This window comes from Lemur catta, chromosome 1, assembly GCF_020740605.2.
Source record: "Lemur catta isolate mLemCat1 chromosome 1, mLemCat1.pri, whole genome shotgun sequence".
Lineage (NCBI taxonomy): Eukaryota > Metazoa > Chordata > Mammalia > Primates > Lemuridae > Lemur > Lemur catta.
This window is the reverse complement of record NC_059128.1, coordinates 148,445,042-148,708,962: the sequence shown is the minus strand read 5'-3', so window position 1 is coordinate 148,708,962 and position 263,921 is coordinate 148,445,042. Positions and strand designations below refer to the sequence as shown.

Here is a 263,921-nt window from a genome sequence, read left to right as displayed (position 1 = left end):
AGGGATCCTTATACCAAAAAATAAAAACTGAAAAGAACAAGGTCTCTGGCTTACAAATGTGGACAACTGTGCCGTGCAACAATTCCTCAGCCTTCTCACATTTCTTTAAGCTCTCTGACACAGAAAGTCCTAAAACCCGTGTCCTGGGGTTAAATTGTGCAACCAACTGATGGGTATGGTTATGAAACAATAAAAACATAAAATTGTGAAATAATGAAATAATCAACTAACAGTGTCCCCACAGGTCCCAATAAAAGTTGATAGCTGTGTATCAAGGACTAGACCAGGACATACAGCAGTCATGGGTTTCTAGGTGTCTTTGTCCCTGTGTTTGCCCTTTCAGGAGTTTGAGATATCTGAAAACATAAAATGCCCCAAGTGAGGCCTGCCTTGGAGGGGAAAAAAATTATTTCAAACATTCTTCTCTCCTATCTTCTTTCTATCATCTACCATGGACATCTGTTTCCCAGGGTCTCCCAGCTGCATCTTTGCAGAGTTTTTTCTTTTTCCCTTTCATGTCTTTTCTATCACCAAGGCCTATTGTTTTTTCTTTACCTGGCCCCACCAGATGTAACCCACCATCTCTGTTTTTTAGCCACATCTGCAGCCGTGGCTCACTTCTCTGAATGATCACAGTATTTTTCCATAGCCAGATCAAAGGTTAAAACTAGACGTGGCCAGAAGAGCTATTTGATTAGACCCTCACCATGTTGGCCCATTGGTGTCTTAGATTTTACTTCATTACTGTAGTTATCAACATTTAATCAAGGGAAGTGACATAATCTGATTTCCAGTTTCTTCTCAAAGATCAGAAGGTCTGGCCACATCAGGCCCAAGGTCCCATGAGGTAACAATAGACCAGATATATGTATTGGGACATTCTTTAGGCAGAATAGTTCCCTCCAGTCAATGACAGTCTCCATCTGGTTCACTTCAATTTTGACAAATCCTGCAGCAGGCCCCAAGATAGATTTGAATTTGCAACTTCTGGGTCAGAAAGTCTCAGTGGTAATTTGATCCCAACCTCTATGATTGCTGTATCAGACATCTTACTTGATTCTCTAGTCACCTGTCTCCTGAACCCTAGGCTGCCTCTCCACCACAGCTGCCATTGCAGCTCATCTGCCACCCCAAGCCAACTATCTGGAATCTCTGGCTCCTCCAGATAATTCTGGACTCACCGGAATGAAGCACTGTGCTTCCCAAGTGCCTGCCAAAGAGGCTAGACGGTGCATCCCAGAAGGGAAGGCAAGTTAACTCCCCGCTGGAGAAGCACAGTGCAATGCAAAAAAAGAGGAGGGAAGGAGTGTAAATAAATTTCCTCTCACTTCCTCCCTTTGATTAACTATTTGAAGCTGAAGTTTCTCTGTATCGTCTGACCAGAGACATCTAGTGGGTGCACCTGCCAAGAAATCATCTCTGTGTATTCAAGGCTGTCATGAAGCAGCGGCCTGGATAATAACACATCGATTCGCATCACCTCTCACCCTTCCCTGCCTCATTTCCCTTTCTTCTCACTCTCACTGTCATGGAGCTCCCAAAGAAAGGATTAGCATTTCATCCTTTCCACAGGCTCTGTCTTCTAGGGAGCCCACCGTGAGATAATTATTTGTTCAACATGATGACATTTCCTGTATGCATTTCTTGAGCTTTCTCCAACCCAGAGTTTTGGGGATGCCCTCTCTGATTTTGTTTTTAGGACTATAGGTTCCCAACTCATCCCCAGTTCAAACCCCAGATTTAATACCTCTCTTTTAATGAAGCAATCACTGATTGCGCTAGCTGAAGGAGTTTTTTCCTTCTCGAAATTCCTGTTTTTTACTTCTAGAAATCCCTGCAGTGCTCTACCTACATCTAACTTTTGACATTTCTCTGTCTGTCTTATCTGTAGGCTCTTTATGTTCTGTGCTTTAATTCAAGTCCTCATATTTCTTGTGGGGATCACTTCAGGGATCTCCCATGCTGCTTTGTGGCCTCTGGCCCCAACCTCCTCTCCCCTAGTCAAGCCTTTGCACATGCTGTGCCCTCTGCCAGCAATCTTTCTAGGTCTCACTATATTACCAAGGTTGGTCTTGAACTCCTGGCCTCAAGTAATCTTCCACCTCAGCCTCCCCAGTAACTGGGATTACAGGCACACACCACCAAGTCCGGCTCGTACCCTTAAAAGGAGTTCAAGCAAGGCCTCCCTCTTGTAAGAAGCCATCCTGGGCTCACCCTCAGGGTGGTAACCTAGCCCTCCTTGGGGCCCACACCTTACTCTTTCCACATTCAATTCCAGCTCCAACAATGGGGTAATTAAAGGTTTACTTATCTATCTTCTCCTAATTTTGAGTTTCTTGAGGCAAGAGGTGATATCGTTTCTCTAATACAGTGCCTGGCACACATTAGGAGTTCATTATAGGTTTTTGTAACAAATGAAAAAATAAATGTCTTATCTGCTCTACTCAACTGAAGGTGCTACATTCACACGGATGTGTGTCTGATTCATCTTTGCATTCCAGCACCAAGTACAGGACCTGGTATAAGGTAGATGCTGGACAGTGTATTGAAAGAATAAATAAATTCATGATATGGAAGAGCATTTGTTGCTAAAGTCACCTGAGGGAATACTGCCTCCTTTGGTGAGGAAACACCCTCAGATACTGCTCTAATGAGGCTGGACAGCCCCACAAGTAGGATCAGCCACCCTAGACGTTGTCTGGTCTCACCTCCTTTTATAAATTCTGTTGAATTATAATGGGAAGCAACTGTTCCCTCCACCTACACCTGTCCAAGGACAACCTTGTTCCTCAAAGACAATTATGATTGACTTTTGCTGTCCCTTCTCTCAGCCTCTCATACTCTTTATGTCTCTTTCTACAGAGCCATCTTCTGTGGGGGCTGGAGCATTGGCCTGTGATATGAGGAGGTAACCTGGATTGGAAGCAGCTCCCAACTCCACTGTCAGAGCAGAGTAGCCTGGAAGTGGCACAGCACAGAGAGACCTGGAGGGGCTTGGCCCAAGGGAATGAGGGATGATTTCTCAATGACGACCAAGCAGGACCAGATGACATTTCAGCAGAGGCCAGAGTGCATATATGTCAGTCTCTCCCTATCAGTCTCACCATGTTGACTCAAACTGACTTCAAGGAGAAAAAAATGAGGTTATCCTTCTTGAACTTTTGGTCAATGCACCCATTAGGTAGTACTATGTAACAAACCACCCCAAAACTTAGTGGTCAGCAATAATCATTTATTTAGGTCATGATTCTGTAGGTCAGCTGAGTAATTCTTCTGGTTTTGGCTCCACTGGACTTGCCATGCATCTGAAGAGGGCTGGGGAATCTCCTGGTGCTGAGTGATCTAGGATGGTCTCACTCATGCAACTGACAGGTGGCAGGAATGATGGAAAGACAACTGAGTCACATGTCTCTCATTCTTCAACAGACTAGCCTAGGCTTAATCACATGAAGAGAGGGCTCCAAGTGCCATAAGAGAGGACAAGTCACTGTGCACCATGGGACCTCTTCTACTGTCTCATTGGCCAAGGCAAATAAAATCGTCAAATCCATACTGAAACTGTGGAGAACTGGCTTCCCTTCTTGAGGGAGAAGCTGCAGTCAAATTGCAAAGAGCCATGGGTGCGCAGAAGGCAGGAATTTGAATGATTTTTGCAATTAACCATAACCAAATTTTCAGCTCATTCTATCTCTTAGGTGAGATTGTTTTTTGTAGAAAGGCAACCATTTTTAGTGCGTATCTTAAAGTGCCTTTCTAGTTTGTTCTGGCATTCCTGATAATGGTTAACAAATTATGAGTTATTATGAGTTATTTAAATAGTTGTCTTATGTCCCTTTCCAAGTTTATGCTGCTGCACTTACTCATCTCTATTAACCCTATTGGATCACAAATAATGGTCTGGACACAGAGGAGATTGATTAATAAACAGGCTTTTGAATGATGATTTTGAGAGAAATATTGTGATGAGAGAAGAGAGTCTAGACAGTCTGGCCAGATATATAATTAATTCTGCAAGAATTTCTGGAGCACATAGTATGTGCCACACCCTCTGTGGGGTGCTGGGAACACAGCAGTGAGTAAAACAGGCACACAACCCACTTTATGAAGCTTACAGTCTCATGAGGAGAGAGAAATCAATCAAATAATCACAATAATAAATATAAAATTGCAACTCTGATGGGTGCTATAAATGAGAGGTACATGGGGTTGTGTGAGGTTTTTTAAAAAAATATTGTATCTCTTTTTTGAGCAGCTTTGTTGAGGTTTGATTGATACAATGAACTGTACATATTTAAAGTATACAATTTTATAAATTTTGACCTAAAATTGTCACAAGTTCTCTGAGATTCTGATTTGGTCTAGCTGGGGGGACAGAGAAGAAATGAAAGTGTCCCCAAGGAATTGACATCTGAACTAGAATCTAAAATGACAGCCCTGGGCAAAGGCCCTTGGGCAGGAGCTGGCAAGGCAAGTGCAAGACAGAGGAAGAAACTGGACAGAGCTTAGCATCTTGTTCAGTTGAGCAGTTGTGTGAAATGATTCTAAATTGTGTCTCTTTGCTAGTAGAGTTGAACTTTTTTCTGTCTGTGTGTCTGTGTTTGAATTGGGATACTGGCCTTTTTTATGTTCTCCGCACATTAACGATCTCAAGTTCCAAGCAAGATGGTCATTGTGGCTTCACAGGGCAGGGGGTCCCAGGGGACCAGGTAAGCATTCCACACCTCCTCCCAGCTCAACTCTCTCCACGGGTTCCCTCCCTGCCTTCAGGTCTCTGCTCAAATGCCACCTCCTTGATCAATCTCCCCTACCCCAACACATCCACTTGTTTTATTCTCTTCATATCACTACCGCAATTTTTTCCCAAAAATTGTTTTAAAAATAACAATATAAAAACACAAAGTATAAAAATATAAAATACTATTTACAAAATGGATGTATAGCATAAAGAATAATGATGCAGCTCTCTCCCTGCCGTCGCCCAGTTGTGCAGAGACTGAGGCTTGTGTGCGTTCAAGATTCGGCTTCAACCATAACCCACCGCCATGGCGGAGGAAGGCACTGCTGCTGGCGGTGTAATGGACATTAATACTGCTTTACTAGAGGTGCTGAAGCCCACCCTCACCCACGATGGCCTTGCACGTGGAATTCGCCAAGCTGCCAAAGCCTTAGACAAGTGCCAAGCCCATCTTTGTGTGCTGCATCCAACCGTGATGAGCCCATGTATGTCAACTTTGTGCTGAACACCAAACCAACCTAATTAAGGTTGATGACGACAAGAAACTAGGGGAATGGGTAGGTCTTTGTAAAATTGACTGAGAAGGAAAACTCCATAAGGTGGTTGGTTGCAGTTGTGTAGTAGTTAAGGACTATGGCAAAGAATCTCAGGCTAAGGATGTCATTGAAGAGTATTTCAAATGTACGAAGTGAACAAATAAAATCTTTGGCTCATGAAAAAAAAATAATGATGCAATGAACATTCTCACACTCACTTCCCATCCCCTCACCTGTGTCTCACCCTCTCCCAATTCCATGTTCTTCCTCCCATCTCACTGGAAACCATACCCAAAGTTTCCATTTATCATTTCCTTTTCATTGCAGTTTTACACTGTGTGTATGAGGTAAGACTATATTATTTGTACTCCAAAATAAAATATTGTGCATTTTTGCTTTTTGTGTGTGTGTGTTTGTATGAGGTAAGACTATATTATTTGTACTCCAAAATAAAATATTGTGCATTTCTTTTTTTTTTTTTTTGTGACAGAGTCTCACTCTGTTGCCCAGGCTAGAGTGCCATGGCATCAGCCTAGCTCACAGCAACCTCAAACTCCTGAGCTCAAGCAATCCTCCTGCCTTGGGCTCCCAGAGTGCTAGGATTACAGGCTTGATCCTAGCCTCACCTGGCTACTTTTGCATATTTTAAAACTTTGGACAAATGATTCTGTATGAGTTTTTCCCCTTTGAGTGAACTGTGTTATGTGTACCTCTAATTCTTTCATTTTCCCCTGTTGTAAAATATTCTTCTATGTGCATATACTCTCATCATCCACTGTTCTGTTTATGGTCAGGTTATTTCTATTTTCTGCTGTTAAGAACAGAGCTGATGTATCTTACCATAAACATTTGTTAATTACAAATAAAAAAATGAAATGGAGAAAATAGACAATAATTTGACAAAGTCCTCAAAATTAACACAGATAAGGAGTTAATTGTATTTCCTGGATGAGATATCTGAGAAGGATGCAACATTGTTTCTGTGGTATTCTAGCCAAAAGAGCTTAATCTGAATCTGATCATGAGGAAACACCAGGGAAACCCTAAATACCCCAAATGAGGAATCTGGCCTGCATTTTTTCTTCTTCTTCTTCTTCTTCTTCTTTTTTTTTTTTTTGAGACAGAGTCTCTCACTCTGTTGCCTGGGCTAGAGTGTCGTGGCGTCAGCCTAGCTCACAGCAACCTCAAACTCTTGGACTCAAGCAATTCTCCTGCCTCCGCCTCCCAAGTACCTGGAACTACAGGTGTGTGCCACTAGGCCCGGCCAATTTTTTCTCTTTTAGTAAAGACAGGGGGTCTTGCTCTTGCTCAGGCTGGTCTCAAACTCCTGAGCTCAAGCAGTCCTCCCACCTCAGCCTCCCAGATCTCCTGCCTCAGCCTCCCAGAGTGCTAGGATTACAGGCATGAGCCACAGCGCCCGGCCCATTTTGATGTTGTTTTGTTTTTCAGGCAGCATCCGTCTGTTGCCCAGGATGCAGTGCAAGTGGCTTGATCATAGCTCATTGCTACCTTGAACTCCTGGGCTCAAATGATCTTCCTGCTTCAGCCTCCCAAGTAGGGACTAAAAGCATAAGCCACTGCGTCCAGCCAAACCTGTATTCGTTTTTAAAAATAGACTTTATTTATTTATTTAGTTAGTTAGTTAGAGACAGAGTCTCACTCTGTTGCCTGGGCTAGAGTGCCATGGTGTCAGCCTAGCTCACAGCAAGCTCAAACTGCTGGGCTCAAGCAATCCTTCTGCCTCAGCCTCCCGAGTAGCTGGGACTACAGGTGTGTGCCACCATGCCCAGCTAACTTTTTCCATGTATTTTTAGTTGTCCAGCTAATTTGTTTATATTTTTTTAGTAGAGATGGGATCTTGCTCTTGCTCAGGCTGGTCTCGAACTCCTGAGCTCAAACAATCCGCCCGCCTCGGCCTCCCAGAGTGCTAGGATTACAGGCGTGAGCCACTGCGCCCGGCTGACTTTATTCTTTATAGGAATTTTAGGTTCACAAAAAAACTGAGCAGAAAGAACAAGAGTTCCAATATCCCCCCCCCACCCCACACATGCACAACTTCCCCTACTATCAACATCTTGCACCACAGTGTTCCATTTGTTACAATCGATGAATTGAACATTGACACCTCATTATCATTCAAAGTCCTCAGTTTACATTAGGGCTCACTCTTAGTGTTGTACATATTGTAGGCTTTGACAAATGTATGACATGCATCCACCATTATAGTATCATACAGAACAGTTTCGCAGCTCCAAAAATCCTCTGTACTCCACTTACTCATCCCTCCATTTTCGTAATCCCTGGCAATCACTGATCCTTTTACTGTCTCTATAGTTTTGTCTTTTACAGAATGTTATATAATTGGAATCATACAGCATGTAGGCTTTCAGATTGTTTTTTTCCACTTAGCAATATGCATTTAAGTTTCTCCCATATCTTTTTATGGCTTGCTAGCTCATTTCTTTTTAATACTGAATAAGATTCCATTGTCTGGGTATACCACCATTTATATATCCATTTTTTTATCCATTATGTCCTACTGAAGGACATCTTTAGTTGCTTCCAAGTTATGGCAATTGTGACTAAAGCTGCCATAAATATCCATTTTATGTAGATGTGTGCATAAGTTTTAACTAATTTGGGTAAATATCACAGAGCATGATTTCTGGATTATATGAGAAGAGTATGTTTAGTTTTGTAAGAAACTGCCAAACTGTCTTCCAAAGTAACTGAACCATCTTGCATTCCCACTAGCAATGACTGAGAGTTCCTGTTGCTCCATAGCCTTGCTGGTTATCGGTGTCCTTGATGTTTTGGACTTTGGCCATTCTAATAGATGTATAGTGGATCCTTGTGTTTTGGCCTATATTCTTACAAAATGCCAATGCCATGACAAGAAAAGCTGAGGAAATGGTCTAGATTAGAAGATATGAAATAGAGGTGAGCTGGGTGCGGTGGCTCACGCCTGTAATCCTAGCACTCTGGGAGGCCGAGGTGGGTGGATTGTTTGAGCTCAGGAGTTCAAAACCAGCCTGAGCAAGAGCAAGACCTCGTCTCTACTAAAACATAGAAAAAAATTAGCTGGACAACTAAAAATATATAGAAAAAATTAGCCGGACATGGTGCCTCATGCCTGTAGTCCCAGCTACTCGGGAGGCTGAGGCAGAGGGATTGCTTGAGCCCAGGAGTTGGAGGTTGCTGTGAGCTAGGCTGACACCGCGGCACTCTAGCCAGGGTGACAGAGCAGGACTCTGCCTCAAAAAAAAAAAAAAAAAAAAAGAAAGAAAGAAAGAAAAAGAAAAATAGAGGTGACAACTAGATGCAACAGTGATGCTGGTCTGCATCCTGTCCAGGGGTAAAAAGTGCTGTAGAAGAAATTATTGACTCCGTTGACAAAACTGGAATAGGGAACACAGATTAAAGTCTTATATTCATGTTAAATTTTCTGAATTTGGTCATTGTCCATAGTTTCATTCTTGGGACACACATACTGAAAGAGTAAGGGCAAGTGGTCTGATGTATGCAACTTATCTCAAATGATTTAGGAAAAAACCGTAAAGATAGATATAGATAAAGAGAGAAAAGAAATGTGGCATAACCTTAGCAATTTGTGAAACTTGATGAAGGGAACATGGGAGTTTTTTGTACTATCTTTGAAACTTTCCTGTAAATTATTTCAAAATAAAATGTTTAAAGAATTTTTTTAAAGTGCTGCTTTTAACATTCCATTCATATCTTTTGATGCTCACGCACAAGTTTCTCAAGCATATTTGAAGAATGGAGTTGTAGATTCATAAGGTGTGTGCATCTTCAATTTGACTAGCTACATAGTTTACAAAATGTCACTAACATCCTTATTAATTTTATTATCCAATATCTTTCTCTCTCACTAAAATCTAAGGTCGATGGCAGTGATATTCAAAGTGAAGTCAGTGGACCCGCAGCATTAGCCTCACTAGGGCGCTGGTTAGAGATGCAAATCCTCAGACTTCCACCCCAGACTTGCTGAATCAGAAACTCGAGGAGGGAGCAGAATCTGCGTTTTCCCAAATTCTCCAGCTGATTGTAAAGTAACGCTAATCTAGGATCCCTTACGGCCGCATCTGGCCTGCAGACCGCAGTCTGCAAGCGAATGAACAGCAGAGCCCCCAACACGCGTTAGAGTGCGCAGGACCGAGCGCACAACGCGCCTTTCCAAAGCACCCTTTGCGCGCGGGCAGCTGGCGCCCCGATCGCCGGGCAAGGTGGGGAGGGGCGGCCGGACGGGGCGGGCCGGAGGCTGCCGTCCCCGCCTCCCAAGCAATCGGCTCGCCGCGTCGCGCCGTCCTTCTTTCTCCTTCCTTTCCTTCTCGCTCCCCTTTTCCTTCCTTCCTTCCTTCCGCCGGGCGCGATGGAGCCGGGGCGCCGGGCGGCCGCGGCGCTGCTGGCGCTGCTGTGCGCTGGCTGTGCGCTGCGCCCGGGACGCGCCCAGTACGAGCGCTACAGCTTCCGCAGCTTCCCGCGGGACGAGCTGATGCCGCTCGAGTCGGCCTACCGGCACGCGCTGGACCAGTACAGCGGCGAGCACTGGGTCGAGAGCGTGGGCTACCTGGAGATCAGCCTGCGGCTGCACCGCCTGCTGCGCGACAGCGAGGCCTTCTGCCACCGCAACTGCAGCACGGCGCCCCAGCCGGAGCCCGCCGCCCGCTTCGCGGGCCATCCCGAGCTGCGCCTGTTCGGGGGCCTGTTGCGCCGCGCGCACTGCCTCAAGCGCTGCAAGCAGGGCCTGCCAGCCTTCCGCCAGTCCCAGCCCAGCCGCGAGGTGCTGGCGGACTTCCAGCGCCGCGAGCCCTACAAGTTCCTGCAGTTCGCCTACTTCAAGGCAAGTCCGCCCCGCCCCGCGCCCCGCCCCCGCCCGGGCCCCGCCCCCGCCCTGGATTCAGGCCCCGCCCCTCGTCCTGGGCCTGGTTCCACAGCCCTGTCCTGACCCGGCTTTCTTCCACCCAGCCCTGGCAAAGGTCGCCTTCAACTCCTTCTTCTTCACCTTAAGTAGAGATGAAAATGCCTTTCTTGAAGGGTTGTTCTAAGGCAGCGAATACATGCACAGAATGCAGTACAGTGCCTGGCACCCAATAAAGTGCCTGATAAACGCTGCTTGTTAATTGAGGGCAGACTCCTCTTTTCTGTACGTACTATTAAAATCGCCTTCTCTCAGGTGAGTAGTAACTGGCGATAATGTAGCAGAAGAGGACACTAGGAGCCGACTAGCCCCCCTCGAAGAGGAGAAACTGAGGCCAGGGAAGGACAGGGACTCCTTTCGAGGACACATCCCTGCTTAGAGGAGAACTTGTGCACCGTGAATCATCAGGGTTGGCTTTCTCTGCCATCTCTCTCTTTCATCTGGAATTTAACACAGTTCATTGCCTCCTTTTTATGGCTGCTTAAATGCTCTCTGTGATTGCTGGCTAAAAATAGCCACAAATTGCAGTTCTCCATCCTGTAAGCCCTTTACTCTGGGGACCCACAAGTTTTAAGAATGGGTTGAACCCTGCTACTGGACGAAGAGGCTGACTGTAGCTTGGTTAGCTTGGCGGGCACAGGGTTTGATTAAGATAGCCCTCTTAAAGCCCAGTTTCAACTGTCTGTGGCTGAAAAATATTTTAAAAGGAATATATTGTTTTTATTTTAATGACTACAAAAATAGATTCATGGTATATCCCAGACTTTTAAGGTAGACTTTTGCTTTGTTTTGTTTTTTAACTTTATTTTGCATTTTTGGACTGCAAGATCTGTTTTTCATATTTCCACTGAGACAGAGCCACATCTATATTGCATTCATATTTATTTTATTGAGCAATAAAATAACACAAAACCCCAAAAAGGAGAAAAGCTGGGTGATTCCTATGCTTAGTTACAGTTTTATTTAAAGTATCAGTTTTGTGAATGTTTGTCCTGGCAATAAAAAAAGAAACAATTTTAAAATAGAACCAGGAGATGACAGTAATAAAATTCCAGAATGTTGAAAATGATGGCTGGCTCACACCAGCACTGTTTTTTAAGCTAAAACTGACTTGTCTAACTCTTTTTTGTATAGCTTTTGGCAAATACAATCTGAACAAAATCTGAGTCACATAATGAAGGGAGAAACATTTTATTTTTAAATATGGAGAATGCTAGAAACTCTGATTTCTTTAATATACAGATGAATTTGAACAAGTGACGCAGGGAAAAGGGGAAGAGCATTTTACTCAATGTGACCCGAAGGCATGGGTTTTCCCCTTCATCATGGCAGCCCCAAGAGGTTGGATGGTCATAGCTTCTCTTCAAAAGCCTTTATAGATCTCATAACAACCACTTACTTGAAAGTCCATAAAATACTATCTTTCTTGGTATTTTGAGATCTCCTACAGGGAAGGAAAAAGTTAAGAAACAAGTGAATGTTCACTTGTTTCAACTGAAGATATCACTGAAAAAGTGACTTTTGGTGGATATGTTATATGATTTCTCTTTTTCTCAATGATGTTTACATTTTCAAACTCTGTTTATGGGTAGAGAGAAAATGATCGGTGACAGGTATTTCTGTTCTACCTGGCACCTGAAGGCTGGCGATCTATGCCGGAGGTAGATAGTGCTGTAGCAGGCCTTGGGTGAATGTTACTGTGCCGTTCTGATGCTCAGGTCTCCATTTCAGTGACGAAGGACAAATGCCGGAGTTCAACATGGGAATAGGAATGGTGGGTTCCGACTGTCAGAGTGAGGTGAGGAGGCTTGAGTGTGTGATCTTGTAGAAAAGGGCCATGCTACTGGTGCGTCGGCCTCAAGCTCACCGTGGGTTTCATGTCACCAGCCTACTTTAGGTCCATGTCATTAGCTGTAGGTTCTCTCTATGGCTGCCATCCTCCGTGAAATACTCGTCTTTCCCATAAGCGAAGCAAAAAGTGGGCCCTAGCACTTCATCAAATCCTCAGTGACTGTTGAGCTCTGAGCTGGACAGAGCGGACTGGCTCACAGGCACTTATCCCAGCCCTTGCCTGATGTGGACTATGATCTCCCCCAAGCCACAGAAAAGCCAATTTAGGGTGGCTCCTTTGGCAGGTAGCTGGGGACTCTCATGCGGGTGGCTGTCCCCCCAGAACCCCTGGTAGGGTGGGTGCTCTCACCCGCCTTCTCCACAACCTGCCTGGAGTCTGTCAGAGGTTTAGCTGCCAAGATGTGTCTCCATGTTCCAGCTGCAGTGTCTAAGGTGAAGTAAATAAAATCACTTTTTCCTCTTCAGGAAGAAGTTCCAGTTTGTAAAACTCAGATGCCAAGTTAAAGGCCTTAAAAATCCCTCTGTGCCCCTCTTTCTAAGTTGCTCTTCTGAGAAATAGAGACTCTGATTTCACTGGCAAATGTTTTAAAAGGCTGCATTCATACCGCTTTCCTTCCTTCTAGCTGCAGACTAGCCTTTTTCTGGCCAAGGGTGTGAAGCTTTCTGTAGAGCTCTTTCAAAGCAGTCCCACTACAGGCCACCAACTGGCACTGCCAAAACATCAGCATTGACATCTGGGAGTCTGCTCGGATCGCCACTCACCACTTCTCCAGTGTAGCTGCTGCCATTGTCTCAAAATGACTTGGCTCCACTTCTGAGACAATTTGGTGCAGCTATGTGCTGCTCTAGGATTCTCAGAAATCTGGGTGTATTAAACATTCCTTCGTTTTCTCCCTCCAAATTGAATTCCCTAATTCCTGCCTCCAAGTGTGCCCCTGGACTGGCTGAAGGCGTGTCTGTGCACAGGTGCAGGTGCCTGCCCTTCCCCTTCCCCTACCAGGTGGCACCATGATTCCATCCATGTGAGGGGCCCTCTGGTTGCTGGTCATGAGTCCCCACAGGGAAGCAGCCACATCTCTGCCTGCCTGCCCTCTTGAGGTCCCCCCACAACATTCCCGTTCTCCCTGAGGACTTCTGCCCTCCTGGGCACTGCCAGCCAGGGTGCTAGCCCTGAAGCTCCAGGGCCCACAGACCTTGCTGCTCCTTCAGACCCCGAGGGAAACTTTTAAATAGCCTGGGAGATTTCCTCCCTCTCCTTCTCCTTTGGGGCCAGTCAGCTTCCTCCTACAGCTCCCTCCCCGGTTTCTTCCTTTCCTCAAATCTGTCAAGTTCTTTCACGAGCACAGGCTTTTGTCAAATGAGTAATTGCTTTGTTCTGACCAGGCACCTACCTCCCCTGAGACAGTGAAACTCAGAATCAGCTGGCTACCGCCTCCGTGGGGAGAAGAGAAAGGAGAAAAGGGAGGAAAATATGAATTAATTTTATGAAAATAGTGTGTGGTCATGATGTCATGATGTTCAAATCACAGATACTTCCATGTCCTGCCTTGGCCCGAGGACTGTGCCCGGTAGCAGGAATGTAGACACGAATGGCACACAGCTGGGGCCTCCAAAAACCACAGTCTGATGGAGGAGATAGACACATTAGCTGAGATTATAGGGTGGCGTAAAAAGCAGGAAAACATAACCCAGGGGTAACATGAAAGAGAGGCTCTTAATTGAGGTTACCAGGAAACAGGGAGAACTTACTAGAATGTATTGTCCATGAAGCAGGGGTTATTTTTCCCTGTTTTGCTTGTTGTTACAAACCCAATTTCCAGAAATAGTGCCTGCACGTAGGCAGCTCTTTACAAATATTTGCTGAGTAGATGAGTAAGTGAGCACGAGGTGGGGCCATAGAGAATGTATGCAGAAGATTCTGTGAGAGATTTGGGAAAACATTAATAGATTCATCAAGGTTCCAGCAGAAAAGATGTGCAGCCATATTGGGTAATTTTATTTATTTATTTATTTTTGAGACAGGGTCTCCCTCTGTCACCTGGGCTAGAGTGCATCGGTGTCATCGTAGCTCACTGCAACCTCAAACTCCTGAGCTCAAGAGACCTTCCTGCCTCAGTCTCCCAAGTAGCTGGGACTACAGGCCTGCACCACCATGCCAGGCTAATTTTTGTATTTTTTGTAGAGCTGTGGTCTAGCTCTTGCTCAGGCTGGTCTCCAACTCCTGGCCTCAAGCAATCCTCCCGCCTTGGTTTCCCAAAGTGCTAGGATTATAGGCATGAGCCACAGCACTCAGTCTCATATTGGGTGATTTGAGGAAAGTGTAATAAGGTGGTTATTTACAGAGGTTTGCTCAGTGTGCTAGTGGAGTACCCCAGGGCTAGTGACAGTGGGGTATGACCACCCCTAGGCCAAAAGGGGCAGGGGAGAGAACGGTTACTGGAAGCTGGAAGGAGGGAGACTATATGGATAGGGCCATCTTGAGAGGAGCTGTGACCTTCAGTTAAGGGACATAGCAGCCCGAAGGTGCCTGCAGGGACAGAGCCAGGAAATGAAACATCCCAACCTTACTCTCTTCCCTTCCTTCATTCTCCTACCATTCTCATCGGTGAGCCCCTTTGGAAGCTGGAGGGTGAGGCAATTTATTGTTATTGTCCCCCCAGGCACAGACAGGTGGAGGCAGCGCCAAATGGCTGAGAAAAGGCACATAGACACCATACAGTCACCTGTGGGGAATGACACTTGTCCAGAGTGGCTTGTTGGGCCCTGGAAATCAGTGGATCCTTATCTGGAAACATGTAGGAATGACAACGTTGCTCAAGGACTGAACAGACATTCTTGTTTTTACCATCATCACTGCTCAGCATCCACTGAGTAGCGTTCATCTATCTTCTTTGTCCTTAGGCAAATAATCTCCCAAAAGCCATCGCAGCTGCTCATACGTTTCTGCTGAAGCATCCGGATGACGAAATGATGAAGAGAAACATGGCTTATTACAAGAGCTTGCCTGGTGCTGAGGACTACATTAAAGACTTGGAAACCAAGTCGTATGAGGTATATTCAGATTTTTACACAGCGATCAGTCAAAATGTGAATCATAAATGAAGTGTCTCCGTAAATAATTTTTTTTTTTTTTTTTTTTTTTGAGACAGAGTCTCACTTTGTTGCCCGGGCTAGAGTGAGTGCCGTGGCGTCAGCCTAGCTCACAGCAACCTCAAACTCCTGGGCTTAAGCAATCCTCCTGCCTCAGCCTCCCGAGTAGCTGGGACTACAGGCATGTACCACCATGCCCGGCTAATTTTTTCTATATATATTTTAGTTGGCCAGATAATTTCTTTCTATTTTTAATAGAGACGGGATCTCGCTCTTGCTCAGGCTGGTCTCGAACTCCTGAGCTCCAGCGATCCACCCGCCTCGGCCTCCCAGAGTGCTAAGAATACAGGCGTGAGCCACTGCTCCTGGCCTGGTAAATAACTATTGACATCAAAGGATCGAAGGATTTTTGGTGGTATTTGATGAATATTAGGACAGTAGAAATGACTGACTTTTTAGCACAAAGTTGATCTATTTAAGAATGAGATTTTATATTCCATGATGATTTTAAAAGCCATCTTTCCTGTAGATGCTACATATTAGAAATATGGTCATTTGATCATTCAGTTTTATGATGGCAGAGTAAAGACATATCTTGGAAATCATCCAGAAATGACCAGGAACACAAGAAACAGAAACATAAATCCCTATTTTTGATGAAACTCTACACAGACAACATATGTATTAAGGTGGACTGCAAAGAGGTTAGCGAGGCTGACATGACAGAGTAGAAGATACTTATCTCTGCATCTGCAAGAGGCGTTCTGATGACACTTAACCACAGTAGCAGTAAAAAGAAGAATCTGTTCCTTTTGAGTACTTACTATTGTCAGGCAGGGTCTGTTGAGCTCAGGCACTGGGGTCCTGGGTACCAAGGAAGAGTAGGGCAGGGTTGAAAACAGAGGATGTATTGAAAGTATCCATGAGGAGCTGTAGATCCCAAGGCCTGATCGCAGGGTTTTGTGTAGTGTCATCAGACTGCAAGCTTACTTTTTCACTGGTGGGAAAGTATAGTGTGCAGAAGTCTTTTTTCTGAGGGCCCTTCAGTTTACCAGGGAAGAATCCTCCAGCCTTCTGCAGGGCTGGCGGGGTGTCCATGCTCGTCTGCTGGTGTCTGAGAGTCAGTCTGGGGGGAGGGACGGGGACTCCTGGCTGGGTCAGAAGACTTCACCGGCTTTCTGGTTTTCAGCTGGGTGCTTCCACCCTGGCCTCCTCTATGCCTGGTTCCTGCTTCCTCAGTCTTTAAGGGTAAAGTCTCTGGAGTAAACCACCAGTCTCGGGTGAAGAGTGGCTTTGGGGGATGTGATCTCTTGGGTGGGCAAGTGGGTGCTGGGAGGGAACCCAGGGCTCCAACAGCTCTGTTCAAACTTGGAGCCCTGCGCTCAGTCCTGCGCCTTGTCCTAGACTTCCGTGGTCCCTAGCGCCTGCAAGTGCCAACAGGGCGTGTGGTGTGCTTTCTCTCTGGACCCTCCTCTGTGATAATTTGGCTTTCTGTCTTTCCAAAAGTTCTTGAAATCTCTTGGCTGCTATGTGTTCCTTTCCTGTTCTCCTGTAAAGAGAACTATGCATTTTTACTATCTTCATTATCGTTTTCACAGGGTTTGGGGAACAGAGCTGAGTGCTTGTGCTCAGTTCCCTGGGCTTACCTGGAAGTCAGCGAGACCTTGGAGCCCTGCTGGGTGTGGCCAGGCTGTCCTGTGCACTGAGGGAGCCCCTCTCTCTGCTCTGCTTCCTTCTTGCTGCTGCTGCTGCCCTGCTGTTTCTGCAAAGCCAGCCGCCTGGAGGCGCTGCTCATTTACCCAGTCTCCAGGAAAGGCTCCTTCCATTCTCTGCCTGTCTTATTTCCAGGGGATGCTGCCTGCCCAGGAGGTTTAAGGAAATTCACCTTCTCCACCTAAGGCCTTAAGCTTGGTGAAAATTCCAGGTCTAAGGGGTGGCCCTCAGATACCCCCATTCAGGAGTAGCTGAAAAGGAACTCCAAATGGAGAGTCCCATGCTGGTTTCAAGGCCTGGCCTGACCTGTCCACGTTAGCAGGGTTTGCTGTGTATCCAGGATCTCTACTTATTTCCTGGAGACCAGGCTGCTTTCTTAGTCCTAGTTATTTCTCTTTCATCTGGTCCAATCAACAAACAGCAGAAAGCCCTTGAAGTTTCCACTATCTGGCACATGGTCACCCTTGCTGGTATCTAGTACTGCTGCATGGGACTCCCGTGTTGGAGGGAGGAGGGTGACAAACACCTGCTCTCAAACTTATATCTGTTCCTTAATTCAATTTTAAAAATTAGCTTTATTGAGCTATAATTTATTTATAATATATTTACCAATTTTAAGTGTACAATTTAATGAGTTTGACAAATACATGTCATTCTGTGACTGTTACCATAGTCATGACAGAATATTTTCATCACCCCTGAAAAGTCCCCTTCTGCCCTTTTGCAGTCACGTCTTTGCCCCAACCCCTGACTCCTGGCAGCTGCTGATCTGATTTCTGTTACTCTACTTTTCCCCTTTTCCTTGATTCAAGTTTGATTTTAGTATCAAGTGCCTGCTACTTTTTGAATTAAATTAAATAAGTGTACCCATTGTGAACAGGGTAGAAACATGGAGGATACAAAGTAGGTCACTGATTGGCTTCATATTTAGTTAAGGGTCAGTGTGGCTTCTTCAGAACTCAGATCTTAGCGATGGTCTTGACTCCTTTTGAGAGGACATGGCGGTCCCCCTTCATGCCCGGGAACAGGCTTCACCGGCTTCCCCTTGCTTTTCAGAGCCTGTTCATCCGCGCAGTGCGGGCATACAACGGCGAGAACTGGAGAACGTCCATCACAGACATGGAGCTGGCCCTTCCCGACTTCTTCAAAGCCTTTTACGAGTGTCTTGCGGCCTGCGAGGGTTCCAGGGAGATCAAGGACTTCAAGGATTTCTACCTTTCCGTGGCAGGTGGGTGGTGGGTAAGTGGGATAGCTACCCCGGTGGAATCTGTCTTCCTTAGATGTCTGCTGTCTGTCTACATGCCTTCTAGATGCCGTGAGTGGCCTCTGAGGAACTTTTGAGCTTACATATTAATGGGTCACTGGAGGTAGTCAACACCTACATAGGTAAGCCTTTGGCTTGGCAGGGGCTTCCGGCAAAATAGCTGGTAGAATGTTCCAGCACAGGCCACCAAGCAGGTCTACCATGTCTGCCCCACTTGATGACAGATTCTCCACAGGCTTTTGGGAAAAACAGAAATGGGCCCAGGAGCAACTCAGTGGCTCACACGCCTGAGAAAACTTAGATTATGGGAATTTTCGAACATACACAGAAGTAGAGTGAAGAGTATCATGAACCTTTAATTAGTCATCATTAAGGTAACTTTTTGAAACTTTCTTTTCTGATTATAAAACAATGTATGCTCATTGTAGGAAGTTTAGAAAACACTGGGAAAAAGAATGAAGGAAGAGGGAAAACCGGAAACACCCAGATTTTGCTAGAGTGCATTCCCTGGTGCCTTTAGGGCGCAGCGTTGCTCCAGAAAATGGGAAATGGCCATGGGAGGGTTTCCCAAAGTGCTTGGAGAGCACTAATCCTAGAACTGTGCCTCTCCGAAAGGGTTAAATAAGCCTGGGCTGTAGATTGGCTAAAAGCCTTGTGCCTACGGTACTTGTTAAATAAGTCTGGGAAGGGGCCGAGCAGTTTGTCTCTCCCTTGCAGAGTTCCTGTGCACTTTAATGGTTAAAGGCTCTTAGAAATCCTGCAGTATGGACGCTCTTTTAAAGTTACCGAATCCAGAGTTTTTGGGTTTTTTCCAATCAATTTTTGTTCATTAATCTCTTTTTCTATGGAGTACTTTTTTTTCTTAAAAAAACTTTTTATTATGAAAAATTTCAAGCATATACCAAAAAAAAAAAAAAAAGGAAAAAATAGAGAGAAGAGTATAACAAACCCCCGTGTACCCATGACCAACTTCACAACTGGCAACTCATGGCTACTTGGGCTTTATCTAATTCCCATCTATTTCTCCTCTCTCCTGTTATTTTGAAGCAAATCCCAGATGCTATATCATTTCATTTGTAATATTTCAGTATATACATCTAAAAGATAAAGACTCTTGTTTTTTTTTCACGTAACACCAAACTATTAAACCTAAGATAATTTTAACAATACTTCCTTGATCTCATCATCATTACCTAGATAGTATCCCAATCATCTCAGAAATGCCATAAATGTGTACGTGCGCCTTTAATTTACCATTTATTTGAATCAGGATCCAAATAAGGTTCATACATTGCAATTGGTTATCTTTTTTTTTTTGCTCTGTTGCTCAGGCTAGAGTGCAGTGGCATTATCCATTATTGTAGCTCACTGCAACCTCAAACTCCTGGGCTCAAGCAATCCTCCTGCCTCAGTCTCCCAAGTAGCTGGTACTATAGGCATACAACACCACATCTGGCCAATTTTTTTTCTATTTTTTTTGTAGAGACAGGGTCTCACTCTTGCCCAAACTGGTCTTGAACTCTTGGCCTCAAGTGATCTTCCTGTCATGGCCACTCAAAGTGCTGGGATTATGGGCATCGAACCTGGCCAGATTGGCCAATATTTAACATCGATTGTGCCACATTTACTTATTCGCTCTCTCCATATGTATTATGTGTATTATTATTGTGATTGCATAACCATTTGAAAGTAGGTTGTAAACATCATGACCCCGTACCACATAATATTTCAGTTTATTTCCTAAGAACAGTAATATTGCCTATATATCCACAGTAATTAGAGTCAGGAAACTTAATATACTAGATATAATACTGTCATTCAATCTACAGTCCATATGCCCATTTTGTCATTTGTCCCAATAATGTTGTTTCTAGCACCAGTGTTTTTCCTGGTACAGGATCCAGTCTAGAATTGTGTTTCCTATTTAGTTGCCTTATATCTTTAGTATTCCTTAATCTAGAACAGTCCTATGGCCTTTCTTTGTCTTATTATGCTAATGATATTTTTTAAGATTATAGGCCATTTGCTTTATAAATAGTCCTCAGTTTGGGTTTCTATGATGTGTCCTCATAATTACATTTAAGTTATGCATTTTTGGCTGGAACACTACACAAATATCCTTCTCAGGGTATCACATCCAGACAGGCACGATGTTTGTTTGCCACTGTATTGGTGATGTTAACTTTTAAGCAGTTGGTTAAGGTATTTTCCAGTTTCTAGCTTCTCTACAGTATAGCTTTTGTTCTTTTAAGATTATTTATTAACAGCAAGACCATGTCAACTTGCTATTCATCAAACTCTGCTCTCCCCTCCTACCCTCTGCTGATACTAGCATCTATTGAGAATTCTTGCTTGCATCATTTTTGCAATAAAGTTTGTGTATATATATATATTTCCCCATATTTTTACGTCTGTTTCTTTTGTGCAGAATACTTTATACACTATTCTGTTCTTTGCTTTTTCCACTTAACGACATATGCAAATTAGTACCTAGGGATTGTGTCATTCTTTTTTATTTTTTGGCAAGTACTCTGGCGGGGGAGTATGTGTGATATACTGTAGTTTATTCAGCTACCTGATAGACATTTGGGTTCTTTCAATCTGTTGCTATTCCATATAATACTGCAATGGATAACTTTGGGCTTTTTTTGTTGTTGTTAAGTGTGTTTTAAAAGTCAACCAAAGTGGGATTAATAGTTGAAGGAGTAAATGTTTCTGTGAATTATGTAGTATTTCAAGGTATCATTTTGTATTCCTTCCAGCAACATATGAGAGTACCTGTTCCTCCACAGTCTCGCCAGCATAGTGTGTGGAACCATCCTGGAGTCTTTTGCTTTTAGCTGCATAAAGGGAGAAAAGGGAGGGAACCAAGGATGACATGGGAAGTTTTAGGGACCAGGCCTGGAAGTAGCATTCATTAGTTGTTACTACCAACATTTCATTGGCCACAACTAGTCATATGGCCCCAACCTAACTACAAGGGAGGCTGGGAAATGTAGTCTTTGACATCTGTACATGTTGTTATATTAAGGTTCACTTTATTCTCTTTCAAAGGCCATACAGATTCTATCGTTTGTGTGTACCACAATTTATTAATCATCATCCTGTCTATTAGCATTTAGGTACTTTCAAGTTTTTTGCTGTTACAGACGGTGCTTATGCATGCCTATGTCTAAAGAAAATTTCCTAGAAGTAGACTGCTATGTTGGAGGATATGTGTGTCTTAACCTTTGATAAATTTTGCCAAATTACTTTCTAATAAGCTGGTTCATGTTTTACTTCCACCAACAGAATATGAGACTGTAAGTTTCACCATTCTCTCCCTAACACTAAGTGTTACGAAATTTCTAAAATTTTTCCAATTTAACAGTTTAAATTATTTTAGAGTTAATTGTATTTCTTAATTACAAAAGAGGTATAGCATCTCTTTATAATGTTTATTAGACATTTTAATAATTTCTTTTCTCTTAACTTCCTTTGGTCATTTTTATAGTCATTGGTTTGTCTTTTTCTTGTTAATTTTAAGGAACTTTGTATATTAAAGATTTTAGCTCCTATCATAAGTGTTGCAAACATTTTTCTTTTGCCTTTATCATTTGGGTGGGAGGCAGAAGTAGCATATTAAGAAAGTAATGGATGCACTGCTATGAAAATTTGTGTTTTTTCAGATCATTATATAGAAGTTTTGCAATGCAAAATCCAGTGTGAAGAGAACCTCACTCCAGTTATAGGAGGCTATCCGGTTGAGAAGTTTGTGGCTACCATGTATCACTATTTGCAGTTTGCATATTATAAGTGTAAGTAATCTACGAGATCTTGGGTGAGGTGCTTAGTCCTGCTAAGACTCAGCTTCCCCATCTGTAAAATAGAGGTAATTGTTATCTATGGTTGTTAAGGGAGGACATCAAGGTCACGCTGACAGCCCTGGTGTCTTGCTTTGCACAGAAAGGCAGCATGGCCCAGTGATTCAGGGCACAGACCCTGGAGCCAGACTGCGTGAGTTTGAATTCCAGCTCTGTCACTTACTGTCTGTAAAGTAGAGATAGTAGTACTCTCCTCAGAGGAGAGTCCTGAGCATTACATGAGTTAATGGACATGAAATGCTCAGGGCATTCCTACACTGGCCCTAACCAGCTATATAGGTGTTTGTTTTCTTTATCATTATTTCCCCTCCTCCCCATCAGAGGAGTTTGTCCAGACTATTAGAGTTTCATTCTAGTTAGTTCCCCTTTGATCTGAAATTGGAGGTTATCAGAATGTTCTAATTGAACAAAGAGAAGTGACAATGGAAGAGAAGGTAGTTCAGAGTTAGACCTCAGAGCCTGTCTGTTCAGGCTTCTCCTCCCCTCCCTGTCACCGTCTTGGCCAAGTGCCGCTTGTTGGAGCAGCATGTTGCTTGGTGGTTCAGTTACAAGTGTGGGGGAACATTTGGGACAGTTGTAGCAGGACCTGTCTGCCTTTCTGAAGAAGTGCCATAGTCCAGCAGGTTTCTGGCTAGGATAGATGCCCCCGGGTCACCCCTTCAAACTTAGGAGCAGCTGGTCTCCAGGATGCCCTGGGCAGAGTGAGAGGTGATCTGAGCCTCTGTAGCCCTCTTTCCCACTGAGGCTACTGTGATCGTCGTCCGGGTTCCTCTTCCAGCAAAAGCCACTTACCCTTTTATCTCACCTCCCATCCTCTTCAGGACACACTGAAAGCCTTGTATGCTGAAGTTTAAAAACGAAAAACAAAAAAATACATATGTATTATATAACTGTCATACTCCGTAGGTCTGCTAGCCCTCTGAGCGTGGCTTGGTTCTGCATGCACAAAGCTAGAACACTAGGTGTTTAGAAGGTTCTGGACACATCTGGGCTATGGCAGCTCACTGGCCCCCTGAATCCTCACATGCTCTGAAAATTGCCCTGCATATCAGAAATGGTGGTGAAGACTTACAGACACCGGTAGACCAAAGTTTCTAGCTTTGCTTGCTGCTCCCCAGGAAATCTTTGCTTTCTGGGGTTATGAGTAAAATTCACTTTCTGAAATTGGCTTCTTGATAATCTGCCCTGTTTTGAACTCTTTCTAGACTGCCCAACACACTAAATTTCTTGAGGGCCGGTGTATTTGCATTTGAATAGTAAATGCCCCTGAGTGCTGGTTTTAAAGCGGTCATTACAGGCATAAGCCACTAGGTGGCACAGTTGATTCATACCCAAGCTTTGACTACTCTGGCCAACCACAGCTTCAGCAATGGTAGTGTTCCTTAGTAAACTGGGGTGGAATGTGCCAGAATAAATACCCAGGGGCTTGTATCTCATCACCTCTTCCCCCTTACCCTCAACTCCTGCAAAATCCCTATGCTGAAGGTGCTGTCATAGGTGGGGCAACGCTAAGGAGGGAGGCTGGGGGTGGGAGCCCCATCCCCAGGGGATGGCAAGACCAGGTGGCTTTTCAAATCTCCTCCACCCAGAGGGTCCACCAGGTCTGGTTTAGCCATTGGAGGGCCACAGTCTGGAAATTGGGGTCTCATCCAGATGGGACAGGCACCATAGGCCCCTGAGGGGGCGGCTCATTTGCTGAGCACATCCTCCCCGCCTCCCTCAGCCCCAGGATGGTCCAGGCCTTGGGACCCAGATGTCTCTGGCTGGCTGTAGGGACCTAAGACCAGCTCAGGTCACCAGAGCCTGAGGTGCAATACAGACATTTCTGCAAAGGCATCTGCCTAACAAGGGATTTCCAAACCTGCCTCCAGGCTGGAGACCCAGTCTGTGACCTGCCCACCCAGGGATGATTCTGGCCGGCCACAGGCTCTCTGAAGAGGGGCTTGGGGAGAAGGGACTTGTTCTTGACCTTTTTCTTTAGGAAGCTGAGCTCAGAGGAACAGTGGCAGGTGAGAGGAATTGTAGTGCGTGGCTTGCTCATCCCCCGCCCACCTCCTCTTTTCTCCCTGACCCCAGTGAGTGACCTGAAGAACGCGGCCCCCTGTGCAGTGAGCTACCTGCTCTTTGACCCGAACGACAAGGTCATGCAGCAGAACCTGGTGTATTACCAGTACCATCGGGACAAATGGGGCCTGTCGGACGAGCATTTCCAGCCCAGACCCGTAAGTGCGGGCCCTGAGCCCTCCTTTCCTTCACACGCTCGCCTTCAGGAGACTGCTTTGCACCTTGAGAGAAAGGGTTATTTCAGAAATGAAGGAAACTCATTTTTTTCCTGTAGTGTTTTGTCTTTTAACATTTTGCTGCTTTATTCTGACTTCTGAATCTGTAAAAACTCTCCAAATTTCAAACATTACAGAAACCTTTTACTTTGAAAGCAAAATTCTCTCATAATCCCGCACCTCCTCTTTGATCATGCTATACTTTACTCAAGTAGACAGCATGTATTTGTTTATTTTTACAAAAACAGGACCCGACTTTACATACTGTTTTGCAATTTTTTGCAACTTGGTTGGTCTAACAATCCATCATGAACATTTTTTCATGTCACACCCATATACCTGTTTTATTATTATTATTATTTTATTTATTTATTTATTTTGAGACAGAGTCTTGCTTTGTGACCCCAGGTAGAGTGCAACGGCATCATTGTGGCTCACTGCAACATCAAACTCCTGGGCTCAAGCGATCTTCCTGCCTCAGCCTCCCAAGTAGCTGGGACTATAGGCATGTGCCACCATGCCCCACTAATTTTTCTATTTTCAGTAGAGACGGGGTCTCACTCTTGCTCAGGCTGGTCTCGAACTCCTGAGCTCAAACAATCTGCCGCCTCGGCCTCCCAGAGTGCTAGGATTAGAGGTGTGAGCCACCACGCCCAGACTATTATTATTCTTTAACAGCTTCTGGACAAACTCACAGCTTTGCATGCCTTGTCAGGGAGCTCCTGTAATTACATACCACTCTCAAAAGATCTCTTCCAATTGATCTTTGCTCTTAACCTGTATTTTCATTGGGATTTCTGTATGCTATCCTGGGTTGTCATAAATATATCTTCCACTCGAGGCTGGCCATACTTTCTTAAAAAATTGAGGTAAAATTCATGTGCTATAGAATTCACATTTTTAAAGTGTACAATTCATTGGTTGTAAGTGTATTCACAGAGTTGTGCAACCATTACCACTATCTAATTTTAAACATTTTCATCACCCTAGAAAGAAATCCCATATCCTGTTTCCCCTTCCTCCCCAGTTCTAACATTAAAAGGTCAGTCCTATAAACTGTTCTGTGTTTGTGTCTGAACAGGAAGCAGTTCAGTTCTTTAACGTGACTACACTCCAGAAGGAGCTGTATGACTTTGCTAAGGAAAATATCATGGATGATGATGAGGTAAGTTTTCATGCTTAGCACACGTCTGGCTAAGAGAAAATATTACTCACATCTTTGCTAAAATCGCTGGAAGGCCAAGTTGTCCCTGAAATAAGAAACAGAAGGGGACCTTGAGAAAGACAGTTGCTGTGGGTGTTCTAATGAAAGGCAGAACACTGACATGGAAAAGAACAGCTTTTTAGGAAACCCAGGCAGAAGTGCCACACTTCTGATGGTGCAATGTGTGTGGAGCGACACCTGGAATCCATCCACAGTAGTCATCCAACCTTTGTCTTTTAACTTTACAAAAACAGTGAAGTTTTAATTGCTCGGCACTCTGAAGATACCTGGAAAATTCTCGCCCTAATTTTTGTATCAGACTATTACTGTCTCTGTCTCTCTCTCGTTTTTTTTTTTTTTTTGGTAAATTACATCTTTGCTGTAAGCATTTTATCATTCTCTGGACTTGCTTGAAATTCTGATTAAATCTAACTCAGCTGACTCCTTTTTTGACCAACACTCAACTGGTTAGGGAGTTGTCATTTGTGGTGGGGCAGCCTAGTTGCAGAAAAGTCGCCATTAGGAGGGATATTTAGAGAGATGTATTTGGAACAAACTGGAAAATGCTTTCTGAGAAAGCTGGGGACTTGCCAGCCATTGGAGCTGGGAGAGAGCTGTGAGCTGCCAGGCCAGACCCAGAGGCCCTGGGTCTCCAGCTGTGCCCTTCCCACTGCTCCAGGTTTAGGTGAAGCACCTCTGACTAAGACATTGTCATGGACTTTGTTTTCTGTGCACCAATGTGTATAGGATGGGCTCATCACCGGCATTAAAGAACTGAGCCTCAGTTCTTTATCTATAAAATGAGAATAATTATATTGCCCTCCCAGGGTTGTGAGAATGAAATACCATGTCGCACATGGAAGCGCTTTACCAACTAGGAAGTGATGCATGTCCCTTGTGTCTTGGGTGGGGTGTCCTTGAGGCAGAGCCTGAGATGGGATCCCAAGATGCCGCAGAGGCCGTTCCCCAAGGGAAGGAACACTGGCCAGATACCAACAAGGTTGGCTGCTCTGGTTTGGAAAGTGTAGAAAATATACTTAGAAAAGCGGGGAGGGGTTGAGTTCCCAGTTATCTAGAGGCGAGCTACTGCTGGCATTTTGGTATATAGCCTTCCGTTTTTTTCCATTATTAAAGGAAAAAATTTTATAAAGTTTTAAATTCATATTTTTCAATATATGCTTATTATAAACTCAACTATAATTATATATCATGACTTTTCCACTTAACATTATAATATGAGCAGTTTCCCTTGTTTTATTTTTCTAGAATAGCTTTATTTAGATATTATTCATGTAGCATAAAATTCTCCCTTTTAAAGTGTATAATTCAGTGGTTTTTTTTACTAAAAATCCACAGTTGTACATTCATCACTATAATCTAAGTTTAGAACATTTTCATCACCCCAAGAAAACCCCATAGCTAAGTTACTGCCCATCCCCCCCACCGTGGCACTGCCCCCAGTCCCGCCTCCATCTCCAGCCCCCGGAAACCACTCATCTACATTTATTCTCTATGAATTTGACTGTTCCAGACATTCCACATCAATGGAATCATATGGTATGTGGTCTTTTGTGACTGGCATCTTTCACTGAGCATATGTTTTCAAGACTCAACCATGTTGTAACATATCATGTTACATGTAAAATTTCCTTTTTACTGCCAAGTAATATTCTATTGTGTGGATATACCACATTCTGTTTATCCATTCTTCAGTTGATGGATGTTTGGGTTATTTCCACTTTTTTACTATTTTGAATAATGATTCTGTGAACATTTGTGTACAAATTTTTGTTCAGATATAACTTTTCAAATTTCTTATATCTAGGAGTATATCCATAGGTATATACCTAGGAATGGAATTGCTGTGTCATATAGTAACTATATGTTTAACCTGTTGAGGAACTGCCAGACTGTTTTCCCAAGTGGTTGCACCATTTTACACTCTCATCAGCAATGTATGAGAGTCCCAACTTTGCTACATCTTCATCAACACTTAATATTGTCTGTCTTTTTTATTAATAGCCATGCTAGTGGATATGAAGCGTATCTCATGTGGTTTAGACTTGCATTTCCCTAGTGACTAATGATGTTGAGCATCCTTGCATGTGCCTGTTGGCCACTTGTACATTTTCTTGGAAAAAATGTCTGTTCAAACCTTTTGTCCACTTTAACATTATTACTTATCTTTTTATTGAGTCCTAAGAGTTCTTTAGATATTCTGGTTATAAGTCCCTTATCTGATATATGAATTGCAGACATTTTTTCCAAAATCTGTGGGTTGTTGTTTCATTATCTTGATGGTATCTTGAAGCACAAAGTTTTCAGTTTTGATGAAATCCAATTTATCTATTTTTTCTTTTGTTGTTTTTGTTTTGGGTGTCATATCTAAGAAACTATTGCCTAATCCAAAGTCACAGAGATTTACTCCTGATTGTTACTCCCAAGATTTTTATCATTTTAACTCCTACATTTAAATTTAGCATCCAATTTGAGTTAATTTTATATATGATATGAGGTAGAGGTCCAACTTCATTCTTTTGCATGTAGATATCCAGTTGTCCTAGCACTATTTGTTGAAAAGATCTTCTTCCCCATTCAATTGTGTTGGTACCCTTCAAGGAAATCAATTGACAATAAATGTGAGGATTTGTTTCGGGACTCTTGGTCTATTCCATTGATCTAGATTTCTATCCTTAGGTCAGTACCACACTGTCGTGATTACTATAGATTTATACTACATTTTGAAATTGGAAATGTGAGTTCACCAACATTGTTCTTCTTTTCCAAGATTGTTTTGGTTATTCTGGGTCCATTGCATTTCCATATGAATTATAGGTTTAGCTCTTCCATTTCTGCAAAATGCAGCTGGGAATTTTTTTTTTTTTTTTTTTTTTGAGACAGGGTCTCACTCTGTTGCCCAGGCTAGGGTGCCATGGCATCAGCCTAGCTCACAGCAACCTCAAACTCCTGGGCTCAAGCGATCCTTCTGCCTCAGCCTCCCGAGTAGCTAGGACTACAGGCATGTGCCCCCATGCCCAGCTAATTTTTTCTATATATTTTTAGTTGTCCAGATAATTTCTTTCTACTTTTTTGGTAGAGATGGGGTCTTGCTCTTGCTCAGGCTGGTCTCTAACTCCTGAGCTCAAACTATCCACCCGCTTGGCCTCCCAGAGTGCTAGGATTACAGGCCGTGAGCCACCGAGCCCGGCCTCAGCTGGGATTTTTAATAGGAATTGTACTGAACCTGTAGATTTCTGGGTAGTATTGACATCTTAACATTAAGTCTTCTGATCATGAACATGGGATATCTTTCCACTTATTTAGGTTTTTTTTCATTTCTTTCACAGTATTGTCTTATTTTGTTATTCCTTGGTATTTTATTTTTTATGATGCTAGTATAAATGGAATTATTTTCTTATTTTCACTTTTAGATCTATTGTAAGAGAATAGAATACAATTGATTTTTGTATATTGGTTCTGCAAATTTGCTGAACTTATCTATTAGTTTGTGTGTATGTGTGTGTGCGTGTGTGTATGTGTATCCCTTAGAAGTTTCTATATACAAGATCATGCTATCTATGAATAAAGGTAGCCTTACTTCTTTTTCAGTCTGGATGTCTTTTATTTATTTTTCTTGCCTAATTGTCCTGGTTAAAACCTCCACTACAATGTTGAATAGAAGTGGAGAGTGTGGATATTCTTGTCTGTTCCCAATCTTAGCAGGAAAAAGCATTTAATCTTTCAGCAGTAAATATGATATTAGCTGTAGGGTTTTTGTAGGTGTCCTTTGTCAGGTTGAGGGGTTCCTTTTATTCCTAATTTGTTGAATATTTTTATCATGAAGTGGTGTTGAATTTTGTCAAGTGCTTTTTTTTTTATCTTTTTCTTTTTCTTTTCTTTTCTTTTCTTTTCTTTTCTTTTCTTTTCTTTTCTTTTCTTTTCTTTTCTTTTCTTTTCTTTTCTTTTCTTTTCTTTTCTTTTCTTTTCTTTTCTTTTCTTTTCTTTTCTTTTCTTTTCTTTTCTTTTCTTTTCTTTTCTTTTCTTTTCTTTTCTTTTCTTTTCTTTTCTTTTCTTTTCTTTTCTTTTCTTTTCTTTTCTTTTCTTTTCTTTTCTTTTCTTTTCTTTTCTTTTCTTTTCTTTTCTTTTCTTTTCTTTTCTTTTCTTTCTTTTTTTTGAGACAGAGTCTCACTCTGTTGCCCGGGCTAGAATGGAGTGCTGTGGTGTTAGCCTAGCTCATATCAATCTCAAACGCTTGGGCTCAAGCGATCCTCCTACCTCAGCCTCCCAAGTAGCTGGGATTATAGGTGTGAGCCACCATGCTAGGCTAATTTTTTTTGTTTGTTTCTATTTTTAGTTGCCTGGCTAATTTTTTCTATTTTTAGTGGAGTTTTGCTTTTGCTCAGGCTGGTCTTGTACTCCTGAGCTCAAGCAATTCTCCCACCTCAGCCTCCCAGAGTGCTAGGATTACAGGCATGAGCCACCATGCCTGGCCTGTCAAGTGCTTTTTCTGCATCTGTTGAGGTGGTCATGTGATTCTTCTTTCTCTTGTTAGTTAATGTTCATTATAAACATGACTTTTTAGTGACTAACATTGCATGATGTAGAATTTTTAGAAATAAAGCCTTTTTTTGTAGACATTTAGTTTGCTTCCGACTGTTTGCTTTTATAAATAGCACAGCAGTGACTAAATCTTTTACCTCTTCTCTGATCATTTCCTTAGGATAAATTCCAGTAGCGAAATTCCTGGGTCTAAAACTACGAAATTTTGAAGGAAGAGATTTTTCCATGAGATTTAGTAAAGCTCTCTTACGTCACAGATAAGGAAACACACTCAGGCAGAGTTCCTTGTCATAGGCACACACAGGGTTAGTAGTCATCCAATAAACAGATCAACCTTATTCCAGGCTTTAAAATTCCTAGGATTCTTGGACTTGGCATTTTTAAGATAAAAGGACTTTGTTAAGGGTTCTGGAATAATTTGCTTATTAATTGAAGCTTTAGATTTGTGAAAGAATTAATCCATCTCTAAAGAATGAGCTATTTTCTTACTATATATCAAATTATGGCAAGTAATAATTTCAAATGAAAATATAACCAGTACAATAAAATTCTTAGGTTAATCCTTAAATTTGTAAAGGACCACTAATACTACCACTTTGAAACAAAGCATCAATACAATTTAGCTACTCATATTTGTGCCATTCTTTTTCTTCTTCTTTTTTTTTTTTCATGACAGAGTCTTGCTCTGTTGCCCTGGCTAGAGTGCGGTGGCATCTTTATAGCTCACAGCAACCTCAAACTCATGGGCTCAAACCATCCTCCTGCCTCAGCCTCCCAAGTAGGTGGGACTACAGGTGTGCATCACCACACCCGGCTAACCTTTTTTTTCTACTTTTTGTGGAGACCAGGGTCTCTCTCTTGCTCAGGCTGGTCTCGAACTTCTGAGTTCAAGCAATCCTCCTGCTTCAGCCTCCCAGAGTGTTGGGATTACAGGCATGAGCCACCGTGGCTGGCTGGCATTCTTCCTTATTATCTTTCTGGGGTTGAAATATGTATAAATACTCCTGAAAGTGTGCACACTGGGAGAAAATTTTGCAGAGACCTATTACTATTTTAGAAACTTTATAAAGCAGACTGAAATTGATGCTTCAGGTTTCAGGTTCTGATGGTTGTTTGCTTCAGGAAAGTCCAACAGAAATAGAATATAACGTGTTGAAATAATTTACTGAGGAAGTGCTCTCAGGTAGGGAAGGAGTGAGGGGCAGAGGAAGGAACTCAGCAAATGCGTGGTCTCAGCCGGGGTCCAGCCTGGCCTTCTCCCACCGGGAGCTCTGGAACAGGAATCACACCACAGGGTTGTTCCTGCCTTTTGTAATCTCCCTTATCAGTTTGTCACTGGTTCTTGGCTTCCAGGAAGGGTTGGTGCGTGACCTCCCTGGTGAAGCTGCTCCTTGTGGCCAAGGGCAATTGCCCAGAGAAGGGGCAGCTGATAGCCATTAGCAACTGGCCCTGACGGGAGCTGGGGACGGGTGCGCTGGGAAGGAGATCTGAGTGAGGCACCCACAGCATCCACCATAACAGCCGTCCAGGGGATGGATTCCTTTCATCTGTGTCACCCTGGGCACTTGCTGTTAGTGAGAAAGGAAACAATATCATCATTCCCCAAGTCACAGCAGCCACACAGCAGGAGACAGCAACTCCCTAAACAGATGTCATGGCTGTACACGTAATCATTCTGCCATGCCAGGTTTTCCTTTAGGGGTCCGGAAAACAACTGAAGTAATACTTTTTTCAAGCTGTAGTGTTTTACTTCCATAATTTGAGTTTCTAATCTCAAACATGCCATTGTAGAAGTATTTGATGGAAATGCTAAGACTCCCTTTTGTGTCTCATGTACTTGATAGATTTTCCAATTACTGCCAAGTGCTACGAGATTTTTTGTAAATCTCTCTGTGTTAAAATATCCAAAAGGAGCAAACAGGCTCTTGGCCTGAGATGGTGAGCTCTGTGAAGGTCAAGCTTTCTTTCACAGGGGTGATGAGCATTGGTTGGGGCTGGCCTGTGCTGACCCTTGGAGAAGGAGCCTTGGCCTTCTTGGTGAGTCATTTGTCCTCTGCAGGAAAGAAAATGGGTGCCATCAGCTGGTGGCCCAGGAGGGTTGTGGGAGAGAAGCCAATGTGGAGGAGGAAATTGGGAATCGTACTGGGCTGCTTCGAGTTGTGGCATAAGGCTGACAGCACAGGGGAGCAAGGAGGCTTCTGGTACTGACAGTCCCACTGTCCCCAAAAGTCTTTCCTGTCAGTGGAGTGACTGCTTCAGTCACACCAGCAATATGACATGCATGCACTCAATCATGCATGCTTCAACACGTTTATTGAACACCTGTGTGCCAGGCTCTGGGGAAGAAATTTCAGCCCTGGCCCCGGTCCTTGAAAGGTTTGTGGTCTTGTGGCTGAGGCAGAAAGGGAAAGATAGAAAATGTTCCTGAGGGAGAACTGCCAGGGGGAGGGGAAGATGGGGTGCAGCGAGGGACGCGCAGAGGAGGGGGTGCCCAGCAGGGCCTTTCACAGACAGGGTGGCTGGACTGTTCGCTTCACACGGGCCATCGGTGGGGGTCGCAGGGCACTGGATACTAAGGTCACATGGAGCGGAAGCCGAGGTCCCCTCCACAGGGAGAAGTCAGGTCCTGTGCCCCAGGCCATGGAGAAAACCTGCTTCAGCCCAAACAGACAGTGGCAATGGCCTCTTAGAAGCTGTTTCTGCTCAGCAGCACTTGTAAAAGTCAGGTGGCCTACCTGACAGAGGTGTCCTGTTGTTTCTTACAGGGAGAGGTTGTGGAATACGTGGATGACCTCTTGGAAGTGGCGGAGACCAGCTAGTCCACAGCAACCAAAGACACTTCCTCTTGATGTTCAGGAAACATGGATTCTCTGTCCTCCTTTCCCCAACAGCCCAGGTTGTTGATACCTCAAAGCCTTCCCTTTACCGCATAAACCGAAAGGGAAGCCCCCGTCTCTTTCACTACATGTAACGAGGGGTGAGCGTGCCTTCCCCATGTTCACACCTGTCTTCCCATGTTCACACCTGTCTTCCTTATCTTCACACCTGTCTTCCCCATGTTCACACCTGTCTTCCCATGTTCACACCTGTCTTCCTTATCTTCACACCTGTCTTCCCCATGTTCACACTTGTCTTCCCCATGTTCACACCTGTCTTCCCCCTGTTCACGCCTGCCTTCCTCATGTTCATACCTGCCTTCCTTATGTTCATACTTGCCTTTCTCACCATTTCGGTTTCAAGGACAGTCTTCCATAGTTTGTTTTTTTCTCAGAAAATCAGTATTATTTTTTAAATAAGAAAAACATTTCTAAAAGGTAATAATTGTGAAAACCTACTCTGGCCTCTCTGCTCTTCCAGATTTTAGTCTCCTTTCTCCCCACCTAGGAAAGATGGTGGAAGACAAAGGCTGTACTTCTCCAAGCTTCATTATGGTCTTCATTTGGTCTGAACTGTACTAATTCTAGCACCCATTGAAAAACAAGTTGGGTAAATGGTGTAGAGTATGGAAATGTGGCTTTTGCCCAACAATTTTGCATCTCCAAAATCTTACAATGGTTGGCCAATCCTGTTTGAGGACAATTGTTAAGTTGTAAGTCTCGGTGTTGGAAATGGAAGAAGGACAGAGGCTGTCTAGTTTCATGCATTCTTTTAGTACATATTTATTGAGTAACTACTATGTGCTAGGCATTGACCTGAGTACAAAAGATATTTCACAGAATAACAGGAAAAATCATCCCTGCTCTCACAGAGCTTACATTCTACAGACAACCAATTTAACAGGAATAAATGTATACAAGGTATCAGTTGGTGATGATTGCTATACAGAAAAATAAAGCAAGGAAGGGGGTAAGGAATCCTGGGAACTGCAGTTCCACATAGGTGTTCAGGGAAGGCCTCACTGGGAAGGTGGCATTAGAACAGAGATCTAAGGGCAGCAGCAGGTCTCGGGAGCGGGATGTGTGGTACCCTGAAGCGAGAACCGCTTGGTGTGGTCAGGGAACAGCGTGGCCAGGCCGAGGAGTGGGCGAGGGGAGAGTGGCAGGAGGGAAGGCTGCAGAGGTGTGAGTGTGGGGGTGGGGAAGAGGACAGATGGCAGAGCACCTAGACTTGGCTTCTGCTGGGTGAGGTGGGAACTTCAGGAGGGTTTGAGAAGAGGAGCGCCTTGACCGATTTATGTTTCGCAAGGGCCATTCTAGCAGCCGTATTTTGCAAAACCTGAGAATGGGCAAGGGTGGGAGGAAGCAGGCAGATTCGTTAGGAGGCCACTGCAAGATTCCAGGCTTGGACCTGGGTCACTGCAGCAGCAGTGGTGAGAAGTAGTCAAATTCTAGATTTATTTTGAAAGCGGAGCCAATAGGATTTGCTGACAGGTTGGATGTGGAGTGTAAGAGAAAGAGATGAGTTAATGATGACATCAAGGCTTTTGGCCAGAAGAACGGGAAGGATGGAATTACCATTTACCGAAATGGGGAAGCCGGGATGGGTGGGTGAGTAAGGAAGGTGGTGCAAAGCAGACTGTCTGCGGTCGGACGGGAGGTTTTCAGGCTGCAAAGAAAAGTGGAGAGTTTGCCCTGGTCCCGGCCCCAGCACAACCTGAGGCAGGGATCTGCATGCCTTCGGTGTATTGTGAGGGTGCTCCCAGGACTGACTGTGAAAGCCTCTGCCAGTCAGTTATTGGCTGTGGGAAGTCCCCTGGAGGTGGGGACCTTTGAAGGCCGGTGGATGAGTTGAAGGCAGTTCGCAGCCAGCCTGCAGAGCAGTGGGGCGGGCGGGTCCTGGGACCGGCTCCGCGGCGCCCCCTGCTGGTCGCCAGCGTGCCGGCGGCATTTACAGCGGTGAGGCCGAGCCGGGCCACCTGGATCGTGTGGATACAGTGAGAAGCCGGTGAAAAGAGCCAACGACAGAGTCCTGGGGCTCTCTGGGAAATGAGAAATCAGCCACAGAGGCGGAGAGGTCAGAGGAAACCAGGAGAGTGTGGTGGTCTGGAAGCTGAGCTTTCCTTATTCAGCCTTATTCCCGCCTCCAAGTAAACCCCGTGTCTGGCTGGGACGCGCCTGCAGTGGAGGTGGGAGAGGACTCTGGCGCGGCACTGGGGAGACGGGACGTTTCCCACAATGGCCTGGAAAGAATAAAAGCAGATAGTATTTTGGGTCTTTGTGTATTGGTGATTAATTGGGGGTAGAAAACTCACACATTTGTGCTTTTCCGGGCTCCCTCCGCCCTGCGCCCAACACTATTCCAGCCTCTGGGAACTCAGGCACATCCTTCTGCTCCTTCCTCCCTGTCCCGCTTCCCTCGTCCCCTCGCGCCCCCTGAGAGCACGTCCTCTTTCCCCTGCGCAGGAATCCCCATTCAGGTCCTCGGAGGGCACCCAACCCCAGACAATAGCCTGCCACTTCTGTCTGCGGCTGAAGTTGCCCAGGTCATTGGAGTCTCTACCCCCAGGGGGCTGTTTGGCCAAAGGAGTCAGCATTATTATCGATGGACACACTTCTGTCCCCCGCAGCCTCCCAACCGGGACCCTCCGCCCAGTGATGCATCCGATGGTACGTGGCTTCCCGCCGGGAGAGATGGCCTCTGCCCTGGCATGCTGGGTTCTCCTTTCTGTCCTCGCCCCACCCTCTACTCCACCAGAGAAACTTCCTTTTGAACTCAGTGGGGAGAGGGTCATAAGGCAGGACTGTAGTGAGGGCCCAGAGGGTGGACGCCCTGCTCTAGGATTCCTGGGTCTGTGCAGCGTACCCGGCAGCTGTTTAACTCCCCAATAGCGCCTGGCTGCAGTTGCCCTCCCGGCTGTATGAAAGCGAAAGGAGACCTCAGGGTCCCAGGCTGGGCTGGGTGTTCCGCTCACTCCACCTCTGTGTGCCCTGCAGAGCTACCATTGGGTCTTCCTCTGAGCCCGGGGTGAACTTTCTGTAGTGGATGTTCCACGCAGGGGTTGAGTTGGCTTTGGGGGGCACGGGGGATCCTCCTTCATTCTCTGAACTTGGCCTCCTTTCGCTGGGGATTGAAAAGCAGCTCCACCCCCATCTATCTGAGCAATGGCACCTAAGGAAAAGACCCTGGTACCGTCAATGTTGTCAGCACTTTGCTTTGATTGAAGACTGTCGAGCTGAGTGACTAAATTTTTTATTTCAAAAGAAACCAAACCAACCTTAAAAAAAAAAAAAAAACAGGCTGGTTTGACCAAACCTATCATAAAACCCCAGTGTGCAGGCTGCACTCAACAACCTCAACCCAACACCTCCCTGAGCATGTTTCTTGGAAGAGCCTAGAAGATTCCTGGATTGAGACCCCATAGGTTTAGCCTCAGCAAGGCCTGTCTTTTGAAAAAAGCAAACAAATTTGTAAGCTTTGTGGGAGTTTCCAGGCCCACTGGAAGATGTCTCCCTTGTCCTTTGACCCACAGCGTGAAGCCCAACGGTCACTTTGGTTTCCTAGGCTGGTCCCGGGAGGCTGCCCGCCATGGTGGGGCATCTGTCCAGCCCCATCGCCACTCAGGAAACCCAAGCAGGGGGCACCCACTGGGAAAACTCTAAAACCACCCCCTGTGGCCACTGCTAATGTTCACACTTGTGGAGAAGGGCCGCGCTGAGGGAGGTGTGTGTATGCACATGAATTTAAAAGTGACTAATTGACTGCAGTGTCATACATATTCAACATGCTAGTATCCTTCTGGTTTTTGAGACTTTCTAATTACTGCCACTAACTTGTGCTCGCCTCTGGGATCCAGAAAGAGCCACTGGGAACATTGACCACAAGGGCTGCCTTAGGAAGGAAACGTGTGCTTTTAGGAGTTCTTATTAAGGGAATTTTAAGAGCAAAATTTTTACTGAACCCAACTCAGTGGCAAACAGAAAATGATTTGTTAGATTGTCAATGGGAAAGGGTCTATTATGACTGCTGGTGGAAGAAACAGTGGCCGGTTTCTGCCAGCATTTATGGAAATAACGGTTTTAAGTTTTAAATGTGAGCTGTAAACCGAAGCTACTTCAGTTTTCTAAAAAAACTCAATACTTAAACTGTGGGGAAAAGGTGGATCGGTGCCAGAGAAAACATTCTCATTTAATAGTGTTTGAACATGGAACTGCAACACAGTTTGTAGCGAGGCACTGAGAAAAACCCACAACTAATCCTTCAGCGCAGCTGTCTGAACTCTTGATCATCTGCCATCCCCCAAACAGCGACTTCTTTTTTCTGGTGACTCCAGGCTTGAATGACCTAGTGTGGAGAGTTTAAACTATGTACAAGGGAGGAAAGAAAAAAAGGAAAGGAACCTTAACTAAGCCTCAGCCAAAGGTTTTATGCATCGGACTTCCTGTGCCTGTAGCCAGGGGCAAGACTGTTCCCCACGCCTGTCCCCATGGCATCGCCCTGAAAGGGGGACACCATGACGGCCTTGACTGACCCATTCCCGCCCCAGAAATAAGAGTGGGGAGCAGCTGTGGGTGTAGTCAGAGTGCTTTTCCCTCTAGGGCAGGCTTGTGAGCAGCCTCATCCTAGCACCTGACACTGTCCCCCTGCAAATACCTGGTTTTGATTGCTTGTTGAATGAATGAGTTGGCTCAATATCCTCCTGGAGCCAGTAGGTAAGATACTGGTACCTCATTTTACAGGAGAAGAATAGGAAGGAATTAAGCAATTTGGCCAACAGGTACAAAATAGATCCCAGAGTTTTACTTCCCACTTTCGGGTGGCGGTCAGTAGGCCAGACTACCAAGGTTATGGCTGATGTCTTTTTCCATCTTCCCTCCTTGGGTTAAGGTGGTGTTTACAATCTCAGTCTTGTAGAAAATTAGAACTCAGAAAATAGTTGTAAACAAAAGCTTTTTTTTTTTTTTTTTTTTTTGACAGAGTCTTGCTGTTACCTGGGCTAGAGTGCAGTGGCATGATCACAGTTCACTGCAACCCCAAACTCCTGGGCTCAGGTGATCCTCCCGCCTCAGCCTCCTAAATAGTTGGGACTACAGGTGTGCACCACCCTGCCTGGCTAATTTTTCTATTTTTTGCAGAGACAGCATCTCACTATTGTCCAGGCTGGTCTCGAACTCCTGGCTTTGAGGGATCTTCCTGTCTCGGCCTCCCAAAATGTTAAGATTATAGGCAGGAGCCACTGTGTCCAGCCAACAAAAGCATTTTTTAAAAATCACATTACATGTTTTATTTTGCTTATTCTCTATTTTCTTTTCTATCCACCGGATGGGAATGTCTTAACCACATTCTAGGACACATGTTGTAATGAGCTCTGTTTTCTCAGGTTCGTGAAATTTCTGACATTCATCTAACAAAGCAGAAACCTTACACTGGGGACTCCTAGATCTCATGCAACAGGGGTGGTCCTTGCTAGCCATGAGCTGGCCGAGGCCCTGTCAGGCAGTAGGGGTTCATACCTCTCCCTGGGAAGATTCTCTCTTTCAGAGAAGATCTGGGATGCCACTAGGAAAAACATTTGGAATCTGTTTCAAACAAGGACCCAAAGCATCTTCAGACATGACTGCCAACAGCAACTGCGCTCCATGCATGTCACTAAAGGGCAAGCAAGGAGAAAGAGGAGAAGATGGCAGGTGGGAAGAGTGAGCAAACAGCACAAAAAAAGGTCCACGTTTTAGAGAGTTCAAACATCAGCTGTTTGAAGAAAAGGTGGAGGACACAGGGATTTTGTTGATGTCAGCCCAAGAATTCCAGAGGATACACTGAAAAAGTTTGGACTGAGGTGGATTGGAGGTGTGGGGAATAGGAGTTGAGTGTTGATGGGTGTCTGAGGTCGGGATCCCTGGAGGCAAGGCAAGTGATGGAGTGCTCTCAGGAGAAGGGGTGTGAGGGAGCAGGCCCGATAGCAAGGGTATCGTCTCAGTTGGAGGCAAGCTTCCGCCGGCTCTCAGGGGAGCTCTGGCGCAGGAATCACAGCACGGAGTTGGTCCCACCTCAGGCAAGGGGGTGGCCTTTTGTATCCACATGGCAGCCAGTCATTGGCTACAGGCTGCGCTAGCAGGGCAGAAGGTGGGTCTAACTTCCCGGGAACTCCCATTAGGTTGAGAGCAGTTCCCTGGGTGAAAAGGGTACACCTGGGTGCTTATGAGCCAACACTCAGGGCAGCTGGGAGAGGGGCTCAACTACCTAGCAAAGGAGGTCCGGGAGGGGCATCAACAGTGTCCACAGCACTGGGGGGCACGGACCCCTGATGCTCACAGAGGTAGAAAGGAGGGACGTCAGGCAGATGGCATTGGTGCTGATGGTCTCTGAGCTGCATTTGCTATTTGCCCCCCAGGTCTCTTTTCCAACACGCCCTGTGCCCCAGGAGCCTGACCCCTATGGTCTGTGTTTCCTGGGCTCCCTCACCCTCTGACTTCCAGTTGCCACTGGGACACGCTAGCAAGAGGTTGCAGGGTGAGGGAAGAGGTCTAGGTCTTTAAACTCTCTGGTTCCTCCAGGCCACAGGTGGACAGGGGCTGCATCCTCCTTGAAGCCAGAGCTCTTTTCCGGCAGTGTCTTTACTATTACTGAAGCCCTTGTTGGGGTCCCTAACAGGTCTCCACCATCCCTTGGTGGTTCCCTTCATCCTGCACACAGCTTTGTGAACAGTCCCTTCAACTAGTCCTCTTTAATTATTCCTCCGAGTGTCCCATCAGGGAGAGAAGGGAGGTAATCTGTTTTGGTCTCTCAGGCCAGTGCTTCTCAAACTTTTCTGTGCACACCCCCCACCTGGCCATCTTGTTAAATGTAGATTCTGATTCTGCAGGTCTGAGGCGGAGCCTGAGATTCTGCACGTCCGACAAGCTCCAGGTGGTGCCCATGCTGCTAGTGCAGGAGCCACACTCTGACTAGTGAGACGCCGGATGTCTCCCTGTTGGGGAGGGCAGGGCCTGTGTGTGGTGAGGAAGACAGAGGCAGGCAGGGAGGGCGGAGGGGGCAAGAGCTCTGTAGATTTCCCTAAAATCCACCTGCAGGAGGTAACATGGCTAAGAGCTGGGTTTAGAGAGGGTAGTCTTAGACATAGCAAGTATTAGGCCATTATTTTCAAGATTACTAGAGAACCTTTTTTTTTTTTTTGAGACAGAGTCTCACTCTGTTGCCCGGGCTAGAGTGAGTGCTGTGGCGTCAGCCTAGCTCACAGCAACCTCAAACTCCTGGGCTCAAGCTATCCTTCTGCCTCAGCCTCCCAAGTAGTTGGGACTACAGGCATGTACCACCATGGCCAGTTAATTTTTTTCTATATATATTTTTAGCTGTCCAGATAATTTCTTTCTATTTTTAGTAGAGACGGGGTCTCGCTCTTGCTCAGGCTGGTCTCGAACTCCTGAGCTCAAGCAATCCTCCTGCCTCAGCCTCCCAGAGTGCTGGGATTACAGGCGTGAGCCACCGCGCCCAGCCTTTTTTTTTTTTTTTTTTTAAACCATGGTGCAGTAACCCAGAAATAAAATACATTCAATAACAGTTTGGGGAAATAATTATTTATTTTAAACATCTCAGAAGCTTCGTGTTAATAGAACACCCCACCCACCCCTCAATTTTCATGAACACTAAACATTTACCAGTCTCAAAACATGCATAATGACATAAAATTTAGGTTTATAGCATTTTAATCGGTCCCTCTGACATGCATTTTTAGATTCTGTAACATTAATTTAGATAACAGCAAACCAATAAAAACTTAAAAACTGATGTGTTGGATTTCACAGTCCACGTCTACAAATAATATATTTACATGTATTAATAATTTGTAATAAATTTATTAATACATTTGTATTAATATGACCTATTTATTTGCTGGTGTAAATTCAATGTTCTGGGTTATTACACAATAATAGTGACTAACACAATCCCAACGTTGAGGCAGAGGTTACTTTGTATAGTTAAACATGGAAAAGTTGTCTTGCAATAGATTAGAATCTAACTTATAAATATATACAGTCTCTGGCTTTTATTTGTTGTGTTTTGCTTTGGTAACGTGTAGAGAGCATTTTATTCCAATTGTACTTGATTTCACCTGATGCATCAGTATTCCAGTTGGTACGTTCAGGCCTTTATTTTACCCAATTATGGGGACTAAGATCTTTGATTATGCTGTCTTTACGGCTACTTACCCTATTATTTTTCCAAAGCTTGCGCTGAAAAGAGGTGGCAGGGAAGAAAATGTGTTGTGAGAATTCTTTTTTTCCTTAGAGAAAACATCCCCCAACAATTTTTCAATTGCAAAAAGATCAGGATTTCTCTCGTGCCACACAAAAACACTTAGACTCCTATAGTGTCTCAAAATAAATGTATTGCTTTCATCACTTTTTATCACTGATAACTATTTCCAAGAAGGTGATTCATACCAGAAAAATACAGCATGCTTAGTTTCCGTGCCAACACACAGGAGACCATTGCAGATGGCATTTTGGCAGCTTCAAATGCTGCCTCACGTGCACGTAGCGATGCCTGGTTCCCATGCAAGACAAACCACAGGTGTTACTCATCTTCTGTGCCTCTAGGGCTTCGCCTAGCCTCAAAGCTCACAATTTATCACAAAACAATGGCTCTCAAACTTTGGTGTGCATCAAAGTCACCTGGACGGCTTGTTAAAACATAGAGAGCTGGGCCCCACTCCAGGGCTTCTGTTTCCTGAGTCTGGGGTAGAACCATGGAATGTGCATCTCTAACAAGTTCCCAGGTGTTGCTGATTCTGCTGGTCTGAAGACCACACCTTGAGTGCCACCGTCATAAACAATACTTGCTGAGCCACCATAAGATGATCTACGAAATGGATTGCCCAATAACCAGGACGGACTCTGTTTCCATAGAGCTCACAATTTCCACACTGGAGTAAAGAATAGATCAGCATGGATCATTTCACACTCCTTTTTAATTCCTCTGCCTCTTCATCAAGTAGGCTCCCATACTTGATATCTTAGTCTTTGGCCCTCCTAAAACATTTTTTTTCTCCCATGTCATTCCCTCTTTCTGGAGTTCAGAGAAATGGCTAATCCTGAGAGAGGAAACCAAGGACTGAGTTTTGTTGGTCCTGGCAAAAATTCCAAGACATTCCTAGGCACAGACTGGTCAAGGACAACTAGGCCACTGCTTCTGAGAGGAAATGGTACTTACTGGTATAAAGCTAACTTTGTTTTTAAAAATGGTGAGCTGTCCCACAGAATGACGGGAACAGAGGTGGATGTGTGCCTCTTCACTCCTCGCCTTCCCTCAACAAAATGTCAGCCTTACATTCTCTCCAATTTCAAGAAACAATTAAAAAGAAACCTCAAAGCTTCTAGAGAATAGACTGTGTCCTGGTTCTTGGTTCATTTGCTCTCAGCAACATCACAACATTAAAAGGAAATAACCCATGACCCTTCCATATCCCACTCTCAACAATTAAATACCTATATCCTAAATAAAACACTGCTCTCAAAAGCTCAGTGTATCACACCTAGTTAAACAATCTCAGGGTACAAAGCCAATGATTTTATTTTTTCAAAAGGGAAAAGAAGACAATAGTATGAGGAAGAGGTGATCTTTGACCTCACATTGGAATTAGGGCCCATGCACAGGTCTGGGATAGTGCAATCAGTTCCAGGGCAGATGGTTGAGGAGACACTGATGTGTGAGATGATGCCACCAAAGCCTTCCTGCCCTGCCAGGTGCTCCAGAGACACTTCTCAGCCTATAAAATAAAGAGCTGAGGAAAAAATGGTGAGCTCCACTCTACCTGCGTCATGCTCTCGTGAATTATCAGTGTTTATCAGTGTGATGTGTCACCGTTAATTTTCCTCCCAAGTGGCTGTGGGACAGCCCACTCTGAGGGAGGCTAGACCTTCTCCATCTCAATCTGCTGGTGGTAGTGCCGAGCCTGCCGCTGGCCAACATTCAGCTTGTACACGGAGCCCTTGTGCTGGCACCTGCGGTAGCCCCACACTGCCCCAACACCTGCTAGGAGCAGCAGCAGGCAAAGGACGGTGACGATGGTGGCAATCATGGGGCCTCTACTGAGGCTGGAACATTCGCCCCCAACACATGGCTCCAAGGTTGGAAGAAGCTCTTCACTCGCACCTGGCCCAGGGCCTTCTTGTCCTAAGAAGTCCTCAGACAGCAGGTATGGGAAGCTATCCTGGACCTCAGGAGTAGTGGTCTCCACTGGAGGCTGGGTGGCCGCCATGACTGTTGAGGGGACGTGGTCGGGCATCTGCTGGACAGCAGTTGTTAATGTCTCCAGCATCGAGGTGGTGAGTTCATAGGGTGGGGTGGCCATGGGAGACTTCTCTGCAGTGAATCGCCACAGCACAGTTGACTGGTACTTGGTCAAGTCACCATCCCCATTGTGGGGACCCTCAGTCTCAGACACATTCATGGGTCTGAGAGCCAAAGCCTCCACATCTAGCATTTGAGATGGAAGAACTGAACCATGGGTCATGTCCTCGTGTGGTATGAGGGTGGTACTCCTGGGTTTCTTAATTTCCACAAGAATGGGCTGATCAGGGGTAACTAGTGCACTTTCATCTAGTCCTACTGACCCAGCCCCCTTGTCTCCATCTTCCTCCTCTTCCGCCTCCGTCTTTCTCCAAGCCCCATCTGTCACAGGGTAGCCATCTAACCAGGACTCATCGCTGCTGCTCACCACTGGATCCCCTGCCTTGCTGTCATTCCTGCCCAGAAATGGCCCTGAGGGGCTGTCAGTGCTGCCATAGATCACCTTGCTTTCAGGTTTACCTGGGACAAATTTCACACTACTGTGGTTTTCTCCAGCAGGAAACTGCTTTTTGGGATTATCATCCACCTCTTTTTCCAGCTCAGGCTTGTGGAAAGTCTCAGCAGGAAACCAGAACAAGTACTTCTGGTTTGGTCGAGATCCTGGCAAGTCTGTGGGGACGTTGCTCCCAGCACCAGGCAAACCTGCGGTTGGCACAAAGGCTTTATCCTGGGCGATGTTTTCTTTCCCCACGGAAATGGAGATCAGACTGTCCTGTTTTGGAGCCTCCTCAGAGGCTTCTTCCTGACCCCTGTCCTCTTCTGCCTCTGTCCGGGAATCCTCCATGAGCTCTCTGAATGACACAGACCTGTCATCAGGGAAGTTATCTTCATAGTCAATATGTGCCTCAGTCTCATCTGAGAGGAAAGAGAGAAAACCCTCATCAGGTCCAAAGGCACAGAGCTAGTGCGGAACACAAGGAAACAGAAAGCGTAAGGACTGGACCAGAATAAATAATATCGTCCTCATTCACAGATGATATGACTGTGCATCACAGATAAATCCAAAGAATCTACATGTAAATCATTATAATTAGTATGTGAGTATATCAAGGGCACTGGATCTACCATGCATATAAAAGATCAAATGTATAATATATACATTTGATCTATAGATCAAATAATAGATCTATAGATCTATAAATCATAGATCTATAGATCTATAAATCATAGATCTATAATATATACTGGCAATAAACAGAAAACAGAAATTTAAAAGGATGCCATTTACAATAGCATTAAAAAGCAAACACCTAGGAATAAATCTAACAAAAGATGTGCAAGACTTCTACATGGAATGGTACAAAATATTGCTGAGCAAAATTAAAGAAGACCTAAATAAATGGAGGCAGATACTGTGATCATATAGTAGAAGGCTCAGAATTGTTAAGCTGTCAATTCTATCCAAATTGATCTATATGGATTTAATACAATTGTAATGAAAATCTCAGACATTAACGTAGATGCTAAAATTTATGGAAATGCAGTGGACCAAGAATAGACAAGGTGATTTTGAAAAAGAAGAAAAAGGCTGGAGGCTGCACACTACAAGATTTCAAGATTCACTATAAAAAAACTGAAGTACTTTTAAGGCTGTGGTGGTACTGGCACAAGGACAGATCATTGGATTCCATTAGAATTAAGAACTCCTGCTCACCAAAAGCCACCACAAACAGTTAAAATGCAAGGCACAGAGTTGGAGAAGATATTTGCAACACATATAACCTCCAAAGGACTTGTAGCCAGAATTTAAAAAGAACTTCTACAATTCAATACGAAATAGGTAGACAAACCATAGAAAAGTTGGCAAGATGCTTGAATTGGCACATCACCAAAAAGATACCTAAATAGTCATTAGACATGTAAAGATGCTCAACCTCATTAGTAAGAGAGAAATAGTAATTGTAGTCATAATGAGATACCATTACACAGCACCAGAATGGCTAAAATTAAATGGAATGACAGTATCAAGTGCTAACAAGGATGTACAGCACTGTTAGTGGGAGTGTGAATTGGAACAACCATTATGGAAAACTGTTTGGGCATTTCTACTAAAATTGAACATATGGAAGCTCCATGACACAACAATTCCACTCCTAAATATACATTCAACAGTAACGTGTGCATATGGGCACCAAAAGACACGCACAAGACTGTTCATAATAACCAAAAACTAGAGACAATTCAAATATCCATTCACTGCCAAAATGATACAATATGGTATATTCATATGTATGTAAGTTACCTACATAAATTATGTATATTCATAGAATGAAAATCTGCACATCAATAAAATTGAACCAACCACTGTTTCCTGCAGCAACATGGATGAATTTCATGCCCGTAATGCTGAGCAAAAGAAGCCTGGTACAAAAGAGCACACTCTTTGTGATTCCATTTACAAAATGTTAAAAGCCAGGCAGAACTAATCTATAATACGATGTTAAAAGTCAGGAGGGTGGTTACAGCTGGTAGGAGAGGAAGGGTAATGACCAGGTCTGGGTACAAGCAGGACTTTGGGACATGTTTTATTTCTTGACCTGTGTCATAGCTAAATATTTTTGTTTATGCTTTGATAATTAATTGACCTGTTGCCTTATGATTTGTATGTATGTTATAATTAAGTAAAAAATGCATCTTTTAAAACACTGATTTGCTCTTTGTACAATTCTGCGTCATGAGATGATGCTGTGAAGTATTTTGAATCCAACTGAGTAAGAATAAACAGAGCCCCACAGCTGAGAGACCAGGATGTAAGGATAGCTTGATGAGATTGTAATCACTTGGGTTAGGAAGGCCCAAGAAGCTGGTGTCCTCCGAACACCAAACTTTAATCACCAGCTACTAGTAATCCCAGCTACTAGTGAGGCTGAGTCAGGAGCATTGCTTGAGCCCAGGAGTTTGAGGTTGCAGTGAGCTGTGGTGACACCACTGCACTCCAGCCTGAGTGACAGGGGGAGACCCTGTCTCTTAAAACACACACACACACACACACACACACACACACACACACACACACAAGAACCAGAGCCAAATAAATGATTGTTCTTGTTGTTTTAAGCCACTAAGCTGTTTGGGGAGGTCTATTATGCAGAAAAAGCTAACTAATACACTAGCAATGTGCTGCCTGAGGGCAGGGCCCCGGCACTGTACCCCTAGAGTGGAAGAGTGCCTGGCTCATTATAGACATTCTTGAGTGAGAGAAAGGGCTCCGGGGGGAAAGGAGGAAAAGTCTGCAATAGCTCAGATCTGAAGCTTCTATTCATTCCTGCCTCAGCACTAAGATCGATTTCTAGGAGCACAGTCTCCCAAAGCACAAGAGGACAGTGGGCCCACTTACAAACTATAAGGAATTACTTGTACTCATAATGTCTCATAACACCCCAAAACCCTTTGAAAAGATGCCATTGTTGAAGGGCCAGTAGAATACACAAACATACACATGGGTATGCACCACACACACACACACACACACACACACACACACACGCCCATAGGCACCTGGCTGGCGAGGGCATCAATTCTCTTCCCAGCCTCTCCTTGGGCCCTGCCCCTGTCAGTGTGAAAGGTGCCCGAGCAGAACTCCCTCCCCACAGCCAGTAGGTTCATCGTAATGAAGCAGAGCAGTGATCCCGCTCCATAAAATTTACTCCTAATGCAAAGAAACTTGGCATTCTACATATCCGACCAGTCATTTCTGCCCCAAATCTGCCACAACCAATTTGTTTTTAATTTTAAAAAAAGAATATATTCTGTGGCACCATGGAAGAAATTATTATCTTTGCAAAACAATAAACATTTGCCAGTAGTCTCCCAGAGCTTCTGAGGATGAATGTCCTTGTGTGCTCAGCTAGCACACAGTCCCCCTTTCAGGAGGGGCAAGGCAGGAAGCAGTAACTCTTCAACACCATTTTTCCTCCGAAATCACAGGTCATTACCTCATGCACAATCTGCAATGTAAGCTTCTCACCACACATGCATGATTTTACTAGGGACTAGAGACGGGTCTCACTCTGTCACCCAGGCTGGAGTGCACTGGTGCAATCATAGTTCACCATAGCCTTACACTCTTGGGCTCAAACATCCTCCTGCCTCAGCCTCCCAAGTAGCTGGGACTACAGCCGTGCACCACCACACCTGGCTTAGGGAACATTTCTTTGCTGCCTCATTACAGTCCTAAGACACCAAACTGTCAAGAGCCCACAAATGATTCTGTTTCATTGCACGGGATTTTTGCCATTTCTGGATTTTGCTTGCCGACATCCTGACAGTGCATTCATTTTCTTTCAGGTCATCAACTGTAGCTCATTGACAGTTGGGAGTAAACAAGCTGTTTGCCCAGAACTCAGTCAGTGTGATGAAGCACCACTTGCACAGTGTTGCCAAAGGCAGCCCTCGGTGACGGGAACACCAGCAGGAAGTCGGTGAGTGCAGAGCTCCCTCACGGTTCTCACACACCATCTTCTGGCCGTGGCCCATGCCGTCACAGATACGGTCCACAGGCAAACAGAATTCTACCCAGTCAACAGCTAAAAAGAAGTGTGAGTGCAAGGGATACTCAAAATCTTCCAGCAGTTCAGAATATTTGTGGCCCTGACAAATCTCTCTGTGACCTCTGCTCCCGCTTCTTCCCTGTCTCTTCTCCCCACACCCCATAGTCCGTTTCCACGCCCAGCACTACCTGCCTCTTTGTTCTTGCTCCTTCTGTCTGCACCTCCCTCTGCTCTGCTTCCTCTTTGTCTACCTGGTCACTTACATTCGAGACCACTTCAGTATGTACTGGGGGTGCAGGCAAGAAGTCACCTTGCCATCAGGGTGGATGATATGCCAGCCTTGAAAAGACCTGAGTGCATCACCTATTTTCCCTCTTCCATATCCAGCAAAATGGGGAAGCTCCACCGCCCCCCACACACCCCTTATTGGATGTGATTTTTTTTTTCTTTGAGACAGGGTCTTGTTTTGTCACCTGGGGCAGAGTGCAGTGACATCATCACAGATCACTGCAACCTCAAACTCTTGGGCTCAAGAGATTCTCCTGCCTCAGCCTCCCCAAGTAGCTGGGACTACAGGCATGTGCCACCATGCCCAGCTAATTTTTAAATATTTTGTAGAGATGGGGTCTCTCTATGTTACCCAGGCTGGTCTCCAACTCATGGCTTCAAATGATCCTCCCAAAGTGCTGGGATTACAGGCCTGATTACCGCGCCTAGCCTGGATGGGAATTTTTTTAAATGAGGAAACTATACTAAACATCTGCAAAAAGGTTTTATGAATAGCAACCACACATGGAAAAGGGAATAATACATTGACAAGTTAAAAAAAACTAGTTACCAAGAAGAGAAACAGAAGGTTCAAGAGCAGAGTAGAGAAGGTGCATGGCTCAGCTCCTAACCACCCCCTCACCTTTCAGAAACTGTACTAAGGAGTCAACAAATCCTGGAGAGAAGCAAAGTGGGTGGAGAGAAACAGATAAGTAACTCGTAGGGCTGATTCTTCTTGATAGAATCCAAAATACCAGGACTTCATGTTGCTCAGGTGAAGGAAACTCTGATATAGAACATTTAACAACATTTCTGAAGAAAGAGCAGAGCCCAGGTATTTTAAAACAAACACATAAAGAAGAGTAAAACTATATACCACTTCTGCTGACTTGCCCACTTCCACTTACCATTCCCTCTTCTGGATGAAAGGAAGATGTATGTAAAAGGCCAAGAATCTAATTTAGAAGAAGTAACAATTTAAGGAATAGAAAGAATTCCTCACAATTGCTTCACACTATAGAACTTATAAAGAAATTGAGTGCAATGAAACAGAAGTTCAAAGGTAAGGTAATAAAATAACAATGTTGTGAACTTAAAGCATCAAATTGAGGACCAATGTAACATCATAATAATTAGAAATTGTAAAGAACAGAGTGCACTAAGAATTTTACAAAACTGAGAAAAGACACATGAACACACATATTCAAGAATCACTGCAAACCTCAAGCAGAATAAATTCACAGAAAACTACACACAGGCACACTAAATTAAAACTGCTAAAAATCAAAGACAGAAAAATTTAAAAGCTACCTGTGGAAGCAGATATATAACCTTCAAAAAAGCAACAATAAGACTGAGAGGTAACTTTTCAAAAGAAACAATAAAGCCAGAAGGCAATGTGATGACATCTTCAAAGTGTTAGAAGAAAAGAATTGACAATACAGAATTTCTTACTCTGTGAAAATATCCTGGATGGAAGCTCAGAGATGCAGGAAAGAAAGACCAACGAAAAAATGTAAAAACAGGGGCAAATCCAAGTGAATGTTGACTGCCTAAAACAAGTACGTCCGCATGCGTGCACACACACATCGTGTTTATTCAAAACACTGGACAATAACATAGGAGTTGGGAGGAGGTAAATGGAGTCAAAATGTCTAACAGCTTTAATTTATCCAGGAAATGGTAAAAGTATTAATTTATATTAAACTTTGATAAGTCAAGGATGGCTAAGGAAAAATGCTTAATCATTCCAAAAGAAGGCAGCAAAGCAGAGAAAAAGGAACAAAGAACAAATGGGACAGAGAGAAAACAAAGAGACAGTCATTTTAAACTCAAATCTATTGATGGTTAAATGTAAAATGGATTAATGGTACAATTAAAAGGCAAAGGTTGTCAGCTTGGATAAAGAAATAGAAACTATCTACATGGTGCTTATAAGAGACACATTTTAAATATAAGCATATAGAGAAGTTGAAAGAAAAGGAAGGAAAAAAAACGTCATGAAGACACTAACCAGCGAAGAAGACTTGAAGGCAAAAAACATTACCAGAGATAAAGAGGGATATTTTATAAAGATAAATATTCCAATTCACCAGGAATATATTAAATTCTAAAATTGTATGTACTCAATAATATAACCTCAAAATATAGGAATTTAACAGATATGAACTAAAAGGAAAAAACTGATAGATCTATGATTATAGTGAGATTTTTAAACATCTCTATCATTAACAATTAGAACAAGGAGAAAAAGTCATAGCTTTCAATACCTATGTTAGAAAAGAATAAAAGCTGAAAATCATGTTGACCTCAGGAAGTTGGGAAGAGTAAGTTAAATACAAAGAAATAGAGGAAGGAGATTAAAAAAGGAGCAAAAATTAACAAAATAAGAAACAAACACACAATAGAGAGGATCAATATAGCCAAAAGTTGATTCTTTGAAAATACTAATAACATTGATAAACCCCTACCAAGACTAATTGAAAAATATTTAGAGAAGAAGAAGAGAAGACACAAATGAAAAACATCAGGAATAAAAACAGGCATTACCACAGATCTGGCAGATATTACAAAAGACAATAACAGGACTCTATGATAAATTTATGTCCCCAAACCCCCAAATTCTGAGGAAATAGACAAAATTCAAGAAAAATACAACTTACCGAAAGTGACACAAGGAGAAATAGAAAAAAAATTATATACCATTAATTATTAATGAAATTGAATCTCTCTACACACAGAAAACTCTACGAACAGGTGGCTTTGCTAATGAATTCTATCAAAGCTTTAGGAGAATAATTCCAATCTTAAACTCTTCCAGGGAACAGAAAAAGAGGTAATACTATCCCAATTTACTTTATATATCCAGTGTAATCTTAGTACCAAAACTGGCAAGGATATGATGAAAAAGTAATATTGCAGACTCATCTCACTAAATATAGATGCTAAAATCCTATGTAAAATATTGACAAACTTAATCCACTAATATGTTAATATTGGTAAGCTGAGTTAAGCAATATATTAAAAGAATAATACATTACTCCTAGTTAGGTTTATTTCAGTAATTCAAGATTTATTTAACATTTAAAAAAAGAAGTTTCAGAAACAAAAGTCAACAGGATAAAAAAAAACCTTAGAAATTAAGAATATAAGGAAACTTCCTTAACGTGATTTTAAAAATATATAAAAACTGATATGAAAAGGAAAGGATTACTGTCACATACGACAACATGGATGAATGGTGAGGATATTACACTGAGTGAAAAAAACCAGTCACAAAAAGACAAATATTGTATGATTCTACTTACACATTGTATTAAAAGTAGTCAAATTCATAGAAACAGAAAGTAGAATGGTGGTTACCAGGGGGGAGAGGGAGGAAAAGAGGAGTTGTTGTTTAATAGGTATAGAGTTCCCAGATTTACAAGATGCAGTTCTGGAGATCTGTTTCGCAACAATGTGAATATACTTAACATTATTGACCTGTATACTTGAAGATGGTTGAGATGGTCAATTTTAAGTTACATGTTTTTTATCACAATTTTTTAAAGAAGGAAAATATTATTAGACTACATTAAAATTCCATTTATTACAGATACCACAAAGAACATGAAAAGGCAACTTACCTAACAGAAGACATTTGCAACATATATAACCTCAAAAGTTCTGGTATCCAGAATAATTTAAACAACTCCTACAAATATATGAAATAAAAAGACAACCCAGTAGAAAAATGGGCAAGAGAATTGAATAGGCATTTCACAAATGAGATATTCAAATAGCCAATAAACATATGGCAAGGTGCTTACATCATTAATCATGGAAATTCAAATTAGGTAATATAACATACTCATCAAAATGGCTAAACATGTAAACTGACAATACCAATTGTTGGTGAGGATGTAAGTCTCCCAGAACTCTCATACATTGCTCTTGGGAGTGTAGATTGGTACAGCCATTTTGAAAACTGGTTGGGCATTATCTACTAAAGTTGAACATATATATATCCTGTGATGCAGCAATTTAACTCCAAAGTATATAGACAAAATTCTAGAAAACGCAAAATTCTAGAGGAATACAAGCAACATGGACTCCAAAAGACCTGTACAAGAGTGCTCTTACAATAGCTCTAGACTTGAAATAATGACAATGTTCTTCAACAGTAGACTGGAATACTCCCTAGCAAAGAAAAAGTGTGAACTACAGCTCATGGAACAGCATGGATATGTCTCACAGACATATATTGGGCAAAGGAAGCCATACACAAGAGTACATCTGTATGCTTCTACTTTAATACAATTCAAGCAAAGAAAATGTAATTTATAGTTTCAGAAGTGTGTTCTCAGGGAGGTTGTGACTGAAAGGGAGCCCCAGGAGTGTTTCTGGATTACTGGTGATGTTTTACTTCTTGAACTGGGTGACAGTTATATGGCTGTGTTCATGGTACAATAATTCCCTAAGCGCTATAAACTTTGATTTTTGAAATATTCTGTATTTATGTTACTCTTAAATAAAACTTAAATAAACAACCAAAAGTGTACACCACATTCTAGGAAAAACTGGCACAGAATTTGTTTACTGAATGCCAAGGATAAAGAAATATTTCAACTGATGTCCAGGGGGGAAAGGCAAATCACGTTCAACAACAAAAATTAAATCAAGCTTGCCTAAAATTTCATCCCAGTATATTTAAAAGTAGAAGAGAAAAGAACAATGATGTTGTCTCAAAAAAAAAAAAAAAAGAATTCAGCCTGGGGTGGACAGTTAACATTCTGACCAGGAAACTAATCCTCCAGATGTGGCTACTACAAGTACTTCTATTACCTGTATCTTGATGAAAAACACTGATTTGCAAATTAGCACCCTGGGTATCTGAAATGGGTTTCTATTGGTAAAATTAGAGGCCTATTAACTACCATGATAAATATTAGAAACAGGTGCTTATTGGTAAAATGAAAGGCATATATGATATAGGGAAGGGCTAAAAATATTTTAGAGATACTTCACACATTTATATGGACAGGGTAAACCAATCCAGACCTTGATGGTGTTTGAGACTTGAACCTCAAATGGTCTCAGTTTGGCACTAATGTGTTACTCACCGGGACAATAGCATCCATCCAGAACAGGGTTCACCGCTGTCACCCTGCACTGATCACACCACCCCGCCCACCTCCCCTCTGGCCCGGGGAACTCTCTGAGAACAAGGGCATATCCTCTCTGCCTTTGTACCCCAGTGCACATCATGGTGCCTGGCATAGAGTAGACACTCCATAAATCTTTGTTGAATAAATAAATGAGTAAAGAGATGAATAAGTGAGTGATGGAAGCCAGTTTTTATTGGATTTGTGACAGAGGCAAAGAATATAAATTGATCTTTGAGATCCCATATTGGCTATAATCAGTGTCTGCTAACTTCTTCCTCCTCTGTAACTCATCCCACGAGCTTAAATGTGTTGTGAAGTCAAAAGGCTCCTGGAATACAGGCAGGAGACAAGCCATGTTCTCCTCCCCCACTGCTTCTTGTTCAGGAAACACTGGCCTAGTGTATAATGTTAGAGCTGAGGATTTGGGAAGGGTCAGCCCACTCCCACTGTAGGTTGGCCTGCCTTGACCTAGACCCTTACGGTCGGTCTAAGCTGCGTGTGTATGCGTGCATGTGCATGCGACTGAGTGCGATACGTGTGCGTGTATACAAGCTCCTGCCTCCAGAGCTCCCTGAGGCTAGAGCACCCCTGGACAGAAGCCCAGGGCCCGGAGCCAAGCTCTTCCTGTCTCCCCAGGTTCGCAGGCTGTGGACCTGGCTCAGAAACAGGTTCTCACTATGTCAGTTTTCCCAAAACCTCAAATGAAGACAAGGACAATGAGTGTTTACAAATAGCCTACTCATGAAAAAACATCCAAGCCTGTTTTTCTCCTCATGGGGAACTATAAAGTTTGTTATTCACTGAATTTCAACCAACAAGCAAATTCTGCTCACAGGATGGAGAAGACCCGCTCTCTGCCCACGGAGGTGCTATTTCTCTCACCTCCCCTCTGCTTGCCTGGGTCTGCAGCCTCTGACTCAAATCATCCAGCAATCCTTCTAGCCATCCTGCCCCCTCCCGCCCCAGCCCAAGCTCTCCCTGAAAACGGGTGCTAACACAACACGGGGCCTTCTGATTTAGACGAACAAGTCTAGGAAATGTAAACTTCGTGGGTTCTCCTGGCAAAACCTAGGTCATTTGCTGTGCATTTGTATTTAACTGCTACTTTTGGGAAACAGAAGAACACAGACAGATGATGTCAGTCAGGCGTGAGAGGAGAGGGCTGGTGTGTGCACTGCCTGCATCTCTTATCAGGGTGGGGTACCGTGAGGGCTGCAGGAGACAGGCCAGAGCCCAGAATCCCAGAATCCCAGAATCTTCCATCCGTTTTCACATTGCTGCATTTCTGGAAGCCCACACATGCCCTCTTTTTCCCTCTGGTCTTGGCTATGACAGCCTTTAAAAATAGTAATTTTAAAAAAGACAACCAGACAAGCCAGAAATAACCACTGGTTCAATGAACCTCTGAACAAATATGGCAATACTGACAAAGAAATTCTAAATCAGGTTCAGTCTCATGCTGTATTCTATGAAGGAAATTAAGGCCAAAAGATGGAGAAATGCAGAAATTGACGTTAATTTAAGAAAACAAAAGAATGCCTTTGGAATTGAGAGAGAAAAGAGCAAGGGAAATTACAGAGGGAACAGCTAGTTTGCAAGTCCTTGCTCCCCTCAGTCTTGGGGTCTCCAGAGCGTGCACATACACATGATGCAGACAGGGTAAGACATGCCTGGTTTTAAATTCCAGCTCTGCTTCTGTGTGACACCCACAAGTGACTGAACCTTCCTGTACCGCCGTTTTCCCATCTGTAAATTGGAGCCAGCCATTTCCACTCCCAGACGTGTGAAGATCAAATGAGATAAAGTGTGTAAAACTATCACAGAAAGGGGCACAAGGAGACTTGAGGCTGATGGAAATGTTCTGTATTTTAGCTGTGGTGGTGGTTCTGTGGGTGTACACACTTAAGACAACTGAGATAAGTTTATACTATAAATGAGTATAATTTATAGCGTGCAAATTTAACCTCTATAAGTTGTTGAAAAACAAAGCAAAACCAAAAAACAACTCCCAGGAGAAAGACGCCTGAAGCAAGTATTCAGTTTATAATAGCTTTGTTCTCATTGCCTAACTGGACAATGTGTCTGTTCCACGGCTGTGTCAGACCAGGGCAGGGGAAAGGAAAGGCTGCATATTGGCTATGGACCCAGAGGTGGTGGTAGAGTGAGGTCAAGCTTGGTGTCAAGCACTTTCCTGATACTACAGTCCAGAAAGGCCAAAAGAACCTATGAGGCTGGAAGTAGGGATGGGCCTTTCTGAGCCTGTCTTAATACTTGGTGGCAGATGCCCTGTGGCAAAAGTCTCTGCCTCTCTCTTCCAGGGTTGTTTGTGTTAAGCTACTCGTGCCAGCAGCCGTTCTCACCCACCCCAACCACAAAGGCAGGATAAATGGCCTCACCTGGAACCAGGGGCAGAGGCTGCAGGACCACTGGGTTCTGAAGTGAGAAGAGAGCAGGGGTGTTGAAGCAATGAGTAGGAGAGGCCAGGCAGCGAGCAGGAGAGTGGCCAGCATGCCAAGGGGACCACGAGGGCTCCTTAGGAAGGCCAACATTGGGATCATGTGACACCCCTGGAGTGCTGGAAGATCAGAGACCATCCTTAGGGTGCAAGTGTCCAAGGAGAAAACATAGCCTTGAAAATGGGTATAAAACTTGGCATAAGAAGAAGCCCAAAAGAAACCAAACCCAGTGTGGAAATCTGCTGCATACATCTTCACGGAGCAAAGCATCAGGACTTTTCTATAATTAGGGTAACAACCAATTATGGTTAGATACTGAGTACATGAGTGAGGTATGACAGACATTTCCTTCTGCCATACTGGGAGGGGAAACCAAGATGTGTGGATTTGGACAGCAGAATGGAAGACTAAATGGAGAGACCCAGAGCTGGGGACCAAAGCTAGAGAAATACTAACACACAGAGGGGAGAAATGGCAGTTGAGTATGTCCTTATCCATTTGGGTTAATGGTCAAGGCTAAAGTCCCTGTGCTTAAGGAAGAGACTGCACCACCTCCACTTGAGGCTGGGACTGAACGTGGCTTGTGATCACACAACCTGGGCAGCATGTGGCTGGGACACCCTACTACCCCACCCACTCACTCACCTTGGGCTACCCACCCAGGTGTGCATGTCGCTGGGGGATCATTCTTTTCTTTTTTTTTTTTGAGACAGAGTCTCACTCTGTTGCCTGGGCTAGAGTGCTGTGGCATCTGCCTAGCTCACAGCAACCTCAAACTCCTGAGCTCAAGCGATCCTTCTGCCTCAGCCTCCCAAGTAGCTGGGACTACAGGCATGTGCCACCATGCCCAGCTAATTTTTCTATATATTTTTTTTTAGCTGTCCATATAATTTCTTTCTATTTTTAGTAGAGACGGGGTCTCGCTCTTGCTCAGGCTGGTGTCGAACTCCTGAGCTCAAACAATTCCCCCGCCTCAGCCTCCCAGAGTGCTAGGATTACAGGCATCAGCCACTGCATCTGACCAGGGGGTGGGGGGTGGAGTATCATTCTTGCTCCTCGTCACAAATTTTAAATTTCAGCAGCAAGCTCATTCAGGCAGTCCCCACTTTACTAATGGATTTTTCTTTTAATCGTAAGAGTTAGTTAACTTGGAAACCACTGTTCCATAGAATTAATGCTGTCAATAAATAACTCCACTGCAATAGAGGCTGCTCATGTCCTGTCCACATCCCCTTTCCCTGGCCAGGTCCCCATGCCCTGGCTGCTGTGAGTGTTGGCAGCTAGGAGCTGACAGCTACCGCTTCTCTGGAGAAGCACCCTTGGTGGAATGGGGGCCTGGCTTGGGAGATTATAGGCCACATGCCCTGTGCTCAGCAGCCTGCAGCCTATGACAAGCTGATATGGAGGCACTCAAGGCTGGTCCACTTGCTTCAAAAGGGGACCAACCCGGTTGTACAATTCATGCTCCACAGCTCCCCCCAGGGCCAGGTGAAGCAGGAATCCAGCTGAGGCTACAACCTTGCATAACTCCTTCTGCTAACCCATCCTGTCCCAAATCCCCTTTCTCCCTCAGTAAACCACGGGCATCTGAATAGGGTCTGTTTTTAGAGAATCTGACCCAAGACATCCAGCCAGTCCTCAAATGCCTATCCAATGCCAAACTTGAGTGAAATAGTAGCCCTGAGCTCCTAAGCCCCCAGAGTCTCTGAGATGAAACTCCTCGGAGCTCCAAGTTCTTTTAAGTCTTGACCTCCAAGGTACCTGGCCCTTGAGGCCCTCTGGGCCCTGCAGAGGTCATAAGGGGATGAGGGGCAGGGATGCTATTGTGATCTCAGCAGAGGAGCTCCTGGAGCTGCATCCATGGGCAGGTTTTGCCAGAGGTTTGGAGTCAGAGCCAGTAGCACACAAGGAAATAAAAGGAAATGTTCTGGGTGGGCCACAATGTTTGGAGGACCTGGTTGTGGGGGTTGGTGGTTAGTGGCAGGGCTGAGCACAGAGGAGACAAGCTTAGGCTGGAGGCAGCCAGGGGCCCCTAGAGGGAGGAGTGAGGCAGCTGAGACCACAGGTATGGACTGCCTGGGAGCCACATGTTAGAAAGTTACCAGCTGCTTGGGTCTCCATCAAGTCCAAAAGCCACATGGGCCACACCTTTCTGGAAAGAGCAGCTGCTGGTCTCTAGAACCTGAGAAGCCTGCTGGCAGAAACAAACTTCTCAACCAAGTAATAGACGGTTGAAGTCACAGTATGCTCTTAATTATTTGCTGCAACAGCAGCTAGAGTCAACACATGAGGAGGCGAAAAGCCAGTGTCACGCACAAAGCCCTTTAGATACCTCAAGTGAAAGGACCTGGATACTCTCCTTAATCAGCATATAGGTGAAAGAGAAAGAATGAACAGTTCTTTGCCCCATATCATATTATATGTCCTGTCTAAGTGATGCACTTGCAGGGAACCCCATGAGGCAACTCTATGTGATAATTAGTACCTATTTTTTCATATGAGCAAATTAAGGCTCAGGAAAATCAAGAAAATTGTTCGATCTCCTCTTCTAATTTTTTCTATCATTTACATGAGTTCAAATCTCTTAAAAATACATCTTAAAAATAACAAAAGCAAGCAAACAAAACAAACCCCACATCTCTTTGGACCCCTGATCTTCTTCCAGCTCTACCCTTTGTGTCTTTCCAATTCCTCTTCATGAACAACAAATTTGAGACTGAGTTGCCTGCCCTTAGCCCTCTTCCTCACCCCACCCCCTTCCTGCACACACTGTGGGGTGGCCTGGTGCATCACCCCCTCCCCAGGTTCACACTGAAAATACAAGGCCACCAGAACCCCCTTCAGATTGTGAAGCCAATGCACACTTTAGCTTTCATTTACTTGATTTCTGCAGCCTTTGAGTTCATGGAGCACTTCTTCCATCTGGAAACACACTTCCTTTAAAATGTCACCTTCTGTTAACACCTTGCTTTCCAGTTTTCCCTTCTACCTAGTCATCTACTGCTTCTGTGTCTTTTGAGGCACCCAGTACACCAGAGTTTCCTTTAGGGTTGGAACAGTGTTTTATGTAACCTTATATGTGCAGCACCTAGGATCCTGCCAAATTATGGGACGTGGAATGAGTGAATGGATGAATAGTCAGTCAACCAGCTAGTACAAGGGAAGAGTTACTATCCAAACCCAGGTGGGTCCAACTTGAAGAGCCTTGTTTGACCCACTCCCTGAAGATGACTTTTCTCTAATATGAAGCAATTTTCTAATGAAAAAAATTGATTTTCGTTGGAAAAAAATAAATGCAAGATGGAGTGAAATATCTGGTGAGGATAGTCTTGTAACACACATACACACACACACACACACACACACACAGATATTTCTTATACTAACACAGATAATTTAAATATTAAATCCACATAGTAATGAAAACTGTAACAGTCTGTATATCCAGCCAAGCATAGAAACCAGAACTCCTGCCCAGCAGCTGAAAGCTCTAACAACTCTGCATTGCAGTGAGAAAATAAACACCATTTCAGATCCACAAAAACTACATTTAGTTCTCATTCTACTGGGGCCGGTAAACAACCCATTTGGCTGGCGGGTGTGGCTCATGGGAGGGTGCAACTTCAGCCTGTCATCAGAGCATTAACCACCTCAGGGTGAGTACAGGTCTGCTTCAAAGCGACATATTCAACAAATAGGAAGCCCAGTCCTTTCGCCTGATTTTCTTAGGCAGGTGAATGATCAGAATTGGCAAGTAGCCCCTGCCTGGCACAAAGCTACAGCAACAGAAAAAGATGATAAACATTCTAGAAGATTGCTTAAACTGTGCTTCTAACACTTGTCCCATTCCGTAACTTTTTGTTACTAGTATGCAACGAGACAAGTAGATACATTGAGAGCAAAGTTTTTGGAAGCTTTTATAACAATTTGACAGGGGAAAGGGGAATTTTACATCTATTTAATGTAACAAAAAATTGTGCTTATATTTGTAATCTATTTTATTTTTGTATTAATTTTTATTTTATAAAAGCATCATTTTATTGTATTTTGCCAAAGTATCAGTCTGCCAATGACTAGAAAAAAATTTGTAATAGCCCACACAGTTTGAAAAATAGTGAAACAGACAACAATAACAAAAAACTATTCATTAAAAGACACTCCGAGAATAAAAAGATAAGCCACAAAATGGGAGGAAATATGTAACACATTAATTATGAACATTTCATGTACAAAATTCTATAATATATAAATAATCAATTCAAGTCAATTAGGAAAACAGGGCAAAACACTGGAACAGGCATTTTACATGAGGAAATTCCAGTACCTGATTAGCATGTGATAAGTGCTGAACCTCACCGTTATCAGAGAAATAAATATTATGACTACAAGTCACAACAGCGCAGTCACAAGAATGGCAATCTGAAAGGTTAGTTAAGATGCTGAACAAGCACTGTCATGCACAGCTGATGGCAGAGTAAACTGGTCACATACTTTAGAAAACTCTTTGGCAGTATCCACGAAAGCTGAACACACACATACCCCGTGGGCAGCAATTCCACTCCTAGAAACCAATGGAACTGTGTTCACATGTGAACCAAGTGACGTGGATGAGAACAATCATGGCAGCATAGCTTGTGACAGTCACAAAATGAGAACAAGCCAAATGTCTACAAACAGCGGATTAGATGAATCAATAGTGGTGTATTCACACTACGGGTAGTAAATAACAGTGAAGACAACAAACCACAGCTTCAGGCAACAACGTGGATGAATCTGGCAGATGTGACAGTGCCCTAGGGCTCATCGTAGTTCCCTCATGGGATCGGCAGGACATTCCAGGGACAAACTGTCCTACAAATCCACTAACATCATGGTGTTGGAGTTATTTGCCTCTATAGAATCAGCCTCCACTTGGTACCCAGATATTATGGGGAATTAGGGAGGGGGTTCCTTGAAAGAGGTTTGGGGTTAAGAGGAGCCCTGTGAGGTCAGAGAGCAATTCAGGGTCTGGCATGAGGTCCAAAGTACTGTAGTCGTAAGCCCAGGCCGGCCATGGGGCTGCCCAAGCCCCCTGATGGGTGCTGTGCCCCTGTTGGGGTGGGGAGGCCAGGCCTGGCTGTGGCTGGAGACAGTGATTTCTACTGCTCAGAAAATTCCCAGAGGACTAGGTGTAGGGGGATCTGCAGAAACCTGGGACCCCTAGGAATGTGATGTTGATGGAATGGGGACATCTGGGGAAATAAGATCAAGTTTTGGGAACTCAATGTCCACCGGCACTCTTCTTAGTCTCAAGTAAATATTCAGGCTTGCATGATGCCGCAGGACGTACCTGGCACTCAGAAGGCTTGAGGCCAGGGAATAGAGCAAGGCAGCCGGGCAGTGGGGGGCAATTCCAGTCAGCGGGCGCAGGTGGCCCTTGCAGCAGCCCACACGGCTGTCCTGGATTAGCCTCCTGACTCTGCCCCCATGACTGCTACAGGACTAGCATGTGTGGGTGTGGATCCAGGGGGTTTAGAAGCCCCATGTCCCACAAGAGCCTGTATCTCTTGTTACAACCCCCAGAATAGTTCTCAGGTTCCCCGCAGAGGTCATGCCCAGACACAAGAATCACCCACCTCGGGGCAGCCCAGAGCTGGGCTCCCTATCACGTGTTCATTACAGTCCCCCCAGCCCAGTTTACCAACCACGGTCATTTTTACCAGAAGCAACGCTGCTTGGTACGACAGCTGACATTCCATCTTGACCAAGTTTCCAGGGAAACCTGCTAGAAAGCTAACCCAACATCAACTCTGTCCTTAGAGAAGAAGGGGAGATTTGTTAGCTCTGTACTCCCAGCACGGAAGATGAAGAGTTCGGTTGTGAATGCGCTGCACTTGCCATGCTGCAGGAACCCCCAAGCAGAGTGTTGTCTCGTCCAGAGCTCAGCGGAGAGGCCTGGAAGCCTCTTTGCAAAGGCACCTTGGTGCAGAAAGCCCGCCCCATGCAGCAGTAGAAGTGGAGCCCTCTGCCAGCACTGCATGGGCATGCGGGTGGCCCAGCCCCAGGGCACTTACCTTTCCCGCAGGCCTGCACCAGGCCGTACCACTCGCCACAGCTGTTACAGAGCAGGGTGAAGGCGGTTTCCCGGTGGCCTGTGATGTGGCCGGGGGCACACACATACAGCACCTCATCCCCCATCTCCAAGCCGGTGCGGCCCTGCAGGATGGTGTGGGGGAACGAAGGTGGGTCTCCACACGGCTTCTCTGAGGAGAAGGAATCACAATCAGCTTTTCCAATCTGTGAGAGACTTTGTCAGCCTGTGAGAAAACAAACTTAAAAACAACTCTTCCCTGCCACCCACTGTTGCAGGTGCTCCCTGCACCTTGAACTGAGATCACAGGGGCTGTTTCCTGGTCACTCTGGCAACCCCAGGCCCTGGCAGAATGCCTGGCACAGATGAGGCACTCAAAAAGGCTCACTGAATGAATAAATGTGGTACAAAGTGCTACAACTGTATTTTAAAATTGCCAGACAATGTTCCCTTCTAATGTCTCCTTGAAACGGGGATCCAGAGATAAAGGCCTAGCAGCAAGCTCCTTTTTGCCTTGTTTAGGTAAGTGAACAGGTACTCTTTGCCAAGAGATAGATGTTACAGACTACAGAGTATAGCAGAGGGTGCCTCTCCCCTTCCCCAACATCAACCCCAATGGCAAGACCATTCCAAACACACACACCCATATATTTTATATATTCTTACATATATGTATATAAATATAAGTACATATATATTTCCATGTGTTTTTAACATAAATGGGATTACTTCATCTATATTAGTGAACACCTTATATTTTTTTTAAAATTAATAAACTATTTTTTAGGCTCATGGAAAAATTGAGCAGAAAGTACAGAATGTTCCCATCTACTTCCTAACCCCACTCACACACAATCTCCCTATCAACATTCCATACCAGACTGGTATATTTATTACAACAGATGAATCTACAATGATTCCTCATTGTCACCCAAAATCCATAGTTAACCTTAAGGTTCACTCTTGGTGTTGTACATTCTATGGGTTTGGACAAACGTGTAATGACCTGTATCTACCATTGTAGTATCATTTAGCGCAGTTTCACCGCCCAAAAAGTCTTCTGTGCTCTGTTTATTTACCTCTTTCTCCTCCTTAATGACTGAAACCACAGATCCTTTTACTGTCTCCATAGTTTTGCCTTTTCCAGAATGTCACATAGTTGGAATCATATAGTATGTAGCCTTTCAGATTGGTTTCTTTCACTTGGTAATATGCAATTAAAGTTCCACCATGTCTTTTTTTTTGAGATGAGAAAGTCAGTTAACTATATTTATGCGGGTATGTGGGTTTATTTCTGGGCTTTCTATTCTGTTCACTTGATATTTGTCTATTCTTTCACCACTATCACATTGTCTTGATTACTAGGTTTTACAGAAGTCTTGAAGTCTAAAAGGGTCAGTTCTCTGACTTTGTTCTTCTTCAATATTGATTTGGCTATTCTGGGTCTTTTGCTTCTCCCTGCAAACTATAGAATTGGTTCATTGATATCTATCAAATAACTTGCTAGTGCTTTGATTGGGACTGTGTTCAGTCTATAGATCAAGTTAGGAAAATCTGACATCTTGATAATATTGAGTCTTCCTATCCATGAACATGGAATATCTCTCCATTTATTTAGTCAGTCTTTGATATCTTTCACCAGAGTTTTGTAGTTTGCTTCATATAGATCTAGTACATGTTTTATAGATTTATACCTAATAATTTCATTTCTCAGGATGCTAATGTAAATGGTAATGTGTTTTTAATTTAAAATGTCACTAATTCATTACTAGCATATAGGAAAGTGATTAACTTTTGTATGTTAACCTTATATCCTGCAACCTGACTATAATCACTTACTAGTTCCAGGAGTTTTTTGTTGTTGTTGTTGATTCTTCCAGATTTTCTACATAGAAAATCATGTAATCTGCAGACAAAGACAATTTGAGCCAAGGCCAAACAGAGAGGGGCCTGTGGACAGCCAAATATCCACGAGATTTAGGTGACTTTACACAGAGTGAACTGCAAAGCAAACCAACCATAATAAAGGCAGCTGTTGGCTCTTCTCCTTATGGATAGGGTTCTGATAAATCTTCCCAATTAACTGAAATAAAAAATGTTTTTTCTTTCATTATATAAAAAAGACAGGTTTAGTTCTTCTTTCCCAATCTATATGCTATTTATTTCCTTTTCTTATCTTACTCTATTATCTAAGGCTTCTGGTATGATGTTGAAAAGCAGTAGTGAGAGTAGACATCTTTGCCTTGTTCCTGATCTTAGTTGGAAAGCTTCAAGTTTCTCACCATTAATCATGTTAGCTTTTTTGTAGATGTAGGCTTTTTGGTAGATGTTCTTTTTTTTTTTTTTAAGATGGGGTCTTGCTATGTTGCCCAGGCTAGCCTCAAACTCCTGACCTCAAGAGATCCTTTTGCCTTGGCCTCCCAAAGTGCTGGGATTATTTACCATGCCCAGCTTTGCCTGTAGATGTTCTTTCAAGTTGAGGAAGTTCCCCTCTATTTCTAAGTTGCTAAGAGTTGTTTTTTGTTTTTGTTTTTGTTTTATCATGAGTGGGTGTTGGATTTTGTCAGATGTTTTTTCTGCATCTATCAGTGTAATTATATGATATTTCTTCCACAGCTTGTTGACGTGATGAATTATATTAACTGAAATTTGAATGCTGAACCAGCCTTGCACACCTGGGGTAAAGCCTACTTGTTTGTGGTACACCATTCCTTTTATACATTGTTGGATTTGATTTGCTAATATTTTGAAGACTTTTGCATATATGTTCATGAGATATATTGGTCTGTAGTCCCCTCTCCTTCTAATGTCCCCTTTGTCAGGTTTTGATATTAGGGTAATATTGGCCTCACAGAATGAGTTAGAAAGTATTCCTTCTGCTTCTAACTTCTGAAAAAGATTGTAGAGAATCAGTATAATTTCTTCCTTAAATGTTTGGTAGAATCCACTAGTAAACCCTTTGGGCTTGGTGCTTTCTGTTTTGGAAGGTAATTAGTTCAATTTCTTTAAAAGATATAGGCCTTTTCAGATTGTCTATTTCTTCTACATAAATTTTGGCAGATTGTATCTTTCAAGAAATTGGTCCATTTCATCTAGGTTATCAAATTTATGAGCATAGAGTTATTCATAATATTTCTTTATTATCTTTTTTTTTTTAAGAGACAGAGTCTTGCTCTGTTACCTAGGCTGGAGTACAATGGGGTGCAATAATACCTCACTGCAGTCTTGAATTCCTGGGCTCAAGCAATCCTCCTGCCTCAGCCTCCTCAGTAGCTAGGACTATGGGCATGTACTTCCATGCCTGGCTAACTTAAAAAAAAAATTGTAGAGATGGGGTCCATCTATGTTGTCCAGGCTTGTCTCAAATTCCTGGCCTCAAGCAACCCTTCCACCTTGGCCTCCCAAAATGCTGGGATTATAGATGTGAGCCACCGTGCCTGCCTTTTTTTTTTTTTTTTTTTTTTTTTGAGACAGAGTCTCGCTCTATTGCCTGGGCTAGAGTGCCATGGCATCAGTCTAGCTCACAGCAACCTCAAACTCCTGGGCTCAAGTGATCCTCCTGCCTCACCCTCCTGAGTAGCTGGGATGCTCCAGGTAGAGTGCAGTGGCATGATCATAGCTCACTCCAACCTCTTACTCCTAGGCTCAAGTGATCCTCCTGCCTTGGCCTCCTGAGTACCTTAGACTACAGTCTCGAACCACCACGCCTGGCTAATTTTTTTCTAGTTTTAGTAGAGATAGGGTCTCTCTCTTGCTCAGGCTGGTCTCGAACTCCTGACCTCCAGAGATCCTCCCATCTTGGCCTCCCACAGTGCTAGGATTATAGGCGTGAGCTACCACGATGCCCAGCCTCTTCTTGGTTCTTTCTTAGAACTTCCATCTCTCTGTTTACATTGTCTATCTATTTTTTGAATATTGTCTACTTCTCCCATTAAAGCCTTGAGCATATGGGTCATCCTAGTTTTCTTTTTTTCCCTTGGAGACAGGGTCTTGCTCTATTGTCTGGGCTGGAGTGCAGGGGCATCATCATAGCTCACTGAAACCTCAAACTCCTGGGCTCAAGCTATCCTCCTCCTGCCTCAGCTGTCCAAGTAGCTGGGACTATAGGTGTATGCCACCATCCCGAGCTAATTCTTTTTTTTTTTTTTGAGACAGAGTCTCACTTTGTTGCCCGGGCTAGAGTGAGTGCCGTGGCGTCAGCCTAGCTCACAGCAACCTCAAACTCCTGGGCTTAAGCGATCCTACTGCCTCAGCCTCCCGAGTAGCTAGGATCATAGGCATGCGCCACCATGCCCGGCTAATTTTTTTTTCTATATATATTTTTAGTTGTCCAGATAGATAATTTATTTCTATTTTTAGTAGAGACGGGGTCTCGCTCAGGCTGGTCTCGAACTCCTGACCTCGAGCGATCCACCTGCCTCGGCCTCCCAGGGGGCTAGGATTACAGGCGTGAGCCACCGTGCCCGGCCCCGAGCTAATTCTTAAATTTTTGTAGAGAGGGGGTCTTGCTGTTGCCCAAGTTGATCTTGGACTCCTGGTCTCAAGCAATCCTCCCACCTCAGCCTCCATCCACCTGGCCTAGAAGTCTTTTTTTTTTTTTAATGTTTTAGAGTTCTTTCCACGTTAGTACTATAATCTTCATCAATCTTTTGTAGAACACATTATTTACATCATTAGACAAATATTTACATTTATTCCAATTTTCCACTATCATAAACAATGCTACAATGAACATCATATGTACATTTTTATACATATCTTATTTCTTTAGGATAAACTTCTAGAAATGGAACTGCTGTAGCAAAATTTTTCAAAAAACAAGGAAATAATTTTAAATTCACATTTACTCTCCTAATTTTACATGTTGCTTTCCTTTCGTCCTTCTGCAGTCAAGTTACCTAAGAAGCATATGGCTTAAAAGAAAATATGCTGAGAAAAGATAAAAATAAAAAAATGCAATTTGTGCTTTGAGCTACCCTGATTCACCTGATTGCTTGTAGTTTTGGTAATACTTTCTCAAAGAGACTCATTGCTATGCACATGCTTTAACATGAGGGAAATTTGGAATAAAAAAGGGTGTGGCTGTACTTCAGCAAGACAGCACAGAGTGACACATTTTGACCAAAGCTTCCTTGACACTGGAGCCCAGGAGATCAGATGCTTATTTCTCCTACATGGCAAGTAGGGACAAGCAGTCATCTGAAACTTGCCACAAATCCAGGGGCACCTTCAACGGGGGTGGGGTGGGAGGGTCATCATCCCCTATGAAGAATGAACCAAAGTCATCAGCCTCGGTCAAGTCAGGCTGGACTGAATCCCAGCTGGTATCTCAAGGGCAAAAGGCTCAGCCTTCCTCTCCACCTTCCTCAGCTGCCCGGGACTCTCACTGGATGCCCCACTTTTTTCTTCTCCTACTAGGATCCAGTTTGGGGAAACTGGAAGGCTCCTCCTCAAACTCTCTCAAAGAACTCATAAATACTTTCATTCTCACACAGTTCTATCCACGAACACAACACTGACTCCTTAGGAGGAAAATGCAGGAGCAGGGAAACTGTTTTGAAACTAGATAAAGGGAAACTTCAGGCCAAACTCAGAGCCTACCAGACTCATGACCAGACCCTGCCAGCACATTTCCAAAAGACACGGGCTAGGATCTGGTTCGGGAAAACCACAATAACGCTGCCCAGCGTCTGGGTTCACATACCATACGTGTCTAGATTTCCCACAAACGTTCAACACAGGAAACACACCCTCTTCCCAGCTAGTGTGATCCAGGAGCTCCAGTCAACAGTGTCACGCCCTAACACAACCTAATGTGTGTCGAAAACACCACTGTGTCCAGGTACGACCGGAATCAGTTTCTGTCACTCATCTTCCCAGCTTGAATCTCAACAGGCAACTATGGAAAATAATTGGCTCTATACCTGGACCCTCTTCCCCTCTCTAGGGAAACTTATATTTGGTAAATTTACTAGTAGTCTTACTGCTACTTCTCAATTATTCCGTAGGTAGTAATTGAGGTTTGTGGATTTCTCAGATCTCAGAGCTGGGTTTCAACATTAACAGCCGTTTCTGTTATTTTCCCTTCCCAGGAAATGTGATTTTATAAAAGATCTTGTCTGTCAAACAAATGTGTATTGATAAACACATTCATTTGACTCATTTTTCAATTTAAAAGGGGTCATTTGCCTGCCAGTCAGAGGTTCTGATAACCAGTGTTTCCACAAGGAGTTTAGAACTCATATGAAAGTTGATGCTTTTATTTTGAGAAATTGTAAGACTTTGATGTTGACCTTTGAAATTCTTAAGAAGAGCCTGTAAAACTTTGTTATTATCTCACAAACCAAAGATGTAACACTTCTGACACAAATGCTCAACTTTTCCTCCATGTGAAGGAGCTGTCTTTAGGGCCCCTGCCCAGCCCCCCTCTCCACCCAATATACAACCAGCATTGCCTTCCCCATCCCACCGCAATTTATTGTTAGTTCTTAAGTTCTCTGCACAGTGGTTCTTAAACAGAAGCATGCATCAGAATCACCTAGAGGGTTTGTGAAGACACACCTGGCTGTGCTTTCCAGTTTCTGACTCTGTCCCTGGGGCCCAAGAATTTGCATTTCTAACAAATTCCCAGGTTATGTTGATACTGTTGGTACCAGGACCACCCTTGGAGAACTACTGCTCTGAGAATTACCCTCAAAAACGGGCAAAACTATTAATAATATGTGGTGATAAGAATCAGAACAAAGGTTGCCTCTGGCTCTGCTGGAGGAGGGAGGGGTAGAAGATTATTGGAATAGAGGCTCCAGAAAACTTTCTGGGGTGAAGAAAATGTTCTATATCATGAGTGCATGTTGATTACACAGGTGTATACATTTGTCAAAACTCATCAACTTCAGGCCTGTGCATTTTGCGGATGTAAATTATACCTTAATGAACTAAGTTAATTTAAAAAATACCTCCTCTCTGGAAATCTGTAATTTATTCAGCATGAGGTATAAATGGTTGAAAATTATTCACAACTTCTCCCAAGGGGAACTGCATTTGACAAAGATCCATGCCTTAAGACAGTAGTCTCCAACTTGCAGGTCTCATACCCTGGAAGCACTATAGTATTTGCAAGGTATAGGCGAGTCCATATTTAAATAAACCCTGTGTCAATCAATCAATAACTCTAAACCAATGACTATCATATGGAAATCTACATGATAGTATTTCCAGAGTTTCCCCTCCTAAAAAAATTATTTTAAAAATCTTCTAGAATGAAATGATATAATATCCTAGATTTGCTTTAAAATATCCCAATGGAAGAAAAACACTGGAGAAAAATAATCAAAATTCTCCTTTAACATCACCAGTGGTGACCATTGCTAACATGATTTTTACCCTTTTAGTTTTACACACACACACACACACACACACACACACACACACAGTATTATACTATGCTATGATATAACCATTTCAGTTTATAGCTTGTTTGTTAATTTAACATTATATTGTGAAAATTTTCCCTTGTCAACAAATATTTGCATTATTTGAATTTATTTGTAAATGACTATATATTATTCCATTTGTATGGATCTGCCATAATGGATCCCCTGTGGTTGGACATTAACTTTATTTCCACTTTTTCCTTACTAAATAATGAGCACTGTAACATATTTTTGCACTGAAGGAATTCAGCAAATGCCATCCCAAAACACGCAGTTTTGGTATGCTGATTACTTTAAACAAGAGGGCACTTGTTCAGGGGGGGCAGCAGATGTCGGCAGAAGCTTTCCCTGGGCTCCCCTTATCTGCCTAAAGACAGAGCCTCCAAAAGGAACTCAATCGTCATGAATCCCAACCCCTGGCATTTCATCAACCAAGGAAGATTAAGTAGTTTTCACAGCAGAGAAGACTAAAAGTCAACACACCACAGACTTTGTCACAAACTACCACCTATTCTTCTAAGTGTCCACTCATCTTTCCCCCAAATCATTTACTCTCCCCCAAATTACCTATATGCCCTCTCCCCTCTCCCCTAGGAAAGGGTATAAAAGCTTCTAAATCTTACTGAGTTTTGGGGTATTCACTTTCCCTTCCTATGATGCCCTGTCATGTAATAAATTTGTATACCTTTTCTCCTGTTGATCTGCCTATTATCAGTTTATTTCATAGACTCACCTACCTCAGAGGGTAGAGGGAAAGTCTTCCCTCCCCTACAGTACTAGCCATGCTAATTTCCTTAGAATAAAACACTCAAAGTGGAATTAATGGATGAAAGGACATATATATTTCTTTTTTTTCCCCCTGAGACAGAGTCTCACTCTGTTGCCCTGGCTAGAGTACAGTGGTGTCATCATAGCTCACTGCAACCTCTTACTCCTGGGCTCAACTGATCCTCCTACCTTAGCCTCCCAAGTAGCTGGGACTATAAGCATGCACCACCACACCCAGCTAATTTTTTCTATTTTCAGTACTGACGGGGTATCGAACTCCTAACCTCAAATGATCCTCCCGACTCAGCCTCCCAAAGTGCTAGGATTACAAGTGTGAGCCACTGTACCCAGCCAGGACATTTATATTTCTTTTCTTTTCTTTTTTTTTTTTTTTTGAGACAGAGTCTCATTTTGTTGCCCGGGCTAGAGTGAGTGCCGTGGCGTCAGCCTAGCTCACAGCAACCTCAAACTCCTGGGCTTAAGCGATCCTACTGCCTCAGCCTCCCGAGTAGCTGGGACTACAGGCATGCACCATCATGCCCAGCTAATTTTTTCTATATAGATTTTTAGCTGTCCAAATCATTTCTTTCTATTTTTGGTAGAGACGGGGGTCTCACTCTTGCTCAGGCTGGTCTGGAACTCCTGACCTCGAGTGATCCAACCGCCTCAGCCTCCCAGAGTGCTAGGATTACAGGTATGAGCCACCACGCCGGGCCTTTATTTCTAACGCTTCTGATATGTTCTGCCAAGTTGAATATGCGTTTTTAAGAATTTACACTCCTATCCCGTGATATATAAATTTTCCTGTTTCTCCTCAGAACACGTGGTACTGTCATTTTTTGTAAATTTTGATAATTTTACAGGCCGATGAAGTGATCGCTTTTATTATCACGCATATCTTTAATTGGTAAGAGAGTTGCATATTTATTGGCCAATTGTATTTCTTCAAAATATTTCTCCATTGTGGTCTTTATTTTTTCCTTTTAATCTATAAGAGAGCTACATAAATCAGTGTAATAATTCATTGTCTTATTTTCCCATATTCATAACCAATTAGCCTGGTACTATCAAATAATCCATCCATCCTTTTCCCACTGACTTGAAGTTTCACCATTCCTCTTACTATGGTTGGGTCTGTTTTGAAGCTTCCAGTCTTTTGCACTGAAGTGTTTATCTGTTTGTGTCTCACTGCCAAATGAATTTGCTTTTTGATATCTGAGCCTCTCTACTCATTGGAGGAATGGCAGTAAGTTGGTAAGACTGAAGCATAAAGCACGGGGGAGCTGCAAGCGACGAGGCTGCAGGGAGTAAGGCACGAGTCTGTGAAGGGCCCTACGAGGCAGGCAAGAAGTCTGGGATCTGTCCAGGGCAGAATGAAGACCATTAAAGAGTTTAAAACAGGAAATGACATGATCCCCCTGGCACTTTAGGAAGAACACCGTCTGCAGTGCAGAGAATGCATTGAGGAAACAGGCCTGGAGCCTGGAGCCTGGAGGACCAGTTAGGAGGCCATTTGAGCAGCCCCAGACGCCAGCATGGGAGCCAGAGTGATGTGCAGATGGCAGGAACTAGGTGGATCTGGGGGATACTGAGAAGGAGGTTTTTACAGAACTTTTGATTTGAAAGATGTTGGGGGTGACAGAGAGGATGAGGGGTAGGAAGGTCAAGGGATATAAGTATAATTTTGGACTTGTGGATTTGAAGGGCTGAGAGCAGTCTCCATATATAGCTGCATACGTGGAATCTGTGGCTTTGCTGGGGGCTGGTGGGGAGATCTAGGCTTGGGAAATGATTTGGAATTAACGAGCATTTAGATGAAAACTGACAGCTTTGGAGTGCTGAGGGAGGGGAGATGAGGGCCCAGGTCAGAGCCCTCAGAGGTGAGCAGAGAATGAGGTCACAAAGGACATCACTGCAGATAGACAGATACAAAGAAAACCCAAAGGAAGGCAAGGGAAAACGTGTTTGAAGGAAGACTGTATGGTCAAGTACTTAAGGCTGCAGAAATATCAAGTAAAATGAAGGCTGAGAAACGGCCATATTAATATTTAGCCACACGGAAACTTCCTATAAGTTTGGTGAGAGCAGTTCCACTTACGTGATAAGGCAGAAGCCAGAGAGCAGCGGATGGAAGAACGCAGGAAGGGCAGAAGGCAAGATAATGGAGATGACAGAAGGTGAGATGATGGAGAATGAGAGTGGAGGATTTTTAGGGCCATGAAAGGCAGGAGAAATATGAGATGGTAGCTAAAGGGACATGGAGTAACAGCTTGATAAGAAAATAAATTAAACACTTTCTAAACAGTTTCAAGTGGTTACATTTGTTCTGAGTCCTTAAAATAATGTCCTCCATTTTGAAATGCTGACTCCTTTCCGTTGTCCTGTAATTCTCTGCTTGCTTAATCCCCCAATTCATCAGTGATGTGCTAATAAATATTAACAAACAGCTCTCTGGGGAGGGGAGGAACCTGGCAGGGATAGGGGAGGTGATGGCTGTTGTGTAGATAATTGACAATGTCTGATGCAGTAAACAATAGACAAGGTCTTAAATGCAATTTCTGGTACATAGTTCTCAACAAATTGATGCTATTAAAAGAGGCTGAAATAATAGAGGATGAGCAAAAAGATATGTGTATTTATGGTATTTATTATAGTGAAAACCATGGAACTACCAAAATGTCTAATAGTGGGAGAACATTTAATTCACGGCACACCCATATGACGGATAATTATAATAGACATTAGAAATTATGCAGCATATTCAATGTCATGGGAAGATATACATTAGTAAGTGAAAAAAACAGAATGCAAACCCATATGTTATCTGCATAATCCCAATTTGGTAAGCTAAACAAAACATGCAAGGAAAAAAAGACTGATGCTAAAGTACTTATTTCGGAGAAGATCAATTATGAGTGACCTTAATTTTCTTTACACTTTCTACTACAATGACCACTTATTCACATTAATAATAAGAAAATCTATTTAAAACATAAAAATGGAGCTAATGACCACACCTATCTCATAGGGTTGTCACAAGAATTAAATGAGCTCATGCTTCGCCCAGTGCCTGCCACATGCCTGGAACTTAATAGGGACATGAACAAAAACAAATTCCATTTCTCACATAAATAGTTGGAGATTTATGGTCTTTGGAATTGATCTTCAAGTAATCATGGTAATTGAATACCCAGTTTCCTTAAGCCAAATATAGCCAACCATACTATGGCTGAATTGGAATCGAATGCTAACTGGGTCTACAAAAAAGGGCAAAACAAAACGCTCATAAGAAAATAAAATCATCAAATCACAACTTGGTAAGAGAGGGGGGGAAAAGAGAGTAAGAAGATAAAGTCAGGTATGGTCCATATTTACCCACTATTGACCCAGCAGTGATGGAGGCTTGGTTCAAGGCGAGAGGCAGCCAGCAGAGTTGGGCACACTAGAGGATTACTGATGGATGTCAATTCTTGGAGTTGGGCTATGGTCATGAGTGCAGCAAAGAGTCACTTTAACTTGAGAGAGTGATTTGCTGGAAGGTCTCCCTTGCCCCACCACAGGTAAAGGCTGCATTTCTGGATCTGTCAGGTTACCTTGGTTTCAATAACAATGAACCTCTACAGTGAGCAGGTCAAAGCACAGATCTATGTGTAACTATTCTACCATTCACACACTCACCCCTTTTGGTAAGCAGAGTTCCCTGGGGGAATTTTCTTCTAAATCAAACCTGTCTTGATAATAGCTAGGGTGACCATATAGTTTATTATCCCAATAAGGACAATGTTGAAAATGAGAGGGAACCTGGTTAATAATTACCGGCATATAAAAGAACTGTCCCAGGCACAGTGGAAGGCAGGGAATCCTGTCCTGAGCATCATACATCCCAGCCAGAACAGCAGTCCCTGTTAAGATAGGATATTCAAGGGGAAGAAGAAAAGAGTGCCTCAGCCCTCTTGTATCTGGGTGTGAGCCCTTGCTCCCCTACTTACTGTGTGACCTTGGGCAAGATACTTAACCTTTTGTGCCTCAGTTTCCTCATCTGTGAAATCTGGATAATAACAGTAACTTCCTGTGGTGGCATTGTGAGGATTAAATGAGCGAGCACAGATAACAGAATGGGTGCTATCGCAGGTGTTAGCTATTATTATTTTCTTCCAGAAGTTGAGAATCTGAAGCACATGCCAAGTCCACAACTAGAGTTGCAGCCTCAGGGCTACCAAGAGTGCTGGAGATGTGCACATCAGATCTGACTGGGTCTTGGGGCCTGCTGCATAGGCTTGGGAGGAGCAGGGACAGGAACAGGAATGTGCGTGGGTGAGAGCTCGCACCTGCACCTTCCAGGGGTTGTGTGACTAGAGACGGGGCACCCAGCCTCTCTGTTCTTCAGTTTGCTCATCTGAATAAAGAGAATGGTAATATCCTCCCTACAGTACTGCTTTGCTAATTAAATAAAATTTGCAGAACACTCTGGAAAAACACAATTTTGGAATCATAGAATATGACTGTAAAGCTGCTCAATTTTTTTCTTTCTTTTTTGTTTTAAGGTATTATTTATATAAATGAAATTCACCGATTTTAAGTGCACAGCTTAATAAATTTTGGTTATTGTATACACTTGTATAACCACCACTACCACAATCAAAGCATAGAACAGCTCTCCTAAATCACCTCCTCCTTGCCCTTGGCCCTGGGTGACCTCCCCACCCCCCTGCCCTACCCCAAGCAATCACTAAAATCTACTTTCTGCCACTGGTAGTTCTACCCCTTCTAGAATTTCATTCAAATGGAATAATATAATATGTAACCTTTTGTGTTTGGCTTTTTTCACTTGGCGTAATGTTATTAAGATGCATCTATGTTTTTGCATGTATTAATAGTTCATTCTTTTTTTATTGCCAAATAATAAGTCATCCATGATATGGATACACTACAATTTTTTGATCCATGCACCAGTTGATAGGCATTTGGGTTGCTTCCAGTTTTTGCTTTTATGATAAAATTGCTATGAATATTTGTGCACACATTTTTGTGTGGTCATATGTGTCTCTTGGATCAATACCTAGGCGTGGAATTACTTGGTTGTATGCATATTATATGCATACATAATACTTATGTAATATATGCATATTAAACTTTGCTGAATGATTTTGAAAGAAATTATATGTTGATTTATTGAAGACAGTATGACATCAAGGTGAAGAAACCATGCTAGTTCATGTGGAGCTAGACACTAGTCATGGTCACAGCTCATACCTGTTGAAGTCTTACCCTGTGCCAGGCACTAGGCTAAGTGATTTACTTGCGTTATCCCATTCTTTCCTGTTGACAACTCTACGCCATGGATTCTAATATTATTCCCAAAGCAGTTAAGTGGTAGCACCAAAATTTGAACCCAGGAATTCTGGATACTGAGCCCAGGGTTCTAACCACCATGCATTATTGTGTTCTAGATGTTTCCTCTGAGCACACCATAGTTTATTTCTGATTAGCTTTCTTGTCATAAGTAGGAGGCTCAGATCACTCTGCATGGCAGACACATTTGGGAGTTCCTGATATACTAAACTGCACCACTAGCACTCAGAGCAATCTTCAGAATGTTCAAAAAGCATGTCCTGGCTGAGGACCCTACAGTGGTTTCTCATTTCTCCTTAAAATTCAATCCAATATTCTCACCCCTGCATATCTAGCTCTTTTTCCAACCTCTCCAGCTCTGTCTTGGATTACTCACCCCCTTACCTGAAACCGTATGGGCTCACTGTTTCTCAAACATGCCAAGCTCTTTCTGCCTACTGTCTGCTGTGGCTACCTAGACTGGTCTCATTTCCTAGACCCATAACACCAAGGGCAGAGGACTGAAGATCCACAAGAGATGTGGTGCAGTGCACGGGAGCCCTTTACTTGGCGGGAAAGAGCGTTGGGAGGACTCACCCATATTTCACCCTCCTCTAGGACACTGGAGTCACCAGACATGGACTGCAGGAAGGTGAATGTTGGGTACCCAAAATATTGAAGAAGGCCAAGTTCTAAGCACATACCCTGGCCTCAAGAACACCCATGTAGGTGATAAAAGACAGGTTGAGAACAGACATTCAGAAGGGAGATATTTTAAAGTTACATAAAAATGCAATAATGGGCCGGGTGCGGTGGCTCAAGCCTATAATCCTAGCACTCTGGGAGGCCGAGGCGGGCGGATCGCTGGAGCTCAGGAGTTCGAGACCAGCCTGAGCAAGAGCGAGACCCCGTCTCTACCAAAAATAGAAAGAAATTATCTGGCCAACTAAAAATATATATAGAAAAAATTAGCTGGGCATGGTGGCGCATGCCTGTAGTCCCAGCTACTCAGGAGGCTGAGGCAGTAGGATTGCTTGAGCCCAGGGGTTTGAGGTTGCTGTGAGCTAGGCTGATGCCACGGCACTCACTCTAGCCCGGGCAACAGAGCAAGAGTCTGTCTCAAAAAAAGAAAAAATTCAATAATGCATGTGTATTATTAAAAAAATCAAAACATAAAAATTATACAACCTAAACTATAAATGTCTCCCTTCAGTCTTACCGCTGCTCTGTTTCTAGGGTGTCTCTCTTCAGATGTCTCTTTTCTAGGGGGGAGTTTCATATATCTACACATTTACACATATGCACAAAAATGAGTTTTTTAAAAACATAAATTAGGTCACAGTATGCATATTCCGAGACCTGCATAATATGTCTTAGAAGAACTTTCATGTCATAGCTCTCACTCTGCTATAGACTGAATGCTTGTGTCCCTCCCCCAAAATCCATATGTTGAAACCTAATACCCAGTGTGATGCTATTTAGAAGTGGGACTTCTGGGAGGTGATTAGGCCACACTATGGTTTGAATGTTTGTCCCCTCCAAAACGCACATTGAAATTTAATTGCTGTTGTAACAGTATTAAGAAATGAAACCTTTAAGACATGATTAGGCCATGAGAGCTCCACCCTCATGGGTGGGATTGGTGCCATCATAAAGGGTGAGTTCAGCTCCTTCTTGCCCTCTTGCCCTCTCGCCTTCTGCCATGTGATGACACAGCAAGAAGGCCCTCACCAGATGCTGGCACCTTGATAGTGGACTTCCCAGCTTCTAGAACTGTGAGCCAATACGTTTCTCTTCATTATAAACTACCTAGTCTTAAGTATTCTGTTGTAGCAGCACACAACAGACCAAGACAGGTCATGAGGGTGGAGCCCTTGTGAATGGGATCAGTGCCCTTATCAAAGAGATATCAGAAAACTGCCTCATTCCTTCCACCATGTGAGGATTCCACAAGACAGTTGTTTATGAACCATAAAGTGGGCCCTCACCAGACACTCAATCTGCTGGTGCCTCGGTCTTGGTCTTCCCAGCCTCCAGAACTGTGAGAAATAAATTTCCATTGTTTATAAGCCACCCAGTCTATGGTATTTTATTATAGCAGCCTGAACAGACTAAGACTGAAATTGGTACCAAGAAGTGGGGGAGTTGCTATAACAAATACCTAAAAATGTGAAGCGGCTTTGAAATCACATGAGAGTCAGAAATCCTGGTGGCTTTGATCATGGGCTCCCAAAGAGGACCGTGCTTTGGTGAAAACCCTGTGTCACAGTCAGCGGGATTCTGGCCCCACTGTGGAACAGCCCATCCCCCGACTCATTATGTAGCACTCAGGCTCCTCCCCACACCCTGATGTTTCTCTCAGCTCATCTTCACCAATAGGAGATGGGACGTGAAGGGCCAGGGAATCTACATTATTAATTCTTTAAAAGCATAAACAGAAGTGCAGCTGGAAACTGGAGGCCCCAAGCAAACACTAGAAGGGGCCCTGACTCTGTGTGCAGAGAGCTGCCCGTCCACTGCTGCTCTGCAAACGCGACACAGGCTGCCCGGGCGGCACTGGCCCCAAGGAAAGTCAGGAAAGCAGCTGGCCCCCCTGGGATGCCGTGCGAGGAGCAGGAGACCCGGGCTTTGGAGTCAGAAAGATCCACATTCTAATCAAAGCCAACTGAGGCTTTGGTCAACTTATACATCTCTGAGCCTGTACAAGTCACTGCCAGGATTCAGACAAGTACTAGAAATACTTCTGATAAATATTCTGTAAGTGTGTGTGGTCTTGCTCTAACTAGAACACACCTTGCTTTATGTTTTCTGTCTTTCTTTGGATCTCTGAGCCACAGAAGGGCCCTTTCTAGGAAAGCGAATGACAGACTGCCATTAAGCAAGTGACTCTGACAGGTCCAGAGGCTGCTTTGGAACAGCACGCAGGTCAGTATCTCCAAGTCCATGCTCAGAGGACCCCCACCAGATCCGCAGAGGCTTGAGAATAAGTTGCCAGCTGGTGTCCCCAGCTTTGGAGGCTCCTGTGTGTGTCTGCGAGACAGGGCTTTGGACTCCTCAGGTTTACCACATGCCAGAAAACCAGACCGCGACTCTGAACACACCGACGGGTCCACAGTGCAGCCCCGGCTCTTCTGAGCAGCTCAGAAGTGGAGAAATCTCTCCAGGCTGTTGGCGCCCACTGCCCCAGGCCACAAAGACATCACAGAGATATCTGCCTCAGGGGCCAAAGGACCCACTGGCAACTTTTCTCCGGCTGCTCAGATACTTGGCATTCCAGGGAACTGGCTGTTTGTGTGTCGGGACTGGTCTAGCCCATGTTTTTGGAGTAGAAGACCTCAGGTCTGAGAAAGCTGACCTGATGCCCACCCAGGTGTGTGGGTGGCCCAGGAGGAGCAGCTTGGCCACCATGATGGCAATTATTTGGGCCGCCCTCTGCAGTCACCTCAGACCTGCCCAGCAGCTATTCAAGGCCCCAGGGATGTTCTGACCTGCCCACTCTCCCGGAGCTCTAGTACCACGGCTTGCCCAGAGCTAGTCTGCGGGAGCTTTAGACCCCCCCCCCGCCCCCGCCCTTGCCCACCTGTTCTTTCTGTCTGCAATGTCCTGCCCTCTCTTCCTACCAATATCCCCACAAAACAAAATCTTTCAAGTTCCACCTCAAATGCCACTGCTTCAGGAAGTCTCCCTAATTGCCCCTCTCCTTTGTGTCCTGGAAAAATGTTCATTTCTTACCTATCCGGACACACCGTTATCGTCAAGGATGAGGATAAGTCACCTGTCTGTCTATCATCTCTCTGAAGCACCCACAAGTCTGAGCACTGGACTCTGCATGACCCGGAACAAATAAATAAACAAACCTTCAACACCAGGTCGATGGTAATGAGCTCAGAGGTCTTCATATTTCCTTCCGAGACCCTGAACTAAATGTGTTCTATCAGATGTTGCAAGCCATGGGATTAATTGGTTCCAGTCTCGTGATCACAGCTGGAGAATTTCCCCAAAGCCTTTCCTGAGGCACGGGGCCTCCTCCAGGCAGACCTGGGAATGAGCTACTCTCAAAAATTCCCCATCGCTCTGGAAGACAGGTGAGCATCCAGCTCTCCTCTCGATGACATAAATGAAATGGATAATTTCATTTCTGTTGTGAAGGGAAATAGAGACGATTGTAAAGTGTGCAGGGGAAGAGGAAGGCCAAGGTAAGAAGGTGGGGAGGGCAACAAGGCCAGCCCCGCCCCAGAGCGGGAGACACAGAAGCACACGCAGAGCAGAGCCCTGCCGTGTGACAGACAGAAGGTGAGAGGAGACTCGAAGCCTCCGGACCCCAAGCCACAGACCCCACAGACAAGCTGCCAAGAGAAGCAAAGCCAGAAAACCCAAGTGGAGTGGCTTATTTCATCAGCATCCAGTTGGTTAAAAATAACTTCACTTATTAGTTTAAGTGAGATCACCACAGAGCTGGAAATTCACTGTCAGTGAAACAAAAATACTGGAAGGAAAGTGAGAAAAGTCTACATTCATGAGGAACTTTATTCCTATAAAGAAACACAGAAGGAAGCTGCCTGAACATTCCACAGGCCCTGGTTTCCTTCTGGGCTCTTTACGAGGCACATGTCTGCCATTTTTGGAGTTCACACTCTTCATTCTTCCTGTCTTGCTAAAGAGAAGCAGTAGCACAGAGCTCAGTGCCACGAAGCATCACTGGGAAAAAGGCAACCTTTGGAGAAACACTGCACTGGGGGCATATGCTGAGCCAGACCTCACCTACTCTCATGCGGGAGCCTCACCGAACAGCCTGTTCTTTTCAGCTCCCGCCAAGGCACTGCACCTTCCTTAAGCAAACAGATTTCCCTTGTTGACTGTGCTGTCAACAAAGGCTCTACTGAGGAAAAGCAGCAACTCCGCTGAGAAGGGCGGAGGGTGGTGTGGGAGTGGCTTACACGCTCTTTCTCAAGGAGGGAAGGCAGAGGGACAGTCACTCTGTCTTTCTGAGTGACTCTAGAGAATCCATCTCATTTTTCTAGAAAGCCCCTGGAGAGAACAGCCCTGTGACCCTAATCCCAGCTCAGCATGCATTCTGGAGTCCCCCTCATGGCTCACCCAAAGCCTCCTTACCAATCAGGCCCAGTCTTCCCCTGCCTATGCTTTGTCCTGTGCCGTCCTTGCCCTAGTGGTGAGCGGGCCAGGCTAGGCTCTGAAAAACTGCTCAGGGAGGCAGGGCCCTGAGCACTGTGACAATGATGAGCCACACACAGTTCCTACTCTGTTCAAATGGCATTCAGTCTTCACACACACACATTGACAGGTGTCACAAGAGCCACAGTACATGCCTCATCTAAAGTATCCCGTTCTGCCCAGCTCTTGCATGGCAGTGAGCTCAGGGAGCCCAGAAGCTGCTGCCAGCACCGCTATTCTGCCTTGGAACATGTCCAGACCGCCCGCTGCAGGGCTTTCTGGTGGCCTGTCCTTGCTGTGCCTGGTCTCAGCACCCTCCAGTTCTGCCTCCCATGTTGGCTCTCCATGACTCAGAGGTCTTTTGGTTTTTTGCATTTATTTTTGTCTGCTGTTGTTGTTTTTGCTATTTTTGGAGGAGGATGTAGACCATTTACTTTTTTTGCAATTTTAAATTTTTACATAATTTCAAAGTTATAGAAAAATTGTAAGAACAAGGAACTTCCCTTTTATCCAGGTTCACCAATGTTTTCATTTTGCCCTGTTTGCTTTATCATTCTCTTTTTTTTTTTTTTTTTTTTTGAGACAGAGTCTCGCTCTGTTGCCCGGGCTACAGTGAGTGCCATGGCATCAGCCTAGCTCACAGCAACCTCAAACTCCTGGGCTTAAGCAATCCTACTGCCTCAGCCTCCCCAGTAGCTGGGACTACAGGCATGCGCCACCATGCCCAGCTAATTTTTTCTATATATATATATTTTAGTTGGCCAGATAATTTCTTTCTATTTTTAGTAAAGACGGGATCTCGCTCTTGCTCAGGCTGGTCTCGAACTTCTGACCTTGAGCAATCTACCCGCCTCGGCCTCCCAGAGTGCTAGGATTACAGGCGTGAGCCACCGCGCCCGGCCCTATCATTCTCTTTTATCTTTTTCTCTACATACACACACGTGTCCATGTATATATACATATATGTGTGAATATGTATATATCTGTATATACCTATCTATATCTATAATTCTTTTCTGAACCATTTAAGAGTAAGTTATAGACATGATGTCCCTTTGCCCCTAAGAACCTTGGTGTACATTTCCTAAGAACAAGGATATTCTCGTATGTAACTCCAATATAGTTACACAAATCAGGAAATTTAAGCCAGGCATAGTGGCTCATGCCTGTAGTCCTATCCTAGCACTTTGGGAGGCCGAGGCAGGAGAATCGTTTGAGGCCAAGAGTTTGGGACCAGTCTGGGCAACACAGAGAGACCCCATCTCTACAAAAGACAGAAAAATTGGCTGGATGTGGTGGTGCACGCCTATAGTCCCAGGTACTTGGGAGACTGAGGCAGGAGGATCACTTGAGCTCAGTCAGGAGTTTAAAGTTGCAGTGAGCTATGATGATGCCACTGTACTTTAGCCTGGGCAACAGAGTCAGATCCTGTCTCAAAAAAAAAAAAAAAAAAAAAGCAGGAAATTTAAACACTGATACAATACTATTGTTTAATTCATAATCCATATTCAAATGTTATCAATTACAGCTATTTTTTCCTGGTCCAGGAAACAATCCAGGATCACAAATTGCATTTCATTGTCAAGTCTTTTTAGTCTATTTTAATCTAGAACAGTTACTTAGCCTTTCTTTGGCATTCTTATCCCTAAAATTTTTTGAAGAGTAGAACATTCCTCAATTTGAGTTTAGTTAATGTTTCTTCATGATTAGATTCAGTTATGCATTTTTGGCTGGAATATGCACAAAAATAAATCATTAAATCAATGTGTTCTTATTATTGAAACGTATCATATATGTTGATTTGCCCATGACTCACATTTGGAGTCACTATCATGGCTTTCACTTTGGTGCCCTGTAGGATATGAAAGGACTTTTCAACCTCTGGCTTCACGCACTACAATTGTTGGCAAAAGGGGCCTGCGCTTGCACACACGTAACCTGTTTGAGGGCCTGTGAGGTGGAAAGCCCAGGCCAGCCCTTTGGATGAAGAAGAACACATGGCTCAGCCACCCCCATCACCTTGTCAACAGCCAGCAAACTCCCAGAAGCGAGGCTACATAGCTAACCAGCAGCTGACCATAGACTCATGAATGAGCCCAGCCAAGACTGGCAGAAGAGCAACACAAATTGGTGGTGCACAAAATCACCAGCTAAATAAATAGTTGTTTTAAGCCAATACATTTTGAGGTGGTATGTTACATAGCAAAAGCTAACTGACATCTCTTGTTCAGCAGGGGTAAGAGATAGGACTCAGAAGCCCTACATATTTATCTGAGGTCACTGAAGAAAGGTCATTCTATTTTCCTCTGGCTCTGTCCTGTCTCCCTCAAAGATCTGTCTCTCTGCCTATATTTGGGATTCAAAGGATCATTTTAATTTACTTATGTGGTCTTTAAAAAAACCCAAACAAACCACAGATATTGCTCTCCCTGGGTTTCTCCAAAACAAGGCTACATCTTTCAGTTGCTTGATTTTGGACAGATGATGCCAGGAGACTCTCCCAACATATTTTCATAGAAATCAGCAAATGAAGAACCCTTCCTGGAGAGAGACCCCATAGCAGAAGAGAACCCTATCACTAATAAACATCTAACAAGCATCTTCCAGGGCCTTCGGGTTCACCATGGCTCTAACTTTTTACCAACTCCTCTGACTTCTTCCTTGGAGATTAAGATTTGGTGCCTCTAGGATGCAGCCTGAGGGTTTGCATTTTTAACAAGTTCATCTGGTATTTCACATCATCAGAGAAGTTTGGGAAACCCTGCATTATAGAAGTAGTTCTCAACCTGGGCTGCACGTTAAAATCACTGGGGAGCTTTAATAAACCTGAATGTCTAGAACAGTCAAATCAGAATCTCTAGGGCTGGCACCCAGGCGTCAGTACTTTTTAATATGTCCCAGATGAGTCCAGTGTGCAGCCAAGCAGAACCTGTGCGCATTTCTATGACTGAAGAGTAAGAAGCTGGCTTTCTTCCCATTCACATGAACATTCCCTTCAATGGCATGTGTTTCTGATGAAGGTGTGCTTATTTTGATGAATATGAACTGCTGCCCTGGAGACTTCTTTATGGTTTTCTCCTCACCACTCGGCTGATTTCCCAAAAGGAAGCTGAATTTTCATTCCTAGGAGCAGTTCTCTAAATCCTATAAATTTTCTTTTAGGGAAAAATAATTTTTTTTTCTTTTAAGTGCACTGTACACTATGAAGAGAGATGGCAAGGCAAGCTGTGAACAACAGCAATTGTATTAGTTGCTGCCAGGGCTCTGCCCTTATTACCGAGGTACCTTTACCATTTTCATGTACACGGGCTGGGCACCTCTGCCCATGTGTTGGAGGGTGGCACTCAGGCTATTGGAACCTTTTGCCTGTGCACACAAAAAACCCAGAAGAGTCTGAGAATTTCATCTCCTGAAGTAACTTTTCACCAATGACTGATAGGTGTAGAGGTATAAACGCCCCAGCTCCCTCACCCCAATCAGGAAAACTGTGGTCACATACACTGTCTCCAGAGATTCCTTAGGGACTGAGCCAAAGTTACCCCCCAACCACTGTGGACTTTGCTTAATATTGCACCACTGCTTGGCCCCCTTCTCTTTCCTGTCTACTTCCCCACTGCCCTATTTGCTTTTCTTTGGAAGATTTCCTTATAAACCATGTTCAGTGAATCCTCATCACAAGGTCTTCTAGAGAACCCAACCTGAGATAGCAACCCCCAAGAGCACACCCTCCAAGACCTTTACAAAGACTCTGGCACTGACCTTCATCCTTAATGCAGAGGGCATTGTACATGCCACCAGGAACTGGGTTGCTCTCAATCCTCACATCAACAGCTCTCATGATTTGCTGTTCACCACTCCCTTTGCTACACATGGTTGTCCTAAAACAGACAAAGAAGGCACTGAGTTAGGAGAACTTCTCTGGGTTGGAAACAAGAAGAACAATTCTTTTCTGCTGTCAGCTCCGAAATCAGGAGAGAATTTTCTGATCCCTGAGCTTTGGCTGAAAGCATCAATATGGAAACATTCTCCCCAAAGAAAGGTCTAAATTCAGGAATATAGGTGATGCTTGGGTTGAAGTCCTAAGTATCAATTCAAGTTTCAGAGAGAATACATTGTTGATCTCTTCTAGTATATATTTGTTTTTTATTTCACAAAATCTGCTCTTTTCTTTTTCTCTTATTTTGTTGTTCTCTTCCAAATTTCTTATAATACATCATTAGTTCATGAACCTTCAGCTTTTTTCCTTTTATAATACAAACATTTAATGCTTTAGATTTCCCTCTGGGTATATCTTTGGCAGCACCCCAAAAGTTTGGATATGTATGCTCATTTCCATTATATATATTTTTGCCCTGTAATTTATTTAGGGATATCTTTTATAAACAGCAAATAGTTTAATTTTTAAAAACCATCTCACAATCTTTGTTTTCTAATTGGAGCATCTTACCTACTTATACTTAATCATCAATCTCCTTGAATTTAAATCTGCCATCTTATAAGTGGTTTTTATTAGTTCTGCCCATTTTCTCTTTCATTCATCTTCTTTCTTTTCCCTATTTTGGATTATTTGAATTCTCTTTTTTTTGGCATTCTCTTTTCCTTTGAATTGATCTGGAAGTTAAACTTCCTTTCACTATTCTTTCAGTAGTACCCAGAGGTTACAATATGCTTTCTTTGATTTATTAAAATCAAATATTATTTTTACCCTTTCCTTTAATAATACAACTTAAAATATTTAAAGTACTATGAATTAATATCCTTAAAATACTTCCCATTTATATAAGCCACTTTTAGTGTTCAGTATTATTACTGCTTTATATAATTATATAATTTCAATTTTCCCATATGTTAACTTTCTATTTATTCTTTTTTGCATCTCCAGCCTTCCACCTGCAATTATTTTCCTCTAGCCTAAAGAATACCCTTCAGTGTTTTGTTTAGTGCATGCAGGTTGGATGTGATAAATTCTCTTACCTTTTGTCTGTCTGAAAATGTCTTTATTTCACCTTTATTACTGGAAGATATTTTTCACTGTGTATGAAATTCTAGGTTGACAGTAATTTTCTTTTAGCATTTTGAAGATATCAATCGTCTTTGTCTTTGGGCTTTCATTGTCAGTTTATTGTTATTCCTTTTAAGGTAATCTCTCTTTATCTTATTTCTTTTAATATTTTTTCTTCATATTTGATTCAAGTCATTCATATCAGTCTTACCATAATGTGCCTAGTTGTGGATTTCTTTGCATTTGTCCTACTTGGGCTTTGCAGGGCTTCTAGAATCTGTGCCTTGATGTTTTTCTTCAGTTGTGAATAATTCTCATATTGCTTTTACCGCATTTTCTTTCTCTTCTCCCTTTAGAATTCTAATTACATGCATTTTCTTTGTCTTTTACCCTTTCTTATATATTTTTCATCTTTTTTCCCTCTGTTATTTTATTTATTCTGGATATCATTCTCTGTAATATCTTCCAGTTCACTAATTCTCTCTTTGACTTTTTCCTTTTTTAGAGAAAGAGAGAGACAGGATCTCACTGTATTGTCCAGGCTGGACTTGAACTCCTGAGCTCAAGTAATCCTCCTGCCTCAGCCTCCCAAGAGCTGGTACCACAGACATGTGCCACTGTGCCCAGCTCTCTTTGGCTCTTTTTATCAGTTGTTAGATCCATCCGCTAAATTTTTAATTTTAGTTATTGTATTTTTCATGTCTAGAGTTTCCAGTTGATTATTTTTATAGTTTTCCATGTTTTACAAAATTCTCCCTTTTGTCTTTCATGTCCTTGAACATTTTAAGGATAGTTACTTTAAAGTCTGCATCTACCAATGCTAATATCTGGAGTTTTTATTAGCTATTGTTTTTCTTGAATTTAATTCTTTTTGCCTAGTCTCCTCATGTGACTAGTTATTTTATGTTGTATGACAAATCCAATATTGGCTAAAATTGTTGAAATAAATTGAGGCCTAGGATAATACTATCTTCCTCAAAAGCGGAAAAAAGCCAAATTTATGGCTATAGAGGATTTGAAGGTATTCTGCTGCTCCTCGGAGGGTCTGCGTCCAGTTCACCGTCCAGTATACTGTGTCCAGTTTACTCTTACTCCTGGGATACAGCTCCGCAAGGACCCAACCCAAAGCAAAAGGGCTCATCAGGCCCCCTCCTACACACAAGTTGAATTCAAATATCTATCCTCCTAGTCCCGTGAGACTATCAAAGTTGCTACTCAGCTTTTCAGCCACCCTTTATGGAATCTGCAAAAGTTCCCAGGAGACAAGTAGCCCCAGACTCTGAATTCATCACTCTCGACCTTCAGCCTTCTCTGAATTTATGTGTATGCTCAACATAAATTCATGGAGATACAGGTCAGATATGCTATATGTCTACTATGCCATCAATTAAAAGATGCAACATGCATTTAATGATTGCTTTTTAGTGTATGTGTAAGGAGTGAGGGAAGCCACGCAGCAAAGACCCACAGTGACATGAACATGCTAATTGGTCAGATACTTTCTGGTTCCAGAGACATTAAAATGGAAGGACAGAAAAACTATTTTTAATATGTTGCCTAGCAAATATAACAAGTCAGTATGCTTTCTTTATAAAGAAATATCTCAGCAGAGAACCACTAATATGTCTTAACACTGTACAGCAAACCCACAGAAGATAGACCTTTCCAATGACTCAGTTCTGACTTGTAACGCCCAGGAGACCTAAGCCTAGTTCCAAGTGGCTCTTCAGAATCTCTGAATACCCTGGTTATCTGGTGAAATTATATTAACAGAGTTATGAAAAATGTTACTATTAATACTTTACCACATTACGGAAATGTGCTTGCATATTTTGTCTACTCAAGAGCATGGATATAAAATATAAGGCAGAGAGAACTACAGTTCCAGATTCACTGAAAGGCTCTGGGTTAGCCTCAGTTGTGCCCTTTATTCAGTTGCTGCCTCACACTTGGCACATTTGGAGACGTGAGTCAGCATGGCAGCAGGTGTTTTCCATGGCTCTCTGCTAGCTAGCCAGCTTCAGGGTCATCACCTACCAAAGTAGCTCTTGGAGCTTGTTTTGTTCTTTCACATTCCTCTGGCATGAAGGAGAAAGTGGAATGGCTCCTGCCTTCTCTGAGTATAACTAAAGAAGCAAGTACCAGAAGTATTGGAAAGTTTCCTCCTAGCTTTATAATTACTTCTCTAGAGGATTGCATTGGTCAGGAACTTAGACAGGGCACAGTGGGAATGGCCTATCTCTGCTATATGTCTAGGGCCTGAGGAGGTAAGACTTAGAGGCTGGTGACAACTCAACAGCTGTGGAAAAGAATCACCTGGAGGCATCTTCACTCACATCTTTGGCCATGAGACTGGCTTGGCTAGGACATTGGTTGGGGCTGTTGGCAAGAGCCCCTACATGAAGCATCTCCACGTGGCCTGGCCCTCCTCACAGCATGGCCATCTCAGCGTAGTCAGACTTCACATGGCAACTCAAAGCTATCAAAGTGGTTGTCCCCAGAATTCCAGATGGAAGCTGCATGGATTTTCCCAACCCAACCTTGGAAGTCACATTCTCACTAATGCTGTATTCTGTCAGTAGAGGCAATACCATGCTGTCCCTGATTCAAAGGGAGGAGATATAGAGCACACCTCTTGACAGAAGTGGCATGAAAAAAACTTGTGGCCATATTTTAAAACCTCCATACCATGTTCCTACACATACATAATATATGCAGACGATTATCCACAGAGAAAAAGCGATAAAGAATATATACTAGTTAATAGTCATTATCTCTAGGTGGAGAAGAAGAGAAAAACTTACTTTGTATTTTATATTAATATATATCTGTATTATTTGAAATTTTTATAATGAGCATGTATTATTTTTGTAACTTAAAGAGAAAATTCAAAATAACAAAGTAAGGAGGGAAAAAGACTGTGACAAAACTCCAGAAAAGTGCTTTTATATAAGAACTCAAAACAAGAACGCCCTGGAAGCCATTGACCACTGCACTCTGCCTATCCTGGTGCCTCAACAGAACAATTTTTGAGCCCCCATGTCAGCCTTGGTGGGGCGGTCAGGGTAAGTTGCAAAGGAGAGCTGACTTACCCCAGGGTGCCGTCTGCCAGCCAGCCTGTGGTGCACACTGCGAAGGCACAATCCCGGACCACCCTCCGCAGCTCGTCTGCAGAGACCAGGTGGGCGCCCCTGCTCTTGCAGGACAGCTGAGCCGCCTCCAGTTCCAGACCCTGAGAGCCATTCTGAGACTCCAGCACAAAGAGCTTCCCTGTGTGGGGACAAGCACAAACACATGCACGTTCCAGGATCCATGGGAATTTAGTCTCAGCAAACTCATCCTCTGGTAGACGCTGGTCAGAACGATAGCCTCCTCCTTGCCTGAAGACCCAAGTGCAGCAACCACCCCCATTGTACACCATCCCCGGGACCAGCTGATGACAATTACACTAGTGTTTCCATTCATTTTTTGCTCTTGTCTTCTTAAAAAAGTAACAACAACCATCTGCTATGGCATGTTTATCTGGATAAGCCCTTCAAATATTTCTTTTAAAAAGTTACAAATACTATGTGGCAAAGCTCGGTGTCCTGGGTTCCCCTGAGTTGGGTCACTTGGTGTCCAAGGCATGATTTAGGCCTCAGCTCTGCCTTCATCTGTGACCCCTACACAGCAGGTTGTTTCCCTTCTCTCTGTCCCGTGCCTAGGGCATTAGCAGGTCCTTCCCACAACGAAGTCATTTGTGTCTGCTGTGCTTCTCTCCCACTGGACAAGACGGCAGGGACCACGTCTGGTACACCCTGGCTTCCTGCAACACATAATATATGGGCATATAGAGAGCCTCAAAGAACGTGTGACAGCTGAGGGAATGGGAGCATGAATTCAGGCAGAAGTGGAAGCCCAGGCTGAAAGCAAAAGAGAGCTTTAGGCAAGAAAACCATGGTGCAGGAGCGAGCACTGCGGCCCCCAGGAGCCTCCTGGAGGGATGAAGCCATACCCTGGGTGGCCCTATAAAGTTTAAGGTAAAGGCAGAAGAGAAAAAGACCAGTTAGAATGAGATACTTTACTTCTATCTGTCAGCAAAATTTTCACAATGTATCAATTTTATTAGAATAAGATACAACTATCATCTACTTGCAAAATTATTATAATAAATATAATAATCCCCCAGCTTTGAAACCAAAAGTTATTAAAAAATGCAAAAAATTTTCAAAATAAACGTATGTGTAGGTGTTTGATGCTCCCACATTTGACTATAAAAAGGTAATACCAACAAAACTACAAGAACTGAAAGAATCCACAATCCTCATGGAATATTTTAACTACTCTCCCCCTCACTAATTGATAAAACAGAAAAAAATCAGAAAGGATATAGAAGATTTAAGCAACAAAATTAACGCTCCTGATATAAGGACCGATGTACAGTACTGCACACCAAACTACAAAATACACATTCATTTTGTACAGAACAATTGTAAAATGGATCAAACACTTAGCTATAAGGCAAATCTAAAAAAAAAAAAAATCTCAAAAGACTCAAACCATGCAGAGCATGTTTTTCAGACCACAACACAAACAAGCTAAAGTCATTTATTTATCAAACACTTATACAGCATTTACTATGGGCCAGATGTTGTTCAAATTGCTTTACAAATATTTGTTATATTAATCCTTACAACAACTTTAAGATATAGGTGTTATTATTATCCCCATTTTACAGTTAATTGGTCATTAATACTTGTCTAAGATTATACAGCTGAGATACAAAACCAGACAGTTTGGCTCCTTGTCAGTGATCTTAATTACTGTTATATTGCTTCTTGACAACAAAGTAATAACAAGGAAAATCCCCTTGTGCATAGAAATTACAAAATATACTGTTATTTATTTATTTTTTTTTTAGACAGGGTCTTGCTTCTGTCGCCAGGGCTAGAGTGCTGTGGTGTCATCATAGCTCACCACAACCTCAAGTTTCTGGGCTCAAGTGATCCTCCTGCCTCAGCCTTCTGAGTAGCTGGGTCTACAGGTGTACAACACCAAGCCTAGCTAAATTTTTCTGTTTTTTTGTAGCAACAATCTCTCTCTTGTTTAGGCTGGTCTCAAACTCCTGGCCTCAAGCAATCCTACTGCCTCAGCCACCCAGAGTGCTAGGATTACAGACATGAGCCATTGCACCCGGCCTACAAAATATAGCTCTAAATAAATCACGTTCAAAGAAGAAACCACAATTGAAAGAAAATATTTCAACTCAAGGGACAAAAACTTGGGGAGAAACTAAAGTAGTATATAAGGGAAATTCATAGCCTCAGAGGCTCATGTTACAAAAGAATTATGGTCAAAAATCAGTGATTTATGTTTCTATCTCAAAAACCTAAAAAAAAGCCCCACAAAATCAAAGCTTATAAAGAAGTAGAAAGAAGAAAATAATATATAGCAGAAATCAATAAAATGGAAAGCAGACATATATTAGAGAAAATAAAGTCAAAAGCTGCTTTTTTCAAGAGAATAATAAAACCCCTAGCAAGACTGATCAAGACAAAAGGAGAGAAAATACAAATTACCAATACCAAGAAGAAAAGGGAACATCACTACAGATCCCAAGGACCCTGAAATGATAATTAGAGATTATTATGTTATATATGCCAGCACATTTGACAATTTAGATGAAGTGGGCAAATTTCTTAAAAAACAAAACAGCTATATTGACACAAAATGAATTTTAAATTCTGAATATTCATTTATCTAATAAATTATTTAAATTCATTATTTAAAATCTTCCTACAAGAAAACCTCCAAATACAGATGAACTTACTGTCAAAACAAACAAAAGCCTCATCTTACAGAAACTCTTCCAAAGAATAAAAGGGGAAACAACTTTCCAATTCATTTTAGGAACCATCAAAACATTGATACCAACACCTGACAAGAATATTACAAGAAATTGGCCGGGCGTGGTGGCTCACGCCTGGAATCCTAGCATTCTGGGAGGCCGAGGCAGGTGGATTGCTCGAGGTCAGGAGTTTGAGACCAGCCTGAGCAAGAGTGAGACCCCGTCTCTACTAAAAATAGAAAGAAATTATCTGGCCAACTAAAATATACATAGAAAAAATTAGCCGGGCATGGTGGCACATGCCTGTAGTCCCAGCTACTCGGGAGGCTGAGGCAGGAGGATCGCTTAAGCCCAGGAATTTGAGGTTGCTGTGAGCTAGGCTGATGCCACGGCAGTCATTCTAGCCAGGGCAACAAAGCGACACTCTGTCTCAAAAAAAAAAAAAGAATATTACAAGAAATTAAAGTTACAGGACAATATATTGCATGAACATAGATTCAATAATCCCAAACCTATTTCTCTCACTCCAGCCTCAGTTCTAGGTCGTCTTCTCTTCTCACTGTAAATTTTTTCCTTAGGATCCCATCCACATACATGGTTTCAAAGATCACCCTTACACAGATGACACATTTTTCCCTTCAGTCCACATATTTTCCATTGACTCCATCTACCCCTATCTCTCACCTGGACAACTGAAATAGCAGCCTACATCCAATCTTGCCCTGGTTCCATTTATTCTCCCTGTATCACAATCAGGGTGATCTTTTCAAAATGCAAATCTGATCAGTACTCTACTACTTGAAACCATTTAATATCTTCCTTTCCTTTTTTGGATTAAGACAAAATTTGATCTATGAGGCCCCACATCATCATGCCCTACCAATTTCTCTCGCATCATCTCTGACCTCTGCCACATGTTCCATTTTTCCTACTGCTCACAGGTTCTTTCACATGTTATTCGCTACCCAAGACACTCCTTCTTCCCCCTCATTGCCCACTTAATTCTTACTCATCTTTCAGATCCTCCTGCACCAAGTCAAAATCTCCTAGCATATGCTCTCAGAGCACTTTCTGTCCTTTAATCCTATCAGTTATCAAAGTCGCAATTTCACATTTCATTTATATAATTATTTGTGCAATGACTCTCTCCCACAATGGATTTTAAGCTCCCTTATAGAAAGGACCTATCTTTCTTTATCATTCCATCTTTATCAGCAAGGACAATGCCTGGTATACAGGAGATAATATCTATTGAATTAATGAGTCTTTCCCTGTAATCACTACCTAAACACAGTTCATTTGCATTCCGTTAATGCAAAGATTCTTCCATTTCAAAAGTATTTAAAAGTATGTGCAAATCTCCTTTATGTATGAGATGTGTATCTAATTAGTCAAATGTAAACTAAATGTTTTTCATTTGAATTTTTCTCACTGACTCATTTTTTAGAAATAGTTTCTCTCTAAATCTCTCTTCAAATATATGTAATGCATCACAGTTTAGCTGAACATTTCTTCTTCTTCCTCCCATCACTGTAACACACAGAGAACCAAATGTGGGAAATGGTGGTAGTTAAGCATTTAGTAAAGAAAAGAATCCGCTCATAATATAGCCTATAATTCTACCTGGTTCCATTATAAAAGTTGGAGCTGAACAAATGGAGTTTCTTAAAAGGAAGTGTACCTACAATTCTCTATTGGGGAAGTTGGGCGAAGAAAAGGAAGGAGAAAGGAGAAAAGGAAGCATTTCTGGCAAGCAGTAATGGGATCATAAGCTCTAGTGTTGTCCTTACTTTCTCTTTGTTCAATGACATTTCTGCTTCTACTTTCTATGACCCACATCAAACTAGATAGGCACAAAATATTGACCCTTATCCACGTGGCATTCCACTTAAACAGTTATAATGCGGTGAAACTCTAAAGCCTCATGGATTGCAAAGATATTTCTTTATAAGGAATTAAAATTGCCACAATAGTATACATTATTCAAAAGTTAATACTAGCTCCAATTTACTCTACTCGCATTCTTTAAAATCTGCTTAATTTTCATCACTCAATGTCAGGCAAAAAACACAACAGTAAAGAACTGCCAGTGGACTGACTGCTAACAGCTATGGGATTTCTTTTGGGGGTGATGGAAATGTCTTGGAATTAGATGCACAACCACAGTTTGCACAACACAATGAATATGCTAAAAACCATTGAATTGTACAGTTTCAAATGGTAAGTTTTGTGTGAATTATATCTCAATTTAAAAAATTAACAGTGGTAACAGCTTTCAAAGTTAAAATGTTTTGTCTCTAATACTCTCTCTGAGGATATGCAGAAATAGACATTCATCCTTAATTAGGAGCAAAGAGCTCTTCAAGCTCGCACTTAAAAAAACAGTACTAAAAACTCTAAGAGAATACCCCGAGGCTTTTTTCTTCTTGGCTTTTCCCTTTTCCTAACCATCATGGTTCTTTTTGTCATGTCTTCTAATTTCACCCAATATTGCTTGCTAAATAAGAATGACAGTTAAAAATATACAAAGCATCCTAAATCAGCCGAGGGTATTTCTCCTTTATCAATTTAATTTGTTCTAAGCCTGGATTTACTAGAAACCCCTCATGGGTGTGAGAACTTCTGGCTTTTAAGTCTGCTTCCTTCAGATCCTCCTGCCCCAAGTCAGCAGGGTTTTGTTCCAAAATCAAAACACAGCTGACTTAGCTTTTCAAAACGGAATTGATACAGAGCTCTCATCCTGGTAATTTGAGGGAAGTCTGAAAAGCTGAATTCGGGTTAAAAAACAAAAACAAAAACAGAGGACCACTTATTGGAGAACCTATAATAATCTGGCCCCTACCAATTTCTCGACATCCCACCTTGCACTCCCGTCTCCCGGCACTTTACTTTGTATCATTTGTCCCATTTTCCCTGCCACTCAGAGAGCCTCTGCACGTGCGAGTCTTTCGCCCAGGACACTTCTTTCCCGTAGTCTAGCTGATCCCCACTCATCCTTTCAGTTTTTCTTGGACCAAGAAAATATCCGAGGGAGTTTTCTAACCAGCGACCTTGTCATCAGGAGCACATCTAATAGACGTTGAGAAATTGAGAGGTGGTGGAAAGTCACCTCTCAACAGAGGAGGTCCTAGGGCACCTTAGACGTGATTTCACTTTGAAGAACTTTGATGGGGACCTTGGGAAAGCTCGCGGCGGGACGGCAGGACCAAAGCACGGGCTGTCCCGCGCGCTCGGCGCTGAGGGAGGTGCAGGCGCCCCGGCGGGCGTGTGGGCGCGCAGGCTCGCGGGCGCTCGGCGGGCCGGGACAGGGATGCTGGGTCGCGAGACCGCCGCGCGCTCGTTCCTCCCGGGCTGGCCGCTTGCCCGGCCCGTCCGAGGGAGCAGCGCGGGCGAGCTTCGTCCTCCCCGCCCGGACCCCACAGTCCCCCCTGGGCCTCGCAGCCTCCCGAACACTCACCATCCGCCCGCACGTAGAGGCGCGGCAGACCCAGCAGGAGCAGCGCCGCCGCCCAGACCCCGGACAGGGGGCTGTGCAGCCGGGCAGGCCGGCCAGGTGCCTTGGCAGTCATGGTCCCGGGGTCCGCGGGCTCCGGCGAGGGCGCTGGCTGCGCTCGGGGGTGCCCGGCCACGGCCCGGCGTGCGCCACTCGGCGCTGCGCTCTGCGCTCGGCTCGCGAGCCGCAGACTTCGCGCCCGGCGCGCCCGGAGGGAAGAACGCGGAAAGCCGGGGGAGGCCTGGGACGCCGCAGCGCTGGGGCCGCCGAACTCCCGGGGGTCTTCTCCGTGGCGCCGGAGAGGCGGCTGCAGCCCGGCTCCGCCTTCTCGCCGGGCACCTGGAAGCTTCGGTGCCAAAAGGGGCTGTGCCGGACCGCGCTTTCCGCGGGCGCAGCGGGGTGGAGGGTGAGGGCGCCGGGAGGCGGGGAGGTCGGAGAGCCGGCTGCAGGCCACCCCCGCCTATCTGGGGGACTCTGGGGGAGACGGTGACGCAGGCTGGGAGGCCGAGGCCCTCGGGCAGGACCGTTAAAAAGCGGGTGCCCAACTCTGCCCTCTGCCTCTTGGCTTTCCAGCTGGCGTCTTCCTATAGAGGAGGAGCTTTTGGGTTTTTGTTTTGTTTTAAGGAAAAAGAGGAAGAATCTAACTTCCGACCCTCACTTTAAGGTGTGAAACGCACGGAATAGCAGGTTCCTCTTTCCTAAAATAAAAGCGTGTCTTTAAAGTCACTCAGGAAACGGCATCTTCAGGAACGCTTCCTTCACTTTTTCTGGTACAGCCTAGTATTTCTCAAAGAACACCAAGAGCGCTGGTAGGGTTACCACCCACCTCAAATCGGGGCTCCTTGATCTCAAAAGGTCTCGAGGTTCGGATTCCATCGGTCTGGCTTGGGAATCTGCTCTAAATAATCGTCCCGATGAATTCTGCTGCGTGGGGTCCCTTCCTTGAATGGATTCTTTCCTCCAGCTCACCCTCTATCCCGTCTTACCACCATCAACACTATTCAGTGGAGAAGCAGGGTTTGCTTTCTTCCCAGGTAGAGAAAGCAAGATCAGTATTGTTATCTGGAGTACCAGTGGCACCTACAGTTTACAAGTTCCTTCCATATTCATGTACACGTCAACATACCTACTGAATGCCTAGCCCTGTGCTAGATACTGAATGAGGCTACCATCTGTCCTTAAAATGTTCACACTTAAATGAGACAGATACTTAAGATTGAAAAAGTGATAGGTGCTAAAACCGACAGATGATTGCCCCCATTTCATGAACTGCCAGGACACATACATGGGAAGAATGTACTTTCTTTTCACAGCAGGAATTGGGATTTAAACCCAATTTACTGCAGGCGTCATTTTTTAGCTTGCATAATTTTTGAAGTGCATTGAAAAGATCTCTTCACTCCTCACTCCTTCCCATCAACTACCAGGCTACTATTAATGATTAATTCCTCTGGATAATTAAACTTTGCTTTTAAAATATAAATACTCTGGAGTGTTAGGTGCAGTGAAGCCTGACAGTCATTCACACTTGAGTGTAAATGAATTTACTTACCTGCTTCCCTTCTAACAGTTAGCTGGTAACCTAAGGAGTGAGACTTCACATGTCTGGGCTGGAGGGAACAAGTTAAAGCCTGCTTGGTGCTGAGAATGGAGGGGAAGGGTCAGAAGGCACCTACCAGAACTGTTACACCAACTGACCCACTCAAGCCTAATAACCTTTTCAGAACATTCAATTGAATATTACTACCTAATCCAAATGACATTTTAAAGGTTATCTTTATTCAGATCAATCTTGGCCTGTCCTGATCTGGGGAGATGGCAAAGGTTTAATTGGTACAACTGCTTTATTACTTAATATTTTTTTCTTTTTGAGATGGGGTCTCACTCTCACTCAGGCTGGAGTGCAGTGGCACAATCATAGCTCACTGCGGTCTGGAACTCCTGGGCTGAAGCAATTCTCCTGCCCCAGACTGCCAAGTAGGTAGGACTACAGCCATGTACCATGCCCAGCTTTTTTTTTTTTTTTTGGTAGAGATGAGGTCTCGTTATGTTGACCAGGCTGGTCTCCAACTCCTGACCTCAAGCTATCCTCCCACCTCAGCCTCCCAAAGTGCTGGATTACAGGTGTGAGCCACTATTCCCAGCCAACTGCTTTAGAAAACTGTTTGGCTGTTTCATATAAAGTTAAACATGCTTTAAGACACAGACATTTCTCTGTAGATGCATATCCAAAAGAAATAAAAACTTATGCCCACAAATAGATTTGTGCACAAATGTTCATAGCAGCTTTACTCACAATAATCAAAACCAGAAGCAACTCAAATGTCATCAACAGATGAATAAAAAAAAATCTGTGTCCTATTCACACAATGGAATACTATTCAAAAATAAAAGGAACCAATTACTGAATGAACTGCTCAACAGCATGGATGAATCTCAAAAATATTATACTGAGTGAAAGAACTCTTACACAAAAGCATTCATACTGTATGACTTTATTTATATGAAGTTTAAGAAGGAACAACACTAAATCTGTGGTGAAAACAATCAACACAGCGGTTGCTTTTGACAGAGTGTGAATACAAGGTATCTTCTGACATCATGGGAATATTCTATTTCTTGATCGTGGGGATGGTGGTCACAAGGTACATACTGTAGCAGGAAAGGGGAAACCCCTTGGTTTGCTGAGAAGTTTGCTGAAAAGTCAACTCACAATAAGGTAGATTAAGAAGAAGAAAAGGCATACAAATTTCACGTGTATGCACAGGAGCCTTTAGAATGAAGATAACCCCTCAAGGGGGTACAGAAGCTTATATACATCTTAAGATTGCAGAAAGTATGAGGGCTTGGATCCTGGAAAAACATGTTCTAGGAGGCAGGGAGAAGAAAAATTCTGTTGAGGGGCAATAAATGATTACTAGGGAGAATTCAGTGGGCTCGGAGAACACACAGTGGTCTGGGGCAAAGGCTGTTGGGCTCCCAGAGAGGACAGAGATTTGTGACAAAAGTCTGACCAGGTTTGTTGATAGACTTTAGTCTTCCTTCCTGAGATAGGGTTTGGTTAATGAAAACTAACAGAAGGGACTGGAGGTAATTGCTTTCTTCTGTGGTAGGTCTAGACTTTAGGCAGATAATGAACTTTAGAGAACAACTTTATCCTGTGTTTTGGGAGAGATGGTGGGGTAGGGAGGAAGTTCAGAGGGCCCCTGAGACTTCTTGAGTTCAACATGTCAAAATGCCATATTTTAGGGTACCAGTTTCTGAGCCCCAACAATACATTTGTCAAACCTCACTAAATTGTATTCTTGAAATCTGTGCATTTTATTAAATATTCAGGCTTCAATAATAAATACTTTAAAAACCACAAATTCAGTCCTTGCCCTAAAGAATAAAAAAGGTTTAATAGAAGAAAGTTTGATGAAAGGACCACACATAGAGATGAGGACAGAGTTGAAAGAACCAATAAGGGACAGTGAAGCACCTGGGTCTAGCAACAGCTGGAATCTGTACCCACTCTGCGGCCTGAGGTGTGAGGGGAGATTGAGGTGTTACCAAACCCAGAAAGAGCTGTGGACTTGAAGGAGGTGGCCTGAAAGAATAGCCATAGGTAGAAGAATTAAGATGCTGCTACTGGTCTGGTAGGGAGAGAGTGAGGAAGAAATACCCGAACCTTTCTCTCCTTCCATCTTTCAAATTCCTCCTGATGCCTTCTGCTGGCTGAACCACTTGAAAGCTATAGGGCAAATGAGTGCAGGTGCAGCAGGCCTTAGAGGTCATCCTCGCAGGGTGCAGACTCAGGCAGGGAAGGGTGGAGAGTGGATCTGGAGTGGCAGATGGAAAACAACCAGCATGGTCCATCTACTCTTTTCTTGATTTGACTGAAAATAATGAAAAACAAACCAAAACAAAACTGGGGAAACACAAAATCCTACCAGTCCTATCCTGTATGACCTGGGAATGATGTCAATTCATTCCAATTTCCACTTGGAGCTACACTGTGATATTAACTAACATCAGTGTTTACTTTCACATAAATACTACTTCATGTGAACAGAAAAAGGGAGAAGTAAACAATTGTCATAAAATGCAGATGCCACAGTCCCCACTTCTATACCTGGTCTTGAGGCCTTGTTTGACGATCATCGCAATGTTCCCCCCTACTCTCTGAGCATCTTGGTCTGTATGAGTTTTTTTAACTGAAGAGAAGGATCCAAAATTTCTTTCCTACTAAAGACCTATCTCTATTAGTTTGCCATGGTTTCTCCCTGACCATTGTTACTGGCCATGGGCAACCCCTGAGATCTAGGCATAGGCATCCACGCACCCATTATGGGGCAGCAACTCCATTTCCCCTTGGTAATCAGGATTAATCACCCGAGTCAGTACAGTAACCTTCTTTCCTGCCTGTTGGTTCTTCAACATGAGGAATACAAACTTACAAATGACAAGCAGTCTCAGCTTCTAATTTATGGGGCCATTCTCATGTGTTTACTGGTGGAATTATTTCTCTATTGGGCACCCAAACCTCCCAACTTGCCAGTCTAAAGGTTGTGAGGATATTATGCAAAACTTTGATAGGTGGGTTACTATATGTAATAGCAGGAAGGTCACTGCCACTTTCACCTTGGTTCTTAAACCAGTGTATTATGTCTATTAGACAAATTGTGTCCTACATTGGCTGCTGGTTTAAGGCGTACGTTGTAACCTGCATGAGTGCCCCAAATTCCCAGGGTGCTGTTTTCCAGCTGGTATCCTAACTGTAACCTACCTTTTTATCAAGCCACCTGCTTCTATGTAAAACTCATGGATAAGTCTATTGGCCCACTGCATTTTCTGCAAAGTCAGTTTCTTGGTTACAGATGATATAATGTGATACTGTGGCCATAGATGAGACAGTCTATGAGTCCACATATAGTAAAGCTAGTAGGAGCAAGACAGGCAAGGAAGGCAAAATCATATCTAGAATAAGAATTTATTCCAGTAAAAAAATAAGAAAAAAAGGATCTATCCTAATAAGGACAAATAACTGTGGCCCCCATGAAAAAAGAGATCCAGAGTAAATAACCTTTGTCAACGTAGCAAACAGGAGAGGCCAGCTAGAGAATAATGCCGTATGCAGACTCATGGTGGCCTCTGCTGTTGGTGCATTGCACACTCAGCAGTGGTGGCAATCAGATCTAATCTGAAGAGCAATTTGTGTCATTGCACTCCTACACAGACAGCCTCCCTGTGGACCCTGTGTGCATGATTCCATTAAGCAAGCACTGATATGGCTGGAGAAAGAGGCCCTGGCAACCAAATGGATCATCTTGCACACCTGATTGTTAGGAACATCCTCTCCATTGAATGCCTCTGGTGGGTATAGGCTACATATATATTCAGGGGCTGTGCCCATTCCAAGAGACCCATACTGACACCCTTGCTATCAATCTTCCAGTCTTGAACTTTTCAAGTCACTGACCAAACATTAGGCATTGTCCACACACCAGTGAAGATTTATATATGAGGCCATGTCTACTTGCATGGTAAATCCAAGCTCCCCCTATTGGGAGGATTCTCTTTTGCTACTGTTTTTATTTTTCAATTAAAAATTTTATTGTGATAAAATACACATAAAGTTTGCCATTTCAACCATTCTTAAGTGTACACATCAGTGGCATTAAGAAGATTCACATTGTTGTGCAATCATCACTGCTATTTCCAGAACGTTTTCATCATTTCAAACTGAAACTCTGCACCCATTAAACAATAACTCCTTATTCCCTCCTCCCTCCAGCCCCTGGTAACTACTGTTCTACTTTCTGCCTCTATGAGTTTGAATTTTCTATGTACCTCATATAAGTGGCATCATACAATATTTGTCTTTTTGTGCCGCTACTGTTTTTTACTGCTATACTGGTGTGGGGATGACTAATGCTACACCATGGACACCCAAGTGTAAAGCAGACTCAAAATTTTTCTTCTGCTGTTAATTAGAACTCCCCATGAGGTCATAGGTGTGGGTTCAGGGAGAGCAGTAAAGCAGCAGAAGCAAGTGTCATAGGAGTCTGAGCCACCTGCTCATGTAATTTACGTGTTCCTCCCAAGTCTACTCTTGTATACACAATTTTCACTTAACAGAGAATTCTGCTTTATGATTCAAAATGCCCCATTCATAAGACCAACTGAGGTCTCATACTCATGTGGTATGTTGTGGTCAAGTGGTCAATCTCTACCAAGGCCAATAGCAAGATAGGAACTGCTTATCAAATGGAGAATAGTTGATTGTACTCCAAAATTCTAGGAGTCTGCACTGCAATTCTATTTGGTTTGCACAAGTGCTTCACAAGGCAGTCCTATCTACCACAGACAGGAATTAAAAGTATTGTGCCTTTTGTAACATGAGGGCAAAGTGGCAAGGCAGCTTGCACTGCAGCTTGGATGGTGCAGAGCTCCCTCTTGCCACAGACTGCTTTCAAAACCATAAGCAAAACCATTGTGTCTTTTTATTTATGTTGGTAGCACTTGGGTATCAATTTGTCTCTAGATACAGCCTTGACATAAGATAGTGAAAGTATCCTGCTATCCTTGCTAGGTGAAAGCAAACTATTTCCGATTATCTTTGCTGATGGAATTAAATATAAAGTATTTACTGGGTCCATAACTACATGACAGGTGCCGGAAGCTGTGTTGATTTATTCTAGTCATGACAATATACCTGGAAGAACAACTACAATTGGAATCAATGCCTAAGTTGAAGATAAGCAGCTAATATTTTCCAGACTGGCTTTTGCTCCAGCAAACAGGAAAGAAAATATTGAATGACCAAATATCCTGATTTATACCTCTTATTTACACCCATTGTCCCAGCATTCTATCCAATTTCATATTTGATCCATTTTTTCATTGTTTTAAAGAAATATTAACAGTAGAATTAACATAAATCAGAATGGTAGTCCTTAATTTTGCACTTCTAGCTCCTACATGTTTTCATGTAGTAATATGTGAGATGCGCATGCAGTTCTCCCTCGAAACTATGATTAAACATTAACAATAACCAGAGACCCCTCTCATTTTCCTGATCTTTTTGTGGTGCAATGTAACTAACTTCTCCCTTCTAGGACAGTATGAAGAATGATTAATGATATAAATCAAGTGCACTCTGACACAGCAGCTAGGGAGAGCTCATGCTTTATGGTCTCTGGTCATGATGAAAAAATATTCGAAGCCCTGGCCAGCCACTTAGTTCATAAGAAGTTTTCAGTGGCCTTTAAAATGCAGGGGGTCAGTGGGAAACATGAAACATTATTGGTCAGATTTGTGTAAAATGTGTACAGAAAATAAAGACTAAGGAATCCTGTCCTGGAGCCATTAGTGTGTAGTTCGAATGCTCTTGTTACATAGAATGATCATTTATCATATGGTATAAATCTACAACTATTTAGTTATTTATTTTATTGTTTGGTAACCAAAATATTTGTCAACATTTACTATCCATCATGGAACTGAGGATGAACATCGGAATATATGAATCTGCTGAAGAAGCATCAGCAACCTTTCAAAAGTGGGCAGTTATTTTAAGAATACTACTTGAAGACAATATTTTAGTATGTGCAGAGCATTCAAAGGTCTATTTACATGTCATTCTATGAAACATGACATTTCAGTTAGATCAAATGGCTGATCTTCTAAATTGATTTCCTACATTTAACATGTTGAATCTCCTGGAATAGTTTTCAAATTTCTTATTTTTTATCCCCTGTTTTCTCTCTCTTTATCTTTCTGCTATACTTTCTGGGAGATTTTCTCAACTTTATTTCCTAACCCACCTACTGAGTTTTTCATTTCTGACATCATGTTTTAATTTCCAAGAAATTCTTTTTTAATACTCTGAACATTTATTGTTTTTTTCATGTAACATTCTGTTCTACATTCTTGAATACAGTGTCTTCTTTTATCTCCATGAGGAAAGTAAGGTTACTGGTTTTGCAATTTCTATGTCCCTGCATTGTCTCTTCTAGGTAGCTTTTATTTTCTCTGTTTCTTACACTGTAAACTCAGTCATCTAAAAATTAAAAAGAGGAAATATTTTCCTTGTTTCTTTAGTTAGGACTTTATCTATCATATTATAGGTTTTTCTAAGATATCTGGTGATCCTGCTTTATCTGTTCATCAACATATGAGGTCATTAAGTGATATGTGCTGTGACAAAACCTACACACAAGGAACCATCTGAAACATGAGACATCCCCATTTTACACTTAGATGATTACATAACTTACATGATATTTCCAAGGATCCATCCCACATAAATCCATAGACTACAGGATGACATAAGCAATCCTAGACAACCAAGTACATCCTTCTGAAAGCATCCCAAGGATAAGCACTCTCCTGCTAGCAAATACCATTAGTTTGTTTGCCAGGAGGTCTTTCATTAACATGTTTACAAGGAGATTTGGCTGGATCATCTCCTTTCTTTTTTGATTATGTCTCCCAAGTAGTGAAGAGAATGAACTACAGACATGTTGCTTAACCAGTTACTGCTCTGTGTTTACAGTGTGCTGGGACTTCTCATTTAATAACAGCAAGAACTCTATGCATCTTGTATTATTATCCTCATCTAACAAACAAGGATGTGAGACTCTGCTTAAATTGTTTCCCTAAAGTCATGACCTCTGGTAAAATCAAGAGGGCCTCAAATGGCCTAACCTCAAGTTCCCCTCCCTCTGTGCTCCCAAAGATAAGGTACCCCACCGAAACAACCTTCCTTATCATAAGGCCCAGGAACAGTTTCTGTCTATCCCTCCGTAGCAGGCTTCAGTTCTCTGCCAGTCCGAGGAGTTATTCAAACAAGCAAATCACACCCTCCCATAGGAACCAGGGGTCACCCCACCCTCATGTTACTACTAAGGCTAACTCCCACAGCCCCTCCGTGTTCATTCTGTTCTCTGTTCCCAAGTGCAAACCCTGTGTGGCCCTGCATGGCATGTGGTGTTCTCCTCCCCTGGACTGTGAGTATATGTGCCTAATAAACTGCTGCCAGTCTCATTTGTCTAGCATCGAGTGTCACGTTTTCAGGTATCCTCATAACCCTAGGGTGGGACTCCGTTGCTCATCAAGGGGATGAAGATGAGGCAATCAAAACAATCAGCAAATCTGACTCCTAAGTCCATGTGCTTTGTGTTATACTACGCTGCTTCCCACAGCTTCCCACTGCTAAAAGTCATGCTCCCTCTACCATCTCTAAAACATAGGTTCCAGAAGAGACCCAGACGTGAAGCTTGAGACTACTAAGGAGTAACACACCAGGGATATTGACCTTCACCTCTCCCAGGCTCTCAGCAAAATATCCAGGAATGCTCTAGGGTTGTTACCAGTTACTTGCATCCAGTGAGAAGGTGGGTTTACAGCCAGAATCTCCACAATTTGGAAGAAGTAGAAAATGTCAAGGAGACATTCTCGAAGGATTCTGCTGAGGCCGTTTCACTGGCAGTGGGCCCTTTCGTGGGACTTAAAATCCAGGGGAGCTGGCTCCTTCCACTGGGGATGCTGCTGGGTCCCTTTCTCTCCCTCCATGTCCATATACAGGTAAGGTGCATACTTTACCTTTAACAACACAGTCAGTGTCAATTTTTGCATCATCATCCCTGTGATCATCACATGAAAGGAAACCTCTGCAACATATTTTATTTTTTAAATAGCTAGATTAATAATTGTGAGCTAGTAGATGTCCTGCCACATGGTTTTATTCAAGAAGTAGACCATAACCACTGCCATCAGCATAACCTTAAAACACTCCCAAGTTTTACTATTTGCATATTGTCAGATAAGGTCTTCCTGTTCTACAAGATTGATATATGATTAGCTCAATTATCCATCAAGTTCTGCAAACAGTTCAAACTCTACCAAAAGATTTCTAAAAATTTTTGAAATACCTGAGTTCTCAGAATCACCTGTGGTTTCTAATTCATGACTCTGCTTTCTGGTTCTCCAGAAAGAATCTGTTCTTTCATCTCCACCCCGGGGTTCACCCAAATGGGAAATTCATTTTGGAGTACTTTTATTTCCATCCAAATCCTATTCACTTAAGGCTTTTACCTATGAAGCAACCTTTCATCAAAGGTTTTTTTTTTTTTTAAAGTGGTGTTTTGTTGCATAAATGCAAACAAGTCAAAACTGAGTGTTAGACTTCCCTATTCTTAACAGTCTTTTTTGGCCACTCTGCCATTTTCCTTGGCCATCTTCTCTTGTTCTTCACTCCTCACCCATAAACCCTCTTCTTTGCTCTTTCCTACCCCTAAATTCTTCCATATTTTTAAGTCCCTGCCTCCGCTAGCTTCCTGTCATTACTACAAATACACGACTCAGAAAAACATTCCATGGTTCTGATATTTGTAAATGAGAAATATGTGCACTAAGAAGAAACTACTTTTTATTGATCACTTGTGATCCCTTTATACATGTTTTGTCTCTAGTCCTCACGATGACCCTCTAAGTCAGGTTGCAGACGAGAAAATAAAACTGATATGACTTGCCGGAGGTCACATAGCTAGTACGGCAAAAGCAGGATTTGAACCCAACCCTATATTAATTCCAAAGGCTCTACTCTTGCCTTCACACTATGTTGCCTCTTAGGTGCCCTCCCTGTGAGCATGTCCTCCCATTAAATTAGGGTTAAATTACAGGAAGGCAAAATCTGATATTAACATTTTATGTCCAGGTGTGAGAAAGAAACCATAAATAACCTCCTGGGCATCTGTGACTGTACAACTTAGGTCACTGTATTGCGGTTATAATATGTTATGAGTCTGTCCCTTTCCATGGAGAATAAGTTTCCAGAGGGTAGGGACAGGGTCTTACCGTCTTTGTATTGCCAGAGTCTATCACAGCATCTAACCTGGTGCCTGGCACATACCAGGTACTTAATAAATGTTTGATGAATGAATGAATGAAGCACTTTTCATGGTATTATGGACATTCTTTCTCCCACAATCCATGTGGTTGAACATCTATTTATCTTTCTTGATTCAGTATTAGCATCATCTCCTCTGTGAAGTCTTCTTTTGTGACTAAGCCCAGTCTCTCCTTTATGCCTCCACCAGACCCTGAACAGTTGTTTATCTTAGTAATTGCAGCTCTTCAGTGAAACTACAGACCTGTCTCTCTCACTAGTCTGAATGTCCTTGAGGGCAGAGACCACGTGTTTTCTGTATTTTTATCTCTGGTGCCTTGAGAAGGGCTTGGCTCATAGTAGGTCTTCAGTCTATGCTTGATGAATTCATTGTACACCCGATCTACTGGATTAACTCATCAGAGGACCCAGGGAGAGAGTGAAGGTCATGGCAATGCTCTCAGTAAAATAAGGAATTTCCCAAGGGATCACATGGGCCTCAGCATCTTCTTTTTAGGACAGTGGCCATGTACTTTAAGCTTTCCTATTCCTGGTGCCTACTACAGTGCTGCACGCAGTAGGCATTTATTTGATTAAACTTTGCTGAATGGAAGGATAAATAAATGAGTCTCAAAAGCAACATATAGCAGCCAATGTAGAATTTCAAAACCTGATGGATCTGAAGCAGTCTCACAAATCATCTGCTACCAGCCTGAAGCCACCGAAGTAACTGAAAAATCACTGCACAATGTGGCATTTACATGCAGGCTGCCTTTGGGGCTGAGGCTGGGTCCTGAGTAAACACAGGCTACACTAAAGAGCCATTGTGGGCTCTGGTAGTTCTTTTAAGTCCCTCTGGGGTCTGAAGTTGATTTGCAGCTGCAGCCAAGTCCCTGCCGTGCCCTCTCCACCCTCCCAGCAACTCCCAACTTACCTTTCCCTCCTCCTACTCCTCTTCCTCCTCCTCCTCCTCCTCCTTCTTCTTTTAATTAACTCAGAGGAAACCATTCACAGTGTAGCAGTTAGTAGTGGGCTGCCAATGGTAGGAAATTTTCCTTTGTTTACTCAGAATGTTTGCACCTAATCTACTGAAAAGTAGTAATGAGCCCTCAGAAAGCCATTCAGAAACCCTGGCCCCAAAGGAAGGCAGGCTTTGGACTTGGCAGGAAGGCCGTTCAGGGCAGCCAAGGATGGGGCTGCGGTGCTGCTCCTCAGGAGGAGTCTCATTTCCAGGTGGGTCTTATCCACAGGCTGCTTCTGTACTGGCATTTCAGGGACCCTGGGAAGTCCCCAGTGCTCCAAACTCTCAAATACCTCCTGAAGTCCCCTAGTTGAATCCTGTTGCGTTCTTTGTTTCTTGTTGAAATACAAATGCTACTGAAAGGGACAACCCTGGAAAAGAGTCAGATGAACTGAGTTTAATTCTGGATTTTGCAACTTAATCTTTGGAAACATGAGCACATAATTTTACATCTCCGGGCCTCCATTGCTTTACCTATAAAATAGAGAGGATAATTTCACCTAACATATATGGTTTTGAGACTGGAATTACTTTGTAAATCACAAACCTTTCTATGGATAAAAGCATTATCCATAATAATTTCTAAATGCGTAGTACCTTAGCACTTTGCCTCACTCTGTAAACCACTTGAGGGTGAGGGCTGTGTCTAGTCTTGTATTCACAGCAACTAGTACATGGCGTGGGATAAGTGCTCAATAAAGGACAGGTGAATTGAGCAAGACTAATTTGCAGCAGCAGGAAGGATAAGTATACTATAACCTTCTATCATGTCAACATTAAGATTCTCACTCACTTCTTTAACCATCACAGAGTAAACACGGAACTATCTCCTTTGGCTCTGGGGGAAAGCAGGGCACACTGACCACCTCCACTGAATTCCCCGTGGAACTCTTAGCCATTCAACAAAACGCTATTTTGGAGACTGGTTATCCCAGATTTCTCCCAGATAGTCCAGGTATTAATAATACAGGTTGAGAATCCCTTATCTGAAATGCTTGAGACCAGATGTGTTTGGCATTTCAGATTTTTTCAGATTTTGGAATATTTGCATTATATCGGTTGGACATCCAAAATCTGAAAATCTGAAATCCAAAATGCTCCAGTGAACATTTGTTTTGAGTGTCATGTTTGCACTCAAAAAGTTTCAAATTCTGGAGCATTTTGGATTTTAGATGTTTGGATTTGGGATGCTCAACCTATAGACAGCTTTATTGTACCCACTGGCATATATGTACTTGTCAGGCTATGCACCCAAATCTTCATTTCAAGAAGAATGCTTATCATGTACGTGGGACATGGTAAGACATTAGGAAAAACCCAACCTAATGATGTGATGTGTTAAAATCACTCACCTAAGCCCATATGTTGATTTTGGCTTTTTACGGAAGCTTAGCAAAGGCACAGATAAAATTTACTTTGAGAAGTAGTGTGGCAGAGGGCCCAAGACTAGCCATTGTAAAATTATATTCTACTCTTAGTCTGTTATCAATTTATTATTGAGTTAATCATTCCTTTGCCCTCTATTTCTTGTTCAGTAAAGCCCAGCAAATAGCGAGATGACTTCTAAGGAGATTTCCGTTATTCTGTTTGAGTGTAAAGGCCTCATTCCCCATGCATGGCTGTTTTCTGTGTTTGGAACACCTCGCATTGGCCATGCTAGAATCTCCACTGCCACACTCCCAAAATTTGTCAGAGCACCGGACCAAACCTGCACCATGCTTGACAGAGAGTTGGCATGGGGCTGTTTGGGGCCTACTACACAAGATCATCTGAAGAGGCAAAGAGACTTCAGCAGGAAGAGGACAGAAGTTTATGTCAGCTGCCCAAGAGCTGAGAAAAGAACTGCAAAGGATCCTCAAATAGAGATACAGCCACATGAGACATGGAAGCCCAAGCCAGTGGAGAGAAGACTTAATGCCAAGCAAAGTTGTATATTTTGATCATTAAGTGTTTAGTGCCTATTTCTGAAACAAAATTATGTTTGTAACTTAAAGTGGCAGTGGGGCCATTACCTGAAAGTGGAAGAAAGCCACGGGTCCACTGGATGTTGGGAGATAGGGATGATTACTCCATTAAATAATGTTCAAAGAAACAGTGGGAGGTAAAAATAAACTTCTGCTTTGATCATAATCCACGTATCACTCTTGTTCAATGTACCAACTCATAGACTTTAAACATTTTTGTATTCATTTGAAACCTCAGTTTACTTAAGTCTGAAGATATGTATTGAGCTGTGTAAAAATATTTTCCCTTTTTAATATTATGCATTAGAGGCTAACAGCCCTTGCTGCTGAGTTAACACATCAACACTAATTAGGTTAAGTCATCTATAAAAAATAGTATATATGTATCTATAGGAATATACACATGACAATTTTCCAGGCATTTGGCTAGAATTGACTTGGTCCCAGATAGGTGATGGGGGAAAGGGGAGAGATATATTTTGTGTTTTTCTTCTATTCCCCACAGTAAGTAGCAAAGTGCTGAAGAGAGAAACAAGTGGGCCTTGTCACTTAGCAGGACTGCGACCGTGAGCAAAATGCCTAGCCCTCATTCATTCATTTGTGCAATAAACAAGCGACAGGGAAACAAGAAGCTGAGAAGAGATCTCAAGGAACATTCAATTAGAGGAGCTCGGCAGCCAAAGACTAGGGACAAAGCTAGACTGGCGTCCAGAGAAGGCTGCCAGAGCACCTAGGAGGTACTGTAGGCACAGAGCCACTGAGGACCCCTCTGGACACTGAATTAAAGCCCTATTAAACCTTGCAGAAGGTGTCGCTGCTCTGAGAAGACTTGTGTTACCTGCATCTTGGATTGCTAAAGATGTCATTTGCCATTTTAGTCCCTGTTTATTTTTTATGTCATCCGTAAAAAGGTGGCCAATCTTGCTCTAGTTTACTGGAAAGAACAGGAATAACCTTGGGGAAATGATTAGAAGCCCACTGTTTTTCATTACATTATATTTTAAGACAGCATATTTTCCCGTCTACTGACTTTTAGGAGGGCCCGGCCAAATAGTCTGTGTAAGAGTAAATGAGCAAATAAAAGGATTGCTTTGTAGCTATTTGGACTTGGTTTTTAAGGAACTTTATCTTCATTCACATGAAAAAATAAACAAACTCTAACTTCAGCTTCTCCAGGTTCCACAAAAATACATAATGTGTGCCCACAGAAGCAAAAGAGAGAAAAGAATGGAAAGAGTGACTTGATATTCAGAGGAAAAGATTCTGCTACCAGTGAACACAGGGCATTTTATGGATTGATTACATGATGATATTGAACAAATTATTGGGGAAAAAATGGAGGAGCTGTAGGATCTTTTGAAATGCTGCAAGAGGAAAAGCTACTATGAAATAGTATGTTAGCCAGGCACAGTAGCTCACACCTATAGTCCTAGCCACTCGAGAGGCTGAGGTGGAAGGATTGCTTGAGGCCAGGAGTTCAAGACCAGCCTAGGCAACATCACAAAAAAAAGAAAAGAAAAAAATTAGCCAGATGTGGTGGTACACACTATAGTCCCAGCTACTCAGGAGACTGAGGCAGGAGGATCACTTGAGTTTAGGAGTGTGAGGCTGCAGTGAGCTATGATCATACTATACCACTGTACTCCAGCGTGGGCAACAGAGTGAAATCCCATTGTAAAAAAAAGAAAAAAATGCTTTCTTCCCTAAAGTTTTTCTGTTCTTACTCCAACTTGCCCTTTTCACCCATATAACTCTGATTCATTTTTCAAATTTTTAATTCCACAAGTCAAAATGAATTCATTCACCTTGTAAAAAAAATCAAAATGTTTTATAAAAGCCAAAGTGCCCTTGACCACCAACCCTGTCAAAGAGGTATCCTATCCTTCCAGAGGTATCCACCATTATGAGTTTGGTGGGTATAATTTTTAAAAGAGTGAGATAGATTTATAAATTCTTTTTTTTTTTTAAGACAGAGTCTCACTTTGTTGCCCAGGCTAGAGTGAGTGCCGTGGCATCAGCCTAGCTCACAGCAACCTCAAACTCCTGGGCTTAAGCGATCCTACTGCCTCAGCCTCCCGAGTAGCTGGGACTACAGGCATGCGCCACCATGCCTGGCTAATTTTATATATATATATTTTTTAGTCGTCCAGATAATTTATTTCTATTTTTAGTAGAGACGGGGGTCTCGCTCAGGCTGGTCTCGAAGTCCTGATCTCGAGCGATCCACCTGCCTTGGCCTCCCAGAGGGCTAGGATTACAGGCGTGAGCCACCGCGCCTGGCCTATAAATTCTAATTTATAAGTCTAAGACATATTGTTGAGAAAACAAAGAAATTTATTGAATATACATTATGATGTTATACATGTAAAAAACAAAATGTACTCTAGACAATATATTATCTACATATGTAGAGTACAAAATGTACTCTAGACAATATATTATCTACATATCTATCTGTCTATTCACTATGTTAATAGCTCCTTGATGCCTTTAAGTAGATGTTTTCAAAACTTTCCTACCCATTTCTTACATACATAGCTAGATCAAATCTTTTCTATCCATTTTTAAAAATATACAGATAGATATGTATATAAATATCTATATATGTGAGAAATGAATAGAAAAGCTTTCAGGGAATTTTAACTTCTAGTAATGGTTAAATAAATTAGATAAGTCTCTTTCTGAGGATATGGATGATTTGAAAACCTGCATAAAATTTAAAAACATCTACTTAAAGGCATCAAGGAGCTATTAACATAGTGAATATTTATTAGGGAATTATCAATCCAGGGAAGGGGAGGGGCTCAGAGAGATCATCCTAGTGTTTTGGGCCTCTTTTACGCTGGGGGTTATTTTGTCATTTAGAGGGGACTTCTGAGAGGATGAGAAACTGAATGGTTCTTTTGATATTCTTGTCAGCCTAGGGAATAGGAAAATTACAAGGTTCAACCAAGGACAGGTGTTTCTTGGTAAAGCTCCCTTGCTTTGTGTTGGGATCTCAATACTGCACAATAGTAATAAGGGTACATAAAAAAATAGACAGGTTCTTGTAGAGATTGCAGCTCAACTTTAAATAATCTATTACCAAATTTGGCTTAAGGTCATCTCATTTTACTTGGGCATGTATATATCCATCAGAAATAAAAATCTGAGGAAGAATTCATCACACTGGGCAAAATCTCTTTCCACAAACAATTTGGAAATACATATATGGCCTACATTTAAAGTAAAACAGGCACACAGGAGACGAAAAGAGAAAAAAAATAAAGACCAGCAAAAACAACAAATGATAAAAGGGAGACCTACAAAGAAACCAGATACTGGGGCTATCAGACAAGACTTTAAAATAACCCTATTCATTATATTCAGGTATATAAAAGACAGGATTGAGAAATATGGTGGAGAAATAGAAACTCTAAAAAACAAAAAGTCTATAACGAAAAATTATAACTGAATTTAAAACTCATTAGATATTTTTAACAGTCGATTAAACATTGCTGAAGAGAGATTTAATGAACTAGAATATCTGTTAGAAGAAAATATCCAGAATGAAGCATAAAGAGATAAAAGGAAGAAAGTATATTGAAAAAAAAAAGGCCAGGTGTGATGGCTTACACTTGCAATCCCAGCACTTTGGGAGGCTGAGGCGGGAGGATTGCTTGAGCCCAGGAGTTCAAGACCAGCCTGGGCAACATAGCGAGAACTCATCTTTCTCTCTCTCTTTGTCTCTCTCTCTCTCTCTCTCTACATATATATATATATATATATATATATATATATATATATATATTCATAAAGAAAAAAAGAAAGAAGAAAGAAGAGATATGGACACTACAGTGTGAAGATCTAGTATATGATCATTTAAGTGCCAGAAGGAGAGTAAGAATGGAGCAAAAAAATATTTGGAAAGATATGGTTAATAATTTTCCTCAATTGATAAAAGGTATAAAGCCACATATCCTAGAAGACAAACAAAGCCAAAGAGTATAAATACAAAAAAAGCCATACCTAGGCACAATACAGTACAACTGCTGAAAACCATAGATTACCAAAAAAACTTAAAGTGCTAAAAAAAAAAGAGAGAGATTACCTTCAAAGGAAAAGAAAACAAAATTTACAGATGATTTCCCCACAGAAACAATAAAATCCCAAGATAATAGAATGATATATTTAAACTGCAGAGAGAAAATGACTGCCAACACAGATTTTTATGCCCAGTGAATACATCTTTTATGAGTGAAAGTGAAATAAGGACATTTTCTTTTCAGACATTAAAAAAAAAGACAAAACTTAACACCAGTATGGCCACATTAAAGGAAATACCAAAGGTGCTCTTCTAGCAGAAGAAAAATGATCCAGGATGGAAGACTGGAGATAAAGGAAAGAATGGAAATTAATAAAGTAGGTAGGTATAGAGAACTATTGACTATGTAAAACAGTGATACGATCTTATGGAGTTTAAAAGATTCAATAAACTAATAGGCATGATAATAGCATACAAGTTGACATGGGAAATGGAGTTATTTGAAGGTGTTTGTATTGTCTAGGAAAAGGGGAAATTATCAATTAAGTTTAGACTTTGAGGACCTCCAATGTCAGCCATGATGGAGTATGCCTACTACAGCCTATCTATATGATATAGCACAACAAAATACTCTGGTCAGAATAGAAAAAGCTACTTCCTGAAAACTGAAAAGTAAGAAATAGCAGATGGAAACTGCTGTTATCAAACTGCTATTATCATCTGCAAGAGCAGATGAATTGGAGAGGTAAGTCAAAACATAGTAATGTGTTTTGTTTTTCTTCATCTTTCTGCTTTGAACTGAGGGTGATTGACATTGTAGAACTGCACAATGGACCTAAACAATAAAGATGCTGAGAGAAACCTTCTATGGCAAACAGCCTTTAACACAGCCCTCAATGTTTTGTGCCTCTGGAATTCATGGCCTCGTGTAATATCTCCCCCTTAAGAGTGGGAATGATTTAGTGTCTTCCTTCTTATAAATAAAACATGGCAGAAGCAATGGGACGCCACTTCTTAGATCAGGTTATAAAATGACTGTGACTTCTATTTTGGGTATCCTCTCTCATTCTTTTTTTCACTCACTCTAAGATAAACCATCGGCCATGTTGTGAGTTACCCTATGGAAACACTACCCTATGGAGAGGCTACCCTATGGAGAGGCATGCATAAAGGAACTGAGGAAGGCCTTTATCCAATAGCCAGCCAGGCACCTAGGCCCACAGTCCAAAAGCCTACCCGTAACTGAGACAGCTTAGAAGTGGATTCTCCCCCCTGTTGAGCCTTCAGATGACACCGCAACTCTGGCCAAAAGCCTAATTGCAACCTCCTGAGGCCTTAAACCAGAGGCATCCAGCTAAATTGTGCTCAGATTTCTGACCCACAAAAACTGAGACAATACATGTTCGTTGTTTGAAGTCAGTAAGTTTTAGGGTGATGTGTTATTCAGCAACAGGTAATAATTATAGTATGCAAATCCATATGGTTAATTCCAGCAGAGAGATGGAACCTATAAGAAAGAATCAAATGGAAATCCTAAGAATAGAAACCACAGCAACAGAGAAAAATATCTGTGGAAAAATATCTATTGAAGTAAATAGAAATTACCCAACTGAAACAAAAAGAGAAAAGAAAATGAGGAAAAAGAAATAGAGCTTCCAAGAACTCTGAGACAACATCAAATGGTCTAACATATGCATAATTATTATAATTATGCATGGTATACCATAATATCTCTTGGAAGAAGATAAGAGCACATGGCAAAGGTAATATTTGAAGAAATAATGGCTAAGAGTTTTCCAAAATTAATGTCAGGCACTAAACAACAGATCCAAGGAGCTCAGAGAACACCAAACAGAATTAATATCCCCCCAAAACCCAACAAAACACTCACCTGGACACATCATATTTAAACTACTAAAAACCAAAGACAAAGAGGAAAATCTTGAAATCAGCCCGACACAGATGACATATTACTTACAGAGGAATGTGGATAAGAATTGCAGCAAACCTCTTGTCAGAAATGAGACCAGTGCAAAGACAATAAAGTAACAGTCTTTTTTTTTTTTTTTTTGAGACAGCGTTTCACTTTTTTGCCCGGGCTTGAGTGAGTGCCGTGGCGTCAGCCTAGCTCACAGCAACCTCAAACTCCTGGGCTTAAGCGATCCTACTGCCTCAGCCTCCCGTGTAGCTGGGACTACAGGCATGCGCCACTATGCCCGGCTAATTTTTGCTATATATATTTTAGTTGGCCAGATAATTTCTTTCTATTTTTTTAGTAGAGATGGGGTCTCGCTCTTGCTCAGGCTGGTCTCGAACTCCTGACCTTGAGCGATCCACCCGCCTCGGCCTCCCAGAGTGCTAGGATTACAGGCGTGAGCCACCGCGCCCGGCCAAGTAACAGTCTTTAAGTACTGAAAGAAAAAAAGTTTTAACTTAGAATTCTAGAGTCAATAAAAATATTTTTCAAAAATAAAGAAGAAATAAATACTTCTTCAAACAAACAAAAATAAGGGAAATCATTGGTAGCAGATCCACTCTACAAGAAAAGTAACTTTCAGACAGAAGGAGTATGACAGTAGTCTTGACCTATACAAAGAAATGAAGAACGTTGGAAATGAAATAAATAAAGATAAATTAATTTTTTTCTTAGTTTTAATTGCTCTAAAATATAACTTACCATGGAAAGCAACATAAGTAAAAATGTATTTTGTATTTGTGGCATTTTGTTTTTTGAGGCAAAGTCTTGCTCTGTCACCCAAGATAGAGGGCAGTGGCATCATCATAGCTCACTGCAACCTCAAACTCCTGAGCTCAAGCGATCCTCCTACCTCAGCCTCCTGAGTAGCTGGGACTACAGGCACTTGCCACCACGCCCGGCTACTTTTTCTGTTTTGTAGAAATGCAGTCTCGCTCTTGCTCAGGCTGGTCTTGAACTCCTGGCCTCAAGCGATCCTCCCACCTTGGCCTCCCAAAGTGCTAGGATTACAGGTGTGAGTATTTATAGCACATTTTAAAGTAAAATATATGGCAATATGACAATAATAGTGCATAAGAGAAGAGGAAAGGAATGAATAGGAAATATATAATTATAAGTTTCTTGCACCACATGTGAAGTTGTATAATATTATTTGAAGGAAGACTAGATTATTTAAAATGCATAGTGTAAACCCTAGGGAAACCACTAAAATAAAAAAGATATAAATCATAAGTCATTACAAGATAAAATAGAATCACAAAAAATGATAAATTCACCCAAGAGAAGGCATGAAAAGAGAGAATATTAAACAAAGAACAAATGGAACAAACAGCCAACAGCTAACAAGATGGTGTACCTTAATCTAACTATATCAATAATTATGTTGAATGTGAATGGTCTAAGCATACTAGCTAAAAGAGATTTCCAGATGAGTAAAAAAAAATCAAGAACCAATTATATATTATCTACAAGAAATTGACTTCAAATATAAAAACATAGGTATGTTAAAAGTAAAAGGAGGGAGAAAGACTTACCATGCCAACACTAGACAAACAACACTGCCGGAGCAATGAAAGCATACCTCAGAGACATTGCAGGTTTGGTTCCAGGTCAACAAAATAAAGTGAGTATTGCAATAAAGTGAGTCACACAAATGTTTTGGTTTCAAAGTGCATTTAAAAGTTATGTTTATGCTATACTGTAGTCTTTCAGGTGTGCAAAAGTGTTACGTCTAAAAAACTGTATACACAAAAAAAATTAAAAAATGTACATACCTTAATTTAAAAATACATTATTGCTAAAAAATGCTAACGATCCTCTAAGTCTTCAATGAATCATAATCTTTTTGCTGGTGGAGGGTCTTGCCTCAGTGTTGATGACTACTGACTGATCAGGGTGAAAGGTACTAGAGTTGAGGTGCTGTGGCAATTATTTAAAAGAAGACAACAATGAAGTTTTCCACATCAGTTGACTCTTCCTTTCATGAAAGATTTCTCTGCAGCATGTGATGCTGTTTGACAACATTTTGCTACAGTAAAACTTACTTCAAAATTTGAGTCTGTACTCTCAAATTTTACTAATGCTTTATCAACTAAATTTATGGAATATTCTAACTCCTTTGTTGTCATTTCAACAACGTCCACAGCATCCTCACCAGGAGTAGGTTCCATTTCAAGAAACCACTTTCTTTGTTCCTCCATAAGATGCAACTCCACATCCATTCAAGTTTTATCATGAGATTGCAGCAATTCAGTCACATCTTCTGGTTCCCCTTCTATTTCTAGTTCTCCTGCTGTTTCCACCACATCTGCAGTTATTTCCTCCACTGAAGTCTTTAACCCCTCAGAGTCATTCATGAGGGTTGGAATCAGTTTTTTCCAAACTCCTGTGAATGTTGATATTTTGATCCCCTCCTATGAATTATGAATCTTTTTAATGGCATCTAAAATGGTAAATCCTTTCCAGAAGGTTTTCAATTTACTTTGCCCAGATCCATCAGAGGAATCACTATTTATAAAAGCTGTAGTATTATGAGATGTATTTCTTAAAGAATAAAACTTGAAAGTCAAAATTACTCCTTGATCCATGGGCTACAGAATGGATGTTGTGTTAGCAGGCATGAAAACAACATTAAATCTCCTTGTACATCTCTGTTAGAGCTCTTGGGTGACCAGGTGCATTGTCCATGAGCAGTAATCTTTTGAAATGAGTCCTTTTTGTCTGAGCAGTAAGTCTCAACAGTGGGCTTAAAATATTCAGTAAATCGTGCTGTAAATAGATGTGCTGTCATCTAGGCTTTGTTCTTCCATTTATAGAGCACAGGCAGAGTAGATATTGCATAATTATTAAAAGCCAATGAGCACTGGCTTCAACTTAAAGCTACCAGCTGCATGAGCTCCTAATAAAAGAGTCAGCCTGTCATTTCAAGCATTGAAGCCAGGCATTAACTTCTCTCTAGCTATGAAAGTTCTAGATGACAACTTCCTCTAATATAAGACTGTTTCACATACATTGAAAATGCATTGTTTGTTGTAGCCACCTTCATCAATTATCTTAGCTAGATCTTCTGCTAAGATAATTGCATATCTTCTGCTAAGATCTTGTTACAGCTTCTACATTGGCACTTGCTGTTTTAGTTTGCACTTTTATGTTACAGAGACAGCTTCTTTCCTTAAACCTCATGAACTAACCTCTGACAGCTTCAAACCTTTCTTCTGCAGCTTCCTCACCTCCCAGCCTTTGTAAAATTGAAGAGTGTTTGGGCCTTTTCTCAGGATTAGGCATTGGCATAAGGGAATGTTGTGACTGGTTTGATCTTCTATCTAGACCACTGAACTTTCTCCAAATCAGCCAAAAGGCTGTTTCACTTTCTTATTATTTGTATGTTCACCGGAGTAGCACTTTTAATTTCCTTAAGAACTTTTCCTTTACACTCCCAACTTGGCTGTTTGGCACAAGAGGCTTAGTTTTGGGTCTATCTCTGCTTCTGACTTGATTTCCTCACTATACTCTATCATTTCTGGCTTTTGATTTAAAGTGATAGATGTGGGACTCATCCTTTCACTTGAACACTTTGAGGCCATTGTAGGATTACTAGTTGGCCTAACTTCCATATTGTTGTGCCTCAGGGAATAGTGAGGCCTAAGGAGAGGGAGAGAGGGAAACTGATGGGTGGTGGAGCAGTCAAAACATATACAACATTTATTGAATAAGTTCACCGTCTTCTATAAATGCAGTTAGGGGTGCCCCAAACAATGATCATGTCTAGACACATAGAGTAAAATTTCAGATATCTGTGAAAAAGAGAAAAATCCTAAAAACTACTTGAAAGACATATGTGTACAAAGGAGTAGGAATCAGCTTGATATCAGACTTATCATCCAGGTAAAGCTGACATAAAGTTTTTTAAAGTCCAAGTAGTAACCCAGAGTTGTACAACACAACACCGTTGCCTGAAATTAACCATACCAGGACATCAAGGATGTTTTTTGAAATTCTTTAGAAATCCAGTAGACTTTATTCACTGACCACAGTATAATAAAATTAGACAAATGACAAAAAGATAGCCGTATGTTTGAAAACTAAAAGGCAGTCTTGAATCAACCATGGTTTAAAAATGGAATCAAAATTTAAATTAAAAATATTTAGAACTAAACAACAATGAAAATATAAATATAAATGCCTGTGAGAATCAGCTCTTGCAGGACTTAGAGGGAAATCTATAGTCATTAATGCAGTAAGTATAAGGCAAAATAACCGAAATTAAACAAAAGCAGCTAGAAAAAGTACAATCAAGTCAGCCTAAAATATGATGGGGGAAAAAGCAATAAAAATAAGGACAGTTTAAGAAAATTAAAAGACAAGCCACAGACTGGAAGAATATATTTGCAAAACACACATCTGATAAAGTACTTGTATCCAACATATAGAAAAATCTCTTAAAATTCAACAATAAGAAAACAAACTCCCAATTTAAAAATAGGCAAAATATGGCCAGGTGTGTTGGCTCATGCTTGTAATCCTAGCACTCTGGGAGGCCGAGGTGGGAGGATCACTTGAAGTCTGGAGTTCAAGACCAGCCTGAGCAAGAATGAGACCCCGCCTCTACTAAAAATAAAAAAATTAGCCGGGCATGGTGCACACACCTGTAGTCCCAGTTATTTGGGAGACTGAGGTGGGAGGATCACTTGAGTTCAGAAATTTGAGGTTGCTGTGAGCTGTGATGAAGCCATGACACTCTAGCCTGGGCAACAGAGCGAGACTCTGTCTCAAAAAAAAAAAAAGGCAAAATAGCCAAGCACAGAAGTGTGCGCCTGCAGTCCTAGCTACTCAGAAGGCTGAAGAATTACTTGAGTCCAGGAGTTTGAGGCCGGAGTTCGAGTGCGAGATGGTAGTGCCTGTGAATAGCCACTGCACACCAGCCTGGGCATTATAGCAATACCCTGTCTCAAAAAAAAAAAAAGACAAAAGATCAAAAGATCTGAATCAGACACCCCACCCAAGAAGACATACAGATGGCAAATAAGCATATGAAAAGACACTCAACATCATATGTCAGTAGGGAATTGCAAATTAGAACAATGATGTACCACTACACATCTATTAGAATGGCTAAAATCCAAAACACTGACAACACCAAATGCTAGTGAGGATGTAGAGCAACAGAAACTCCCATTCATTGCTGGTGGGAATGCAAAATGGTACAGCCACTTTGGAAGACAATTTGGCAGTTTCTTATAAAGCTAAATATATTCTTACCATATGACCCAGCAATTGTGCTTCTTGGTATTTCCACAAATGTGTTGAAAACACACAAAAACCTACATACAAAGTTTATAGAAGCCTTATTTATAATAACCAAAACTTGGAAGCAACCAAGATATCCTTCAATGGGTGAACGGATAAACAAACTGGTACATTCGTACAATGGAATATTGTCAGCAATAAAAAGAAATGAGCTGTGAAACCGTGAGAAGACATGGAGGAATCGTAAATGTATGTTGCTAAGTCATACTGTATGACTCCTACTATATTACATCCTGGAAAAAGCAAAAGTATGAGACAGTAAAAAGATCAGTAGGGACCAGGGATTGGAGGGATGGAGGAGAAGGGAGGAGCACAAGGGATTTTTAGAGCCATAAAACTATTCTGTATGATATTGTAATTGTGGACACATGACATTGTACATTTGTCAAAATCCATAGAACTGTACAGCATGAAAATAAACCCTAATGTAAACTACATACTTTAATTAATAATAATGTATCAGTATTGGTTCATCAATTAAAACATGTACCACTATAATGCAAAATGTAAATAGGGGAGATTGTGTATATGGGTGCAGGAGATAGGAACTATCTTTGAACTCTCTATACTTTCTGTTCAGTTTTTCTGTAAACTTAAAACAGCTCTAGAAAATGAAGTCTAGTAATTAAAAGAAATAAAGGCAGAAATTAATTGCATGGGGAAAAATAGAGTTGAATAGAACCATAAGATGGATTTTTTTAAAAATTAGTAAAATAGATAGTTTCTAATAATATTGATCAAGTCAAAAATGGAGAAGGTATATGTAAAAACATTTTAAAATTATAAGGAAAAATAATATGTAATGCTATGAATAATTTTGTTCTAATAAATTTGAAAAGCCAGATGAAAATAATCATTTTCTGTAAAGATGGATATTACAAAAATCAACTGAAGAAGGTGTAGAAACCTAAATAGAGCACTAACCACATGAGAAATGGAAAGACCTGCGTAACTTACCAGATGCATCAAATGATTTTACAAACAAGTTTTGCAAAAACGTTAGGGAACAGAAAATTGCTATCTTACATAAAATATTCCATAGTATAGAAAATATGGAAAACTATTTCTGATAAAAATACTGTTTCTATACACATACACTTCTGTTGGCAAAATTCAGTTTTTTTTCCACACCAATTGTCCAACTCTACAATTTAATTCAATTTTGACGCTATCTACCTGGAGTTAGCGTCAGAACCCACAAGTTAAAGGACTCAGTCCTATGAGATTGCTCCTATTTCAGATGCCAATTGCAAGTCTGATTCTCCCGTATTTCCGACCAACTGGCTACAAGTTTCTGCAACCCTCTCCTTGGGTTTGATAATTTGCTAGAATGGCTCACAGAACTCAGGGAAACACTTTACTTACATTTCTCAGTTTACTATAAGGGACACAATTCAGGAAGAGCAAAATGGGAGAAATGCATAGGGCAAGGTATGGGGGCGTGCACAGAGCTTTTCTATGCCCTCTCTGGGCACACCACCCTCCCACACCTCAATGTGTTCACCAACCTGGAAGCTCATGAAATCTCATTGTTCAAAGTTTTTATAAGAGCTTAATCTTCAGATGCCCACAACCTCTTTCCAGAGGTTGGTGGGTGGCGCTGAAAGTTTCAACACTCTAATTACTTGGTTTTCCTGGTGACCAGCCTCATCCTGAGGCTATCCAGGGCGCCTCCTACAAAGTCACTCATTAGCATAAACTCAGATATGATCAAAAGAGGCTATTTATGAATAACAAAAGACATTCCTGGCCAGGTGCAGTGGCTCACGCCTGTAATCCTAGCATTCTGGGAGGCCAAGGAGTTCAAGACCAGCCTGAGCAAGAGCGAGGCCCCCGTCTCTGTTAAAAAAATAGAAAGCAATTAGCTGGACAACTAAAAATATATATAGAAAAAATCAGCTGGGCATGGTGGCGCATGCCTGTAGTCCCAGCTACTTGGGAGGCTGAGGCAGGAGGATCTCTTGAGCCCAACAGTTTGAGGTTGCTGTGAGCTAGGCTGATGCCAGGGCACTCTAGCCCCAGGCAACAGAGTGAGACTCTGTCTCAAAAAAAAAAAAAAAAAAGACACTCCTATCAGTCAGAAGATTCCAAGGCTTTTCAGACCTGGGAACAAAGAGCAAATATATTTTTTATTATACCACATATTTAACTTATTTTGTGAGGCTGGGATAATCTTGTCCCCAAAATTAGACATACATAGTGCTATGGTCTGAATATTTGTATACTCCCTAAATTGATATGTTCAAACTTAATACTGAAGGTTATGGTAGTAAAAGGCAGGGATTTTGAGAGATGACTAGATCGTGGACCAGAGCTGTACTGAATAGGATTAGTGCCCTTATAAAAGAGACCCCAGAGAGCTAGCTAGTACCTTCCACTGTTTGAGGGCACAGTGGGAAGGTGCTATCTGTGAACCAGGAAACAGGCCCTCACCAGACACTGAACTTGCCATATGCCTTGATCTTGGACTTCTCAGCCTCTAGAACTGTGAGAAATAAATTTCTATCATTTATAAGCTACCCAGTCTATGGTATTTTCTTATAGCAGCCAAAATGGACTAAGACACATAGAAAGAAAACACTAACATAGAAGGCAATCTTACTTACATACATAGAGGCAGAGATTCTAAATATCAATATTAGCAAATAAATTCTACAAAATTAATAAATTACTGATAATAAGTAAACTTTCATTGCAGAATGAAAAAATGATTAACATCTGAAAAATATTGATCCAAGTAATTCACTCATTAACAAATTAAAGGTGAAACCCACATGATGTTTTCAATAGAAGCCAAAAAATAAAGAATCTGAAATTTCATGAGTTATTCATGGTTTTTTAAAATGTTAGTAAACTAGATATAAATAAATGTTAATAAAAACCAAGAAAAACTTGGCATAAACCATTGTATTTATTGATAAAATTTTAAAGCCTACACTAAGGAAAGACACAGACAAGACTACCTCCATCCTTCCTAGTATTCAGAGCTATACTGGAGATACTATATTATGCAATTAAAACAGAAAATGTAAGATATATAAGGATTGGAAAGATACAAAGTGGCTATAATTTATAAATAAAATTATTATCTACCTAAAAATTTTGAGCAAATCAACTGGCAAATTAGTAGAAGTAATAAGAGAGTCCTATTATGTGCTTGCACACATTATCAACATATAAAAATCAGCGGTTCTCTACCCAATATAACTAAATAGAAACCGTAATTTATATAATGATTATTTTCATTATGGTAATACAATGTATTAAGTATCTAGAAATTAGGCTCAACAAAAAAAGTCTTTTTTGGAGAAAAAGATAAAACTGTATCGGACTAAATAAAAGCGAATAAATAAATGGAATGAGAAACCATTTATCTACAGACAGGGAAATTCAATATTGTGTAAATGTCAATTCTCTCTCAGTTTAATCTAAAATTCTTTACAATCCAAGTTAGAATACTAATGGGATTTTGCTTAGAATGTGACAACATTTTTCTAATATTTTTATGGACTATTAAATGTGCAAAAATTGTTAAGACACTTGTAAAAAACCAAGAAAATAAAACAAATTCACTAAAAAACTTCATATGTTTAGAAATTTAAAAATACCATCAGTCAGAGATCATAATGAGAATTAGAAAATATTTTAAACTGAAGAATTATGAAAATATTGCATATAAAAATTTGAGTAATAGATGAAGAAAAATTTAGAGAAAATTATAGCCTTAAAAATATAATTGAAAAAAATGAATTTTGAAATTAAATAAGCTAAACATCCATCTCAAAATGTTAAAAAAAGGTTAGAAACATAAATCCATAGAAAGATAAGAGCAAAATGAATGAAATGGAATACACGCAACAAAGAGGATCAGCAAAGGATAAAGTTAATTCTTTGAAAAAACTAATAAAATTGACAAACTTCAGGCAAGATTGACCAAGTAAAAAAAGAATGAAGTTACAGGCCAGGCGTGGTGGTTCACACCTGTAATCCTAGCACTCTCGGAGGCTGAGGCGGGTGGATCATTTGAGCTCAGGAGTTCGAGACCAGCCTGAGCAAGAGCGAGACCCCATCTCTACTAAAAATAGAAAGAAGTTAGCTGGACAACTAAAAATATATAGAAAAAATTAGCTGGGTGTGGTGGCACATGCCTGTAGTCCCAGCTACTCGGGAGGCTGAGGCAGGAGGATACCTTGAGCTCAGGAGTTTGAAGTTGCTGTGAGCTAGGCTGATGCCAGGGCACTCTAGCCCGGGCAACAGAGTGAGACTCTGTCTCAAAAAAAAAAAAAAAAAAGAATAAAGTTACGAATAACCAGAATCACGAATAAAAGAAGGAATATCTATAGATCACACAGATCTTAAAGCTAATATGAAGATATTATGAACTATATACACCCCAAATTTGAGAATTTAGATGAAATGAAAAATTCATCATATCATGCAATTTAACAAAAATGACTGAAAAAATAGAGCGCCCAAATAATTTCATAACTGTCAATAAAATTGAATTAGAGGTTTGACTATTCCCACAAAGAAAACTTCATGTCCAGATGGCTTTACTAGCAAATATTACCAAATATTCAAGAAAAAAATTCACAAATTCTTCAACAGAAGAAAAAGTACACCCCCAAACTCATTTTATGTCATTTATGTCATCCCACTATCTTTTGGCCTCAATGGTTTCTGATGAGAAATCAGGTACAATGTTATTGAGGAAAACATTGCTTCTCTCTTGTATGTGATAAATTGCTCCTCTCTTGCTGCTTTCAATATTCTCCCCTTGTCTTTGGCTTTCAACAGTTTGATTATGATGTGTCTTGGTGGGATCTCTTTGAATTTATCCTACTTGGAGTTTGCTGAGCTTCTTGGATGAAGAGATGCATGTCTTTCATACATTTGGAAACTTTTGGCTAAAATTTCTTCAAATATTCTTTCTGCTTTTTTAAAAATTTGGTTCTTCTGGGGATTCCATAATGCATATATTGATATGTTTAATGGAATCCCAAATGGCCTTAATCTCTGTCCATTTTCTCATTCTTTTTCCTCTAGCCCTCAGACTGGATAACTTCAATTGTCCTATCTTCAAGTTCACTGATTCTTCTGCTTGTTCAAATCTGCTGAACATCTTGAGTATCTATTCGGTTCCTTTTTATCATTTCTACCTCTTTATTGATATTCTGTATTCATATATTGTTCTCCTGGTTTCCTTTATTTCTTTTTTCATGATTTCCTTTAGCTATTTGAGCATATTTAAGACTGTTGATGTAAGTCTTTGTTTAGTAAATTTAATTCTTGGGTTTTATAGGGATGGTTTCTGTGAATTCTTTTTTTCTCCCCACTGTGAATGGGCCATACTTTCCCATTTCTTTGTATGCCTTGTAATTATTTTGCTGTAAACTGGACATTTTGACTATGTTAATGTGGTAACTCTGGAAAAAGATTCCCCCTGCCCCAGGGCTTGATGTTGATTGTTGAGGGCTGCAGCCATCCATTTGTTCAATGAGTTTCCAAATTACCTCTGCAAAGACTGAATTCCTTGTCATGTGTGCTCATTAAAGTATCTATTTTGTTCTGTCAGCAGTCAACTAATGACCCTGAAAAAGATTTCCTTAAATGCCTAGAAAGACCAAAAAAACCCTAAAAAAAAAACCCCCTCTGGTCTTTGCGTATTGGCTGAGCTAGGTCACTCCTTCAATGCTAAGCCAAGCTGACTGCACTCTGCCTTACCCTTTACCTCCTGTTTATTTGGAGCCCAAAGATCAACCAAAAGTGTTAAGTCTTGGGTCCTCTCAGGCCTTTTCTGAGCATGCATCTTTCCCTGGCCATGTACACTGTACTCCAGAACTCCCAGTATATGCAGTAGCCCTTCAAAATGCTTATTCCCCCAAGAATCTTCCTCTTTAGCTCCTCAATCCCAGGCTTTTGGGGCTGTCCGCTGCTTGCCACATCCTCCATTCATTGCCCTAGGCAGCAGTGGGTAGTTATGTCTTTAAATGTTTCCACCAGATTCTTTCCAGAAAGCCACTCCAACCCAAGAAAGTAAGAATAAAGATTAGTCTCTTTATTGGTTCCTTAGAGAATGAAGAGACTGGTCAAATGCATAACCAAAAATTTTTGAGGACAAGTTCATATTACTCAGCCTGGCACCAGAAAACTATATCAGAAATACAGGCCACCATCCACAAATCTGCTGCCAAGCTGGGGACTAGGAGTTGCTAGATGGGTGAGCTAAAAAAACCCATAATTCTTTCTTATCAAAATTCAGCTGCCTCTTTATTAACCACTGCTTGGTTGACTTAAGTGTTTTATTAGATTCTACAGTTTTGAAAAAGTTGATTCTGTCAGTTTTCCCCAGCTTGATTGTTGCTTCAGTGGAAGGACCAATTCCTGGAGCCCCATACTAAGTCTGTGAAGTCACTTATGTTTCAACTACTTTGAAAAACAACTTGGCACTATGTAGTAAATCTGAAGATATGCAAGCCAGCAATTCTATCTACTCCTTGAGCCACACCCTAGAGCTGTGGTTCTCAACAGCAATTTTGCCTTTCCATGGACCTTTGGGAATGCCTGGGGACATTTTTGGTTTTCAAAACTGAGGGTGTGCCACTAGAATCTAGTGAGCAGAGACCATGGATGTTGCAAAACATGCTACAATGCACAGGACTGGCCTGTGCCCCTAACACATGGCAACAAAGAATTATGTGACCCTAAATGCTAAAAGTGCTAAAATTGAGAAACTCTGATCTAGACAAATGAGTGCCCATGTATACTAGGAGAATGCTCATAGCTGCATTGTTTGTTATAGTCCTAAGCAGCAAATGACTCAAATGACCCTTATGCTCATCAACAGTTGAATGGATAAATATATTCCTGTATGTACATTCTTGTATGTACATTCAGTGGTATATTTTATAGCAATGAAAATGAATGAGGTATAAACATTTATAAAGAAATACAAGAAAATGCCAGGTGCAGCAGCACCTGCCTATAATCCCAGCTACTTGGAAGGCTGAGGCAGGAGGATTGCTTGAGCCTAGGAGTTTGAGGCCATCCTGGGCAACATAGTGAGACTCCATCTCTAAAAATATTTAGAAAAAAGAAATAGAAGAAAATGATTTCCATTTCAGGATAGTGGTCACCTGTAGTGGAAAAGTTACAGGGGATGGTGAGGGGGTGAGATTAGGAAAGTACAGATAAGAATCATCTGGGTTGGTGGCAATGTTCTATTTCTTGAACTGGATGGTATTCACTTTTTAAAAACTGTATATTATTATTCTATTACTTTTATTTATATTTCATAATAAAAAAGATAAAAATAAAGTCTGTCAGTAGTTACAGAATTTATTCTTCCATTATGCTACTTACTGTATCAGGCCATGCTCTAGTTGTATCTTCAAACTGACCATATAGTCTTAGGCCAAATGGTCATGTACTCACTCAGTCAACCAACAATATTTATTGAACATCTACTATAAGCCAGTAACTGTTCTAAACACTAGGAATACATAGATGGAACAAGATAGACATCTTGCATTTCAAACAAAAAGATAAAAACGACAATTTTGAAGAGGCCTAAGTATTTTGAAAAGACAGTTAGAGGAGAGAGTTTGACTGAAATGAGAGTGACTGGAGTGAGATTTTAGATTGAACAGTCAGTGAAGGCTTTTGTAAAGATGACATTTGAGGGCCGGGCGCGGTGGCTCACGCCTGTAATCCTAGCACTCTGGGAGGCCAAGGCAGGTGGATCGCTTGAGGTCAGGAGTTCGAGACCAGCCTGAGAGAGACCCCCTGTCTCTACTAAAAATAGAAATAAAAATTATCTAGACAACTAAAAATGTATATAGAAAAAATTCGCTGGGCATGGTGGTGCATGCCTGTAGTCCCAGCTACTCGGGAGGCTGAGGCAGTAGGATCGCTTAAGCCCAGGAGTTTGAGGTTGCTGTGAGCTAGGCTGACGCCATGGCATTCACTCTAGCCCGGGCAACAAAGTGAGACTCTGTCTCAGAAAGAAAAAAAAAAAAAAAAAGATGACATTTGAGGAGATAACTAACCTGTATCAAGTGAAGGAATGGGCTGTGTGAAGTTCTGCAGGAAGAATATTCCAAATGAAGGAAGACGTTGTTGTGGCTCTTAAGTAGAAAGTATTAATATTTGGCACGTCTGAGGAACCTCAGGAAATAAAGTATAGCTGATGTGGTATGAATGAGAGAAGAGTGGTAGGAGATGAGGTTAGTACAGTGGGCAAGGCCCTGATCATGTAGGATTTTGTAGACCATGGGAAGTTTGTATTTTTTTCCTCAGTGCCATGAGAAGCCATTGAAATGCTATTGTGTAGACTGTAAAAGGGAAGACATTGTTTCTTAGTCCATTTGTGCTCCTATAATAAAATACTACAGACTGGGTAATTTATAAACAATAGAAATTTGTTTTTCAGAGTTCTGGAGGCTGGGAAGTTCAAGATCAGGGTGCTGGCAGGTTTGTTACCTGGTGAGGGCTGCTCTCTGCTTCCAAGATGGTGCCTTGTTGCTGCATCCTCTGGAGGGGACAATGATGTGTTCTCACTTAGCAGAAGGGACAGAAGGGCAAAAGAGAATGAACTCACTTCCTAAAGCCTTTTTATAAGGGCACAAATTCCATCCATGAGGGTGGAGTTCTCATGGCCTAATTATCTCCTAAAGGCTCCATCTCTCAATACTATCACATTGGTGATTAAGTTTCAACATGAGTTTTGGAGGGGACACAGACATTCAAGCAATAGCGCATGGAGACAAATTTAGGGAAGATAATGGTGGTTATGAGGTGGAGATGGTGAGAAATGGATAGATTTGGGACTTTTGTTTTGTTCTTGAGACTGGGTCTTGCTGCCTGGGCTAGAGTGCAGTGGTGTCATCATAGCTCACTGCAAACTCAAATTCCTGGGCTCAAGTGATCCTCTCACCTTAGCCTCCTGAGTAGCTGGTGGCTAATTTTTAAATTTTTTGTAGAGACAGGGGTCTCACTACCTCACTCAGGCTGGTCTTCAACTCCTAGCCTCAAGGGATCTTCCCATCTCAGCCTCCCAACCTGAGATTGCAGGTGTGAGCCACCATGCCTGGCCAGATTCAGCATGCATATTAAGGTAGCGTTAAGCATATTTGTTAATGGATTGGAAGTGAAGTATGAAGAAAAAGGAGGAATCAACGATGATTTGTAGGTTTTTGTTCTAACAACCAAGGGATAGTAGGAACATTTGAGGGATGAGGAAGACTGGAGAGTGAGTACTTGGGCCATATTAAGTTGTGTTCCCTGTTAAGACATTCAAGGGGAGATGTCAAGTCAGCTGTTGAATATACTTTCTCCATAGAGTTAATGGGCTGGATTTGAAGATATCTAGAGTTCCCTTCAACCATACTAAAAACATCCAACAAATTACTGTTTAAGAAATTATAGGGTATACATACAATGCTATTTCATGAACTGGTAGGCAAAGATAATCATTTTTAATTGAAAAAAGTAGATTATAAAATAGTGTGTATTATTTGCCTCCATTTTTAAGAATACACTATAATATATATTTTGTTGTAAACTTGAAGCAGACTGGAATGTGAGCAGTGGCTACTTCAGGTGCTGGGATTAGTGTGGTTTTATTCTTTTTAATTCTTGTTATCGGTAATTTAAAATGCCTTCAATAATCATCTATTACCTGTGTAATCAGTTTTTTAAATAAATAAAATCCATGAAGGTCTCTTTCAGCCGGGCAGCGTGTGGCTGGGTAACGTCAGGTGAGGGGCATCAAGGTGATCGGGCGGAGAGGATGGACCAGAGGCGGGGGGCAAGGCTGAGAGGCCGGGTCCAACCGCTGGGGGCAAGGGTGGGCGGTCCAAAGGGCACCGCCCCTGTCGGTCACGTGCTCACTGGCCACCAATGGCCTCCTCAGAGCCCACCTTAGGGACGGGGCGGGGCGCCCGGCTGGCGTCACCAGGACAACGGGCGTCGCCGGCGCCGTGTGACTTCGGGCTGTGGACTCGCTCGCGGCTCTTCGGCCATGGTGAGTCTGGGGCCCGCGTCGCCGCGGCCGCCCCGCCCTTCCCCTCCCGGGCCGAGTCCCCGCGCGGCCGCCCGCTAGGGTCGGGCAGGCGGCCCCGGGGTCGCGGAGAGGCCGGGCCGCGGCCTGCGGGGCTGCTGGGCAGGGCAGGGCTGGGCGCGCCCGGGGGAGGGGGACCCCCGGTGGGTCCGGAGCGCCCGCCTGCACGGGGGCGACCGCGACGCGGCGTTCTCTGCTGGTGGAGGCTGGGTCACAGCCCGGACCCCCACCCAGGGGGCCGCGGGACGGCGTGACGCTGTGTGGCCCAAGAGAGCCTGGGAAGCCACCACGAGAGGGTGTGGTTAAAAAAAGAATGCATAGGAATACCACATATTTATATTTACACTATATTGCAGGTCTGCGTGCTTCCAGTCTTGTTTCTATGCAGTTATATATAATAATACACATCATTTGTGTTTCTTTCAAAATCATCATTCTGTTAGGTGTTTTTAACACGTGGAAATTTAAATTTGTAATTTTTGAGACCCCCCCCCCCCTTTTTTAAAAAATGGGGAGCATTAAGCTAGGTTTTTTCTGTGTGCAGCACCCCCACTAAGGGATTTAATTAATCCATAATTAGTACATTGGAAACGTCTTAGGAAATCATTACCTTTGTTTAATAAACTTGAGAGGGTGTAGGCATACCACCTGGCCCCCATTAAGCTCGCGTTAAAAAGCCGACTTGAAGACTTGGCTGAGGTGCGGGCTTGAGTAGGCAAGGTTCGAGGAATTGCAGAACCAAAGGTGTGATTTCTCCAGAGGCCTCCAAGGGTTGTAAAAGAAGAGAGGTGTCGGGCTCTCTGCTTGGGGCCACACCCTTGCTTAGAATATTTGAGGGGGTGTGGGGATGGGCATGGGTAATAGGGAAATGCCTAGTTTTGAGAAACAGGTTTTTTTTTTTAAACTATTAATTATTAAGTGGAGATATTCTTATCTTCAGGGGTTAGTGGAAGTGCTGATGAGCTGAGAATGCAGGGTGCTCCCCAAGTGCCATTTGGCTTGCCAGAGGAAAATCTATCATTCGGAACCCTGACTGGCTCTGTTTTTTTCTTAATAATCAAGGAGTGGGGTGATGATAAAAGAAAGTGGATGGTCTGTATTGACTCTGGAAAAGCAGCTCCCAAGTGTGCGGCCTATTGGTAGTGGGGAAAAGAACATCACCCACAAATCACAGTACTGTAGACTATAATGTCTTTATCTTGTACATGTTTCTTTTAAAATTCTGGATTGTTTTTTAAGTGACAAAGTAATAGAGCTGGTAAGTTTCAGAAAGTGAATTTTTACAAAAATCTGTGTGTTAAATATTTCAGTGATTTATATGTGAGAAGAGCCCTTACAATTATAGCAAGGAGAAAGAAAGAATTTCCAGGAATTAAGTTTTCACATCCCTCTGAAGTCTCATATTCCTCCTGTTGTCCGTTTACCTTTTCTTCTTTCCACCCCTTCCATCCTGACCTACAGCCCACCCTGATTCACTATTGTGAATTTTAGAGTTTTGTTTACTCTAAAATAAAAGCATTTGCTGTACTTTTGTACTGGTGGTTGCCTTGCTGAACTTAGAAATGCTTTGCTTTTTGTATATCTTTAAGCATTAAGAATTTAACTCAGAAAAGAGGTTTTATTGATAAGATGCCTAGGCTTCGATGGAAGTGGGAGAAGGTTGGTATAGGAAGGAGTGGGATGAAGAGGCTGCCTATGTAATCCCCAAAACTGTATTTGAGATCACATTACACTTCCTTCAATGCTTGAATCTAAACATACAACTTTAGCAGTTGATGTAAATTACTTTGCATGTTAATTTTGGAACTTTGCTTAACTATTTCTCAATGAAAATTTCTTCAAGTAAGCCATTTGTTTCTACTGCCTCTGTAATAATAATGATAGCTAACATTTATTGTGTGCATTCTGTGTGTGAGACATTTTTCTAAATGTCTTAAACTGTCACAACAACCCTGTGAGGAAGATACCATTTCCTTATTTTAGAGTTGAGGAAACTGAGGCACAGAGAGGTAAAGTAACTTGCCCAGGTCACCCAGCTGATAAATTGAGCCAGATTTCAAAACCAGGTAGTTTGTCTCAGAACCTGTTTATGGATTGAAATGTAATGTATAGTGTGTCATTATATGTTCTTCCATATATATGTTAGGAAATTAGTTTTCTTTTTTATTTGGACTTTAAGATTTTTGAGCACTTATGAATGACTTGTATTTTGTTCCTGACATTGAGTTAAATGCTACAGAACGGAGTAGGCATGCCTAGCCTTCTCTCCCCTTTGTTTTTCTTTCCCTCTTTCACAAAGTTAAAATGAAAAGGAATTAATGAAGACAGATGAATTAGATCAGGCTTCTTACTCATGGCTATAATAGCATTGAGAGTTTCTCCTGTCACTTCAGTTCATGTTCAAGAATTGGCATCTGCTTTTTGTGAATCACAAAGACAGGTGTTTTACATAAAGTCTTTTAGAAGTGGGGAATGAAACTGTTTTTAAAACTTTTATTTTCTGACATTTTTCCTGATAATTTTTAGATTTTAGTTTTATATTCCACAGTTGTTACAAAAGGGCATCATGTTGGAATATCTATTACTTGCTGTCATCATGTTTTTGTTATTTAATACTTTAGCTTGTAAAGCAGATTTATTTTTTGGAAATAGTAATAACACTGTATTATATAATTTTTCCATTTTAACTCATTCATCTGGACTTTCCTCCTATTTTGGTACTCCCTTTTCTGTATTTGTGGTTAGAAATTGTCGGGAAGCACAAGATGGAGGGAAACTTCACAATAAAATATTTTTTGTTTTTCACATTAAAGTGAATTTCTTAATTCAAGATTTATAGACAGTTTTGGTCTCTGTCATCATATGGTATAATTAATAGAACTTATATGATATCTATGTTAATAGATCATGAAAAGTAGAGGTTACTCTGTTAATTCTCCTACTCTTGACAATATTGATCTCCCTTTTGTCTGCGCTGTTGTGGGACAGAGAGTAATTTTTAGTAATTATAACAATAGACCTCTTTCCTAGAGTCCTTTCCCTGTGCCCAGGTGTGGGCTGATCACGTTTTATCTCACTTAGTCCTTCCAACACCCTGTGAGATTGACATTATTATGCCCATTTAATAGGCCTAGATTAAGTAGGCAATTTGTAGTCACATAGTGAGTTATGTAGTGAGTGGTTACGTAGTGAGTGGCAGAGTCATGATTTGAACTCAACCAGTCTGTTCCCAAACTCTGGGATCTTAACCACTGCATCATGGCTTATTCCCAAACTAAAGATGGTGCCCACTGCCTGGCACAAATGTACTACACTGTGATTAAGAGCCTCAATGTCTTATCCTCTGAGCCAGCAGGCTCTTTTTAAATTTTATGACAAACTGTTATAATGTTGTCTAATGTCATCCTGCAAGATTTACTCTTTTTCTTTCAGTGCAAACAACCAAAGCCCAGATATGGACAGCCAGCCATAGATTGGGCTACACTTATACTGCTGGTCTCCCTACCTCACTTTGAGTCTTATGCTACCCTTGTAGTGTCTACATCAGCTGCTGCCTCTTCAAGCACTGGGGTGGCAGTGAGGGAGATGGGGATGCAACAGCGAGGTCTAGGGAAGCAGAACAGGGCAGTGTTGGGAAGTTTCTGTGGAATCAGAGTCAAGGTTCAAACCCAGGTTTCCCAGTTCTCAGTGCTGCTCCTACAGTTGTCTTTTGATTTTTCTGTTCTTTGCTTTTCTATTCAACAAATATTTATTGTGTGCTACTGTGTGCCAGTCACTCTTCTAGGTAGTGGGTATCCAGCACTGCATGAAACGAGACAGGCTCTGCACTCATGGGGCTTACATTCTAGGGGGCAGAAAGACAGATAATAAACAGATAAGGTAGTGAAAAGTGCTTTGGAGAAAAATAAAGCTGGGTAGGAGAGTGGATAAGGGGAGAGAGGAGCTGCTTTTACTGTAGAGGGGAAGGCCTCTCTGCTAAGGTGACATTTGAGCAGAGGAGGTGCCATGGGAATGCCTAGGGAAAGACCATGTCAGAGAAGGGCACAAGTTTAATGTCCTGAGGCAAGAACATGCCCGGTGTGTTGGAGGAACAGCAAGGAGACCAGTGTGGCTGGAGTATAGTGAGACAGGGGAGCGTGTTAGGAGATAAGACCAAAGTAGTTAAGGAGGCCAGCTCATGTAAAACTTGTCAGCCCTGTAAAGAACTTTGACTTTTCCTTTGAGGGAAAGGGAAGTGGTTGGGAGGGTTTAAGTAGAGGAGCAGCATATATGACATATTTTATAGGTAGATCAGTCTGGAGTAAGGGTGAGGGGAGAAAGGACAAAAGCAGGGTGCATAGGGCATTACTGTTGCAGTAATCTATAGGATTAGCTGATGGAATAGTTATGGAATATAAAAAGAAGGTAAAGGATGATTTTTATGATTTGATCCTGAGCAAGAGGAAGAAGGAATTGCCATTTATTTAGATGAAGACTATGGAAGGAGCAAGTTAGGAATCGGTTTTAGACTTGATGAATTTGAGAACCTTATTAGACAACTAAAGTGACATTTACCACACGATTATGCTTTCAGAAATGCTGTAATGGTATACATTTTAAAAACAAAGACTTCATTGAATCTTGGAGTGTTAGAGTTGAAAGAGACTTTTGAGTTTATCTAGCACAACCCCTTTTACAGACTAGAAATACTGAGAGATTGAATGACTTGCCCAGAGTAAAACAATTTTTACTACCTGTTGTGCAGCGTAAGGAACCCTAGATTTGGAGTAATGCAATCTAAGTTTAAATTTTATTTTTTCTGTTTTTTAGTTCTGAACCTTGGTTGAGTCATTTATCTTTTCCAAGTCTGTTTTTCTTCTCTCAAAAAGAATAATAAAGACTTCTGCTTTCTGTTAGGATGTTGAAAGCTGCAACAATTAGACATTAGTGCTCTCACCCTAACAGAAAAGCTAAAAAAGCTGCAAAATCATAGTTCTTTAAAAATCTACCAGAGAGGTGAGGACACAAAAAAAATCTAAGCAAATTAAAATTCAGAAAGTAATGAGCCCATCCCAGAAAAAAAGAGACACATAGATACTTTCATCCGTGGTGGAACAGCAAGAGGAAGAATCTGTCATAGACAGTTAAAGACAAGTCAGTGAAAATTTTATTGCATGTGGGCCGGAGTGACAATTTGGAATCCTGAGGATCTCTAGCCACAGAGCAAGACTACACCTACCTGCCAACTCTTTCCCTTGGGCCTTCAATGAGTACATAGGAATAGGAGTGTAGAGGCTGGGGGAGGGGAAAGAGAGCTAAGAAGGAGTCCCTTGAGGAGGAGCCAGCTAGAAGCAGGGCAGGAGAGTTAATATTACTGGAAGGGCCTGGCGCAGGTGGTTTACATTGTAATCCTAGCACTCTGGGAGGCTAAGCCAGGAGGATCTCTTGACCTCAGGAGTTAGAGACCAGCCTGATCAAGAATGAGACCCTGTCTCTATTAAAAACAGAATAAATTAGCTGGGCATGGTGGTGCATGCCTGTAGTTCCAGCTACTTGGGAGGTTGAGGCAGGAGGATCGCTTGAGCCCAGGAGTCTGAGGTTGCTGTGAGCTAGGCTGACGCCACGGCATTCACTCTAGCCCGGGCAACAGAGTGAGACTCTGTCTCAAAAAAAAAAAAAAAAAATATTAGAAATCCCTCTGCACTAGGGGCTTGGGGGCATGGTAGGAGAATTGAGAAAAATCCCTTTCTAGCTACCCAGGTTTTTACTGTGGACAAAGCAATAGCTTTTGAGAAGGTAGAGTCAAGGTAACATCAGAGAGAGATGTCCCCAAGGCACAGAAAGCAGAGGGTGCTACTGGTGAGCAAAGACAACTCCACAGCAGGCAGCAAGAATGTGAGGGAGGATAGAGAGAAGGGAAAGAGAGGGGGGAGTATAGTTGTCTCATAGTTCAGAAAGCCAATAGCTGGATTGTAAAGCTCAAATAAATCTGTGAAGTTTCAACAGTGCTCCGATTCCAACTTCTCCCAAAGGTAAAGTTCTGATTTCTCCCTAAAATCATTATATCAATTATGAGCTGAATCTAATTAATGCTGGTACAAATCTCAAATCCAGCTCTACTATAGGTTAAAACTATTCAGCCTCCATTTGCAGTCTCCCAGCAACTTAATTGAAGAAGGAGCCTACCTTTATGCAGGTAAATTGCTGTTCTTTTACACACACTGTCATGAAATAAATTATGAGACATTGAAGGAAACAAAAAATGTGACCCTTGGTCAGGAGAAGAAAGAGATAATAGGAATAGTCTCATTGATAGCCCAGAATATGTTGAATAACATAGATGAATGGATAGAAAATTTCGGCAGAAAGATATAAAAGAACCAAATGGAAATTCTAGAAATGAAAACTATATCAGAAATGAAGAATTCATTTGATGGGCTTAATAGCAGACTGGACACAGGAGAAGAAATGTCAATAAATTTGAAGGCAGATCAATAAAAATCAACATGCAAGATCTGTGGGATTGTCTAGCATACTTGTAATTAGAGTCCAAGAAGGAGAGGGGGGGAAAGGAGGGATAGGAAATAATCTGACAAGATAATTGCTACAAAAATTTCAAAGTTGGTGGAAAACATCAACTCAGTTATCTAAGGTCAGCAAACCCAAGCAGGATAAACACAAAAAAATCTAAACTAAGGTACATCATAATCAAATTTCTGAAAATCAAAGCTTTTTATAAAAGAAATCTTAAAAAGGAGGTAGAAAAGAAAAAAATTACATAAAGTAAGGGGGAATAATAATATAAATGATAACATCTCATCAGAAACAGTGTAGGTAAGAGGAAAATGGAATGGTTTTTTAAGTGTTTTTTTTTTTTTAAAGCAAATTTGCTCACCTGAGATTCTGCATTCAAAAATGAAGGAGATATAAAGACATTTTCTGACAGAGGCAAAAAAAGTTTGTCTACACCAGATCTATATCACAATAAATGTTAAGTTCTTTTTGCTAAAGGGAAGTAATAATAAAGGAAGCTCAGATCTGAAAGAAGGAATGAATTGCACCAGGATCTTTTAAAATATCTTCCTTTTGTACATTTATTCGAAAAATTGTGGATTATTTATTTATTTATTTTTTTGAGACAGAGTCTCACTCTGTTGCCTGGGCAAGAGTGCTGTGGTGTCAGCCTAGCTCACAGCAACCTCAAACTCTTGGGTTCAAACAATCCTACTGCCTCAGCCTCCTGAGTAGCTGGGACCATGTGCCACCTTGCCCGTGTAATTTTTTCTATATATTTTTAGTTGTCTGGTTAATTTCTTTCTATTTTTTAGTAGAGATGGGGTCTCGCTCTTGCTCAGGCTGGTCTCAAACTCCTGACCTTGAGCGATCCGCCTGCCTCGGCCTCCCAGAGTGCTAGGATTACAGGCATGAACCACTGCACATGGCCAACTGTGGATTATTTAAAGCAGAAATAATAATGTGTTATTGGGTATGTAGTATAAGTAGGAAGTACAGGTAAGCTATATGACAATAAGTGCACAACAGGCAGGAGAAAGTTAAAGGAAGTTAGACTTGATAAAGATGTACTCTAATCACTAGAGCAAACATTCAAAAAAAAATACAGAGGTATAGCTATAAAGTCAGTGAAGGAAATAGAATAAATACTGTTCTACAAAAAAAGAAGTCAGAAAAGCAGGATAGAGGAACAAAGAACAAATGGGCAAATAGAAAATAAATATACAGGTAGTAGACTTAAATCATATCAATAATTACATTAAGACTCATCATTGATACTACTTTGAAAATAAATGTTGGATACTATTTATGGCACTATTTCCACTTTTGGTTTGCTTTGGTGGATTGTGGTATATGTTTCTTTTAAAAAAGTCTGGTTTTAAAATTAAGATTAGTTATATGCTATCAATTTCACTCACTTAAAATGTACAATTCAGTGAGATTTAGTACATTTGCCAAGTTGTGTGACCATTACAACCATCTGGTTCAGGAACATTTTCATAGCTTCAAAAGAAACTTCATATCTTTTAGCAGTCACTCCCTATCCCTGGGCAACCACTATTCTGTTTTCTATCTTCATGGATTTGCCTTTTCTAGACATTTAATGTAAGTGAATATGTGACCTATTGTGTCTGTCGTCTTTCAGTAACATCATGTTTTCAAGGCACATTCTTGTAATATGTATCAGTACTTCATTCTTTTTTTCTTGCTGAAGAAGATTCCATTGTATGGCTATACCACATTTTGTTTATCCATTCATCAACTGATAGATAATTCGAAACAATTTGTTTAGAATTGTTTTCACTATTTGGCTATTACGAATAATGCTGCTATACAAGTTTTTGTACAGACATATGTTTTCATTTCTCTTTGAGTATTGACTTACAAGAAGAATTACTGGGTCATATGGCAATTCTGTTTATCCTTTGAGAAACTGCAAGACTGTTTCCAAAGTGGCTATACCATTTTACATTCCCACCAGCAGTGTACCAGAGTTCTGATTTCTCCACATGTTCACCATTAATGTATCTGTCTTTTTTATTTTTGCCATCCTTGTTGGCGTGAAGTATCTCATTATGGTTTTGACTTACACTTCACTGACTAATGGTGTTGAACATCTTTTCATGTGGGCATTGGCCATTTGCATTATCTTCTTTGTAGAAATGTCTATTCAAATCCTTTGCCCATTTTTAAATTGGGTTGTCTTTGTATTGAATTATTAAATTTTTCTTTGTGTTAAACTTATTCTTTTGTGTTAAATTTTTTCTTTTTCATGATTATTTTAGTTATTCTGGGTGCCTTGCATTTTTCATATGAATTTTAGGATCAGCTTATTTCTGTAAAAAGGCAACTGGGAGGCTGGGTGTGGTGGCTCACACCTGTAATCCTAGCACAGACTCTCTCTCTACTAAAAATAGAAAAATTAACCAGGCGTGGTAGTGCACACCTGTAGTCCTAGCTTCTTAAGAGACTGAGGCAGGAGGATCACTTGAGCCCAAGAGTTTGAGGTTGCAGTGTGCCATGATGATGCCATCGCATTCTACCTGGGGCGATAGAATGAGACTGTATCTCAAAAAAAAAAAAAATGCAGCTGGGATTTTGAAAGGGATTGTATTAGATCTATGGATCAGTTTAGGCAATGTTGCTAACATAACACTATTAAGTCTTCCAGTTCAAGTTATTTAAGTCTTTAATTTCTCTCAACAATGTTTTGTGTAAGTTTTCAATATGGAAGTCTTATACTTCTTTTGTTAAATTTATTCCTAAGCATTTTAATTCATTTTGATGCTGTTATAAACTGGATTGTTTTCTTAAATTCATTCAAATTGTTCATTGCTAAGATATGATATGAAATACAATTTATTTTTATATAACTATATTGTATATTTGTGTATTGTATCCTTTATCTTTGCTGAACTCCTTGAGTAATTCTAATTGTTTTTTTATAGATTTTTATAATTTTCTATATATAAGATCATGTTATCTGCAAATAGAGATTGTTTTACCTCCTCCTTTCCAATCTAGGTGCCTTTTATAGCTTTTTCTTGTCTAATTGCTTTGGCTGGAACTTCCAATACAATGTAGTATACAAATGGCTATGTATTGCCATTTTTATGAAATAGTGATGAGGTATAAAATATTTCATATGCCTCAATATTGGAGCATGATGGCTTCATGAAATTAGTATCATACCTGTAGGACAATTGGGGCTGTTCTGATCTAGTATAAAAAACATGTAACTTTTTTTCCCCACATTGGTTGAAGAACAGTTTCCCAACTTCCTTTTTTTCTTTCCAGGTTTTCTCAAACAATGATGAAGGCCTTATTAACAAAAAGTTACCCAAAGAACTTCTCTTAAGGTAAGTGTAGATAAATGTCAGATAAAGAGTTCAGATTTGATTCAGTCATCAAGTTCCAAGACTATCTTCTTTCTCACTGTGAGTTCATAGTATAGAAAAACAGACAGAATTAGCCTAACTGACTTTTTGTTTTTGTTTTATAGAATGCTGTTCAGCTTGTTGTTAAATTTTACTTGGTCTAATCCAGAATGTACTAAGTATGTACATAGCATTGATCTGGATTCTTTTTGTAATGTGGTAAGTATTGTAATAATCTTCAGTAGGTGCCATTTTCGTTTCAGTAGATAATGATAATGAAGTCAATAATATGAGGAGAGATTATTGCTAAGGTTGTGAGTTCCTGAAATCATAAAGTTTTAGATGTTTTTCTGACAAATGGATTTTAAAATAAGTGCAAAAAAAAGTACAGTTATAATATGTTCTTAGCACTTAAAGTGCCATTAGCCCTAAATATTGATATGTTTTTATCTAGTTTATGAAAGGTAAAAGTGACAGTGAATACTATAAAACAGGCTTTTTGTCTTTTATTTCTGGTGTCACTGAATATACAGTAAATGTTATTTTGATTGTCATTTTACCAAATAAGGTTATCAGCCAACATTTATTGACCCTGAGGCACTGTACTTTTCTTTAGTATTCTGCAATCATCAAAAGAAATCTTATTTTAGTTTTGGATGATGATATATTTTTTACAAAGAATTAATAAATATATACATGATAATCTTTGAGTGGCATTTCTCTAACTCTGGTTCTCATATTACGGATACTCCACAAAACAAAAAAAAAACAAAACAGATTTTGGCTGGGTGAGGTGGCTCATGCCTGTAATCCCAGCGCTTTGGGAGGGCAAGGCAGGAGGATCACTTGAAGCCAGGAATTTGAGACCAGCCTGGGCAACATAGCAAGACTCCACCACTACAAAAAGTAAAAAAAGATTAGCCAGGTGTGGTGGCACATGCATGTAGTCCTAGCTACTGGGGAGACTGAGGCAGGAGGATCCTTTGTGCCCAAAAGTTCAAGGCTGCAATGAGCTATGGTTGCACTACTGGATGACAAAGTGAGACCCTGTCTCTATTAAAAATAAAAAAGAAAAAAATTTAAAAAAAACAAGCAGGTTTTCTGATCAAATAAGTATGGTAAACACTGGGTTAACAAAGCCAATTTCTTTATTGTAGGACCTCTCAGAGCCTTAATGGGCTAATATGCATGGTGATACTCCAAGTTGGATAATTGTGGCATTTCTAACTTACTGACCATGGAGTCCTTTTAATATTCCATGGAAAATTTTTGGGGAATGCTGACATACAATAAGAGATTGACCAGATGACTCCATTCCCTGGCTGTACTAAATCTCATATTAACATTTGGGGAACAAGTATAAGTTTTGTTTAAATATTGGGAATAATTCTTTTCATCTCTTTCTGAGTTCACCACAGAGTAGTCAATGCCAGAGATTACTCACTTTTACTGTCATTAGAATGTTAGACTTTTTTCCTTGAGTCAGAAATGGGATGAGGACTTAGCTTCCTTGTGACAGTGATCATATTGCAGAAGCTTCAGAGGGTGTTTCATTAGCCATAGGTGGTGGTTTGACACTGTTGTCATGAACTTCTATTTAGTTAATTTAAAAAAAAAGAGACAGGATTGTATGAAAAAATATATATTTTGTTCCAATAAAACAAATATTTGTTTAGAGAGAATATTCTTTGGCATTTTAGATGATTTAAAGTAAGAAAATGGTGACAAGAAGGAATGTATGTTTATCATATAAACCCACAAGGCCTTGATCAAGCACAATAAGCTGTTAAAACCAGCACGACTGGGTCAGGGTGGGCAGGTTGTCACTGTACAACTGCAGGGGACTATATCCACACAGACTGGTGTCCCCTACAATTATGCGATGCTTCCAGTCTCAGTCTGAACATTTCTTTACAACAGGCATCGAGCTGTAATATGAATTTGGCATTCTTACTCTAAGGAATCATAACGAGCTTTAGGCAGAACCATGTTGGTCATTAAACACTATGGTGTGATTAAACTCTACCCTTCTCATGCATGCAGCTGCTATCTGTGACTCAAGGCTATTAACTGAATGTTTTTTTTTCCCCCCTTCTGGTAGGGTTGGCTTTTATACTCAGCCATGGAACAGTTTCTGTCTGTTGATACTGAAAAAATAAATGTAAGGAATTATATCACTTTCTGCGGTAGTGTGATTTCAGAACTGCAGTCTTAGAAATTTCAGTTCTTTTAAAGATCCACGATGGACTCTGCTGTTAAGAATACTGGAGGTTGTCATCATTAGAACTTTTGAATCATGCCACAAGGCTCATACTTAGATCATTTTTCAGAAAGAATTGCCACTTGAGAGCAAATGTTCATAACATGTCTCATCATAGATTTACATTCCCACTTCTGTTCTTATTTTGGAGGCTGTAAGGGGAATTTAAATTTTAAAGTAATGCCACTTTAGGTCTTTTCCGATTCAAGAGTCTCAAAATTAACTCTAGCTAACCATGTATTTTAATTTTTAAATTTTTTGCTGGCCTTTAAATCATTTGTCATTTTATTCTTAGACTTTCCATTCCTAGTAGTAGTAGCTCTTCCCTTTCCTAGCTACCCTTTCTAAACAAAACTTTGAAGAAGGGTTTGAACCAGCTTTTGTAAGCAGCCATCTTCATCATTGGGTTATCCACAACAGTGAGTGCAACGAAGCCCCTGCCTCATAAAGCTTTAGTCTTGATTATTTTCTGTTTGCATAAATGTCTTCATACTTTCAGTCTGCCCTCAGCTTACCTTTTTACTTCATATTATAGGCTTTTTTGTGGTAGTGCAGACTATCATTCCTAATCTTGTTGAATTCCTATTAATCTTCAGTTTTACTTCATCAGTATTTATGAATTCTTTGACTTTCTGATAGATTTATTTGCTTGCAGTCCAGATAATTTTCTCTTCTACCAATTTTTACTTCATCTATTACCACCCTCTTAAATTCTTGACTAGCTTCTGATACTGATCGCATCAAGGGAAGTCTCAACTTCCCCTTTGGAATTGTTAAGAAGCATAATCTGAAAAAATGTGCTGCTTTTCTGCTCTTTAATATCACTTTGAGTCCACTCAGAAAAATCTGTTTTCCTTACTGTCTGATCGTTTTATTGCTACTGTTAAGAATACCTATTATTATTAATTCATAAATTTCTTCTACTACTCATTTTTAGTTTGTTACTGAACAAGTTTTTACAATTTTGCTTTTTTTTAAACCCAGCTTTCACTTGTAAATTAAAGGTACTCAAGTTCTTTCTCTCTCTCTCCTCTTTGCTCTCATACAGCTCAACAGACAGCTTATAATTTTATTCTGCAGAGTTAGTTATATAGTATATATAACAATGGGAATATTTAATTTGTTGCAACCCTTGTCTATTAATGAGTTGGATTGTCCTTGCATATATTTGTCCACATTGTTATTGTCTGTATTACTGTTGGAGCCAGACTTTCTGGTATGAGATTTCAAGTCGTTTATTACTTGTGTGATTTCAGTTACTTAATTCTCTGGGCCTTAATTTTCCCATCTGTAAAATAGGAATAGCAATAATTCTTACCTTATTGGGTTGTTGCCAGTTCTTAGAGTACCTGGCACCTAATAAGTATTAAATAAATATTAGCTCTTATTGTTATTTATATCAATTTTGGATGCCTGAATACTTAATAAATGCTATTTCACTGTATAGTTTTAATGCAAACAGCTGATAAATCAAGCTGTCCTAATATGGATCTTAACATATTCTACTGCCAAAAATATTTCTGTAAAGCACCTGGCTATTAAGTAAGTCTGTGTAGGCCCAATGGTTCATTTCATCAAGCTGGACTAATTCAATCTCAATGGAAATTGCACACTACCATTTTATATTAAACTGACAATTACTAGGACTTAAGCAGATTGGTGATGTGACAACTGATAATTATCTTGTATTTTAAAAAAGACAATCTTTTGGAAGGAACTATTCCCCTTTGAGAAAAGATGTCTTATGTGAGTCTAATATTGGCCTAAAATTCAGATTATAAATTTTTAATATTAGTTTGACCTTAAGTTTTAATTTCTATTATGGCTGCTTTTAGATGTTAATGAAGTGAAAACACACATAAACTGCCTCATAGGAGACAGTGAGTGATACCTACAGTAAGTAGTTTAGAACATTTTAAGAAGACAGAGCTCTTGTTAGTCACATATAATAATGAAAGAAGCTTATTAGACACATTTAAAAAATAATTACCATTATTTATGTACTTTTCTTTCTGTTTTAAACTTATGTGGGTTCATGATAAAATTAATTACTCACGGTGTTGGTTGGTTTGATGAAGAGAGAGATTTGATTGCCTGAAAGGATGGAGCTAAGCCTAATAATTCTGGGCAATATCAATAATTGCCCAGAATTAAGTTGAGTTTGCTAGGAAAAATTATAAAATGATTAGCACATAAATTTTCAAATTTTCCTTTTCTAAAATTCATAAGCCAATCCCATGAGTGAAAATAATTGTGTTTTCTATTGGAATCATTAAGGTGTAGCCAAATGCTTAGCTGTAATCGTGGCACCTTGGCAAGCAGCGCAGTAAAGGGCTCATTTCTGTCGTGGGTGTCATTGAGTGGGTGTTTTTGCCTGCTGGTTGGTTTCAGCACTCCATGGACTTTTTCAAGGACTGGTGCCTCTGTCTCCTGCTGTCTTTGATGCCTGCTGCCTTATATATATTCCAGGGCAGCCTAACAGGTAAGATGCTCTTTTCGGGGTACATACTGCAGTTCCATGTTGAAGCATCTGTGCAGATTTTTCCATTTTGTTAAAGGTTTTTTTGTTTGCTTTTATTGTTTTTTTTTTTTTTTTTTTTAATCTTGCATGAGGCAATGTGGGACTGAGTGAATGTGTGTTGAAATCAGGCAGGCCTTTCCTATATAGCATTACATACTATTTTAGGATTGACACCTAAGTCCAAATCATGGCAGAAGGAAATTTTCTTTAGTCCAGGGTGGGGTTATGCCTGTGTATGAAAACTCTGATGATGCCATTGGATTTTACATCTACATTGAGGTCTCATGAAATACCAAAAGCTCTACTGATAGAAGGATAGAAACTGGATACGCTTTGCCCCAGAGCCCTATCCATGGAAAGTTATGTTAGATACCTGTTAATTTAAAAACAGTAGTCACAAAAGAAAAGATTGGTAAATTTGACTTCTATGAATAGTAAAATATGACAAAATATACCATACCAAAGATAAATAGAACAGTGGTGAGTGAAATACTTAGATACACATTATAAGCAAGGGCTGTATTCTTCAATGTACAAAGAAAAAACTCAAAAATTATTAAGAATAAAATAGATTAATTCTATTAGAAAAACAGTTGGAAGAGGCTGTAAACAAAGGAAGAAACACAAATGGCCAGTAAATGTATAAAAAGAGGTTCAACCAGGCCCTTGTTTAAGTACAAATCAAAATAGCAATGAGATATTACCCAAAAGTTTGATAACACCAGGTTTTCGCAAGGAGGTGCGAGATAGTTTGGGTAGGAATATACACTGTTGTAGCCATTTTATAGGGCCACTGGAAAAATTTTTCAAAATGCTAAGTGTATATATTCACAAATTCCATTTCTAGGAATTTGCTAACATACATTTGAAAAAGCACACTGAGGCATATATCAGGGACGATTATTGTTGCAGCTTTTTAAAAATTTCAGTTATACAGAATTGGGTTACTCATAATTCTTGGTTAATGATACATTTACTGATAATGCATTGCCTTCTTTAATTTATTTCATAATATATATGAATATTGTCCCCTCCTTATCCCCACTGTCAAGGTAATATTATCAAGAACTTTGTGTTTATGATTTCTTGCTTTTTAAAATTTTATCTTAAATATATTTTGACTAAACATAATGTTTACTTTTTCCGTGTTTATTAACTTTATAAAAAAGGTAATATATGGTGTCTCCTGATTTATGTTTTTCATTCAAGATTATGTTATTAAAAGTGATCCATTTTGCTCTATTTGGCTGTTGCTTATTCATTTTTATTACTGTATAATAGTCTGTTGCGTGAATATACCAAAATTTACTTATTGATTCTCCTTTTCATGAGTACTTGGGTTGTTTCCAGTGTTTTGTTAACAAGAACAGTGCTGCTGCGAAAATCCTTGTAGACGTCTGCTGGTACACAAGTATAAAATTTTCTCTAAAGTGGAATTGCTGGATGTTATAGGCTACACAAATTTTTTTTTTTTTTTTTTGAAACAGAGTCTCAATCTGTTGCCCTGGCTAGAGTGCCGTGGCATCAGCCTAGCTCACAGCAACCTCAAACTCCTGGGCTCAAGCGATCCTCCTGCCTCAGCTTCCCAAGTAGCTGGGACTACAGGCATGCACCACCTGCCCCGCTAATTTTTTCTATATATTTTTTAGTTGTCCAGCTAATTTCTTTCTATTTTTAGTAGAGATGGGGTCTCGCTCTTGCTCAGGCTAGTCTCAAACTGCTGAGTTCAAAAGATCCACTGGCCTCGGCTTCCCAAAGTGCTAGGATTACAGGCATGAGCCACCATGCCTGGCCTAAATATTTAACTTTATAAAGTAATATTGGTTTTCCAAAGTCGTCTTACCAATTTACATTCAGAGAAACAGTAAATAAGAGATTGAGTTTAGTGACATCCTTTCCAACACTCAGTGTTGTCATGTATCTTAATTTGTGCCAAAGAAGTGTAGAATGACGTTTCATTGTGCTTTTGTTTTGAATTTCCCTGAATTCTAGTAATGTTGAGCATCTGGTCATATGTTTATTAGTCACATGTATTTCCTCTTCTTGTGAAACCTATGGTTTTGGTTTTTTTGCCTATTGAATTGCTTATCTGTTTCTTACTGAAATGTAGGAGTTCTTTATGTTCTCAGTACAATCTTTGTACTGATATTAATGTTTATCTGACAGGTATTTTCTCCCATCTGCTAACTTGTTTTTTCACATTCTTTAGGCATTTGTTAATGAACAGAAGATATCTTTTGTGAAGTCAAATGTATCAATCTTTTCTTTTATGGTTAGTGTTGTTTGTGCTTTGCCACAGAACTTCTTCCTTACCCTGAGGACAGAGAGGTATTCATATATATTTTCTTCTGAAAGCTTAAAAATTCTGTTTTTGATATTTCAGTTTTTAACCACTCTGGTATGGATCTTTATCATATATGATAGGAATCCATTTTTATTTTCTTTTCCATGTAGATTATCGATTTTTCTGGGTTCATATGTGGAATGGTCCTTCCATTTCTCCCAAGAAATGCTCTATCACCTCTGTCATATATATATATATGAGTCTATTTTTAGAGTCTTTATTCTTTTCCATTAGTTAATTTTCTGTATGCCAATACTAAATGTTTTGGAAGGCATCTGTATTTTTGAGTGACTAGGGCCCGTAAATTTATTTCTCTTGCCATTTTTATCTGATTTTGGAATTAATACAAGCCTCGTAAAATTGAGTTGAGGAATATCCACTTGTTTTCTGTTCTCTGGAAAAATCTATTAATATATATCTCAGTTTAACAGTTCCTTGAAAGTCTGATAGAAATGTAAAATTATATGAGCTGAGAATTTTCTTTGTAAGAAATTAACTACAACTTTAATTTGTTTAATATGAATAGGATTTTTCAAGCTTTTTTTCTTCTTGAGTGACTTTTGCTAGTTTTGTTTTTCTAGGAATTTGTCCATTTTTTCTAAGTTTTAAAATTTGTCTTGATAGTTGTCTTTTTATTTTCTTTTTAAATTGTGTCTGTTGTAATGTACTTTCATTCATAATGTCATTAATTTATGCTCAAGTGTTCCTTTCTTGATCAGTCTTACTACAAGTTTATGTATTTATTCTTTTCAAAGAACCATGTTTTGGCTTTATTCTTTTCTATTTTTTCTTTCTGTTTTAATGATTTCCACTCATATCTCTTTAAATCTCATTCTTCCTCTTCCTTTGAGGTTATTATGCTTTCTTTACCTACCTTCATAAGTTGGACACCTACTAGCTCATTATTTTTTAGCTGCCTTATCTAATATAAATTCCTTAGGCAATTAACTCAAAGTTCTACTTTTGTTGCATTCCACAAGTTTTGAAATTCAGTGTTTTTCATACCATTCAGTTTCAAATATTCATCAATTTCCATTATTGCTTCTTTGGCCCATACATCATTTTTTCTTTTTAGAAAACTTTTTATTATAAAATACAACATGTAGTCAGAACTGTGCAAAACAAATGTATAAGACAAATATCCTTGGAGACACCATCTAAGTCAATAAATAAAATGTTGCTAGTCACCAAAGAAGCACCTTCATATCCCATCCAAATCACAGTTGCTTCTCTTATCTTCAGAGGGAACCGCTATCTTGACTTTTATAGCTATCACTATATTTCATTTCTTTGTAGATTTATCACCCATATGTGTATCCTTACACATTACAGTTTAGTCTTGCCCATTAAAAAAATTAGAGATCTTTTAAGTCTCTGTTGATCTACAGGTCCCCTCTCCTTGTCTTTCTGCTCTATATTTTGTCTGTTGAAGAACTTGGGTTATTTGACCTGTAGAAGTTCCCACAGTCTGGATGCTAATTGCACCCTCATGGTACAGTTTCAGCATGTTTCTTCCATCTATATTTCTTGGAAAATTAACAGCTAGGACCAGAGGTTTGATCAGACTGATTCTCTGGTAGGACTTAATGTGGTGCTCTGTTCTTTCATCAAGAGTCATATGATGTCTGGTTTTTCTTTTATGAGACGTTAGTGTCTACTAGATCATTAATTTATTGGTGCTGCAAAGTGGTGCTTTTCTAATTCTTTTTTTTTTCTTTTAGTTGGAATACTTTTACAGAGTCACTTCTCTTTATGTCCGAGTACCCAGTGTTAGTTTATATAGAAAGGCAGGATAAAGGCTTGATTCTTTCCTTTTATTTACCAGTTTTAGAAATAATGAGGTATATAAAGATATGATGAGAAACAAAATATTTACATAGTTTCAAATAATCTTCCCACAAGAAACATATTAATTACAAAGGGAAAAATAGTAACTTTATAATGGGGCAGTCTGGCAGATACTATCTTAACCAAATGATCAAAGATAGCATCACCAGTAACAGGACAGATGGATACCATATGCCTCTTGATGTGATATACTAAGAAGAGAGCACAATATTATTTCTGTGGCATTCTTGACAAAAATTTATAACCTCAATCTCATCATGAGGAAACATTGGACATATATATAAGGACATTCTACAATGTAACTAGCGTATATGCTTAAAAAATATTAAAGTTGTGAAAGATAAAGACTGAGGAAGTGTTCCCGATTAAAGGGAACTAAAAAGCTGTGACAACGAAGTACAATATATGATCCTGGATTTGATCCTGGGCCAGAATTTTTTTTTCCTTTCGCTTTAAGGGCCATTAATGGGACAATTGGCAGATTTTGAATAAGATCTGCAGATTAGATAATAGTATTGTATCAATGTTAATTTTCTTATTTTGATAATGGTACTGCATTTTAAAAAGAGAATGTCCTTGTCTTGGGGAAATATTTGCATATTTAGGGGTAAGTGGGCATCATGTCTAACTTACTCTCAGTCTGAGAAAATGTTATATGTATGATATATATAAAATATACTATATTAGCAAGAGAGAGAATGATAATGCAAATGCTGTATAATATTAGCATTGGGCAAATCTGGGTGAAGGGTATACAAGAATTCTTTGTCATATTTTTGTAACTTTTCTGTAAGTCTGAAATTATTTAAAAATAAAAATTAGTTGGTTTCTTATCCTCTGAAGGCGACCAGTTAGATTTCTAAAAAAATGTTTTCATAAATTTATGGATTTAAACATATTTGATAATTTTCAATCCATTGCAGTTATTACCTTTATTGAAGTTCAAATTTCCCTGTCTTTGGCTCCTTTTTACATGACCCTAGTAGGTTTTTTTTTTTTTTTTTGAGACAAGATTTCACTTTCTCACCTAGGCTGGAGTGCAGTGGCCCAACCATAGCTCACTGTAGCTTTGAACTCCTGGGCTTGATCAATCCTCTTGCCTCAGCCTCCCAAGTAGCTGGGACTATAGACACATACTACCACATCTGGCTAATTTTTTTATTTATGTAGAGACAGGGTCTCACTATTTTGCCCAGGCTGGTCTCGAGCCCATGCTGGATTGGTTATTGTTTTTAGGTATTTTTTAGTATACTGAATATATGTCATGTATGAGAAACTCATGATTTCATACTGAAATTACTGATTCAAATTTAGGACTACAGGTGTTACTTAATGTCATCAATCTTATATCTCCTTTCTTCCACACTGATAGTTCTAGTTCTGACATAGGGGATTATAGAATTAGAATATCCTGTAATTATTCATTTGCTTTATTCCACATTACACAGACAGCAGCCTCAGAATAATAACACGAATGCAATTGCCACCACTATAATTACTGAAAACAGTTAATAAATTATTTTCTCCCTATTTCCCTAGCCCCCATTTTTTGAGATCTTTCTTTCTTTTTGAGCTAGATATTTATTGCTATTAAAGTCCCTCTTAGAACTGTTTTTGCTGCATCCCGTAAGTTTTGGTATGTTGTATGTCCATTTTCATTTATCTCAAGATACTTTTCAGTTTTCCTCTTAATTTCTTCTTTGACCCATTTGATGTTCAGGAGCATGTTGTTTAATTTTAGAAATTCCTCCTATTACTGACTTCTGGTTTCATACCATTGTTATTGGAAAACATACTTGATAGGATTTCAGACTTCTTAAATTTGTCAAGACTTATTTTGTGGCCAAATATATTAATATCTTTCCTGAAGAATGTTCTGTGTGCTTGAGAAGAATATCCTGCCACTGTTGAGTAGAATGTTCTCTGTATGTTTGTTAGGTCCATTTGGTCTAAAGTGTAGTTCAAGTGCAATATTTCCTTATTGATTTTCTGACTAGATATTCTGTCCATTGCTGAAATTGAAGTGTCTGCTATCTATTATTACTGTATTGCAGTCTATCTCTTCTTCAGATCTATTAAAATTTGCTTGATACATTTAGGTGCTCTGATGTTGGGTGCATATATATTTACAATTGTTATGTTGATGAGTTGATTTCTTCATCATTGTATAATGACCTACTTTGTCTCTTTTTATAGTTTTTGACTTAAAGTATATTTTATCTGATACGAGTATAACTACCCTTGTTCTCTTTTGATTTCCATTTGCATGGAATATGTTTTCCTATCCCTTCATTTTCAGTTTCTGTGTATCCTTACAGATGAAGTAGGTCTCTTGTAGATAGCATACAGTTGGATCTTTTTTAAAAATCCACTCAGCCACTCCTGTCTTTTAATTGGATAATCTATTTGCATTTGAAGTGATTATTGATAGGTAAGGATTTACTGCTGCCATTTGGTTGTTTTCTGGTTGTTTTGTAGATCTTTTGTTTTTTTCCTCACTTGCTATCTTCCTTTGTGATTATATGATTTTCTGTAGTGGTATGCTTTGATTCTTTTTTATCTTTTGTATATGTACTATATGTTTTTGCTTTGTAGTTACCATGAAGCTTACGTAAAACATAACAGGCTATTTTAAGGTCTTAACAACTTAGATCACATACAAAAGGTCTACACTCTTACTCTCCCCCCATTTTATGTTTTTGATGTCATAATTTACATTTTTTATATTGTATATTCCTTAAAAATTATTGTAGCTATAATTTTTTTAAGTAGTTTTGTCCTCATACTAAATATATGTGACTTACACACCATCATTACAGTGTTAGACTGTTCTGAATTTGACTATGTACTTTTAGCAGTGAGTTTCATACTTTCATATGTTTTTGTGTTACTAATTAGCATCCTTTTCTTTCACCTTTAAGAATTTCCCTTAGTATTGCTTGTGAGGCAAATCTGGTGGTGATGAATTCCCCAAGCTTTTGTTTGTCTGGGAAAGCCTTTATGTCTCCTTCATTTCTGGAGAAAAGGTTTGCCAGGTATTCTTGATTGGCAGCTTTTTTAATCTTTCATTTACTTTGAATATATTATCTCACTCTATCCCGGCTCATAAGGTTTCTGCTGAGAAATTTGCTGATAGCCATATTGAACTTGCCTTATATGTGATATGCTGCTTTTCTCTTGCTGCACTTTGCTTATACTGTTTCTTGGTATAGTCTTGTTTGGATTTAACCTGATTGGAGACTTCTGAGTTTCTTATATCTGGATATTTATATCTTTTTCCAGATTGGGGAAGTTTTCTGTCATTATTTATATAAGCTTTCTATCCCTTTCTCTTTCTCTGCTCCTTGTGGGACCCCCATAATGTGTATATTGGTTTACTTGATGGTGTCCCATAATTGTAATAGGTTTTCTTCACTCTTTTGTTTTTGTTTTTCTGCCTGGTTAATTTCAAATGACCTGTCTTTGTGCTTGCTTATTCTCTATTCTATTTGACCCAGTCTGCTACTGAAGGTCTTTATGGAATTTTTCAGTTTAGGCATTGTCTTTAGCTGCAGAATTTTTTTGGTTCTTTTTTTGTGGTTTCTATCTTTGTTGAACTTCTCAATTTGTTTGTGTGTTGTTTCTCCAATATCATTTAGTTATTTGTGTTTAAGACAACTATTTTGATTTCTTTGTGAGGCAGTTTGTAAATCTCTTTTTTTTTGAGTCAGGATCTTGTTGGGCTAGAATGCAGTGGTGTATCATAGCTCACTACAATCTCAAACTCCGGGGCTCAAGTGATCCTCTTGCCTCGGCCTCCTGAGTAGCTGTAACTACAAACATTCGCCACCATGCCTGGCTAATTTTTTTTTTTTTTTTTTTTTTTATGTTTTTGGTAGAGATGAGGTCTCGCTATGTTGTTCAGTCTGGTCTTGAACTGCTGGCCTCAAGCAATCCTCCCTCCTTGGCCTCCCAAAGTGTTGGGATTACAGGCATGAACAACTATGCCTGGCCTGTAAATCTCCTTTTTTAGGATTGGTTACTGGTGCTTTATTTTGTTCCTTTGGTGGTGTCATGTTTCTCGGATTTTTCATGATCCTTGTTAGTTGCATTGCTATTTGTGCATCGGAAGAAGTAGGGACTTATTCCAGTTTTTTGCAGAGTGGCTTCAGCAGGTAGAGTCAGGGATGACTGGATCCCAGCCTCCATTTGTTAATGGTTGTACTAAATCTACATTGTCAGAACTTTTAGCCATCGTATATTAAATCCTCTCCCTTTTAACTCTCATTAACTTATTTAAAGCTCACTACCAGTCCTTATTCAATTTCCATGTAGTCATTTTATTTTCTGATGCTTTTTTTCCAGAAAATTCCTCAGAAAAGGCTCATGAGAACACTATTTTCTGAGTTTTTATACATTGTTAACAGTTTGTGCATTTTATACTTGAAAGTAAATTTTGCTGGATGTAAACTTGGTTCATATTTTCTTTTCCTGATTATCTTATTTGAATAATTTCATTTTTTTCTGGCATAAAGCTTTGCTGTTGAAAAGTCTGATAATAATATAATCTTTATTCCTTTATATCTTTGTATGTTCTTTTTATATCCTTATGTGTTCTTTGAAAAATTTTTATTTAAAAATATTTAATTGACAAAGAACTGAATATATTCAAGGTGTACAGCATGTAGGTATATGTTCTGTGATGATTAACACATCTTTCACCACCCATGCTGTACATTAGATCTCCAGAACTTGTTCATCTTATAACTGAAAGTTTGTGTCCTTTTAATCAACATCTTCTCATTTCTCTTAGCCCCTGGCAACAACTGTTCTAGTCTCTGCTTCTGAGTTCAACTTTTTTAGATTCCACATATAAATGAGATGGTATAGTATTTGTCCTTCTGTGTCTGGCTTATTTCACTTAGCATAATATCCTACAGGTTCATCCACATTGTTGCAAATGGCAGGGTTTCTTTATTATGGCCAATAATATTCCATTGTATATATGTACCACAATTTCTTTCTTCTTTTTTTTGGAGACAGTCTTGCTCTGTCACCTGGGTTAGAGTGCAGTGGCATTATCGTAACTCACTGCAACCTCAAACTCCTGGGCTCAAGCGATCCTCCTGCCTCAGCCTCCCTAGTAGCTGGAGCTACAGCTGCGTGCCACCACGTCCGGCTAATTTTTTTTTTTCTTTCTATTTTTGATAGAAGGGGTCTCGCTGTTGCTCAGGCTGGTCCTGAACTCCTGAGCTCAAGCAATCCTCCTGGCTTGGCCTCCCAGAGTGTTAGGATTATAGGAATAAGCCACTGTGCCTGGTCCAAAATTTCTTTACTCATAAGTTTACCAACACATATATGTCCTGTATACATAGGAGATAACCAGAGAAATGAGTAAATCTGTAGAGTAAATCTCCCTTATAAGCTCTTTTTGCATGGATTGCCAAAAGACTTCTTTCTTTTATTTTAAAGTTTAGTAGTTTTACTTCTTTCTTTTATTTTAAAGTTTAGTAGTTTTACTAGAATATGTCCTGGTACTTGTTCTGAGCTGATAGTCTTTGAATATCTGATATTCTTTTTTAATATGTAGTTTCAAATCATTCTTTTTATTTCATGAAAGTTTTCTTAAATTATGATTTTTAGTATTTACTTGTTTTCCTTCTCTCCTTTCTTCAGGAACACCTATTATCTGTAAGTTAGATATTCTTTGCCTATGTTCATTATTTGTCACTTTCTTTTAAATCATTTTGGTTTTTTTTTGCTTTGTGATATTTAAAATTTTTCTTTCATTTTTTACAACATCATTCTTAATCTTTTTTTGGGGGGGGAGGTACCTTTACACCCTTAAAAATTGAGGACTCCAAAGAGCTTTTCTTATGTGATTTGCAGTCATAAATATATATCTTACTAGGAATTAAAACAAAATTTTTAAAAATTTAATTCATTTAAAAATAACAAACTCAGATGTTAAATAAGATTTTTATTTAAAATAAGTTTTCCAAAATAAAAATAGGAGGCTGGTATTGTTTTACATTTCTGCAAATATCTTCAGTATCTGGCTTAATAGAAGACAGCTGGATTATTATATCTGCTTGTGAATTCAGTCTGTTGCAATATGTTTTGGTTCAAGTGTATGAAAAAAATCCAGCCTCACAAAGATATGTATTTGGAAAAGGGAGGAGTTTTTAATAGTCTCTTTAGATAATTGTGCATGTTTTATTTAATATGTTGTCTGAATTCAGCAAGTGGCTGTTTCTTAAAGATTAGAAATGTGGAATCTAAAATCATGGCAATGAATTTCTGTATTCTGTTACATTAAATGCCATTTGTCTTGGTACTTTGGATCTTTTCCTCATTCAAAGTATATTTTGAAACTTCATATATTGGTCATTTGTAAAATATGGTTTACCGAGTTAGCAAATATTCCCATTGTTGACACATTTTATTATGTAATATAAAAAAATCACATTCATCAGTATCACCGTTGATGTAAACAGAATAGTCTTTAAGAATTGAGAAGCTGACAACTCACAGATACTGATACAAGTTTTCAAAAATTCTAATTTTTTTCTTGAGAACTTGAATTTTTTCATTGGCATAATATTTCTTTAAGTGACAGGTTCAATTCATTTTTTAGAAAATGTCTGCCAAGTACTCTAGTTCGAATTACCATAATTTATGTCAATTGTTCTTTTTTTTTTTTTTTTTTTTTTGAGACAGAATCTCACTTTGTTGCCCTGGCTAGAGTGAGTGCCGTGGCATCAGCCTAGCTCACAGCAACCTCAAACTCCTGGGCTCAGGCAATCCTCCTGCCTCAGCCTCCCAAGTAGCTGGGACTACAGGCATGTGCCACCATGCCTGGCTAATTTTTCTATATGTATTTTTAGCTGTCCGTATAATTTCTTTCTATGTTTAGTAGAGACAGGGTCTCGCTCTTGCTCAGGCTGGTCTCGAACTCCTGACCTTGAGCGATCTACCCGCCTCGGCTTCCCAGAGTGCTAGGATTACAGGCGTGAGCCACCACACCCGGCGTCAATTGTTCTTTTACATGAAAATGTGTTTCATGAAAAAAGTGACTAGCTTGCAGCTCACACAACCATTTGAAGTTCTTCATGAGTACTTTCCATTTTGTCATGCAGAAATTAAAAAGATGTGTGCTCAAAAGTCAGGATTCAATAAAGTTAATAATTTGTTTCTCCTTAAAGTGAAACCAAGTTTTTCTTTCTTTCTAATGCTGAGGGCATGGCAGTAGATGACTCTAAGTATATTGTAGATTCACTTCTTTGACTTAATGCCAAGGCACCAGCAGTTCAACTCATCATTCTTTCACACCATCAGTGCAAATGTCAACACAGTGGAAAAGGCAAATAATATCTTAATTATTACTATGAGAGTAATTTTGGCCTTCTGGACTCCCTGAAAGTGTCTAGGGGATCACTTATGGTTTCTGAAACATACTTTGAGAACTGCTGTCTTAAGATATTGTCTATTTTGTTGACTTACTTTTTTGTTCTTCTGTTTAGTCTTTATTTCCAAAAATTTTTATTTATGATTCTATTCTTTCCTAAGTTTTCTTACCTCATCCTAAGTTTTTCTAATTCTGACTTGTATTGTTCTTTCATGTCTTATCATTTTCTTAAATTTCACTTGTTTTGAAATAGTAGGTTACAGTTTTAATCTGTTCTTGTGGGCATATATTTCTGGTATATTTTAATTATCTATAGGGATATTATTCTGCCCTTTGTTTTTCTTTTACAAACTTTGAATGGGATTTGTGAAATTATTTTTTCTTAATGGAGGTGTAGATGAGGAAATTTTTCTATTTAATTTCACAGAATTTTTCTCTTCAGTCATTGTTATTTCAGTGTTTGAGAACACTGTGGGTTGCTTTTGTTTCCTTACTTTCTTCCCATCCCCAGCATTTACATGGAATTTCCTTTGTTCTGTTTTTTCTGTCCTGCTCAATTTTTTACTCCACTCTTAGCAGTTTTATAAGTATTGGGTCTTGTACTGAAAGGTAGCTTTGGTGGTGGTTTTTGAGAGTTCATGTAGCCCAGAGTGCTCCAGCCCGTTTTAGAAATTATTGTGGACCCCTTGCACTCATACGCTGTTTAATTTGGCACCATTTCCTTTCAGTTGCGGTGGCTGCTGTTCTCAGATTGGCCACCTGTGCTGTCTAGGGTTTGTTAGCTATTTAGGGATTCTCCTATTTTTAGGTCAAAAGCCCCTGTGCTTCCTCCTATGTAGACACTGATAATAGAGCAGGTTCTATGGCAAGTGGTGGTTTGAACCCCATCCACCTGTATTTTGAGGTTTGTAGGGATACCTTATTATTTAGGCTTTTAAAAACAGACATATTATATATTGAAGTATAATTTATATACAATAAAATACATGTTTTAAGGTATGCAGTTCTATGAGCTGGGCAAACATTTTGAACTATCACCACAGTCAATACATAGAATATCTCTCACCCCCAAAAGTTTTCCTGTGGGCCCCCCCCTTTTTTTTGAGACAGAGTCTCACTCTGTTGCCCGGGCTAGAGTGAGTGCCATGGCGGCAGCCTAGCTCACAGCAACCTCAAACTCCTGGACTCAAGCAATCCTCCTGCCTCAGCCTCCCAAATAGCTGGGACTACAGGCATGCGCCACCATGCCCAGCTAATTTTTTCTATATATATTTTTAGTTGTCCAGCTAATTTCTTTCTATATTTTTTTGGTAGAGACGGGGTCTCGCTCTTGCTCAGGCTGGTCTCGAACTCCTGAGTTCAAACGAGCCACCTGCCTCAGCCTCCCAGAGTGCTAGGATTACAGGCGTGAGCCACCGCGCCCGGCCTCCTGTGCCCCTCTTAACCAGTTCCCCTCCCCCACCTCTAGCACTGTATTGGTGACCCTTCTTTTCACACGGAACATACACCCCAACACCAAGAGATGACCCAGATCCCATCCATTCACTGCATCCAATTCAAAGTCCGGGATCTCTGGGTGATATGCAGTCCTCTCCATCAGATATGGATGTGGTGCTTCATGGTTTTGTTACCTTCCCCCATATTCAGGAACAGGGACAGGATAACTGCAATAAACAATAAAATTTGGAAAAGAGAAGAATGGAAGACACGTAACAGTTACTCTGTAGTGGTGATGAGTTCCTGCTTGGCAGGTATTATGAAGTCCTCCTTGCCCTAGCAGTGGGGGATATTCCTGTTCTATTTCCTGGGAGGGGCTTTCTTACCATTGATCTTGGTAACTCTTAACTCCAACCTCTGGAAGGTTCCTCCATGCTCATTAGCCTCCATGAGTATATTTGAAGTGGATGTTAGGGAATATGTCTATCTTGGAGAATATGCAGAAATCAAAAATCCAGAATGCTGTAAAATCCAAAAGTTTTTGAGTGCAGACATGACACTTAAAGGAAATGCTCATTGGAGCATTTCATATTACAGATTTTTTGATTAGGAATACTCAGCCTGTAATTATTTCACAGCCATTTCTTACCTGTGCAGTTTTGTGGACCTGAGGATTAGTTTATAATCACAGCATGTTTTGGGCCAGGTTTATGGATTCTTTGACAGAATGTAAGAATTTAATCTTGTCATCACACCCACAGTTCTGTCTTGGGCTATAACCTCAGGCATTTTTTATTTTGTTTTATTTTTGCTTCCTAGTTTCTGTGCCTCTGTTTCTCAGTAGTGTTTTGTCTTTAGACATCTGTAACAGTAGGCATGGAATGAAAGGGAGCGATTTTGATCTTTGCTACATGTCTTAGTTATTCTGTTTAACAGATTTGTAGCTCAGAGTGCTTTTTAGTCTTATTTTCTACTATGTGGTATTTAGAAATAGTTGGCTTTTCCAACTTTCTGCAGCCCTAAGTTTCTTTATTCTCTCCCCTTTTATTTCTGCTTGCAGACCAGCTAATGCTTTCCTGAGTACGCTCTTTCTTGTAATGCCTTGCTAAATATAGCAAGGAGAAACCAGTATTCACTAATTTTTGGCACTTTCCAACCTTATCTCTGGATCTGCATTTGTCTGCCCTCCACATAATTTTAAGCAAGTGTGTCACATAACGTATTTTCCTCTTACCACCTTCTGATACATGCTTCCTGTGCTGTCAGCCACTAGGTAGACACATTAGGCAGATGTCACATATTTTAGAATTTTGTTCTAGTAGGACCCTACTTCAAGGTATCTGTTTCTGTATTAGTGTAGTTAGGGTAAGCTGATGTGGCATATGTATCTAATATACATCTAATGTCTTAAACTTACAGGAGTATAATCATTGCTGAACTAAAAGAATTGAGTTCGTGAAAAGGTCAGCAGGGCAACCCTCCTCTTTATAGTTATTGAAGACCTGGTTGAAGGAAACTCTCCTATCTAATAACTGTATAAGAATTCTAAGAATTCCAGTGATCCTCATCCTCTCCAGCTGTGGGCACTGCAATAATCTAATGGGGGTAAATGATCACTCATATTTATTTTGAAATTCTGCGATTACTAATGATTTGGAATATCTTTCTGTATTTTTTCAGCCTTTTTTGCTTCTTTAAAATACCAGTTAATGCCTGTTGCCCATTTTTCAATTAGACTATCTTTTTCTTATTGATTTATAGTTTTTAAAATAAATTCTGGCTACTAAGAATATGTTGGTTTTATGTGCTACTAATATCTTTTAGTTTGTGGCTTTTCTTTTAGTTTTCTTTATGGAACTTGTACACAGTCATGTATCACTTAACAACGGGGATACATTCTGAGAAACATTGTTAGGCATTGTCCAAACATCATAGAATGTACTTACGCAAACCTAGATGGTATACCCTACTACACACCTACACTATGTGGTGTAGCCTGTGGCTTTTAGGCTATAAACCTGTACAGCATGTTACTATACTGAACACTGTAGGCAATTGTAATACAGTGGTAAATATAGAAAAAGTACAGTAAAAATAAGGTATTATAATCTTATGGGACCACCATTGTATATGCAGTCTGTCATTGACCAAAATGTCATTATGCAGTGCGTGACTGTACATATGCTGGTGGGAAGATACTCAGTACCACTGCTTCGGAAAACAATTTGTCATTGTCCTATAAACTTGGCACATTCTGTGATCTGAATTGCTACTTTTGGGTATATCCTAAGGAGGCTTCTGCAAATGTACACCTGGTGACCAGGAGACATGTATAAAAATATTCGTAGCAGCACTATTCATAATAGCAAAAATACTAGAAACAACCAAATGTTCATTGACTAGAACATGGACTCTTGTAAAGCAGTGAAATGTACTACAGTTTCACACAGTGGCATGAATAAATCTTAGTGTTATGCTGAGTGAAAAGAAGCTAGTTGCAGAAGACATATACAGCATGTACCATTTTTATAAGGTTCAAAACCAAGCAAAAGTACATGATGTATTGTTTAGGAATGTATACATTGTGATACAACTATAAGGAAACAAAAACAGAAATCATTCGCATGTTTATTAGTTGAGAAAGTAGAGAAAGAAAATAAGGGAGACACACAAAGTAGATGCAGTGATTGCTGTTTTTTTGTTCTTGTGCCTAGCTATCTTGTTGTTGAATCTCCCCTTTCCTGTCTTGAGGTTTAAGTATCCCTAATCTTTATAAATGCTTTGTTTCCTCATTTCTCATTCAGAGCTATTCCCATTTGCTGTGTTCCAGCCTCTTGTATTACTACCTTACTCAGTTCACTATTAATTTCTCAAATCACTTTTATTAAAATCCAGAGTTAGCTGGGCACAGTGGCTTGCACCTGTAGTCCCAGCTACTCAGGAAAATTGCTTGAGCCCAGGAGTTTGAGTCCAGCCTGTGCAACATAGTGAGACCCTATCTTTTAAATAAATAGATAGGTAGATGGATAGATAGATAAATACTGTATCCTTTAGAGTAACTTGATTTGATTTTAAGAATACATTATATCTGGATTTTCTTTGCAGTGTTGACTTTGCAAACTTTTCCTCCCCAGCTCTATGGTACTGTTGTTTAACCTTGGGAAATTTCATATTTCCCATCAGCCAATTGACTTACATTTTTAAAATCAAATCTTTCTTGTTCTTAGGGACTCGGTTATGGATTCTTTAAGATCATTAGCATTATAATTAAAGTGGATTCATCACTGTTTAAGCCTCTTGCATTTGCATGCAGTCATTGATCTTTCCTTTGACTATATCCTTCTTGTTAAGATGTCTTTTAAAAATTTTTTCATCAGAATCTACTTTGATTTTATGGTGTGTTTTAGTTGCTATTTAGTCCTCAGTATTTATGATGAAACCTTTATTCATGAATTAGTAATAGAATAAATGGAATTCAGCAATAGAAATTTCTATTTTCTACAGAAAATGTAATGATTACAAATGTTAATAATGAGCTAATTATCTTAGCTTTAACTTCCCTTGAAAATATGGAGAGTCAAACTGAAGAGAGATTGTACATATATGTTAGGCTACATTCTGGTATCATTTGCTTTCTTTAATCTTTTCTTTATTAGATTTCTTTTAAATTAAAAGCCTTGTTAGTTTTAGCAAGTGAAACAAGTAATAAGTACATAAAGAAAAAGATAAATCTCCCTTCAATATTCCTTAGCACTCTCACTCTGAGATAAGAAATGTAAATAGTGTCTATAGTTTTCATAGTTGAATTCTTTGAAGATGCTCTTAAAAAAATATCTCATAGAATTCAAGGCCTTTTCTTTTCAATAATATCACTGAACTTATACTCTGAAACCTCACATTTTAACATTTGCACATCAATGTCTTTGATATTCAGGTAACGTAATTGTTTTATATTCACTGATATATCTTGGTGTATGAGCATAGGCTTAGTGGTCTTTTGAAAAAATGTTATCTTTCATATCCGCACTTCAAAGACCCTAGTCATTTTCTCAGAAGAACTGAGCCTGTAGTTTCACCTGTGGAGATATTACTCTAAGTAGGTAGTTCTTTGAAGAATCTAAGGCCTGACATCACTTTTTGTTATCTAGCTGGTCTAAAGATATGGAGGAAGTGTATATGTACAAAAATACTGAAAATTGTCATATTCTGAAGTTTTCTGCCACCCTAAACCCTCATCAATTCCAAGCAGGACAACTGACATTCATGTGACAATTTAAAGGTCCCCACACTTGTCTAAAGTCCTATTGATGTTCTGCCTCCAGTGTGAGAAAAACTGTACTGATATTTCTGTTAATTCATGGTGTGTACCATATATTCAGACTAATGTTTACTAATGATTATTATTTTGGAAAAAAGAGTGTTTTTTGAGTGCACTGTAGCAATTTCTTAATCATCACTTGATAATCTAAACAATCTTTTGAAATAGGTAGATATAATTATCTTGAATTTATAGATGAAAAACCTGAGGCAAAAAGGTTGAATGACTTCATCAAGATTCCACAGTTGACAAGAACATGATATTTGGAGTTTAAAGAGTCTGTGTGGGTTTGAGACTTGAACCAAGGCCTATTAACTTCAAATCTCATGTTCTTCCCTCTATAAATTACTGCTTTTTAGTAAGAAAATACTGTTGGCAAATGTTTTAGTCTCATGATCCACCAAAAAACCACTCAGAATTTCTTATATTAATATGTCTACCTATAAAATATAAAGCATATAATTTTTATTCAGCAAAGCATAAACATGCAGTTTTATAGATTATCCAATCGTATAGATCATGTGTCTAGTCACCTTTATTGTAACCATTGTTTCTCCTTATGCTTTCATGTTAGCCCCGTTACAAAGTTATAGAATCCAGAAGGTCAGGTATTTGTTTTCTTTTATGACAATTAACAGTATGGCATATAGTATGGTCTATAGGGTAGACTATCAACTACTCTTCCATTACCATAGCAAAGAAAACTACATACATGAGCTAGTTTATTTTTTAAAGATTTATTGTTACATAAAAGATGTACATTATGTTCAGGTTATATGTGATACTTTACAATAAAGTAAAAACAGTAAATATTTAGTTCAAAAAAGAAAGTAATCTTAGGGTATTCATAACTGGAATGGTTAGCAAAACAGGTACCAGGCTGTCTCTGATAGCTAGTGGCTAGGATTTTAATGCCCTCAGAGAGAAAAGAAATGAGGTCTTTGAGCATGTACAAGTGGAGGAATTAGAAATGTGACCACTACACAACACAAACACCCTGGAAAAGCTACCTCTACCATATAAGATAGGACTAAAAAAATTTAACAAAAAACAAACAAAACAAACCTCTGTTTCTTCTCAGGGCCGTGGGTGAAGGGGAAAAAAGTTTATTTTGAGAAATCTAATTCTACATGGATATTTAAGAAATTCCAATCTTAGAAATTAATGTAAAACTAATGCTGGAAAGATGAAACCTTTGAGAAAACTTGGCAGAACCAAATGTAAGACAACTTTATAGGGACATTTCACAAACTAAGATATATGAGCTTTCCACACCTCAATAATCAAATGAAAATGAGTTCATGATAGATATTACAAGTTACTTAAGGAAATGATCCACTGTAAGGGAAAGTGAATGGGCTAAACAGCTATTAGATTGAGCTGAAAGGGAATTAGAAAATTGGAAAATACAGATGGGGAGTTTAGCATAGAGAGGTAAAGATATGGAAATATAGGAAAGGTTGATAGACCCAGAAGATAGAATTAGATGATTTCTAAAGAACTTGTAGACAAAGAATACAGAGAGTATGTGGAAGGGGTAATATTTGAAGCAATAGCAGCTGAATTTTTTTAGGTTTTTTGAGACAGGGTCTTGCTCTGTTGCCCAGGCTATTAGAGTACAGTGGTGTCATCATAGCTCACTGCAGCCTTCAACTCCTGCGCTCAAGCGATCCTCCTGCCTCAGCCTCCCAAGTAGCTAGGGCTAGGTGTGCACCACCATGCCTGGCTAATTTTTTAATCTTTTGTGGAGACGGGGTCTTGCTATTGCCCAGAGTGGTCTCGAACTCCTGGGCTCAAGTGATGCTCCTGCCTCAGCCTTCCAAAGTACTAGGATTACAGGCATCAGTCACTGTGCCTGGCCTGACATTTTTTCAGAATGGATTAAAGATAACAATTCTCGAACTGAAGCACATGAAGTTCTGAACAGATCAATAAAGATAAATTTTATACCTACATATATTATAACAAAATGTCCTAAACTTTAAAGACAAAGTCCTAAATAAATCTGCAAGATGAATGAAATTACCTAAGAGGACCAGCAATTAAACTGACAACAGATCTCTCATCAGCAACAGTAGAAGTAAAGATTAGAAAAATGTTTTCCATGTGTCAATCAATGGAAATGTAAACCTAGAATTCTTTACCAAGCTGAATTATTATTCTAAAATGAAGATGAATAAAAGCCTTCTGCATAATGATATGGCCACTGTGGAAAACAGTTTGGAAGTTCCTCAAAAAGGTAAACATAGACTTACTATATGGACAGAAATTCTACTCCTTAGGTAAGGAAAGAACTATTGATACTAACTCCTACATGAGTAGGAGTTAACTTCAAAAACATTATGTAAAGAAATAAAGCCAAACTCAAAAGGTCACATGTTGTATGATTCCATTTACATAACTATCCAGAATAGATAAATCCATGGAGAGAGAAAGCATATTGGTGGGTGTCAGGGGCTGAGCTGAGTAGGGAGTAGGGAATGACTGCTTGATGGATATGATGTTTCCTTTTGGGATGATGAAAATATTTTGAAACTAGAGGTAGTGGTTGCACAACTTTGTGCGTGGGCTAAATGTCACTGAATTGTATACTTTAAAATGGTATGTGAATTTATGTTATGTGAATTTCACCTAAATAAAAAAAATCACAGTTAATATTTCTTCCAACTCTTTAGAGCTCACCTTTCTGAAAGAATTATTAAAGAGAAACTTAAATTTGACCTCAGGAATGAATGGGAAGCAAGAAACAGTGGTAAATGTAACCATTTGGGTAAATCTCATTAAGAATTGACTGTAAAAAAGAAAATATTGGTAATAACTGATGAAATTTCTAAAACTAAGAAATACAGTATCTCAAATTTTAAAAATGATTAGGCTTTTCAGCAGATTGTTCACTGCACAAGAAAGGATCAATGAACTTGACAGGTTAATATTAATAGAAATTATCCAAACTGACACATAAAGAGAAAAAAAATTTAACACATCATCAGCAACGTGTGAGTTAATGTTGCAGGGCCTAACATACATGTAATTAGAGGTCCAAAAAAAGAGAAAGAATAGGCATAACAATGTTTGGAGAAGTAATAGCCCCCAAATTTCCAGATCTGATTATAGATAACCCACAGATTCAAGAAGCTCAGTGAGTAAATACGAAAAACAAACCGAGACACACCATTGAATTGCTGGAAACCCACGATAAAGAGAAATCTATAAAAATAACAGAAAAGAGGCTTGTACATATGGGGGAATAATAAGAATACTCATTGACTTCTTATAAGAATTGAAGGCCAGGCACAGTGGCCATGCCTGTAATTGCATCGCTTTGGGAGGCTGAGGTGGGAGGATCTCTTGAGGCCAGGAGTTTGAGACCAGCCTGGGTAACATAGTGTGAGACACCCTGTCTCTACAAAAAAATTAAAAAAATTTAGCTGGCGTGGTGGTCTGTACCTGTAGTCCTAACTACTCAGGAGGCTGAAGCATGACGATTGCTTGAGCCCAGAAGTTTGAGATTGCAGTGGGCTGTGATCATACCACTGCACTCCAGCCTGGATAATAGAGCGAGACTCTGTCTCTAGAATTTTAAAAAAAAAAGGAAAGAAAAAAAATAATTGAAAACCAGAGACAGTGGAATGACATCTCTAAAGTGCTCAATGAAATAAAAATCTCCCAACCTAAAGTTAAATATTCAGTGCAATTCTTTTCTAAAAATAAAGGCCTACAGAATTCATCACCAACATTCCCATATTACAAGAAACACTAAAGTAAGTTCTTTAGGTGAAGAGAAATGAAACTCAGGTCTACAGGAAGCAATGAGGAATACCATAAATATGATAAATATAGAATACCTTTTACCTCTTTTTAAAAGTTCTTTAAGAAATAATATTTGCTTAAAGTAAAAATCATAATGTATTGTTGGGCTCATAATGTCAAGTAAAATATATGACAACAGTAGCACAAAAGACAGGAAAGGATTAGATGAAAGTATACTATTGTGGTGGTGGAAGTATATTCAAGGTAGACTAAATGGGATGCATATTGTATAGAGCAACCACAAAATATATGTTAATATTCAGTTAGTTGATTATTTCAAAAGAGGGCTGAAAAGAGCAAAGGAACAAAAAGCAGATGAGATGAGTGGAAAACACATAGCAAGATGATAGATTTTGAACCATATCCATGATTACATTAAATGTAAATGAGCTTAACACTCCTGTTGAAAGACAAAGTTTGTCAAACTGGATTTTTAAAAATTCCAGAGAGACACAGATTGATTGAAAGCAAAGGACAGAAAAAGATAAACATTAACTGAAGGGTGTTGCAGCTATATTAGCATCAACAAAGACTTTAAGGCAAAAGATGTACTAAATACAAAATAGTTGAAAATATATAAAGCAAAACTTAATAGAACTGAAGGAATAGACAAATCCATAATCAAATGTAGGGCTTTGAACACACCCCTTTCAGTAACTGATAGAATAACCAGACAAAAAATCAGATATAGGAGACTTGAACCACACAATTAACCAACTAGACATCTATAGGACACTATCTTCAATAACTTTAGGAAACACATTCTTTTCAAGTGCACATAGACTATGTATCAAAATAGATTATGTATTGGGCTATACTGTAAATCTTAACAAATTTAAAAGAATTGAAATATCTAGAGTATGTTCTCTGACAGTGGAATCTAGATATCAATAAAAGAAAGATAACTAGAATTATGTATCAAAAAGAAAGAAAAAACTAGAAATTAAGCCATACATTTCTAAATCTGAGGATCAAAGAAGACATTAAAATGGAAATTAGGAAGTATTTTAAGCTAAACAATAATGAAAGTATGACATATAAAAATTTGTGGGATAGACCTTAGAAGGAAATGCTTTAAATGCATACATTAGAAAGGATGAAAATCAGTGATCAGAGTCCATCTCAAATAATGAAAAAAACAGTAAGTTCAAAGAAAGTATGATGAAGGAATTGATGAAATAAGGGCATTAAGTTGATAAAATAGATAGGGAAATCAACAATTTTATTATAAAAATTGATAATTCCATAGTTTGATAAGGGAAAAAGCCAAAACCACAAATTATTGAAAAAAAGCAATACCAGTTTTTATAAGTATTATGGACAGAATTATGAGATACATTTAACAACTTAGATGAAATGGGGAAATTCCTAGAAAAACAACTTTCAGAAGTCAACAGAGGAAGAAATAAAAAATCTGAAGAGTCCTCTACTAAAGACATTGAATTCACAAATAAAATCTTCCCATTGAGAACAATCCAAGCCCAGAAAGCTTCACTGTGATTTTTTCCAAACATTTAAGGAAGAAATAATGCTAATCTTATGCAGATTCTTTCAGAATATAGAGGAAGTTTTTTTTTTTTTATGAGACCAGCATACCCATTTTACCAAACTGAATGAGGATGCTGTAAGAAATAAAAATTACAGACTGATGTTTCTCATAAACAAAGATGCAAAAATCTTAAACAAAATTCTAGCAATTCAATTCAGTATATTCAAAGTATAATAATCATAACCAATAGCTTTTTATGAATGCAAAATTTGTATATTTAAAAATCAATATAACTTACTACATTAACAGAATAAAGGAGAAAAACCATATCTCAGTAAATGCAGAACATACATTTGATGAAATTCAATACTCATTCATGATAAAAATAGGAATAAAATGGAGCTTCCTTAATGAGGTAAAGAATATCTACAAAGGGTATTTCATGTTATGGTAAAATATTGAACACCTTTCTTTTATATGTAGAAACAAGAGTGTCCACTGTCACTAGTTTAACATTTTACTGAATGTTCTACCTACTGCAGTAAGGCAAGTAAAAGAAATAAAAGGTATAACAATTGAGCAGGAAAAAAAACCCTCTGATTTGCAGATGATATGCTGTGCACATAGAAAGTCAGAATCTATAGATTATTAGAATTGAATGTATTAGCATGGTTTCTGGACTTAGAGTCGGCATATAAAAACCAATTGTATTTATTATAAGCAACAAATAATTGGATAATGAATTTTTTTAAAAATGCCAATCACAGTAGCATAAAATTACCTAAGACTAAATGTAACAAAAGATGTGCAAGACATCTATCTATACCAAGACCTACAAAATGTTGCTGAAGAGAAATTTAAATAACCTAAATAAATCAGGAGGCACATCGTGTTTATGGATTGGAAGCTTGAGTTATATATTCAAAACAATGTTAGTCATAACCACATCAGGCTTTTTTGTTTGGAAATTGGTAAACTAATGCTAAATTTTATATGGAAATGTAAATAACCTAGAATAACCAAAACAATCACAAAGAACAAGAGCAAAGTTGGAGGATTTCTGTGACCATATGTTAGGACATACTATAAAACTACAGTAATCAAGACAAAGTGGTATTAGTACAAGGAAAGATGCATACTTCACTGGCACAAAAGAGTTCAGAAACAGAGCCACATATATAGGGTCACTTGATTTACAAAAGTACTCTTAGAATTCCATGGAGAAAGGATAACCTTTCACTAAAGTGTGTTGGGTCAATTGAATAACCATACAGGAAAGAAAAAAGAACCTTGATACCTACCTCAGAACATAAGCAAAGAGTAATTTGAAATACTTCATAGCTTTAAATGTGAAAAGTAAAACAGTAAAGATTATAGAAGAAAATATATAAGAATATCTTCATAACCTTAGAGTAAGCAAACAGTTCTTTAAGATGACATCCCATATATTTCACAACCATTTAAAAAATTGATAATTTGGACTTTACCAAAATTGAGAAACTACTCATTAAAAGGCAACCTTAAGAGAGTTAGAAAAGATATGTTGTCCAAGAAAGTGCTCGTATCCAAAACCTACAAAAAGCTACATATCTGTAAGAAAAACCAAATTTTAAATATGGGTGCTTCACCAAAAAAAACTCCCAAATGGCCAGTGATCATATGAATAGTTGCCCAATATCATTGTTCATATCAAGGAAACACATTTTTAATAAGATATCATCATATTTTCACCAGAAGGCTAATGTTAAAAAGACCAGTAATACCAAGTATTAGTAAAGGTGTGGAATAACTGGAACTCTCATAAATTGTCCATGGGAGGATAAATTGGCACAACTAATTTGGAAAACGTTTTGGCAATAACTAGCAAAGGTGAACGCTCCAACCATTTAGTTTAGCAATTCCTTCTAGGTATATATCCAAGTGAAATAGGTATGTATGTCTACCAAAAGATGAGCACAAAAATATATCCATAGCAGTTTCATTGATAGTAGACAAAAATTAGGAACATAAATGTCATTTAACCGCAGAATGGAAAAATAAATTGTAGTAATGGAACACTACAGAGTAATAAAAAAGTACAAACTGTTGCATCATGCAACGACATGGATAAATTTCACAGACAATTACAAGGGAAAGAAGTAAAAGATTTGACAAATGTTGACACTCATTCATGCTAAAATGTTTATCAGACTAGGAATAGAGGGGAAGTTCCTTAACTTGATAAAGAACATCTTCACAAAATCTACAGCTGGTATCTCATCATAATTGATGAGAACTAGATGCTTTCTTCCTGAGATTGGGAATGAGAAAAGGATGTCTCCTTTCACTACTTTTATTCATCATAGTTCTGGAAGTCCTTATTAATGCAATAAGAAACGGAAAGAAAATGTATACCTTGGAAGGAAGAGATAAAACTGGCTTTGTTTGCAGGTAACATGATTGTCCATGTAGAAAACACCAAGGAATTGATGAAAACAAAAACCAAAAAAAAACCCTCCTGCAACTAATGAGCAATTATAGCAAGGTTACAGAATATAAGGTTAATATACCAGCAGTGAACTACTGGAATTTGAAATTTAAAACAATACCATTTACATTAGCATCAAAAAAGGAAACACCTAAGTATAACTCATAAAATTTTATAAGATCTGTATGAGGAAAACTACAAAACTTCAATGAAAGAAATTAATGAAGATCTTAGTAAATGGAAAGATACTATATATTCGTGGATAGGAAGACTCAATATTGATAAGATGTTAATTTTTCTCAAGTTGATACATAGATTAACCACAATTCCAACCAAAACACTGCTAAGTTATTTTGTGGATATACCCAGAAAAACCAGCACAATACTGAAGAAGAACAAAATCAGAGGATTGACACTACTGGACTTAAGACTTAAAGCTGCAGTAATCAAGACATATAGTGTTGGTGAAAGAGTAGATCAATGGATCAGTGGAACAGAATAGAGAGCATAGAAGTAGAGCCACACAAATATAATCAACTGATCTTTGACAAAGGAGCAAAAGCAATTCAATGGAGAAAGTATATATTTTTCAACAAATGATGTTGGAACAATTGGACATCTATATTCAAAAATGAAGATAGACATAGACCTTACACCTGTCACAAAAACCAACTCAAAATGAATCACATCCCTAAATATAAAACACAATTTCTAGAAGAAAGCATAGGAGAAAATCTAGGTGACTTGGAATTGGCAATTAGCTTTTAGATACCAAACCAAAAGCACTATTCATGAAAGAAAAAAAAATTGATACATTAGACTGTATTAAAATTAACTCCTCTGAGAAAGACACTGTTAAGAAAATGAAAGCCACAGACTGGGAGAAAATATTTGCCAAACATATCTAATAAAGGACTGATGTCCAACATTTATAAAGAACTTTGGGTCATTTTCTTGAGTTTTCAGTTTTTTAAATGGGCAAAAAATCTGAACAGATGCTTCACAAAAGAAGATACTAAATATGCATATGAAAAAATGCTTAATTATATGTCACTAGGGAATTGAAAATTAATAGTGAGATACCGCTATATACCTATTAGAATGGCTAAAATTCAGAAACCTAACAATACAAAATGGTGGCAAGATGCAGAGCAACAGGAACTTTCATTCATTGTTGGTGAGGCTTCAAAATAGTACAGCCTCCTTGGAAGACAGTTTGGCGGTTTCTTACAAAGCTAAACATAATTTATCATTTAATCTGGCAATCGCACTCCTAGGTATTTATCCAAATGAGTAGAAAACTTTATATACACATAAATATTTACAGCAGAATTATTCATAATCACCCAAACTGGAAGTAACCAAGATGTTCTGCAATAGGTGAATAGATAAACTGGTACTTTCATGCAATGGAATATTATTCAACAATAAAAAGCAATAAGCTATCATGCCATGAAAAGACTTGGAGGAACCTTAAAATGCATATTGCTAAGTAAAAGAAGTCAGTCTGAGCAGTTACAGAGTGTATGATTCCATCCATGTGACATTCTGGAAAAGACAAAACTGTAAAATCATTAAAAAGATCAGTGGTTGCCAGAGGATCGTGAAGATTAGGGAAAGGATGAATAGGTGAAACACAGGTGATTTTTAGAGCAGTAAACTATTCTATGTAATACTGTAATGGTGGCTACGTGACAGCTTGCATTTGGCAAAACCCATAGTATAAACTGTATGAAGAGTGAATTTTGATGCAAACTGTAGACTTTAGTAAATAATAATCAATATTGGTTCATTAATTGTGGCAAATATACCACACCAATGAAAGATGTTAACAATAGAGGGAACTGTGTGTGTGTGGGAAGGGTGGATATGGTAACTCTGTACTACTTGCTCTTGTTCTAAATGAAAATTTAAAAAGGGGGATAAGCACATATTAAGGAGGTGTTGAGATAATGCATGTGCAAAACTGAAATACTTTATAGGATGTAACAAAGTAATTACAAAATAATTTAAAAGGCCAAAAAAACCCAGTAGTAAATATAATCAATGGTTGAAGAGTAACAGCTTTTTCTCTGAGATGGGAATGAAACAAAGATATCTTTCATTGCCAGTTCTGTTATAATTGTACTAGAGGAGATCATAGCCACTGCAACAAGGCATGAAAAAGAAATAGAAAACATAATCATTGGGAAAGAAGAAAATTGTCATTATTCACAGGTGAACTGATTTTGTATGTAGAAAATTATTAGAATGAATAAACGGATTTTAAATGTTACTAGATACAAGGTCAATATATGAAAATTTTATCTCTATGCTAGCAACAATTTAAAATACTCCATTTTAATAGTAACATCATCAAATAACCAGGAAAAAATATAATTAAAGATGAGCAAGGTGTCTATTTGGAAAACTACAGAAATTACTATGAGAACTTAAGGAATTTCTAAATAAGTAATGTAACATATCATGTTTCCAGATTGGAAGACTTAACGTCATAAGAGTCTCAGTTCTTTCCAAACTTTCCGTAAATTCAATGCAATCCCAGTAAAAAGTTCAGAAAGTTTTCTTGTAAAAGTTAAGACTGACTCTAAAACTTAAGTGGAAAGTAAAATGTTCAAGAATACCAAGGTAATCTTGATGAAGAACAAAGCTATAAACAAATATCTATGTTACCAGACATTGAGACTTATTATAAAGCTTCATAATTAAAACAGGGTCTTACTGGCACAATGGTAGACTAATGGAACAGAATACAAAGTTCAGAAGTACATCCAACCATATACTTCCCTGTGTATCTTTAAAACCAGGGTGTCATTGCAGTGCTTCCCTCATGAAAGTGAAGTTATCACATTTGAGATAGGAAGCAATTTCCAGAAAGAAATGTTTTGGAGGGGTCAGAACTCAATTTGCCATTCCTTTAGCTATCTCTGTTTCTGTTGCCAGATCCCAAGCTGTGTCATTCAGGGAATTCATTTTATTCATTGGAATATGAGTCAGGAATTGGATTGGGCTTCAGTTTGGCAGTTTGGAATGTCATCATACCTATCTGTGCAAATTCAACTACATTCAGTTTAAAAGGTGGGAGAAGAGGGGAAATAACGTAAATACTTTAGGCAATCTACTTTTTCCTTCAGTAATCATAAAATTGGGTGGTAAGCATGAGATGTGAATTTCTGTTCCACCTATTGGTTCCTGCATGTGTCTCAGTGTGTGAGCATCTTGCTTCACTTAGTATGATGCTAGTTTTTCCTAAACAGCATGCTCACTGAATGAAAACTGCTTCATCTGATGTTAACAGTTGAAGAAATAGCATTCCTAAATGAGGAAACTGAGGCAAGATTAATATAGAGAGTATATTTGGGCCAAGGTTGAGGACTGCAGCTCAGGAAACTCTGGGAAGTGCTCCCAAGAACAAAGGAGTGGATCGAGTTTTTAAAGGAAAAAAGGACGAATCAGGAGAGGGGTGATTGATTACAAAGGTTACTTTTCAGGAATTCTCATTGGTTTACAGATGTAACATTGATAAGTGCTTGGCTGTGCATTGTTGAACTATAGGGTATGAGTATGGTGTCAGTGTATGGCATTGTTAGGTTAATTTATGGCTATGGCATCAGTCTGTCTAGAGCCCACATAGCAAGTAGCTTCAAGAGGTGATTACTAGCTGGGAGTGGTGGCATGTGCCTGCAATCCCAGATACTTGGGGCAAGAGGATTGCTCGAGCCTGGGCAACATACTGAGAACTCATCTCTTGAAAAAAAAGTACTTAGCTCAAAGGGAAGTGAGATGTGACTGTTGTCACATTTCAGTGCTGCTATGGGCCTGATAATTTAAAGGGACTTGCACTCCTCAGATACAAAGTTTCAGCCCCACCCTGCCCTGTTTGTGGAAAGATTGTCTTCCATGAAACTTAGGAAGGTGGGGGTGGGGAGTACACACAGCAGGAAATGAATGAAGGGCGGAGCAAGTGAAGCTTCCATGAAACTGGTCCCTAGTGCCAAAAAGGTTGGGGACCGCTGATCTAGTCCAATTCTGAGGGAAAAATGACCATGTTAAACTTTCCAAGGCAATATATGTTGTGGTCATGGGCCTGGGCACTGGACTATCTGGGTTCAAATGCTAGCTCCACCATTACTGTCAGTGTGGCCTTGGCAGGTTACTTAACCTCTCTGTGCTCGGTGTCTTTATCTGTAAAATGGAGCTAGTAATAGCACACACCTCGTAGTGTTGTTGTGACAATTAAATGACTAACATATAAACCCTGCCTGGCATATAGTGCATAATCACCCATTTTTATTATTACCAGTATTATTACTGAGAGGTGATAAACCATGTGGTTCTCTGAGGTGGTACATTCTTAAGGGATTTTCAAGTGAAACTTAGCTAACTCCTTTGTCACCTTCAGCTTAGACTTTAGAACCCAACCGCCACATGAAATGCATTCTGCTGTACTAGACTAGTTTCTCTCTCTTTGATCCTTGGTTTGTTTGTTTGTTTATTTTTTAGGGAGTTGACAATTGGTTGTGGCTGGTTGTGGAATGGTCATATGGCACAGAACACAGATATTGCGGGCAGGAGGGCCTGTGGGTTTGGCAAGATGTATTTCCAGAGAGGAAATATAGATGTATAGATACCTTGAAATATGTTTAATATATATATTTAAGTACACATATTAATATTTCGGCCACCACCATTTTCCTATATACAAAGATCCTTTAAGTCTTTTAAGATCATTGCAGCCGTTATTATGTTTCTGTCCTTTGCCTTTCACTAGAAAATGCTTGGAGCCTATGTTGTAGGTTGGCAGGTATGTAGTCACTAGTCCCAGGGTACTGTGTGTGGGTTACTGTAAGATACAACACTGTGGTGTTTTATGGCTCTCCTGTTCTTCCCATGGATTTTTAACTCACCGTTGATTGTTACCTTTGAAGAATTTTGAGGAACTTTATAAGTGGCTGTTTGCCACCTCACCCGTCTTACCCTTCCATACACACACAGGCACATACCCTCATATTTACCCTCCAGGACTGCCAGAATTGAAACACTATTCTTGTCCTGACCTCAACCCCACTACCCTTCTCCTCACAGAAAAGCTGCTCTTTGTTTTCAGCTATCACTCCACAGCACTGAGGCGCACACAGCTATTTTCTCACTATCCTGTCATCAGCAGCTCCTTTCCTGCCAGAATGTCGGGGCCTCACTAGACCTCTGCCATGCTGGTGGCTACTGCTTCCTCTAAGAGGCATTACTGATGTCAGCCAAGTTTTTGTTTGCTGCTGTCTGCTTTTCTTTTTTCCCCATCTTTCTCATCTTTCTTGGCTTTTTGTTTAGCAAAAACTGGTCACTTACAGACCTTACCACTCATGAATGCCATCTTTCTGCCAGGTGAACAAACACATCAAACCAAATGGGCTTCATCACAAAGCTTTTTTTGGCCTTGTTATTTGACTCTCAGGCATCTGAGCCTGTTTAGTGCATCTGCCACCAAGGAAAGGGGTTTGTGCTTTGTATGGGGACATTAGAATTAGAAGGATTTAACTGTTTACCAGGCTGGGTGCCCGGGGGATCAGAGAGTTGGTCTTCGAATAGAACTAGTTATGATCTACTTTGCCATATCCATTTCTTAGGACAAAGAAAATAAATGTTTAATGAGTTCTGTTATAATAAAATTTTTATAGTGTGTCTAAAACACCTTCTGAAAGTTCAGACATTTAATATTTTACAATAGTTATGTAAAATTATTGTACACTTAATGTATTGCAAATTGAGGAATCGTGATAAAACTTACATATCCAGGTGGTGTGTTAGATCTTCCAAGTTATAATTATCCTAAAATGTTAACACCACCTCTCTTTTGTGTTTTTTCTTTTTCTTCATAGAATATTTTCCTTCTTGGATATTGTAACTTTGTGCCGATGTGCACAGATTTCCAAGGTATAGTATTCACCAGATTTTTAATCATTAAATATCAAGTTTTGTTAGAATGAGGATGAGTTTTAGTTCAAATAAACCATTAAAAATTAAAATCTAATTATTTTAATATAACCCAAATGTTATCATAATTCTACATTTGATTGTTGATATACATCAAGAATAAAAGCTTGGAAATACGTACAAAGGTTGAATCAAGACTTTCCTTAATGGTCTCAGTAAGTGTATCTCTTTCACCTCCATTCCTCTTCCTTTACCTCCCACCTCCCAGGCTTGGAACATCTTAGCCCTGGATGGAAGCAACTGGCAAAGAATAGATCTTTTTAACTTTCAAACAGATGTAGAGGTAAGTTAGCTTTGATTTAGACAGACGACTTTAAGCGATAAATAACTGTTGCCCCTTTCCTGCCTTCTTAAAAATTTTATTGCATTTAGATTTAATAGTCAAGTGCCAAGGTGGAACAGAGAAAAGAAAAGTGGAAGATATTTGCATATGTTAATACCAAAATTCTGCTTGTATTTTACTTTCACTGTGTATCAGTAACCGATTACTTTTCCCTCTTGTTCGTGTTTGTAGTCTGAGTTTTACCATTTGGCTTTTTAAAGCCTTACACATGCATCATTAATACCTGGCTCAGTGCTTTTAACCTTAGGAAACTTGACAAATATTTACTGATATGAGAGATCCACTGAGAATTCTAATTCAGCATCAAGAATGGTGAAATGGCATAAAGCATGGGCCCAAGAGTGAGGCTGGAGATCTGATATGTCACCCCAGCTCAACCACTTAGGCCGTGTAATCTCTCAGTGCTTCTGTTTTATTATCTTTAAAATAGATAATCTTTAAAGGCTTTTATAATTCCAAGAATCTGGTGTATTTATCTGTAAATATGTAAATGTCTCCATTTAAATATGGTAAACCTGAACAAATGAGGAAAGTTTATTTTTATAACAACTTTATATTCAATACTAAATTTTTAACCAAAAAGAGAGGGAGCAACGGGGTAATAAAGGACATTGCCCGTAGTGGTAATTTTCCAGAGCGCTAGTTTGAGGCTCCTGAGATTGTGAAGTTTATTATCTACCCAATGTTAGTAGGGTAGATAATAAACTTTATTCATTTTCAGTTTAGCCAACTCAGTTACAGTGGTGGAATTGCATTTTAATTCAGTTACGTAGTGTGTTCCCCAAGTATTTTTACCAAGGTGTATGTTTTATGTCTTTTCTGATGGATAAAGAAATGAATATATGTAACAAGAAGATGGGTCCAAGCTAGCTACTTAACCTGGTGTTACCTGGACAAACTAATGGTCAGCTGTGGAGGCCCTTCGCCTCCTTTGCTAGGTTACTTACTGTTGGAGAGTCTGGGGTCCCCACGTTAAACCTGTGAGCAGATCACTTACAGCACGTGGGGCGGAGCACAGGATTTCCCACAGCTAGTGTTGGGAAACCATTCATTTCTGTCATATTGTGGTGCTTTGAGCTTGGAAGTGGGCAGGAACCTTAGCGATTCATGCCATCCTGGAAGGATAAGCTCCAGTTCCTGGCTTAGACTAAGGTCCCTGAAGTAAATGTTCTTTAATGCCCTTTCCAGACTTGATAGCAAAAACATACTGGCATTCCATACCAGCCAATGTAATTCCCCTTCAAACAGATAATCTCTAACTCTTTGTTCATTATTTTTGCTTAATGATATTGAGGAAGACTTTAAATTCTAAAAATTGTTGTCATTTCTACTGGCCAAAAGAGTCAGTGTTTTGAAAAAATTTGGCAAAATATTTTCTCTTTTTCTGTGGTTCTTAATGTCTCCTCAGTTTTGATGATTTTTCTAAATCGTGCAACTTTTTGGAAAGCATGTTAAGATCTTTTAAATTCAGATATTACAAAAATACTAGTATTTCAAGTAAATATCACTGCCTTGTACATTATTTGATTAAGGAATTTTAGCTGACTGCTGACCTTCAGCCAATGGATATATGTGCGAATCGCAGAAAGACTTAGGAGTATATCCATTAAATGGAGAGACTAATTGATAGTTCACCAATTGTGTAAAGAATTACAGGTGAATACCTGAAATTGCTGGCACCAGGGTTTCACTGTATTTTCATACAGGTTCGTTTCCCTTTTGGGCTAGCAGCTTGAGTCTAGGTTGGCTTATAAACCAAGTCTTGGGGCCTCCCACAGCCCTTAAACAGGATCCTTTGGAAGCATTCAGTGGATAAACAGATGGTGTTAAAGACATGCCCTTTGGGAAGGAAATGTTGATTTATGGATACACTGATAGAAGAGAGAAGGTGCCAAGGATAAAGACTAACACAGTATTCACTGTGTGCCAGGCATTATTCTAAGCACTTTGCATATATTAATACATATAATTATCTCAAAAACACCATCTTGAAGAAACTGAGGCACAGAAACGGTTGAGAAATTTACCCAAGGACATTCACCTACAAAGAGGAGAGTGTAGGTACCTTGAATGGTGTGGGTTGCACAATTGGTGCGATTCAAAGAAAACAAAAAGGCAGAATGAAACATCTGGGTGGCCAGTGCCCATGGTGCCTTTTCTTCAACATCACTCTTTCCTGAATATATGTGGTTTCCCTGAGGTTTTGCCATATTCCATGCCTTTAAAAGTTGGACATTTTGTTGTCAGTGTCTTCAGGATTATTAAATATTGTGCTAGGCCAAAAATGAGAAATAACCAAGTAGCATGTTAATCTAAAAGTCATAACTCCAAAAGTCTTTTAAGCCCATATTAGGGCTTAATTTTCTCTAAAGCCCTTCATTCTAAAATGCATACCTACAACATATTGGCTAATAGATAAGATAGAGTCATTGGCTTGAATATTGTATTTGGAAGGGCTTTGCTCTTTTTTCCCCTCCTAGTTGGAAACAGTGGAGCAGAAAGTTGTCTATGTAATTTTTTTATTCCAGTACAAGAACTTTTGCTCCAAAGAAAGGAAGAGTAGAAAGTTTATATAAATGTTGCTAACTTGAAATGGAAAAATATATATCAGGTGCTACATTTGTAAACGTTGATATGGAGGGGGTTTTTTGCTCTTTGTTAGGTACTTAAATACTTATCTTAGATTTCCAAGTCATAATCTTTTTTTCCCCTGGTGACAATGATTTATTTTATAGTTGTCTGTAATTTTGCTTTAAAAAATAATTATTGGCTTAGGTAGTCTCAAAGCATAAATAAGTGCTAGTGGTATCAAAGTTTAGATTTTCAACTTAATTTTTTTTTTTTTTTTTGAAGCAGAGTTTTGCTCTATTGCCCAGACTAGAGTGCAATGGTGTGATCATAGCTCACTGCAACCTCCAACACCTGGGCTCAAGCCATCTTCCCACATACACTTCCCAAAGTGTTGGGATTATAGGCATGAGCCACTGCACCCAGCTGGATTTTCAATTTAATTAAAATGTTAGCCAGATAACAATGTGTTAGCCCTATCTTGCAATCCTGTGGTTTGATATATCCTAGTCAATTTATAGTGCTCACAGTTCAGTGCCAAGATTGCTGTTTTATAAAATGAGGACAGGCCTGGCACGAAGGCTCACACCTGTAATCCTAGCACTTTGGGAGGCCGAGGTGGGAGGATCACTTGTGGCCAGGATTTCAAGACCAGCCTGAGCACCACAGTGAGACCCTGTCTCTACAAAAAATTTAGAAATTAGCTGGGCGTAATGGCATGCAACTGTAGTCTCAGTTGTTTGGGAAACTGAGGTGGGAGAATCATGTGAGCCTAGGAGTTCAAGGTTACAGTGAGCTATGATCATGCCACTGTACTCTAGTCTGGGCAACAGAGAAAGACCCTATTTCTAAAAAAAATAAAAAATAAAGTGAGGACAGTAGTATTCAAAATAAAGTGGCCATTTTTAACTTTTCCTCCCTTGTGGAGGTAAAGAGGTCATAGTTGGTATTTACAATTACCTTCTTCTACTACTCATTCTGTATTCCCCTTGCTTTCAACCAGCACCTCAGCTAGTCATGGTTCTTTACTTGGTGGAGTGACCCAGACCATCATTCCTGAAGTGTCTGGACTATTAGTGCTTGGATTGGTTTGCTGTAGTTTGCTATTGACCTTAACAACAGGGTATAGTAATACTAAGGGACACCAAAGGGTCTCCTATATTCCAGAAATACTCTTTTTTTTTTTTTTTTTTTGAGACAGAGTCTCACTCTCTTACCTGGGCTAGAGTGCCATGGTGTCAGCCTAGCTCACAGCAACCTCAAACTCCTGGGCTCAAGCAATCCTCCTGCCTCAGCTTCCCAGGAAGCTGAGACTACAGGCACGCGACACCATGCCGGGCTAATTTTTTCTATTTTTAGTTGTTTGGTTAATTTCTTTCTATTTTTAGTAGAGATGGGGTCTCACTCTTGGTCAGGCTGGTCTCGAACTCCTGAGCTCAAGCGATCCTCCCGCCTCGGCCTCCCAGAGTGCTAGGATTACAGGCGTGAGCCACCACGCCCAGCCCAGAAATACTCTTTCTTACCTCCATTGTGGAGTGTCCATGAGGTTTTTTTGACTATTAAATGATCTGTAATAGGTACAAGAAAGTGTTAAAATCATTCCGGACAAAAGGGAAATGTTTAAATCAATGTTCCTTTTCTTTTTGCCTCCTCTAATATCTTTGCCCATATTCAGGAAAAGTTCCTCTTTCAAAGCAAATGTGTTTAAATAGGGGACTACTAAGGAGGATGGAAGGGGAGCTTTTACAATACATTTTCATACTTTTAGAATGGTACTGTTTGGCTAAAGTAGAGTTTTCTTTTTTCTTTTTTTCTTTTTTTTTTAAATTCAGGATATTATGGGGGTACCTAAATACCCATCAATACATGAGTGGATTAATAAAATGTGGTATATGTATACCATGGAATACTACTTCACTACAAAAAACAGGGTTTTCTTTTTTAAGCAACATTGTTTTAGATCCCTGCTTAGTGGCCAGTGTCCAATAGCTGACCTCACAGGTCTGTATGATTGTTGGATTAGCTGTGAGCCTTGGTTTGGGGAGTCCTGGTCCTAGGGCTAAAGCTTTCAAAAGGCAGTGCACTGGTTTTTTTTAAAGGAAAACCTAATGCTTTAATTGAAAACATTTTTCAGTGCTTGCCTCCACCTTTATGCATTAGGGGTAAAACTGAGGTGCTGGAGGAATGTTCCAAAACATCTTCTATTACACTTGGAAAAATATATTCAGTTCCTAAATTTCAGGTATTTTGCTGTTAGATAAGCAGCATGAAAAAAAAATGAAATTTTTTTCCAACTTTCTTGATTAAAGGGTCGAGTGGTGGAAAATATCTCGAAGCGATGTGGTGGATTCCTGAGGAAGCTCAGCTTGCGAGGCTGCATTGGTGTTGGGGATTCTTCCTTGAAGTAAGTCAAATCCACAGGAACTCACTCTGTCATGGCAGCTTGTAGCTGACATTTTTATTCAGCAAAAATAAACCAAGCATATTATATCCTTTTCTTCTGTTAGATTCTTTCTACGGTAATTTTCAAAGACTAACGAGAGAACCATGACTTTGGAGTAGCAGGCCTAGGTTGGAAACTGAGCTACACTGTTGTTAAGGATGTGACCTCGGGACAAATCATTTCACCTGGCTGAGTATCAGTTCTCTCTTTGGCAAAGTGAGGGCAGTTACAGCTCCTGCATAGGAGTGTCACAGGCTTCTTGTGAAAGCCTTTATTAAAAGGATTTGTTCTGTAAAATTTGGATTCAGTCAAAAGGCCACACTCAAGGATCCAGAAGGCCACATGTGGCCCTGAGGCTGCAGGTTCCCTACCCCTGGAGCACCTAATAATATCATAATATTTGTTCACATCTCTTCTGTTCCCTTCTTCCCTTCCCTATCTTCTAGTTTTCTTCTCATAATATTGGCCATCTTTTTATATCAATTATACTAATAAAATAATTCTTATAAAAATTTTCTTAGCGTAAGCTAGAATTTTGCTTACTTATAATGGGGTATGATACTATATTCATTTTGTTATAGTTAGCAATGTATCCTATCCAACGAAATGCATGCCCACCTCTTACTGGATAGCCATTATTTATTGGAAATGTTATCAGACCACTGTTAAGAACATGTGCTTTGAGGTTTTCTGGAGACAAATATGATGAGAACCTTCATGTCCTTATCCTCGTGGCCTCTACTATTGCTTCTGAGGCTGGCTAAATTAGGACACACACCCCAGACACTTGGAACCGACTTTGTATGCTTGCAGACTTAAGTATCACCACAGTGTACGTCAGTCGCAGACCACCAGTAAGAATGTGCAGTATATAGTGAATGCAGACAGTAGGCTTTGTAATTCAAACATCTGCTGCACCATTACTAACAAAATTGATTCACAATGTCTTTTAAGGATAAGAACATTCACATTAAATGTTATGGAACAAAGTGATGTTTTTTTTTAAATCAAGAAATTCAAGCCATTACATCAGATTTTCTGCTGTTTCAAAAGCTTTGTAAACAAGTGGAATGGACTGATTATTATCTTAACAGGAAGCTTAAATGTTCTGATAGGTCCTGAGATAATTTAAAATAGAGAACATAAATCTAATAATGGTTCCATTAAAGAAACTAAAATAAATGTGAAGATCTGGATTGTTGATGAGGAATATCAAAGAAATACATTCTTATCTTGGCATTTGGAATAAAGTCATATCCACTAGCAAAACTATCAGATGAGGCTAAGACTGTTTATTGGTTTGCCCTGAGTTTTAGAACAAAAATGTGCATTAATTGGTAAGATATCTATACATTTTTATATAGATTACACTGAGAAATAATGGTAAGCATAATCACAAAATCATGACTCAGAAGGAATTTTGTTACCCCTTTAGTTTATCGTAATCACCTAGAACCAGCCTTGGCCTGCCCCCAAATTTGTGTGGTGGTGGTTTTGGTGGAGGGGCCTGTTCATTTACAAATGATTGTTGAACCCCTACTATACCTGGCACTGATTTAGGCAATGAAGCTACATTAGTAAACAAAATAGATTAAAACCCAGTACTAATGGATCTTGTATGTACATTCTCCGTAACTCCTGCTCCTTTATTATATAGAAGTCCTATGGGTTTTTGACAGCTTTATTGAGATATAATTGAGATACAATAAGCTGCACATATTTAAAGTGTATAATTTAATAAGTTTTGACACATACACTCATAAAACCAACACCACAATCAAGATAATGAACATATCCATGTCCCCCAAAATTTCATCATGTGTTTGTGTAATCCTTCCTTCCCATCCCTGCTCCATCCCCAGGCAACCACTAATCTGCTTTCTGTCATATAGGTTAGTTTGCATTTTCTAAAATTTTATATAAATACAATTATACAGCATATATTTCTTTTTTGCCTGGCTTCTTTCTCTTGACATAATTGCCTTGAGATTCATCCATGTCATGTATATCAGTAGCTCATTCCTTTTTATTGCTGGGTAATAGTCCCTTGTATCAATATGCTACAGTGTATTTATTAATTCATCTGTTTATGGGCATTTGGATTCTTTCCAGTTTGGGGCTATTACAAATAAAGCTGCTATGAACATTTGCATACCAGTCTTTGTATGACATACATTCTCATTTCTTCTGGGTAAATACCTAGAATTGGAATGATTTGATCATTTAGTAGGTCCATGTTTAACTTTTTAAGAAACTTCCACACTGTTTTCCAAAGAGATTGTACCATTTTACATTCCCACCAGCATGTACCAGCATTCTGGTTCTTCTTCATCCTTGCCAGCATTTGGTATGGTCAGCCTTTTTTAATTTTAGCCATTCTAACAAGTATGTGTAGTGGCATTTCATTGTGGTTTTAATTTATATTTCTCTAATGACTAATGCTGTTGAGCATCTTTTTATGTACTTATTTGCTATCCTTGTATCTTCCTTGGTGAAATTTCTGTTCTAATCTTTTGCCTTTTTTTAATTAGATTGTTGTCTTATCATTAGCTTTTCAGAGTTCTTAATATGTTCTGGACACAAGCTCTTTATGAGATATGTGCTTTGCTAAAATTTCCTCTCAGTCAATGACTTATCTTTTCACTTTCGTAACTGTCTTTTTGAAAAAAAGTTTTTAATTTTAATGAAGGTCAATTTGTCAATTCTTTTGTTTTATGAATCATGCATTTGGTGTCATAAGACATCATCGCCTAACTCAAGGTCATAAATTTTTCTGCTGCATTTTCTTCAAAAAGTTTTGTAGTTTAGATCTATGATCTATTTTGAGTTGATTTTTATATATGATGTACGGTATAGATCGAAGTTCGTTTTTTTGCCTATGGATACCCAGTTCTAGCACCATTTATTGAAACAACCACCCTTTCTCCACTGAATTGCCTTTGCACCTTTGTTGAAAATCAGTTTTCCATAGACATGTGGGACTATTTTTGTACCTCTATAGTTTTCATTGATGTAAAAATAAATCAGCTTGTCAATTTTTACAAAACAGCCTGCAGGGATCTTGATTAGGATGATGTTGAATCCATAGATCAATTTGGAGAGAATTGACGTCTTAACACTATTGAGTCTTCCAACCTATGAACGTGGTATATCTTTTCATTTATTTAGGTGTTTTGAGATTTCTCTCACATGTTTTATAGTTTTCAGTATACAGATTGTGCATATCTTCTGTCATATTTATCCTTCAGTATTTTGAAATGCTGTTGTAAATGTCATTTTAATTTTTAATTGTTCATTGCTGGTAAATGGAAATACTATTGATTTTTGCACATTGATCTTTTATCCTGAAACCTTAGTAAACTCACTAGTTCTAGCAGCTTTTTTGTTGATTTCTTTGGATGTTCTACATAGATGATCACATCACTTGTAAAAGAAGATCATTTTTCTTTGTTTCCAGTTGATGCCTTTTATTTTTTATCTTGCTTGATTGTACTGGTTAGAATCTCTAGTACAATGTTAAATAGAAGTGGTGAAAGCAGATATCTTAGCTAAGTTCTCAGTTGTAGAGGGAACACATTCAAGTATGATTTTAGCTATAGGTTTTTTGTAAATCATCAAATTGAAGAAGTTTCCTTCTATTCCTAGTTGGCTGGCAATTTTTTAAATTGGGAATGGACGTTAGATTTTGTCAAATGCTTTTTAAACTCCATCTATTAACATATAGATGATCATATGGTTTTCCCTTTTTAGTTTGTTAGTATGGTGAATTACACTGGCTCATTTTTTAAATGTTAAAGCAACCTTTCATCCCTCAGATAAACCCTACTTGAGTTGTCATGTATTATATATTTTATATTTATTGGATCCTATTTGCTAAAATTTTGTTCAAATTTTTTGCAGCTATTTTCATGAGGAATATTGTTCTGTGATTTTCTTTTCTTGTAATGTTTTTGTTTGGTTTAGGTAGCAAGGTAATACTGACCTTGTAGAATGAATTGGAAAGTATTTCTTCCTCTTTAAATTTCTGGAAGAGTTAATATAAAATTAATAATTTTTTTCTTAACTGTTTGGTAGAATTTATCATTGAGGACATGTGGGCCTGCGTGTTCCTTTTGGAGAAGATTTTAAACTACAGATTTAATTTCTTTGATAGTATAGAACTCTTCAGATTATTTCTTTTTGAATAACTTTTGGTAGCTTGTGTCTTTCAAGGAATTTGTCCATTTCATTAAGTTCTTGAACTTATTGGCCTAAAGTTATTTATAATATCCTGTTATTATCATTTTACTCTCTGTAAAATCTGTAGTCATATCTCCTCTCTCAGTCCCAAAATTGGTAATTTTTCTCTTTTTTTTTTTTTCCTGGTCAATCTGGCTAGAGGTTTATTAATTTTATTGATATTCCCAAAGAACCAGATTTTATCTTCACTCATTTTTCTTTGTTTTTTTGTTATCTACTTCATTGATTTCTGCCCTGATCTTTATTATTTTCTTTCTTTTGTTTACTTTGGGCTTCATTTGGTCTTTTGGTTTTTCCTAGTTTCTTAAGATGGAAGCTGAAGTCATTGACTTGAGATCATTTTTTCTTTACTAATATAGGAGTATAATTCTATAAATTTCCCCTAAAGTACTGACCTAGTAGCATTTCATAAATTCTGATATGCTATATTTTCATTTTCATTCAGTTCAAAATGTATTCTAATTTCCCTTTTGATTTCTTCCATGACCCATGGGTTGTTTAAAAGTATATCATTTAGTTTCCAAATATTTGGGCATTTTCCAGAAGAATATGTTATTTCTAATGTTTTAATAATTCCATTGTGATCACAGCACATAGTTTGTATGATGGAATCCTTTTAATTTTATTGAGACTTGTTTTATGGTCAAAAATATGGTCTCTCTTGGTAAATGCACCATGTGCACTTGAGGAGACTGTGTATTCTGCTGTTGTTGGGTGAAGTGTGCTATAATGCCAGTTAGGTCAAGTTGGTTGATAGTGTTAAGCACATCTTCTGTAACCTTACTAATTTTTGACTACCTCTTTGATCAACTTATGAGAGAGGAGTAGTAAAATCTTCCTATAATTTTGTATTTATTTCTTTTTGTAGTTCTATCAGTTTTTGCTTCATGTATTTTGAAGTTATATTATTAGGTATATAAACATTTAGGATTGCTATGTCTTTGTGATGAATTGGCTACTTTTTCATTATGATATGGCTTTCTTTTATCCCTGGTGATATATTTTTGCTATGAAGTGTACTTTGTTTTATATAATATAGTCACTCCAGTTTTCTTTTAATTAGTATTGGCAATATATATGTTCTTTTACTTTAACCTATTCATATCTGTTAATATATTTAAAGTTGGTTTTTTGTAGGCAGCAAATAGTTGAGTGTTGCTTTTTATCCAATATGATAATCTTTGCTTTTTAATTGGGATATTTAAACAGTCTGAATTTTTTTTTTTTTTTTTTTGGAGACAGAGTCTCGCTCTGTTGCCCGGGCTAGAGTGAGTGCCGTGGCATCAGCCTAGCTCACAGCAACCTCAAACTCCTGGGCTCAAGTGATCCTACTGCCTCAGCCTCCCGAGTAGCTGGGACTACAGGCATGCGCCACCATGCCCAGCTAATTTTTTCTATATATATTTAGTTGTCCATATAATTTCTTTCTATTTTTAGTAGAGACGGGGTCTCGCTCTTGCTCAGGCTGTTCTCGAACTCCTGAGCTCAAACGATCCACCTGCCTTGGTCTCCCAAGTGCTAGGATTACAAGCATGAGCCACCGCGCCTGGCCAAACTGTCTGAATTTAATGTGATTATTATGGTTTAAATCTACTATCTTGCCCTTTTCTATTTGTCACATACATTCTTTCTTCCCCTTTTCCTCTTTTTCTGTCTTCTTTTGGGTTAACTGAGTATTTTTATGATTTCATTTTATATCCTTTTAGCTTAGTAACTATAACTCTTCATTTTATAATTTTAGTGGTTGCTTTAGTGTTTATAGTATATAACTTTAACCTTCTACAGTCTAACTTCAAATTATATATGACTTTCTCCTCATGCAGACTTTATGATATTATGCTATTAACATATATTTTAATTCTACTTACACTAGATTGTTAGTATTTTTAACAGTCAGTTGTTCTTAAGAGATTGAAATAACTAAAAAAATGTATATGCCCAAGTAGTTGCCACATTCAGTATTCTTTTTTTTTTTTTTTGAGACAGAGTGTCGCTTTGTTGCCTGGGCTAGAGTGAGTGCCGTGGCGTCAGCCTAGCTCACAGCAACCTCAAACTTCTGGGCTTAAGCGATCCTACTGCCTCAGCCTCCCAAGAAGCTGGGACTACAGGCATGCGCCACCATGCCCGGCTAATTTTTTCTATGTATATTTTAGTTGTCCATATAATTTCTTTCTATTTTTAGTAGAGACGGGGTCTCGCTCTTGCTCAGGCTGGTCTCAAATTCCTAACCTCGAGTGATCCACCCGCCTCGGCCTCTCAGAGTGCTAGGATTACAGGCGTGAGCCACCGCGCCTGGCCAACACATTCAGTATTCTTAATTCCTTTTTGTAGACATATATTTTCATCTGGCATCATTTTTCTTCTGCCTGAACAACTTTCTTCTACTGCAGATCTGATTAATTCCTTTTCTCTATCAATCACTGGTTTTGATCAATTTGGTCATGATATGCCTTGGTGTGTTCTTCTTCATATTTCTTGTGCTTGTGGTTCTTTGAGTTCCTTGTGTCTGTGGGTCTATAGTTTTCATAAAGTTTGGAAAAATTTTGGCTATTACTTATTAAGATATTTTTCCCTCTTCCCTCTGTTTCCTCTTCCTTAGGGATTTCAGTCACATGTGTATCAAGTTGCTTGAAGTTGTCCCACAGTTCATTCATGATCTGTTCTTTTTATCTTTTTTTTTCCTCTGTGTTTCATCTTAAGATAGTTTCTGTTTTCTCTTTTTTTTTTTGAGACAGATCTCATTATGTTGCGCAAGCTGGACTGCAGTAGCTATTCAAAAGTGTGATCATAGAGCACTGCATCCTTGAAATCCTGGGCTCAAGTGATCCTCCTGTCTCAGCCTCTCAAGTAGCTGGAACTATAGGCATGTGCCACCATGCCTAGCCCCATTTTGGATAGTTTCTATTGCTATGTCTTCTCAAGTTCACTAATCTTTTCTTCTACCGTCTCTAATCTGTTGTTAATCCTATCCAGTAAATTTTCATCTCAGCCATTGTGGTTTTCATATCTAAAAGTTTAATTTGGGTCTTTTTTATATTGTTCATATCTCTACATAACATGTTTAATCTTTAGCTTCATAGAAGTGTATTCTGTATAGTATAACTATAATAACATTTAATGTCTTTGCTATTTCTGCTATCTGTGTCAGTTTTCGGTAGGTTTTGATAGATTGCATTTTCTCCTCATTATAGAAATACTTTCCTCCTCCTTTGAAAACATGGTAATTTTTTGTTCAGTGCCAGACATTGTGAATTTTACTTTGTTGGATGCAGATGTTTTTTGTATTCGTACAAATACTTTTGGGTTTTATTCTGGGACACAGTCAAGTTACTTGGAAATAGTTCCTTTTAGGTCTTGTTTTTAAAATTTGTTAGGTTGTACCAAAGCAGTGTTTAGTCTAGGGCTAAGTGTACTCCACTTGTAAAGCAAGACCCTTCTCAATACTCTGCCCAATGCCCCAAGAATTTTGACATTTTTCATTCTTGACTGGTGGAAATGGGCACTATTCCTCGCCCTGGGTGAGCTCTGTTCTTATTCTAATACTTTTTGTTGATTCCTTCCCTTGCTTCGGGTAGTTTCATCTGACACAGTACACTCATACAATACACAGATTCTCGAGGGGCACCCTCTGAAGATCTCTGGAGTTCTCTTTGTGAAGGTCTGTCACTCCAGTACTCTTCTTCTCTGATAACTCTAGCTGCCTTGGTCTTTCTAGACTTTTAGCTCCATATCCTCATCTCAGAGAGTCTACCAGACTCCAGCTTGGTTCCCCCTGCCTGCACTAGGGCAGATCAAAAGGAGCAGATATGGGTGAGACTAGGTTTTGGAGGCTTTTGAGTATCGTGTGGGAAGTACCCAAAAGTCCTGACTTGATACTATAAGATATATTGAAGCTGTATTCCAGGGAGATGCAGATGATCTGAGCTAGTCCTTGCTGAATATGTTAAGCAGTGAGTGGCGATTAGGGGATTTTAATTTTCTGCTTCTGGCCTTGCAACCATGATTGAGGCAGTTGTCCTTCATGACTCAGTGTCCTCACCAGTAAATGGATTGGTTTTGATACTGATCAACTACTGACCCCTATCTACAACCAAAGGTGATTTCTCCAGAAAGACTCTAGGGTAACCAAGTAACAGCATGGCACAATACAAGAAACATTTGCTCCCTGGCTTCAAACTGATTTTTCTATAGAGAGGAAGAAACAGAGCCAGGCCTCCGTTCTCAGATGATTCACCAAGGTGTGGCTGAAGGAGAGCTGATAAGGAGCAGTCCAGGGCTTTGCTTCTTAAAGTGTGGTCCCCACGCTAGCAGCACTGGCATCGCTGGGCGGTATCTTAGAACTGCACACTGTCAAGCCCCAGCCTCAGAATCTGCACTGTGACAAGAGCCCTAGCTGATTTGTGTACACCTTAAAGTTTGAGGGGCACTATTCTAAGTGTGAATGGTTACACGTGCCCTCTAGTGGCTGCCCAGCAATTAGCAGGGAATTTTACAATGTTTTCTCATTTTAGGACCTTTGCACAGAACTGCCGAAACATTGAACATTTAAATCTCAATGGGTGCACAAAAATCACTGACAGGTAAGTAATGAGGATTAATTAGTGACTAAGTGGCCATAGGGAGAGTTAGGGGAGAGAAACGTGGTTCAAAATATCTTTAGTGCGTCTGCTCTTTTGCAGCACGTGTTATAGCCTTAGCAGATTCTGTTCCAAGCTGAAACATCTGGATTTGACCTCCTGTGTGTCTATTACAAACAGCTCCTTAAAGGGGATCAGGTAAGAGTGTCTGCTGTTTATGGTCAAGGGAAATGCCCAAAGCTATGAACATTCTGGTGTATCTGAAGCCTTCCTAATGGTCACGTTGGAGCAAGAGATAAGTGACTTAGATAGGTCCCAGGTCAATTCCCCTCTAAGTTGCTTGTGATATACTAAACTCACAGTTGGTAATTAACTCTCTGTAGGAGAGACTGCACATAGGTGTTTTTCTTTCTTGTTCTTTTAGTGAGGGCTGCCGAAACCTTGAGTACCTGAACCTCTCTTGGTGTGATCAGATCACTAAGGATGGCATCGAGGCTCTGGTGCGAGGCTGTCGAGGCCTGAAAGCCCTGCTCCTCAGGGGCTGTACACAGGTACCAAAGGGTCGATACAGCTGTTTACCTCATGTGTCAGGTGTGGGCATTCATCTGGGAACTTGTGGTTGCATTTTTCATGGTGCCCCACTATCCTCTTACGTGGATTCCATCCCTGTCTTATTTTCTCTGTCCACTCAGTTAGAAGACGAAGCTCTGAAACACATTCAGAATTACTGCCATGAGCTCGTGAGCCTCAACTTACAGTCCTGCTCAGTAAGTAGCGTGCCTTTCCTGAGCACCGTCCTGCTCTGTGTTCTCTGCTAGAGGGATCTGCTGTGGCTGAGATGATTGACAAATGGCCATGTTGCATACCCTGATTTTTCATCCTGTGTCCTTATGTGACCTATCAGTTGTCACAAGATGAAAGAAGAACAACAACAACAACAAAAAGACGTTGTACTCAATACAAAGCCACTGACATCTCCCCCCAAAATAATGTAGATCAGTGCCTGATTCTTTTGAATAGAGTACTGGGGAAGCTGTCAGGAATGCTGTGAACTAGTCACTAGCTAGTTATGAGAACAATTCATTATAAGGTTTCAATGTCTTTATTTATTATAAATTGGGGCTGATGACACCTCACATCTCAGTGGATAAAATGAAATAACAGATGTGAAAATGCTTTGAAAGATAAAGCACATATACAAGAGCAAGGTGGCATTTTCATCAGGGCATTAGCTTATAAAAAACTATTGGTCCTTCTTCACTGCCATTGTAGAGACTGATAATTGAAGAGGATGCTTATGCTTGTTGCATCTGACTGGGTTTCTCAAGGGGACATAGATTGTGAGAAAAGTAAGAGAAAGCCCTTGCATTTTGCTTTTAATAAATGAATCATAAATCTTTAGGGTTTCTGGTGGTGGGAGGAAAAACAGAAACTATCTTCTGGATGAATCTTGACTTTATGGGCGTGGACTATTCAAAAATGGGACCTTGACTTAGATACAGGATAGCACTGGCAGATGGCTTGAAGTATAATATAGATGTGTGTGTTTATTTCTACGTGACTTAGTATACTTAAGGGAACATATTATCTTGAATCTTTATGGCTAAGTACCTAGAATTCTAAGGCATTTATCAATAATTTAGTGATTTACTTAATTTTCCTATTCTCTAAAGCATTTGATGAAATATTATAAATATATATATGATTTATATAGTGAATATCTAAAGCATTAATCTGCAGGAATTCAGCCAAATGTTAATATGTCACTTAACTAGGCAAATCTCATGAGGTCTTTAATCTGATTTTTTTATCATGAGTTTATGAATTTTATGAAAAGAAACAAATTTATGTCAGTTTTGATGACTCTAGGGGGGTGGAATTTTAAACTTTTACTCTCTGTTAGTAATTTTAGGCTATTTTAAAGCTGTACAGAGATACCAGAAGTACATACCTGCCCTCTGCTTCTCCTTATTTTATAAGAAGTTACTAGGATAAAATGTTAGTAACTAGCAACCAAAACTAATTGAGTAACAGTGGATCCCATTTTTCTGCCAGTCCTGTTTCAGGATCGATGGTGCCCTCTGATTTTTCTTTCTGTGCACTTTTCCCCAGCGCATCACAGACGAAGGTGTGGTGCAGATATGCAGGGGCTGCCACCGGCTGCAGGCCCTCTGCCTCTCGGGTTGCAGCAACCTCACAGATGCCTCTCTTACAGCCCTGGGTTTGAACTGCCCGAGACTGCAGTGAGTACACCATGCTTTTTGCTTTGCAGCTCAGAGCTTGGCTGGGCTGACCAAGAGGGCTTCCCGCAGAAGGGCAAAGGCTGCCAATAGGTAGAATGGGTAGTGGTGGAGGCAGTAGTTGTGGTGTTGTCGGCTTTTGTTGGGTAATTTGGGCTGGGACAGTGTGTAAATCCAGTTCATTAATGGGTATAGCGGGAGAGTTTAAAATGTCTCCCACCAGTGAATCCAAACCTTACTTTCTTAATGAATGTCACACATTTGCCCACCTAATTTGCCTATCCTGTTACTGCTCTGAGCATCGGAGTGATCTGATGGCGAGCAGAGGGATCCCTTCACATCCAGATGTCACCAGGTTCTCCTCTAGACCTAGTGCTAAAGGGACAGAGTGGAGGGAATCACAGTTGCTTTCTTGTTTACCATTTTCCTCACTAGGAAAAAAGGTTTTGTTTTAAGATGTAATAATTTATAATCTGAGTCTTAAAGTAATACATTATCACCAGCTGTGAATATTAAAATTTTAGTAATAGTAACAATATTAAAAACTAATCATAGCTAACATCAGTGGAACTCACGCGTGTTCCTGACTCCTTTTATAAGCATTATCTCATTTTATCCCACCACATCTGTGAGGTGGGTACTACTATTGTCACCTGTTTTGCAGAGGAGAAACTGAGACTCAGAGAAAATCACATAATTTATCCTGGGTCACATGATGAGTAAGAAGTAAAACTGTTTGTGGTTTTTTTTTTTTTTTTTTTGAGACAGAGTCTCACTCTGTTGCCCGGGCTACAGTGCCGTGGCATCATCGTAGCTCGCAGCAACCTCCAACTCCTGGGCTCAAGCAGTCCTCCTGCCTCAGCCTCCCGAGTAGCTGGGACTACAGACATGCGCCACCACGCCCGGCTAATTTTTTTCTATATATATTTTTAGTTGTCCATATAATTTCTTTCTATTTTTAGTAGAGATGGGGTCTTTCTCTTGCTCAGGCTGGTCTCAGACTCCTGAGCTCAAATAATCCTCCTGCCTCGGCCTCCCAGAGTGCTAGGATTATAGGCATGAGCCACCATGCCCGACCCTGTAAAACTAGAATTTGAACTTAACAGAATTTGACTTCAGAAACAGCAGCCTTAACTAAGCCCTGTATCAGAGGCAGAAAAAAAGATACTTTTTTTTTTTTTTTTTTTTGAGACAGTCTCACTTTGTCACCCTGGCTAGAATGCAGTGGCATCATCATAGCTCACAGCAACCTCAAACTACTGGGCTCAAGCGATCCCCCTGTCTCAGCCTCCTGAGTAGCTGAGACTACAGGTACATGCCACCACAGCTGGCTGATTTTTCTATTTTTTTGTAGAGACAGGGTCATGTTCTTGCTCAGGTTGATCTCGAACTCCTGAGCTCAAGTGATGCTCCCGCCTTGGCCTCCCAGAGTGCTAGGATTACAGGCGTGAGCCACTCTGCCTGGCTGAGATACAATGTTTTTTTATTCTTTACTTATGAATGAAACTGATCCGTTTCCTGTGCTTACACTAGTTACGTATCTTTTAAAAATTGTCTATTTCTGTCTTTTGCCCGTTTTTCTTAGTGTTGTGTTAGAGAAGATTCTGGGTAAGTTTGAGTTTTCTGCTTAGCAGAAGGAATTTGGATTATCAAAACGGGTCAGAAGGGAGTTGTAAGACATTGTTTAACTTAAAAATGTTATTCATGCATCCATTCCTGGTAAGCATGGGTAACAGAATTAACTTGTTTTTCATTGCCTAGAATATTTAAAATTTCCTTTAGGGTAAATAGGAATTTCAATAAATGCAATATATCTCAAGATGATTTTGTTGAGTAAAAGTTCATTTTAATTATATTTAAAAGGTCACCAAATATTAGGAAAATATTTAAAAACAACAGCAATGTGCTACTGTGGTAGGAAGATTGTGAATTTACTATTTACTCTCCAAGTTTGGTAGGAACTTGGGACTTTGGGCAGGTGACATTCCTTCCTAAGCTTCATTCTCTTCATCTGTCCAGTAGGGACAGTGTTTGTGTTTACAAACACTAGGGCTGTTACCAGAAGCAGAAGCACGTCAGGGAGCAGAATGAAAAGAATGTGTATCATAAAGTATGTGTTTCTATTATTAACTGGTTGGTACATTTTTCTCCCCACACACCCCCTCCCCAGAATTTTGGAGGCTGCACGATGCTCCCATTTGACTGATGCAGGCTTTACACTTTTAGCTCGGGTAAGACATAGATTTTTTTTAAAAAGAACCTAAGAATTATAATTCACCTCCTGAATGCAAAGTGATTTGGAGTGGTTTGGGGGTGTGTAAAAACAACTACCTTCGGAAAAGACAGGCATAAAGTACAACAGAATCCTCAGAGTATATTTTGCAGTTTTCCCAGGTAGGCAGAAATCCAGGGAGGTCCTCTAGAGGGTTCTATTAAGGGTCTAGGCCTCAGTTTCACTTGGTCAGGTGGGACCACTCTGAGGGGCACCTCCTCCTGGCAGGAGACGCCCTTCCTCACATGGACCCCAACTTGGCCTCTTGGCAGCTTCCCCTAACTAGGCTGTGCTCCACCCTTTGTTCTGTCTTCTACATTTCCCTGCAGACACTGACCACTGTGGGGCCCTTCTGGACCTGCTGCCAGGAATCCATGTCCTCCTGGGGATATGATACACTCATCTTCCTGCCCCACCGTGAGCCCCCACAGTGTGGCACAGTGCCCCATCCCCATGCCCTCCCAGAGCCTATCCTGTGGCTAGAATTGATCTGCTGATGTCTGCGAGCCACTAGGAATGTGTAGGCAACTCTCTTTCTAGGTTGAGAGGATGAAATGCAGCCCAGGGCAGCCCTATTCCCATTTCCAACGTAGGGCAGTTGCTCAGAGTGCTGGTCACTGGGTCACTTTAGGAATAGGGCACACTCCTTAATGGAAGAGAACAAGGATACTGGGCCCAGAACTCAGAGGGACAGGGTAAGCCACCAGTGTTGCCTTACCCGCTGACCCACATGGTGGGTGTGTCTTGTGGACTCTTCCAGAATTGCCATGACCTGGAGAAGATGGATCTTGAAGAATGCATCCTGGTGAGTGGATTCCTGACAGCCCTGCCGGTCTGCCCCTCAGTCACTGCTGGGCAGCTCGCCACAGCCAGAGACACGGCCTGGCGTCCCGCCCCTCCTCGCCCAGCCTAGGTGGCAGGGCCTGGGAACCCGTGAAGGCCATGGTGGTGGATGTGTAAACTTTTGGCTGTTCTCAGTCATCAGACAACTATAGCAGACAAATTCAGAATAGCTCCATCTTTTGCCAAACTTGGGGGCGGAGGAAGACTCCTTTTATTTTTCACAGAACCCGAGGGAGAAATAAGTTTGGATGCCCAGTGATGGGGGTGGCTCCAGAGAAGGAGAGTCCTGGGGAACCCTCCTTGCCCACTCCCTCTTTGTCCATTGCCCCAGGTGCCCTCAGGGCACCAGAGGAGAGACCAAAGGACACTTGTGTATCTCTAGGAGTGGGCAGGCTTGAGGGTGCTGGTGAAGAGAGGAGCTCCCAGCCCAAGGGTGCTTGAGATGAGTTTGTAATTCTCTTTTACACCTTTTGATTCTCATGTTCAGGAGAAGCCAGGATTAGGTATTAAGTTCTGGTGTAGAAGCCACACTGACACAGCGTGTTTCTCTCCAGATAACCGACAGCACACTCATCCAGCTCTCCATTCACTGTCCTAAACTGCAAGCCTTGGTAAGTCTCAGTCTTTTGTGACATTATTCACCTTTTAGGGATGAAAGAACCCTCCCTCACCACAGGAATCTGTTTGGGTTCCCTTTCTCTAAAGGTATCATCATTCTTGGTTCCAAAGATCTATTAGTTGGACTAACTTGGGAGGCAGGGTATCTGAATATTACTGCTTTCACTTTACTGTGAACCTAACAGGGACCCATGCCCTTATCACTTCATTCAAGTTCATGTTCATCTTGTCAGATGGAGTGAAAGTTACTAGCATGTTAAAATGTTATAATCTAAGACAAAAGATTGAGGCCATCCTATGTTATATGTGTATTTCTTATCTGCTCATATACAGGGGGAAAGGAATGAGAATATATTGAAAGATCAAAAACGAGCAGTGAAGAGAGTCACTGTCACTCTTATCCATGCAGACATCTCATGCACATTTCACATCCAGCTGTTCAACTGGGAGCCTGGAGCAGGGAAGGGGTTACCATCCATTGAGCCGGCCCATGTATGGGAATCTGTGCCATTAGAGCCTTGTGATGTGGACACTGAATGGCATCATTTTATCAGTGAAGAAATGGTGGCTCAAAGTGGTTAAGGGACTTGCTCAAAGTTACACAGCTTCTCGGAGGCTCCAGATCTCTTGGCCTCCACTGGGTCTGGTCTTCCCCCTGCGCCGAGATGATGCAACAGACTGTCCTTCAGCCAGCCTTCCCATCCTCTTTGAAACTTGTTTTGTCCTTAGGGGCTAGCATTCTGTAACATCATAAAAGCCCTATATGGCCTTGAATTACTCACAGTTTTTCCTTATTTTCACATTCCTTCTGGACACTTTTTCCCTCAAGCACAAGTATGGCTGGGCTCTGTCCCCTGGGACTTTTAAAAAGAATTTTGGGTCAGATTTTAGAGATCAATCAGGAACCTAGTAGCATCTAAATTCTCTGAGTAAATTGTTCCCCTCTACATATTGCAGATAATTCTGTAGTTCTAAAGTCTTTACCCCCAAATTAGCTCAGATCCAGTTTTATAGCTGACAGAACCTGTAACCCAGATGTGCCTTCTCCTTTTATCCTCCATACTTGTTTGTCTCCTGAGACCTTTGTCTTCTCAGAGATGTGGGGAAAATTTGGAGCGCTGTGCTGTATTTCCGGCTATAACCTCCTACCTCTCTGCTGCCCAGGGGCTATCTCTGTCCCACCTCAAGACACCCTAGGCTGGGACTCCCATCCCTTCATCAGTTTCCACAAGAAATCTCTTCATAGCAGGCACACAAGGGCCCACGGAGGCCGTCCACTAGCTCCTAACTCCTGCCCTACCTCCAGCCTCTCAGGGCTGCAGGACCCCAGCAACGGTCAGGGAATGTCTTCCGAATATAGTGTTCTCCCCAGCAGGGTTTCTGGTGACTGAGAATCTTGTCCTTTCTGTCCCCTGTATTCATATGAGCTACTTCCAGAAAGAACTTACAGTAAAAGATAAGCTATAATAAAACCAGAAGTCTCAGGTAAGAACTCAAAAAACCTGAAGAATTAGCAGAAAAGTAGGGAAACAATTGCAGTTGAAATCATAACTTAGCTTTGAGGTTCTAGTAGCCAAGACAGAAGAGGGGAATGCCATGGATTGCATCTGCTTCATAGTCATCTAATTCACTGTCTAAACACTTCTTGAGGACCACCACGTGCCAGGCACTCTTCTAGGCACTTGAACATAAGAAGATAATTCATCAGGAGAGACCAACTTTATCCTGACTCTGGAATTCCAGAGGAGTATGTGTTCTGGATCCTTATTTAAAGGGCACGACCCGTTCTGATAATAGACAGTAATAGCAGCACTTCTGTCAACCCTCAAGCAAAGCTGAGGACAAACTGAAGTGCGTTTCTGCCGCAGTGGGCCCCACAGCACCGACAGCAGCTCGCGGTCTGACTTGGGACGATGGTAGCACGTGAGGATGTAAGAGCCAGCCAGCGTGGCCTGTGGCCTCCGAGTGCACCATGTAACGAGCCCACGTCTCTTCTCTGCAGGCCTTGTGCTGGGGCAGGTGGCCCCAAAGGGGTGGCCCCGTCCCCACTCTAAGGAACCTCACGTTCTCGAGGGACAGTCAGACAGTGTTGACTGTGACAAACCCTCTAGGGGTCTACCGCAGCGATTCCTCCCCCAGGGGTCAACAATGTTGGGAAAACTGTAGGCTCAGAATTTCGAAATACGGCTTTTATCTTTTACTAAAGATCTGCAAGCAGGAAGAAATGAGGAAAGTGACCACCAACCCGAAACCAGGAGACTGTTGCACCTCAGGTCCTAACACTGCAGTTTCTCAAGTTCTCCTTTATATGCGAGCAAGGCGAGTGTGCACATATACCCCGTCCAGGAGTCACTCTGCGATCCTCAAGGGAGGAAGGGCCTTGTACTCACACAAAAACAAAACTCACAGGCTATTTGAAATGGAACACTGATCTCGTGTATTTGAAAATAAGCCAAATATACATTTGCAAACAAGGAGAATCCCAGATCAGAAGAATACAAAGGAGTAGGACTTGGAAGGTCTGTGATGAGTCATGAAACTGGTTCAGAGGTTAAGAATTCTTTGAGTTCTCAGCTGATCGAATGTGTCATTGGCAGGTCCTGTTGATTATGGAGGGAAGAGTTTCCTCTTTGATACCAGAGCCAGTTTTTGTTTGTTTTTTTTTTTAATCATTTTATCATGCAACTCATTAGCCCTAGAAGCTATCGAAGCAGAATTGTAGCAGTGTTAGCAGTATTATGTTAAAGAATAAGAAATACAGCCAAAAAAGATATATATTACTTTCTTTATTATTGTAAGATCTTATTTTTCTTCTGATTTATTGGAACAGAATCCTGTGTAGAAAGCCAAGTCTATCAGATGTGAAATCACTCTCCCTTCGGAATGACAAGTACACAGGTTGTCTAGCTGGTAGAAAGTTTGCTCTTGGTCATACGAGAGAATCTTGTCATCAAGCCACTGCTCACTGCTCTATAGTAAAACATAGGATGTGAGACTTGGTAATATTTAGATGAACGTTTTCCAATTTAAAGTGGAAACACTTAACAACTTTGAAAGTAACAATATACATAGAGTGTATCTTGTTTGTGTCCCAGTTTCATGCCCCACTGTCTGACCGGCAGCTCCCACCTTGCCCAACTGCAACAGTAATTGAACTTAAATGGGACCCCTTGATTCCACCATCTTTTCATTGCTGACCACCCATTTGATGGCCCCTTCCCTGCTCAGCCTAAGTTCTGTGGTCAGTCATTAAATCTCTCCCTTGATCCTAGAGATTCACCTTCCTCACCTGGCAAAGCTGTCATGCTGTTTAAGTCTCACCGTCGGCTGCAGAGCCAGTCCTTGGCGCAGGAGCAAGAGTAAGGTAGAAAAGGGCCTGAGGGCATTTTACACAGTGGAAATAGTGTGTGTTCTTTACTAGATCAACAAAAGCCCTGGCTGGGTTTTAGGGTGAGGGAGGAGGAGATGCGGCTGAATGAGAGGCAGGGACCCAAGTCTCACAGGCACTGTGAAGGAGGCGTAGACCCATTGCTCTTGGATGTCTCCAGCAGGCTTTGAAAGGCTGATAGTCTAGGTCGAGCGTACGGTGGCTCACATCTGTAATCCTAGAACTGTGGGAGGCCAAGGAGCTCAGGAATTCGAGACCAGCTTGAGCAAGAGCAAGACCCCATCTCTACTAAAAATCGAAAAGTTAACCCAGCATGGTGGTGCACACCTGCAGTCCCAGCTACTTGGGAGGCTGAGGCAGGAGGATCACCTGAGCCCAGGAGTTTGAGGTTGCAGTGAGCTATGCTGATGCCACGGCACTCTAGCCTGGGGAACAGGACAGCACCACCCTTCTACCACTGGTACAGTGTCAGAGTGGCCTGCTAAAACAGATGATTTAACGAAGACCTAGAGTCTCGTAATACTCAGAATATCCAGAATACAATAAAAATCATTCATCATACCAGGAACAAGAAAAATCTGAACTTGCATGAGAAATGACAATCAATAGATACCAACACCTAGGTGATATAAATGTTAGAATCATCTGACAAGAATTTTAAAGCAGGCATCAAAAATGCTTCAACTAGCAATTATGACTACACTTGAAACAAATGAAAAATTAGTGTCAGCGAAGAAATAGAAGATATAAAGAAGAACCAAATGGAAATTTAAAAACTGAAAACTATAAATAGAAATTTACTCAATGGATGGCCTCAAAGCAAAATGGAGAGGACAAAGGAAAGAGTCCATGAACTTGAAAGTATAATAGAAATTTCCCAATCTGAGCAATAAGAAATAGACCGAAGGAAAAAAATAAAAATAAGAAAGAGGAGCAGTGTGCCGTAGGGACTTGCAGAACTACAACAAAAGATGTAACATTTATATTATCAGAATCCCAGAAGGAGAAGAGAAAGAGGATGGGGCTGACATAATGGCTGAAAGTCCCCCAAATTCGGCAAAAGACATAAACCTCTACAGATTGAAGAAGCTGATCCAACCTCAAATAGGAAAATCCCAAAGAAATTCACACCAAGGTACATAATAATCAAACATCTGAAAACTAAAGACAAGGAAAAACTTCTTAAAAGCAATGAGAGAGAAACACCGATGTGGAAGGGAAAAGCAATTCAAATAACAGCAAACTTCTCATCAGAACCATGGAGGTCAGAAGGAAGTGGCACAACTTTTTTAAAGTGCTGAAAGAAAAGAATTCTCAATCCAGAATGCTATATCCAGTGGAACTATCCTTCAGAAATGAAAGAGAAATCAAGATATCTCAGATGAAGGAATACTAAGTAAATTTGTTCCCAACAGATCTACCCTAAAACAATGGCTAAAGGAAGTTCTTTAAAAAGAAAGGAAAAGGTAAGGATGTAGAAAAATTGGAACCCTTGTGCGTTGCTGGACAGAATGTAAAATGGTACAGTCACCATGGAAAACAGTATGGAAATTCCTCAAAAAGTTAAAAATGGAATTATCATATGATGTAGCAGTCCCATTTCTAGGTATATAACCAGAAGAACTGAAAGCAGGATCGTGAAGGACTGTCTGCACACCCACGTTCATGGCAGCATTATGCACAATGGCTAAGAGGTGGAAACAACCCAAGTGGCTACGGTTGGATGAATAGAGAAAATGTGGTATGTGCATACATATGGAATACCATTCAGACTTGAAAAGGAAGAAAATTCTGACCCATACTTCAGCGTGGATGAGCGTTGAGGACATTATGCTAAGTGAAATAAGCCAGTCACAAGAAGACAACAACTATTATCTTTTCTTCACATGTTTCTGCTTATATAAGGTATCTGGTCAAATTCATAGAAACAAAGTAGAATGGCAACTGGCAGGGGATGGGGAAGGGGCAATGGAGAGTTGTTTAATGGGGATAGAGTTTCAGTTTTGCAAGATGAAAAAGTTTTTGGAGATCCACTGCACAATATTATGAATATACTTAATACTGAAGTGTACACTTTAAAATGGTAAAGATGGTAGCAACAGAAAGATAACAGGAAAATTTCCAAGCACTTGGAAACTAAACAATACACTTCTAAGTAATCCATGGGTCAAAGAGGAAGTCTCAAGGGAAATTTTTTAAAACAATAGGTTTGGGGGTTTGTTTTGTTTTGTTTTGTTTTTTTCTTTTAGGAGCAGGGTCTTGCTTTGTCACCCAGGGTAGAGTGCAGTGGCACCGTCATAACTCACTCCAACCTTGAGCTCCTGGGCGCAAGCGATCCTCCCACCTCAGCCTCCCAAAGTGCTGGGATTACAGGCAGGAGCCACTGTGCCCAGCCAAAAATAGGTTTAACTGAATGAAAATACAAACTACTAACATTTGTGGGAGACAGGTAAAGCAGTGCTGAGAGGGAAATTTGTGAGACTAAATACTTACATTAAAAAAGAAGTAAAGTCTTAATGATCTAAGCTCCCACCCCCAAGATACCAAAAAAAGAAGAGCAAAATAAACTGAAAACAAGAAGGAAGGATATATTAAAGATAATAATAGAAGTCAATGAAATTGAAGAGAGAAGAATAATAGAAGGAAATCAATGAAACAAAAAGATGGTTCTTTGGAAACAGACCTCTGAGAAGACATAAACTACCAATATCAGGAATGAAACAGGATATTGCCAGACTTACAAGACATCAAAAAGAAAATATGAGAATACTAGGAAAAACTCTCCATCAATAAATTTGACAGCATAAATGAAATGGACAAACTAACACAACTCATTCAATATAAAGGAGATAATTTGAATAATCCTTTAATTGCTAAAGAAATTGACTTTATAACTTTAAGACTCCAAAAAAAGAAATGTCCAGATTCAGGTGGTTTCATTTGAGAATTCTACCAAAAATTTAAGGAATTAACACCATTCTACACAAATCTCTTTTAGAAAATAGATTAGAAAACATTTTATAACTCATTCATTTTTGAGGCCAGTAATACACTGATATCAAAAAGAAAAATCTGCCCGGCATGGTGGCTGACGCCTGTAATCCTAGCACTCTGGGAGGCCGAGGCGGGAGGATCGCTTGAGCTCAGGAGTTCAAGACCAGCCTGAGCAAGAGCGAGACCCCGTCTCTACTAAAAATACAAAGAAATTATCTGGACAGCTAAAAATATATAGAGAAGAAATTAGCTGGGCATGGGGGCGCATGCCTGTAGTCCCAGCTACTCGGGAGGCTGAGGCAGGAGGATCGCTTGAGCCCAGGAGTCTGAGGTTGCTGTGAGCTAGGCTGACGCCACGGCACTCTAGCCCAGGCAACAGAGCAAGACTCTGTGTCAAAAAAAAAAAAAAAGAAAGAAAGAAAAGAAAATGGAAAATCCATACCAAAAAATCAAAACTACAGACTTACATCCCTCATAAATATAGAAGCAAATGTCCTTAACAAAATATCAGCAAGTAGAACTCAGCAATATTTAAAAATAATTATACCATCATGACCAAGGAGGGTTTATTCCGGAGACATAAATTTAGTTCAGTATTTGAAAATTGGTGTGATTCCCCAAACTAACAAACTAAAGAAGAAAAATTACATGATCCTATAAAAAAAATTTTTTTTGAGACAGGGTTTTGCTCTGTCGCCCAGGCTGGAGTGCAGTGGTACGGTCATAGCTCACTGTAACCTCCTCGGCCTCCCAAAGTGCTGGCATTACAGGCGCACACCACCATGCCTGACCTATGATCATATCAGTTAATTCAGAAAGAAAATTTGACAAAATTCAAAGTTCTAAGTACCAAGAATACAAGAGAAAAATCTGACTCTCATTTTAAATCCCCCAGTCACCATGATCCCTCTGTAGGGGGAAGAACTACAGCTAACATCCATGTTCCTAGAGAAATTCTGCGTGCAGTGAGAGGTGATTCTGAATGCAGCACCTCTGATTTGTCTGTGGATATGTACTGCCCAGCAATGGTAAACATGTTTTTCTGCAATCTTCCTAACATACCTCCCATAAACAGAAATAAAAACAGCCTTACCCCTCTGCCGTCTGCCAGGGATGAGTGGCAGGGCACAGCAGGGGGCAAGGCTTCAAGGCCAGACTGAGCCAGTTGTAACTGGCAAGTCTCAACTTCTTTGAGCCACAACACCCTCATCTGTTAAATGGGAAGAATTAATACCTACCCTGCAGGGTTGTTTGGAACAGCGAGTGAGATATATTAATAACGTATACACAGTGGTCACCTAAAGCAGACAGCACTGATCAATGGCTACTTTGTTAGCGTAACATAAAAGGCTTTGTGAAGGTAGATTTTCCTGTGAACTCAGAACAGGTCAAGGGATTCGCTGATTTTTCTTAAACCAGATTTTTAAATTTATATAAATACTTGCATATGCCACTAATTTAAGTTTTCCAATTAATGTATCTCTTTGATCCCATATGCTACAATTAACTTCTTGAATTCTTAATCTTCCTATATTAAAACAATGAAGAAGTTGGCATTCGTACACTACCTCTGTCGCCCTCTTTCCCCAATCTGTATCTATACACACATACATGTATATGTGAATATAGGTAAATAAAATTATATATATACACATACATATACACACTTTTTTTCTGGTTCTATAATTAATCAAAATTATATTTCTTGATTTACCAATTTTAAACAGCCTCCAAAAGAACTACAATGAAGTTTTATGGCTTTATTCGTAAGTCAGTTCTAAAAGCTAAAAATTAATGGACAGCACTGATTACATAATACTATTTCATGTAGAATCATATGGTGTGAGTGGATTCATGAGAAGAGAAATCTGTCCCATGTTAAGACAGAAATCAAAGAATCTTTCAAGCATCAAGGTCGGACAGAATTTCCCTCCTCCAGCTTCCCTTCCCTCTGTGTTGTACTGAGCTGCCTGTTTCTCATATCCAGTATCAGTCTCTTGGATTCTTTCTTCATTTTGCAGAAACATATCACATCCATCCATTTTCTGTCTCCTCTACCAGAACTTGTCAGGTCCAAACTCTCAAACATTTCTTTGCCTCAAAGACTGCAGTAGCCTCCCACTTGCTCCCAACTGTGTCCACTTTTGCACTCAGTAATTTGGCAGTCAGGATGGTTTTTCAATTTTAACTTTTTACTGAAGTAAAATATACATGCAGAAAAATGCATTTATCATTGGAGTGTAAATCAATGCATTTCCATAAACAACACACCCAGATTAAGGATCAACATTACCCTGACCCCAGAAAGCCCTTCTGCTCCCTTCCAAATCACTACCTACCAGGAGCAGTGACTTCCAACAGCATACATTAGTTTTGCCTGTTTTTGTATTTTACTTATATGAATGGATCACTAGGTGATAGAAATTTTTTTTTTAAATTTAAATATGAATGGAATCACCTGCACTCTCGTATCTGGTTTTATCGCTCAATATCTCAATATTACATTTGTTTGAAATTCATCTGTATTGTTGCATGTAGTTGTATGTTCACTCTCATTGCTGTATAGAGTAGGTACACTGTGATTTATCCTTTCTCCTATTGAACATTTGAGTAGTTTGGGGCTATTATAATCAGTATTGCTGTCTTTTGGTGAACACATTTATGCATTTCAGTCAAGAATATCTACATGCCCCCTGCAACGTAAGAGTTTCAGTTGCTCCACATCCTCACCAACACTTATTTTCCATCTTTTTCATTTTAGCTATTCTACATATTTTTGAAAAACAAATGTAACATCGCAGTCTCCTTAAAGCTCTTCCCAGTGATCTTAGAATCAAAATGAAATTCTTCTGCGTGGCCTACAGAACTCTGATCTGGTCCCTACCTCCGCAATTCCGTCTGCATCTAGATGCATCCTCTTACTTCCCACCGATTCTGCAGATCTTCCTCCCAAACACTACTTGCCATTCTCCTCCTGCCACCCCGGGCCTCGCACACAACAAACTCTTTGCTTTCTTTCCTGGGATTACCTCCTAATCTTTCAAATACCAACTCAGTGGTCTCTTCAGGTCAAATCCCACTATCATATGCTGTCAGAGCACTCAGCTCAGCTTCAGTTTAATAGATTAATTAGTGCCATTTCATTTCTAGACTCTGTAGGCTCCACCAGTGCAGAGAAGTGTACTTTCACTCACCATTGCACACACAGGGCCTAGCACAGAGTTGGAACCCGTATATTTGAAGAAAGGAATGAATAACTGAGTTGTTAATATAGTACTTTTTGCCTCTGAAGAGTTTTTATGGTGAGGTGAATCTTACATTTGATATCCATTGGGGTAAACTCTCAGGTCTGAAACTGTTTATTGATATGGAAAATTTAAGAGAATTACAGAAATGTCATTTGGCTATATATTAACCTGAATTTATTTTCTGCAACTTTTACTGTTTACCTGAGAGAGGCCAGAAATGTCACATCACATTGCTCAAGGTCTATTTGATTATAACCTTCAAAGATGTTCAGTACATCTGAGTCGTGGCCATTTGTACAATTTTCTAAATGAACAAGGAGATTAGACTCATTGATTTCATAGGCCTCCCCTCAAATGGAGAATTAGGCAGTAAAACTGCTCAAGAGGGTAAACTCTGAAATTTCCCCTGAAAATTTTATAGCCATCTTGACAGTCGGGAAGGTGAGAGAAGCCACTTGCCCAGCTGCAGCAAAACCATAACCAAAAGGCCCCAAGGCTTTGTGTTTAGTCCTCCCTGCTTGATCAAAGCAGTGTCTTAGCCTGTTTTGTGCTGCTGTAACAGAATACCATAGATTGGGTAATTTACAGTGAACAGGAATTTATTTCTCACAGTTCTAGAGGCTGGGAAGCCCAAGATCAAGGGGCCAGCATCTGCTGAGGACCTTCTTGCTGTGTCATCCCATGGTGGAAAGCACAAGGGCAAGGAGGCTGGCCTCCCTGCTTTCTCTATGCCTAGAGCCTTTCTGAGAGGGTCCTACAAACATCTCCCTTCTGCTCCTGTTCCAGAGCCTGTCCCACTGTGAGCTCATCACAGATGATGGGATCCTGCACCTGAGCAACAGCACCTGTGGCCACGAGAGGCTGCGGGTACTGGAGTTGGACAACTGCCTCCTCATCACTGACGCGGCCCTGGAACACCTAGAGAACTGCCGGGGCCTGGAGCGACTCGAGCTGTACGACTGCCAGCAGGTTACCCGTGCAGGAATCAAGCGGATGCGGGTAGGTGTGGTGCAGGAGTCCGTCACACCTGGGGCAATTTTAATTTCTAAGTAACAAAGGAATACATTAAGAATCAACATCCATTGTCTCCATTCTATCCTAAGCCAATAGTTATACAAACCATCCAGTGACACAGATGTTACCTTGGACTTATTCAAAATTCCCTTGCTTAGACTCCATCCAGGAAGATTCAATTTCAGTGGGTTTGGGGTAAAGGTTCCACATAGTCGGGTCATTAGCACCCTTGTAAGAAGGCCTCAGTTAAAGGAAAACAATTTAAGGTCATTATCAGTAGATGGCAGAACAGTCTTGGCTAATTTCCACGTAAGAGGGCTTAACTGAATTTGGCTTTCTTTGACCATCTATTTCACCTACATTGTTTTCTTGATTATGCTTTAAGTTTAGGCATCTGCATTTATACCTCAAAGCAGCCCCATCCAGGGTGCAGCAGCTGTAGAGAACTTTCACTTGGTTTGCAAATAGAGTTGGTTACTGTTCCTGGGCCATAATACATCAACTTAGGAGTTTCCATTCCAACAGTCTTGAGGAAGTACTGTTAGAGGGGGGTAAGGAGGGAGGTAACAGGAGTAGCTATGGCAGAAATTCTATTTGAGCTTTCTGCCTAATCTTAAGGTGAAATAGATTCTAAATGGAGGACTATACCTTCTCTAGGATTATGACAATCCTAGAAACACCAGGGTAAAGATGCCTCCACTTTTTCCTTCCTTATCCTTCCAGGCTCAGCTCCCTCATGTCAAAGTCCATGCCTACTTTGCTCCCGTCACCCCACCAACAGCAGTGGCAGGAAGTGGACAGCGACTGTGCAGGTGCTGTGTCATCCTCTGACAGCAGCTGCCCATGCCCAAGGGGTGATGGGGCGTCCCTTCCTCCAGAGAAGACCTGGGTCTTCCAGCCTACTCCATCACCCCAATCTGTTGATTCTGCATTGGGAAAGGCACTTACAGGTAAAAGACTTCTGTATGGATTACAGTAACTCTGGTGGTTTTCACCTTTATTCTGCTGTGATACAATCAAATCAAAGCCTTGTGTCAGTTAACACATGGCAAGTGGTCTCACTGCAGCCAGGACCATGCCAGAAACCTGGATTTCAAGAGGTGGGTACCTACCTAGGCACAAAAGTCCTACCCTTGGCTTTATCAGCATTCCTCAAACAGACCATCAGTGTTAGCACAAATTGAGCAGAAAAAATAAGCTGTTGATTTTCTACCTGATATTTAAGCCAGTGGCCTACTTTAATTCACAATGATTCCATTTTGATTAGCAGGACTTTTCCACTTTGAAGATTAAATAGCAACTTTATCAAAGTGACTGTACTGCAAATTCATAATGCCTGATAGTTTTATATGTAGAGACCTTATGTGGAAGGCATGTTAATAGGTTTCCATGACACCAAAGAAAAGAGGACTCTAAACTGGGTGGAGCAGGGTCTTCACCTTTCTGTTTCTGTCAACTTGTCATATACACCTCCAGGGACCAAAAACTAAACAAAAGCAACTCAGAGTTTATGTTGCCTGATTGGAAATTATAAGCTCTGGCATATGCTACAGACATAATGCATTTTTGTTAAAGGAAAAAAGCTAATTATGTCCACACCTCTCGCAAAATTAGGGGGGACTTTAAATAGAATTAAGGCTTAAGTTACCTATAATATAAGCAATTAAAAATAATGAATGGATGCATGTAGAATGGATGTGATTTTCTTCAAGTTTATTTTAAAATCTTAGAAACCAGATTACACCAGAACTATTCAAAAATTTTACACACTTAAAACTCAGATCAGTAAAGTGTTGGCACCTTTTAGACTCATAATGTAAAATTGAATAAACCATTGCAATGCTTAAAAAATTAAGTCAGAGGGTTTTATTGCTATGATTTTATGGCAGACAAATCCAAGCAAAATCATTTTCTAAATTCAGACCTTTCTAATGTTATCTGAAATCTGTTAAGATGACCTATTTTCTGCTGTGGCTGATTCTTGCTCTGTGCTGCCCACATTTGTGATCTTTATTGAAGATTAAGAACCTGTCACCATCTTCATTGAGAGCTTGGGTGTTAAATGGTAGCTGACCCTTCCTAGCAACCACTCCCCAAACTGAAGTGAAATGGCAAAAACAAGATGTTTTCCTATGACGAGCAATACCTCTAGTAGATGGACAGTTTCAGAAGCACTTTTAAGGACATTAATGCCTTGACTGCATTCTAGGAAGAGAAAGCAGATATATACTCCCATAAATTGACTCAGCAAGATTATCAGAATAAACATTCAAGTCCTGATTATTTTATTGCCTTGTGATATACTCCAGTGCTCCTTGGTCTAAAAATTGTGTGGATACCATAGCAGTTATTTAAGTAAGTATACGTTTATACCACTGTTGGGGGGAGGTGGACTGATACAGGAAGCCTGTTTAAATATGAATTACAGTTTCTACAAAAAAAATTAGCTCTTGTGAGCCAGGATACAACCTAGCACAGCTACTGGACTCAATGCTTAATGCCCCACGGTGTCATGTATAAAATAGGAGAAACTCTTTCAAGAAAATCAGGCTTGCTTCAAGTGGGAAATAGTTACTGGAATAACCTGTTCTCAGGTCCCATCAGCTTTGAGAAAATAAACTGTGAAGCGAGGAGAACCCCCCCAAAAACATGGGCCTAACCTCTTACATATATGCTCAGAGCCTACACAGGGAATTCCATGACTTGAGGTGACACTAGCAGGAATTGGGATTTTAAATGAGACACACATTTGCAAAACAATCGGAAAACATTTATTATACTGAAATGTGTACATCCTACTATTAAAAAAACAAAGTAACAAATTTGCTGGTGCCATAATTTATTTAACCTGTTTCACTTGGGACAGACTCATGTTCAATGCCACTCAGTGTAATTTCAAGTTTGATGAGCTTCTAAGTATTTTTATCCCATTTTAAAACCTGACGAGGAATTCAAAATAGCACACAGCATTAAATGACATTTATTGTTCCATAAATCTTGAGACCGAAAAGGGAATGCTAAATAGACAAGCAAAACTCTAAAACAAGAAGAGATGAGCTCACTTCTTTCCCAAGTGACTGGTATGGAAAACATGTGGTCATACAAAAGCAAAGGGAAAAGGACAGAAAGGAAAGCTCTCCTCCTACAGGGTCTATAGGAGTTACAGGTATTTTCAAACTGAAGATAAAAATATTGAGACCGTGCTTCTTTGTAGCAAATAACCCTTTATGATTAAAACATAAAATGTCAAAGCTTTTACCCACTGCAGTAGTTTATCTACTCATTCCTATTTTTGCCTGAACAAAGATGAGGATCAGATAGTACATTCAAAGCCAAAACACTTAGGTAAATGGACAGAGAGATGCCATAATTAAAATGGAATAGAAGCTTAAAATTTTTTTTATCTGCTACACCACAGGCCTCAAAAATGCTTGCTGATGAACTTTGGGAAGGTTCTGGGTGAAGGGAGGAGATAAAGGTAATAGGAGAAAAATGAGAAAATAGTGGATTCCCTTTGAAAAGTATGCTAGCAGACAAGCATTTGGTTTTATTTAAAGAGGCACTCTTCATAGGAAAACGCTATTATGTGGTGTATAAAAAGCCCCTAAATAATCATCAGAATGTCCATGATTGTACTAAAGCTCAATATTTGAGGAGTGGCTTAAGGGATTTGTATGGTACATTTTAGTGTTTAATTTATGACATATCTAGTGTTTCCATGAAAAATTTCATCTTGTTCACGATAAAGATCCCTTAACACCAAAGTCAGAAGCTATCAACAATAATACTTTTTTCCAATGTCTGGCGTAGGGTTTTAAAAATGTTTAAGAACAAAATGGTGTTGGGGGTAGTAAGTCAGATGAAGAGGGGAAAGAAAATGAGAAAGAAAATCATAAGAGTTTAAAAGGCAAGGAAACTTCAAAAAATGAAAACCAGAAACTAAAATGCTAAAATGGAGGCAGAAGCAAAAAGTTTTTCAATTAATCTGTGACAAAGCAAAAACACGAAGTCTTTGTACCTATTAGGATTTACACTGATCCTCTCACCAAGGTACTCCTGATAAATGCAGTTTGCTTCAAAAGCCCATCTTCCTGGCTTGGATGTTCTCCGTTCCGGCATGATCACATCAGACGTACACCCTTAGACATGATTTCTTCCGAGAAGGTGCCGAGCCTCTTACCTGACCACCAGTCGCCACGTGAGCACAACACATCTCTCCGCAGACAGATTCCACGCTGGCTCCACAACAGCACTGTCCCCTCATTTCCTCCCTAGGTCAGCATAAGGTTCAGGCAATAAAAGCCAAACTGGCACAGAAAGGTAAATGCCCACAGTAAGTTTTTACATTCATTTCCAAACCGCATACAGTGTAAAAAGACAGCAAAGGCTGCTTCTAGGAACTGTATCTACTGGCCTCTGCCAGAGAAGCAGGCAGCTACGCCTACACCATGGCCTCCAGAGCTGGACGCACACTGTCCCGATGTGCTCACTCTCACGAGGATGCTTGGCTATGGCAGTGACAGTGAGGAGATTCACCTCTCATACAGCTCATTAGAAAGGTCATCTTGTGTTTTCAATATGAAACATTTCATATGGTAAAATCCAATCCCAAGACTTCTTGGATTCAGTCTTCACACACTTTTAAGCGTGACTTTATTTGGTACTGAATATAGTTCAGTCTACATAAGACATCACTTCAAAATTATGTGGATACCATCACCATTTTCAGCTGCAGAAAAAGGAAAGAAAAATTTTTTTAAACCAGACTTAGCAAAGCAAGACCACTAAATTGAAAACTCCCTGAAAATCTACAACTCCCCGCCCCAGTCCAGATTACCTTTAAATGATTCTAGACAAAAAAGCAGATTAATTTACTATAGCTCCTCTTCCCTAAGACAACTTCATGTACACATTCCCTTTTTAGACATTCTGCTTTTTCATGCCTACCCGTATTCCTCTCAACACCCCTGTTCCCACCCATGCCGCTTGCCAGTTCTCAGGAGTTGAGAGGAAGGGGGGCTGTCTATTAAGACAAAAAGCAAAAGTGCTGTACACAAGGGGAGTAAAACCTAAAGGTAGAACAGATGAAAATGCTGTGCAAGGGCAGAGGACAAAGTCAACCCTATACAAAATATACAAATAAATGGAGGGTACAAATGTATACATCCATCTTTTCTTGAAAATTTTTTGAACTCCTCAGAGGCAGATTTGAAACATTTTAAAAATATCACTACTTTTGGGCTGGGCACAGTGGCAAACACCTATAATCCCAGTACTTTAGGAGGCTGAAGTTGGAAGATCACTTGAGGCCAAGAGTTCAAGGCCAGCCTGGGCAACATAGCGAGACCTTCTCTCTATAAAAAATTGGGCCTGTAAGTCCCAGCTACTTGGGAGACTGAGGCAGGAGTATTGCTTGAGCCCAGGAGTTCAAGATTACGGTGAGCTGTGTTCACACCACTGCACTCTAGGCCTGGTGACAGACCAAGACCCTGTCTCAAAAAAAAAAAAAAAAAAATCTACTTTTGCCTGATGGCCTAGTATTTCTCAGTAAATGGCGAGAAGCAGCCCAGGCATTCATAAAGAAAGACACGAATTTTCTCATGAGGACAAAGTCTGAAAAACAATAAACAGAACCTGGAAGGGAAATCCTATGATATCTGGCACCACACCAGAAGTCTCCACTGGTTTCAAAGAACACGACTATACAATTGGAGTATGCACCTTCTTTTATAGACAATGTGAGTTGTGCAGGGTATAAAAACTGTGAGCAGAAGGGTACTTAATAAGTTAAAGATGTTTGACAGTGAAAGATAGAGTAAACCAATTCAGTTAAAACAGCCCTGCAGGTAAACTGATGGCATATACAACACATCAGGCACAAAGGAAAATCATAATTTCAGCAGTTTGGGGCCACTCCTTTCTAGAGTGACTGGCAGGAAAGGGCACATAACATCTTCTAGGGGCAGCTTTTGTGCTAAGTGTTTGGATTTTAACCCAGCTGACTTTTAAAACTGTCTATGAATGTATGATCTTGTCTCAAATAATTCTGCATTTAAAAATCCCTCCTCTACCTAACCTTTAATGTTAGAGCTCACCTGAACCTGATCCAGGCCCTCTTTCCACATTCTTTCCTTGAATGACCTCAGTAACTGCTCTGAAGTCACTGCCGATTTGCTGAAGGCTTCCAAATTTATATCTCAAGCCCAGGCCTCCTTTCTGAGCCCCAGACTGGTTTTTTTTTTTTTTTTTTTGAGACTCACTCTGTTGCCTGGTAGAGTGCTGTGGCATCAGCTTAGCTCACAGCAACCTCAAACTCCTGGGCTCAAGCAATCCTCCTGCCTCAGCCTCCCAAGTAGCTGGGACTACAGGCATGTGCCACTATGCCCGGCTAATTTCTTTCTATTTTTAGTAGAGACAGGGTCTTGCTCTTGCTCAGGCTGGTCTCGAACTCCTAAGCTCAAGCAGTCCTCCTGCCTTGGCCTCCCAGAGTGCTAGGATTACAGGTGTGAGCCACTGCGCCCAGCCCAGACTAGTTTAATTAACTGCCTACTTGACATTTCTACATATCCAAAATGAAACTGCTGGTTGCTTTACCTCAACCTTACCTCATCAACGAGACTACCATCTGCCTAGTCGTTCTCCATGGAAAACCAGGAGTCACAACTATTCCTTAAATGTGCAGCCCATTGAGGCCCTGTCTATAAATATGTAAGATAACATCACCTCTCACCTGGATGGTATCTCCTGCCTCCACTTTTGCCACCTTCTCATCTGTCTGCACAGAGTTGTAAGAGTGGAAGAAAAATCTAATATCACAGCTCCTTTATTTAAACAACTTCACTGACTTGACTTGCCAATGCATTTTAAATAAAATCCAAACTACCATCCTCACCAGGCATGCCAGACCCTGCCTCCCACTGTGACCCCACCTTGCTCTGCTCTCCTTCACACACTACACAGCAGCTGCAGGGCCCCCTGCCAGGCTTTCACAGAAGCCAGGAGCCTTTCTTTGCATGTAGACCCACAATGCCTTGGGGCACTACTCCCATGGCCTGCCCCTTTTCACTCTTCAAGTCTCAGAGCTGACACTTCCTCAGAGAAGCCTGGCCTATTAGCTTCATATTCCCCCCAACCCAGATCCCCCTTAACCGTAATTACCCCACACTTTCTTGGCACTTAAAATATTGGTAATTTTGTGTATCTATTGGCCAATTTTGGTTTCCTTTCCCCAAGAGATTGAGAGTTCCATGGATTCTGTTTTCTTCAAGATCCACTGAACACAAGCAAAGTGCTCAGTAAGACACTGGCTGAATGAATTGAGATGTTTTTTCCAGTCACCTAAAGACTCCCTTTCCTTATTTGCTAATTTCTATTACAACCCACTAGAAACATTCAATTCATTCTGCAAACTCTTCTTAAAATGAGTAAGAAGAGTAAACACACAAGAGGGCTGCTGATTAGAGGCACACACTATCTTTCATGATTCCAGCATTTTAAGACACACGTACATGCAAAGTACCTTTCACTGTGGAGAATAAAAAGCAACTCTCATCTTGAAAGTTCTGAACCATCTAGAAGGATAAAGCAAATATGTAAGTATAATTAAGCTCCAACTTTCTTAAATGACTAGAAATGATTAAAAATTGTAAAGGAAAATGTCAATTTATATCTTCTTCTCCAACGGCCCAAATGCTCACTCATGAAGGCAGTGAGTAGCAAAGTGCACACATGCTGCACTGCCTTGTGCTAACTGCCTGCCCACGACGGGCCCTGAGTTATCTCAGCCTCCTGTGTGATCCCATGGGGGAGCATTTCCTGCCAGATCCTGTGAATAATGACTAATGAAAATTGTATAAAGTGTTCTTCTATTAGTACTTGCTTGTCACAAAACACTGGGAGGAAAATTTTTTTCTAAACTGCGTTTTCTAAAGTTAGTTATCAAATGACAGAAGGAAAACATATCCAACACCTCACTTCATAAAAAGGGCCAAAGTCCACCACTAACCCTAGAGGCCCAGTGAGTGTCTGAATTCAAAAGGGTGGTGCCGGGAGGCTGGGCCAGTTTTCCTCGACTTGTATTCTTTATTGTCACTATCATCAGGATGCCTGAAATTCTTGGTTGTAAATTCTTACAAATTTTGATTCCCAACTCTTTGAAAATGATTCTCGTATTTACAGAAGGAGTCACAATTCTTCTAAAGTTCTAGAATGATATGTATAAAAGTAGTGTGAAAGGGAAGAGCAAATGAGCATGCTTATTTGATTTACCTGATCACTAACAAGAATGTGAATACCAGTGGGACCCTGTCTGTAAACCTGGTTAATTTGGTGGAAAGGAATATTAAACACCAACGCAAGTTTTCGAGCCACTTCTGAGGCAATCATTTCTTCCAAGTAGATTGCATGATAAACTGAAATTAAAAAAACAAGACAGCATTTTAACAGCAATCTTTGATCTGTTTTCTACTTAATTTAAAGGAAGATCACGCCTTTCAAAGTACCGAAAAATAAAATAAAATAATTAGGAATAAACTAACATTTCTTTCCCCTCTCTTACTACCTTAAAATCTCCAACTACTCATCTGAAATATAAAAATACATTATTTATATTCACACATGTAATTTAATAAACATTAACTGTAATCCCTGTACAAAAGGATTTAAGGTTTTGATTTTCTTTATGTTTCCTGCAATGAATATGGAGTCTCATGTATTCAAAACTTAAAAACAGGAATTGGCTGCAAACGTGCATAGGGGATCTGCTTAGGGTAATGGGACTCAAACTGGATTGTGGCAATAGCTGCAAAGCTGTCAATTTACTAAAATATCATTGAATTATATTCTTACAATGGGAGGATTTTATGGTATGTAAATTATACCTGAAGAAAGCTGTTTTAAAAAATAATATGTATTTCTAGCAATATATAAACAGAACCCTGGATCATGGTTTTTGATCCAGTTATTCTACTGGGAATTTATCCTAAGGAATAAAAGCTATTTCTACACATCTCTCACACACAATTTAAAATAACGTAAAAAAGATACTATATGAAAAGTTAAGAATATAAACAATGAAGCCTGATTCTTCTTTATAGAAAGTCCCAGCCACATTCCATCCAGTGTTCTGCATTTCTGCTGCATGTAACTTAGCAGCAAATGTCGCACAGAGCACATCTGCAGTCGTCTTCCTCTCACAGATCCTGCTCAATACTGATCGTGCTCAATCCAGGATCAGGAGTATCACTGCTTAGAACTTTGCTTTCTCAAACAAGGGGTTTTTCTTATTGTGTGTGGGTTTGTGAGTATAGAAATCGTAGCTAATTTTATACTATGAAAAGCTTAGAATTTGGAACTAAAATTAGGGTAAGACTGTAGAAAAGATCTAGAGCAGGGGTCACCAAACCACAGCTTGTATGGGTCAATTCCTGCCCTTCATGTATTCTTTTTACATGTATTTGTTTTACTGGAATGTGGCCATCCCTTACCATTTACATATTGTCTATGGCTATTTTTGCACTACAACAGCAGAGCTGAATGTGCAAGAGACCATATGGTCTGAAGTGTTGGAAATATTTACTACCTGGCTTTTTATGGAACAAGTTTGCTGACCTATGATCTAGGATTAAAGTCTGCAATATTTCCCCACATAACTCCACAAACACTTGTATTTGAGGATACACCTTCCAAAATATCACAATCTTGACCACGTATAAATGATATATGTAAGAATTCAATGATATATGGAGTGCTCCTTTAAATTTTTATCCTTTAAGACTAAGAATTTGTATCATTAGTCTTAAAATTCACAGCTCTTGGAGTCACGATGACACTAAATAGAAAAGCTCATGATATGGATGTTTTCCTTCCAATTTTTCATTTAAAGTCAAACCCCAAAACATTTTTCAGAGCTTCACCTATTATTAGGGCAAATAACTGTCTCTTTGAATTCCATAACACATCTTCCTCTGTAAAGATCTGTGTTGCCTTCATTCTGTTTCAGATGTGGGAGAAGGAAATATTACTATATACCCATGTTACAAATGAGAAAATATATGCATTTGTAAAATGCTCACATTTTTTTTCAGGGCTATATGGGGGTGTAGGATTTTTATCTCTACTCTAATCCAGCACTACCCTGTACAATTAAGAAAACCCCTCAGGATGAAAAGCCCTCCCAATATTCAGATGGAAAATACAGAGAGTGTATTTACAATGACACAAGGACATAGCACCAGACTCACCATGAACAAAGTAAACAGTGCTGGCCCAACCCTTGTCTGAGACAAGTCCACACACAGGGCTGTTACACAGATGCATCTTCGTATATATGTAATATTTTAAGAGTTTCCCCTGCCCAGTCAATAGAATGGGGGGGGGGAACCCTCCTGCTTTCTTTTTAAGCCATCAATGTTACATTTATCATTTCAGTAAATTTGAGATTAAAAATAAAAAATGCCAGCAAAATCTCAAAATGTTCAAGCTAGTTTCTCACTTTATAGGTATTTTTGGCAGAAAGGGCCAAACAGAAAAGAACTCCATAGTGTGGCTGAAATAACTAAGGAAGGATGCTCGTTTCCTCTTCTCCCACGGACTTGGCCCTAGAGCTGCTGCCTCTCACTGCTGTCACTGTGGCTCCCACACTGGCAACTCGGCAGTCCCAATACGGCAAGAGTTCTCCAAGCCCCGCTCAAGTCCTGCCTGTTTCTGTCTGACAATCTCAGAAAGGAAGTGACAGAATTAAGATGCCCTCAATACTCACCATAGGGTGTCCCACTGCCACTCTCGCCTCCACTGCCCACAGCTTGCTGCTGCCCCTGCAGCACTGTGCTGTTTGGCTGTTCCCGGCAGACGTAGATGGTTAAACGGGGCCTAACCGACCTGCAATCAGAAGACACCACTGATGAGCCCAGGAGAGAAAGCTGCCTTGCCTTACCGCATGTACAAATGACAACTACAGGAATCTAAGTTCTATTCCCTTAGGAGAACTTTATGATGTTATTTCATTACACAAAATAATTTACTAATAAAAATATAAAAACCACACACCTCACACCAACTATCACAGGTGGTCTAACATGATGATCCAGACTCTAAACCATTGAGATGGTCTGTCAGATGCTGGTAAATTTAAGTTTCAAGATTAAGTCAGCAATTTACAATCAGTAAGATTCAATTTTAATGGAATTCTCACACAAGAACAGAAATAGCAATGATAGTAAATGGATCTTAAAAGCCAGCACATTACAGTTGTATCATTTTAATTCACAATTAGTTTACATTTTTAATAACTTTAGTGATAGTCATGACCTTGAAAACCATAGATTCTGTATAGCTCACCTAAATTAGAAGTTTTGTTTTCTTGGCAACAAACCCAGTCGTCTTCAAGAAATCAGTACTGCCCATGTGCATTTCTACCAGTCTTACAGTCTACCTCTGCCCTCAGTGCCTGCATCATATCTGGGCCTGCCCTGAAGGTGTACACAAAAGTCTTCTTGTGAGCATGATACTGCCAATGCTCGACGGCACACATAGGCACACGCCAACCTAGCGTGGAAACACAGTGCCCAAATCCCCCACATGAAGAACGATACATTCTTATTTCAAGCAAAACAGTTCACAGTATTTTACCTTGACTTCAGTGAATTATAGAGCCGAATTCCATCGGCTGCACCACAAATTTGAACTAAATCCTCCTTTGTCAGTTTTAGTAAGTCGGCACCTGGAGAACAGCAAAGAGATTCTTTTCAAATAAATGGAAAAGGAACAAACAGAACTGGTTGCTTTACAGGTGACTGTCTTCACTCAGTTAACTGTCCTTCAAAACAATCACAGGTATCCTGAATATACACATAAACATGAACGACACAAGATGAGACATATACAGCTGTCCCTTTGGGCCAAAGAAAATGCTGGCTTTTCCACGGCCCGTATCACAAAGGAGCTTAGAAGCCCAGAGGCTGGTAAATCAAATCAATGAGCAAGACCTATAGGACGGTTTGTTCCCAATACAGACTTCACTCCCTATCTTACTGAGTGGCTGGGTTGTGGCTATGTGGAGAAACATAACTCTGACCCCAGATAAATAAACCTTGAGATCACCTAGACCAATCAATGTTTTATTTTGCAAAAGATGAAATGGAAGTCCAGAGTTTTGGGGACTTGCCCAATGTCTAACAATGAATTGAGAGCAGAGCTAGGACCAGGCCTCTTCATGTGGAGACATGGAACAGAAAGTCAAAAATTCTGTAATGTAACAACTCTGTCACAGCAGCCAGTTCTTTCAGGAAAGCATGGCAGAGAGTCACACATTACACCCTAAGACTTCCCCCAAGCAAACGGTAGGTACCATGTCATTTACAAGTGGAAATGTCCCTCTAATCAGGTTTCCTATGACACCACCTGGAGAAGCACTGCTTGACACCTTTTACAATTCCATCCAAACACTTCCTCAGCTCACTATGTAAGAAAAAAACTTACACTTAACTATATAAAAACTATACCCAAGTACATTCATACCATGAGGTACTACTCAGTATTTCAAGTGCAAAAGACATGGTCGCTCGGATTTGCTTTGAAGTACCACAGAAAGGCAGGAGAGGTAGAAGAAAGCCTGACCAAAGGCTAATAATTTCTTAAGCTGGAGGACTGGTTATATAGGAGTTCATCATAGTCTCCTCTCTACTTTTTATGTCTGAATGTGTCTATAATCTTCTGTTTTACCCTTTGACTAACAGTCAGGATACAGTTTATTGGGGGAATTAAGATGCCCTTTGGGATGAGGCATGACTTCCATATGATAAATATCCATTTATATATGTAAGAAGATAATAGAGTTATCTTTGTTTTTAAGGGCCTAATACATTTCTGTTTTGTAAAAGACATTTCCCAGGAGACATGAGCATTGATGAAGTTGTTTTATGGAGACAGGTAATCAGCTCTCTCGTGTCTCTCTACTGCCTACTATATGTACCTCACAGTTGTGACCAGAGATATATGTGTGTGGGGGGGGGTGCACACTGTTAACTCATACAGTGAACTGGACAGATAAGTGTATGTACAACCCTTCCTGAATTGTGAATGCGCAACATGCTCAGAACAATAAGCCTCACTCTCCTCATCATTCTACTATCAGTGCTGTGACTCAGGTGATGTGCCACAGGGGGCCCACGGCCAGCTTCCCATTCACCTTCTTAGAGGAAGCACCCCAGGATAAGGAAAGGGCAGGAGGCTAAGCCAGGTGACAACCTGAGCAGTGAAAAGAAGTCTTAGAACTCTCTAGACAGAAATATGTATCTGCCTAATATAATAGGCGTAACCTGGGGTCTCCCTCTGTTCCAACTGCGGAGTTTTTCTATGCGTTATGCTTTTCATCTGCTTTCCTTACAAGGGTGCAAGATACCTCCTCACTCTGAAATTTTATAATTTCTAGTTTTTAACACATAAAAGGCTTTACTTAATCATATAAAAATGTGGATACTAGCTAGCAAATGACTTCCATCTGGCGTGCTAAAGACACAAAGAGCTACATGTGCAATAGACATTGCACAAACATTACAATAGATGGCATAATAGGAAACCATATTCTTTGTGAAATGAAGCTTTCCTTTAGGCTGAGCATGTGCACACATACATTTTGTCCTCTTAAAGGGATCAAGCTACGTTTTAATGGCCCCATATCACTGCAGGCATAGGAAAGCTAAGTGCCACTTTACTGTGATCCAGCACTTCTCAGGATGTTCAGCCAGGAAAAGTTAGCAGGTGTTCTGTGGGAAAGGGTCCCAGGGCCTAGTACGTTTGAGAAATGCTGCCCCAGCCCCACCTGGCATACCTATTACTGTCCCATTAAATAGGTTTCTATAGCCCCACCTGGAGAAGCACTGTTTTGTACCTTTTAAAATTCCATCTAAATACTCCTTCAGCTCATTATGCAAGAATAAAAACTTAAGTATATAAAAAACATACGCAAGTACATTAATACCACGAAATACTATTCAACAATAAAAAGATTAAATTACCGATATACTTGACAAATTAAGTGGTTGTCATGTTGAGTGAAAAAGCACCAATCTCAAAAGGTTATATACTGTATGATTCCATCCATAATAGTCTCGAAGTGACAAAATCATAGAGATAGAATACAGTTTAGTGGTTGCCAGGGATTAGGGATAGTAAAGTAAGGGTTTCGAAAGATGCAGGTATGACTCTAAAAAGGGAGCAGGAGGGAGATCCTTGCGGTGATGGCGTAATTCTATATCTTAACTGTGGTGGTGGTTACACTCCTCTATACATGTGAGAAAATGACACAGAACTACATATACACATTATACCAATGTCAATTTCCTGGCTTTGATATTGTGCTATAATTATGTGAGACACTGAATGAAGGAACACTGGAATATCTCTATATTATCTTTGCAACTTACTGTAAAACAAAAATCATTTCAAAATAAAGATAAAATGAAAAAATTATTGCATGGAACTATAAATACATGTACACAAATGAGTGCACATTAAGTCTGGTAAAACTGTAGATTGTACCAATGTGAATTTCCTAGCTATAATAGTATATAACAGGTATGCAAAATATTACTATTAGCGGAAAATGGGTGACCGATACACAGAACTTCCTATACATTTTTTTTTTTTTGGCAACTTCATATATCTCTATAATTATTTCAAAATTAAAAGGTTAATAAAAGCACAGAAGCAAACAATAAACAAAACACTCCTGCACATACATGCACTTATGCACATACCTGAAAAATTAGAAAACAGTCTTGTATAGGAAGAGAATCTGTTTTTGAGCAACCACTGCTGTGTTTCCTGGATCGTGGCTGAAGGCTGGATTTGCTTATTAAAGAAAATAAACATACAAGAAGCCATTAAAACTTATAAAAATAACTCAACATTGGCATGTTACGAGGAACATTTAAAACACAGAAAGCCTCAAGAGTTTGAAGTAAAAACACCCAGGAAGAGCCTAAGTGTAACTACTTGGTGACCCAAATAGTAACTCAAGACCTCGTCAGAAACTTAAAAATGTAGGACCCTGAAAACACTGATAGTTTTGAGGAAAACATACTTACTTCACCAGAGGCCTGTGAAACTCCATCTCCCTGATGATTTGGTGAAGAAGAATTGCTGGGGAGAAAGGAAGGAAGGAAGGAAGGAAAGGGTGGTTTTTACTATATATTTTTAATTTTTACTATATATTTATATATATACTTTTTACTATATATATAGTAAATATATTATATATTTTTTAGATCAAGACATTGCAAGCTGTTAAACCAGGCAAATTTAAAATAAGGCAATACTGTGGGAGAGAGCTATATAAGTTTGCAATAATAATGCAGGCACAGGCTGGGTGCAGTAGCTCACGCCTGTAATCCTGGCACTCTGGCAGGCCAAAGCGGGAGGACTGCTTGAGCTCAGGATTTCAAGACTAGCTTTAGCAAGAGTGAGACCCCATCTCTACTAAAAAAAACAGAAAAAAATTAGCTGGGCATGGTGGTACACGCCTGCAGTCCCAGCTACTTGGGAGGCTGAGGCAAGAGGATCGCTTGAGCCCAAGAGTTTGAGGTTACAGTGAGCTACGATGAAACCATTGCACTTCTACCCAGGGTGACAGAGTGAGACTCTGTCTTTTTTTTTTTGAGACAGAGTCTCGCTCTGTCGCCCGGGCTAGAGTGCCGTGGCTGGGCTAGAGTGCCGTGGCGTCAGCCTAGCTCACAGCAACCTCAAACTCCCGGGCTCAAGCGATCCTCCTGCCTCAGCCTACCGAGTAGCTGGGACTACAGGCATGCACCACCATACCCGGCTAATTTTTCTATATATATTTTAGCTGTCCATATAATTTCTTTCTATTTTTAGTAGAGACGGGGTCTCGCTCTTGCTCAGGCTGTTCTCGAACTCCTGAGCTCAAACGATCCACCTGCCTCGGCCTCCCAGAGTGCTAGGATTACAGGCGTGAGCCACCGCGTCCAGCCAAGACTCTGTCTTAAAAAAAAAAAAATGCAGGCACAACTGGTTTAGGTTGAGAATATGATAAGATTAAGACAGAAGACTGTCTTAATTTGTGCTGCCTTCTTCATCTGTTTTAATAAGAAATTCAAGTTTTGTGAAACAAAAGGGATCCTCCAATTATCTCCAGGGGTGCCCCAGAAGGAAGAATACTCATTCATTTTAGTTAGGAAAAAAATATAAGAAATCAAATTAGGTAAACAGCTGAAAATAACTGAAAAAAAAAAAAAAAAAAAAAAAAACCTAAGAAAATCATGAGTTATAAGAAATGATATAATGATCCTAAGCAAAAATATAAAATGATACCCTTTTAATACAGGGATTTGTCTCTTTGGTCACTCATGTATCAGAACGTGCCAGGAACACTGAACTCTCAGTCTTCTAGTGAGTACACGAATTCACAGCTTATCTTTAAAGCCCTAATGGTTTTCTATTATTATTCAGACTGGACTCACTAGGAAACTACTCTAAGCCCTCTTACACGGGAACATGCTGGTCCTCTGGTTTCTCCCCTATGTTTCTAAGAGTATTTTTTTACTCTTAAATCACAATAACCTACATCAAAACAAGCTGCCTTGTCAGTTTATCTATCCATCTCCTCAGGAGAAAAGCACATTTTTGGTTTCGCCCCCCCCCCCCCCCCCCCGCCGCCATCAGACCCCGTCAGCATGACCAGACTATAAAAAAGAGAACCGAATCCTTTGTGATCTTAGCTTTCATAATTTTCCTCCCCAACAAGAATCTTCCTAAAAACAGGGAACTTCTGATCTGAACTACTCTGCATTAGTTCTTCAGCAAAGCCCCCGCGGGGCACCACTGCCTCTTAAGGATGCCTCAGATGCAGTCTCCTGTGCCCACCCCGAGCTCACTAGATTCTCAGTTGCAGTTAAGGCCACATAATAGAATAAACAGAGTCCACCATTCCCATTTCTAAAACCATAGTAAGTCTTTAGAAATTGAAAGAACTTCCTTTAATTTTAAAGACTCAATTTTTTAAAAATATAGTACATCTTTTGGGAGGGAAAAGAAATGGGGCATAAAATAACCTATGGTGGGCCATTGAAAAGAAACGTACTTCGTAATACAAACGTAATCCTAACATTCAAGCCACAGTTTCACCTTAACAACGTACTGTGTCATTCTCTCTTTACCAATGAACCCCATTTATGTTGCCTTTAATCTCGCAAAGAACATATCTTGGCTGTATCTTGAAAATGCCCCCTTTTCCACAATTATCAGAGTGGTGAATGTGTGAGGCACAAGGGGCCAGGAGCAAAAAGACTGGCAGGTAAAGAAAAGACAAGGCTTGTCCTCTGACCCTGGAGTACAGGCTCCTTCCCATTACTACATACTTCAGATACAGCACCAAAAAGACACAAAGAAGGGAAACGAAGGTGCATGAGCATCAGTTAGCCTGCGGCACACAATCACTCAAACCAGATACCTGTCTGGGACACTGCAGGTGCTTTGCTGTGGGGAGGTGAAAGCAGGCGCTGGGGAAGGGCTGTTATTCACATAGGCTGTGGGGGCATCAGGCCACGGAGAACACTAAGGACAGAAACAGAAATAAATTAATGATATGCTTTGAAATATGTGGAAGAAATATTTTTGTAATTCACTCGCTAGTCTGGCCAAATGCAAGACACCTGACACTCGTATCAAGCAACCTCACAGACACATGTCAAATTTACTTCTGTGTGGCAAGAAAAATTTTACCTGCCATGTGTGTCTAGACACTGATTAATCTTAGAAAAGACCTAAAGTGATGACAGCAGCAAAAATTTATAAAGGCATTTAAAACATATACTTAAGTGTAATTTGCTTTCAAGAACTTTCACCTCCCTCTTTACCAATAGCCTCTCCAACAGGCACTTATCAAGGTTTCAGAATAGCAGAGACAAGAAAGGATTCATAGCAACATCTAATGTCACATGGTGACTTGGATGGGTGGCTGTGTCCTACCTAGTGCTCCTTTTGCCCTCTTCCCTACAGAGCAGCTTCACCAATACCTACTGCTTCCTTGACATCTCTTAAAATTAATAATCTCCAAGTAAGACCAGACAAGCCCAGCATCAAAATACACCAACTGTGAACAGTACTGCCTCTATCTATCTATGTTTATTTATTTATTTATATTTTCTGGAAAACTTCATTTTTCAGCCCTAGGCAAAATTCTGTCTAGAGCTAGAGCAAAGATACAAAGACACATTGACTATTACAATTAGGAAAGTTGAAAAAGCCAAAGTCAAAAGCACACTGAGCAGGCCAGGGTCATCTCAAATAGAAGTCTTCAAACCTGAGGTACAGAAGGAATCCACTTCACTCCACACATACTTTCTAAAACCAATCTGCCTAAGAAAGCACTTTCAGAGGTCCCCTTTCATAGTCATCCTTCTACCATTTTATACAAGAACGGCATCACATGTAACCACAGCCCTAGAGTAGAAGACTGTCCCCAAAGCCAAACAAAAGATACTAGGATACATATTAAGAACATGATTCTAATGACCAAAAAAGTTTTTTTGTATGTTAAGTGATTTTCAATTCTTTGCTTTCAAAATAATTCAGGAAGACCTATGTTGACTCATATTAATTTAAATAATCTAAATCATACAAAAGATCACTAGATTTTTGACAGACAACTTACAAGGAGTTCCAAGACCTGAATGACACTGCTGAAAGAAAACTTTAAACAGTTTCTCATATCTATTTTTAAAAAAACTAAAAATTATGTTCTATCCTGTCTCATCATTCAAGATGCATTTCCAATAACATTTTTATTTTTAATAATTTATTCATTAAAATTTGTATAATTGTTATTTTGATAAATTGGTGCTAATAAGCTTTAAATTTCTTGACTGAGTTAAGAGCCTATGGTCACAGGAAATTTAAAAATTAAATTTCAATTTATATAAGTATATTATAAAGAAGTAAGTAGGGTGATCATTAAAGATTTTCAGGCATAAAAGTGTGTTGGTTTAGTATAAAATTTAAGGGAAGTGGAATAAAAACATGATGTCCAAAAAGGAAAAGCAGAGTAACATTTTGGATTTAACTAAACAGCTCGATCATAAACGTTTCTTTTTTTTTGAGACAGAATCTTACTCTGTTGCCCTGGGTAGAGTGCAGTCGTGTCATCATAGGTCACTGCAACCTCAAACTCCTGAGCTCAAGCTACCCTCTTGCCTCAGCCTCCCAAGTAGCTGGGACTACTGGCACGTACCACGATACCTGCTAATTTTTCTATTTTTAGTAGAGACACTGGTCTTGCAACTCCTCAGCTCAAGCAATCCAAGCAATCCTCCCAATCCTCCCACCTTGCCCTCCCAGAGTGCTAGATTATAGGCATGAGCCACCACACCAGGCCTATCATGAACTTTTTAAATGAACAATGATAGGTGTCAAATTGCTAGGCTATTTAGATTCCACAGGATGCACTTTAAGAGCAATGTAATAGTTTTATCTTAAATTGTAAATACAAACATTCACAATGCCAGAAAATTGTCTCCTTTGCAACTATTTAAATTTATGATGAAAACTTTCAGATGTCAATCTGAAAATGTGCAAGGATGTATATACCTTTTCAAAATTCTTTTGAGTAGGAGAATGTCAAGTGTGAAGGAGCTAAGAAACTGTGAAGCACTCTGAGGGCAGAAACCAAGTCTCACTAATCATTACAGAGGCTTAAAACTCATGTCTGACACCCATCAAAAGCAATGGATTCAAGGGAAATAAAACAGAAACCCCAGAATCATAACATCCTTTACAACTACCAATTATATATCCCCTCAAAAATGAGAAAAATGACCACAAACTTATTGTTTCAACTATTACCAGTCAACTTTCAAAAAAGAAACCTAATCTGGCCAGACATCTTTGCTAAACTAACTGCATGGCATATCAATTTCACTATAAATGACATTTTATACAACAATGCCTGTTCTCTTAAAACTAAGGCCTTTGTTTTTCTTTCCATTTTACAAAGTATCACCTCCTCAGTTCATGCAGTTCGAGGAACCCAAGACCCTGTGAGCTGACAAGCAATACAATCACTTATGGGTGTCACACACTGCTACCTCCACTACCTGAAAAATTTCCCTGCCACATCTTCCCCAGATATAAAGTATTATAACACAGCATAGCATGTACATCTAAATAATGTAAACCTTTTAATATTAAAAATATCAAGTCTCCCCAAATTTGCTTTACCAGCTTGAAGCCATCAAAAAGCTTCAAGTTAGTATGCCAGAGTAAGGTAGAGACACCAAGTTTACTGAAACTCCACAAACATATCCATTTCATTTTTACTCATTTAGATTCTTTTAACAGTAGAAAAGTAGTGCTGTTAAAAGTAAGCAATAGTGCAGTGTCTGCTTCTGAAAACAATCTCTAACTCACAAAGGCTCTAGCAACACCTGGCCTAGACTCGTACAGTTATGGTTTCAGTACATTGTGAACATAGTCCCTCCCCAGATAGATTAAAGAATGATAACCCATTTTAGGCTGTGGAAATTGGTGGCCCTGATTTGAGCCAATCAAATACAGCTCGGAGGCAACGATCAATAGACACACTAAGGGTGTTGTGTAGCATCTCCTAGGAATCAGCAGTAGTGACTGTTCCGTGTGGTACCATTTCATACAGTACCTTTTAGACTTTAACAACAAGTCTGGATATCCTTTATTACTGAAAGCTGACTGTAGCTAGATGAAAACTGTAAGAGCTGTTGGCCTTCCTTTATAGGCATTTAAATAAATACATGAAATGCTTGCAGACTTTCTTTATTAAGGGATTAATCTTTACACCCTGGTTTTTAAAAACAGGTTTCCAAGATGAGGTCTAACTACCCCAAGATGCATCTTAACTAAACCAAATGCAGCCAGGGTGGCAAGCAACACACTAGGAAGATGTGAAATCCCAGGCCAGTGAACTGCTGACGTTTTGCATACTTTAGACTTGAGTTAAGAATCATTAAGAATTTACAAACAACTGTCCCATCTTCAAATTACCTCTGGGCTATAATAGATTTCTTTTATTTATGAATTACCAGAATCCATTTCTTTAAATTAGTTAGATGGTTTATAACAGGAGGGGAAACATGCTTGGAGTTACCAGGATCCCCCCTAAAGAAATTTACTAAGAACCATTTGTGGTTCCTCAGGAAAAGAGGATAAAAACAAAATTGGAGGGGCAGGTGTTTAGGGGAAGGAGTAAATACTTGTTTCAACAATCTTTGATTTGAATCAAAAAAGCCCAGTTAAAGAAAATACAACATGTGTGCTCTCCATGGCATTAGGATGAGTACATTTTCACTTTTATTTCATAGAGAAGCATTTAAAACATCTTTACTCAATGCTTTAATTTAGAAGTGAGTTTCCTGTGATAGAGCTTGTGACAGTGATGTTCGAAGCCTACAGTTAATCACGGCTATATGTATAAGAATGAAAAATCTGGTTTTGGCACCTTAATAGTGCAAACACTACAACAGTGGATAGAGTAGCCATTAATACATAACAATTATTTTTAAAAATTCTTTAATGCTCTATGTTTATATTTATTGCAGGTATATACCTGATCTAAGTTTGCGTAATAGGATAATCCTTTGTGGGCTGTTAGATGGAGAGTCATGTCATAAAATAAAGATTTGCTATACTCAACCTGACAAAGCTCATATTCAAAAGCCCCCTGACTGCATGTTGGGGGAAACGGGTCTAAGTGCAGCCAGATGCACTACTTCGGCCTGAAGCATTAAGTCGCAATGCAGGTGCCAAGAAGAAACATTAATGCAGTCAAAGATTTTTTTCTACCAGTGCTGCCAAACAGGCTTTTAAAAGCACAGACAGACACACGTTCTTATACTACATGCAGGGAAATGTGACATAAAGAATTGTACTTGTTAATGTCAAGCTTGCTGCCATCATTTCTCTAAGTGTCCAAAAAAATTTTCTTATCAAGTATACACATGAGAAAGCAAAACCTTTTTTAGTTACACAAAAAATGATAAGTATTCCACTAAAGAAAGTATTTTCAATTAATTTCAGTACTCTTGAAGGAGGTGTGTGTGTGAAGGAGAGAGAGGGAGGGAAGGAGGAAGGGAAGGAGACAGGGAGGGAATACATATCTCTGAGTGTCTTTTTCTCCCTCCAAAACCACCCAATATGGTCAACATTGTTTTTGCTTTGTTTTAAAGTGTTAGATTTAGGAAATTTTCCTCAGTGAGGAACAAACAGAAAGCAGGAAGTCTAAACAAAAGCAAATTAAATCAAGACATGGACATCAAAAACAATTTTGGCTTTACTTTGCAGTGGACATTGGTCCTATATCTAACACTGCACAAGGTTTCTTGCACAATGAAAAGAGAAGCAGAAGTCCCTTACACTGCCTCGCTTTGCCAGAGAATCACCGTAGTCTGCTGGCAAAGTCCGCTTGCTGGACTTTTTCTGCTCATGTTCAACTGCATCTTCAATTATAGGCTCAAGCCTCATCTGGACAAACACCAAAGATTGGGATCAATGTCTTTTCATTATACAAAGAAAGATCTAATACCTGTTTCATGTCTCTGCAGTCCAATTAAACAAATGTATGACTAACAGGATTCAAAGTTAAAGAAAATGCAAAACCCCAGCAGTGAGAAAAATTGGACATTCTAGGCCCCAACTTAATCTCTTGCCAACTTCAAGGTTTTTAAGGTCTGTTTCTGAGACTTCATTGGGATTTCAGCATCTTCATTCAAGATCCCACCCAGGAAACTAATCTATCAAATCCCAAAACGTAAATAAAATATTTTCCCCACAAATGTCACATCAACCTACCACCCAATCTTCCCCAACCCCTTTGTAGCAAAACTCATCTTAGAGACAATGCAAACCTCTGCTTTTCTTCCAAAACCAAATGCTGCTCTACATTACCTCTGTGAGGATTGTGGTATCATATGACGGCTGATACTTTTCTTTTTCATGAGCTGTTCTCTTCTCCATCTTCTCTCGGTCAGTTTTTTGTTTCCTATCTGCACCTTTAGGCTTAAAAACAAAGTATATTATTTCATCCATCATGATGCAGACAAACAACTTCACAAGCAAAACTGAGCCCTAATTACGGAAAGCCTGGTTTCCACCTCTTACCTTAAAAACTTTGATTTGGCAGCTAGCTGAGTGTAGATGATCTGTGTATTCCCCATTTTCATTCTGCTTAAAGGTGTCAACCTGGATCCTAAAAGGCACTCCCTTTTCACCTCCGTGCTTCCGTGGAGTAAATTCTGTGCTGATGCAGTGTACCTATAAAACAATTCAAGCTGAAATGGATGCAAAGTGCCTTCCATTGATTATCTTTCTATTTTGTTCCCTCTTGTACATCCTGCCACCACCACAAAATTCAAGATCCTTTAAAATAAACTTGCACATATTAGCCAAATTCTCTCTCAAGAATTTCCCTAATTGTTTTTAATACTTGGCTTCACTTTCACAAATCCAACTGAGCCCTCTGGACTTTCTAAGAATGACCTCTTGCCCATTACAGTGCCTCTCCTCTAACGCAAGATTTGCTCTGATCAGGGGTACAACAGTACAATAGCTTCCTGTGTAAGTCACCTACCTCCACCCCAACTATATGCTGCTCTCAGACCCAAGGTGCTAAAGCCCCGCTCAATCCACAGCAATCTTCACCTCATCACTGAAAGCTTCTGTTATTTGTACTTTCCTGCTATTACCCCTGCTGCAGCCAGCCAGTGATCTTACTACTGTTCCTATACACACCAATTTGTGTTACTTTGCCTAGGGAACTTCCCACAGTATGGAATGTCCACTATTGGTCCTACCTGTATGGATCTAAACTCTTTGGTCAGCCCTTCAAAGTCCATTCAGGATCCTGAGGACAATACTCATCTTGTACCACTAATACCACCACGATAGAAACCTCAGGTACCACACAGAACTAACAGCAAGACCTTGCTCATTTCTGACTGCTACACATCCCCTCTTCTAATGACTCTATGTCAAAACTGATCTCTGCAATATGATGACACAACCTAAGATGTAAGGCCAGGTCTTATTATTACTTTCATTTACTACATAACTAGTTACTATATCAGACAAACACACACAGTAAGGGAGAAAATTCAACTAATATGAACCATGTCCCAAGTGATTATTAAATGATGGGGAATAATATCTGGTAGATGACAAAAATGCAAAATACTAATGATTATTTTCAGTTCACATAAACTATAGCCTACTTAGGCTGGTTAGCAATTAAGTGATTTTCCTTTTCCATATATTACCTACTCAGTAGTTTAAATTCCACCACTTACAAATTTGGACATACTGGGTATTAGAATTACTGTCTTTTTTAAAATAATAATATTATAGTGTTTTTTAAAATTCATCTCTTAAGAGGCACATGGTAAGTATTTCTGGATGAAATGACACATCTGGGACTTGCTTTAAAGTATTCCAACAATAACTAAAAATGGGGGAAACTGCTAATAACTGCTAAAGCCAGGTAATGGGTACATGAAGAATTCATTATTATTATTTTCTTTATTTGTGAGGATCTGAAATATTCAGCATTAGAATGTTTTTTACATAATGCTAGAAATAATTTTAAAACCTCAAACTTTCTTCAATCATATCCTTTTAAATGGTAGCTTTTGTTCAAGAGAAATACAGCTCACAAAAAATAAACATTCTGATTATTGTGATTACCAGTGGTAAAAATAACATTCAAATAATGCTTTACATATCACAGATGTCTTCATATGTTAGTCTATAACAGGACGGACTTAGTAAATGAAACCCAATTTAACTGTGTATATTAAAAAAAAAAAGACATCACAAGACAGTTACAAATAAGCATTTAAAGGAAATGATATCATGTGTGAAGAATTCAGTAGAACCATGGCCTTCTAAATGACTACGTTAGTATGCTTCTAATAATGTAAAAAGCCAAACCTGAATGAAAGCAGATGTGCGTTTTGCAGGGTCCCACAGAAATTCAACCGCATTTAACTGACTTGGATTTGTCCTTGTGTCAATTATTCCCACAGACATTGGAATATCTAGATTTTAAAAAGAAGTTACATAAACAACTTATCCACTTTAAACAATTAAAGAACTTAATATATAATGTTCTAATGAAATAATTATAACCACAATAAACTATTTCCTTCAATGTTCTCCATGGTCAACTTCCTCAACATCAAAATTCATAGTTTTTCTTATCATGGTTTATATTTCATTTTATTAAGAATATGATGGATGGTGCCAGTTGAGAATTAAATGATTGCAAAATCACAGAATTCCAGGTTCAGGTTAGTTTAGCACCAAAAAACTACTTCACATTTTAACTGTAAAACAACACTCAAGGCACACAGGATCCACTAACACCCAAACTTTCTCCAACAAGATTAATTAAGTGTGCTATCAGTGCCTTAATGGGCATAGCTAAATAACACCCACAACTTCATGGTCTTTTGACCACTTCCTGTACCTAAATCAAGAAGTCTGTCTCCTGGGCGATTCCACTTCCAACCTTCAAGTTGCTGATGCTCTGTATATTGTAGCCGTCTGTCATGGAATACAACCCTTATGATGCTCTATGGAATAAATGGGGAAAATGAGTACTTTTAAACTGTTCCAGCTAAAATGCAGAAGCATTTTCACTTCTTATACATTAACCTACAGTGATAGATTCTGCTTTTAACATCCCATAAGTGAACTTTTCTGCTCTTAGATACCTAGATCATGGTAAAATTATTTGGTGCAAAGAATTGTAACTCAAAAATACAAAGCACAAATAAAATGGTTACTTACAGGTTAAGTATATAAAATAATTGGGTATTGCAATTCGAATTAAGATACATGGCCCTAAAATTAGTGAGCAAGAATTACATTTCTATAAAGAAAATGCCAGATGCACACTGGAATTATTAAAATGAAAAAGTAGTATAAACAGAGATAGAGAAACCCAAGCATGTCAAAAATTTTGTTAATTTAAAATAATTGTTACCAAGTGAGTTTATTTAAAAGACAATTATCCTATTAGCCAACTGGCAAAAAAAAAAAAAAACAAAAAAAAAAAACCTGCCTACTACCTCAAAAAGAAAACCTAAGTGCAAAATTCATTCTCAGCTATTATAATATTTAATTTGCATGTGAGATTACCTGAGGCAAGCAATGAAAAAAAATATATATCACAGATAAATTTTATCCAAATACTCAAATTCCTAGGAAAGACTTTACTCCACAAAATCTAGGCCAATTTCCTGCTTTCCACCCATGCCTCCTTCACCTCCCACAGGTTTGGAGTGTCAACTACTGTATCATTCCAGGAACAAGATAACAGGTCATTAAAATGCACTCAGACACCAGATTTGCAGTAATTAATGTTTCTGACACATTCATAAATAACTTTCCGAGATTATGATGCAATACGTTAACTATATTTTCATTGAGTCTCTGCTGGTTTGAACAGGAAATCGTATGTTAGCAATACATAAAAAAAACGACTTTAGTACCCCTGCTTCCCCAACCCCTCATATGCTACCCAAAACATAGCTGACAAATATTTTGAAGGAAACCATTTAAAAGTAGCAATTATTTTCTTTGAGATACTTAAAGAGGCCAAGTCAGTAGTTAGGACTAATGTGGGAAAAGTCTCCAGGGCTCAGATGCTGCTTTGGTCCATTCCTATCCTCCCCACTTTCACTCACATCTATAAGGCCTGCCCAAGCAATTAACCAGCACCCACTCTGCACCACCACCTGTCAGCTGCAAAGCCTTCACAGTGATGGCACATGGGCTAGTGGTGGCCCCGAAGACACCAATGCCAGTGGCTAGCCAGTTGATCTCTCAGAAGAAAGTGTAGCATGAAAATATCACAATTCTGATTGTTCCATATTCAGTAAGAACCACACTAAATACATATATTGAGATGGAAAAAATCTGAGAATATAGACATTAGACTTAAGTGCTTTTTACTAAGCCCCATTCTAGAAGGTCAGACTAAGATAGTACAGAAAGGAAGATGAAAGGAGGACCAAAGTTAAGAAAATTGCTGGATATAAAAGAAAACATCTAGTGTTATCGTTCTTTTAGAATTCGTCTAGCAGGTTTTCTGGTTTATAGCATATACACAGAAAAGAAAAACAAGAAAACTTCTCAAACAAAACCGGAAGGGAGAAAAATCATTATCTGGACATTCTGACTAAAGGGAGACTGATTACATCTTTAGAACTAGCACCTGATGAAGGAGCCCTAACAATAAGACAAAAACTGAAGAAGTAGGGAAAGCACTTCACTGAATATAAATATGTTCAGCACATTCGATTCCAAAGCACCTTCGATAACCCATCACTTGATCCCCAAGATTCCCCCCATATTAAAGTAGTACAGTTGAAGATCACAGGGCCAATAAATAAAACTCTAGAAGGTTCCAGTATATTTTAGGGATCCTCTAACTGAAGAAGGGTGTGATTCCCAAGAAATTCATCCTGCAGTCCTTGGTAGTAGTTCTGAATCCCAGGCAAATTCACAAGTTATAAATGGATGTATTCTGGCACATCCACAAAAAATCACAAGTGGCTTATCAAATGGAAGATGAACCTGATGTAAAACCTTTTAAAAATTAATCCTTTTTAATTAGTGGGCTAAATGTCTAGGGACACTGATGCTTTTAAAATAAGTAACCTTGTCAAGGCAGAACAGTGTCATGTTAGCAAAACATTCACCCACTGTACACTGATAGCTGATGGTTTCTATACTGTCAATAGTTCATTATCACATGATGAAGTGTCATTTTTGCCTTAATTCCTTTACTTGCATTAATTTTGTATATTAAATGTTTTCACAGCTTTTAGTTTGGAAGTAAATCCAAGGAAGTTGAATTTAAAGCAGTCATGCAACAACTTAGTTGATTAACCCTGCCATTGTTAAGTTAATCTGACACATATTTTAACTAGCTTGCCAGAAGTATTTTAAACATTAAAGCTCACCTATCAGACTAGTTATTTCTAAATCTTACCACCTAGTCAGGGAACTGCCCCCAAAAGCCAGCTAGTTTTCACTGATAAATGACAGTGACAACTGCTTCAGAATTTACTTTCTTCAATGTTTTGATGTAAACTTTTTTTTTTTTTGATAGAGTCTCGCTCTGCCATCTGGGCTAGAGTGCTGTGGCATCAGCCTAGCTCACAGCAACCTCAAACTCCTGGGCTCAAGCAATCCTCCTGCCTCAGCCTCCCGAGTAGCTGCGACTACAGGCACACACCACCACGCCCAGCTAATTTTTTCTATTTTTAGTAAAGACGGGGTCTCACTCTCTCAGGCTGGTCTCGAGCTCTGACCTCAAGCTATCCTCCTGCCTCAGCCTCCTAGAGTGCTAGGATTACAGGCGTAAGCCACTGTGCCCAGCCTGATGTAAACTTAATTTGAGCATTTGGTCTGGATGTCAAAGTTTGTTACGATTTCCTCAGAAAACTAAATGGTCATAAATGAAAAACTGAGTTAAAATTATGAATTAGTAAATTCTATAATCCAGCACACAGACACACAAAAAGCACAAGGGAGAATTGTTGAAAATTGTTGATAACTGTTGAAATTGGTAGGAGAACTTATCATGAGAACTCATGATATATACATATGTATTTATTATATACCACCACACGATAGATATATGTAGATTCATTGTACCATTCTCTCTACTTTTGGGTATGTTTGAATTTTACCATAATAAAAGGTTAAAGAATTATTCTAACAATTTTAGATCCAATTTTAAAGACTTTAATATAGAGCTCATCAAACCCTACTCAATTTTATCACAAAATCTATAATTAAAACAACATTCAAGCCTTTCACACTGATACACTGTTTTAAAAATCAACATCTTATACTCATCAAATGCAACTTGCACAGTGAAAGAAGAGTATACCTACATCTTCCCTGGAAAAAAAAATATCACTAGGTTGAATTTTAACCAGATAGGGTATAATTGGCAGATTTGCCCAAAGGTTACCTTGAAAGCAACAAGCCAGCTGGGGCCAGAGGATGCAGAGAGAATCCCCAACATTTCTAAGCTTCCTAGACAGTAAAACCTGAGAGTTGTTAGTTCGGCTCCTTAATCAAACTATGAATATTTTTCATTACAGTCAAGCAGAGACTAGCCAATCCAAGTAGGGCTTGTTCGCTGTGAACAATGCTGATAACTTTCTTAAACAGTGGGTCCAATCAGTGTTTGCTACAGGCCAGAATACCAACAGAAAGGGGGAAAAAAACCAGACAATCTGACTTACCCTCTATGGGAATGACCAACCCCACTGATTTGGGCATAAATAAGATAGACCCAAAGTTCAGATAGTAACTGTGGGAATGGGCAAAAAACCTTCTCCTTCTGTTCCAAGTGTGTCAGAAGCCCCAGGAGTCAGAAGAGGAAATCTGGGAGCTCACTCCAAGTTGGCAAGGCAATGATTCCAGCAAGGATCAGATCCCTTATCTTTCCCCTCATACAAAAGGAAAGATACAAGCTCAACCTTCTATAGGATTTCACTCCTGCCCCCAGGAGTGAAAGGAGTATTAAAATATAATAATGGATCTCATCTCAGGCCTCTAGGTGCTAGGCAGCTGGCTTTCCAATACATACTAAATTAAAATTGCCTGAATCCAAGGCTGCCTTTCCCATGCTCACCCACTAAAAAGGCAGAACCACAGAGGGGAGGGTCTTTCCAATGGAATGCCTCTCCATACTCAGGGCCCTGACATGCCACTCTATGGGAAGAGAGAAGGGTCGGAGAATTCATGCCTGCCTATCTCTTACTAGCACTTAGTTACAAGAGGTTTAGCCTTTCCCCAATTAAGCTTCTTTGCTAAACCTTTCCTTGTAATGCTGTGGAATTTATAATAAGCCGTGGTGCATGACAGGTAGAGGCTAGAAGGACCCACCTTGCATGACACTGGAGGGGGCAGGGATGATTCTGAAGATAAATCCTAAAAGGAACAGGTTGGCCGACAGTGGCTACACCTCCTATACCTGGGATGACTGACTTCTTCATTCAGATACACCAACAGGGTGAACAGAGATTTCAAACTTTATTTAATGAAATTTTAAGAGGTGAAATAAAAGGATTTTTTAAAGTTTTGTATTAACATTTACATTCTCCCCCATATTATCTTTTAAAGAGAAGCTTACAAATTTTTGTTGTGGTGGCTTGTTCTCCCATAACTGCAACTAACTTTTCTATTGCTCCTTGGTTTCCAAGGTCTTTCACATTTACTTTACCCAATAATTGCTGTAATTCTCACTTTACAAAAGAGTAAACAAAATATAGCTCAAAAAATCGAGTTTTAATATAGTTATTTCTTCTTAAAGTGAAATTGAATTTTTTAAATAAAGACTCTGCTATTGTATTCAATCACTGCAATATCTGTTGGTAATTAAAATGGACTGTCCTTACCTTTACCAATTTTCCACTAATCTCTGGCATATCTCCCATTTTCCGATTATCCAGCATCCGAATTTCATAAGACTGACCTATTTAAAGAAATTGTATATCAAAAACAATCCATATAAAGAACACCAATGTTTACCATAATTCAACTGTCTTTCTCAGAACAATTACCCAACGTTAATTTGTTAATTTGCTAGAAAAGGTTGATCAGGTTGATCTTTCTCTTCCTTACAAATCATACCACCATCCTTTCCTTCTTACACTATTACAGAAGACTGAAGAGTTTCTCTGTCAATTTATTTCCATCTGCTACTCTCTTACACTAAATTTTTTATTAGGCACCCATGCATTATCTAGGACTAATTTTTATAACACTTTTCTGAGATATAATTTACATACCATAAAATTCACCCTTTTAAAGTGTGTAATTCACTGGTTTTTAGTACATTCAGAGTTGTGGAACCATCACCACTACCAATTTTAGAGCATTTTTATCATCCTAAAAAGAAACTCAATACCTACTGAGCAGTCACTTCCTATTCTCCACCCCTCTGTACCACCCCACCCAAGACAACCCCTTGCAACCACTTATCTACTTTTTGTCTCTAGGGATTTGCCTACTCTGGACACTTCATATAAATAGAGTCATACAATGTGTGGTTTTCTGTAACTGGCTTCTATTACTTAACATAATGTTTTTAAGGTTCACCCATGTTGTAGCATGTAGCCAGTACTATATACCTTTTTATTGTGAAATATTATTCCACTGCATGAATATGCCAAATTTTTTTATCCATTAATCAGCTGATAGACATTTCAGTTGTTTCCATTAAAAAACCCACAGATATTCACACATCAATCTAGAGAATTAGGAAAATAACCTGCTGCAAAAAATTAATCATGTACTCCAAAATATTACTAATATACCTCAGAAATGATTTCTGGATTATCTGTTACTAAACAATAAAAATGATAGTATAATTTGGCATGCCGAAAAATCAGCAAAAATTAAAGAATGTTTCTAGGACCACATGAAGTTGAGACTATAACTACCAATATCTTGTCCACACTCCCATGAGGCTGACGGAAAAATGCACAAAGGGTGCTAGACCATAGGGTCAAAATTCAACAAAGGGTTATCGAAATACAACTAAATCACTCCAAGGCTAGTGAAGAAAAACTACATAGAATACATTACCAAGGAGTATTCCTTAAACTCATTCAACAGATTGAGAGAGGTAAACACTAAAAAACACCTTTATGGCAAGAGACATTTTTAAAAAGTTAAACCAAGACACAGAATAGAAGAAGATATTTGGAGCAAACTTAACAATAGATCTGAATTCAGAAAATAAGAAATAATTTTCAAAATAAAGATTTTTATAGTTTTGAAAAATACACCATTATACATTTAAGATTACACCCAACCTCACAAGAATTTAGAAAATAAAAATTAAAAAAACATTTGTGCTGATTATCAGGACTACAAAGACTGTTTAATTAATTGAAAAATCAAGTGGTTATGGGTGGGGAAGAATTAAGCTCATATAATGTGCAAAATAGAAACTGATTTAAGTCTTTCTAAAAGGCAATCTGGCTGCACCTGTCAACAAGTTAAATACTGTACCCTTTGACTCAGGAATTCTACTTGGTCAAGACAAACAAAAAAATGTGGGAGGGAAAATATTTGCAACTCACATTACACACATGGGGCTAATCTCCCTAACATAGAGTATAAAGAGCTCCTACAAAATAGCCAACAAATGTTCACTGAATATCCCTAGAGGAAAAAACAAGCAAATGAAATGAACATGTGTGTTCTCAAAAGCAGGAAATGCCAACAGGTCTTCAACATATTATAAGAAGACACTCAACCTCCATTGGAGAAATGCAAATTAAAACCACAGTGAAATCATTTTTGACCTATCAGATTAGCATAAATCCCTCAGTGTTCTGCTGTATTAGATGTAAAGTATGAGAAAGAGGAGGATCACTCCTGATTTTGGTTAAGGAACTTAAGAACAGTTGCCATTTCCTGACATGGTGAAGATGAGCAAGTAGACTTGAGGGAGAAAACCAAGAGTTCAACTGAATATATTAAGTCTGAGACACTTATAGCACACCCAAGTTGATAATCAAGTTGATTTACAAATCTGGAGGTACAAAGAAGAGATCTGGTTAAAGACATTAGCAGGGGACTTTTCAGGGTACAGTTGTAAGGTAGAGCCATTTAAAGACAGGATCACCTACGGAGTATAAAGATAAGAGGGCCACAGCACTTCCCTGGCACGATCGGAGTAACCCAGAGAAAAGCAGCCAGTGAAGTGTGAGATGGACAGAGTGCACAGTATCCTGGAAGCCCTTTCATTTGGCTGCCAAGGAGGGAGAGAAAACTTGTCTCACCGGGATTATTTTGTGATTCTCAGAAACTCAAAATCCTTGGAATTGAAAAAAATCAAACAAAGAAATCTCAATTTTCCCATCTTCCTATATATTATTTTTCCTGGTCAATCTGAGGAGGAAATGTCTATACTCTATACAAACTTCACTGTATTTCCTCAAACAGGTCTCAAGACTCATTGCTCTTGTATTAAAGCACTCTAAATTTTTATTCTTCTGAAATCAAAAGTAGGTATTTTTAAAAGGCTCCGTAACATTTGTTATGCTACAGGTGGCTTCCCTTCTGGAAACTGTATATTCTTCAATGATGATATCCATTGAGTGAACCACCAGACTAATTTTACAGATTTAATTTCTCCTTCTATTTGTCCTCATCCATAATTCTTTTAATAACACAGCTTCCTGAAACATCAGTCTCGGTTCTAACTGAAAGATAAAGAAGGTTCCACTATTAATGAAGTATAAAGTTAACATATTCAAAGAGAAATATTCTATGAGATGCTAGTACTGTTTTTAGCTTTATCTTTTGAATTTATCTTTCATATTTTGGTTTTCTTGCTCCTTTTTTGGCTGAGAAACTCATAAGTACTGCCAGAGTTGAAAATGTAACTGTTGTGAGTTCATGTCCCCACCCACCTTTGAATACACATATTTTAAATTTAGTTTCATCAGATGGACTCCAAAGCAAGAGGTAGCCCAAAATCAGACAGCCTTGCTTTGCAAATTTCAAAGCTTCAGAAACCTTATTTCTAAGGTCCTGCCATAGAACTTTAATCTAGCAACAAGAACCAAAGCTAGTAAGAAGAAAATATACTATGGCATAAAATGAAATTTACCCAAACATTTTTTTCTGAAAGTTATAGCATTTAACAAATTCTTAATCCAATAAGCATGCTATTTTCTAGGGTCTAAGACCTGTTTGCAAAGTAGCTAATATTGGTTAATTAACATCCTTAGCAGAATATTCTCCAAGAGAAATTCAGCCTCCCAATGAAAAGGTATTTTGGGAAAAGCTAAGAGAAAACGTTCTTTTTACTTAGAGTTAAGTGCTGATCCAGCAGGAGCAATGAGCCAATCTGGAAGACAGCAAGGAGTTAAGATCAGAAGTCTCACTCACATCATGAGGTGTGGAAGCATCAAAGACTCAGTCAGCCCCAGTTGTAAGACAAGAGGCAGCCTATTCCCGCCAGATCCCTGCTCAAAGGGAGAGCCAGCTGCATGTACCACACCCTCTAGTGGCTCCATGTTGGGACTACAGTTTTTACTCCACCAAGTCAGAAACTTAACTCTTCCTACAGACAGCTACTCAGGCATAATTATGCAAACACATATACAGTTTTTAAATTCTGTACTTCTATGGTTCAAAAATGACACTCTAAGACATCAATACAGCTAGAAAAACTCAGAACAAGCACAGGTGGTGCGTGTCTGAGTCCTAGCTATTCAAGAGGTTGAAGAGAGAGGATCGCTTGAGCCCAGTAGTTCAAGTCTAAGTGAGATAGAAAGCAAAGTGACAACGCAGTCTCCTTAAAAAAAAAAAAAAAAAAGTAAAGTTACAGCTACACGGAATTTTCTTTTTCTTTTCTTTATGTGTTACACAGTGACAAATATCCTTTATCAATAGCTATCCAAGAGGCAGAAGGTGAGCAATGAGCCTAAGGGGAGACTACTAGCAGTGAGCAAGCCACAGCCTAAGAATGGCATTCAGCCCCCAACTATGTGCTAAACTTCCTCTGAGAAAATCCATCTAAAAAAGGTCGTGGTGAGGGGAAAACCATATTTGCCTGGATATTCAAAGTAATAAGAAAATGAAGTATGGTCCTCAGACTAGCAGCAGCATCACCCAGAAACTTGTCAGAAATGCAAATTCCTGGGTCCAGTCTCAGACCTACTGGATCAAAAACTCTATGGAGCACAGCAATGTTTTGATAAGCTCTCCAGCTGATTCCAGTGCATGCTAAAATACGTAAAGCTCTATGTAAAGCTACAAATATCCAGTCAGTCAAGACTCTATCCAACACAAAGCATTCAAAATCTTCTAGAAACAACTTTCTACTCAAAAAGCTCTTAATATAAGAATTAACAATCTTTTCTCAGAAGCTGAACAAATGCTATCAGATATACAATAAATGCTCCCTCAAAATGCCATACCAAAGAGAAAAATGGCCTGAATTAGAATGGTCAATTATACATTTGCATCATTTTGTATAGGTTCACTTAATAAAATGTTATACGAGCCATTGCACCAATATTATAGGTAATGAGATCTCAAAAGTTTTTTTTAGGCCAGGCACGGTAGCTCACACCTGTAATCCCAGCGCTTTGGGAGGCTGACGCACAATGATCACTTCAGGCCAGGAGTTCTAGACCAGCCTGAGCAACATATCAAGACTCCGTCTTCCTAAAAAATTAGGTGGGCCTGGCTGGCACGTGCCTACATAGTCCTAGGTACTTGAGAGGCTGAGGCAGGAGTATTGCTGGAGCCCAGGAGTTTGAAGTTACGGTGAACTACGATCACAACATTGTACTTCAGCCTGGGCAACAGAGCAAAACCCTATCTCAAGGGGGGGAAAAAAGTCCTTTTTAGTTCAAATTTCATTGTCTATGTTAAAATTAACGACTAAGTCAATCTAAAGCTGTTTAAAATAAATTGCACTGATTACTGTTCAAGTAATCAAAATTCATTAAGTAGCCATTCACTTGTTTGATAAGATCATAAATCTTTCAAAAGTCTAGGACAGCTCTGGCTTCTTTACTATTGTGCTCTACAAATCCATGTGTGTTCACATATATTCACTGTATATGTAAGCGTACAGTATATGTATTAGAATATACATATGGGCAGGCATATTTATACATACACACAGAGAAGCAAGGGCTCAGGGTTCATCAGATGCCCATTTAAAGACCTCGTTTTAACAGGGCCCTCTTGAGATAAGCTAGGAGGCGGCAGTACTATAGGATGCAGAGTGTAAAAACACTAAAAGCTTAGTGTCTAAAAGCTTAAGAGAAAATGATGGCCATCCTATGGATACACAGTGGCTCATCATCGTACACCACTTTAGAGACCATCTACCTAGTATATGCATGAATTTCCACATGCTTAATGACTTGAAACAATACAAATTTATTATCATACATTTCTGGAGTTCAGAAGTATAAAATGGGTCTTGGCAGGCTAAAATCAAGCTGTCAGCAGGGCTGCATTCCTTCTAGAGGTCCTAGGGGAGAATCCATTTCCTTGCCTTTTTCAGCTTCTAGAGGTCACCTATATCCCTTGGCTTGTGGCCTCTTCCTCTACCTTCAAAGCCAGCTGCATGAAGCATTTTCAAATCTCTCTCTCACCCCTGACTTTCAAACCTCCCTTTTTAACTTTTAAAGACCCTTGGATTTCACTGGGTCCACCTAGATAATCCAGGATAATCCCCCATCTCAACATCCTTAATTTAATCACACCCGCAAAGTCCCTTTGCCATGTAAGGTAACATATATAAATTCTGGGGATTAGGACATGGGTATCTTTGGGGAGTCATTATTCTGCCTACCACAGTTGTTAACCCATGCAAAAATGCTATTTCTAAAGCTCAAAACTCTATTATAGGCTATTTAAAAGATTATAACCATATTTTCCAACAGACCTAGCAAAATTTTTGAGTCATTATACAGGTATATAGTCCCACAGTTGTGTTCTAACCATTTTTAAAACTTAGTCATCTAGCTGCTTGGTCTAAATGTAATAGTACAATCAGAAATCATTAAAGCTCTTACAAATAACTGTAACAGCAGGAAAGGCTCATGATGTGCTTCCTATGTGCTAGTCAGATTGTAAATACATCATGGCCAGGCACAGTGGCTCATGCCTGTAAATCCTAGCACTCCGGAAGGCTGAGGTGGAAGGAATGCTTGAGCTCAGGAGTTTGAGACTAGCCTGAGCAAAAGCAAGACCCCGTCTCTACTAAAAATAGAAAAATTAGCTAGGCATGGTGTTGTGTGCTTGTAGTCCCAGCTACTCAGGAGGCTGAGGCAGGAGGATCGCTTGAGCTCAGGCGTTTGAGGTTGCTGTGAGCTAGGCTGATGCCACAGCACTTTAGCTGGGAGGACAGAGCAAGACTCTATCTCAAAAGACAAAAACAGAAAAACATCACATATATTAACTCAATCTAATTCTCAACCACCCCCCTAAACTAGCAAGTGGTAGAATGGAATCTAAACACAAGCAGCCAACCCCAGAGACTCTGATGATAACCAGTACTCAATGATGCCCTCTCTACCACTCACACCCCACTATGTGCTTTGAATAGTATGTGTAAGAACATCCAATATGCAGCAGAAGCACATACATCCTGCGGAATTCTATTTCACAGGCAACTAATTTTGACAGCTTCTACTAGGCATTACAGATCAAATTCTCTCTCACATTTCATCCTTTAGTGACAAGGCCATTAAATTCGCCACAACTACACTTAAGCATATAATACTCATCATATGAGCAAATAAGTTTATTGGAATAAATTCAATGAAATATTAACTACACAATATTTTAGTTATACCAGGACTGCCATAAAACATAATTAGATTCTTCTTGGATGCTTAAAACGGTTATAATTCAGTGGCTACCACAGGGGAGCAGAGCTAGATAACAGAGACAGAGGAAGATGACTTTTTATTGCATACTCTTTCCTCCCTTTTGAATTCTGAACCATGTACATAACTCAGCTGTTTAAATTATTAAATTAAAACTGAGGCCGGGCGTGGTGGCTCACGCCTGTAATCCTAGCACTCTGGGAGGCCGAGGCGGGTGGATAGCTCAAGGTCAGGAGTTCGAGACCAGCCTTAGCAAGAGCAAGACCCCGTCTCTACTAAAAATAGAAAGAAACAATCTGGCCACCTAAAAATATATATAGAAAAAATTAGCCGGGCATGGTGGCGCATGCCTGTAGTCCCAGCTACTCGGGAGGCTGAGGCAGTAGGATTGCTTAAGCCCAGGAGTTTGAGGTTGCCGTGAGCTAGGCTGATGCCACGGCACTCACTCTAGCCCAGGCAACAAAGCGAGACTCTGTTTCAAAAAAAAAAAAAACCGGTGACAATTAACTAAAACCTTAGAAAGCACAAACTAATAAAGAGACTCAGTGGTTAAGAAAATAGGATTTTGAATTAGAATACTCTGGGTTTAAATCTATATCCATAAAAAACATGGTCAATAATCTATGTAAAAGAAAAATTTTTATTCCCTCAAAGGCTTTATTTCATTATAAAATAGGTATAATACTTGTGCTTTCATGTACTGTCACCTATTATTTACAAGAGGTAAACAAACAAGGATATGCAAATTGTAACTTTGGGTCTACAAGCTAAGCCTAGCTCCTAAAACTAAAGTCTGCTAATAATGTTGACGGTAAGTTTATCTTCCCACGTGCACAACAGAGACAAGATCAATCATTCTTTTACCTACTCAGGGACATCTACATAATTGATTCTTCCTTCATTTCCTTTTTCTCTTCAAACATTCACCTTATCCTATGTAAAAGGTGGATTTTCCTGGGCCTCACATAAATGTAACCATTTGCCTCACACCCCACCTTTTTTTTCTTCTGTATGCCCTCTCCTTAAGTGAAGTTCCCAAATTCCCCTTTCGAAAAAGCCAGAGATCACTCTGTGGTTTGTGTTTTTCCCAGCTGCATCCTCGAACTTTGGCTTAATAAATCTCCATTTACTGGGGATAGGGGGAGCCTGGGCGCAGCTCCTGCCCCTAATCTCAGCACTTTGGATATTGGAGGCGGGATGATCGCTTGAGGCCAGGCATTTGAAACTAGCCTGGGCAACATAGTAATACCCCGTCTCTACAAAAAAATTTTTTAAAAATTAACTGGGTGTAGTGGTGCATGCCTGTAGTCCTAGTTACTCAGGAGGCTCAGGCAGGAAGATAGCTTGAGCCCAGGCGTGAGGTTGCAGTGAGCTACATCATGCCACTGCGTTCCAGCCTGGGTGACAGAGTGAGACCCTATCTCTTTTAAAAAAAAAAAAAAAAAAGGGCGATTAATTTCTCTCTCACTTATTACAATGGGTACAGACAAACTCCTATGTGTAAGCTTAAAATGAATTAAAACCTGTACTGATAAATGACAATTTCAAGTGCCCTATGTATTCCCTTCTTATAAAATCTCCATATCCTTTTTCAATAAACAAGACATTTCCATTGAAAGTTATTTTCCTTGGTGGAGCTGAAGAATTCATTTCAATGCAAGAAAATTGATTCATGAGCATTAAAACAGAATAACAAACTGACTTTTATAAGCAGCAACAGAAAATAGCAAATTATGTCACTACTTAAAAGTCACACCATCAAAACTGATGTGTAGATATTACTATACTAAAAATGGTATCACTGAGGTATACTTTGTAAGAACTTTCCACAGCAATGTCTCTTCATCTAAAAAGGTATTCATGGATTTTATTGAAATTCCTGGATAATATTCATCAAGCCCATTCAATTCATAGCCATAATCAGTCATTTTTAAACATTATTTTGCACAACTATACCTGTTTTTCTTATATTCATCAGATATCACCTGAGAAAAGGACACAGAGGAGCCTGCTGGGGTAATGGAAATGTTGGACATAGGCAGTAGTTTCAAGGGAATATACACGTTAAAATTCATTGAGCTGTATGCTTACGACCTGTGCACACTACTATATATATCTCAATAATTTTTTTTAAATCTAAGCTTTCCAAATTGACATTGAGCAAGTTATTAACTGCTCTAAGCCTCAGTTTAATCTGCAAAATCTTTTAATAAAACCTCTTCTATGGTTATTGTAGGAACTGAATAAGGTAACACATGTATTTAATACAATGCTTCATACACAGTAAGCACTCAATTAATATCAGTCTACTATATCACCATTATAGATGGTGGACTGCAACTTTTATCAGTCTGAAATATCTTTATCCAGTTTAACAATGATAAATTATGGGCATCTCCCCAGGCCAACAAGATGCACATCCTACACTTTCCTTTAAAGGAGGGGCGGGTGGGGTATGTGTGTGTGTGCATGTGCTCGTGCATGCATGCCCGTGCACGTTCATGCATCTGTGTATGCATTCAATCCATGGTATATACATAACAAAATGTATTCAACTATTCCCCAAGTAAGAGAAATTAAAGTTATTTCCTTTTTTGTCTGTAGAAATAAAGTTACAGTGAATATCCTTGCCCATTCATTGTTTCCTCTGAGATTTTTATGTCTAAAACAGATTACCAAATAAATTCTTAAGGTTCTTTCAAATTTAAAACCTAAGTATCAAATAACTGAAAGCCTACCCAAATACTAAGTATTAAAAGCAAAATGAGGCCAGGCGCAGTAGCTCACACCTGTAATACTAGCACTCTGGGAGGCCGAGGTGGGAGGATCTCTTTAGGTCAGGAGTTCAAGACCAGCCCAAGCAAGAGCGAGACCCCGTCTCTACTAAAAGTAAAGTGAGCGACAGTATTGTCACAGGTGCTACAGATAGAACTACCTGAAGGAAAATCTCATAGATTCTAAACTTATACATAAAATGAAAAGTTAGAAATAAGTTATTCTTCCACATTTCAAAATATTAATCACAAATAGTCTAAAATCTGTAGGTCTTTCCAAAAGTTCAAGGAACTAATAAAAATTCTATTTAATAACAGAAAAATAATCACAATATAATCTTAAGTGAAGAGAGGCATAATTCTAATTTTTTCTAATTGAAAGAAAATGTACCAAGGAAATATACCAAAAATGTTAATTAGTCAATTTTTAGTATTATGCTTTCACATCTTTCCCAGTTTTTCTACAATGAGTGTCTACTATTTTTGTAACAACAAAAATGCACAGAATTATTTTAAAGATAGGAATTCAACATGCATTCAGCATATGCATCCAACAAATTAATTCCTATATAACAAGGTACTTTCATTTGCAGTGGTAAGTCACATCAGCCTGCAGGGAGAACCTAAAAAAAAAAAATCCCTTATATTTTCCAAAGGTAAACTCTACCACATTTTTTCCATCCTGCCCACTCTTTCATGTCACCAAAATGTAACACGCTGACATAAAGTATAAACAAGATATGGGAAGATAAAATTCAACACAGTTTATTTAGCCAGATCCCATCTTGGTGCAGCTTAGGTCTATTTTCAGCACAAACCTGCTTTATGTTTAAGATCTAGGTTCCTTGCCAGCTGGACTTCTGATTCATTTTCAAGTTCCATACTGAAACAACTGTCCTTAAAAATAACTGACACTCTTTCCTACTTGTTCCTCCTTTGGATTATGTCTGAAAAACTCTGTAATAAATCCTTCTTCACAGACCCTCTTTAATGCAAATCAGTTTACACAAACTATTACTGTTGGCTCACGGTAAAAATTTGTACAATTTTCATTAACTGATGTTGTAAAATTTAAGCAAAAGAACCTAATCTTAAATTATTACCAGTAATCTAGGCCACAATGCCAAAACATTTATTTTGGATTTTTGTAAATTCTTATATGTTAAAATATGAGATAGCCATACTAACCTTGGTTCAAGTAAGTGAGTGTTTCATCATGCAGTTTTACTGCTGGTGATGTTGCAGCACACATCACATACTGAAAGGGTGGGTGTTTAGTTTCACCATCCAATGGAAGGCTGGAATCTTCCTGCTTGAAAATGGGCAATGCCAAGACATCACTGAAAAGCAAAAAAATCAACACTGATCTTACTTTGGGTTTAAAATATTTAAAAGGATGTAAACATTTAGGGGTAGTTTCTTTTAAAATTTCAGATCAGAAATTGTACAGAGAGTAAAAGAACTACTAATGCTAACCTGGTTCACCTAATGGATAGTTTTAACCACACACATCTCTAGTGGGGGGAGGGGCAGGGTAGCCATGATTAAGTGTATAAAATTAGTAGTGGTTAATAAACTCCATGCTACTAATAAAAGTAACAGATGAAGCTGATTATATGGTATTTTAAAAAATTCTTTAAAAACTTTAAACTCCAAATTATTTCTACAATAAAAAAAGAAAAAAAGAACAAGTCAAGAGTGCACAGCTACCTGTTTTAAAAGGCAGGAACTATTATTGCTGCCAAAGGTAGGTCACACTGGCACCATGGAATTTACAAAGAAGCATCTGATTAAAATGGTGCTTTACAAAAAATTCCCTGCTAGGCCTGGCAAGGGCTGAGAACATAAAGCTTCATGCCTAGTCTAAAACAATGGCTCCTTCTGAAAGGCAAACAGTAGCAGTAGAAACAGCTGCTACTTTCCCCCCAAGAATAATTCGGGGCATTGATTGGGAGGAAGATACTAGGGTCTTCTGGGATGCTGTCTATATTCTGTCAACCTGGGTTTAAACAAACATAGATGTGTTTGTTTTTCTGTTGTTGTTAACAGCTTTATTGAGATATAACTTACATACCATAAAAGTCACCCTTTTTAAGTATATAATTCAGTGGTTTTTAGAATTTAGTATAGTCACAGGGTTGTGCAACCATCACCAGTACCTAACCGAAGAACATTTTCTCACCTCAAAAAGAAATCCTGTACCCATTAGTAGTCACTCACTATTCCATCCCTGACCCACTCAGCCCCTGGCAACCACTGTTATACTTTCTGTTTCTACAGATTTGCCTGTTTTGGACATTGAATGCAAATGTAATCATATAACTATGTGGTCTTTTTATGACTGGTTTCTTTCACTTAGCATGTTTCAAGGGCCATCTATGTTGTAAAATGTATCAGTATTTCATTCCTTTCTCTTTTTTTTCAGAGACAAGGTCTTGCTATGTTGCCCAGGCTAGACTGGCACTACTGGACTCAAGGGTCCTCCTGCCTCAGCCTCCCAAATAGCTGGGACTACAGGTACAGGCCACCATGCCTGGCACTTCACTGCTTTTTATAGCTTCATTGTACGGACATACCATATTTGGCATCCATTCATCAGGTGATAAACATTTGGGTTGTTTCAATTTTTTGGCTATCATGAATAATACTATGTGAGCACTTTCATATGTATTTGTGTAGACATGATTTCAATTCTCTTGGGTGTATACCTACCTATGAATGGAATTATTGGGTCATATGATAACTCTGTTTAACTTTTGGGGAAACTGCCAAACAGTTTCCCAAAGAGCTTACACCATTTTACATTCCCATAATTAATGTATAGAGGATGATTATTTGGTTTTGAGATAATTTCATGAGCTGTACATTTACATCTTGTTAACTCTTATATATTCATTCTTCAATAAAAAGTAAAATAATACTAACAACAAAATATCCAAGTGAATAACTACTATCAACACCAATAACAGGGACTTACCTAAACTGCTTATTTTCTCTTTTACTTTCCTATAAGCTGTTGACACAGATATTTGGGTAGCCCACTTCAATTAAAAACCAAAATGTATCAACTCAGTCTCAAGACAAATGAAAAAAATTGGATAAAACAGGAGGGAAATCCTGGGAAAGGACAGTATCCGACCTGCATTCCCTCCTCACCACATATATTTCTATTAAAGCACTGTACTGATTTTGAAAGACACTAAATTATCTACTAAGTCTCCTCCCTCTCTTTTATTTACACCCAGGAATCATCAAAACACTCCTAAGTACACAAGCATAACCAAGGACCACATGGTTTGCAATGGTCTCCAACCCTCCCAGAGTCCTCCATACACTGGAGTTTTTGTCCCACCTAAGTTCCTGCTTTGGGGGCAGACATAAAAACTTTTCAGGAGAATTCAAATAGTATTTCAAGAATCAGTAGCTCTTGATAAAAAAAAGTCACAGTAGTCAAAAATGGCTCTAGGGTAGATGAAAATATATACTGTGTGTCTGTGTGTTTTTTTTTTTTTAAGAGAAAAGCTCTCACTCTGTCCCCCAGGCAGGAGTGCAGTGGTATAATAATCATAGCTCACTGTAACCTTTAACTCCTGGGCTCAAGGGATCCTCCTACCTCAGCCCCCTGAGTAGCTGGGATTACAGGCGCATGCCAACAAGCCTGAATAATTTAAAAAAAAAAAAATGTTTTTCAGGGGGAGATGGGTCTCACTATGTTGCCTAGGCTGCTCTCAAATTCCTGGCTGCAAGCAATCCTCCTAACTCGGCCTCCCAAAGTGCTGGGATTACAGGCATGAACCACCACACTTGGCTAAAAATATATATTGCATATTCTTATGCCACACATGTGTAAGCATTTAAATCCCTCTTGGTGAGAAAGAAAAGAATGAGATGAAAGCTGTGACTCAGAAGTATTAGTTAATTATACTGAAAAATAATATGGGGAGTAATTTTAAGATTTTGATGCTAACGGCTTGGGTTGATCATTAGATATACGTCATCAAAACAAGACATAAGACTGCATGAGAATCGATATTCATAAATTATCACATATAGATTATAAAGCTGTATATGCATCAGGCCCTTGAAGATAGCCACCTTTTTATTCGCTTGGTTATAGCCTCAATGATCCACAGAGGAAATACTATGCTCATGGCAGGTGCTAAATGACTACTGAACAAACTTAACACACAAACACCTAAAAATCACTTGCCATTGAATTCCCAATTAACTTTTTACTTAATTAGAAAGAAAATGCATTCCAATCAGCACAGCAACCAATGATTCTTTTCAAACAGAAGTCAGATCATTTCATTCCTCTGAACTCTCCAACAGTTCACTTTCAACCAGGGTCCTTACAAAATCCTACAAGACCTACTCAACCTGTTCCTCACCCCCTCTCCTTGTCACCCTCATTCCCCCTGCCCCAGCCACACTAGCTAGCCTCTGTGCGTGCCTTTTCCAGGGTCTTTACAGTGGCTCTTCTAATGGATGTCCTAATGGCTCATTTCATTCCAATGTCACTTATTCAAAGAGAGCTTGACACTACAATCCTCCCAACTTCCTTTACCCTGCTCTACATACAGCTCTTATCACTTTCCAACAATATACATGACATATTAAGCTTGTATCCCCCATAAGTATATAACCTCCAAAACTTATTTCTTCACTGACTGACCCCAGCATCTAACACAAAGGAGTCCAACCATGTGCTGAATCAATACACTAATCATAACATTAATAATCAATTGAGGCCAGGCACAGTAATCCTAGCACTCTGGAAGGCCGAGGCAGGAGGATCACTTGAGGCCAGGAGTTAGAGACCAGCCTGGGCAACGTAGCAAGACTGTCTCTACAAAAAAATATATTTTTTTAAATTAGCTGGGCATAGTGGTGACAGCCTATAGTACTAGCTACTTGGTAGGCTGAGATGGGAAGATTGTTTGAGCTCAGGAGTTTGAGGCTGCAGTGAACTATGATTACATCACTGCACTTCACCTGGGTGACAGAGCAAGAACCTCTCTCTTAAAAAAAAAAAAAGTAAGCGCAGGTGCCTGGCTTCTGGCCAGGGCTCTGCTTCCCAAAAAAATAAATTAAAAAATTATTAATAAAATGGAAAACTAGGTCTCCAGACAATTTAAGATTATAATTTCTATGCTGAACCTAAGAAAATCCTAATATTCGATGGTTTTTGTAATCTATAAATGGAAACAGACTTTTGAGTATTAAAGACAGAGTCTAAAATTGAATTAAAGTAAGTAGGACATTTCTGAGTAAAAAACTTTCCAGAAAGCTACAACAGTCTTGATCCTATAATGTATTAAACTCATAGTCTCAAAATACATAAAACCAAATCATGCATTTTGTAAGGCAAAACTGAAAGATCTACATGTTGGCAAATTTTAACATAGGTTAGCACCCAAAATTAGGATGCTACAGAACACCTGGCAATCACAACAAGCTTGATCAAATATAAGTATAAAAAACTATTTGGACACCTAAAAATCCAGCAATGTTAAGATGCCTTCAGGGAGGACAAATGAATGACTGGGAGACACTAGTGTAAGGGGAAGACATCATCACACACCCTTTCATTGCTTTTAAATGTAACTATATGACTGTAATAGTTTTCAAAAAGTTAAAATTTGAATTTTTCTTAATGACAAGATAGCTAAAACATATCTGGAAGCTAAATGAAAATTCTAAAGAATTTAAGAGACAGGAAAGAAACCAAAATGGAAATAACATAGACAATTGAATATTTAATAATGACAGGCTAAGTAATTTAGACCAACCTCTACCCCGCTGAGAACAAGAAATAAACAAAAGCTACATTATTAGACATATATTCATAAAAGCATTGAAGAGCTAACAAAAGAGTGAAACACAAAGCTGTGTTGTGGTTTTGGTGGCCTTCTGGGTCTACGATATGCCTGTCCACATTAAACTGGATGGAAAGAGCTAGATGCGCAGGGTAAGGGTGAAGAGAAAGTAAGCAAGATTTTGCATGGGCTTCCAGCACCAGATAGCTTCTCCAGGCTGGTCACTGACAGGTAGGGTTCCCAGGGGGTTGACAAGCAAATGGAAAGGCTAAGGTACCAAATCATTCCAAGCAATTCTGAAATGCTAGTACCCAAAAATAGCCAGGCATAAAAGCACAAATAAGACTCTAGGAGCAAAAACCAACAGCACAAACAACAGATGGCATATATCCAATACCAGATTCTGTTTGTTGGTATTCAGCTCTTTCCTGCCTCTGTTGCAAAGGGTTGGAGGCCTAAAACTACACATAGAAGACTTCTTGCTAGCTAGAGCCTAGTCAGGTTGCTCCAAAAGCAAGGGACTGGTGGGAAATTATGAGTGGGAAAGGGAAAAGCCAGACACAAAGGCAGGCAGCTGCACAGACTGTGGTTCCCAGAAATTTCAGGGGATTAGAAGCCATGCCTCCTCCCCCAGTCCTTCTAGTGTGTTACATATCAGGTACACACCCTCCTCCCCTCAACCCTTCCAGCACCTTTCCAATCAAATACTTTACTTAATCTCTCTCTGCTTGAAACATCTAAGTGATTCCTATTTTCCTTACTGGATATAAACCAAAGACTTCAGATGCTGGAATTATCAGACCCAAATTATAAAATTATGCTTATTCTGTTTAAAGAAATAAAAGACAAGCCTGAAAAGTTCTGTAAGGAACAGGAACCTTTAAGGGAAAACAAAACTGAAAAAGAACAAATAGAACTGTAAAATAAAATTGCCAAAATTAAACAAGTCAGACAAAAGTTAAGACTAACTAAGGAAACTAGAACATAGGTAGAAAGAAGTTATCCAGAAGGCAGCACAGAGAGGGAAATGAGGGGAAACGCAGAAGTTAAGAAAGGACAAAGTAAGATTTTACATTGAAGTCCCAGAAGAAATGGACCAGATGCAATATTTGAAGATATAAAGGCTGAGCAAATTCCAAAATTAATAAAGTAGACCAATTCACTGATTCAAGAAGTCCAAATGACCAAATCAGGATAAGTAAAAAGAAATCCATACCTAAATACATCACAGATCAAAAACTCATAAGCCATACGGTATGTGGGAATTCAGTTTTATCAGTAAAGTACCAAGGGAATCAGCTGAAAACAGGCATGGGAGGTAGAGTTGTTACTCTAAGGAAGAGGAGTCATCAACCCTTCTAGAAGAGGGAGGGAATGAATGAGGACACCACAGTGTAACTACTGAGCAGCAGGATGGCCGTACTCAACAGCCAAAGTCATGAACCAACCACAACTAAGACACTCAAAATCAGAATACCCTCATGTCCATTAAATAAATTACACGTGTAGTCAAATATTTACTCATTAAAACAAAGTTAAAATCACCAAATCCAGGCTGTTGTCAAGGTGAGATTTATACAACCTTGAATAAACACCTCATATGAAAAATTTTAGCCCACAAGGAAGGAAAGTTCCAACTCGCTGTAACAATGGGTTTGTTTTTAAACTCAGAAAAAAATATTTAACATATCTAAACTCTAAGCATACATTAAACAGGTTCTCAAACAGGTCCATAGAATCCGGGGGGATCTAAGACTTTTTCGGGGGTTTCAAGAGGTCAAGACTATTTTCAGAGCAATACTAAAGCATTATTTGCCTTTTTTACTTTGTGTACGTTTACACTTATAGCACAAAACCAGTGGTGGTTAAAACTGCTGGTAGCTTAGCATGAATCAAGGCAATGGCACCAAACCATACCAACAGTCCATTCATTCTTCATGAATGCCAAACACAGTAAAAGATATTTAATTTTGTTAAATATCGGTCCTTGGATGGGTATAATGTATTTCTGCCGCACACCTAAATGCAATGGTTGTCTCAAGAAAACGCTCTTGTGCAAGTATTTGATCTTGTGAGCTGACCTTGCAGTGTTTTTCATAGAACATTATTTTTACTTGAAAGAAAAACTATGACTATTCATACCTGGATATTTCACAGAAATTTCCGAAAAATGAATAAAGTGAGTCTCTCATTTTAAAAAAATAACTAATGATATTCATTGGCAATTATAAAATCTTTGAGTTCTCCACCATGTACTTTCTCCGATGAGATGGTAGCAACATTAAAAACATTAAAAAACATTAACAAAGATTTTTTTTTTTTTTTTTTGAGACAGAGTCTCACTCTGTTGCCCAGGCTAGAATGCCGTGGCGTCAGCGTAGCTCACAGCAACCTCAAACTCCTGGGCTCAAGTGATCCTCCTGCCTCAGCCTCCGGAGTAGCTGGGACTACAGGCATGCGCCACCATGCCCGGCTAATTTTTCCTATATATATTTTTAGTTGTCCATACAATTTCTTTCTATTTTTAGTAGAGACAGGGGTCTCACTCTTGCTCAGGCTGGTCTCGAACTCCTGAGCTCGAGCGATCCTCCCACCTCAGCCTCCCAGAGTGCTAGGATTACAGGCGTGAGCCACTGCACTCGGCCTAATAAGATTTTTTGATAACGAAAGTGTCAACATTTGGAAGATGTGCATAACTCAGGAAACCACTATTTTCCAAATAACCAGTGCATGCATATTGCAAAATTATACAGGGTAAGAGATCCAATCGAAGTGCAAGACAGACCAATCTATTTTAATGTAAGAGAGTACAAAAAGTACACTGATCTAGTTTCAGATTCCACACTGCAACTAAACTTTTTAAGAAACTACTACCATTTGTCAAGTGTCGGTGTAGCACCAAAATATATCCCAAATTACCTGAAAGGGCTAGTAATGTAATTTTCTTTTTTCCAACCACTTATCCTCCTGAGGCTGATTTTCTTCGTACATCAACCAAAACAATATATTCCAATAACAGATACGAGAATCCACCAGTCTCTCACTGAGCCAGACATTTAAGAGATTTGCAAAAAAACGTAAAACAATACTACTCCTCTTGCTAAGTTTTTTGTTTTGGAAAATTTTTTAATAAAAAAATTATAGTAATACACAATGGTTTGCAATTATTATTTTAAATAAATTATGTTAAAATTTCCTGATACTTTCATTAAGTGACTACAAAATATACAGCATCCAATTTAATTCAGATGGATTAAGACAAAGTAATCCCTAAACAAATGACACAGTGGTCCTACTCTACTCAAAATCACTGCTAAAACAATACAGATCCTTTCAAGGCTAAATACCATTCACAAGCATATTTTATCTTTTGCTTCCAAAACAATTTACATGTTGAAAAACAACAGTTTAGACTACTACACATCAGAACTGTCAAAATCACATGAGAAGGAAAAACTAAAAACTGTCACAGGATAAAAACTAAATGCAATATGAGATCCTGGATTAGAAAAAGGACAACAGAGAAAACTGTGAAATCCAAATAAAATTTTGTACTTTAGAGAATAGTGGCTGGGCGCAGTAGCTCATGCCTGTAATCCTAGCACTCTGGGAGGCTGAGGTGGGAGGATCACTCGAGGTCAGGAGTTCGAGACCAGCCTGAGCAAGAACGAGACCCCGTCTCTACCAAAAATAGAAAGAAATGATTTGGACAGCTAAAAATATATATAGAAAAAAAAATTAGCTGGGCATGGTGGCACATGCCTATAGTCCCAGCTACTCCGGAGGCTGAGGCAGGATGATTGCTTAAGCCCTGGAGTTTGAGGTTGCTGTGAGCTAGGCTAACGCCACAGCACTCTAGCTCAGGCAACAGAGTGAGACTCTGTCTCAAAAAAAAAAAACAAAAAACGAGAGAATAGTACTGCACCAAAGCTGATTTCCAGATTTTGAAAACTGCACTCTACTAATGAAAGAGAAGCTGGGTGAAGGGTATATATGTGAGCTCTCTACATTATTTTTGTAACATAAAAATTTCAAAATGAGAAGTATTTTTTAAGTTAAAAAGTTCAACTACTAATATACGATGCGTAAAAACTAGTTTTGTCATAGTTAGTATCAAGGCAAAAAACTTTAAATCTTAAAAAAACTGAGTTAAAAATTAAAAAATGACTCCACCACCAAAGGCTAACAGTTTCATATCCAACTATTAGATCTGTCCCAAAACAAGCAAAATGTTACAGAGCTTCTTCCAAATTCAGTCACAGAACCTACAGCCAAAAAAAAAAGAAAAGATAAGATGAAATATCAGATGGTACTCCACCAACAGCAAATGTTTAAGTGTATCCTGGCAAATCAACAGTGCTGCTGTGATGAAACATCAAGTTTATGAGACTATCAATAAATTGTCAAGTTTCAAACAGCCCTAATTGAAGGATATACACTATACTGAAGCTTGGGGTAAGGAGTAGGGGGTGGAAAAACCACCCTAATTATTATCTTAAATAATAATTTAAAATAATCTAAAACTGAACACAATAAAGATCTATGGACAAACAATAGAATTATGTAAATTAGCTGAGATAGTTCTTAATCTACATAAAAATAACTTCTTCAGTATAAGATTTCAATACTCGGCAAATCCTTTTCCAAGGCAATCAAAGTACATTGCTGTATTAGACTCCATCCTTTAGAGCAGGGATTGGCAAACTATGGCCCAAGAGCCAAATCCTGCCAGCCAGGAGCTAAGAATGGTTTTACATTTTTTAAAGGGGTTGTAATTAAAAACAAAACAAAAAAAAAGGTGACAGTCTATACTGCCTACAAAGCCTAAGATATTTACTATCTAGCCCTTTACAGAAAAGGTTTGTCCACCCCTGGTTTAAGGTAATAAATTTAAAAACCAATGTGGACACTATAGTCTGGAATAAATAGATTTTTAAATCAGTAATTTACTAAATTCTTTCCTGTGCTACAGATAAGATTAAAACCAGAAAAAGATTTTAAACCTGGAAATGAGTTTTATAGCATTTATTGCTAATTCTGAAAGTATTCTCAAGTACCACTCATAATATAGTTTTAAAATTTCACTGATTCTCGAAATTTTCTATACAGATCCTCAACTGTAAAGTCCCAATAAACCCCATTATATTAATAAGCTGAAAATACATCTAATACACCGAAACTACATCACAGCTAGCCTAGCCTACCATAAACGTGCTCAAAACACTTACATCAGCCTATAGTTGGGCAAAATCATTTGGCAACACAATAAACTGTAGAGTACTGGTTGCAGCTGACTGGGAGCTGTGGCTAACTGCCACTGCCCAACATCATGAGAGAGTATCATACCCGCATGTGTCACTAGTCTGGGAAAAGAACAAAATTCAAAATACAAAGTACCGTTTCTCCTGTGTTTCTACTGAATGTGTATTGCTTTCACACCAAAAATTGTAAGTCGAACCATAATACAGTCCCATCTGTACTTCCAAAATATATGTCACCTACTCAGGGACAGTCTGTTTTAGCATGAGACCAAAAAAAATCATCAGCTTTTAATAGCTACATAATAAACCTTATTCTTACTAATCTTTCACTAACTCAACACTAATCTAAGTTAAAATTTTCCTGTTACCTTACAGGGTCTCTAAACTCACTTTTTAATTTTTAAATTAACATATAACATTGTATGCATTTATCACATACAACACAATGTTCTGACATATATATACATTGTAGAACGGTTCAATCTAACAAATGCATTACGCCACACAAACTCCTGGGCCCAAGCAATCCCCCTCCCTCTGCCTCCCAAGTAGCTGGGACTACAGGCATGCACTACTTGCCTGGTTTTTTTTGTTTTTTTTTTTTTAATTTTATAGAGTGTCTTGCTATGTTGCCCAGGCTGGTCTTTAACTCCCAGCCTCAAGTTATCCTCCCACCTTGGCTTCCCAAAGTGTTGGGATTACAGATGCAAGCCACCATGCCCAGCCAGTTACCAAGATTTTAAAAATATTTATGACCTGCCTTATTTCAAATAGAATCTGCAGCTCACATCTCACATGCAAGTGTGGCACAACAGTACACACTGAACACATATACACAAAATGAGAACCAGAGCCAAAAGAAAAAAGGGAAGCAGCAAAGGTAGTATCAAAAATTAGCCTCGGCCGGGCGCGGTGGCTCACGCCTGTAATCCTAGCCCTCTGGGAGGCCGAGGCGGGTGGACTGCTCGAGGTCAGGAGTTCGAGACCAGCCTGAGAGAGACCCCATCTCTACTAAAAATAGAAAGAAATTATCTGACCAACTAAAAATATATATAGAAAAAAATTAGCCAGGCATGGTGGCGCATGCCTGTAGTCCCAGCTACACGGGAGGCTGAGGCAGTAGGATCGCTTAAGCCCAGGAGTTTGAGGTTGCTGTGAGCTAAGCTGATGCCATGGCACTCACTTTAGCCCAGGCAACAAAGTGAGACTCTGTTTCAAAAAAAAAAAAAAATTAGCCTCAACATATCCCCAGTACTATCAGCCTACATTACTTTATGCAAATATACTTTTCCTACCTTTTTTTTTTTTTTTTTTTTTGCAGAAATGGGGTCTCTTTATGTTACCCAGGCTGGAGTGCAGTGGCTATTCACAGGCTCAATTATTGTGCACTACAGTCTTGAACTCCTGGCTGGGCTAAAGTGATCCTCCAGCCTCAGCCTCCCCAGTGGCTGGGACTACAGGTGTGCACCACCATGCCCACCCCAGCTATTAAGTCATATCATCGAGAAAAACTTTCTTTCAAGCCATCTTCCTAAAAGCTGAGGAAACCATTCCCTGAAAGAAGTCTCAAGAAATACCTCTTGTTTAAAGCTATCCAAAAAGTAAATACAGTAAGCATAACTCACTTTGAAAGACAAATGGAAAGATGTCCATACAGAAAATTTTAATCAAGAAATCATTTTTCCAATAATTTCCTCAAGTTTATTTCTTGAATTTAACAGAGAACAAATGAAGTAAATAAGCCTTCCTTCCCATTACATGCCAGAAAAAGAGACCGAATGCTCATACTGGAGAATGAGTGTGCCACTTCCGGACACTCCACCTCTCAGGGATCCAGCACCGTGGAAAGTGCAATGGCAATGTTAAGGACGCCTGCAGCAGCCTAAAGCCTTCTTCAGACTTTCTCCTTATCAAGTAAATTTTGGAATTTCTAAGTTTGAGATTTTCAAATAATTTGCAAGCAGCAAGCACTCTCATCTCTTGGTTTTTGAAGACTCAGTTAAATATGAAAAGATATCTAAGTAAGCTCCTTAAAAATGGTATTCATCTTCATATTTACTTGAAAATTAGATTAAGTGACACAACCAAAAACATTCAAGGAAAAAAGCTCCCTCATGAAGAATGTTGTAGATGACACACAATTACAAAGATGTCAGGCATTACTTTAAGAACAAGGTCAGGGAAAGGTTTAAAATCCTCTAGATTTTATGTCCTCTTCACAGAAATAAAACATATAAAGAAGTTAATTATATAAGTTAGCCAAATCACTAAAACAAAGTATGGTTCAAATAAAATCCTAGAAAAATGTAAAAGCTCAAAATAACCCTCAATAAGCAAACTTTCATTTTATCATAATTGAGAAGCAATTGAAGAGACACACACAGTTCCTTCACATGCCCTCTTCTGCCTTGACCATAAGCCCCTTGTTTCAAGGGGAGGGAAGGAGCAGCATGGCACCAGAGCAATGTGTTTTCACCAGGGAACCACTGCCTCTAGTACTCTCCTCTTGGGTGACCCCATGACTTTCAGTAGCTCAATTTCCTCAACAACTGAGACAGTTGTTTTAGAAAATAAGCCACCTCATATAGAGCCCTCAAGTTACACAACTGCAGACAGAAGAGGTGCCAGGTTCAGGGAGACCAGCAGAGACCAAATCTGGGCCAGACGCTGGTGGCTGAACTCCCAGTTTAATATGCTTCCCACCACTCTCTTCCACACTCCAAGAAACGTCTCCACCTTTCTTGAGAGTTCTTTATGGCCCGGAATTTTAAAGATTTAAAAACCCAATTACTTCACGGAGCAGCCCCCACCATTCCAGGCCAGCTCTGACCCAGAAGTCTTTCTTCCTCCGAACATTTATGCTCCCTTAGAGCTGCAGTGAGATGCATGAAGACTACTGGGAAACTGTACAGCGCTTCAAAGACATCAGACATTTATCTAAAGAACAGAAAGCTACATTTAATTCACATTAACGAAAAGCTGCCAAACCACTGAATTTCAAACTTTATTAATCGGTTGGGCATTACAGTACACTATATTTCAATAAAGCCGCTAAAAAAATACAGAGTTTCCAAACCGGTAACAGTTAAAAAGGAGAAAGGGCTGAGACTAAAATCAGATCTGTTTCAACCTCTCAAAATTAAAATGAATGGCTGCTAGTACAGACAGCAGAGACTAAACAAACTATTGTTTGTGGTGCAATCACTGCATCTTAAAACCCTCTTAAGAGGAAACAGCTTGTGAGGGTAATCCCGAAAATGAGAAACTTCACTTTGAGACAATGAAAAAAACAAAACGAAGTCAAAGTGTTTTCCCCCAGCTGCTACTCTTTCACTTGCAATTAACTAATATCAAGTGGTTAAAATCAGCAGCCTGAAAAGACCACAATGTAGGGCAACAGCAGAAACTGACGCCAAAACGTTGAAGAGTATTTTCCCAATGTAAGTCCTGCCTTTTCTTAGTGTATTCCAGCTCTAATGGGGCTTGTAAATCACTCGTAAGGAAAAGAAACCCCTTCCCCCACCAACCCAAGCCATCCTAACAGCGGGGCGTGTTTTACAGCAAAAATGAAGCTCCCAGGAACGGCTTGGGGGCTGCCCTCCCCCGCCCGCCAGTCACCGGGGTAGGCAGAGGCCTGTGGGGTTCCATGGCCCCCGACGGCCACGCGGCAGTACTCCGACCCCGCGGCTGGGGAGGCCCGGGCACCGCAGGGCGCAGCCACGCCTAGCAAACACCCAGGGCCGTGCAGGCCTTCCCCACGGAGATAGAGGCTTCTGCCCGCCCGGAGCGCCCAGTACCTCATGCTGTAAGCGCCGGCGCCCAGCTCCTGCCCGATGCCCGAGAGGCTGGCGTCGAAGTCATGCACCAGCCCGGACTCGATCACCTCGTCCATTTTGAGCACCCAGGCCATCTTCCGGCCTCGCCCCGCGCAGCGCGGCCTCCGCGTCCGGGGCGAAAGGGCCGGAGCTCCGCTGGCGCGTCCTGAGAGAGGGCGCGGGTGAAGCCTCCGGCGGCGTGACGACTGGTCACCAGCGGCAGCCCCGGCGGCGGCCGGGACGAGAGCGGCCAGAGCCCAGCTGGCAGGGCACTGCGAGCCCGGCGAGCAGCTGCAGCGGGAGCGGCAGGGCCGCCGGCAGCGCCACCCTCCCGCGGACACCGACCCCGCGCCTCATGCCGCCGCCGCCCACCCCCCGCGCCGCTAGCGCTGCAGTCGCCGCCGCCCGCCCCACCCTAAGGCACCCGGTCGCATCCTCTCCCGGACTGCGCGGGGACCGGAGCTCAGCCCGCTCCAACAACCCCAAGGGACTAGCCACCTGTCCGCCCGCCACCCGCTCCCCAGCCTTGACCCCCGGCCCTCGTCCCGCCCGCCCAGGCTCTAGCGCCACGCCGCCCCGGCCAACCCCGCCGACGCAGCTCCGCCGGCCCGGACGCTGGCTCCGTACGGCTCCGACTTAGGCTCGCTCGCCGCTTCCGCCTCCTCCGGCCCCGCCCCGGTCCCGCCCCCGGGTTCGCCCTCCGCCCCGACCCGCCCCGGACAGCTCCGAGCTTCGGGCCACTCCCCGCGCCTCACGGCCGAGGAATAGTCTGCGCCGTGCAGTTCGGCCCCGCCCACGCGACAGGTTCTCAGCCTCTCCAGCTCCGAGGCCTCTCTACACTTCAACCCAGGAAGAGGCGGTACCAAAAGGGCTGCCAGTTCCCGCCCCGTCCAAAAGAGCGGGATGATTGACAGGCGAACTGGGCAATAAAGGCAAGCGCTTGGACGACGCTCCCGTGAGTCTCTGTGCCTCTGGACCAAACAACCAATCAAAATGTTGTTTCCCCTTGGGCGGGCTCGAGGAGTGAATTTGCGGCCAAAAGAAAGAGTTCATTGGACTGCACTGGAGGAAGAGGCTTAAAACGTCACTTCCGGAGATGCTTTGCAACTCTGTGATATTTCCCAGCGGTCTCTGCCTTATTACCCTCACTATGGAAAGAGAGAGCGGTTGCCACCACACGTGGGGATAGGAAGACCAATTGTGCAGAAAACCTTGATTGGCATGAGAATAAGCCAATCAACGCTCCCGAGATAGAGCTCTGGACAGTCTTCTCCAACAGCTGTATTGCCACGGGCACTATGGCGAGCCTCAGTTAAACTAGGTGTCTTAGTAATGGCAGGCAATCTCTTGACCTTGGAGTTCTGAACCATTAGGACGCGCCACAGGAACAACTAGGCTCCTCGAATGGCCTCCCTCAGAGACCCAGCCTGGGCACGTGCTATTGGGGCTGAAGGATGGAGTCCCCTTTCCCCAAGGGAGGCCAAAGATTAAGGAGGAGGCAGAGGCTGACTTAGAGGGCCGGCATGCGGATCAGAGCTCCTGAGATGCGGCTGCTAGCGTTCAGCGGGCGGAATCCCTGTTGAAGAGTGCCTATGACCTCATGGCTTCGCCCTGGATGGAGCCCATTGCCTCAGAATAACGCCTAGATGCTGAGCACTAGCCTCACGCCCCAACTCGCCAGTTTAAGTGCAAGAACGCTTAGATTAAACCCAGATGTCGGCTTAGTAACACAGTGGCTCTGAGCCAGAAAAAAACACTCATATGCCTCTGTGATTTAAGCATTAACTTGCAAAATGTTTTTCTCTATGTGAAACATTTTTGCAAACATTTACTTTGATACAGCTACTGAAGTAGATACAAAAGAACATTTTACAGATGAGGAAACTCAGGTGCAAACATGTGAAAAGATAGGCTAGGCTCCAGGACACATAGTAAGTGGCTGAGCCCGGGCTTTTGGACTAACACAGATTTCTGTGATTCCAGGTCAAAACATGGGCCGTCAGTTCAGGAAGCTTCATTCAATTATTGTGGCATCCACAAGGGGGTTTCAGCCTGGGTCCAGTTGCTCTTGGGAAAAGAGCCAATTATTGAGACGAGGATTGCCAAGGGAGAAAGGAATTTTTAATACAAAATAAGTCTTATCTCTCCGACTAATGGAGATCATGGGCTATAAAAGAGGGGGCTGTACCTTGGGGCAGGTCCTGGTGAACCTAACAAGAGGCTCCCTGCATTGGTGGCAGGTTATGGGGATGGTGAATCTTGGCATGAGGAAGTCTGCCTGGGCCTTCAGCATCTCAGCTCCGTTGTCTTGCAGAAAATTCACCACTTCTGGGAAATAACTGAA

General features: G+C 40.2%; 4 protein-coding genes and 1 pseudogene across 9 annotated transcripts; 3 read left to right on the top strand and 2 right to left on the bottom strand.

The window, feature by feature from the left end:
* Positions 1–5,042: 5,042 nt before the first annotated feature.
* On the top strand, positions 5,043–5,427 carry LOC123627752 (annotated as a pseudogene).
* Positions 5,428–9,551: 4,124 nt separating this feature from the next.
* On the top strand, positions 9,552–35,182 carry LOC123627739 (cartilage associated protein). Its single transcript, XM_045537456.1, has 7 exons — positions 9,552–10,132; positions 14,963–15,112; positions 17,921–18,092; positions 21,797–21,925; positions 24,068–24,213; positions 25,352–25,435; positions 32,800–35,182. Exons 1-7 carry the CDS (start codon positions 9,662–9,664, stop codon positions 32,851–32,853), a joined length of 1,206 nt encoding a protein of 401 aa, XP_045393412.1. The 5' UTR covers positions 9,552–9,661; the 3' UTR covers positions 32,854–35,182.
* A 5,288-nt stretch (positions 35,183–40,470) lies between these two features.
* SUSD5 (sushi domain containing 5) lies at positions 40,471–94,798 on the bottom strand. Its single transcript, XM_045537410.1, has 5 exons — positions 94,682–94,798; positions 88,490–88,667; positions 84,155–84,273; positions 61,675–61,863; positions 40,471–44,116 (listed from the first exon to the last, which is right to left on the bottom strand). Exons 1-5 carry the CDS (start codon positions 94,791–94,793, stop codon positions 42,822–42,824), a joined length of 1,893 nt encoding a protein of 630 aa, XP_045393366.1. The 5' UTR covers positions 94,794–94,798; the 3' UTR covers positions 40,471–42,821.
* A 35,056-nt stretch (positions 94,799–129,854) lies between these two features.
* Positions 129,855–209,856, top strand: FBXL2 (F-box and leucine rich repeat protein 2). Of its 3 annotated transcripts, XM_045537398.1 has the most exons (15): positions 129,855–129,905; positions 139,731–139,792; positions 175,568–175,622; positions 175,891–175,965; positions 180,903–180,997; positions 189,787–189,855; positions 189,955–190,050; positions 190,277–190,403; positions 190,545–190,619; positions 191,965–192,095; positions 194,263–194,323; positions 195,125–195,169; positions 195,762–195,818; positions 206,242–206,454; positions 207,193–207,866. In XM_045537398.1, the coding sequence occupies exons 1-15, from the start codon at positions 129,903–129,905 to the stop codon at positions 207,298–207,300; spliced, it is 1,272 nt and encodes a 423-aa protein (XP_045393354.1). In that variant the 5' UTR covers positions 129,855–129,902; the 3' UTR covers positions 207,301–207,866. The 3 variants fall into 3 exon arrangements, with proteins under 3 accessions (XP_045393354.1, XP_045393343.1, XP_045393344.1); XM_045537387.1 differs by lacking the exons at positions 175,568–175,622; positions 175,891–175,965 and adding an exon at positions 139,936–140,029 and having other exon boundaries at positions 207,193–209,856; XM_045537388.1 differs by lacking the exons at positions 129,855–129,905; positions 139,731–139,792; positions 175,568–175,622; positions 175,891–175,965 and having other exon boundaries at positions 180,915–180,997; positions 189,936–190,050; positions 207,193–209,856.
* On the bottom strand, positions 209,218–262,193 carry UBP1 (upstream binding protein 1). Of its 4 annotated transcripts, XM_045537368.1 has the most exons (16): positions 261,560–262,193; positions 247,871–248,022; positions 236,931–237,007; positions 231,974–232,079; positions 231,436–231,542; positions 229,612–229,764; positions 229,399–229,509; positions 228,868–228,975; positions 223,937–224,040; positions 221,556–221,610; positions 221,226–221,319; positions 218,098–218,188; positions 217,229–217,347; positions 214,738–214,880; positions 213,989–214,040; positions 209,218–211,198 (listed from the first exon to the last, which is right to left on the bottom strand). In XM_045537368.1, exons 1-16 carry the CDS (start codon positions 261,670–261,672, stop codon positions 211,161–211,163), a joined length of 1,623 nt encoding a protein of 540 aa, XP_045393324.1. In that variant the 5' UTR covers positions 261,673–262,193; the 3' UTR covers positions 209,218–211,160. The 4 variants fall into 4 exon arrangements, 3 of the variants coding, with proteins under 3 accessions (XP_045393324.1, XP_045393328.1, XP_045393333.1); XM_045537372.1 differs by lacking the exon at positions 228,868–228,975; XR_006731435.1 differs by lacking the exons at positions 209,218–211,198; positions 213,989–214,040; positions 214,738–214,880 and adding an exon at positions 217,807–217,937 and having other exon boundaries at positions 217,292–217,347.
* Positions 262,194–263,921: the final 1,728 nt, after the last annotated feature.

Bases quoted from the DNA above. Each gene is read 5' to 3' on its own strand.
- FBXL2 (XM_045537398.1), top strand. The intron at 175,966-180,902 runs GTAAGTTAGCTT...TCTTGATTAAAG, and splicing joins ACTTTCAAACAGATGTAGAG to GGTCGAGTGGTGGAAAATAT. The intron at 190,620-191,964 runs GTAAGTAGCGTG...ACTTTTCCCCAG, and splicing joins TCAACTTACAGTCCTGCTCA to CGCATCACAGACGAAGGTGT.
- UBP1 (XM_045537368.1), bottom strand. From the start codon at position 261,672: ATGGCCTGGGTGCTCAAAATGGACGAGGTGATCGAGTCCGGGCTGGTG. The intron at 214,881-217,228 runs GTGAGTATTGAG...TTTTAATTTCAG, and splicing joins TGGCAGTGGGACACCCTATG to TTTATCATGCAATCTACTTG. The intron at 214,041-214,737 runs GTAAATCAAATA...TTATCCTTCTAG, and splicing joins ACATTCTTGTTAGTGATCAG to ATGGTTCAGAACTTTCAAGA.
- LOC123627739 (XM_045537456.1), top strand. From the start codon at position 9,662: ATGGAGCCGGGGCGCCGGGCGGCCGCGGCGCTGCTGGCGCTGCTGTGC. The intron at 10,133-14,962 runs GCAAGTCCGCCC...CTTTGTCCTTAG, and splicing joins TGCAGTTCGCCTACTTCAAG to GCAAATAATCTCCCAAAAGC. The intron at 25,436-32,799 runs GTAAGTTTTCAT...TGTTTCTTACAG, and splicing joins ATATCATGGATGATGATGAG to GGAGAGGTTGTGGAATACGT.
- SUSD5 (XM_045537410.1), bottom strand. From the start codon at position 94,793: ATGACTGCCAAGGCACCTGGCCGGCCTGCCCGGCTGCACAGCCCCCTG. The intron at 88,668-94,681 runs GTGAGTGTTCGG...GTCCCCACACAG, and splicing joins CCTCTACGTGCGGGCGGATG to GGAAGCTCTTTGTGCTGGAG. The intron at 84,274-88,489 runs GTAAGTCAGCTC...TGTCTGTTTTAG, and splicing joins CTGGCAGACGGCACCCTGGG to GACAACCATGTGTAGCAAAG.